General features: G+C 33.6%; 12 protein-coding genes, 1 long non-coding RNA gene and 1 other non-coding gene across 34 annotated transcripts in view; 8 read left to right on the top strand and 6 right to left on the bottom strand.

Moving 5' to 3' along the window:
- The window catches only part of LOC123015120 (potassium channel subfamily T member 2), a 121,342-nt gene extending 117,094 nt beyond the window's left edge, over positions 1–4,248 (top strand). For 9 of the 10 annotated variants that reach the window (XM_044414617.1, XM_044414614.1, XM_044414610.1 and 6 more), the window contains 3 exons: positions 41–136; positions 424–629; positions 1,903–4,248. In XM_044414617.1, coding sequence (XP_044270552.1) covers positions 41–136; positions 424–629; positions 1,903–2,617 — 1,017 coding nt within the window. In that variant the 3' untranslated portion in view covers positions 2,618–4,248. The remainder of the gene's footprint in view (positions 1–40; positions 137–423; positions 630–1,902) is intronic. The other variant, XM_044414615.1, reaches the window with a different exon arrangement.
- A 1,093-nt stretch (positions 4,249–5,341) lies between these two features.
- On the bottom strand, positions 5,342–16,448 carry LOC123014738. 6 transcript variants are annotated; one of them, XM_044413990.1, is made up of 5 exons: positions 16,378–16,448; positions 7,458–7,596; positions 7,159–7,326; positions 5,931–7,103; positions 5,342–5,881 (listed from the first exon to the last, which is right to left on the bottom strand). In XM_044413990.1, exons 1-5 carry the CDS (start codon positions 16,401–16,403, stop codon positions 5,519–5,521), a joined length of 1,869 nt encoding a protein of 622 aa, XP_044269925.1. In that variant the 5' UTR covers positions 16,404–16,448; the 3' UTR covers positions 5,342–5,518. The 6 variants fall into 6 exon arrangements, with proteins under 6 accessions (XP_044269925.1, XP_044269923.1, XP_044269927.1 ...); XM_044413988.1 differs by having other exon boundaries at positions 5,931–7,106; positions 16,378–16,445; XM_044413992.1 differs by lacking the exon at positions 16,378–16,448 and adding an exon at positions 16,001–16,084 and having other exon boundaries at positions 5,931–7,106.
- A 134-nt stretch (positions 16,449–16,582) lies between these two features.
- LOC123014258 (anaphase-promoting complex subunit 5) lies at positions 16,583–19,243 on the bottom strand. The gene is made up of 7 exons (XM_044413279.1): positions 19,059–19,243; positions 18,700–19,011; positions 18,484–18,649; positions 18,278–18,437; positions 18,049–18,230; positions 16,793–18,002; positions 16,583–16,733 (listed from the first exon to the last, which is right to left on the bottom strand). Exons 1-7 carry the CDS (start codon positions 19,198–19,200, stop codon positions 16,614–16,616), a joined length of 2,292 nt encoding a protein of 763 aa, XP_044269214.1. The 5' UTR covers positions 19,201–19,243; the 3' UTR covers positions 16,583–16,613.
- Positions 19,244–19,270: 27 nt separating this feature from the next.
- LOC123014259 (U6 snRNA-associated Sm-like protein LSm2) lies at positions 19,271–19,950 on the top strand. Its single transcript, XM_044413281.1, has 4 exons — positions 19,271–19,328; positions 19,378–19,445; positions 19,494–19,584; positions 19,635–19,950. Exons 1-4 carry the CDS (start codon positions 19,326–19,328, stop codon positions 19,758–19,760), a joined length of 288 nt encoding a protein of 95 aa, XP_044269216.1. The 5' UTR covers positions 19,271–19,325; the 3' UTR covers positions 19,761–19,950.
- Positions 19,951–20,410: 460 nt separating this feature from the next.
- Positions 20,411–30,399, bottom strand: LOC123014661 (LIM homeobox transcription factor 1-beta). The gene is made up of 4 exons (XM_044413882.1): positions 30,231–30,399; positions 25,093–25,291; positions 20,999–21,639; positions 20,411–20,803 (listed from the first exon to the last, which is right to left on the bottom strand). The coding sequence occupies exons 1-4, from the start codon at positions 30,319–30,321 to the stop codon at positions 20,568–20,570; spliced, it is 1,167 nt and encodes a 388-aa protein (XP_044269817.1). The 5' UTR covers positions 30,322–30,399; the 3' UTR covers positions 20,411–20,567.
- Positions 30,400–63,852: 33,453 nt separating this feature from the next.
- Positions 63,853–76,401, bottom strand: LOC123014683 (LIM homeobox transcription factor 1-alpha). Its single transcript, XM_044413910.1, has 7 exons — positions 76,273–76,401; positions 71,942–72,122; positions 64,853–65,070; positions 64,598–64,794; positions 64,399–64,522; positions 64,143–64,322; positions 63,853–64,093 (listed from the first exon to the last, which is right to left on the bottom strand). Exons 1-7 carry the CDS (start codon positions 76,274–76,276, stop codon positions 63,882–63,884), a joined length of 1,116 nt encoding a protein of 371 aa, XP_044269845.1. The 5' UTR covers positions 76,277–76,401; the 3' UTR covers positions 63,853–63,881.
- A 2,839-nt stretch (positions 76,402–79,240) lies between these two features.
- Positions 79,241–80,346, top strand: LOC123014275 (proteasome subunit alpha type-1). Its single transcript, XM_044413302.1, has one exon. The coding sequence runs from the start codon at positions 79,339–79,341 to the stop codon at positions 80,170–80,172; it is 834 nt and encodes a 277-aa protein (XP_044269237.1). The 5' UTR covers positions 79,241–79,338; the 3' UTR covers positions 80,173–80,346.
- LOC123014276 (ribosome-recycling factor, mitochondrial) lies at positions 80,336–81,418 on the bottom strand. Its single transcript, XM_044413303.1, has 4 exons — positions 81,128–81,418; positions 80,936–81,073; positions 80,673–80,883; positions 80,336–80,623 (listed from the first exon to the last, which is right to left on the bottom strand). Exons 1-4 carry the CDS (start codon positions 81,333–81,335, stop codon positions 80,383–80,385), a joined length of 798 nt encoding a protein of 265 aa, XP_044269238.1. The 5' UTR covers positions 81,336–81,418; the 3' UTR covers positions 80,336–80,382.
- A 15,102-nt stretch (positions 81,419–96,520) lies between these two features.
- On the top strand, positions 96,521–264,856 carry LOC123014656 (epithelial discoidin domain-containing receptor 1-like). Of its 4 annotated transcripts, XM_044413873.1 has the most exons (18): positions 96,521–96,631; positions 110,344–110,416; positions 125,712–125,770; positions 155,101–155,470; positions 173,035–173,140; positions 215,170–215,401; positions 221,360–221,507; positions 226,896–227,075; positions 228,276–228,409; positions 231,341–231,548; positions 238,036–238,629; positions 243,730–243,920; positions 246,767–246,919; positions 249,137–249,249; positions 249,841–250,032; positions 260,322–260,414; positions 262,781–262,922; positions 262,972–264,856. In XM_044413873.1, the coding sequence occupies exons 4-18, from the start codon at positions 155,383–155,385 to the stop codon at positions 263,278–263,280; spliced, it is 2,883 nt and encodes a 960-aa protein (XP_044269808.1). In that variant the 5' UTR covers positions 96,521–96,631; positions 110,344–110,416; positions 125,712–125,770; positions 155,101–155,382; the 3' UTR covers positions 263,281–264,856. The 4 variants fall into 4 exon arrangements, with proteins under 4 accessions (XP_044269808.1, XP_044269811.1, XP_044269809.1 ...); XM_044413876.1 differs by lacking the exon at positions 125,712–125,770; XM_044413874.1 differs by lacking the exon at positions 110,344–110,416 and having other exon boundaries at positions 96,532–96,631.
- On the top strand, positions 162,614–162,684 carry Trnag-gcc. Its single transcript has one exon. It is a non-coding gene; the product is annotated as a tRNA-Gly (tRNA).
- LOC123014658 lies at positions 195,774–196,627 on the bottom strand. Its single transcript, XR_006413331.1, has 4 exons — positions 196,458–196,627; positions 196,150–196,412; positions 195,938–196,104; positions 195,774–195,888 (listed from the first exon to the last, which is right to left on the bottom strand). It is a non-coding gene; the product is annotated as an uncharacterized LOC123014658 (long non-coding RNA).
- Positions 254,178–256,255, top strand: LOC123014657 (toll-like receptor Tollo). Its single transcript, XM_044413878.1, has 2 exons — positions 254,178–254,334; positions 254,389–256,255. The coding sequence occupies exon 2, from the start codon at positions 254,393–254,395 to the stop codon at positions 256,253–256,255; it is 1,863 nt and encodes a 620-aa protein (XP_044269813.1). The 5' UTR covers positions 254,178–254,334; positions 254,389–254,392.
- A 317-nt stretch (positions 264,857–265,173) lies between the features above and the next one.
- LOC123014464 (U3 small nucleolar RNA-associated protein 18 homolog) lies at positions 265,174–266,957 on the top strand. The gene has a single exon (XM_044413603.1). The coding sequence runs from the start codon at positions 265,249–265,251 to the stop codon at positions 266,734–266,736; it is 1,488 nt and encodes a 495-aa protein (XP_044269538.1). The 5' UTR covers positions 265,174–265,248; the 3' UTR covers positions 266,737–266,957.
- Positions 266,958–267,826: 869 nt separating this feature from the next.
- Positions 267,827–274,871, top strand: LOC123014715 (transcription initiation factor TFIID subunit 4). 4 transcript variants are annotated; one of them, XM_044413963.1, is made up of 8 exons: positions 267,828–268,774; positions 268,823–268,927; positions 270,261–270,443; positions 270,499–270,597; positions 270,651–270,863; positions 272,594–273,482; positions 273,541–273,806; positions 273,858–274,871. In XM_044413963.1, exons 1-8 carry the CDS (start codon positions 268,328–268,330, stop codon positions 274,008–274,010), a joined length of 2,355 nt encoding a protein of 784 aa, XP_044269898.1. In that variant the 5' UTR covers positions 267,828–268,327; the 3' UTR covers positions 274,011–274,871. The 4 variants fall into 4 exon arrangements, with proteins under 4 accessions (XP_044269897.1, XP_044269898.1, XP_044269900.1 ...); XM_044413964.1 differs by having other exon boundaries at positions 267,915–268,927; positions 272,594–272,977; positions 273,032–273,482; XM_044413962.1 differs by having other exon boundaries at positions 267,827–268,927.
- Positions 274,872–288,358: the final 13,487 nt, after the last annotated feature.

The following is a 288,358-nucleotide window of genomic DNA, read 5'->3' as shown; positions in this document are numbered from 1 at the left end:
GCAAAGTAGTGCACGTAACTAGTTGCGGCTTTTCCGTTAGCTTGACGAGGAACTTGGACCCGACAGAGTAGGTGTAACTTACCGACCTAAGGAGGGCACCAATTGCTTGGGGTGTACTGATCGACGTAACTCGATGGTGAGTTGACTAACTCTTCCAAGAAGGTCTCATTCGAGGCTTGTCATGGCCAGAATATGAAAAGTGAGCTAATAAACACTTTTCACGTTCTGCATTTGCACAAATTTGCGACCGCATCTTTGCCACTTTGTAACCACACTCGTAAATCCTTTATTGCCTTCTTGAAACTCTCTTAAATCTAGCTATAGATAAGAGCTATCATCGCTTTGCATCATCAGTTTTAGACACACTTCAACAAACGTATTTTTTGAATCCAATCTTAATCATTCTTTGTACATGTTATGCAGTTTTCCATCAATATGGCGGACGAAGCAAAGGATAATCATGAACAACAGATCGAAAGAGCCGAAATAGCTAATCTTGTTAGATCAAGAATGGAAAGTTTAAATCTACCAACAATTGATTATAACGACGTTAGCGAGAAAAGAAATAGTTTGTCCTATGTCATCATCAATCCTAGTTGCGACCTAAAGTTAGAAGAAGGCGACATTATGTGAGTACTCCTTGTGCCTTATACCATAAGTAAAAAAATTCTATATTACACAAGCGACTCTATTATAAGTCTCTTTTTTGGAGATATTTCTTATTTGAATTGTAGATTTGTAGATTTTTTACATAGACTTATTTTACTTCTAAAAAAACTGTTGCCAGTGTGGGCAAGTAAAGTAAATTTTTTGCTAAGACCTGCTAAAAATTTTATGACACTTTATAAGGGATTAACCAAACAATGGCTTGTATTTGTAACCCTCCATAAATGGCACGTTCCTTTGTAAGTGTTATTGCACCCAACACAACAAAACAGGGCCGTATTTAAGGCAAAGTAGAGGTACTGTTTTAACGAGCTATCATTAAAAAATTATTTTTATTGATACTCTTTTGCTGGTGACATCGGTTTAATTGTAGTTTACCTTACCGCATTGTCATAAGATATAATAATAATACCAATAAATTACTGATAACTTTATTACAAATATAAAAACAATTGAAATAAATATATGGCCACTTAAGTATAACTTTTTCGATTAGAGGGGCCTCCTTCATCTGATACGAAACTAATCATTACAATGTCCTCATTTTCTTCCACCAATTCTGATGACTCGATGTTGTCAAAATCGACGGGACCCCACATAGCCATTTCAAATATTTCAAAAAATTTTGCAAAGCAACAATCACTTACGGAGGCTCAGAAGAAAATTAATAGTCACTCACGAAAGTCAAAATAAAATGAAAAGAAAGTTTTAAAGTTTTGCAAAATTACCTGATGCTTAAAAGTGTTTGTTTTTCCTAAAATTCCCAGAAGATTACCTGCCCCATTTTAATAATAACTTGTCATTAACCATCTGGCCTTTTGAAATTTCTTTAAAAAATTACTTGACTTCAATAACAATTACATCAAATATTTTAAGTAAGCTGCGACGCGACGTGCGTTCATTAAAAAAACTCATGCAAAAGGACAACGAAATTTTTTAGATCCAGTGCATTACCATAGAAAATAGAATATACTTAATTAGAGAGGATTACAGAATTTGGAAAGTACTGGTCTCTTCCCTTTCAGACAAGAAAAAAGTAAATAATCCGACCCTGTTAAAAACTGACCTGTTTCCTTCGTTTCTCGGCCCGGGTGGGTTTCACTGATTTATGATATGTTTACCTTCTGGTTTACTCTCAACAATACCGCATTTAACTTAAAAGTAATAAAAGTTTTAGTAGGTCTTAGCAAAACGATTTAACTGTAGATGGAAATATCGTGTCGTTTTTTGTTTTAGTTATCTGGTTCGTCCGAGTCCTTTTTCGGCCCAAAAGACTTTCGAACGCCACAACAGCCGTCGCAAATCGAACATTAGCTTCTGTTCGCAGACCCTCATCCAGCAAATGGCGGCGGCGTCTCAAGCCGGCAGTCGTCGTGGTTCCGGTTTAGGGCTAACCGGGTACCAATCTCCGCGACCTCCGCCACTGTCCACCACCAAATCAAACTCTCTTTCCCTACCTGACAGTCCGACAGTGGCGGGGTACCAGCGAGGCCGCTCCAACTCCTTGCGAGTCATCGACGATATCCTTCTTCGTAGATCAAACTCACTCAGGCAGGGATTGACCAGTGTAGGTAGTGGGCGAAGGAAAAGCAGTTTAGAGGATATAGGACTATCACATTTCTCAACAAATTATAATAATCCGATCAAAATAGCCTTGAATGGGAGTATAGGCTTGGAGGTGACTCCTCCGGAGGAGAACAGTCCACCGGTGATTTCTAGTAATACAGCTATGGTGGTGAACGCGCAACTACCGACTACTCCACACACCGGAAGCACCATAAGCTTAGCACAAAGTGGCCTGCCTAGTTCTAGTAGTTCTTTACCTCAACCGCTCAACCTCGGCATCAACGTGCCTACGAACTTCGGGGAGGCGGCGCCGGTGCAGCAAGCAGCGTTGCCGCCGTCGTCCGCCGCGACGGATCCGCAGCACCTTCAAGGGACGATCGTATGATATAACCTCATGTGGGGGAGGAGAATGGGTAGCTTAAGGAACAAGTGGCTCTAGATCCTCACTTCCACAGTAGAAACTCGAGGCCGTAGTTTGTAGCTCGCCTCGGGATAGTCTCTAGGTCCGGTCTCCCTGAGAAGTTCAGCGGTTTCTTTGCAAAATTTAGTTTAGTATAACTTAGGGGCAGACCTGACTACTACCATTTTTGGCCTTATTAACTTTCTATCAGAAATTTAGACTGATACGTTTGTAAAAATTGTTCTTCGCCAGTCGGCCTGGCCTAGCCAAATTTTTCTGTAACGGTTGTAGTCTCCTGGTCGTACCAAACGAACACCAGGCCTAGTTCGACGATTTACGACTCATCTAAAAAATCATTCTTAGTAGCCACCCACCAATAACACACATCAAGGCACTAGTTTTATGTCGATATTCTCTCATTGACGACTTTTTTTTCCTAAGACTGATTCTAGACTCGTGTTTTTTGGATGAGTGGTCCAGATCAGTAATGCGCTACATAGCTCAATAGATTTACTATTTGTAGTTTCGTTTGTAAATAACTTGAACTGTCTCTTCCACGCAGGCCAAAGGCTGCTTATCAGTATAATTCGTTCAGGTATGTTGAATGAGGGATCAAATACTGTAGTTAGAATATCTGTTGGTAAAGTTCAATCTATAACCCACACCGAGCTATAAACAGCGATCATTCTCCTTAATTCAATCAAAATTTTCAACTTCTTAATTGCAAATGAGAAGTTTGCAGGTGCATTGGAAGTGGAATGGTTTCTGCGAATTGCTCGGTGTTTTCTGAGAGAGATTATCGCTTAATCTCGCAAGGTGGGTACGTTTTCGTACCGCAACGATTCTTACTTTTGTGCACTCTGTTTTTCTTCAGCATTCGTATTGTTTGTGGTGTTTCCTCAAATCAAAATCAAAATATACGTCGAAAAGCGGAATAAGTTTAGATTTGCTTTGGTAGATTAGTGTAAACCGTCCATGCTAGTTTTCTGTTCATGTCCACCGACATGTCTAGAATCCCTTGAGCTGTAACTATTAGACAAAGACTGTGGGTGTGGTCCAATATAATCGCGACGTATAAGTACACTTATTAAACAAAAAAGAAAACATATCTAAAGAAATAAGTGTCGTAGACATATATTTTTCTAGAGTGACGAAATTGTGAAGGGTTTCGAATACAAAACCGATGCTTTGGTACTATTGCTTTATTTGAATGATACATTAGAGAAACGTATCGGCCTGCGTGCCGGACGTATGTCTTTGATACGTTATAAAATAATACTTTTTATATAACTCAACTGGATATTGTACATAAAGTTGTTTCATAGTTCTCAGAGTTTGCTTACTTAAATATCATAGATATAAATATTTAAATAAATCTAAAATTTACTGTTAGACCATGTATAAAAAATAATTAAATGAATTATTGCAATGCACACTGCTGGTCAGATTTCAAACTTTATTTCATGATTTTTTCAACAATGTGCATTTGCAACAGCACGAACAAACTAATTCATTATTTAACATTACAGAGTGGATGAACCTTTACTGAATACGCTTACATTTGATGTACAGTAAAGTCAATACTGTCATAGCACATTATATACATTGTATTTTCATTATGTAGTTTCATTATACCTACGTATCCTTACCACCCCGCCCATGCTTTCGTACTATTCTCGACAAGAAAAAAACATCGAGAAATAAGTACAAATGAAAAACCTACGTAAAACATAAAAGAAAATTTGTATATCTACTTATGTTTTCGCTGGATATAAGTAGAGCAAATTCGATTTTAACATTTCACGTTTGCTATACTATCAATGAGGGTTCTTGTACCTAACACTTGTTTTTTAATATAGTATTTTCCAAATGTACCACCATTAGTTATACATTATTTTGTGCTTCATTACTTAACAACTTTTCTTGTTGAAGAAACACCATCGACATCTACAACTTTGATGTTAATAGTTTTTTAAACTGTCCATCACTTCGCCAGATATTTCTTCTGGTAAAGATTCTTTGCATTGTTTTTCATGAACATCAATTTATTTTATCCAAATTTTATTTTGTTTTCATATATTTAATGTTTTAGTCGTCAATAAAACACTTTTCTGCTTTGGAATTTTATTTTTATTGCCCATATGAACAAAAAATAATCAGTCCACACGTTTTATCATCACATACAAAGGAATAAATAATTATAATAATAAATGCTAAGAATATTGATAAGATAAACATCAACAATTTGTACTAGAAGTGGAAAAACATTTTCCTTAACACTGTGCATATATAAAAAATTGAATGATTATCTTAAGGTGTTACAAAATTCAACAATTGGAAGAACTTCACAAATACAATACTTAACTACTTCAAATAGTTTCTTAGACATCATATATTTTGCTAATAAATTTAACAAAACGTTCTGTTTAAATCAACAGATAATTGATCTACATCACAGAGTAGTTATCGCATTGTTAGTGTAAATGCTTTGAATAATTTGATGTATTTTTTGATCAGCAATGAGTGATAAGCTCGTGGTATTGAAATGCTGACGGATTGTTGCAAGAGCAGGTGATTAACTTGTCAACCAACAACTTGGACAGTCTTTAAAGAATCACAGTCTATCAACTATATCAAATACAAAAAATGGACCGAGTATGTTGAAACCTCTACAAGAATATTGATTGTTACAAGTGATTATATTATGTACAGTGCAATACGCTCTTTGGTATGAGCTGAATGCTTAACTCTCACTATTAGTAATAATAATACTTATCAGGAATATATTTGTTATAGCCAGTACCGTCTAATAATAAAAATAAAAATAATAAAATTCTTTGGCTTAATAATGGAATGTTGTATAAAATAAAATTACTTCTTTAAAGGTCAGAATCGTGGTCTAGGCACGTTATCAACGAATTGGCCAACATAGTTGCCTCGAGGATTGTAATTCGCAACGACATAAGTCTCTCCTTTCTTATTCTTGGCCATCGCTATCCCCAAATCGGTGGAACCTTTCCAAATAATCTGGGTAAAATGGAGCGTACCATGATTGACACTCTCGACTCCGAAAGAATGTTTTTTTATTTCGTCGTACCATTCTTTAACAGCGTCACGAGCGGAGGGCACGTGCGTAAGATCAGAAGAGTACACACAGAAAATATTTTCCCCATAGGGGTTGTTGGCACGGTGGCACATACTTCCGCTTTTCGCACAAGTGTCAGCCCATTCTTGTGCATAGTCGCACAACTGAAATTTAAAATTAACATATTAAATCTAAATGACATCTGTTACCGACCTCTTTGTTAAGCTTCAAGTCCGGAACTCCATGTTTGCGCCTGTACTCATTATGTACTTTCAAACCATCCAACGCGAACTGGTTGAACCCGTCATTGTTGGTTCCTTGTGAAAACAAAACTTTTTTGTCGGTACTTTCGGTTTTCGGTGTTAAGGTGAGTGGTGGTACATTTTCAACATAATGCCCAACGAAGTTTCCAGCCGGGGAGTAGTTTGCTACCACATAAATACTGCCTTGGCTATTTTTTGCCACCCCAACTCCCAATAATTCGCTTGATTTCCAGACAACTTGAGTGAAATGACCAGATTTGAGACTGTTAGGTTCACGACCAAATGGGTGGAATCGCACTTCTTCGTACCAATGGTCCACCGGTGTATTACCAGAAATGGTAAAATTTGGATCTGATGAGGACATACAAAAGATATTTTCACCGTAGTTACAACTAGGGCGATGTTCGAGAATGTTTTTTGCTGCAAGATGTTTTGCCCACTCTTCACTGTATTTGCAAAGTTTCTTATCGAGTTTCAAGGGTGGTACCCCGTGACGCCTTCTGTACTCATTATGGGCATTGATAAAGTCTGCTTCAAAATTTCCTTCCGTACCATTTTTGACATCTTTACTGGTGGGGAAGGATTTGGTACTTCCGTTCTTGATGGACAATTTAGAAAGTGCCTCAGAGCAGTCCTCGTTGTTGTTATTGTTGTTATTCCCCGAAAAACCACCAACCGGTGGTACATTTTTACTGAAATTTCCAACGTAGTTCCCTGGAGGGTCATAGTTGGCAACTACCACGACCCTTCCACCAGATTTTGCAAAAGCTACTCCTAGTTTGGCACTAGTTTTCCAAACGACTTGAGTGAAGTGACCCGATGCCAAACTAGTTGGTTCGGTACCAAAAGTGTGATCCTTGATCTCGCCATACCAGGCATCTACTGGTTCTTTTCCTGAAACTGCAACCTTGGGATTTGAAGATGTCATACAAAACAAATTTTCGCCATAATCTTTGTTATTGCTATGTTGAAGAATATTTCTACTGATTAAATGATTAGCCCATTGTTGGGAAACTTTGCACATTTCTCTGTCAAGTTTTAGTGGAGGGACTCCGTGACGTCTTCGGTACTCATTATGAGCCGCAAGGCACTCTTGTTCAAATTCCATAACTGGATTTCTTTTCTTCTAAAAGAACAAGAATTAAAAATTGTTAAATATTGTTCGGGGAAATAAGTACTTTATTCGAAAGAGTTCTCTTAGGGGTTCTAGATACTTGTAATGATTCGATTAAATCAGATGGGAACTTGTCTTCACAGCCTTTCTTCTCTGTGGTGATTTTACATTCGGTCCGTTGCCCTCGGAATGTTTCGATCGTTTCACGCGTAATCGTCTCTAATTTCGGTTCCTGTGTAAAAAAAGGTGAAAGCATCTGCATGATTCCAGGAATGCGTGGTTCAATAGTTTGACGCGGTCAAACTGACCCTTTTTGCAACACAAACATAAAAAAGGGCACAGTTTGCTCGTCTTGCCGTTTACCTGGCCCTTTTCTTTAGATGCGAATGTCCTCTGGTCGGTCTTCCTGACCATAACAATTCTACTGGAGCCGTCGTGTCCGTGCACAGTCTTCCGGAACCTGTGCAAGTCGGTGAGGGATCCGGGAAATCCGGGTTTTCGCCTACACAAAGACATATCTGTAGGATAACCGCACATTTTCACGCCTCACTCATCCAAACTCGCCAATGGAGCTCTTGGAGTGGACGAGCCGTGTGCGCTACCGAACACGAATGTTCACCAAGTGTGAACAGCACGTTGCCTTTCCAATCTTTGTTCCGTTTTGGTAACCAAGTGTAACAAATATTAGAAAATTGTATACAAAGTATTGGCCATCACAGGAGATATCGGGACTGTAATGAAATGCGTAATGCGTGCCGTAATGAACTCTAGAATATTGTTTTGAAGATTTACGATTCATGGAAATCTAAGTTTAATGTCTTTTCGTTCCATGGAAATCTATGGAGTTTTTTGTTTCGCATTTTACGATGACAGGATAATGAATGAGCAAAGGTTTTTATAGTAATTATAAATCGATATAAAGGATAGTCTGCTGGAACTGAACCCAATTGTATCGGTAATCGTTAAATAGTGTTCTTTTTTTTATTCAGTTAATTAGTAACTTTTACTGTTCAAGGGTAACTTGTTCTTTATTCAGTGACAAAAGAAATTGAAGCAAGAGAAAGTCTCTTACATTTTTAGTCGCTTACATCTATTTATATGTTAAAAGACTAAATGTCACAGTTTTTTATGCAATGTTAGACAATGACAATTGTACAAATGAATGAGTCATCTGAGGTGAACCACCTTTACAATTAAAAGGAAATTAATTAAAATTAGGTACTTATTCAATTATTTAAAATTGCTTGTTTTTTTTAATAATAATTGTTGCAAAAATAAGCTTCAATTAATTAGATTTTGTGATGTTTCATACATGTATTTTTACAAAAAAAAAACAACAATTTTGTTAAGAATAACCCATAGGTATCAACTCGGTTAATAATTAAACAAATGCTTATTATTAAACAACTTAAAACAAATATTTAGAATTTCTTCAATTTCAGTTAACAATTTAACATTTCAGAAATTGGTATCGCTTACCCATTTTTAGGGTTAAATGCGAGGAGTTGACTAATATTTAACAGAGTTTATCGTTTAATAGTCATGAATCGTTCCAGAGTCGTAAAATTTTTAAAGCGTATTGTACCACTTTTGAATTCCTGATCAATTTTTTATTTCTTGTTTATGAGTATTGCACGAGTTAAGATTCATTGTTTGTATTTCTCGATCATTTCTAATTTAATTGTTTGCACAATATCTTTGATTAGAGATTAATCAACAATTTGGAATTTGACAATTTAAGATATTATTTAATGCCGAGAAATTAGTTATTTATCAAATATTAAAACAGTAATCATTAATCAAATGTAGATAAACAGTCAATTAATTTTTAATCGGCTAACAATAAGTAGGTACTATTTGATGAGTATTAGAGTGTAATGGATAAATCGAGGATAAATTTATCTACCGGATGTGAGAAGAAAATACGTTCAGAAAACTAATAAAACAGTTATTATTTTGAATGTTTAAAATGTTTATAGGTAGTTTTATTTTGCTTTGTTTTTCCATTTTAGTGCAATTTTCTTCAGAAATAAGATATGTGTAAAAATCAAACATTTTTTCATGATGATCATTTTAAATTCCAACTTCACTTTATGTTTAATATTTCATTAATTAAAAACAATGCATTTGGCAGTAATGAAATGCTATTTACGATCAAATTATACCGTGCGATCAAATAAAAAATAAATTAGAGAAGGCGTCTAGATTAAATTCTATAGTTGGCAACACATTGGCTGGGAATCTGGGCTGGAAATTTTCCACACAAACTGAAAGTGAAAATGACCACGGTTTTCCTCTTGTACAGCACTAAAAATTTTCTGCTCTAAAGTGAACTTTATTTCACTCAAAAGGAATAAAACGCAAACTTGTCAAACTTTCCGCTGACATTTGATGTCACAAATCAGGATTGCCATCTGAAGGACTTTAATCACCGCCCACTCTAATTTTTTTTTTTTGATCGCACGGTACTTGAGAAGTCTTCACTGCAAAATTACTACTCGTACCGTATCAATTATCATTTTTGAGATGAATTATTTACTTGTTCTTGAATAAGTTGTTAAATAAATTTACCTATCAATAAAATGGAATAAAAAATATATAAAATTGTAGCCCCTTTTATACGTATCAAATGTAACAAAATGACAAACAACTTACAAAATATTTTGACATGCAGGTCCAAGTTTTATAAAATGAGGACACTGGATAATTATAAATTACCTGTGTGTTATTAACTCATTGATAAGGTGTAATAAAACTCAGCACAATTATGCAACTACTGACCTAAAAATTCAGTTTTTAAATCCACCATTTAGATGGATGTAAACAAATTAGTACCGTGCAATCAAAAAAAAATTAAATTAGAGTAGGCGGTGATTAAAGTCCTTCAGATGGCAATCCTGATTTTTGACATCAAATGTCAGCGGAAACTTTGACAAGTTTGAGTTTTATTCCTTTTGAGTGAAATAATGTTCACTTTAGAGCAGAAATTTTTTATTGCTGTACAAGAGGAAAACGGTGGATGGTCATTTTCACTTTCAGTTTGTGTGGAAAATTTCCAGCCCAGATTCCTAGCCAATGTGTTGCCAACTGTAGAGTTTAATCGACGCCTACTTTAATTTATTTTTTATTTGATCGCACGGTATATTAGAGCCTTAAAAGAAATGTAGGTTATCAAAAAATACATATTACTAGTACATTTCGAATAAATATTTGCTGACAAGTGTTTTTTTTTTCAACTGACAGGTATCAACCCTTTATGAATAATCTACAATTACTTAAATTTTGTTTCTTAACACAAGAAATTACTTAATATTTTGTAAATTAAAGGTAAAAATATTTGTATCAATAGTGTAATAATAATAAAATTGAAAATTGTCTTTCCGATGTTACAAATTTCTAATTTTGAAATCAAATTGTTTAAGAATTTTAAATGAATTAGGTACAAAATGTAATTTTCCAAACTAGCAGTATTTATGAATATTTTTATGGATGTTGCAAAACTTATTAAAATATAAAATACTTACAGAATTTGTAAGTAAGGGAACTATTATTAATTGATACCTACTGAAGCAAAACTACGAGTAAAAGATCCATACTCATCTATTTATAATAGATTTTTCAAGTTGATAAAATACAATCTATTTCTAAATTCCACAGGATTTTGTAACAATGTTGACCTTTAGAACATTGATAAAGATTTTTTATATTTATTTTGTTCCGCGTTTTTCGAGCAAAAAAAAACCTGAGTGGATCTGATTAAATATTATTTCCTCCCAACAATGTAATGCTTTATTCCATCGTTTTTAATTAATAATAAACTAAAATAAATAAAATACCGATTTTTTCCTCTTAAAATTGTACGTCTTTGGAATAAACTCTCTTTTAAATAGTTACATACAAAAATGCTAATTTAGAACCTTAGAACCGCATTTTTTGAGATCGAATAAATCACAAAGAGGCATCTTTTAGGTATACCTAAGTAGGTAATATAATTTAGATCGTAATTCTTACGATATTTTTAATTTAATTACATTATGTAATTAGAGTGTTTACAATTTTCTTCATTCTTATCAGGAGCTGTATGACCCTGACAATTTAAATTTAATTATTGTAATCATGTAATTGTGATAGTGTTAAGATTCGATTAAAGCATTAATTGACCACCTAACCTATAAAACTAGAAGCGTAAATGGAGAGGGAGAGTTAATATTGCCGTCACGCAACTCCTAATGCCAAAACGGAAAAAAGCGGGCTTCGTGAGTCCACAACTTTTTCCACGTTGTTTTTTTACAATCCTCAAAACTGACTCTTCCGCAGGAACTTTAAAAACCGGTAAAGCCCACGTGCATTGTCACCAGACACCGGCAATGACAAGACTTATCAAAAATCGCAAGGCTACAGGATGTCGACATAACAATAGCAATGCAAATTTTTCACGTCTCGCTGTGCATTGGCACAAATTTTGCAATTTTTTTTTACTAAAGACATACCTAGGGGTGCTCGTGGCCGACATGTTTTCTTCACGTAGGTATTGATCGTGTTTACACTGCACTTGCACTGAATCGGTGCAGATTTCAGCACGGCTGAAAACTGAAGAGGGTTGCTGTTTCACTCACCCTGCAGGAAGCAGGCATGCGCTGCAGGAATCGCAATTTTTTATTTACGGAATTCGCATTTCAGTATCACTTCCTGGATATCTTTTTCGGAAGATAAGTCCGATAAGACTTATCAGCACCACAAAACGCTGACTTTAAAACAGCTTATGGTAATAAAATTGGGTAACAATTTTTCTCACGAGAATTATTTACGAAATTGCGGAACCATAAAGTGTGGAAATCAAAGAATTGAGTCGCACTGTATCACAATCAATTTTATCACTAGTCTTATAGTTTTCTTGCCACCACTTTTAACAAACGGGATCCTTGGTGGTTTTTTCAAGGCACGAGCAAAATATTTAATCTGTTATCAGTAACATTAAACAAACTGTAAAACAATGCACTATAAATTAAAAAAACGCTGAATTTGGATGAAAAATTGAAAGTTACTAACTAAAGTTGGAACTTTGCTGTATATCGCATCGTTTGTAAGTGGCCTTCAGTGGTTCGATTCCATGGTATTTTCATGTTGACTATTGCAATTTTACCTTGCAACAATATTTAGCGTGATAGCGTAATTAATTAGTTAAGTGGATAATTATTACATTTTTTAGCGCTCAATCGACTCAGAAAAAAATTCTTGTAAATAATTCACACTGACATTGTACCATCGTCACGAAAATTAGAAGACTGTCATTTAAATCTAGCCACAAAACTATGCGATTGCCATAATTGCTGAATCGTGACCGGAATTGAAACATTTTATTTAAGTTGTTTAAATTATTATTTATTTAATAATTTTATATGCAAAGTGCATAAAATTGTTTTGCTTTGGAAAAAGGCCAAATCTTTAAATTCAAGTCATTCGTGGTCATACCGACTGCATTAAGTGAAGTGAAGTGAATTAAATAAAAACTTTATACATATTTTGACTCGTTCCTGCAAAAAAGTTAAAATTTGTTTATTTGAACATAAAACAAAATCGTTTTTGCAACGTCATAAAATTCAGTTTTTAATATTTGAATATAAGAATAAAATCATTATGTTGCTATGTAAAATTTTCTTCTTTATGATTGTACGAGTTTTTAAGATTCATATCGAAAATGATCTCGCAATTTCCACATAAATGATTATAATCACATCACTATAATCCCTAAAATAAATTTTCCAATAAATATTACGTCGTTTTGTTTTGTTTTGTATTAAAAATGAACAAACAAAAAACTCGAAATATCGCGAGAGTATCATTTACCATAGTATTGTTTGCTAATTTTACGAATTTTGTCAAGTAACTTTAATCGACTTAACGAAAATGTGATTTCCTCATATTACATTATTTAGCAAACACAATGGAATTACTAAACAAATTGTCAAACTATTTTGCTCGCTCTCTCAACCTAATTTAAAATTTTAACTTTTAATTTAATTACAAAGATTATTTCTCCATTTCGTATTAAAATTAACTTTTCAGAATCTAAAGAAAACGTGTCAAAAATGCATCATTATTCTGTTTCATAATTGGCTTTAAACAACGTAGTATTAAAACTGAAAAGTTAAAATGTGAAATGAGTTTTTCACCTTTCCTTTAAATCTTTTTATCTTGGTATCTTTATTAGTTTCATTGCCTTAGATTATCTCTAGCCTGTCTGTAAAAATAGTTCTGCACAAATATTTTCCCGAGAAATTTTCTCTTATCAGAACTTTCAAAGAATAGTTGTTTCCTTAAAATAAATAGTGATCAAAATAATAAAAAAGTAAGTAAACAATCTTATTGTAGATTATTGATATCGATGTAATCATTGAGTTGATAAATACATTTACTAATAACGATTCAAGTTAATTCATTTAACTAAAATAATCCAAAATTGAATACACACAGAAAGAAAAAATACGGAAGTATTTTTGGCAGAATTTTGTTCCAGCCTTCAAACGTAAAAGCTCATTGAAACGAAATTCAAGTGCACCATGAAGATCAAAACTTTACGGTTTGAGTATTTCTCTCACGTAAACATTAAACCAGAAAAATACTTTTAAAATAATATGTAAATCAATGCGTTGTAACAATTAAAAGTACCGTTATAAAAATTACATAAAAAGTGATTTAGTCGGAAGCAGATGCGCTTAATAATGCATTGCAACAACAAAACCTGTTATTTATTTTGCATCTGCATATCCTCAATTTATCTTGTTGGACCGACAATTTTTACAACAATACAATGTGTTATGCAGTTGCGCTTCATAACAAACTATTAATTTGGATCAAGAAACTCATCCACTCTAAAAAACGAGAAATTCGATCTAGTTTTTCCTTTGTTTGATGGTCGTTTTTCGGTCAACGATACTTAAATCGAAAGTAACACTCTTTAAATTAATTTACTGATTTTTTTTAACGTTGATCAGATGATGCCAACTTAGTTGGCGAAACGTTCTTAAATGTTTAAAAATTTTAAATAAATAAAAATTGTATCTATAATGACGAGTCTTGGATACGCACCCAATTTTTCGCGTAAATACCTGGGCGTGTATCACCGGGATAGACGTCGGTCCTAATTGAACGGAAATCCGGCGAACATCAAGTGCCTTTCGTTTGCCATATAATAATATGGTACAAGTGCAAGGTTAGGCGATCAAGGACGACCAACCCAGCGAAATCATTAAAATAATTTGAAAGAGTCACGCATTGGAGTTTCGCCTTTCGTCCTGGGTAGAAATCAATTAGAAACGTTTAAGCAAATTGGGAACGGTTTAATTAAACGGTTTATTTTTCTAGAGTACTGTTTATAAACATTATTATATTATTAATTTCAAGGTGCGATGAAGAGACCAGAAAATTGTATAGTAGAACACTAGTTAAGTGAATTATATGTCGTATTATGTAACTTGCTCGTTAAAACTAATTTATTAAAAAATATAACCACCGCTATTTACTGGAAACATGTTGTGTAACAATGTTAACCTAGTTATGGGTGTGTGTTTGTCTCTTATCAGTTAAGAATGCTGGATACTCATCAGATCAAAAATATCAGAAGATTAAAACAATTTGTCATAAAACTGATAGTTTCTCGATAAATCAACAAGGATTATATCGACATTAGATAGTAAATTACATTATATAGTAAAAATAAAGAGATTATCTACTGACGTCACTTTCGAGATATGGACATTTTTGCTTTTGATATAAATTTTAAGGAAAGTGTTAATGGGCATTAATAATTGTTGAAATCCTTGTAAAGCTTAAATGGCTGTCAAGGTTTGGGGAACTACGATGGTATCTGTACTATCAGTGATGATAAACTATTTCCATAAAGGGTGAACAATGAGGGTTTCATACAAATTCATGTTTTGCGTTTTACTTTACTGAGGTCACGGAAGCTTAAAAGCACGGCTTTTCCTCGACCATGAAGAGCCTGATACGGATGAAAATTATCAAATAAAGTTTTCGAGTAGGTATGAATAATGACTCGTATCACGTACGCAATTATTATCAAATTACTTAATCTGGAAACATGAAAATTGAATGAAAATTTTAAAATTGACTTATTTCTATAATAACTTATTAGATGTAAAAATAATTGAATTAAATATTTTTTATTTTGCGCTTGCAACAGACAATAATACAAATATCTAATATTACAAGAGCCCAGTTTGGTTAAAGAAGGTTGGCATTCTCGGCCTGTTTTGATTTTGCTTTGTATAAAGTTTAATAAACCCAAAAAATATAAATGATCATTGTATTTAGTAAAAATTGAAAAGACACAATATAAAAGGTTACCTACCCAATTTCCATTTGTATCATTTTACACTGAGACAATTGCAACACTTTTTTATAACTTCAACTTTTCAAATAATGTGATATAAAAAGATAAATTAGGAAAAAAAATTATATCAGTAAAATTACCACCATTGTTATTCTAATTATTTCCTCCTAACTAAACAAACTTGTAGGCAACCAACAACACAACCAATAAGGAATAATGTTGATAAGAACAATATGAATTAAATGTTTTTCGAAGGAATAGTGACATGAATTTTACAATAATAATGCATGAGAACTTTAAAGTCTATAATACTGAAATTACGTTGCTTAATTAAAGCTATTATTTTTAATTTTATCAAAAACATAAATCAGTTAACACATTTTATTTAGTTTTGTTTAAGTATACCTAAGCTTCTTTTTTTTAATATAGAAATGTTAGCAATAACTTAACCACTTTTTTGGTTTCTGTTACTTACTCACTCACTCAAATATAAATATTTTTATGAAATAATAACTAATTTTTCAATTGTGTTAAAAAAATCAACAATAATTACCTTTAAAAGAATTACTGAAGAACGAGTTATACTCCCTTGGCTAAAGCACTGAAAATATTCCCGTTGTTGTTCTAAAACGCTTTTATAATTGCGGCTTATCAACGATACATGGTAAATAACAATACCATATAGCTGAGATAACAAAATTCACAGAAAAAACAGCGCTTGCAAATATTAAGATCATATTATTGCCTAATTTACAAAATGTAAAGAAAATTATCTCTACTTGTATGCTTTTAATCATCAAATCTGACTCACTGAAAATAAGAGTTTCAATTTTTGCGAGTAGTTCTAAAAAGAACATTCGTATTTTCCATCACCCAAATACACAAAAGCATATGTATGTACATACTTCAAATAAATAGAATTAAACTTACCTTTTCGGCTTATCTAAGATTCGCATCTAATGCAAATGTGCGCTTGACAAATTCAACTTTACCAAATGTGGGCTTTATATGTTCACTCAACGACATCCATTTAGCAATTACTTTAAGTGAGTTAAGTGAACCCAAAAAGAAATTTTTATTTCGCGAATGCCAATCAACGGAGACTTCAAATAAACAGGATGACATAATGTCTTAATTAATGGTTTCAACTGCATTTATTTCACAAATTACAAAAACCTAACTAGGGTATAATAATTTTTCGTAGTCCTTTCTTCATCCAGTTGCCGAAATTCCAACGCGCATCTGTTTCTCTCACTCCTCAAATCTATGCTGTTGTAAAGTTGCGCCTGCAACAAAGAAATCAAAATAAAATTAAACTTATTTTGCAACAAATTTAGTCACTAACCTGCAAATATAATACATCTTTGACCCTCGAATAAGCCTCCACGGCCCTAAAATCTTCTTTCACTTTCTCTAACATTTGAGCAGCCTTTAAAATAATCTCTCTCCTCTCACTGGATTCAAGTTGCCCAGAATGCGCTACCATGCATTTGACATACAATAAAACAGCTCTAGCTCTATCAAAATTGCCCCCATGTGCCAAAATCTGAACGAGACATCTATCCAAAATTTTTAACGCCTGACTTGTCATGCCTAAACTTAATTGAATATTGGCTATGTGCAAGTGAATCAAAGCAGAATGGTAATCCAAATTGTGCTTATCAGTGTCTATAAGACAGTTGCTAAGAAGTGTCATAATTTCGGGAGAAACTTTATCCGGATAACAACTCGAAAATTCAATTTCCGCTAGTAAAATCTTGGCTCGAACATAGTAGAAAATTTTAAGTTTGTATTTGTTATCACTCTGAAAGCGATTTATCAAAATATCAACAAATCTGTGTGCTTCGCTGTAATCCTGCTTGTAGTAATACAATTCCGCGAGTCTCAAGTAACCCTCCCACTTATCGACGACTAAAATTTTCTGAGCTGCAGTTTCAGCTTCGCTCCAGTTCTCATGATGTAATGCTAGCACGAAAATAAATAAATTCTCGCACAACATCCAAATGTGCGAATTGGGCTCATTTGGAAATTTTTCTTTCGCAAAGTTTAAAACAGTGTTGACTAAGTTATAATTTCCTTGCATGAGAAGATGATTGGCAACGTTACAAATCGCCATACAGAAACCTTCACCATAGACTGCTTTGCTATCGTTGCTATTGTCAATATTGAGATAAAAAAGCAACTGGCTCCAAAGAGACGACATTTCGGTCTTGCCGTAAAACTGCCAAAGGGCCGATTTAACGGCATAACTGTTCGAAATAAGATCTTGCAAAATATTTTGACAGTTAATCAAATCACCTTTTGTTAACGTCTCGAAAATTTGGTGCGGATGGCCCGAGATGAGACACGCATATTGAACAAAAGTCTGGATACCGAGCGAAGCCGTGTAGGAGAGACTTAATTCGAAACTTTTAGCTACAGAGTGTTCAAGTAGTTTTTCTTTGTTGACAGGGGTGAGGCGGTACAGCCAACAAAGAGCGTGTTGAAGACAAACGTTGTCATTTGCGGCTTGAGAGCTTTTTATTGCCTCTCTAAGAGATGCGAGAGCTTCTTCCCTAAAATAATTGTGGTGTTTTTTACATACACTGTATATTAACTCACTTGTGGCCAAAATGGTAGTGCAAAATGGCCAGGTTGAGTGCAGCAAATCTATAAACTTTGCTTTTGTCCTCAGATGAGATTTTGCTGTCTGTTAAAGTGCTTCTGTCAAAACAGTGATAAAGACTATCAATAGCACCACAAAATTCCTTCACTCTCAAATAATTTAAGTACGATAAAAAGTGCTAAAAGATAATGTGGAATAATAATATATACTATAGTTGCAACTCACAGCTTCTGCCAGTGACGGATTCGATTTGAGCAAATTTGAGATTCTATTGTGAAGTTCTTGCGGTGGTAATGCTTTTTCTTCATTGTTAGTTAAAAGAGCCGCTTGAGTCGCAATAAATAATTCAGCTTGACGTCTAGACCACTGATCTCTGTTAGCACTCCTAATAAATGTTATTATTTTTTGAGACAAAAAATGTGAATAATTACCAATCATCAGGACAAATGACTTTATTAACTTCTATTGTTATTTGATCACGAGTGGTTAAGCTTTTTTGCCACTCTTCATAATACCTTTTAAAAGTTAAATAAACACTTGTAACTTCAGAAAAAGTGAGTTTATCAAAATTAACAATCAATCTTCTCAAATAATAACCTAAAATCATGGTTTAGAGCACATATTAACAAAATGTGGAGATAAAATACCAACAATGCTACTCTTGCTCACAAAACAGTTCTGTTCTATTCCTGCTGCGATATTTTCATTGAAAGTCATGATCCTGTTAAAACTATCAATAATATCTAGCATATTCCCCGTTCCGTTGGAGTATAAATTGGAAAGTGTTTCATCAAATGCGTCAATTACGCTCTGGTGCACTTCATATTTAGTTGAAACTAAAATATTTCGTAGCTCCTCTAAACTGAGATCAGGACTTTGCAGCAACTTTAGAATCAAGACACAAAAGTCTCGCCGGTATCTGGCTTTAAGGACCCCGTCGTCTTCACAAATAAACCGGTCTAAAATTTGAGACTAATTTAAAGCAAATGGTGATAATTAGCAGTACCTGAATCCCGAAATAAGCAATAGTCACGAATCAAAATTGCAACCGTTAGCCTGTGAGGAGTAATTACATCTACGATGGACTTTTTTGAAGTTGTACTTTCGGCGTTTGTAGGCATTTTTAGCCGTTCTCTCACCCGTTCCATGAAAACTTTTAAATTTTTTTTAGGTTAGATAACTTGATGACAGTTGACAGATAAACAAAAAGTAGCCGGTAAAACAGAAATTACTAGCGTCATAACCTCAAAAAAAAAACGTAAAACGTTTGGAAATGGTAATTAATTTCTGATATTTTCTGTGTATTAAATCGTTTTTTGTTTTAGCTGTTTTATTCATTTTTTAAGTCCCTTGTGGGGAAAGATGTAGTGGTGGAATTAAAAAATGATTTAAGGTGAGTATATCCCTTAAGCCCCACAAATTCTAAGTTAAATGTCTTTAGCATTTGTGGTACTCTACACTCTGTAGATCAGTATTTAAACATCAAATTGACTGATATTAGTGTCACCGATACGGAAAAGTACCCTCACATGGTGAGATTATCATATAATGAAATAAATTGGTTTAGTATTTTTTTTTCTAGCTTTCTGTAAAAAACTGCTTTATAAGGGGTTCAGTTGTCCGTTACGTCCAGCTACCCGCTGATGAGGTTGACACTCAACTTTTACAGGATTCCGCAAGGAAAGAGGCGACTGCTCCCACTAGATAATTTTAAATAAGACAATAAATACAATTACTATTTAATTTTTTTATAAGTAAAGGATTAAAATGTCTGAACAGAATTAGAATTTCTAATAACTTAATTTTGATCATCGGAGAACATTTGGTAAATTAGTTTTAAATTAGTATAAGAATTATGTTTTCTTGAAGATTATGAAAAATAAAAGTTAAATTGTCAACTTGTATAAAATTTAAATTACCTATTAATAGCAGATTATGTTGTAGTATAACTTATACTATTTGCTTGCTAATAAATATACAAAGACGCAAACTTTTGCGTCGAAATAACAGAAGTAAAAATTATACTTTTATGCGTAGAGGCTTAAAAGTAAAACTTTTGGTTAAAGTAATCTAGGCACAAAAGAATGTCACTTTTTTGACGTTTGTAGATGGAAATTTATTTATTTTAAAAATTATAAATTTCTGCTAAACATTCTTTAAGTGAGAAGTTAAAAGAAGAAAATAATTTTTTCTATTTATTATTTATTTAAAATATACATAATAAAATCTAGGCAATATTTAATACTATACTTGGCATAAATATATCATCACAATCAATAATTCGACTCAGGAGATTTATCTACTTATATTACTTACATATTTACAGTTTAAAAGACAAATAAAATTATATAACAAAAGATAAATGAGATATCTAATTTGTGACTAGTTTTATTGAGCTCAAATGGCACTTGCATAGCAACAAATAAAGAAGTTTGGTTACTAATTATTACTTAAGTGAACAAAAACAAAAATAATTTAAGTACAAGTGATAATATAACAAAAAAGGGAAACGTTTTTATTGTTCCGTACTAAAATAAGAATTTTGCATGAGGTAGAGTTTATCAATTGGATTTGGTATTGAGCCGGAAGGCGGAACTGTGTCATGTTGATGTGAATGTGTCGACTGAAGTTCTAAATTTTGTAGTGAAAGGGTGTCTGATGTTGCTTCATCCAAATGGTCGAAATTCGTACTGTCATCCAATGAGATATCAGAGCTACAGAAACTTTCTCCTGAGTGAGCTGGATAAGCATCTAAAACAAATTTTAACATATTGTAACGCCGAAAAATAAACTCATCGTTGGCAACAACAAATATAAGCGTTAAACCACAAAAAGATATTTTGTATTTATCGCCGCCAACGATTCAACTAAATTTTTGTTGGAGCAAAATTATGAGATGACAAGGATGGGTTGTGGTAGAACTGTTATTTATCAAAAAATATTTACCATCTGGAGAGTACGGAATGTTGGGGTTGAGCGGTTGACTGGAACTAGGAAAATGTGAATCACTCAGATTTCCCATACCCATAAAATGTCCATGATCACTAGAAGGCGACTCTTGTTTAATAATCTTGTCATCTTTGTCCCCTTTCTCTTTATCTCCAGGCGACTTCCCGTCATCCTGCTTCGCTTTTCTTTGTATTTTCTTCATCTTGGCTCTCTGATTTTGGAACCACACTTGCACAACTCTGACACTGAGTCCGGTTTCTTTAGCCAGGGCTTCTCGGACTTTCCTGCAGGGTTTGGGACTGACTTCGAACGACGCCTTGAACTGGCGTCTCTGCGCCGAGGTGAGAATAGTCCTGGGCCTTTTGGGGCCTCTTCTGCCGTCCCTCGGCCGGCTGTTCTCGTCAAGCATGTCGTCATCCCCGGAACTTGCCTGCTGCATCAAATACATCTCTTTCTCGAAGTCTTGCCGACAGAAGAGTTGCCCCGCTCGTAGCACGAATTGTTCGCCTTTTTGCAGAGGCTGACAACACACCACGCATACGAAACAGGGCAGATGAAAGACGTGCTGTTGTGCTCTCATTACCATTTCGTGGGGAAGAAGACGGTCGCCGCATCGTGAACACTTTACTCCAAATATCCTGCAAAATGAACATCTTGAATAAATTTCGTGTACTGGAATGTTTTCGAGATGCTTTAGTATTGAAAATACTTAGAAATGAAGCTTATAGTATGTAGTATAGTGGCCCAATTCAAAAATGGGTTTTATTCCACAAAGTCTCAATTGTTATAAGCTTATAGTATGTAGTATAGTGGCCCAATTCAAAAATGGGTTTTATTCCACAAAGTCTCAATTGTTCTAGTTTACAGGATTTTTATACCTTAGTTGAAAGCTATAATTTCTTATAGATTTTGAGGCACTGAGTTTAGAAAAAATATCTGAGAAAGTTCACCACGTCACGTTTAAGAAATATGTATCTAATCAACAAAAATACAAAAATTGCCTAACAATAAATTAAAAATGAGTTGTTTTACTTTGTTTTTTTTATAATTTTTTAAATCAGTTTCCTTTATAACAGTCTAACAGTAGTTTCCTAACATATTTTATCCCAAAAACCTTTGTGCCGATCTTCGAAAACCCTTCAGATCTTGATGAAAATGCTCGCCCTGTTCATGGTGCCTAAGTTTTTAGTGAAGAAATCTAAATGCGAGTTAATGAAATGTATTTTAAGACTCATTTAGATCCATCTGGTGATAATTTTGTAATAATTCAGCAACAGTTTGAATTTAAAGTAAATTTTAAATTGGAGACATTTGTGCAGAAAGCAGGAAAATTATCGTTCGTAGCAAAAAACTATGACGTGATAAAAAAATAACAATTATTTTTGTTTAATTATAGGTAAATCAGCATAAAAATAATAATTTGACTAAAGGTAGGTATATTATACAAGTTATTATTTTTAAACTAGTGTTTTTAATAAAAAGGTAAAGGACTAAGAGTTAAAGGAACCCTTGAAATTGACAAGAACACAAAATATAAAGAATTTTTGTTTTGGTGTAACGTAAACTTTTTCCAGTAAACTGATAAAACTATCATGAACTAAGATAAATACTGCTTAAGGAGATATATTTTTCCTTAGACCTTAAGGAAGTAAATTTTTTACCCTAGTTTCAGAAAGGGAAGTGACGAATAACCTTCTAGGGAGGTAAAAATTTTACTTTCTTCATCTATTAAAATTATATGTAACTTTTCAGAGAAGTAAAAATTTTACCTCTCTTTAGCTTTTCCATTAAAACGGGAAAACATACTGCTAGATTTAATGTTGATACTGAGATATCAAGAGGAATTCTTAGTTTTTCTTGCTGAATTGCAGGAAAATTATATGTATTACAATGAAGGAAAGAGTTATTTTCTTCCTTGGTGGAAGAAAAAGATACACTTTCTTCCTTTGGAATACAAGTAACTATTACCTAAATAAGTTACCTATATAAAATAAATATTCTTCTTCTATTTCGGTGTCGCAATGAGCATTTTGTGTTACTAATATAAAATGCAATTTTGTGACACTGTTTTTGGCGACATTTTATGCAATACTTTGGCCATTACTGGTCATGCATAGTCGTTTTTAGGTGAGAAATTGTTGCAGTTCAACGTATTTCACCGAAACTAATGCAATTTAAACTATTTTCGAGCATACATCTAATGTCAAAAATTTTTACTGTTTTTTAATATAAGTACTATTTTGTAACTTGTCTCCATTTTGATTCTCTAATGACATATTAAAGAACGCGGCGTTTTAATAGTCAAAAAGTGACTAAATCATTTAAAATTAGAGGGCAAGTTACAAAAAATAGTATAAAAAACTCGTTTCATAAGACCTTGAAGCACTAATTCCTTAAAATAACTTGTGACTGCGCCACTCGTTTTTTAAACTTGAATTCGTGCTTTTTAAGACTGGTCTTACAGAAACTTGTTTTTTAATATACTTTTTTGCTACTTTTTTATTCTTTGTCTGTGTAACTATTTTTATTACTGCTGTTCTTTTTTGACTTTTGTATACTAGTATGTAAAAAGTTTTGGGAATTTTTTTACATGATTTTTATTAATAGTGTTTAAATAAGTTGTTGTAAGTAAAATACTCGGTAAAATATGAAAATTAACTTATGTTATGGCAATTTTTTCAATCGGGTTTTCGGAAATAAGCCAGATAATCGTTAAGGCATTTACAATCTAGTTATCTAATGCTTACAGTGGCGGACACGGAATTTTGGACATCAAAGTTATGTCAGTTCAGAAAATGTCAATGTAAGCCACGCTTTATTGTCATTATGATTGACGTTTATAACTAAAATTTTAAAGTTTTAGTTGAAATTTATTTTTGGCGTTAATTTTCCGAAACAATAACGCCATTTATTATACAAGACGATAAAGAAATTGTTTATCTACGAGTGAAAAGTTTAAGGTTACGAGTGACGAAGTCACGAGTGGATTTTTTTACGAGTAGATAAACAATTTTTATCGTCGTGTATAATATTTTGTTTTATTTTGTACTCACCTACCATAATTTCTTGAATATAAGCAGTAGATAAAAATTACTTTATTTTACTAGACGATAAAAGACTACTTTATTTACTGAAATTTGTTGATAAAAGCACTCTTTAACATTGAGTACAAAATAAATTATTTTAATTTGTTGTCAATTTTTTCTCTTGTTATCTGGATCAAACTTACAAAAACCGAAAGTGGGGTTAGTTGCCTAAGGCCCTTTTTACATCAGTCGAATGACAAATCGTCCAAAATTCCGTGTCCGCCAGTGTAGGAGTGAAATTGTTTCAATTTACTTTTATTGTCACAAAAAATAACAATCTCAATATATGAAAGAAAATTTTTTTAATTTTTTTATAAAAATTTTTAAATGTTATTGAAATGCAGTTGTTTAGCAAGTATTGGCAAATTTTTTAAATTTGTTTGACCATAAACTCTGAATAATATACATTAAATCCCTATTTGGTATTGATTTATTTAATACAAGGATAGATTATAAAATATTTTTTTTACATTGTACGAGCATGTGAAAATTGAACAGATTATATTGTTTGCAGTGTTGATTTTAAATTTTTTAATTTTGTTAAAAAGGCAAATATTTTTTCGAGGATCTCATCGATGTTTTTTGTTCCTCGGTTCGCATTTAGCTTGTTGGGGTGAATTAAAAGCGGCAACACGAAACGGGCCGTTTCCTCGTTTCCATTTCAAATAAGAAATTCAAATGGAGAAAATATAATTCTCCATTTGAACACGCATCCAACATCAAAAGGCGAAGCGCTGTGTACAATCGGAACCCTACGGATTCCTAACAAAGCACCATGAATGGTGTAGGGTTTTATTGGATTCGCTCCACCGCCTTCCGAAACTCATATCGCCGTGAATAAAAGCGAAGAAAATGTAAGAAGCGACCGGCGTCTTGTAATGAAAAATGCACGCTTCGCTTTCAAAAATCAAGTCTTGGGAATATTAACATTGACTAGAATTGTGGCGGAAAATTGGGGAAACGAGGACACGGCGTATTGAGGAAGGTTTTATTGGTGGTGCTTACCTATCGTAGTCAGCCTTACAGTAGAGCTTTGTGTTTCTGGTGTAGCAGGAATGGGCGAGTTGGACGCCACAGATGCTACAAGTGAGGCAGTGCTCGTGCCAACTTGCGTCTGCGACCCGCATCAGGTACCGATCGTGGATTTTCTGCCCACAACCCTCACACATTTCATAAGTTTTTTCACATTTTATTAGTCTGCCATCTGGAACGAAATATAAAAGAATAGAATGTGGCGAAAGAAGGGGCGCAACAAAAGTGATAAGAGATTTTTGTCTCTAAATTGGAATTTTAAGAATTACCAAATTTTCATGCGCTCGTTATTACAACCTATAAGAATCTCAAAAAAATATTAGATTTAGATTCGGTTGTTGCAATCAACAAAAATGCGCAAAAGGAAAATCAACTACTCAAATAATTTGGTCTATGTATGATTAAACTTTTCATACTCTACAAGGAGACTACAACTTTTAATACTATTTGAGAGCAGATAACATGTTAATAGGTATCAGAACAAGAAAAACAGAAACATTTAATTTTTGTTATTTGTACTAGTTTTGATTATTGATGACAACCAGAGATCCACATTTTTATAACCAATAACAAACCTCCCAACATATTTTTTCAATGTTTAAATGTCTTACAAGTTATAATTAGCAAAATTAATTAAAAGATTAAAAATAACTTTTTCTTATTACTGATAGTGTAAAGAGCCCATACATGCTCATACGCAATATGTACATGGCCAATATCATTCGTCTATTAAGGTTGAACTATACTGAATAAAAAAATTAATCGTTATTTAAGAATTCTTAAAAAATTATCATAACTTTTTGACGGCCTTAGCAGCAGTATATATTAATTTGAAATTCTTTGTCCGTGCCGTTTAAAAATAAGTTTAAAAAAATCTCTATTTTTGGCTATTTAATTATTTTATAACAAAACTGTACGGAAGAATTTTTTGATTTATTTTTGGTGTATTGTAGATTACCTACTTATGTTACTGTATTTTTTTCATGCAAAAAACTATTGAATTTTGCAATCCGTTACAAATACTCAAAATGAGTTACTGTGTGTGTGAGGTACTTTTTTAATTCAGGAACAACATCCAATTGTAAAAAACTAATTTGTTTACTGTATTTCTTAAAAATTCAATTTTTCTTTTTTTTATTTGAAAACTTGTTTGAACGGCTTTCCGTTTCCACATTATTTCCTAGTATAGTTCAACCTTAATTTCCCTTGACGACGATAGTATATTAAGCATCAAGAACGGTAAGGACATTTTACCGATCAAAGACAATTATTGTCTGAAATCGGTAAGTCTTTAACGTTCGTGATGTTTATGACATTTTTTGTCGTTTTTTTGGAACACTAGTAAACAATCGAATAGAGTCGCGCAAAAAAATATAATAGTGTCATTTACATAGAAAAATAAAAATAAGAAATTTGGTATTTTATTAATATCCAACTGAATGGATCAGCATTTTAATGTGTCGACACTAATGTGTTTCTGGGAGTTTTAACAAAAAAATGTTATTTCTAACACGTATGCACCTAATAAATTTATTAGGACTTATTTTTTATTATTGATTTTAACAATAATAACTATAATTATTGGTATCAAAAATGGTGGATGCGCCGGGTTTAATGCAAGTATTTATTTTTTTCTGACGGCCGTAAATAAAAACATCGAATTATAATAGTGCAGAGAATGAGATGAGTAGATATAATAGGTACAATTATGTGTTTAGGTAGTCAATGTTTTTTTTTCCGGATAATTTTTTTTCAACAATGTTTTGATCTTTTTGTTAAATTCTAACCGAGATACTAAAATAAACAATTTTATCTGTGGGAGGATATACTGCAGTTAACATTTTCTGTGAAGGAATCCGGAAAGCGAGGTAAACCCACGCACATTATCAACTAGAACCATCGAATATCTGGCTGAACCGTAATCCCAACAAATGCCCCGAGTTATAAACACTGATAAGGCCTCGGATAATATTTACATATTATACAAGTTCTCGTTAAGCTGATTTGCTAATCCCGGTTTTAGTATTGGTGCTGATGTCCAATTATTATCGGTAAAGTTAATACAAATTTATAGGTGGTTTGAGAACAAAAAATTGCAGTTTAGTAATTTAATAGCAACATGCTGGTTGAAAATTACAATTTATAGATGCACAGGTAAAGAGGTTTGTGTGTGGATATTAATATTTAATGCAATTAGGTTTGCTTGTAATCAGTTTGATGCACAGAATGCTATAACCATATTTTATTTGGTTAAATGTTTGTAGGAACCGCAAAACACAGACGATCCGCTAAATAAACATCCAGTTTAATATTTTATTATGTAGAGGTATGTCATCTATGTGATAAATTTCCAAAAGCAAATGGCGATGTGGGCGGCTTTCGTGTTATCGCTAAAAGCGATTTTAATAATCATTTAGCAAACATCTTTCACTTGTTGAAATCGCACGACTACTATTAAAAACAACTTGAATATTTACAGAAATAAATCAAAATGCTGACTACAACAAAAACTGTTTTTTTTATAATTGTTTAAAACATATAAATTTGTATAGCAAAACTAAGTCGATCAAAAACAGATTTCTGAGTTGGTTCGAAATAATAATGTTTCATTTTTATCAAGTTTTAATGAAATTACTGCAGCTTATAGCCGTCTGCTTTGATGGATCTATCTGTTATACTCATATTAGATTTTTATTTTATATTTATGTGTCTACATGGATCATTCATGATCTGTACATTCATTAAATTATAAATATTTTCAACTAAAACGAAGTAATGGTTATTTGTTAATGACGCATTTCTAGAACTCTATAACTGTAATAAAAGTTAGTATCTATTTATTTAAGATCCAGAATAAAAAATAGCTTGGTGGTCAACTTATATATTATTTTAAATAAGTTTTTTACAAGTTGAAAGAAAAGTCAAAGTAATCAAAATCTGTAGTTTTTTCCTATCTAGTTAATCTGTTATATAGAATGATTTAAAGGTGTCCGAGCAAAGGCGACATCATTGTTATTTACTTATTTGCATTATTCCTTTCCGTATAGTTGCCTTTTTTGATGGTAGCGTTTAGAACTAAATTCTACTATTAGACCTACACGAAATTTTAGCTTGGAATTTAATTTGTTAGTTATATTTACTCAAAGATTTTTCAAACAAATAAATAAGTTGTCTACTTTTATAAAATTAATTTCCAAATAAGTAGTTTAGTAAGAATACAGAATTCCTTTTTCTGCCAAAAATCAAATTTAATCTTCTTTGGAAGTGTAAAAAGAAGTGGCTTCAACAAAAGTACAAATTTTTGTCATGATATAAACCATATAAATCTGTTTTTGACATCAATTGATCAAATGTAAAAAATTACGATTAAAAGTTTTAGCAACATAATTGACTCTTTTCTTTCAAGAGTTTTGTTAAATATTTTCAAGTAAAAAGATGTCGTTATCTTTTGAATCGACACTGTGTAGAATGGATGAAAAAATTCAGAGTAAAGCCACAATCCTTGATAAAGTTTTCAAATTTTTGCAATTTGTGAACTTTGCAAGTTTCATGCAGCAGCACAGTTTTTAGTTTGCAGAAGTTTTGGATTCTTTTCTTCTAAGAGTATTTTAAATTTTAAACTGCTTTTTTATACACTTTTATATTGATTGTAGACACTTTTCACATATCTATTCTCATTCATTATTATTCCTTCTCAACCATAAAAAATACTCGGCATCAGATTTTTCTCTGATGGAGAGTTTTGTATGCTTTTCTGGAAAAAGGGGAACCGTTATTTAGACGTAACAATGGGCCTTGTCAATACAAAGATAACCATCATTATTCGTTTGTAGATATTAAAAAAAAATCGTGTTTTTTTGCTAAAAAATAAACAACTTGGTGTTCTATTTTTTTCTCACAAATATTCCACGTAGTTATCTAATAACAAAAAATTGTAATGGATAGTCTATTATTTTTCAGCTAGATAGATTTCTTTTGATGAATTGCTCTCAAAAAGCTTTTTTGTAATTGTAATGGATAGTCTATTATTTTTCAGCTAGATAGATTTTTTTTGATGAATTGCTCTCAAGAAGCTTTTTGGATTTATGTTTATATTTATTATGAACTTCTAGGTGCCGAAATTATTGTGCGCACTGTATATTTTGTATTAAGTGAAGAGGTATTTTTTTAACTACAAAAATTGTAATGGATAGTCTATTATTTTTCAGCTAGATAGATTTTTTTTTTTTGATGAATTGCTCTAAAAAAAGTTTTCGGATTTATGTTTATATTTATTATGAACTCCTAGAGCCGAAATTATTGTGCGCACTGTATATTTTGTATTAAGTGGGGAGGTATTTTTTTAACTACAAAAATTACTTTTACTGTTGTGATTAATTGTGTGTAGGTACTTTTACTTGTTCTGACTAAAGTTATGTTTTTTTTTTAATAAACAAAATAATTTTGTTTCAATTTTTACAATGAATAATTGCTCTTTATACTACAGTTTTTTAAACCGCGGAAATTTACCTAAAATTATCTTTTTTCTACTATAGATACCTACAATTTGAAAATTGCTTGAGGGAATGTCTAAACCTCAATGCGAACAGATGTAAATATATTTGTTTAATTAATTAATAATATTTTTTCATGTATCTAATTTTTTGCAAATTTTTGTATTTGAGGATTTAATAAAGTTTTATTTATGTTTTTCTACATAAAAAAGGAATGAAAAATACAAAAAAGTTAAAAAAGCGTTGTTATAAAAAGTATTCAGAAGCTACCCCTTTCGGGGCCATTTCTTGTAAGAGCTGGAAATGGAAGCCACTTGCAAATATTGATATAGCTAAAAGCTTGTCGAGCTTAGGTTAGGAAAGCCGGAAACCGGACTAATGACTGAATCTCGTCTCCGCCGGAAGACGAGACATCAGCAAAAGTGCTAGGAACAACGAAAACGTTTTCTGGTTTTGCATAATGAATCGTGAAGGTGATTAGCGGTGCACTGAAGATTACATTAGGGGGTATCACAGCTCTTTGGCGCTATCACACGCCCGGTTACTGCTTAATCCAAGCGTGAATCCTGATCTCTCACTCCCCTTCAATTTTGTCAAAATCCCCAAAAATTAACTTACCAGTTCGACCGTTACAATCTGGTCCATTTAAGCCGTTGTGGTCCGGCAACATAGCCGGAGCAAGGTTTAAATTCGGATAAAATTCCAACATTTTGAAAAGACTTTTCACAAGACACTCACGCACAAAATTTGCGTATGGTTTTTTACGTAATCGACATGAGCTTGTATACAGTGTATGGTATTGCAACGACGCAAGATTCACTACTGTCCCTTTACTATAGATTGTCACTGATAGAATAAGTCGGGGGTGGGAAGGTCCCTCCCTTTAGGGGTTCGGAAGACGTCGGCAGACCCGACATTTTACTAGCGATCGGGACATTACTAAGACACGCCTACTAAATAAGAGGGGAGGAGTTTATAGGTGTGGCTTTATAATCCCCACCATTGGGCATGCGCATATTAAAGCCTTGCTATCGATATTGGATCACAGTAAAAGGAATTTACTTTATCTTATCTCTTTGATGAGGTTTTCAAGCAAGATTCAAGAAATCGACCTACTATTTTTGCATACAGTTTGTGTTTTCATATTTAACTCCCTAAAAGTACAATTTAACTTCTAAAGTAGGTTTAGATGTCACGACTCAGTACTCCATATGAGTATGATTAAATATATATTTATTTTTTTTCACAAAGTTTTGCAATTAAAGAAGAGTTTCTAAGTTGTTTGATGTTTGAGAGCGTGAAGTATCTCACGCACAGCGTGAACTATGGTCTAACACCGCTTGGAATGCTAGCGCAGGTGTTGTAATGCGGCCGATAACCGCAAACACTTGTAGTTCGGGAACACCATAGCCGACTAAATACGGCCAGACTCTTGTTGATGCCATTATAAAGCTCACCACAGTCATTCGTGAAGGGGTCGAACATCAAAGTATACTTAGAGACAAGCAAAAGACATAAAGACAGGTGAAGTGTTGCTATATGCATGCCGGGGAAGGAGAACTAAAAGTCGCACGTCGACAGAATGTGGATGGTTTTAAATTGCACATTTTTCTCCGTTTACGAAGCAATTTCTTTGGAGTTTTTTACATAGTGCCTATTAGGAGACAGGTTAAGAGTTTTCCATCGAAGTGAAAAGGTTTTCTAAAAAAATTATTAATTTTTATTTGCTTTTATTCATGTGGAATTATAGTTATGTGAACAAAAATAGTGTAAATAGTTAAGTGTGGGTAACAAAAACTTATAATAGTTTTAAATTTTGGGTTCGATATTTGAAGAGACGAAATTTTTTTATTGCAACCGTTTCAAAAATTAATGAAAATGTTTTTTTCTAAAGCAGTTTTTGATTTTCAGCATATTCTTGTGTTGAATGACGAAATTGGGACCTCACGAGCATACCATTTTTACATTCCACGTATCTAGATAAGTTTTAATATCAACGTTCATATCAAAGAGGACAAAATTTCATCACTGAATGAAAAACAGTTATACACTTGCAATTTAATTTTCATTTCTCGTTTCCAGTTTAAAAAAAAAATAAAATTAAACTCTGCAATACAACCAACTTGGTCTTAATTTAATATGAATGTGTAGTGTAGGAAAAAGTATAAAACAGGGAATGATCAAAAGTTGAGGGCAAATAAATCGTCATGGCAACTCTTTAACTGAAGTCTGCAGGTGAACCGTATTGACATCAACGGTCATCAGCATCATGCTGTTGATCCTCTTAGTCTTGTGTTTCTCCAACAGTATCATCCTATTGTTTTCGACACGTGTTGTCACGTGCCACCTGCGAATAGACTCCCCGAGCTTGGTCTATTGCCCATATTGAACACTTTCATAACATAAACAGAAGGCAAACTCACGTACGGTTTTAAATATTTTTCAAGACTTTTTCTTATTTAAAGTCTTTTTTAGATTTGCCTTTTGCTAGAGTATTAGGTAATAACTGTTTCCATTATTTATTTCTCGATATTTTGTTAGTTTATATTTTTATGTTCTTTTGGTTCTACCTCCGGTCTTTCTCCCTTGGCACTGCACGACATGTATAATCGTTTCAGCAGCGTGGCCCCCCACAGGGTGATCCGTTCCGGGCGCAGTGCGTGATTTTCCGCTTCTCAATCGCTTGTTTGTCAACGAGGAGCGCACCCTGACGGACATTACAAGGGGCGCATTCGCTTTTGCCCCACAGATCTGTTTCAACCCCGACCGAAACTGCGGAGAGATTGATTGATTTTGTCCAAATGGCTCGTCTATGTCAAATTTATTGACAACATATTTATGCATCTACACGAAGGTATAATTTTTTGTAAAGTCACGGAGGAAAAACACGAAACTCTGCAATAATATTAAATTCTTAATAAAGCTTGGGCCAGGCTTTTGGTTTTTTCTTTTTTTGTTTTATTATACATCAAGAAAGATGAAATTATAAATGACGGCGCAATATTTGAACTTTAGAGAAATCACTTTAGTCAATTTTACTATTCAAAAAATACCTTGATGCAGGTGGCGCGTCTTTATTTTACGATCTGACACATTTTATTTGATTTGAGTTCTTAAAATGTCTTCTCTAATCGCATTTTAGAATTTATCACTTTCCAATTGGATTTTTTCAGTAGTCCTGGGTCCTGGTTTTTAGAAAGTAGGGACGGTTTTGCAAAATGATTTTTTTGTCAATTAATGAAATAGTGTTCAACTTTAGTTATCTTAAAAACTCTACGATGTGTGTGTTATTAGCAAGTAGCAAGAAAACTTTTTTACACAGTACTAATAAGGAATGAGAATGATAGGGTAAACTTGGTATAGATGCCCCCTTGGGATATATGGCCACTTATTTAAAAATTACGCGTTTGCAGTAGCTTTTCTGCAGTTTGGCCATCCAATTTTTGGTGTTTTAAGTTTTAGATGTTAGGCAAAACCTGGACAGTTTTCTTGCTTCTGTCATTCGTGTATCTGGCATTAAAGGTAAGTACTTTTTAAACCGGTACTTGAACGTTGGGATTGTAGAAATGAATTTTGGGTTTTAACTAATTCAAACACATAATTTTAGCATATCGGTTGTTTTGTTGCAAAACTAATGTTTTTTTTACTCCTTTTTTGACGTTATATTTGCGCTTTTTCAATGTTTGACATAGTTATTTAGAAGGGCATCCATCCCCAACAGTGAGGATATATGCCCCCTCAAATTATGGGATATACGCCGTTACAAAACATGTAGTGTTTTTCTCTTCTAGAGTGACAAAATGCCACGAAAATACGTTCGGAAGCCAAATTGTAAGCCCCGAGCTTATGGAAAAACATCCTGAATTATCGGTTAGACAAAGTGAAGGCCTCTCAGTTGCTCGAGCCAAAGGAATGTGCCGAGAAGAAATCGAAAATTTTTTTTGATAACAGTTGTGAAGTTATTAATATTAGTGATATGCCTTCTGTTTTTTTTAACTGATAAACTGATAACAGTGTCAAAAAGTGTATAACACAGAAGACAGAAACCTTAAAGAAAAATACCATTAGAAAAGTTGAAGACAAAAAGGCTAAAAAAAAACTAAAAAAGAAAGGTGTCATAAAGGATCAAGAAAATACGAGTAGTGCAAAATGTGCTGAATATTTGGAAGACTATTATAGTACAACTCAAAGAAGTGACTGGACTAAATGTGTAGATTGCAGTCATTGGCTACATGAAACGTGTACAATGTATGATCCCAAATGTAATGAATGTGGAAGAAAATTTAAGCGATTGGAAACGTGCAAAAAAAGAATTTAGTTATTTTTGTTACTTTTATGTATACCTACTAAAAATGTAAAAATCAAATTTCTAAGTTTAAAATATTTTTTTAATAATTTTTTACTTCAAAATTTAAAATAAATACTTTTGTTATGTAAATATGCCTACTATCCCACAAAGTGGCGTTAATCCCATACATCAAAGGCAACTATACATTAATGCCGGATACTTGGCCATTTTAAAGATTGCACAAAAATGACTTTTATAGCTTTAAAAAAGGTTTAAAAAATCTTAATCAGTATAAAATGACGTCTAAATTAAGAGCAAAATTAAAATAAAAAAGTCTTAATTTAGTAAAATAAGTTAAATTGTCTGTTGAAGAAAAATTAGTTTTGGGGGGCATATATCCCGAATTTACCCTATTTAGATATTTATGTCTACAGGATAAATTTTTTGCTTTTCTTCATATTTAAGATGTTTGAGAAAAATGTTTAAAAATTTCAGCAGATTATTTCTGAAGGCCACAAAAGAAAAACAATTCTATGGACACTATGTTTGGAAATGCTAGGGCGACAACTCGAGGTTATTTAAATTTTTAAAAGAACTTGTTGCGAGGGTTACCTACTCTTCAGAATGCAAATACAGGGTTAAAAAAAAATGAAAAATATTTCAGGAGGTAATAGTATGGATCAAAACAAACGAAAAAGTCTGAATAAACAAGGATCTGCAAAGTAACGGTTTTGGGCCTGGATGAAAATTTTTGTAAAATAATTGAAATTGAAATACGTAATTGATCTTTTGATCGCTATTTTAAAGAAGTTTTAGCTGCTTTTGGAAGAATTTCTGAACATATGTACTTAGAAACTTTTGTTCTATTTTAACTTAAGTATAATTAGCTGAAAGTTTTTGCAACAATGCATTAATCTGTGTTTTTTTTATTGAATATGCAGTATGTCCCCGGATTGGGTTTACAAGAGGAACAAAATTTTTATCTTTGATTTTACTCCAAAACTGTAAAGGAATTTACCTGCAACGAGCAAATCCGTAGGTAATTAAAATTTTATTATTTTAACCCAGTAGAAAGAAAAGTTTATTTTTCTCTTGATTTTGGACTTGTACCAAATTTTTCTCTGTTTTTTAAATCCCATCTCATTGGCGGTTTATTTTTTTTGTCAATATGTCACTTTGACAAATGAGTTTACGCAAGTTAAATAACAAAAATGTTTGTGAAAAACATAATTTTAATAAATGGCAACTCAAAGAAACAGTTTTAAGATAAGAAACAAAGTCATTTTTAACCAAAACTTGCATTATTTAATTAATAAATTAATTGTCAAAGTGACATATAGTTATCAAATAAATAAAAAAGCCCGCCAATGTGATAGGACTTAAAAAGCAGAGAAAAAATTTTCAAAGTGACATCGTTGTCCAAAAAATAAAACCGCCAATGTAATGGAAATTAAAAGCAGAGAAAAATTATTACAAGTCAAAAATCAAAAGAAAAATTAACTTTTCTTTTCACTGAATCAGAATAATGCAGTTTTAGTTACAGATTTGTTTGTTTCAGCTGAAGCAAAAAAAAATTTTTCTTTTGCAGTTTTGGCGTAAAATTAAACTTAAAAAAATGTTTCCTCTTGTAAACACAATCCAGGGACATTCTGATGTAGATAAACAATTTGGTGACGCAAATTAGTTCGTTTCTTATCACTTTTTTGTGTTGAATGGAGTGTTAAAGCCAATCAGTAAACGTTTAACAATAAAAAACTAGTATTTCTGTGATTTTGTTTAAATATTTTTTTAAGTTATTGCAGTTATTTTTATCGTTGAAAATAATTATTATTAGGTATTAAACTTTGAGTTCAACGGCTGATTTTCTTAATCAACTTTTAATCAATTTTACAATGTGGTTGTTTACAAATAAAATTAAAAAGACAATATTATTATTTATTTCAACCAAAAACAAATCAAATTCATTTTGCGTATATGTTTGGTTAGTGGCTGGTGATGTGTGTGCTACTTTGTCACGAGACTTTACAAGAAATTTTGAAAAAAGGGTACACAGAAAAGTAGTCGTATTTAGTGGGTTCAGCAAGTACTTGTTTGAGTTTAATTTTTTTTATTAATGATTTCTTATACACCAATTACTTATGTTTGATTTTTGAAGTTACTCGTAAATGACTACAAAACCGTGATAAGCTAATTTCTAGACTGTCAAGATCCGATAAGATTATCCAAAGCCCCTTTCTGTTTCTTTCAATTATCGTGGACACAAACATCAGTAGCACATTTAGTGCGTTTAGGGGTGCTGTATTCGCCCCGACCTTGCAGCTGTTGCTGTTTAGTCACAGCACTAAAGTTGCGTATGAAGTCTGACGCGCGTCAAATTCGCAATTTGTCCCAGAACAAAGGATAATCACCTGTTTGTGCAAGCTTGCCTTTATTACATCACCCATCGAGTCTATCCCCTAGTTTCCGCCCCCGAGATGTCCATTTATATTTTCCGCATGGTTTTACGCCCGATTTCTGGAATCAATCCATTTCGCCCAAAAATCACCAATATTGTTAGCCTCTGTGATCGATCATGCGTTTTTATAATAATATATACACATTTTTTCTGGCCATAATGAAATAATTTGGGGGTCGGCAAATTCTTGTCATTAGATGAAAAAATTATTCTGGTCGAGAAAATATTCAACAACGCGTATGACATGGAGCGGACGTAATGGTATTGTGTTGAATAAACCGCATCAGAGACATCCTGGATTGTTGTCGAGATCACCAGGAGGTGGAGGGTAAGGCACAATGGGGACTGAATGTTTAGTTTCACAGAGGAGGCTAGTTAGAGATTCGCGTAACGAGACGTTTTGTACCGACGCTATTGAACAGACCACATAGGTAGGAATATTAGGACACTTGTGTACGCCTCATTGCTGCTCTTCTGGTTTACAGAGGTTTATGATGAGTGCTTTCAAGGGGTAAACACATGCAACCGGCATAATAAATCATCTGCGAGGTAGAAGTACACTGTTCTAAACGCATTTACGAAATATAACATAGGGGAACTGGGAAGTAGTTAGCTTGTAATTTGCAAAAAAAAAATTTATATTTTTATTTGCTTTTTGTTTACAACTTTTTTAGTAGGTAACTATTCAAATTTAATATGTAGAGAAAAAAAATGTAATTATGACACTGTAGAACTTTGCCTAATATTTTAAAAGCATCTTGTAATTTAGAGATTTTAATGTAAGTATCTACAGTATGTCTGCGGATTGAGTTTACAAGAGAAAAAAAAATTGTCTTTGATTTTACGCCAAAACTGCAAAGGAAAAACATTTTTTGCTTTATCTGAAACGTGATCTGTAATTAAAACTTCATTATTCTAAGTCAGTAGAAAGAAAAGTTTATTTTTCTCTTGATTTTGGACTTTTGTCGATATTTTTGGTCGATTTTTGGTACCCGGAGCGGTCTAATGCCAATAACTTCGGACTTATTGGAGATAAATTTTTATATTTGGTACCGCTGGAAAGAAAATTTAATTTTCTATCATATACAAAAAAAGATCAGTGCTCTACGATAAATAGTTATCGAGAAAATTTTGTGATAATTGTTTTAGAATAATTCTATTACTACTACTCAAAATTAATTGAAGAACAGTGGCGCCGAGAAAGTTTAAGGGGTGTTTATCTATGTAAAAAAATGCGCACGTATTTATAATTGTATATATACAACAAATATTCTGTTAATTTGCGCTCCTATGTTTATTAAGATTTTTTGATTGTTTGTTTGGTCCGTACTACTACCTCCTGAAATATTTCTTTTTTTAACACCCTGTATACATTTTATGTTACTTTTACTTTATTACATTTTATACTACTATTGACTAGTTTTACGATTTTACTACCGGTTCACCTTCAAAACTCAAAAAATTCGTAATTTTTTAAACTTGACCAAATAACGTTTTATGCATTTTTTTGAGTCTTTAGGACCTCTTGAAATGTTAAAAACGTTATATGGATCAATTATAAAGTAAAAAAATTTTTGGATTTTTGTCAAGATTTTGGTCGATTTTTGGCACCCGGAGCACTCTATTGCCAAAAAAGATCAGTGCTCTACGATAAATAGCTATCGAGAAAATTTCTGATAATTGTTTTAGAATAATTCGATTACTATTACTAAAAATTAATTGAAGACCAATGGCGCAGGAAAAGATAGAGTTTAGGGGGTGTTTATCTATGTAAAAAAAATGCGCACTTATTTATAATTATAATTTATAATTGTACAGGGTGTTAAAAATATTCTTACTTTGCGGACTTATGTTTATAATAACAATAATTAATAAAATAAAAATCTTAATTTTTAATGCAAAACTTACCTTTCATTTTTATATTACTTTTAACTTACCTTTAGTTTACTTTTTATACTATTAACTTTTTACACTATTTCCACTTTTCTAGATACTTGTTTTAACGTTCGCGCTCTTATGCGCCCGCCATCTATTGGTGCTTATTTTTTTTATTTAGTTAGTATTGTGCGCTTTCTCTCTTATACTTATTATAACATGTGCACATGTTTTAAAGATCGCGCTCTTTTATGCGCCCGCCCTCTTTTGACATTTATTTCAATTATATTTGAATTTGAGAAAAATTGCCGACTTGACCGGGGCTCGAACTACCTGCTGGAAAGCGGGACCTTATGCCGCTGAGCCACCACCGCCGCCAACAACTTCAATGTTTTCATTCAACATATTTTACACAAAATTTTTCAAAAATTTTTTTATTGCATTTTTACAATGGTTTTGTGCTTTATTAAGTCTTTTGAACCCTCAAGAGTACAATTGGACAATTTTGAAGTTTTTAATTTTTTCGATTTTTGTCGAAATTTTGGGCGATTTTCGGTACGCGGAGCAGACTAATGCCAATAACTTCGGACTTATTAGAAATAACTTCTTATATCTGATAACGTTGGAAAGATCATTTAATTTTATATCATATACAAAAAAGATCACTGCTCTACGATAAATAGTTATCGAGAAAATTTCTGATAAAATCAAAAATATCAAAAATATAAATCCGACTATAACTTCAAAACTATTACGAATTTTGCAGTTTTCTTGACGCCAATCGATTCCCCGGAACATTTTACATATGTTTAGGTCAAAATATTGTATCATTGAAATATAGTTTTTTCGCAATTTTACAAAATGAAAGAAAGTAAAAATTTGTTAACACCCCCCGTGTTAAAAACTAGTGTTTTTGAACATGTCTCAGATTCAATTTAAACCTATCTTAATCTAATACCTAATAATCTAATGATCCAATGATAGATTTTGACGCGCTGATTACGAAAGAATATTTTTCTCTGCTTTTTAAATTCCATCACATTAGGATTATTTTTTTGACAACGATGTCACTTTGACAAATGTGTTTACGCAAGTTAAATAACAAAAATATTTGTGAAAAACATAATTTTAATAAATGATAAGTCAAAAAAAACAGCTTTAAGATTAGAAACAAAGTTATTTTTAACAAGAACTATTATTATTAAGTCCAAAATCAAGAGAAAAATTAACTTTCCTTTTTACTGAATCAGAATAATGAAGTTTTATTTAAAGATTTGCTCGTTTCAGCTGAAGCAAAAAATGTTTTTCCTTTGCAGTTTTAGCATAAAATCAAATATAAATTTTTTTTTCGTCTTGTAAGCTCAATCCGGGGACCTACTGTATAAAAAATAGCACTGAGTCCGTTACGGGTGTTTTGGTACCTTTTTTGTAGTTCTTATTTTAAAAATTAAAAAAATGTTTTTGTTGTTATTTTTTTAGAAATAAAGTAAATTTAACTATTTTTTAAATTTTTTTAAACTTAATGCTTCTATAGGCTGATTAAAAAGTCGCCATATTGAATTGTTACTTTTTTAGTTTATAATGGACTATTATAAACTGATTGTAGACACAAAATCAACTGAAGAACTTAACAAAATAAGTTTGCAGGTTTAGATTTTGTTAAATATATGTCTTTAATATTTTTTCAGTATTTTTTGTATTTGTTTTTAAACATGACTTAGTTATTTTTGATTGCTCTGTATATAACTTTCTTTTTTATTATGATTATGAATTCCAGACACTTACAATGACAACTAATGTATTTGTTTATTTTTACAATTTTTTGTTTTAATTTTTTGTTTCTGAAATCATAATTATTTTACATTTATTCTAAAAATGAAAAATACATAAAAAGAGTAATATATTTATAAAAATTACGTAGAAAGTAAATGAATATGACAGACTTGCACACATAAAAATGGGGATATATTTAAAATCTATAATGTATCATAAAAGCAATGGACAATCATCACCACAAATTTAATTAAATCTTACTCAACCCCAGTATTTATTTAAATTATCTGAATTTGCCAGTTATTAAATTTGCAGGTGTAGTAAACCGAATGAGTAAATAGTAGATATAAATATTTTATTAAATAGTTAGCAGTAAATCAACCAAATTTTTGTCTGATAAGAAATTAGATAAGTTCTTATTAATTTTTATTGACATTTATATTGCTCTTTATTAACAGTACACACATGCCGCATATGTTTTATTTTTCTTCTAACATACAAGGTGTTCAGTAAAAACGACCAAAAAACATGTAAAATGCACATATTCAGTTACTAAAAATTATTGTAGCTGAATCAAAAGTTAATAATTTTATAAATCAACACTAATAAAAATTAGTTTTAAAACTTTTAAAAGTACTCAGATGATGCTTAACATTCCTAAGTATTTAAATTTGTCTCAATAACAAATTTATGAAAAAAACTGTTATTTGTCATTTTGAAATACTTATTTAGCCAAGTTTTAAAGAATTTCAGATACAAACTTTTAAAAGTACTCAGATGATGCTTAACATTCCTAAGTATTTAAATTTGTCTCAATAACAAATTTATGAAAAAAACTGTTAATTGTCATTTTGAAATACTTATTTAGCCAAGTTTTAAAGAATTTCAGATACAAAGTGTACCTACATAGTCGTAAATATTAAACTAATATTTCTAAAACTTTTAAAAGAAAATAAAATGCTGCTGACGGTCAACAGTTTCTAATTTCCGCCCCGACTTTTCCCATCCTCCTCATTATCTTCAACTTTAGAGACTTTTGTTGTTGTTAACTGTGTCTGGTCCCACCTTCATATTCGGTCGGGTTGACGTGCAAACCGTCCGGATTTAATAAAGCAGATAATCGTCTATGACTGTTCCCTAAGGACGTCGTATCTGTCGTCTGTATCGGTGGAAATACACATTCATGAGTCCCCCGGGGGGCAGACTGTTTCAATCCTCATCACACCGCCGGCAATTTGTAAATAGCCCAGTCACGTGCCGCAAATACCGGTATTGAATGTTTTCTCGCCGAAGACACGTGACTGCCACCGTCGACCACCCCACGAGTCCACCCCGAATATTGCCACTATCCGAATCATTCGAATATATCAAATAGGACCTGAACAGGGCGTGATTTAACTCGATTCGGATCTTGGGAAGGTTACAAATTACTCTCACAGAACGGATGGCTTTCAACGTTTCAACTACATTTTTTAATGGGGCGATCTTATCTTTGACTTTTAAATGTGGGGCGGTGGCAATATCTAAAAACTGCATTTAGAAAATGTGTTAATCAAATTTGTTTTACACTGTTTTTGAAAAAAAATTATTTAATTCTATTTTTTTAATTTTTATGTATAATTTAATGTTTATTTATTTGTTTTCTCTAATTTAAAGTAAATTTTGTGACAGTGGCGACAAAAAAAACATTTTTAGGTTGTTTTTTAAATAGTGGATTTTCTTGGTTTTAAATTTGTTACTAGTTTTCAGCAATAACACTTATGTGACCCATTTTGATCTTAAACATACAAGTTTAAATTCACTTTTTTTAAAAATTAAATTAAATTTTTTTTTAAATCAAATTTGGAATTTGGGTACTTCACTGATAGGTGTAATTAAAAAATAACTTTTTCATTTTATGTACAGATAAAGTTTGTTTTTTTTTAAATGGAAATACCAAACAGTCTTAACGTTGGCATCACTAGTAAATTCATTCATGGTAATTTTAATAAAGGAAGTTGGCAGTTCCGTTTTTTTGAATGAATTTGAAAACAATGTCATTAAACGTCAACACAAAAAATCGTCTAAGAAAATTTAGAGATGAAACACCAAAAAAAAAAAAAAATTCGGTACACTAACAGTTTTTCGATATTTGGAAACGAATAGTTCGTAAGCAGGAAGTTAGAAAAAGGGCCCGTTAAAATGTAGACGCAATTTGTAATGCAGGTTTGCTAAACATTCTCAATTTTTAGCAAGTAATTGACAAGAATACCAAATAAATATGAATGAGAAAGAATCACGGAAAAAATGCAACTAAATTAGTGTCTTGTGCATCGCTTTTGAGAAACGAGTTGAAAAAGTAACAATTTTGAAACTAAAGCTAAAGAAGAATTTATAAAATGCAACAACTTTGAGCTCATTTCAATAAATTACACAAAATTTATTACCAATCATCATAATACCTACTTGTATCTTTTGCTAAATAATTTTTTTCTGTATATACATCCTTTTTCTTCAAAGTTTTTGTAGCAAGAATCTCATTTTTGTCCACAACATTGTACTTACTTGCGGTGCGTTTCTATCAAAATTATTAGCACTGAATTCTGTCTTTAGAGCTTAGGTAATGATGTCTGTCCTCAGGTATTTTATAGCGCTTCCAAAGAGCAAACAGGCACACAAGATTCATAAAAGTCAAAATTTTGACAACATCTCAATTTTAACACATAATCATAATTTTTTAACAAAATTTCTAGGGACAAAAACAAAGAGGAAACAAAATTTGTGGCTATGGAGACAAGCTGCTACCAATTTTCTCACCAAAATTTTGACTTGGTAATTTCTATTTAAAAAAAAATCAGACTTTACTTTGCATACATTTTTGTATGATCACGCACTGATTTTTGATTTGCGCTTTGACTGAAAGTAAAACACGCGTTTCGGCATAAGACAACGCGATTTTACATTATTTAAGTAAGGGGTAAGCCTGCCATGTGTTCAAACAATTGATTTTTTAATGCCACCAATATTGACTTAAATTTAAATTAATTTGAATAGAATTATTCAAATTGCTTGTTATTGGTATTCAAACTTTTTTAATCCCCCTCTTTAGATTTGAAATACTTGGGCTAAAAATGCCGTTTCTTATTTTGATAATTGTTTATATTAAGCAAAAAGCTAATTAAATGGTAATTTCTTTCATTAATAACCCCAACGCGACTTACAATGAGGGAAAGAGTGACAAGGGAAAGGCTTCTGTTGTTTGTGTTTAACCAGGAAGAGACTATTTAACAAACAAAGCGAGATATTTATGAAATAAAGCTCAACTAAGTGGAAACTAATCTTATTCAGGACACCAATTATAAAAGGTACAATACCTTGAAGCACTTGTTGATTCTAAGCATAAATTAGTAAACCATTAATAATAATTAACACTGATCTTTATTAAATTTTAATTTATTTATAATTTGGGTGATGAATCCAACTTTATATTTTATATTTTGCAAATGGGAGAAATTTAATTAGCTTAAAATCTCTCTACTTTGTTGAGTCAATCTGAGAAATCATGTTAATTTTTCAAAAGCAAAACTCGCGTTTGCTGATGGCAAAATCCCTCGTGCACTTAAGCTCAACGAGGATCGCAGTCGACGCTGGCAACTCCCAACTCCATGCCGTGTGCCCTTGATTAATGACAGAACTTAATTAAAAGTAAAATTAGAGTTACATTTCTCACAACAGTTCGCGGCTGCTTTCTGCGCCTTGTGCTTTCGATCTGTGCTTCACTGCTCTGCTCTTTGAGGAAATGACTAATTGATGTTCACATGCCTGCGTATGGTGTTAAATCCAGCATTTTTTACGAATTTGTGGGTGAGGGAACAAGCAACTGTTACAATCCGTTGCACTTTTGTGAAAATGTGCGACTTCGCTAAAAGCTCCTTATCGCTATATTAAAACGTCGGCATATGTGAACGCGTCAGATGTACTTGGCAAACACTGAACAGAAATATAATCGGGATTCTTTTCGCGATCATCCGAGCATCCACTCTGTCTATCAATATTGAAATTTGGAGAGGCTTTTGATGACCCCTCAAAAGCTAATTAAACTGCCGTGCGTATTGGAGCGAATAGCGTACAAATAATCTCAAGTCTGTCGATTATTATTTTTGAAAACAATCTTTTATTGTTTGTTAGAAAGCAAATTTTTGCAACACGTGGGAAAGTTGCAGCATTTAAAACTTCACAGGTGAGTGTGTCTCCTCGTGGCACGTGTCTCGATATTCACCCTGTTCATATCTCCATCAAACAATAGTTACTAATACGCGATCCTGGGAGTGTGCCTTAGATCATTTAAATTGGCAACAGTTGACTTCCCTTCCTTTGTCTAATAAGTGCATGGATGGGCAACTTAGATGTTAACGTCACTTTTCGTAATAGTCAAAGGCTTGAACCACTAAAGTTTCAATACTGTTGAAAGGAAATGTCAAAGCAAATGTAAAGAAAATACCAATTTACTACACATGTATTGATTATTAATTTGTTTTTTGTTACCCAAGTTGCCATTCATTCATGGGCGCCGACTACATGGGTGCATCGGGGCAGATGCGCCCATTGAAATTTTTTAATGGGTGCGGGGCACCCATTGAAAAATGGAAATAATGTACTCTGGCTTAAGGAAAAAAGAAAGTAATAACTCTTAATAATATTTGGAATTTCGTATTTATTCGAATTTTTTTATTAGTAACGTTACATTCTTTAAAATCACTTTTAATGTGAAAGATGTCTTAAATTTTCTATTTTCCCCTTCGAGAAAATGGATCAAATTTATSGTTTATGTTATTCTAGCTTGTTTTTTTATTTTTCAAATTATGTAATTCAAAATAAAGCTTTTCAGTGAAAACCTTAAAAAAATTCTCATTATTTGNTCTTTAAAATCACTTTTAATGTCAAAGATGTCTTAAATTTTTTATTTTTCTATTTTTCTCTTCGAGAAAATGGATCAAATTCATTGTTTATGTTATTCTATTTTGTTTTTTCATTTTTCATATTAATTCAAAATTAAGCTCTTTAGTAAAAAAAGAATTCCTATTATTTCAAAAACTTTAAAAAGAGACAATTTTTACATAAACCTTTTACTATTCCAAAAAATTTAGAACAACAAAATTTTTAAGTTTTTTGATCATTTTTGAAATATTGTACTTCAATGAAAAATGGTCGTATTTTTTATAGCCTAATGAACGTCTAATTACTCTAAACTGTTTTCTCGTACTGACTGATCAAAGTTTTACAAAAGAATTAAAGAAATCAATTGTTTCTGAACATTGTGTACCTAATCTTCATCAGAATGAGAAAAGCATTTTTTTCATTTTTTCCTAGAATTTTGCATGCTAAATAAAAAAAAATTACGAAAAAAATTTAAAAAAAAATTTGATATTTTTGCAAATGTAGAAAATCAAAAATCAATACTAACTAGTTTTTGAGACCATTTATTTAACTTTTGCATACCCTAATTTTACTTATCTCAAATTAATTGCATTAATAAAAAGTTGATACGCCCCAAACTGTAGGTATGCAGCACTAGAGTGCAAATTTTCAAGTCATTTTTTTTTAATTGTTTCTGTTTTTTTTTCAAATTTAACAGTAGTGTATTTTTTTCAAAACTCAACATTTTGAAGCACTTTGCAACTTTGAACATTCTTTCTTTACAGTATTTATTGCATATGTTGTTTATTGATTTTTTTTCTTTTGTACTATAGAAAAAAATATAATGTTTTTAAATTTCCTAAATATTGAATACAATAAATTCAACAAACACAGAAAAGGCTCAATTATTCTCAAGCCCTGCAAGTTGTACCAACATTTTTTTATTTATGCACCCATTAAAAATATGAAGTCTGCGCCCATGCATTCATTGTGATACGAGTAGTTAAAATGCACGAATGAGAGGTTTTAATACTATTTTCATATACTATATGCTACAGTTTTTGGAAATTGGCAGACGAAAAGTGTGAATCCGGAAATCATAAAAAGACTACCTTTAAAGTTTAGGCGCAATTTATAATGCAGGTTTCTTAAACATTCTCTAATTTTTAGCAAGCAATTAAAATTAGTGTTTTTGAGGAGTTAGTTGAAAAAGTAACAATTTTAAAACTAAAGTTGAAGAAGAGTTTAGAAGGCATGATGCATATCAACCTTGAACTCATTTTAATAAATTACACAAAATTTATTGCCAATCTTTACAATACAAGTACATTTTTTTTTGGTTCATTAATGTTTTTGTAGCAAAAAGCTCATTTTTGCCCACAATATTGTACTTGCAGTCTCTTTCGATCAATATTATTAGCACTGAATTCTGTCTTTAGACATTAACTAATGATGTTTGTCTTTAGGTATTCGATTATTTGCTTTTAAAGAGCAAAAAGCACGCAAAATTTATAAAGACCAAATTTCTGACAACATTTTAACATAAAAACAACAATAAGTTAGTACCAACTTTTTGACCAAAATTGACTTGGTGTTTTCGTTTAAAAAAAACAGACTATTTTAGTTTTTGTGAAATACATTAATTCACAACAATTTCTTACTTAAAAGCGAAAGTATGTAATCAGGGCTGGTAAAAGTAGTTGACAGTGTTACAGTGTAATTGCAGTTTTTTTGATAAAAACAGTGTCACAAAATTTTCATAGTGAACTAGAAAAATTTACTTAAAAAACTTTAATATTTTTTTAAAGTTTAAATGGTTTAGGAATCTATAAGGACATACATTTAATTTTACGAGGTTTACACCCCAAAATACAATAATTACAATACACTAGATACGAAAACAAATTTGTATTATTAGCGTAAATTTTTGAGTTTTTCAGTCGTTAACATTGGCATTTATTAAAATTTTGTGTTTTCTATCGTGCTCTAAATTTTTAAGCCAGAAGGTAGAAAATTGTCGTGTGTTTAAAAATCACAGACCACTTTGATCAGAAAATTTTATTGCGAACTGAAAGTTTTTGCTAAAACATCCTGTATGTTATGCAATAACCAGAACTTCACAAAAGCTTTGGAATTTTATAAATAAAATATTTATATTAAAGTTCGTAGTTGTGAAACAAAAACCTCAAATGCTTTAAATCTAATTTTTTTAACATTTCAAGTTGTGGATGTATATTTAACCCAATTTGCAACAATTGGATTAACAAAACCTTCAAATAAAGCAGTGAAATTTTCCTCTGGGAATCGTGACGATTTAATCAAATCCGACCGGAATCGCTATCATTATGTCATCTTTGCGATAAAACACTTACATTGGCACGCGTTTTAGCCCCAGCAGGAGTTGCTTTCCCCACCGGAAGCTCAAACAGTGGCTCGCATATCTGATGACTTCACAATCGCAGGTACTTAGATTCACGTGATCTCCATGTAAACATCAGTTATAAAATTGACAAGCTCCCGTTTTTCGAGAGGTCGACGTTTTGAAAATGTTTGTCAAAATTTCGCAACAAAATTATCTGTGTCGTTTCAACAAACATCCAAAAATAATGGTTTTAGTGTTCAAATAATGTACCTATTTAAGTTTTTTCGAAAGTATAAAAATTTCTTTATAAATGATCTCGAAAGACCTGAATTGGTTTTTGCCGTCTGGGACAAAGCAAAGTATAACTTCTATCCAGCTTGTATCATCGGTGGTTATGACAAGACTACGAAAACAGTTCCAGTTTATTTTTTACACAATGAAGATGAAAAGGACGTACTTGTGGATGATATCATCTACCATCACAGTAACTTAATGATGGAAAAAGCAAGTTTTTTTCGGCGAGGAAAGACGTACTGTGGAACAGTTTACGGTAATGATTCGCCCAAACATGAAGGTGAAGTGAAAACGTTTTATATTCGTTTGTTCCAAAATGACTTGGTGTCTGTACCCGTGAAGTACGTTTTCCTCACTAAACAACAGGCTCAGAAATTATTGAAAGTAAGAATACGCAAAAAAAATAAAAAATACTGAACCTCCAAATCAGTTGTATTTATTACACGAGGCCCTACACCCTTCCACTTGCAGTGTAGTTTCCAGTTGAATAGTCAACTCCTAGGGTGGAAAATATAAATATCTCGTATAAAGCGTTAGAAATGCCAATCAAACGGATTCTCACGGCGGGCGTGTTGCTAATAGAAGTTCAAAGAGCCCCAGTGCTGGTGGTCCACGCTCCAACTTGCTCAAAGCAAACACGGCCTTGGGGCACCCTTGTCTCGTTTCAGGGGCGGATTTAGGAAGTGGTGTTTGTGTGCGACAACTCTGACATGCAGTACTTTGACTATGAGATCAGGTTGAAAGTTTGTTGCAGAAATTAACGCACTTAGCGCCCGGCGATATTTCGCTTAATACGTTTTGATGGACAAGTAAACATTATAATATTCATAAACCGAGTTTATTAATAAATGGACGTGGGTCGGATCGCGGGTGGCTGACTACGCCTGTATTAAACAGCGGGTGGATGGCACACTCCGCATTCATCCTTAATCCGTCCGTCAACAGGATGCGCTTAAATTCAGGATTAGCTCCGTGAAATATGTGTTTATATGAAGACTGGATGGCCGAGCGAGCTGAGCTTTAATCTACGCGTTTTACGTGAAATGAGATCAATTTTTTGCGTAGCAACGCTGTAATTCCAATTTGTTGTAAAATATACAGTTTTATGTGTAATTTAGTTTTATGTAAAATATGAAATACATATATCTGTAAAAACTGATAAAAGTAATAATGTTTTTATCTACTAAAGCCTATAGAAGATAAGATTCTAAGTTTCTTGCTAGTTCCTTTGTTCCTCTCTTTCTCGAATTTACCCTACAATACAATAGCACAAGTGTTAATTTTCAATTTTAGAAACAATGAAATTTTATTTTTATTTTTAAAATTATAATAGACTAATTGAGGATCAGACTTTCAAAAAGCAGTTTGTCCAAATTTTGCGGGAGAGAACAAAAACTGTCCTTCTATTAAGAAACAATTTTAATGTTTTATACTAGTGCCAATAAATGTGTACATACAAATTGTACACTAATTTTACAGTTGAAGTACTTATGCATTAAACAAAAAAACACAAATATGTCTTGTACATTATGCAGTTTGATTGTCAAATAGAGACTTAATGCAATTTAAAGGTCAAAAAACTTTATTTTGGTATTTATATATCTATTAATAAACAAATTTTTACATGTTGCACCTCTTTCTCATCTGACATGTGCATTTTTTATCGTTTTCTTCATCGGTTTTACGTGGTTGGTGATGTGATTTCTTTTCAGTAAAAATTGTTTTGGCAGCGCATATATTTGTTATTTTTTTTAAGTGCTATAGTGTGTCAACCGCCAACAAACTGCATTTAGTCCAAAATTGACGGACAAAACGCGTTTTATTTGATTCAACACATGGGACTAAATGCACATTGAATATTTCAATATTTTTTTAACATAGGACAAAATGCGATTTGAACCTTCAGGAAGGTTTCATTGGAAAGACAATTGCATATATATTTAAAAAATGGACAATCTGCATTTTAAAAGTCTGCTCCTCAATTAATAAAAGCTTGGAAGGAAGGATACAACAAAACAAGATACACCAGAGAGAATTGATATGCCAAGAATTTCTCTAGATTAAAGTGCCAACGGGAATCAGTTGAACTTGAAAATGCCCAGGCAAGAAAAGGATTATTTCTATCGAGACGGCGATGTAAAGAACAAAACGCGTTTTGTTTGTCTCAACACATGGGACTAAATTAATGCAATTTGAATGTCCAGTCAACTTTCAATATTTTTTTAACACAGGACAAAATGCGATATGAACCTCCAGGAAAGGTTGATTGGAAAGACAATTGCATATAGTCTGCAACGCCATCTTTATCTCAATTTATAAAAAAATGGACAAACTTCATTTTAAAAGTCTGCTCCTCATTTATGCTATTGATTGACAGACGATAACAAAATTTCAGTGCTTTGTTTTTTCTACCTCTCCATTATTTACTTAAAGTGCATTCTATAATTTATTTCTTAAAATACTTACTTTACATTATGTTAATTAAAACCTCTTTATACGTCAAAAGTGACATAAAAATTCATACATACTCAATTCGTTCCGAAACGGCAATTTCGAAACAATGTAGACAGGTGTGCCCTAATAGGTAGATGAAAACTTTGTTCATCAGACGGCGGTGAGGAAAAACCACCAAAATATTTTAAATCCAAATGCCAAATAAAATGGTTAATAAAATCATTGAATTTTTAAATTTTCTTGAAATTTATTTTTTACGCTTATACTCGCACTTAGGTATACGCTACTCCGAAAAATTAAAGAAACAAAATTTTTTTCTAAATTTTGTGGTGATTTTTGGAAGGCTGTAATTCATCGAAAAATGGTTGTATTTAGATTTAAAAAAAAAACTGTTTGAAGCTTTAAGTTTTTAGTTTTGAGATATTCTGGCAAATATTTTTTTTTTGCAACGGTTATCACGCAATCCTAAGTAATAGCGCGAGAAAATTCTTTTTATGTTTTTGCTTTTGATCCACAAACGTAGAGGATCCTTTTGTCTTTGGTCATCATTCATCAATATCTCAGCAACCAATGACCACATAGAGAATACCTGTAAGAGTTGTGTCAAAAACTGAAATAAATGTTTTATAATTCTTTTATGATTTTTTTTTTTTCACCTTTAACAATTATAATTACAATTATAACAACCTTTAACAACGTTTTCTCGGACCAATTGATCAAAGTTTTACAAAAGAAATAAAGGAACAGTTGTAAATATTATTTCTGAACATTGTCTAATCTTTGTCAAAATAAGAAAAACAATTTTTTCAGCTTTCTTTTACAATTTTGCATTATAAAAAAAATTGAAAACAAATTCAAAACAATATTTTTGTTTTTTTAAATTTTATAGCTATTAATATAACGAGAATAATTAAGCGATTTATAATAATAATCCAGGACGATGCTAGGTGACAAGGCTAGCCGAGTCACCTAAAACTTTTTGCGTAGGTGGTGCATACAAGATTTTTTTGTAACAGCTCCTAAAACACGAATTCACGCCACTTAGGGTGGTTTGCACAAACACTAGTTAAATTTAATCTCTGATTAAGAACAATTGTAACTATGATATGATGATTTAATCTGTGATTAAATTTAACTAGTGTTGGTGCAACCCACCCTTATTAATTAAAAAAATTTTGTTACCATAGTAACCAATTTTCTTTTTTAGTCCGCAAAAACTGTACTATTTTATTGAGTCCGGAAAAGACTCATTTTAGGGACTCTGTTTTCGGGAGCGTATACAAAAAATAACAATTTTTGAAAAAGTGTTTTGAATAGTATACTGTAAAGGCAAAGGAAAAAATGAAATAAAACATTTATTTTTTCTGTAAGATATTGCGTCTATGAAAAGAGAAGCCCAGTACAATTATCTTTAAAAAGCAAAAAGTCCGCTAGGATCTATTGTGCAGCAAACGGAAACGAAAGAAGAGAGCGTTTGAAAATCATGATATGAATCAAGTTCCAAACACTTCGGGTGCATATCGAGCTATTTAATTTTGAATAGAAGTTCATAATAACGCGCGCAACAAAGGATAATCTGCAATAGATCAGATTGACGCTTCTCGTATGTCTAAGCCGGCATCCCTGCGACTTCTCCCGTCGCCCCACCCTCGGCAGCCCATTGACGTGCTTGCTCTGACTTTTAATAAAACTCTTGTCTGTTTGGATCTGATAGATGACTACACCCCAGTCAGATATTAAACCGGCATAGAGAGCAAAGGGGAGCAAGACGCGAAGGGACAACGTTTACTCGAGATCAACTTTTCAGAGGGAAAGTACTCTTCAGCTCTACCAATACCGATGTGCGCGTTTCCATCCAGGTTTCCGGAAAATGTCGGATATTTATTCTGTTTTGTGTTCGATAGCTTTCACGGAAATTTATATGAATGTCTTTCATCCACCTGCTTGATTTATCGACGCACATAAATACGCCACCGGAGCGACCGGAATATCTCGTGGGGAAATCTACAATCGACTTTAAAATATTACATTTTTTTGGTTGAAAATACTAACTAATTATTGATACTAGTAAGGATTTAGGTTTCTGGTCTGGTGACGTGAGATGATAATTGAGTCGTAATGAATACGAAACTCCGGGCATTAATATTCACTAAATCATTCATATTCCGTTAAAAGGTCACGGGTCTGGCGGGAACTAAGCCACCTTAACGTCGCTATCGCCACGTGGCCTCAACATTAGTTGGCCATTATTCAAAGCGACCGTCGCCCAAACCACATCAGTTAATAGTTATGAGTCTTAACTTTATCGTTGTGAGCGTGTGGTCCTAACCGTGGTTAACCCACTAACCCGAACTCTGCCATCGTTTTACACCACTGCTGCACCTTTTACTCTATTATTACTACACTATTTTGCTTATTTTATAATTTGCACAAGAAAAATGTATGCTCGAAAGATTTGGTTCTAGAGCTTGTCTAAACTGTAGACATTAGGTAAAGAAATTTTAATTTCGGCGATTTTACGAGCTTTTTTAACACATTGGGTTTTGTCTTAGTAAATTACAGACATAAAATTTGGACTTATAGGTGTATTCTAAATAAATTAAAATTAAAGTGTATTTACGAAAAATGATAATTGTAGTAAAAAGTAAACTAAATATAAACTACAGGTTGTTATGATTATATTTTTTCTTTTTTTGCATCTTTACTTTAAAAATTACGATGTACGTAAAATAATAACGAAAAGACCACAAATAAAGTAATTAGAACACTACAATTAGCAAAAATTAGGTTTGATTCTTGATTCATCTAGATTTATTGCTGATTTCAAAATGACTAGGAATGTATAATAAAATTAGAAGGTGAAAAGTCTGCATAAAGTTCTGAAACCTGTAGCAATGCACGAGTTGTCGAGAAACCCTGATAAATTAAGATTTTACTGTTTTACAGTTGAAACGAATCTCAATAAATAAACAAAATCATAAAAAACACTTTTAAGAAGTAAGCAGTACTCATTTTGTATAATAAAAAAAATTACAGAAAATAATGTAACAATAATTCAAATTGTTAAAGAAGAAAATACTCGTAGATATCTTTAATTAATTTAAGCCCGGTTTCAGGTATCTTTAAATTCTTTTTCAGTTTATTGATTGTTAGAATACCGTTGCTCTGATTGGCATTGCTTCACTTGAAAATTAAATTTAATTCTCCCTTAAAATTGGTACCAGAAACCAAACGTTAATAAAAAAAAAATGCTGCTAGTATAGATTATTTAACATAAACTTTTTTTTTCCGAATTTTGTGTTTATTGTCTATCTATTTAATGTTTTCACTGTGAAAATCTTAGGTAAAACATTAAATTTCGTAAATTTCGTGTTGAGTTTTTACTGTTACAAATTTAAACAGGTGATATAATATTCAATTTTAAGACAAAACATTTCTATAAACATGTATCAAAAAATGTAAGGGAGCTACACCCCCTGAAAGAGATGCGTTTTTTAATGAAGTTTTCCCACTACTGCAGAATAGTTAAAATTACAAAAGATGGTACAGCTGATAATCTTTAAACACCTAAACGAATTCAATTCAGTCAGTTGTCGAAATTTTTAATCACGGGCGTTTTAAACGGTAAAACAAATTTAATTTTTCTGGTCTCTAAGACAAATATAAACTGATTTTACTCAAAAACGGTAACTTGTATCAAAAAACGCAAGAAATCTTTTTTTTGTGAAAAACTATAGAATTTAAAATTTTGTGGCTGAAAGTAACAAAAACCAAATCCCAAAATAGTTAGGGTACTTTTTACCCTTAATCCCCCAGTTTAGGACACTCCTGAGTAAAAATTTCTACATTTTATCTTTGAATTCCTTTGAGTGTATAAAGGTTATCAGTTGTACCAAATTTTGTAATTTTATCTACAATGGTTTGTAAAATATTGAAAAAAATGCATTAAAAGATGCACCCCTTTTAGGGGATGTAGCTCCCTTATAGTATCATATTTTTCGATACATGTTCACAGGAAACTTTTATCTTAAAATTGAATATTGAATGTTTAAATTTATAACAATAAAAACGTAACACCTTGTATATTTATATTGTTGGGGAGTATGCAGGGTATTTCACCAGTGATAATAAGCCTGACCAAATTTGAATTTTTGATTATGAATTTTAAAATTAATAAGACATAGTTATCGCGTGACTGACACAAAGAAATTGACAAGACAGGAAACACAATTTTTAAGGTTATTTGTCTTCCATCGTTGGAAAACACTTTAGTGATTCAAGCCTTTTTAGAGTATTTCTATTCAGGAAATATTGTCTTTACAAAGGTTAAACGGCAGAAGCATTTTTCCCAAATTTGCCTTAAATGAGAGTCAGATGTGTTTTCTCATCGTTTGAATGCATTTGTCTTTTTGCTAAATTTAATGTCATGCGATATCTAAAATATCCACGTTAACTTTGCAAATGTATTGTGGGTTGTATTTTTAATTAATTTAATTTAATTCCGTCAGACTTATTATCACTCATGAAATACCCTGTATTTTAAGTAAAATTTTTTTTGTTTCCTCTCATTTTTTTGGTTGCATTACGTTTATTTTTGGTTTTTACACTTTTAATTAAGATTCTTATTTATTCAAATTTATTACTCCAAACCGGACTTGTCCCTAATCTTAGGCGACATTACATCCAGCAGGTCGTCCATATTTGATCCTTGCGGCAATTTCTCTCGTCCATAAACGCTTCTACTTCTTAAGTACGACTCTTATCGTTGGCAGAGTCGTGTCGTAATTTGATCGAGCCGTGCGGCGGTTAGGTATGTTTGTCACCCCTTAGGAAGGCGGCGTGGCGGCATTTACCCCGAGCTATTAAAATTCTCCGGGTGAGCAAGAGTCGCAGTAACAGTGTGGCACAACTGGCGGCATGATTCACATGTAAATGGCAACACGCGCCGTGCCGATCATAATCCTGAAAGCAGCGGTGACACGCCGTGACGCGCCATCAAGACTGCCTTCCTTCAGGATCATTACGGCCAACGCCAAGGACCAACTTAATTTCCCTCGGCCTCGCGCGACCGATTTTTTCGACCGCCGCCCTAATAAACGGATGGGGCCCGCAAAAATCGTGAATTATTACCGCCCCTAATTTATGCGCTGCACAACGGCCATAATTATTTTTCATTTTGTCATCGAGCTGCAACCAGCCGAGCGCTGAATGTGTATGTATGGGGTCTTTTACCCTTTTGTTCCCTTTCATGATTATGCGTAATCGAACACCGAGAATACACCTCTGTGAAACATCACCGTTTTTAAAACATTTAATATGTACAGGGTGCTACATTTTGGATGTCCGAATAGGGAATCTCCGAAACTAAACATACATTCTGGGGCTCATTTTTTGAGAAAATAATATTGGTTAAAACCGCATCCCGCTATCGTCTTTTGTTTTCGACTTATAGACAAAAGTTGACATTTTGGCGAAATCTAAAAAAAATCATATCTTTGTTATTATAGAAGATACGGGTTTTTCAGTTATTGGTTTAGCCGTTATAAGATAAACTTGTATTTTTTTAAATGGAAATCATAGGCGGGTATGGCAATTTGAAAAGCTTATTTTTTTCTTATCTAAAAATATATATTTGTAACAGAATATTTTTTTATAATTATACTTAAAAAATGAAATACATATTTTGGCTGATAGTTGGCCATGGAAAAACTATTTCACGCCAAATGTGTAAATAATAGTCAATAAGAGTTTTGTGAACTGTAAAATAGATGAAAAAATAGATAAAATGATAAAAACAAAAAAAAAACGATATGTTAGAAGTATTGAACAAATATGCGAGCGCCTCAGAACAAAATTATTACATATTTTTTAAAAATCCAAAAATAAGAAAAACAGTTGTGTCAACAGTCAACACAATTAGAAAAAACATTTTTTGGGTGATTTAATGGAGGTAGGATAACGTTCCACATAAACGGAATTTGGGTATTTGAATAGCCATATCGTCATTTTTGTGTCATATAAAATATATTTTATTGAAGAATTAAAGAGGCTTGTTTTACAACACTCTATGTATCACAAGAAGTTACAATGGTAATGTTAGCTTGTTTAAAAACAAAGAAATGTTGTTAGTCGCCACTAAGTTGATTTACGATTTATTTTGCATTTTTTTCATTACTTAGTGCTTAGAAAACTCTTTCATTAGTGACACTGGTTGAATATAATATGGTTTTTAAATCCTTTTAGTTGAAGATGCAACATTTTTTCATGGCCAACTGCGAACAAAAATCAAAGATATTTTTTTGCTAAAAATGTATTATAACAATTTGTTACAAATATATATTTTTTAGATAAGAAAAAACAAGCTTTTTAAAAATGACAGCCATATATGATTGCCATAAAAAAATACAAGTTTATTTTATTACGGCTAAACAAACAACTGAAAAAAATTGTTAACTACATTATTCAATTCTACGTAAAAAAGTGCCTGTGTCTTCTATATTAAAGAAGATATGAATTTTTTTAGATGTCTATAAGTTGAAAACAAAAGACTATAGCGGGATGCAGCTTTAACGAATATTATTTCCTCAAAAAATAAGCCTCAGAATGTATTATTCGTTTTTGGCTAAACCTCTTAGTTTCGGAGATTCCTTATTCGGACATTCAAAATGCAGCACTCTGTACAAATTTAAAAATTGTTTTAGTTATTGCAAGTTTTCCGTTTGACTAAAGCGCGTGCTAATTTATATCAAAGAAATATTTGTGGCTCATTTCAAACTCCAATGAGATTAAATTATGCGGTTCAGTGAGTGTGTTGAATGTGTTAACTCGTTTCGGCAGTATCATTGTAGTTTTAACATCTTTATGTGGTGGATGCACCCTTCGTTTAGAATGATTGATTGGCTCGCGTTGAAAAAATATTGTTAGCAGGTGGTCACTAGCAATTTTTAATCTTGCATTTCTTACACGATCAGAGAAGATTTGTGTGAGCTAAATTCTTATGTGGAGGGAAAAAAGGTGGTGATGAGTAAGAAGAAGCGTCTGAGTTTCTAAGGAGACGTCGGTTTGGTTTGCGAGGGCATAGTTTAGGGCAGGGCGGATTCCTTCCCCTGCAATCCCGCGGACAACAGCTCCGGCTGGCTCGAGAAGAATGCTCGGATCAGACGATATTAGATTCTCTGCACATAGCTGCCCACCCGTCCCTATTTTTCTCCTGCAACGCGCGATATATCTGCCAGAGCTGGACAGAATTCTTATCCAGACGAATTCTTTCTCTTCTTTTCCGCAAACCTTCATCGACTTACGTCTGCAGGACCTGATTCACTTTTTCAAATCGTAAAATTTTGTTGGAAAAAAATGCAAAAAATCACTCTCTTTCTGAAGTTTTTAATGTTTATGTTTACGGAATACACAGGCCGACAAAAAAAGTCATGTCGTGACAACTTGACAAATTTTATATCATTTTGTTCGACTCAGTAAGACAAATCAAATGCACTAAAAAAAAATTCAAAAAGTCCTCACACTTTAAACTAAATAATTTCTTTCTAATTTAAATGAATTTAAAATACTTTAACTTTAAAAAATCATTACTCAATAACTATTAGACCGATTTCCTTCAAATAAAACTTTTCTAAAGGGATGGACTTGCCCTTTAAAATGATATACAATTTGCAATTGAATATTGGCAAACTTTTCTTCGAACAGTGTTCGAAGAAGTTCGAAGTAAATCGAAGTAATCTAAGAAAAATCCTACGTGTAAATTTTTTTTCTTCGTCACCATCGTGTAGAGCATCTTTTTATTAGTAGAAATCCAAATTTTTAAAATAATATACCGAGTAGTTTTTAAGATATGATTTTTTGAAGTTAAAGTTTGCTATTCAGGTATTGTGCAATATAGGAGAAATGCATGTTTATCTTACTTAAAATTGCATTTTTATAAAAGTATTTGTTTTAAGACTCTTCTTTTGCTTAAAAATGGTCAATTGCACCTTCTTTGTTCTAATTAGAATAAACAAAAAACTGTTTCTATACTTAAAACAAACAAAGAGTACCTGCGTACTAATTAAAGCAAATAAAAAGTTTTTTTGTTCTAAAAATGATCACTGATCATTGAGCAAAAAGGATCTAGAAGTTTAATCAGTAGCTTTAATTATAAGAACAAATCTTTTTCAAATTAAATGACCTTCCATTCGGTTTCTAACCTGTTCACTTTGTTCTAGCTCTCTAAACTTTTTTTGAAAATGTTCTCAGCAAATGCTTTTTCATTACTTGCTACTGATGTTGAATGCAATAAGTCAGTTGCTTCGTGTGCAACTGTTATCACAACAACTACTTACCTACAAGCTAACTGAAGCTAGTCGTAAAATGTATCAACAAAATAAATGAGGTGACTTATTGCATTTAACATCACTCGAAAGTGATGAGAAAGCATTTGCTCAGAACATTTTCAAAAAAAGTTCAGAAAGATAGAACAAAGTGAACAAGTCAAAATCTGAATAGAAAGTGATTTGATTTGAAAAAGATTTGTTCTTATATTTAAGGCTCGTGCCTTAAACTTGTAGATCCTCTTTGCTCAATGATCAGTGGTCATTTTCACAACAAAAAAACTATTTATTTGCTTTAATTAGTACGCATGTACTCTTTATTTGTTTTAAGTAAACAAACAGTTTTTGTTTATTGTAATTAAAACCAAGAAGGTGTAATTGACCATTTTTAGGCAAAAGAAGAGTCTTAAAACAAATACTTTTCTAAAAATGCAATTTTAAGTAAGATTAACATGCATTTCTCCTATATGGAGCAATGCTTCATTAGCAAACCTTAACTTCAAAAAATCATATCTTGAAAACTACTCGGTATATTTTTTTGAAAATTTGGATTACAACTAATAAAAAGATGCTCTACACGATGGTAATAATGAAAAAAAAATTTACTCGTAGGGTTTTTCTTAGATTATTTAGATTTACTTCGAACTTCTTCGAACACTGTTCAAAGAAAAGTTTGCTAACATTTAATTTCAAATTTTATATCATTCTAAAGGGCAAGGCCATCCCTTTAGAATGGTCTTTATTTGAAGGAAATCGGCCTAATAGTTATTGAGTAATGATTTTTTAAAGTTAAAGTATTTTAAATTTATTATTTAAAATTATTTAGTTCAAAGTGTGTGGACTTTTAATTTTTTTTTAAGGGCATTTGATTTGTCTCACTGAGACGAACAAAATGATATAAAATTTGTCAAGTTGTCACGACATGATTTTTTTTTGTCGGCCTGTGATATTTACGTAAATCTACACTGCTAAAAAACATTCAAAGATTGTTGAAAAGTTGCAAGTTTTTTTGGAATCACGCATAGGCATAATTTTAATTGTGTTATCAATCTTATGTTGAAATTATGCTTAGCACTTTGTTTAAAATAATAAAATGCGCAAATTAGTTTTTGTCGATTTCTGGTGCGGTCACGAATCGCCTCGGCAGCATTTTCGCACATGTTACACATAACGACCGAGCAAATGGAATCCAATAAGCGATTTACGAGGCCAAGACGATTTACAGCTTGACGCATAAACATTGCAATATCCGGGCGGTAGTCCGGATCCCGGAATGGCGCACGATATTGTGCCATACAGTTCGTCACTTGTCATCGGGTTTAAACGACCGCTCGTAAAGTCGAGCTTAAGGGAAGGCGAACTCATTCGCTCGCCCCCTGCTTCACCACTTTTACCTGTTTATAAAGGATAATAAAGCCTTATTGCAGTCCCGACATGGCGCCATATTTTCTCGACTCCGGTCTTAACCTCCGCAAGTTCCGGTTTTAAGTGTTTGCCGCCTTCCTTCGATGTTTCCACCAGAAAGGGAGATCCATTATGAGGTCGCGTCTTGAATATATACCCACTTTGGCGGAAACTTACAGAAAATTATAAGCAAGTTTATACCTCCTCGTATAATGGTCAACCGATTTTATTTAGGTATTCTTTTTTTACAATTCTATGTAAGATTTGCAATATGGATGATAATTAAATCTCGGTTGTGGCAACATCGAAAAAATATAAAACTAAAGCGATGGTAATAAAAATGGTTATAAGTTGTGATCCTGCGGTTTTATTGTCCAATACACTGATTTCGGAAAACACTACTATAAAATCGTACAAATTTACTAGTACTAGTAACAGTATTTTTGTACCATGTGTTATCGTAGCTTATGAAATTAAAAAATTAAGCTTTTATTGTAAATGCTTTGTTTCGGTGAGAATATAATAAAATAACAAACTGTTTCCGAGCTTTAATTACCATTATACTTTGATTTGTTAGTGATTTGTAACTTTTCAGAAATAAATGGACTGTCTTTTTCTACCATAAATCTGATTCAGCTTACCTTTGATTTATAAAAGTATATACAAATTAAAGCGTTAATTAATGTGTTAATAGATAAAAATACGTATTTATTTATAACATTTCCAATTTTCTTAATGTTTATTGTAAGCAATTTTAAATAAACTAAAGATACATGTTTATTAACTGAATTTACAATAAGAAAAGTAAATATATATGAACTGTTTTTGTAGTTAAAAATTTTGTTTTATTTTTATGGGTGAATAAAACCAAATCTGGGACAAATCTCAGAATAAAATAATTAATTAAAAATAACAACTTTGCACTGAAAGTGAGATTTAGGTGCTGCATAACACAGGTATCTGACAGTTTGATAAAAAATAATGCAATTTCTTATTCTTGTTTTTTAAAAAAATTGCCTCTAATTAGGTCCGTCGCTAGAAACAATTTTTAGGTAGGGCTCCCAAAATGTTTTGTAGGGCTAGAACAGTTCTGCAGTTTTTTCAAAAAAATTCTCGAACAGGTCGATTTTATTTTTTTTTTAAATGCTATGTTTTGACATTTGTGATATTTATGACGTCATTCGTTTTTGAGCTGTGACGTCATTTTTTTTTAAATGATAACTGACATTTTTGTTTACTGTTTTAAATAGCACACATGTTTACCTGGTAATAAGAAAAATTGAAAAAATAAAATTAAAACTTCAAAAAAATATTGACAATTAAACATAAAAGGTTTTATTTTTTTGTTTTTGCTTTATTTGATAAGAGGCAATTGTTTTTTGTATATTTTTTTTAAATAATTAACATGAAAACACTTAATATAAAACCTAAACACAAAAAAATAAAAACAAAAAACAATCACCTCTTATAAAATGAAGCAAGAAAACAAGATAAAGCTGTTTGTATAAAAATTTCTATGACTTTTTTAAGTTTTTTTTATTTTATTTTTTCTGCATTTTATTTTTAATTTCTTATGCTTACCAGAAAGATAACGATGTGTATAAAACAGTAAGAAACTAATAAAAAATGTCGGTTAAGAATTAAAAAAATAATAATAATTTTGATTCAGTTTGTACATATTATAACTTTATACGTTATTATTTCTACAAAAAGTTGATAAAAAAAACAAAGTTTTAAAGTAGGGCTCAAAATATTTATAGTAGGTCTCAGAATATTTAAAGTAGCGCTCAGTCCTACTTGGCCTCCTTATCTAGCTACGGGTCTGCTTCTAATACTAACTTTTGTAATTAATAATTAATAATGGTGCATAACTTATGCATTATTTTTATTACATGTTCAAAAGTTTAGTTCTCCATACATTTAATAATTCAATACATGTATGTAACTACTTTATAAACCAATTGGAAGATAATCAGGTGAACTAAACTATCTATTTTAGCCAAGATCAGTATTGCCAAGCAGCACATTTTCTGATTATCTACATTTCCGTTTCTAGAAAATACAGTAATAACATCAAGATTGAGTTTACAACTCCCATAGTCTCTTTCAGAGCACGAGCTTATGCAAACAATGGTAATGATAATGTCGCCCACTATGAGGTCGTGTTAGCATTAGGTAATATTCGATTATTGAAGAGGGTGCCCCTTTGGCAAAAGCAATGAGAGGAATTACTGTCAAACGTTATTAAAGCTTTAATGCTTGGTAGTAATCAACGCTCCTGTTCCTTAGCCATGGAATTACCTGACAATGTTACACAATATGTGCATTTATAGGATTAAAGGGTGCAGATACTTTTCCACTTCTGAACCAGATGGAGTGTTCTAGCGACTTAAGCCCTCAAAATAGGGAACGATATTTTTAGACTTATTTTTTATGTTTTTTTGGAAATCCTACCAGATAAAAGTTGATAAGATAGCGTGAGAGCCGCCATTTTTTTGCAGGTGTATACTATCGACACTTGGGAACTCACACCTGAATACTCATTCACCTGATACTCTTTGGCTGATGTTTACACGGATAATATCTAAAAGTATCAAGTAAAAATTAAATTATTGTTTATACACTTTTATTGGTTTTGGATCAGGGCGGACTGATGAATGAATTTTAGGCAAATACTATGTCGGTGATAAAATACTCGACATGTCAATAAAACAAATATGCGGATACACTTTGCAGCACACTAAATAAATATCACTCACAAAATATCATTTAATTAAATGCCATCGAGGTTTGATTTAGATGAATGCATGCACTCAATATTGAAAATGAACGACCAGTTTGTAAATTCTATAGAGTCATTTTTAACAACCATAAGCAATTTTAAAAATGGAAAATCAATGTAATGTCGAATGGAAATTATAAATTATAAATTGTTAATGAAAATTTTGAAAGTGAGTAGAGAATTTTACAAAATGTAACTAAAATCAAGAATGAACAAAGGAACAGAAGAAATAATTTAATATAGTGCAGTTTTTATTACTCTTTAAAAAAACTACCTATACGTTTCATTAAATGGATTGTAATTTTCCACAATATTTCTTCTACAGGCTTTTCTTGGTCTTAAATTTGTCACTAGGGGTTTACAGCATTATGTATTAGATACACATTTTTTTATGCCTTCTGAACTTCAAAGTTCAGTTTAGTTAGTACTCTCTAAGTTGATTTGAAACAAATTTATCTTTAGTTTGTATGTAGCACATAGCTATCAATAAATAGTTTACCTCATACGCTATAGCTTAAAAAAGTAGCTTTTTTGGATTATGGGTTACCAAACCTCAAAAATCAAAGATAATTATTTGTAATGATTTTTATAATACAAAAAGTGACAATTAAATGCTTTACTGTTCTCATAACTACTCTTTTCTTTTCAGATAATGAAATATAGAAATATCTTCGCTATAATAATGCATTTTTTATATAAAAAAATCACCAATACTTTTTTTTACGCATCTCACGAACAAATTCACAAAGTTTTAATTTACTTTAAATATAACCATGCATACCTAAGTAAAATAAACATTTTTTAAGTTAAATCTTTTTTTTCGTTATTTAATGAAAAAAAAACTTAAAAAAGTACTATTATGATTTCAAATTAAAGACTTAACGACAAATGTTTTAATTTAAATCAAAGAAAGTACAATAAAGCTAATAAAATTTTAAAAAAAACTAAAAGGAAAATCATCTTTTATGCGAATTAACATTTCACAAATGCTCTACTATGCAGCTTATCTACAGCCTACAGCTCAGTAAAGTACTCTTAGCTATTGTCCAGCTCTAAATGCAGATAACAGTTCTATCACTGTCAATGAAATAATTCGAGATTATTTTCTCTTAAGATATTTATTATGTCTCGGATTTTCCGAGAACGTTTTGTTTTCCTACAATTTATTAAAAATTCAATCAGCTGAGACGTAAACGATTTTTGATAAAATTTTCTTCTTGTCTGTGTAGGAGGAAATAAGGATTACTAAGAAAGTGAAACACCGGTGTTCTTATGAATTGTTTTATTTGAGAGTACACATCGATAAAAATGAGATTTATGAAGCCGTCCATCAAAATTTCAGTCTTATGTTTTGTCGTTGGGTATTCAGGGTTCTATCATATTATGTTCTTCCTCGGCGCAAAAATATGAATTCTGCATGGAATACAGCCGATCGATGGGATTAAGTCCGGGATTTGCATGAGGCGGATTCTGGTGAGCCATGGGAGGCGTCATAAACATATTTTGCTGTCCCGAATCAAGCGAAGAAGGAAATGAGATCCCCATGTACCCATCCTCGCGCCTAACGTCTCCTAACCCTACACAAAACTCGCAAAACAAAAATAATAAAACAAAACCGGATTATACCTGAGAAGGCGTGCAGCGGCAAGTTGTTGTTGGTTTTAAAATACGATCCGTCTTCCATTTCCTCTTTGATCGCGAGAAAGTGCTTGGAGTCGCCCCTGGGGTGCATGAGGGCGTCGCCGTCTCCGGGCGTCGTTTCCGTGTCGCTGCAACTATCGTTGTAAAATGGCGTCGATCGCGGACCTGCCAAATGACCCGATAAAATTAGAAAAACGCCCCCTTCGCTTAATTAAAAATTAATTAAAGTGGATCTACTCGCTTTGTTCTTCCTCTTTGACGTTGAGTTTCTTATCGTCATTGTCGGCGTCCTTGCCTCCTTTGTTGTCCTGACGCGCTTTCTTTTGCATCTTTTTCATCTTGGCGCGCTGGTTCTGGAACCAAACCTGCCGGAAACAACGCGATTACTTCCGTCTGACGTGGCAGAAAAATCGCAATTCTTAACGAAAAGTTGCACTCACTTGAACTATTCGGACGCTCAGTCCGGTATCTTTAGCAAGAGCTTCTCGAACTTTCCTGCAAGGCTTGGGACTAACTTCAAAAGAAGCTTTGAATGCCCTTCGTTGCTGAGTTGTGAGAATTGTTCGAGGTCTTTTGGGTCCTCGGCGCCCGTCGTGGGTCCGATTCGACGGCAAAAGTTCGTCGCAGATAAATTCACCTAAGTCAACAAAAGGTTTCATTCTAAACTTTTGGCACTAGTAAATTTCAGTCATTACCATGTCCGAACCCTTGCATCATCTCCACTTCTTTCTCGTAGTCGATTCTGCAGAAAAGCTGTCCTTGTTTGATGACGTAGAGGTCTCCTTTCTGAAGTCTTATTCCGCACACCACGCACACGAAACATCTTAAATGGAAAATATTTTCGCTGGCCCTCATCACCAGTTCTTCAGGCGCTATTCGTTCCGAACATGCCAAGCATTTCTTTATGAACAGCCTAAAAATGAATCAAGGGGAACGTGATTAGCAATCGATGTTTAATAGCATGGAATAGACGGAGCTTGAATCATACGCTGTGAATATATTAATTATTGTGGTGTCGTTTTATGCCGCGACCACACGTGCGACGTCACTATTGTGTCGTCCGACAGCTTGCTGGTGAGAACAGTGGCGTACGCAAAACACAATTTTTTTATTTTCAATAAAAGATGAAGATTATAATTTGTAAATTTTAAGACCTGTTTTTAACAAAATTTCTATATCCACCTTCTAAAGGTTCTACGAAAACTTTTAGTTACTTTATTTGAACAAGAGCAGGTGAATGTACCTATAGGTAAATAAAAAGTTAAAGTAGTACCAATAATAATATTAATTCATTAATTTATTACAGCTACTAGAGTTACTGGTGTGCACTGGTGACAGTTTTAAGTTTTATTAAGGTTCTTACGCCAAATATGGCCCACCGTCAATTTTTCTGTCCCAATTAAAAATTAAAACCACTTAAAATACGGATCTCCAGCTACCTATCATCATACAAGTTAGTCCTAGATACGTCTTTTAGTTGACTGTAAATGGTGAAATATATAGGGTGTGTCAGAACTCGCGCCTTAGAAAAAAATTTCAAATAAGATAAGATACCAGAAACATGGAAAAAATGTTTAAAAAATTCTATCTGCCAAGAATTTTGACATTTATTTTTTGACATTTTAGATTTTTTTATGTATACTTAATTATACTGATGATCTTGTATATGTTTTTTATAATTATTTAGAAAACATACAAAAATTTTGCCAATTATAGCCACAAATAACACTAAATAGAGTTACAATTTCGGATACAGCTTCTTTTTTTCCTCTTCTAATAGCCTGTAGCATAAAAACTTAAAAAATTATTTTTACAACAGAAATAAATTGAGTCCAAGTGCAAAACTGAAACTTTCATAACTTCGAAAATATTTTTCCCATGCTCCTGATATCTCACCACTTACATGACATTTTTCTCTGAGCGCGAGTTCGGGCGCACTCTGTATTTTAAACTGATGCCTCATCGTGTTGGATGTTAAAATTGAATATTTCTAATTACATATTAATACATGTTTTGAAATTTCTTTAATTTTTTCTTGTGTTTTTATGTTGTTTTTTTTGTTTATTAAAGATTTTTTCTCTAACTTAATGTTAATACGATTACTGAAAGATCCTATTCCAAGTTTTAAATATGAGCTTTATTTAATGTCGATGGTGGGCTTTATTTGGGGCTAAGAGGTTCCAAAAAAGGCCTTTTGTAATATTTTATGTTGATGTAAAAACATGTAGAAAATTAACAAAACAGCATTTTTACACATTGTTAAACACAACTTCAACCTAAGTAAAATTTCGATAATAAATCGAAACCTTTGCATATTTGAAAACACATGTAGGTATACATATATAAAAAGTTGTAGAAATTAAGTGGTCCTTGTTTGGCTAACTTACCTGTTTTGTAACAGAAATAGTATAAAGAACGCGTATTGTAAGGCAAGTTTTGTGGAACGAGTTCAGGTTTATGAAACGAGCAGCAGTGCGAGTTTTATAAAAAAAAGAAGTAACTTATGGAACAAGTTTTTTTATTTTTTTCTATTTTGCGCGTTTTACGTACTTAAAAAACATAACATAAAAATCGATTTTTCAAAATTTAGAATATTTTGCCGTAATAAGGTGGTGGTTGGTAATAAATAACTTAAAATTTGAAAAATTCGATTTTCAAGTGTCAAGTTTCGAGTATTTCACACAAATTTTATTGAATTAACAATAAATACTGCAAATATTTCGTGCACACTACTTAAAATAAAAGAAATCGCTCAAAACGCCGCTGAAAATTTACTAAATTGTACTGGTTTATTTCAGCCCTCAAAAATGGGTGAAATGAAATGGCTCATTAAAGCATCGGTTTTGGTATCAAAATAAGCTTTCTTTCAGACGCAAAATAAAAAAATTAAGTGTTGGACTTTTTTGTTGTTTTTTTACGATTCTGAAAAGTATTCATGGAATTGCAAAAAACAGATTATTTGTCAAAGTTTTATCTGCATTTTAAAATAACAATAAATTTTCGTAAAAGTGAGACTTGCATGTTATAAGTTTTTAGCTAAGTAAACTACTGCCTAAAAAATTAAGAAAATAAATTCTAATTATTGAAACAGTAGCAGAAATTTTTGAAAACACTTAACTAAATAAAATTTCTAGTAAATATTTACACTTAAGAAAAATCAGAAAAATAATTTTAAATTGGGTGTTCGATAAATTACCAAACTCGCATTCTTGTACATACTTTGTTCTAAAATATAAAATATTGCATATTTTGTATTCTATTGTGTTATGTTGTTATTTAGGGAAAATTAGTCTGATGTAACAAAACAAGCGTTCAAAGCAAAGTAACATATTATTGTGCACTACTGTTGCTATTTACGGTGGAATCTGCGAAACTGTTTTGTACTTTAATTTGAGCTTTTTACTATCTGATACTAATTTTGTTTTATGCATTTGATGCATTTTAAACAGTTGTAGCAAAATTTTTTGCAATTTTCAATTTTGTCATTTTTGTTCATTTTGTTCCGCCACTGCCTCGATCACAAATTTGCCCTACACGATCCGACCCCGCTTATATATCTCAGTTAAAAAGCCGCGAGGGCGAGGATGTCGCAACTGGGGAGTCATGTGTGTGCATTTCTGAATATCTCATTCGTACATCCCCTCGCATTACAGGTGTCCGAAAATATTTGTTCAAGATGAAACAACCTCCTTATCTGAATAAAATAAAATCCGACCCCGATTTTCCCTCCCTTCACCACCCCAATATTGAACGTAAGAAAAGTAATTAGAGAATTCACACGCTATTGATCAAAAGTTTAAGAGCAAAAGTTAAACAGAGCGGCTCGTCGTTGTGTCTTTGACAAAAACTCATTTCTGGAACTTTCTAACTTGCCGTCGAACTCTCCAAATATTTGCCTTCGCGTCGAAGGTTGCCTAAATGACATAGATATATATTTGAGGGCAAAGTTTATCCAAAGTACCCAACAGCAATCCGGTACAAAGTTGGCGTTCTTTACCTGTTACTAATAATTAAAATTTGCGACAAAATGTTCGACGAGAAACCGCAAAATTGTTGCTTTCTCATAAGCAGGGGATGGGATCCTCCCCAAAACGGGGTGTTAGCAAAACTCACAATCTCACGCTTTGGTGGAGGCTGAAACGGAGCAATATTTACACAAGAACGACACACTGGCGCTGTTGACCAGCCAGAGCTTCAATATCCTGGCTCAAGGCGATGCACACGTGACTGACCTTGAGCAGGACGAGATTTATGTATTTACTAGATGGGGCCTTTATTACTAATAATATAATCGTTAACTCGCACAATAACTTGTTATATATGCCTATTTTGTGACTTTGACCTTATAGATACGACCAACATTCACTGGACCACATAAATGAATTCTGACGTTTAATAAAACGAAAACAACAGGTTTGATGCCTCAAATATTGCCTATGAAAGTTTTTATATACATTATGTAAATACAAATACTCAGTAAATGTGGCGACAAGATAAAATGACAGATTGTTGTTTTGCATGAGAGCTTTCCCAAATCTGTAAAAACATTTAATTTCAGCATTGAAAACAAGAGTTACAAATAACAAACTGAACGAAACTTTATGAAAACACAATTGCTGGTGAGTGGTGGCACCGGAATCGGTGTGATTGATACCACTTTTGCCGCTTTTAATTCGAGTAATTGTAAATAGTCAACAGAATAGAGCTTTGTCAAATACCAGACTAAAATAATAAAAATCGTATCAGATATACAGACGTAGCTTATTTTGTAAAAATGTCAATATGATGTGAAAACTCATATATGGGAACAATATCTTGTGTTATTGTTGTAAATAAAGGAATGCGATGGCTTTGTTCTCCATTCGACGATGTATGAAAGAGTTCCTCCAGGGGCTCAAATAATATAAACCATGACACGCGACGGTTCGGGAACATATTGCATCGGGGGAGGTTGGCAATATGCTGCCTGCCGTTCTTCCACGATAGTTCTAATCCCGTGTCACATATATGCAGGGGAGAAAATTCACCGACGTCGCTTAGAAATGCATAAAGGGAAACCTTCATTGAGATATATCGGAATCTTATTAACGGAGGTGCACGTAATAGACCGCTTCTAACAAGTATTGGGAAAATAAGAAGAAAAAAAATTGTTCATGATGTCTTCTTTGAGTGCTTCGCCTGCTCCTCATTTTGTCAAACAATAAATTAACAATAAATAATGTTTTGTAGTTTTAATTTATCTATGTCATTAAAATACATATCTATAACCAGGGCCGTACCCAAGGGGGAGGATTAGGGGGTTCAACCCCCCACCCCCCCCCCAAAATGCTGAGCACTTTGTTATATAGTGTGATAAGTGTTAGAAATTTAGTCTTTTTGTTATTTTAGTGAGTTGATTTTAAATTTTTGTGAATTAATTTTTCATGTGTTAATTATACAGTGTTTCATTTTTATTGTTAGGTACAAATTTAAATAGTTAATAGAATATTAAATTTTAAGATAAAAGTGTTTTGAAAAATGCTATGAAAAGGAGCTACACCCCCTAAAAAAGGTACGTTTTTTAAAGGGTTTTTCCTAATATTTCAGAATAGATAAAATTACAAAATTTGGTACCTTTATATGTACACCCAAACAAATGCCAAATAACAAAATTTTTAATCAGGGGCGTCCTAAACGGTAAAACAAATTTAATTTTTAATTTTTATGTTGTTTATGGTCTGTAACATAAATTTTTAAACCGATTTTTACCGTAAATCCGTAAATTGTATGGGAAAAACACAAAAGACCTTTTTTTATGAAAAACTATGAAATTTTGTTGCTGAAAGTAGTAAGAAACCACAGGCAAGATACAGTAAATTTTTACCCTAATCCCATCTAGTTTAGGAAGCCCCTAATTAAAAATTTCAACATTTTATTGTACTTGTTTAGGTGTATAAAAGTTATCATCTGTACCAAATTTTGAAATTTTTTTCTAAAATGATTTCGGAAATATTGAAAAAAAAACTATTAAAAGATGCATCCTTTACGTAGCATTTTTCGTTATATGTTCATAGAAAATATTTGTTTTAAAAATGAATATTTAAATTTAAATAATTTATATTATATATTTATAATTTAAAATAAAAACGTGTACTTAGAAATTTTTGCTTTTTAATCCGCCTCCTTGCATTTTATTTTCATGGACCAACAAGAAATCCCCCCCGAAATAAAATCCTGGTTACGGCCCTGTCTATAACTCACCTATTTTTAGTTATCAAGAAAAAAGTTTAATTTAATTGTTGTTTGATTAAATTTTAAATCTAATCTACAGGATGATTCACGAGAAATAATGAGCTTGACCAAATTCTCGATGCAACCAACATTACATTTTAAAAAGTCAGGTAGATTTCAAAGATTTTTTGTAATAAATATGAAATCATAGCGAGCACACTTACAATTTGTCAGTTTTGACATTAAAATAATAAAAAGCAGAAATAATTGAAATACCAACACAATAATGGGTATATTAAAATACGAATGGGGCACTCATTCAAGTTTCATCCAGTGGTATCCTTTGCCTTGATAACTTAAAAAGAACCCAATTTTCTCAAAACTAACCTGATCGTGTCAGAAGATGCTCTTTCTTTCGGGATATAATTGGGCATAACACAGGAAGCAAGATATACATTTTTCAAACATTCTCCATAAGCTAAAATCATGTCAGTCTTCTCATCATTGGAATAAATCCATATTTTGCTGTTTATAATAAATTTGTAACGTTTGTCAAAAATGACAATGACGATGATTGATGACAATAATAGGCATCGTGGATCCAAATTATACAGGGTGTTTCACATAATTTTACGAGGCTTGCGCCTAATGTACGCACCCAAATATACAAAAGTCACAGAAGACTGGATACAAAAAACACACATTTAATTATTTAATTTTTGGAAACCCATGACAGCAGTTGTCAAACTAATCACTGTTTCATTAATAGTCATAAAACTGCAGTTTTTCAGAAACAATTATCATTTGTTCCATCAAGTGACGGCATGAATATGATTCTATAGTTTATCTTCTTAATCACTAACTAACGTTGTAATTTTTGAAAGGGTGAACAAACTAGAGAAGATTTTCCAATTTTTCAAAATTTGTAATCGAGTTCGTATCGGAATATGTATTATTGATTGCATCTTACAGGCGCAGGCCTCGTAAAATTATGTGAAACACCCTGTATATATTTTTTAAGTGTCGCAAAACAACTTACAAAAGTGTAATGGTGGTTCTATCAAATATTTGGTCGGGCTCATTATTCCTCATGAATCACCCTGCATAGTCCAGGAACTAGTGAATTCTTCGGAACTAATTTTTCCAGTTAACAAACATTGATAGAATTGTTTGATTAGTGATTTTAAGTAAAAAATCTTATATTAAGTGAAAGAGTTTTTCTATGAGTTGACTTAGAAAATGTCTCAAAAAAAAACTTTTTTTCCAATAATTAAAATAGTTCTTCGGATTCTACTAACAATAAGTAGTAAACTAAACTTAATTAAAAAACACTCTGTCTGATTTATACGAGTAGGCATAACAAATATGTCTGGCATCTGAAAAACTGAAGAATTAAAAAACTTTGCTCTTATTTTGGTAGTCCTGAAAATTTGCAAATTTCTATTCCTAGATTTACTTTAGTAAATCAAGAAGATTTATAATGAAGCCATCGGAAATTTTTGTGAGACTTAGAGTTGTTAGACTTTTTATTAACATCAAAAGAAATGAGATTTGTGGCGATTATCCAAACTTACCTATCATAATCGAGTCTACAGTAGAGTTTGGAGTCTTTGACGAAACATGTGTGATGCAGGCGGTCTCCACAGGCACAACACTGCACACAATGTTCGTGATATGAGACGTCCATTATCCTTAGAAGGAATCGATCGTTAATGGGTCTGCAACACATGCTGCACAACGGACCTAATCCCGCTGCTAAAAAATCAAAAATCAATTACCTAAAAAGCTTCGTTTTAGAAACGCCCACATAATGTCGAAAACTACGATTTGCCAAAACTGCATCCATCTAATTGTGTACAAATCTGTCTACAAGAGCCACCTGCGGTAAAACTTCATCAATCTCCAGCTTTAAACTCGGTCTCTGAATACATTTAGCAAATTTGAGGGTGTTAATCCGGAACATAAAGCCTTTGTTGCCTATTTAACTCTTTAAATCGCGATTTCATGCAACGTCATGCTTATTAGTGTTTAGCGCACCCTCGGTGTCAGTCGGTGCATTTCAAGAGTTTCATTTCCAGTCAGATGGTCAGAAGAAATTCAATGTTTAAATCTCATACTCGTGTATTTCGGGAACACGATTTTGGTGGTTTTGTTTTTTTGGAGAAAATTGTGCGTGTGCGTGTAAACATAGCTGGAATATTTTATCAATTAGACAGTGCAGTATGCAGGCCGTAGAGGGCGAGGGAGCTAATAGGCAAAGAGCCGAATAATCGGATCGTAGGGGGATTATTGAGCTTAACTGAAGCGTGATTAATTGATTCATATAGCAGACAGGACTGTTATTATTGCGGGGCGTAAATAATTCAGATGGCTTACAGGTGATCTGGTCAACCTTCACTAGATTCTTGCAAAATTGTAGATTACATGATTTTTTGTTTACCGAACAGAGCTCCTAGTGTTGTACATTTATTTATTTTTAGCGTAGGTATACCAAATAAATAGACCATATTATAAAATATGTTGTCATTCAATAAACAACAAAATAACTATAATTTAAAATTTACTTCGAAATTAATAAAAATAATACTTTATAAAATCATTTATTAAATCAAATTGTTCCATTTAATTGTGCAATAGCTATTAAAACAACAAAAGACACTTTAAAAATCGAGATTGTAATTTATATTCGACTGTTAAGAAGTGAGAATTTAATAAACCGAGATTTTTAAACTATAAAACTTGTATTATCTTCAAAAAATTTTTAACACTATTTAATTAGAAATGCTAAATTCAGAAATTGTTAAAGAAATTTGTTAAAATAATGTCAAAATTGATAGAATGCCAAGGTAATACCATCGCTGAAGAAGAAAAATGGGTCATCCAAAATTTGCTCATCGTGTATAAAACTTTTGAATGTCACTCAAAATAACAATTGACTGCAATTTAAAGAGATGCTAGATCAATTGTGTTATTTATAAAACTATTGTAAATGTAAACAGCATTAAAAAACTGAACTTTAACTTAATGTTTAAGACAATATAATACCATAACTTTTATAACGTTATTTATAAAAAGTCAAATTTATCCGACGTTTAATACTTCTAATTTTTTGACTTATACAATTATCATTTTTGTCTCAGTTTTTTATGTCCACCGATGGTAAGTACTTATATTATACAATAAGTTTGTCAAAAAATGACATTGACATTGTATCTACTTTGTTATAAGGTACAAGATACAAGCTTTCTTCCTGAAATATCTGTGACATCTTGGAAATCAGTCTTAAGTATCAAAGCAATCATTAATCAACAATTAATTCTTATATACAGGGTTTATCAGAACTCGCGCACCAGAGAAAAATTTCAAGTAAGATAAGGTACCAGGAACATGGAAAAAATGTTTAAAAACTTCTATTTGTCAAAAAAATTTGACATTTATTTTTTAACATTTGACATTTTATATGTCAATATGGTACTCGTGATTTTGTATATGTTTTTTTATAATTACTTAGTAAAGGTGCCAATAAAAGCCACAAATAACATTAAATAGAGTTACAATGTAGGATACGGCTTCCTTGTTTCCTCTTCTAATAGCCTGGAGCAAAAAAACTTGGAAAATTATTTTTCCAACAGAAATAAGTGCAAAATTTAACTCTCATAACTTTGAAATTTTTGTAGATAGAATTTGTTTAACATTTTTCTCTGAAGCGCGAGTTCTGGAGCACCCTGTAAAAAATTGCTTTTAAAATTAAAAAGGGATATAATATAATTATGTTTCAAAAAAGTTGTTGCAAAATTTTGTTTTAACTACTAAATCTTAATTATTAAACCTATTTCTTCCTAATAGAGAAAAAAGTGACGCTTTATTACTTTATTCTCTTATTTTTGACTGATAATCTGATACTTTATTCCCTTGGAAATGAATTAAATGAAATACGAATTTTCACTCTTAAAATAAACTGGAATTAAATTAATTGAACCTTTTGAGTGGTTTTTGGCATAAACAATTTTTTTGATACCGATTTTTATTTTAAATATTGCACATAAATGAACTGAATATTTTCATTTTGACAAAATATTATTAAACATTATTTGACAAGTTATCAGTTTCTTATGTTTATTAATTTAGTATGTGGGAAGAGAAAGTTTTGTATGCAACTCTAGAATAAACAGAGATTATTTTTAAAATCTATGTATGACACGTAAAAGTTAAAACATCTGCGTTAAATTTTTATAATTAGCCAAAGCTGATGAGTTTGTTCAAACCATATGTAACAGACACTTTATTTATTAATTAATTTTTATTTTATTTTGTATACTAAAGGTCAATTGATATTAGCAATGTTTACAATAAAAATTACTTTGTTGAAAGTTCTATGTTTATATCACATTTACAAAAAAGTTTGCAAAATACAAAAAAGTAGCAAAATATGGATTACGGTAATAAACTAATCAACATTAGATGCAGTATTAGTGAAATAACAAAGAAGTGAAAACTATAAAATTTATTTTGCAATAAGTTTTTTAAAAATTTTATACAGTTTGCGCCAGAACTCGCGCCCCAGAGAAATCTATACAAATTTCGAAGTTATGACGGTTTAAAGTTTGCACTTTGACTCTATTTATTTCTATTGGAAAAATGATTTTCAAAGTTTTTTTGCTATAGGCTATTAAAAGAGGAAACAAGGAAGCTGTAACCTAAATTGTAACTCTGTTCAATGTTATTTGTGGCTTTTATTGACAAAATTTTTGTCCCTTTACTAAATAATTAAAAAAAAACATATACAAGATCATCAGTATCATTAAATAGATATAAAAAAATGTCAAATGTAAAAAATAAATGTCAAAATTTTTTGACAGATAAAATTTTTTAAATATTTTTTTCATGTTCCTGGTATCTTACCTTAGTTGAAAAGTTTCTCTGGGGCACGAGTTCTGGCGCACCCTGTATAAGTATTTAAATTATAATAAATTCTATATAATAATATTCCGCATGTGTAAACTAATACTCTAGTAATTTAGTCTTTACGATTGAGAGAACATTGTAATGAATCTTCCAAAAATGTTTACCTACAATACCTAGTTATTATTTTGTATTACAATTTTTAGAAACATCAGTACTTTTTTCATATTTTTTAATTGTAGAACAGTTGAAGATATTCACGATTTTCTATAAATGCTTACAATTATAAAACGTTTAAACAAAAAATCAAGTTCTATTTATCACCTAAAAACTAATTAAACCGAGGTGTTAATAACTAAGCATGTGAATAAATTTCTTTAAATTTCCGTAAAAATTTCATTCTTTCTTCTAATAATATGGGAGCTTGTCCCAACTGTCGTCGCCTCTCACACGTATGAGTATACAGAAATCAAGTATTTGACAATGTGTTGATTTTTTAATTACCCCAAAAACAGAAAAATTTTAATAGACCTGTCACCACAGTAGTTCATATGCGTGACCCCATGACATCAGAAATAGATCAGTGAGAACACCTGGAAGCAATCTTTCTGTTTGGCACACTTTAAACTTTAAAACTTTCTTCCTCCCTTATCTTTATAGCTATTTAACGTGAAATAAAAATTTGAAATAATTTTCAAATTTGCTAAAATAATTATATTTTTCAAGGGGAGTCATAATAATATGTTTACTTTAATTATTAACTTTTAAGGACGGACTAATTTTAATTTAGAAACAAAAACAAAAAAGAAATTTGAATATAAATTCTAATGATTAAGAATTAAAAATTGAATAAGTCCCAAAGCAGTTTTTGTGATAAAAAATTTTGAATCATTGTGGTTAACTGGTCAGACTTATCGACAAAATTATGAAAAAGCTCATCGCACACCACTTCCTGAAAAAGCGTCTACACAACGAAAAAAGCCAACATCACATAGAACATTACCCATTATTTAGGCAAAACTGTCAAACCGGAAGTTCCAAACAATCGATCAGAAGTGAACACAAACTAAATGTTTATTTAGAGCTAATCAAGTATTTAACAATCGAATGAGTGGTCCGCCATGTACTTTGCCACGAGCTTACACATGCATTGCCTGGCCCTCTAGCGACACTTTTCGGGACTCCGGCCATCCCTTCGCCGGGGCGGAGCTGATTCGGGCGTCGCGACGCTCCGCCTTCGACGGCGCCGTCGCTACCGCTCGATCAGTACGACACGAGGGCTCAAATAGGGTCATCAGCACGCGAACTGCTGAGATAACATTTTTTCCCATATGCTGGCGTCGACTTTTTGCTCTTTTTGGCTCGCTTTCAGATGCGGATATTCAGTCATGTTTGCCCTTTATTGAAGAAACGGAGTTTTGGTTATTCGCTTGGCTTTAGGGATTCGGATTTATACACTTGCAGCACAAAGGCTTTATTCTGAGATTTAAAAAAATGCACGGTTTGATACTTAGGTAAATTGCACTTTTTGCTAAATTTTAGATGATGGCTAGACTTAAAAAACAAAGTTGAATATTGTACATACAACAACTACCTACTTTAAAGGACTGTATCTGCACTATGTCCCCGGATTGAGTTTACAAGTGGAAGAAATAGCTACTTTTTGTATACGCTCTTTGATTTTATCTCAAAACTGCAAAGGAAAAACATTTTTTTGCTTTACCTGAAACGGACAAATCTGTAATTAAAACTTCATTATTCTGATTCAGTGAAAAGAAAAAAGTTAATTTTTCTCTTAATTTTGGACTTTCTTAATTTTTCTCTGCTTGTTAAGTCCTATCACATTGGCGGTTTTATCTATTTGACAACTATATGTCAGTTTGACAATTAATTTAATAATTAAATAATGATAGTTCTTCTTAAAAATAACCTTGTTTTTTAACTTTGACATCATTGTCAAATAAATAAAACCTCAATCCCGGGGACATACTGTATGTATAGAAAGTTAGTACAAAATTTTTGTCTGCATTTTACAATCTTGAAAGTAAATCAATTATTCTAACAATCACCCTAGTGATTATACAGCTGTTTTCAATCACCCTGTATATCTACATTGTGACTTTGCCACACTGAGAAATTTAGAGCTAAAAGTCGCTACCATTAAATTCATACAAATAAGAAAATACATATTTGACTTTAATCTGTCATAAAATAAATATTTGTTATCAAACGATCTTGTAATTCCTAGAATCATCCCAGAAATTAATTTTTATTTTAGATTAACGTAAATGTTTCAAGTGTCTCTTCTGATTTTTTGCCACAACCAACAATACCAATGGCACTAACTACTAAATTAAATTAAATTAATCTGCTTACATTTATAAAAGTTGGCTGGTAACTAAGCCATAACTCTATCCTGTATGTAAAATCGGTAAGGTAGCATATTACCTTACCCAATTGTCAATTGTCAATATTCATTATCGCCGTCAAAATAAACATTGATGGTGCAATGTAAAATGTATGACAGGGGAACAGGTCAAACGCGATCAGTTCAATCTTTTTTGAAACAAATTTTTAGATTTAATTGTTGTCAACTGTCGGCTCTGTCGACAAAAACCGATAAAAAAATTCCTTATTTAATCGTTGTTCAACAATTTACAATCGTTAAGCTGTCAATATCACTCTAGTATCACACAGACCGACTTTTGCTCTAACGATTTAATTTTTGATTAAATATTGACATTTTTAGAATTAAAAAATATTTTTTTTGTGATAATTTAATACGAAGGAAAACGCTGTGAAGAGCCATAACGACCGCGGGAGGATTAAAGCCTTTCTTCATCGGGCCTCAAACAACTCCTTCGATCGCCATTCGTCAGCTTTGAATACGTAAATAACTAGAACATACCGCGAATGCAATCAATATTATAACAGTCTTAGATGTCTTAAAAGTTCTCACTCGCAAGCTAGCTGGGATTTCAACTGAGATTCGCGACTGTTATGACATTGATTATATTCTAGATATGTTAATAGCTATCCAATTAGAAATCAAAGTAAATTGGATAAATTTGTCAGAAATATCAGATTTAGTTCAAGTATGTCAAAGGTCTAAATCGGCTTCTAAACATGCGCCCAACCAGTTTTGAGGAGTGACGACTAATCACAGTCCTCATGAATTATTTTCAAAATTTAAAATCAAAAAATTGTTGTAATATGTATAAGGGATTGCTGCAGTTTTTTAAATATTTTTTTGTCTAATATGTTTTCGTACTTTTTTCTGTCTTAGTTGCAATAAAATTTAACTTTTTTTGACAGTTATCACACGATAAATTCAGACGTTTAGAACTAGAGTGGCCTAATCCACAGAATTATAAATCTAGTTATTGTTCATATTTTTAGTAGAACACTGGCGTAACGTTTTAAGCAAAAAAATAGATCTAACTACATATTAGGATTTCACTTAATTGAGGTTACAGTCTAATTTTTAGTTCCTCAATTGATTTGATTGCAAAATAATGACATTTAGTTCTCTACAATTTAAACGTTAAGATAATTAATTATTATTAAAAAACCAGAAATAAGCCAGAAATTTCTCAAAAACACGCCGTTCAAGTTAAAAAATTGCTAAGAATAATAATTGTTAGTAGGTATTATTACTGTTATTTCATTTCAGTAAATGAATGTGATAGTTTTTAGAAAACTTTGATTTAATTAGTTTTGTATCACTAATGTGTGTTCTATAATTTTATTTTAAAAAAATAATATTCCATACCTAAATTCAAAAAATTATATTTAGAGCCATCTCTTAGTTTCAAAGCAAAATAGGTATAGAATTCTGTAAACCTTTTTACTGCCATCTGTTACTGGAAATTAAAAGTATATTTACAGTTTTTTATATTATAAAAATTATTAACTTACAGAAACCTTAATTGTTTGGTTACAGTGACCTTTATTATTAAAACTGTCAAAAATTGTGAATGTCACTCTGCCAAAAAATCTCATAAGTGACACAGCATTACATGGTTATAACAACAAAACCGGTAAAGTTCAATAAAAATCTGTGCTAAAAATGTTTCGTAACCAATACGACAGTGATGTAACCGTTTGGAGCCCCCAGGGCCGTCTCCACCAGGTGGAATATGCCATGGAGGCTGTAAATTTGGGTTCTGCCACCGTGGGTCTCAAAAGCAAGACTCACGCCGTTCTCATCGCTCTCAAAAGAGCCTCATCTGAATTATCAGCCTATCAGAAGAAAATCATTAACATCGACGACCACATCGGAATTACCATCTCAGGTCTCACAGCTGACGCTAGAATTCTCAGCCGTTATATGCGGACTGAATGCCTCAATTACAAGTATTCGCACGACACCCATTTGCCCCTAAACCGCCTTATCAGTCAGCTAGGTAACAAAATGCAGTTGTGCACTCAAAGATACGACCGTAGGCCCTACGGCGTTGGACTTCTTGTGGCGGGGTATGACGATCAAGGGGCCCACATCTACCAAACCTGCCCCTCCGCTAATTTTTACGATTGCAAGGCTATGTCGATTGGGGCACGCTCTCAGAGTGCTAGGACCTACCTGGAGAAACACTTGGAAGAATTGTCTTCATGTTCTCTAGAAGAACTGATTAAACATGGCTTGAGGGCTCTTAGGGACACTTTGCCTCCTGAAGTTGATTTAACTATTAAAAATGTTTCCATTGGTTATGTTGGTAAAGGACAAAGTTTCAAGATTTTGGTTGACGATGAAACTGGGCCTTATTTGGCGATGATCCAAGGTGAAGAGAGAAGAGGTGGTGCATCCCAAGAACCACCACCAGGTCCACTCAGGGATGAAGCGGGGGACCAAGACCAAGGCCCCAGGGATCCGGTTCCAGCGGTAGCAATGGATACGGAATAAGGATAAAGGGGCCTTTTCATCTTTCCATAAAGAATTCTGTTTTACCTCTAAGGAATTGGATTGGTTTTGTGCCGTGGCTGTCTTAATTGAGWCAGCCACGGCACAATATTTTGCAGGAATTACTAAACTGTATTCTCTTTTATTAAATAATCAATAAACGAAATAATTTTTCAATCGTTTTATTTATTTCATCCTAAGTATACATAACAATTAATTTTTTCCGATCAATTCTTTCTGCTTACTTTCCAGTATTTTCTCAGCTTCTGCAATAAAACCATCAGCAATCGCAATAATTTGTTGCTCGGAATTTCTGGCCATGTCATCCGCTATTTTGTCTTTTTTCTTAAGAGACTTGACTTGTTTATTCTGTACATCTCTGATCCCATCGCGACATTTAATAAACAAAGTTTTAGCACTTTTTGCCAAATTTTCCCTATGTTCTGTTGTTACCCTAAATTTTCATTGTTACTACCGCATAAGAGAAAGCTTGGCAATAATACTTAGGTATGGGAATAAAAAGAGTTGTTCCATCTTGTTGTGGATTCAAATTCATTCCAGATCTTTCTATTGCTTTTAAGGCAGCAGGGATAGCTTGAGGGAAGACTGACATATTTACAACTAAAGTTTTAGGGTTCTTCCTGACAATTTGAGCGAGTTCTTGTAATGTATGTGTTTTACCATCAAGTTCAACGGGTATGCTTTCAACTGAACCTAAAATAATGATAATTCTATGTAATTTCTATTAATTAGTTTCTGTAGTTACCTGTGGTTGTTCTTACTGAAAGATGTTTCATATAATCGTCCTTTAACAAATCAACAGCTTTTTGCATTTGAGTTTTTAGAGATTCCACATTGACTATTTCAGATAATTGGCTCTCATTAACTTGTACTTTGGCTTTACCTAAACTGGCATATTATATATAGTAATTAGAGACATTTGATTAATAAAAGTCACCTTTTTCCTTCTTTCTATCTTTGCCTTTTGCGTAATTTCGTACAAAAGTCAGGGCAGGTGAGTGTTCTTTGTTGATTCTGTCTTGAGAAAACGTGGAAAGGGGTGACATTTGTCGAATGTAACTTTGCAAATTTTGTGAGGAAGTTACACAATTCCTATTCATTGTTACACAATTCATGTGCCGAAATAAGACTCTCAGCGTAAACATGTTGCTTTTATTTTACAAATTCTTAAATTAACCTAAAAACTGACAAGCTTGTCAAAATTATAACCTACAAGCTGTGTTTCAAAACTAAAATTTCGCTCTTGGGCGATTTCGTGAAACTCCTAACGAGTGCAATTTAATCGATTGTGCATCTAACAGAAAAAAAACACAAAATTGTATGTGTGTATAACTGGTTGCCAATGATTGTGTGTTTTAATTATTAAATATTGTTTCGTCGTTTTTAATTATTAATAAATATAAATAATAATAGTATACTTATCATGTTATTAGGAGTGATAGTTTATGTGGCGAAGCTGAATGTTTATTTTGCCGAACGTAGTGAGGGAAATAATTCAGTTGAGCCTATAAACTCACTCTTACTTCGAATAACATGTACTATTTTGTCTGCAAACGTATTTAGATCCAAAGTCCTACAGAGCAACACTAAAATTAGCAAGTAAATAAACAAAATCATCAAGACGTTTTGCAAGTAAGTAATAAATCATATCAACACTTACAAACAAATATCACACGTCAGACTCAGTATCAGAATTTCTATTGAGATTTTCGAAAGTGTTATTTAATTTAACTAGTGCAGTTAGTAGTATAAAATGTCGAATGCTGATGATGTACAAAAAGGCTTAACGGATGTGTATCGTAATGTATTTTATTAGGACTCTTACGTATGTCCCTACCTGCTTAAAATGACTCAAAGTGGGTCGGGAAGCTTAATTTACCGGACAGTATGAACTAAATTAAGCTTCCTGGCTCCACTTTGAATCCGGGAAGTAAGCTATTATGGTATAAGAGCCAGTAAGTGTACAAACTACTTATTAGATTGTTACTTTTTTTTCAAATTAAGTACCTATTTTATACTGTTTCATATGCATTACGATATACTACATCTCGTAAGTCTCTTAATCTATATTCTTTTCGATATCAAATCATTAGAATAGAAAAGAGTTTAAAAATCAATTTAGTTAGAATTATTAATTATGTAATTGAATTAAAAAAAAATGTATTGCTATTTATTTTATTTATTAGAAGTGTGTTTCTTGTGGCTATTTATACTCGTAGTACTTACTACTTATCAAAAACAGCGCGGAACACCAAAAAATATAATTTACATTTCTTTTATATGCATGTGTCTTGGTATTACGTTAAACACATTAAATAAAGTTAGTCTAAAGTCGACTATTTACATATAATTTTGCTAATAATTATCAATAATTCAGTGTTGCCAACAAATTTTTAGTTTTAAATATGTTTCCTTCTCAAACAAAGTTAGTAGGTATAAAATGTTTAAAAAATGTCACCTTGGTTCATTATTTCTCACAGTTCACTATAAATTTAAATGTGAATTTCACATTGTGTAATCCTTTGAGTTTGATTCGTGACAAAGTTAAGGGATGGGTTCGAAAAGGTCAAGATGTTCTATTACTTATGCATGGTTACACTCTACCACAGTATCTTAAACTATTATTACAGTGGTTGTTGCTGTTACGAAAACTATTGTCTAGAAGTTCGACTAATTTAAAACGAAAGTGACGCCAAATTCCACGTTTGGAACAATAAATACCTATATAATTACCAAATATTTACCAATTATACGTGTTCATTAAATTGCTGAATAAGTGACACACTTTCATTTCAATTCAACGGGAAAAATGCTTCTGGTGGGTTTAAACTCGTAGGAAAAAGAAAAATATAAAAGAAGAAATGGAAGCGCTCGTTAGAGATAAAGTAAGTTAATGCTGATGTGTATTTCAATTAAGAGTTTTCTTGAAGAAATGCACAGCTGATGTAAAACCAGTAGCTAATAATTACACAAAAACAGTCGAGTTGTTATTGATGGAAACACTGGCCCTAAATGTATGATTACGGTTCTCATTATTAAGGCTAATTTTCCATAATTCCACGCTTCATGATTTTCTCTCCAGTCTATCTTTTTGTGGTTCTTTGCGATTTAAAATTGCACACCTCTTTAAGTCATCTTTCACCATTTTTGGTGTTTTTTTTCTTGATCATGATTTAGGGATACTGCAGCTGGCTCTTGAGGATTCGCACGGTGACTTATAATGATAAGGTGTTTTATAATAAGACGTGTCAGTATTTAGATGCTAACCAGACTCTGGGGCGTGAAGAGTGCGTGACTGGAGGCCACTTAAGTCGCGTCCACGGTAATTACTCGTTGTTTAAACGGGGTGTTATAAGATGGTTAGGTTCGCGGCTCGGATACATAATTATAGCAGCGGAGGTATGGTTGTTTTCCCCGCGGACACGCTCAGAACGTGGCGCCCCGTCTTGAGTCGCCTTTGTAACCGTCCGGTCCTGATGTCTGGGAAATTGATCGAGATTGGACCGATAAGAGTTTACCGTGTTTACATCGACAAGTGGATAATTATGTTCGAAGCGTTTGGACCAAATTTCGTTTATTTAACGAGATTTCGGGCTGGGATAAGGAGGAAGAAGGAAATAATTAGAGCAAGATTTCTACAATAAAATAAACTTGCTATTGTATTTCATTTTCCATTAAATATTGCTTTCGTTGCTAATCTATTAACTACCAACTGATTATTCAGTGGTGTAATTTCATATTTCGGACTATACAGAATGCGCCAGAACTCGCGCCCCAGAGAAAATTTTCAAGTAAGATAAGATACCAGGAACATGAAAAAAAAATGTTAAAAAAATTCTATCTATAAAAATTACGAAGTTATGAGAGTTTAGATTTTCCACTTTGACTCTATTTATTTCTGTTGGAAAAATAGTTTTCCAAGTTTTTTCGCTACAGGCTATTAGAAGAGAAAACAAGAAAGCTGTATCCTGAACTGTAACTACGTTTAATGTTATTTGTGGCTTTTATTGGCAAAATTTTTGTAGCTTTACTAAATAGTTATTAATAAAGGCTCGGATTATATGCACGAAAAATTCGTAAAATATGCGCTTATATATGCACGTATTTTCACAAAAATATGCACAGGATATTAAGAAATATGCTCCAATGTATGTCAAATATGCATTGATATGAAAAACTTTTATCAATAAAAAATCAAAGTTGGGATACATTTTCATTCTCGACTTTGTACTATTGACATCTTGAACGAAAGAGAATAAATAAATTGGTTTTGCCTCTGACAAACCATTTTAATAACCTAGTAAGTAATTAATCTTTTCTAAGAAATCTCTATTTTTCAGGTCACATCATTTTAAAATATAAAATTATCCGAATGGAAGTATTATAGCAATACCGGGTAAATAAAAAGTATGGAACCAAACGTTTTGCAATTTTGACAAAAAAAATTCATAACTCAAAAACAAAACAATTTTTTTCTCAAAATAAGATCACATTTTTATATTACTTTAATTTATATTAAGTATTATTTTCTAGAGACAAATGATTTAAAAAAAACGCTTCGTTCCATACTTTATATTTACCCTGTATAAAACGAATTCAAAAAGAAAACACTCAGCAGGATACTAATTTTTTGAGTCCGGCTTACGAATTACCGGTTGTTTTCTCTTTAATATATTTTGTAATCGGATCTCTTTTCTTAAACTGTCTAATTTTTAACTTGAACTGAAATTTTTAAACAGAAATTTGTGATTTGAAGAAAATATGCACAAATATGCAATATTTCCTAAAATATGCACGAAGTTGCCAAAATATGCATTTTTTAATTGGTTTATTTTAATCAAAAAACATTAGACATGCATAGAAAACTTATAATTTTGTTGATATACCTCTTAATAACAAATATGCATTTTGCAAATAATCCGAGCCTTAGTTATTAAAAAACATATACATGATCATCAGTATCATTAAAAAAAAATGTCAAATGTCAAAAACTAAATGTCAAATTTTTTTGACAGATAGAATTTTTTAAACATTTTTTTCATGTCACTGTTTGAAAGTTTTGAAAAGTCATATTTGTTGCTCTACAATGAATTTTCAAAAAGTATCAAAAACCTGAATCAAAAACATATTTCGCTGTAGTACATACAGGATGTCCTAGCGAGTTGAAAAAGTACATTAGTGACTTTTAAATGGTAAAATTAAAAAAATTGTAGAGGACATTGATAGATACTAATCTAGTGTATCACCTAAAATTATTTTCAACCATACAGCATGTTCCAAAAGAAGTTACGATACAAACTTGGGTTTTTTAATGAAACCAGCTTGACAAACATAAAACTCAATTTTAATGTAGAATTAATTTATTTCGCAACTTTAGTTACAGCAAAAAAGATTTATAAATCTTGAGAAGACATTGTTTTCAGATATTTTAAGTTATTAGAACATATATCTTAGTGGGTGAAAGACTATTTATTTATGAAATTGTGGTTTATGTTAAATAGGATTTTCAGCGGATTTAAGGCTCTTAGTTCATTTCCAGTTTCTCAAGGAAATATTGAATCATTTTAAATGAATTTTATTCTTGAATGAACTAGGTGCTTGCTAAGGATCTTAAACATGGAATTGAAATTACAATATCAAAAGAAAGTTTACGTTTAATAATAACGCCGTGATAATAAATTCAAACTTCTCAGTGAATATGATAGGTCGCTTGTTCCAACACAACTTAAAAGTTTCATAATATTTTCCTTTTCCTTTATAAATAATTTAAATACTACGGTAAAATGCTTGTTGTCAATTTGTTATTATTTGCCGTTTTATCCAGAGAACTCGTCTCGACTTTCTGAAACTTTAAAAATTTAATCATGCATAAAATTCTAATATAAAACTTTAAGGGATTCAAGTTAAAAAACTTGTTCAGTAGAGAATTGCCTTCACAAAGCTTCGTCGCTCCTTACTTATCGCAGTTTACACGTAGACTATGTGGAAAAATATGATTGGTTAAAATTTTCAATCAATTTTCACTCTTTCTACGTACGCCTTGTTTGTGGAAGCCGTATTCCATGCAGTTTTGTTCTAAAAATGAGTGAGGCTGCAAAAAAGTCGGAACTTTCCGGTTATTTACATGTATTTTTTGCTTCAAACTTTGAAGTCGTTTATTTCTTTTGTGAAATTCTACATCAGAATTATGATCCGGGAGTTGGGAATTGTTTTCACCGTACAAACGAAGAAAAAGAGAAAACAAAAACAAAACCTCAAATGCTGGATTTAATGAGAAATGAATCGCAACTTCTTCTAGAAAAAAAAATGGATTTTAAAGGAAAAAAGTGTAAACACGGCGAATAAATAATATATGCAGCCGACAAATAGTTACAAACCGCTTTAATTATCGATAGCAACACGAAATGAGGTTGCAATGCTGATTTGTCTGAATGATCGATTTTATGCACATTTGAAACGTTATACAACCGCGTACACAAACATTAACATTTCGTTATGAGTAATCTCATCTGCTCATTAAATTCGGTCGCTTTCGACACTATTCTAGCGAGCAAAACTGCTCATTATCCAAAAGAGTACTTATCACAAGTGAAAAAAGAGCTCGTTACTTGCGCACTTGGAACAGACTCCTACAAATTTTTAACAAAACTGAAAAGTTTTTCCTCTTAATTAGCTCATATCATTCCAAGTCTTAAGCCGGAGCGTTCGAAAGAGTCGGTTTTTGTGAGACAGGAAGATGTACGTCTGTAAATAAAATAAATTACTGTATAAAGGAGAAAAACTAAAAAAAATGTGCGCGGAAGGAAGCGAGATAATGAAATTCTCAGGAAAATTGGTCCGCGTGGTTTTCCATCGTTAATATGGTGATTTATAAAGGGTACGTGCGTTACAGTTTAATTAAAAAGATTTTTTTTTGTTATTGTAAGGGTCTTGTGGTTACCGTAACAAATCTACAGTTATCCTGTCAATCTTGGATTAGCCTCCATGCCTCACGTATATAATTACAGTATCGAATTTTTAATCGGTTGTGTATACACGCTATCATTAAACGCTTTATCGATTTTTATTATGGGACAACTTCAGAAATATTGGTGCTATGGTACCCCTCAATTAACACCATCGACCTTTAATAAATATCTCGTCAGCAGCCAGTAGGGAAAGTGGATTACCAGGACTTAACATTTCACTGTTATGTGGATTGTAATTTAAATTAATATTACTACCAACAAATTTCAAACTATTCAATTTCATTATTAATTTGACTGCGGCTAAAATTTAAATTCCGTGTAACTGTCAATAATATTTTTAAATTATTGCAACAAAGGGAGACTGCAAATTAAATTGTTTAAACTTTTATGTTCGTTAATAATTAAAAATTAAATATTTTTGAATTTGAATTTGCACTAGTTTTTTCAGGAATGATAAAAGTAATTAATTCTAATCTTAAATAACTTAGATAAAAAACTAAATTGTTTTATTGTGAGCGTTACGTTTTTCTAAACTAACATTTTACATACAGTGTGGAACCAAGTGTTTTTTTTAATTAAAATACTTACTTTCCGAAAAAATGTTTAGTACATTATAAAGTACCTAGGTATTATGAAAATGTGGATGTTTTTCAAGATTATAATTTTTCGAGAAATCTATCTTGTAGTTTCTAAGTTCTGTATTTTTTAGAGGTAACTTACTAATATAATTTTTTCAAATTGTGTGATTTAATGATTTAATCAACACAAAATAGTTGTCGCATCAAGAAATGAGCAACAGAAACTTAATTTGTAGTAGATTTTCTGTGAAGTGTGGTTAAAAGTGAACAAAACCGGAGATTCTTTTGTATCAAATTGGTCGAGCTTTTCGCAAAGAAATTAAGTGAACTTTTATAAGCGTTTCTGTCGATTTGTTGGCAACAATGCGGTCGCAACTTCATAAATCTTTATCTGATGATGATGGAAGAGACATTTTTAAATGCGAGAGAGAGAAAATTTGAAATACGAGTTAAAAAAAGTAGTTAAGTAAAATGGGAAACGTTCACGTGGCCTGAGGCGATTAGCACCGTTTAAAAATTACAGAAAAGTTTGAAATAATATTGTTTTAAAATTACACGTTGCGGAAAAACCTTAATGAGAAATTAAATAAAATAAATTAGAATTCTGCTTCCGTACCGAAATATTATTTCTTCAAGCAATTAATGCACCTCTCTGAAATTCGAATCAACATTATTTCAGTTTTAAGGGCTTCTCTTCAGCGGTTCAGATAACTTGAAAGCTCGAGATTAGGTAAGCGTTTTAAAAGGAAATTCTCTGCTATTCCACCTTATCAGATGAGATATTTTATTTGTGATAGATTTCCACATTTTTTGACATATAATGGAGAAATTTATTTTAATTACTACATATTATTTATACTTCCATGTTAAGAAAATATCACGTTTAAGTCACTTCCTAATTTCGCAATGTATTTTGATAAACAATTATTATCTGACGACACGTTTAAAATTTTATCTTGGTTTTAATTAATTCCATTTAAATAACTGAAATTCACTCTAAACACAAATAGTGAGACCTTCTAAAACGGCCACCACCTCGCAGCATAATTATCAATTAACTAACATAAAAGTCGCATTTTTATGTCGAAATTAAGGAGTAGCCACTTAATTAGCTACTAATTAGTCAAAGATAAATAGCCGGTGGTATTTGAATGGGAAATAATTTCCGTTTGAAAAAGAAAACAAAAATGTTGAGAAAATGTTATTATTGTTAAACAGAATTTTAAATTTTGTCATAAAAGAAATCGTAATCTCAAAACGTAAAAAATGCATTATGAAAGACAAACTCATTTATTCAACTTTTATTTCACAGCAAGAGCTCGATTAGTTCCATTAGTCAGGATCAAACAAGATTTTATCGTTGTTTAATAGTTCAAGAAGCATCATTCTTATAATTTATAAGAGCTCTTCTAACGTACCTAAATGACAATGAAATTATTCAACGACATTTTATATTACACAAACATTGACGTTGGTATTTATGGCTCTTCGAGAATGTTCCGCAAGAGGCGACGATTCTGTTTCAAAAAATATTTTACCATCAGATGAATTTGTAATCTCAGTATTGCCATCTAAACCCACTCAATTGTTTTTCGATTTTTTATTTAAAAATTAAAATATGTCAAAGTGAAGGTATTTGTGAGTATTTTTTTTTAATAAATAGGTCTGTTTTTTAACTACATTTTATAAAATTTACTTTGGAAGGATGATTAGAGACTGTTGCCTAATCGCCTAATGATGTTGCTCTGAGATAATTCTAAATAAATGTTTGTCATTGTGGTGTTGGAGAGGAAGTGAAAAAGTGGTCATTACTTCAAACAAATTTATCTTTAATTTGTTGACACTTGCATTCACGTGTTGGTACATCCTATTGAACCGTTAATTCAAAAACTGTGATTGTTAGTACATTACATAATAACCATAATTCATAAAAATTATCTTGTTAATTTTCCTTGTTGACTACAAAAGCAATTTATTAAACTATTTAGTGTTAATTTTGTATTCTTACGCAAACAATTTTTTTTATTTATGGCCAATTAATTCTGACACTCACGTAACGACTCGTAAAAATTTACAACAAATTTATATTAATTTAAAGTAGACACAAATTTATCGAACGCCTTTCTTTTTAATTGCAAAATCAGCTAATTTCGCCCACGTTTGACGAAATTAAAAACGTCAACGGTCGCTGATGAATATCTTAATAATTTATGTATTGTATTTAACAGACAAAATTGGTGAATAAAATAACGAAAAAACTATTATCGTTATAAGACTTCGTTTTCAAAGTGTAGAATGTTGTTGAAACAGAATATGGAATCAATCCGTTTAAAATTTCAATTGCAAGAAATATTCGTAAATAACTTAGAAATTCTCAATAAGCTTTAAAGAAAATTTATCATTTAATGGAACCGTATATTACTCAGGTGGTTTTTAGGACCAATTACACAAGGCGACAAAAAAAAGTCATGTCGTGACAACTTGAGAGACAAATCAAATTCACTAAAAAAATTTCAAAAAGTCCACACACTTTGAACTAAATAATTTTTTTCTAATTTAAATGAATTTAAAATACTTTAACTTTAAAAAATTATTACTCAATAACTATTATGCCGATTTTCTTAAAATAAAGACCATTTTAAAGCGATGACCTACGAGTAAATTTTTTTTGCACCTTCTTTGTTCTAATTAGAATAAACAAAAACTGTTTCTTTACTTAAAACAAACAAAGAGTACCTGCGAATTAATTAAACCAAATAAAGAGTTTTTTTTGTTGTAAAAATGATCACTGATCATTGAGCAAAGAGGATTTAGAAGTTTAAAGCAGTAGCTTGATATATAAGAACAAATCCTTTTCAAATTAAATCACTTTCCATTCAGATTCCAACTTGTTCACTTTGTTCTAGCTTTCTGAACTTTTTTTTGAAAATGTTCTCAGCAAATGCTTTCTCATCACTTTCTACTGATGTTGAATGCAGAAGTCAGTTGCTTCGTGTGCAACTGTTATCACTACTGAAGTACAAGCTAACTGAAGCTAATCGTAGAATGTACCAACAAAATAAATCAGGTGACTTATTGCATTTAACATCACTCGAAAGTGATGAGAAAGCATTTGCTCAGAACATTTTCAAAAAAAGTTCAGAAAGCTAGAACAAAGTGAACAAGTCGAAATCTGAATGGAAAGTGATTTGAGTTGAAAAAGATTTGCTCTTATATTTAAAGCTCGTGCCTTAAACTTCTAGATCCTCTTTGCTCAGTGATCAGTGGTCAATTTACAAGAAAAAACTCTTTATTTGCATTAATTAGTACGCAAGTACTCTTTGTTTGTTTTAAGTAAAGAAACAGTTTTTGTTTATTCTAATTAGAACAAATAAGGTGCAATTGACCATTTTTAAGCAAAAGAAGAGTCTTAAAACAAATACTGTTGTAAAAATGCAATTTTAAGTAACATTAACATGCATTTCTCCTATATGGCGCAATACTTGAAAAGCAAACCTTAACTTCAAAAAATCATATCTTAAAAACTACTTGGTATATTATTTTAAAAATTTGGATTCTTATTAATAAAAAGATGCTCTACATGATGGTGATGAAGAAAAAAAATTTACTCGTAGAGTTTTTCTTAGATTACTTCGATTTACTTCGAACTTCTTCGAACACTGTTCGAAGAAAAGTTTGACAAGATTCAATTTCAAATTGCATATCACTCTAAAGGGCAAGTCCATCTTTTAAAATGGTCTTTATTTGAAGGAAATCGGCCTAATAGTTATTGAGTAATAATTTTTTAAAATTAAACTATTTTAAATTCATTTAAATTAGAAAAAAAATTATTAGTTCAAAGTGTGTGGACTTTTTGAAATTTTTTTTAGTGCATTTGATTTGTCTCACTGAGACGAACAAAATGATATAAAATTTGTCAAGTTGTCACGACATGACTTTTTTTTGTTGCCTTGTGTTAGTTGCTCTAGCAATTGTAAACAATAATTTTATGTCTCAAACAGTGTGCTCCATTCTCTGGCAATGATATAAAAAACTTGAGTTGTAGAAAGCTTAACATCTTGTGAGTATTAGTTCACTAAATCCAAGTGGTGGTAAGAATTTGTGGTAGTTACTGTCAAAAATTAAATTAAATAAGAGAATAGATTGTTTGATGGCTGACATGAATCTAAAATCGAGTGACTCCGTATAAGGGCAAAGATCGCTACTAAAGACATTCCGTCTAGTGGCGTCCTGCCGACCTAATTAATCACTGTCATGTCACGCGCCCACTGAGTACTTCCATAAAACGAGATAATGAATATGTTTTACGCCCACACACAACACATCGACACAATGCCGCTTTGGAGTCCATCATCAAAAGCCACCTGATGGAGATGAGCTATGGTGATCGGTGATGGGACAGGACAATCGATGCGCTTTGTTATTAGGGAGTGTTAACATTATTATCTCGGTGGATGATGATTAGGGTTTTTCATGATGGTTGAGGATAATTTTCGAAATTATTCACCATTAGCTGAATGAATTGTGGTTGACGGACATTGTTATTCTAGGAAGCAAATATTCAACAAATCTGGGAGTGTCCGCCAAAGGGGTCGCATTGCTCTAATTATTCGAATAGCACTCCTACGTGCCATTTTCTAAACTATTGATTTATACATTTCGTTGCATGCACTTCAATATTCCTAGGATTTTATAAAACTGTTTGTCTAAACCGGAGCGTTATGCAAAAATTTTACACAATGAAACACGACAAATTATCCAGTCTTGACTCAAAATTAACAAAACGCCGTATTTATTCTTTAGTGAAGTAAGATTCATGTTGATTTGTCTTCAAACAAGGGTAGGATTCGTTGTTTAACTGTTGTTGACGCTTCCCTATTCTTTAAGTTTATCTAATTATGCTTTTATTGAAGTGACAGCTCACGCAAGAACTGTCATACTTAAAGTGCACTCAATTTAAATGTCTTTCATCAAAGTGCCACAATAGGGGAAATCAAAATGAAGAGAAAAATTAAACAGTAGGCTCACTTGACGCGATTAAATCTTGAAAGAGAAGCGCTTGTGTTAGACAGGTGAAGAACACAACGAGTATTGTAAAATCTAAAGTTTAACGTTTAGAAAAGCAATTAATTTTATTTACGTATTACTACCTCACCCGTTCATTTTTAAAAACTTTACGCTTTTTTTTAAGGAAAATGGTTTATAATACGACAGAGTGTTTTGAAAAAAGACTAAAAAAAGGAAAATGCCAAATAATTATCTTACCAGGAACATTAAAAAATGTTTAAATAATTCTATCTGTCAAAAAATTTTGCCATTTGGCATTTTTTTTTTGTGTCTATTTAATGATACTGATGATCTTGTATGCATATGTTTTTTTCTAATTATTCAGTAAAGGTACAAAAACTTTGTTAATAGAAGCTACAAATAACGTTAAACATAGTTACAATTCAGGATACAGCTTCTTTGTTTCTTCTTCTAACAGTTTGTAGCAAAAGAGTCAAAGTATTTCAACAGAATAATGTCTTGAGTAAGAGTTTTCTTCCAAAAAAAAGCAATTTGAGCTATTTTTAATCAAAATTTGCTCGATTTTAATGTATAAAATATCCATTCAATGTTTCATAAATTAGCGAAAATTCCGTAACAAATTTATAAATTACTCTAGAATATTAAAATTTTACACTAATTAAAATTTTAGCAATTAACTAGTTTATAAAAATTTGGAAACGGTATCTCAAATTTTTAAGATTTAAGCTCATTGGACGCAAATTGTTATATGTAAGTTTGATTTTATCCGTACTTCATTGGTTTTTGCCTTTTTAAGTAAAATGGAGAAATTATTCAGAGAAATTTTCAAAATACGTTTTTTTTGTTAAAGTAGACTAATTGTTTTTTTGAAATGAAAATTCTGCGACATTAGTATTGCAGAAAAGAGGTTCGTAACATCCATTATTAAAAGATTCTATTTGTATTTTTTTTATTCTACTCGTATACAGGTGTCAGAACTCGCGCCCTAGAGAAAAAAATCAAGTAAGATAAGATACTAGGAACATGGAGGAAAATATGTTTAAAAAATTCTGTCTATCTGACATTTATTTTTTGACATTTGACATTTTTTCATATCTATTTAATGATACTGATTATCTTGTATATGTTTTTTTTTTAATTTTTAGTAAAGGTACAAAAATTTTGCCAATAAAAGCCACAAATAACATTAAACAGAGTTACAATTTGAGGATACAGCTTCCTTATTTCCTCTTCTAATAGCCTGTAGCAAAAAAACTTGGAAAATTATTTTTCCAACACAAATAAATAAAGTCAATGTACAAAATTAAAACTCTCATAACTTCAAAATTTATATGTATAGATGGATTTTTTTAACATTTTTTCCATATTTCTAGCATTTTACCCGACATAGCTTTTTTTTTCTGGAGCGCGAGTTCTAGCGCACCTGTACATTTCATAGTCAGTGGGATCTTTCCCACTTTTTTCAATGTTTTGTAAAATGCATCTGTGTAATATAGAAATTATTATATTAAAAGACATTAATAAAACTACTTTTTTGAACTTGTTACATTCGTCGTGGAATTCGCGAAACAAGACATTCGCCTCTCGAGTTCAGAAATTTGCAAATCGTCGGCGTTAATTTATTTACGATTTATTCACCGCGTCGGGCGTTCAAAATTACCATTGTAAATGTGAAAAACGCAGCCTGAGAAGTATCCCGCGGTTCATTTATAGCTCTGTTGGATTTTCGCAGTTCTTCCATATTTACGATTATACAATGTTCGCTATAAAATCATAAAGTTTTCGGCGCTTTTCCTTTAGAAAAATTTGGGTTAAACCTAGATTACATGATGTGCTAGAGTCACGTGCTGGCGCGATTATTCCCTGCGGTAACGTTAGACGGCGCTGTGGACGGTCAAGTCCCGGAATCGAATTCTAAGAGTCTGGGACGCGACTGCACCACCGGAACGGAAAACACGTCAACTGCATTAGAGCCACGTGTGGTGCATCGCAGGAATTGACGAAAATTCTACGACACAATGGCGAACAAGTAGACAATACCTACTTTGGGTAAATTAGCCCAAAGTGGACTTTGAGGGTTACTTATTGTTTAAGTTTATGAACGTTGGGCTTAGAATTGTGCAAAGTGAAGCTTAGAAATAATTTATCACTGGAAGGGTCGGACTGATAAAAAAGTATCTTTGACCAAAGTAAAATTATCTTAATCTTTGAAAACAATAAGTTTCAATTTCAGATTATTTCAATACATAATATAAGTTAAAATACAAGTTTCTAAGTATAAGTTTATTTTAAATCAAAATTTGCAATCGTGTTAAAATTATCTAGTAGTTTAAAGACTCTGCAAAAGGCATACAGGGTGTTTGTATCAAGCTTAAAAAGAGTGTATTACATAAATTTGTTAAATTTAATACTAAATTTCATACAAAATTGAGTTTTTAAGGCTCTAGGGTACCGAATGAACTGTTCAGATTTGGTGTACTGTTAGTTGCATACTCGGCATTTTGTGGCAGCTGTCAATCATCCGACCTTCTCTACCTGGTGCCTTGTCCCTTTAGTCATAAAATGGAAATAATGTAAACAAACAGAATTTTACCATCGATGAGTTTCTCTTATTTCAGAGATTCAGATTCTAGCTCAGTAGAAAGAAAAGTTCATTTTTCTCTTGATTTTGGACTTAGAATAATTTTTCTCTGCTTTTTAAATCCCATCACATTGGCGGTTTTTATTTTTTGACAATAATGTCACTTTGAAAAATGAGTTTTTGCAAGTTAAATAAAAAAATGTGTGGGAAAAACATAATTTTGATAAATAGCAACTCAAAGAAACAGCTTTCAGATAAAAAACAAAGTCATTTTTAACTAAAACTATCATTATTTAATTAGTAAATTAAAAAAAAAAATCTTTTATTTTACGCCAAAACTGCAAAGGAGAAACATTTTGTTCACCTGAAACGAGCAAAATCCAAAATCAAGAGAAAAATTGACTTTTTTTTGGCGTAAAATCAAAGATAAAATTTTTTTTTCTTTTGTAAAGTCAATCCGGGAACATACTGTATACTAATAAAGATCAAGTACCTGAAACTGGAATTTAAAATTTTACAACAAGAATGTTGATTGAGATTTAGAAATTAGAAAATGAAAATGACTGAGTCAAGTTAGAAATACAAAAGCTTATATTTTTTAAGAAAAAGAAGAGGAAGAATGCAAGGATGTCATCTGTTTCATTTACACATGTTATTTGTTGTAACATAAATTTATTTCTTCTAAACTTAAATTTAGAAAACTATTTTTTTAAAACCTTTATAATGAAATCCACTAGATGTTAAATAATGTAAAAATAGTTTTTTTTTAAGAATAATCTGCTGAATTAAAAAAGGTGTGAAAGGGAATAAAAAGTTATGTATTCGTTTGCACTGTTTTAAAAGTAGTTTCTTGAAGCGTAGCCTTGGAATTGAAAATTTGCTCACACTTTGGCTTTTTGAGTTGGTGTACTTCAAAGGCAACACTAGTGGATACCCCGGAGGAGTCCGGTGATAAAACCGTGCGTTTAAATGAATTCGTAAGTCAAGCATCTCACGATGCCCTACACAATTAGGAATATGGGGAAGTGAAGATCAAAAGGAAAAAAGCGGTGCTGTTGTCCATTATGTGATTTGATGTAATGAAATCGGGAGAAAGGAAGGTGGGAGATGCGCCTGCTCCATGGAGGGCGCTGGACCGCCAACGCAACCTGCGGCCCGCTTCAGTTCGTGCTCTTTTACGCGGCTTTTCGGTCGTGGTCCTTGACGAGGTCCTCCGGCACGAGATCAGTGAGCCTAGCAGGAACTGTTGATTCGGGCGTTTTCGCTTTCCCGGACTCTGGCACCAGGTAAGTCGGTTGACAAGCTTTAATTACGAGCGCTTGGATACATACCACCCCGGAATCGCAGGGGAGGGCGCTCAAAGCGAAATATTTTTTATGGGCGAGCACGTGATGTTTTTAATTCCGGCAAAGGGTTTTCTTTAGACGAGCTGTTATCAGGGCTTGATTGTGTTGGTCCGGGAAATCAGATTAGAACGGTCGCAATGACGGAGATGGATAAGTGGACATTGTGTTTGGTGGTGGAGTGGCATTCATCGTCAAGAAATGTGTGTATGTGAGTTTGCGCTCTTTTCTTGCGTTTCGCCACTTTCGTCTGATTGATATAATAATTTTCGTGACGTTTTGCCAGAAAGGGTGCCACGTTTGAATGATGGAGTTTGGTCTATGCGTACACAAAAATAACATAATAACATAAAAAAATTGGAGAGAGAGAGAAAATGTGAAACACACCCTTCTCCCACCAGTTTTTATTAGACGATAAACGCTGCATATTTTGAATTGATTTCCCCCTGGTGGTGATTGGGTTTAGCAAATCTTTGCCGGCCACATTTCAGACCCATTTTCAATAGAAAGGACGGGTTGTCCCATCTGGTACGCATGACGCATTGAGCGGTGAGCTTAGCGAACTGATTGATTGATTACCCCCTTAATTACCTCACGCTATGTGGATAAATAATTTTTGGGGGAAAGTTACATTTTATCAGATTGAAAAAATCACACAGATTTGCTGAAACGTCAATTCGTTTAAATACACGGTCGAAAAATTTTACGTTCTAGAAGTTTTTCCGATTTAATGTTAAATGAATGAGAGTACATAAAGCATAATCTTAATTATTGACATTTATCGTAACATACCAGCAAATAAAAAGTCTTAAATAATCAAATTACATTTGGCAAGTTTAGTAAATGTTTGTCTCAGTCAATATCTTTAATTTGTGCTAAAACAGATAACTTTTCTTGCTCCTTTTCTGAGTTTTATATCATCAGAGTTAGAACACCTATCATCATCTAAAAATACAAATTGTTAGTTTTTAATTATTTTCATGTTTATTTTAATTTTGTCGATAATTAAAAAGTTTTTAAGTACTTAATGAAAATATTATTATTAGTTCTTTTGCAACATTTCTAGTGAAATTTAATACCAACAACTTTGAAATTGGATTTATTAAATAGAATGTAGATGAAATAATATATTTTTTTGTGAAAATAATAAAGCTTTTAACGAATTAAAATGAAACATTTGATTGAAATGTGTTTTCAAATCACAAATGCCTGCTTGCCTAAAAACTGTTGATGTAATTTTAACTATATTATTTTTTATAAAATTAAAACCGTGGTGTTGAAATCTGTGCGTATTTTTTGGATTTTAACGTTGATGGCTTCAACTTTTCACATACAATGTGGAGAAAATATTTCTTTAAAGGAAAACTCTTAAGTAGGGTCAGTTCGGAACTTTCAGCTCTCACCACTCACTCGAAAAGAATTTAATGGTCGAAATTTGTTGTAGCTAGATCGTGTCTTTCAATATAAATAACCAACTTTATAGAATTTTCTTAACACGCTTTTGAACTACCAAAAATTGTTTTTTTTTTCGCGTGGCATAGAAAATGAATTTTATTTTCCAAACACTTCTATAAATGTGCTCAAGAATAGAATAATAAACGTCTGCTGAAATACAGACAGCGATTCTTTATTAAACTTTGTTTGACAAAAAAAGTCGATTGTCTGTGTACTTGTTTAGAGGAGAAGAAGATCAATTTAAGAAATATGTCCTGTGATTCATGCTTTATGCACCTTATTATTATTTTTCATATTGTATTTTCTTTGTAATCCAGTACAAATATTTCGTGTTTGAAGACAGTTGCGAAAAAATATATGGCGTAGGAATTGTTTAGTGAAACACCTCATAAAGTGCAAACCCTATTAGAAATCAAATCGTTCGGAAGACAGTGGAATTTTTATTTGAGAGTTTATTGCGGTTCTCTCCACGTGGCCGAGTAACTAACGTCAACCATTCTTTTATCTTTTACTGGAAATGGTGGATTACGACGCGTCAATGGACTTGAAAAAAACTCGATTAACTTTTTCTTATCAAACTTCAAAACATTACACGTATTATAATTCTTTATGCTAGGGGAAATGTCGAAACGATTCGATTTAGATTATTGTTGACTGCTACACATAATGCGAGCCTTTTTTAAATAAAACGTTCTGTTTTCTCCGACACAAAGCTTCCTTTCAGGAGGAAAATGATTTTTCAGCGTTAATTTATTTTCACGTATTTCCGGTGTTGGTTATGTGAAATAAGGCTAGTAGTTACGATATACATAAGGAAGTCGTAAAGGAACTAAATGACAGCAATTTTAATTAAAATGTACTTTTAGTTTTAGATCACATTCGTTTGTGCCGTAAAAGCACATTATGCTTAGTTTCAAAATTACTCACAATTGCTTAAAAAGCTACTGTAATTAAAAATAGATTACATAAAGCTAATTTAACAATAATTATAAAAACGTTAAGATGGATTATTTTTAAAAATAAGTTATATGAGATGCATTCATAAAATTTGATCTAGCTTAGGTAATCACTAATTAACAAAAAATGTGTACATTAGTAATTTTTGGCAATATACAAGACTGAATTTTAAGATTAAGTTATTTATGATTGGGAGGCGCAGCCTCAAAGTTTCTATGCTACACTGGCCGCCAAAATTAACCGGACAACTAAAATTTTGCGATTTTTCACATTGCAATATTTTTGTTATTCTTTGTTTGATTTCGGCGAATTTTTGTTTGGCTTAAAGAACAAACTTTGCAGAACATTGTAATTTAATTCAATAACATTTCTAGTTTGGTCTTGTAAATTAAATGTTATACCTAAAAGACGACGGCACTGTTTTTTTACTTTTTTTTATACTGAGCTGTGGTGTGTAACAGAGACAAAATTAAGTTTATCCACAATCACTCTATAAAGACTTTATTCCACACTTTAGATGCGTAGAAAGTATCAGTTTATCCACTAGTGGAATAAAGTAACTTTATAAAGTAATTTTATTCCACTGTTAGTAACCAGCGCACCGCGTAACAGCTTACTACGTTTAACCGAAAGCGCATTTGGCGTGACGTTTAAATGTCACTTTAATTTTTAATTAAGTTTGGAATAATTTGGGTTAAACATTCTTGCGTGGATAAAACGCTACCTAACACACTCTTACAATAAATAACTATTTTATTTATTTCAGATTATTGCCTGTTCTTTTCTGATTGAGGACCAATTTGTTTCAAAATTTTATCTTCTGGTGCCTCAGAGATACAAAGCATTAAAAAAGACTTTTCTAATGTTACTAAATATTCGTTCAAAAAGTAGGCTACATAAAAAGATAGTTAAACCGAAAATTATTGCTTATGTCACCAAAAAAGCACAATTACGTCTTTGAACACAAAAAATTTGAAAAACTTGGAACTTCAAAGAATTACAACAAGTAAAACGGTTAATTATTGGAAGCTTCCTTGCGCCTATTTTGACATTTTGGCACATTCGGTCTACTTAATACGAATATTCATTGAAATGGAAATGTAATGCTTTTTTGAAGGTTTATATCTCGCATGTCTCAAGAATTAAAATTATGGAAAATGTGATACATAATTCAGGGGCAATAATCTGGAATCACAAAAACTTAAGTTTGTCTCTGTCGCACACCACAGCTCAGTATAAAAATAAGTAAAAAAACAGTGCCTTTGTCTTTTGAGTATCACATTTAGAAGACAAAATTAGAAATGTTATTGAATTAAATTACTATGATTTACAAAGTTTTTTGTTTAAACCAAACAAAGTTCGTCGAAATCTGAGAACGATTAACAAAAATATTGCAATGTGAAAAATCGAGAAATTTTAGTTCGGTTAATTTTGGCGTCCAGTTTACAAGACTAAATTTAACCAGCTGTACAGTAGTTTAATTTTTCTTTCTAAAGATCAAGTTATTTATGAATGGGTGGCGCATCCTGAGGGTGTAATTCTCACCAAAGTTTGTTTGTTATTTTATTCATAAGTAATCACATTTTGTTGAAATAACAAAATATTTGTGTTTTCCAACAAAATTGATGCATTGACGTAGATGCGATGCAAGTAAATTGTGTTTTTGACATTTGTTGAACTCATAATCTTACTAATTTTAAATTAATTCCCAACCAAGGGAATAACAATACAGGTGGGTGCTTTTTCAGAATACTAGACATTTTATAGGTTTAAATAAATTGCACTTACTTATTGTCAAAAGATGATTTTTGCTGCATATTTTTTAAGGGAATTGTTTATGTTTATGTAAATATAAAAATGTCTTGTGTATTTTTCCATTTGCTCGGAATTTGTCATATCGTTGTGGCCCTTTGCTCTTTCGCTCTTTAAAAAATGTCATCCTGCATGCATATCCTGTGCCCCGATGAGAAACGACTACAGCGAGACAAATAAACGGATATGCGCTTGCATATTACATCCCCGGTTGGGCCCAAGTAAAGGCTTATTGATTCACCGACTAGAACAGTTGAATGGAGCTGTCAGGCGTGTTTGCTTGATCCGGCCGACAGGTATATTGCTGTTCAAATCACATTCCGGAATCAGTCTGACAACACCAGATGGACATACAATTACAAGCCTTGAAAGTGCCGAAATGTGCCGCTGATGAGGTCGTCCGACTTGCAAAAGACAGTCCTCGCTTTTCCACCTCTTCCATAGTTAGTTTCGGTCGGTGTTTCTGACACGAGTTCACACATTTCGGGGAAGTACCTATATATCAGAGCAGTTAACTCGACGACAGGGGGCGCTGCTATGTTGTTTGTTCCTTTAACATTCACCATAAGCCGTTCCGTTTATGCAACGGACCTACCACACTCCATTTAACTTAGTCATTCCAGATTCGAAACACACACGTCGTGGAATCAAATAAAACAACAAATAGCAAATCACTTCAATTATTTCAGCTTTGTGCTATTGGCGATTGACGCGAAACGGGAGTTGCAACAAAGTTACTTCATTGTGGGGTTTCGTTGCAACAGAAATTTATTTGATTCGTTTAGAACAACACAAAAGCATTTAGTAATTAGAGGAAATAAAAAACTTTTGTATTTATCACAGAATAAAGTCCTCGTACGTCAAGAAACAGAATTGCAGCCTAATTACGACGATTCGTTAGCGCGGGTCAAGCCGTGGGGTCAAAAAGGATGGTCAGAAGATACAGTCCTTTGTTCCACTTTTCACGTAATCGCATTTTGGTCTGACCGCGATCTTTTCGTTGGATTTATCTTGTGGTCATCTTTGGACTTATTCCTTTTGGTGGTAGGATCGTTTGTTTTCCGAGACATTCGTACGGCCAAGGCTTGCGTTCAGATATATCCTGTCCCTTTGAAAAATTTACCCTTTAAAAGCTCTTTGCTGGATTAGTTCATGTTATGCGAAAGCGCCGTTTCAGGTGCCGCTGAAATATTAACTGCTTTATTTATAAAAGAATTCGTTGTGCGTCGGTTAATAAATAATATCGACGAGATGAGTTCTGCTCCGAAAACGGACTAATCTTCTTTTTGTTGAGAGATTTTTGTAATCTCGGTTAGGTAAGTTTTTGTGATTATTTTACTCACATTTTTAGTCGCAAGGAAGGATTTATCTTGCGTTTCGCCCAAGTACAAAGTTACAAGCCGGATAAAAATGTTTTAATCTTAAGAACTAATTTTGGGATTTAGGCACAAAAAACAGGAATTCGCAAAAAATTTTGAATTTTGAAAAAACTTGAAAGAATTCCCTTTTAAATTTGAAATGTGTGACTTACAAGTGCTCGAGAAGTAATTATAGTTTCAGTGCTGTCAAAAGAAACTAAATTTTTTTAGAACATATTTTTTTGGTTAAATCTACCATTACTTTACATTAAAAATTTACTTCTGAGACATGTAATTGCTACATTACAATTCTGCTGTATTTTGAATAATTTTTTTCTCATTTATTTTCCAATAAAAAATATGAACCTGCCAATAGTTAACGTTACAATTTTCTCAATTTTAAACAAAGTAATACTTCATAAACCTAAGCAAATCTTGCTATAAACGTAGAAATATATGTATTTATTTTACTAAAACACAACCAATTTTGTTTTTATTATTCCCGAATTTTTATTATGAACATGAAAAAGACATAAAATTCATACACATATATGTCATATATCCGATGGAAATCATTCCATATTTTATTATGAGTAAATATCTGTCTACAAAATAAAAGCAAAATTACTATTTTATATTATGATCTAGTAGAAGAATAATTGCGGGTGTTTCATAAGCGGTATATTTTTATTTCAATTGGCATTTGTTATGGCATTACCTCCTTATTATTCTGTACCGCTAACAGTTCTTGTAAATTTTGAGACGAAAAGTATGCAATGATGTCATAAAAAGACCACCGTTAAAATTTTAACGCAATTTGTAATGCTGGTTTGCTAATTATTCCGTAATTTTTTCACGAAATTAACAAAGATACAAAATAATCGTGAATAAGAAATAAATTAATAAAATAAGGATGTTTGCTTGCACCATATTTGAGGAAGAGGTTGAAAAAGGGACGGTGTTTTTGAAAGGTGAAGAAGAATTTGGAACTTGTACCAACTTCAACCTTATTTCAAATTCATTACACAAGTAGTGTTTCCAAGTAAGTAAGTAAGTAAGAGTTAAAATTAAAATAAAAAAAAGTCAAAGTTACAATACATACCTAGAATCATAACTTTTTGCTCAAAATTTTTAGAGACGAAAACAAAACAAGCATAATTTGTGGCTATGGAAACAAGTAATTTTTGATAAAAAGCAGATTTTATGCTTTTATAACCTAATAAAGTACTTGATTTGTCATGAAAGTGCGGCACTGTGATATATGTTTTTGACACTGGTAGTAGCTTTTTGATTTTCAACATTGCTTGTCAAATTACAATAAATACCGAAAAATTACAAGGTTTTAAAGATGTCAAAGTTACATGTTCACAGAAATTTACTGATATAAAAGTGAACGTAAAGTATCATTTCTGACAACATTTCACATTTGATAAATGATAATTTCAACGTTAAAAACCGCTTTTATTGAATGTGTTATATGAACTTTTTCTACTTCTACTTTTTGGTCAATATAAATAGACGCCTTGTCGATAATATTCAAACTGACGTTTGTATTGAAAATGTGATCATCGAAACTCGAGGAGGAATTTGATTAAACCACCCCAAAATGAATTATGCAAATCGGACACCTGTTTCGTCTTAATCATATTGACAGGTGTCAAAATTTGATGTATGGAATGCGTAGTTAGTAGCTAGTTAACATTCAATTTTACATTAAGCTCTCAATTAGGCTTCAGAACGGAAAAAAATGTGGTTTTAAGATAATACAAGATTTACATAAAATGATAGAACAGATATGTACAGCTAGAAAAGTAATCTTCTTTAAATAACACGTAGCTAGTTTATATGTAAATGATTTTTCTAAAACCAAAATTTAAATTAACCAGAATGATTGCATTTTGGTTTGTCGTTTTGGCAAGTCGGTATAATGATCTCGCGGGTGCTGCTTTATGTATTTATGGCTAGCGGGGGTAACGCACATTCAATAAAGTGTACGAGTGTAAAATTTATTGGTCATTTTATTGAGATGGGTAGTTAAATCGCGTTTTTTTTTCTGAACGTTATCTCAGGGTGATTTGATAGATGTGCAGAAATTTTAATAAGTTATACGTAGTAGAGAACAAGAGATGCAAAAATAACTCAACTTGTTTTACTACATTGTTTAAAAAAAATAAGTGAAAAGTAGCAAAAAGAACTACAAAAAGAGTTCTCATATAAAAAAAATAAGGTAAAAATGTTGCACCAAATTTTATTACCTTGAATGTCACCAACTACAAGCAATCTAAACTTTAAAATAAAGTACTCAAAAGTTAAAAACTTTGTTATACTGCATTTTTTTGGCATTCTTTATATCTCGGAAACTATAAATATTTGGACAAGGCAAGTTGAATTATTTTGATTTTTTAGCATACTACATCTTAAAATTTTTAATACAAGTCTGTATTAAAATCACCCTGTATTGGCAAAATCGCCCTGTATAGGTAATGGAAAAAGTGGCAAGTTTGGGGCCAAAGTCGTTAGAAACTAAAAACGAGTAATAAAACCTCCTCGTATGTATATTTGATGGAGTGAAGTTGGCGGTAATATGGTTTCTGCAGTCCGTCTTGAAAATTGAAGTAGCTCTCGACTCTTCGGGGACTCGGTTGAAAGTTTCATTAGCGGCTCTCCCAGGTGGCGACGTCGATACACCAATGACACCGTCTAGTTAAAAGTTTGGCAGATCGTTGGTCTTGTTGCCAAATTGACGTTGACTCTCACTAAACAATGTAGACGCCCTTCAAAGGAAATTTTTTATAAAAAAACAATCTAGGTGGCAACTACAGTGGTTCTTCCAAATTTGGAAAACCAGATTTCTGTACATGCGTATTTCGACATGTAATTACAATAGTTTGTAAAACGATTTATTATGTCCATGCAAATTGAAGCTGCTTTTCGATCTATTTGACAAAGAAAAATATGTAAATAATTTCACAATTAATAATTGCTTTGAACTAATTTTTAATAATAAACAGATAATTTTCAACTTAATAATTTATGACAACTTAAAATATTAAGTAAAAAGTAAACAATGCATTTTAAACAGCAATTAAGAGGTATTGGATAAAGTTTTCTATGGCACACGTGTATTATTACAAATAAATTACATAAAAAAGTACACCACTTGCTCTACGGGCTCTTGGCGTAAACTATGTTTTGCGCGACTTATTTGTACCATAAATAACAATTTTTTGTTAATAATTTATTTTATAATGCTAGTTTTGTGATGAATAATAAAATAAATCCTTTTTGTTTCGGTTTTTAAATAAAATATATTTAAATCTGAAATAACACAAAAGTCTGATTACACAAATGGGAACAAAGACTACAATGCAACAATTTCTTTTTTAAAGTTACTTTGTCGTATTGCACTGACATTCACTATTGAACATTCTTTGTCCTGTTATATGAGAAAAAAAATCGCAGTAATAAAGTTAAAAGATTAAAAAATTAAGTGTTTGGGGCTGTTGCTTTAGTAATTAGTGTTTTCTATAAATTTTTATATGGGTGTATTTAAGAAACTTTCTGATGTTAATTTTTTAACAATAATTGTATTTTTTTAGGATACAAAGTCGTATTAAAATTGTAATTAAAAGTTTATCAGCATGTAAGTTTAGTTTTAGGGTGCATTCAGGAAGTATTTGAGTGAAAATTCCTCAAATATTGAAACAATAAATTTAAATTCTGTTTTCCATATTTGCTTTATTTGCATCAAGAAAGTTTCAAGAAACTTCCAATTACGTCTGCTTGAATTTGAGTATCGGCGATATGAATGTTTTCTTGGCACTTCTGGAAATGGTTTATTATTCCATGTAAGTTTCACGTTCGCGTTGTTTGGAGAGTACGCTCTATATAGATAGAGAGGTCGTCTATGTATACGCTTTTGAGCAGCAAATGGTCTGTGCACGTAATTGCTTTATGCCAAATTCTTGCCTATTATCAAAATGTGATGCTCGTATAAAGCCCTCATTGGACCGTTATTATTGTTCTATCAATAATTATTATACGGACCTCTATTCAGCTTCTACCTCATGTGAAGTGTATGTAGATTATTTGGAAACGGCAATTTGGAAAATTATGACAATGGTAAAAACTTATAAAATTCATTAGAATTGTTGGACAGTTCTGAATTAGTTGGAATAAACTACGATTAATTAGAAAGCTCGTAAATCGATGGCAAGCCACCTTTTTGCGACACGCAAACGTGTAAAAATTTTAATATGCCCAGTCACGTCGAGAGAGACCCTCATCCGGCTAACCGAGGATGTAACATATTAGATGTCGACCAGATAATGTTAAACCTGGTGCAGGTTGTTGTTAAGCCAGGGTATTGTCCGACATAATTCCTAAAATGAATTGTTTCAGAAACCCGGATTTCAGCTGAAACAAACAACTGCATGCACAATAAGCAGCTCTCGTAATGATTGCAAATCGATGCATTCAAATTCAACAGAAGAAATTCCACTGGCCCAGAACAAATTACAAAAATTCAATTTGTTCCGAGAACAATCTGCAAATCTTTTCAAAATATTGAAAACAGATTTACAATCGCAAATATCCTTCGATTGTGGCTCGATCGGATTCGTTAATGATTCATAATATTGCAGAAGCATGCTATAAACCATAAAATCCTGATTGAACTATTAAAAAATGCATAAATTATAATCTGAAACAGAAGCGGGAAGTAAATTATCTTTTTATAAAGAATGTAGGTAGAATACTGTGGAATAAATTATTGCATCTGGAAGATTCTGTTTTATTTATAAGAGCTATGCGTGCAAGCGCCTTTCGCAATAGAAGTGGCCTATTTATGTTCGAAGGGCCACCCCAAAACATGGTGGAGGGCTTGATGTATGGTGGAAGATGATCTGGAAGTAGCGTGTCTAATGTCCTTTCCGAGAGCCGAATAAATCTAAGAAAAGGACCAATCGATTTTATTGAATTTTTTAGCAGATACCAAGAATAATATAGCTCAATTTATGCAACTTGAAGAAAAGCAGATTATCGGATTTTGCAAATTTCAAATTTTGGTGTCGTTTCTGACAAAAAACTAATTGAACAGTGAGCGTAGAACCGGCATGGGAGTTGTAAATTCAGCTTCGGGCAAGAGTGCCACGTTAAAATTTTTAACATGACTTATCTCAGAGCATTTTAGTTGGTGTAGTCACAGTTATTATATTTTATTACCGAAGTTACAACATTCGTTCTGATATTGTTAGCGGGAGAATACCTATATCCACGCCATAACTCATAAGAGAGCCTCAATAAGCCGTTGACCCAATTCTGAAGCTACCAATAAATTAAATCAGGATGTATTATAGGTAATAATAAATTTTCAAACTAGTTTTATCGCATTATGCATACATGGCAATGTCTTGTTTGTCTTTCTTGCATTTGTGCTCCTAAATCTTTCAACAGCTACATGTTTGCCCAACTTAAGGAACATTTATTATTTGATAAAACACAACTAATCAAAATATAACGAAACAGACAGAACCAAATAAGGAGTAATTATCACAGACAGAAGCTACAAATTATTGTAAATAAATAAATAGATGCCCAGAAGCAAGAACACGCAATGCAGCAACCCCTCGCGATCACACAAAACTAGTTAAATTGGTATTAATGCATCCTCTTAGACTTCGTGAGGGTGCCTTCGAGGCCAAGTCAAAATGCTTTATTTTTCGTCGTTTTTCAAACTAAATAGAGTCACAAAGGACGCCACATCATGATTTGTTACATATAAAGCTTCTGTCCTTTTTATTTTCATATAATGCACGAACGACTATACCAACTAATCCCGGAGCACCCTTCAGTTTTCCGGGCGCGTATTCAATTCTCTCGTTCGTTGTAACGACATGGCAGACGATCATGTTGCCTTCTTGACGTCGGCAAATGAGCCGCGTGGCAAAACCAGAACGAACACAAGAGCCGGATGATGGGCACATAGGCGGCTCGTTAGTTTCAAAATAATACAGAAGAATAACAGAATATCTTTAAATACAGAGAATGCACATTTGAGACTCTTGTTATTGCAGAAATGCCTCAGTATCATTTTTTGTTTTCAGGATGGAAAAGAATGGTACGCAGGGGTCGCACTTGTAGAATAAAGAAATCCACGATCTACTAGAGCAAGCGTTGGTAACAGCTGCAAATGTCTCTCAAATCTAAACTTCTTATTAGAGGGAAACACTTAGTTAAATCGTGTGTCCGACTTTATTTTAGCATTTATATTAACTTCAGATTTCGGATTTAGTTTTGACGACGAGTCGCCGGTGAGCGGGACTCCGACAGAAGCCGAATGTGGAAGAGAGAATGCGGTGTGCCGTAACGATCCAAGGGCCAATTTGGCTTCCGTCCAGCGCCCTCTTAAAAGTCATCCCATTATTGCAGGAAGGGGGTGTTAAGGGATGATTCGCACTCACCTGAGATTCAATTTGTTTGGTTGACGTGTTGGCACGCGAGACACAATGCTTGCACATGATGAGGCGAGGTTAAAAGCTATTGTGATCCACTTTTCAAAGCTATCGTAAAGCGATTTCGGGAGCGACTCACTGATTTACGGATACCTTTTCGTTCGGTCACCGACGAAAATAAACACTGATTTATAAGGTCGTCGGGGATTTACTCGAATACTGGTTTTAATTACACATGGAAAAATAGGTTAATGGATATGAGAAAGGGGTGGGTTATCAATTATTAATTGCACCGGTCAACGATTCTTTAAATCACTCCAAATTGGAAGATAATAAACGTCGAGCTTTGACGTTATATACGAGGATAGATTTAATCTACTTTTGTCATTAGCTAGTGACTTGGTTCTAACTGTACAATTTTCTCATAGTTAATATTTCCTTAATTACTTGTACTAAATGGTAGTTTTCGTAATGTAGCGATTACGCCACACCTGTAATACACGTTAGTTAACTAGAGTTTTACGATTATGCGATATTGCTCTATGGCTGCTGAAAACGTAAAAGACGAATTTTAGTGGTGAGCTTTTAGGTCAGTAAACTGTTGAATGGGCCTCACGTCCACGATCATCGTTTATCTTAAGTGAAATAAAACATTTCTTCAAGATACAAGCCATTTCTTGAATTTTCAAAAAAATATTTAGAAAAATAACCGACGGGTGATCTTGAGGGTGGAAAAGCGTTACCGATTAACTGATATTTCGTCCTATTAGAAGATTGAAAGTTTAAAAGTTCGCTTTACTTCAAGGACCAATTCCATCTATCTGAATTGAAGATTCCGAACACATTTAACTTAAACAAGTTCGATCATCTGATTGAATTCAGTCACTGTGAAACGGAGTGAAAGAACCAAACCAAAGGAAATTTAATCGAATTAAATTACTAATACGAATTAAATTTAATTATACCGAATTGTATTAACGTAAAACACTTCAGGGACCAAATTGGTCAGCAAATATATATGAATTAAACACATTATTGTGGTAGATATGGGAAAACGTTCCACGTCTGTAACCTCCTGCGTACAGCGTAGTTCCGACAAACGTAAAACATTAGGAGGAAAAGTAACATATTATGTTATTGTAAATTATATGACACAAAGTGTTTAATGTGTTGCGCAGTAACGCAATTTGATTTAACATCAATTTTCGCCGAAAGTAGAACACTGCGGGAATGATGGGATGTTCTCATTCGGTTCTGGTTTAGCAAACTCGGGACGTCCTGCCAAGTAAAATTCCTTGTCGGAGTCCTGTCGGCATCCAAGCGATGTTCCGCCTGTCTGTCACTCACCTTCTAGTTAAATTTCCTATCTGCCAAAGTTAACTCGCATTTTCATGATTGACTGGCATGAGCTGAATATGACTTTATATTTCAACTTTCCATTCGAGTTTTTTGTTCAAATCGTGAATATTTCATATGCATTATAACTGCTCCGAGATAGAAAAAAATACACAGACTGATATTCTCGCCGTCTCGATAAATATTGACAGCGGTTCGGTTTTAAACGCAAATATCAATCTCGGTACGCGTCTATAAATCTTTAATTATTTTCCCTTACTTTCAGATGAGTGCTTCTGATAGCCATTAATTAGGTTCCTTCGTTCCTTCCTGTCGCAATGAACACTAATATAAGCACGGTAAGTCCTTAATTAAAATGATTCACGTGTTCACTTACCTGAGTTGGAAACAAAAGAGAGAAAGCGCTCCCTGCGTGTCTGCTTAAGTACCTACCTAGTCTGGCAACTTTGCCATATTTCTGGAAACATTTTGCAAATGTAAACGCGATTTATGCTTTCTGAGCTGAAACTGCGGGGACGAATATTGCGACAAAAGCACAAGCCGACGACGAGATGTGTATTTGCTTTAGTGCGGTGCTTGCAAGCGAATGCATTCTACACAACCAGGACCTACTTTCCTTCAATTACGCCCTTTATCTCAAGAAAGTTTTAAGTAATGCACAACTGTGTGGGGCTGTAATTCTTACATTTTCGCTTCTTTGTCATTAAAATGTTAAATAGGACAAAAATGAAACTACATTTACTCTTTGGCAATATACAAATGTTAGGTATAATTTAAGAAATAAAGTCTGTTTTTTTTTTAAATGGAAATGCCAAACGTTGGCACCACTAGTAAATTCATTCATGGTAATTTTAATAAAGGAAGTTGTCAGTTTCGGTTTTTTGAATTAGTTTGAAAACAATGTTATTAAACGTCAACACAAAAAATCGTCTAAGAAAATTTAGAGACGAAACACGAAAAAAGAAACAAATTCGGTACCGCTATCAGTTTTTAGAAATTTGGAAACGAATAGTTTACAAGCAGGAAGTTAAAAATGCGCCCGCTAAAATGTAGACACAATTTGTAATGCAGGTTTGTTAAATCTCAATTTTTAGCAAGAAATTGACTAAAATTCAAAACAAACATGAATGAGATAGTACCTCCGAATGAACGCAATTAAATTAGTCTTTTGTGCATTGTTTTTGAGGAACGAGTTGGAAAAGTAACAATTTTAAAACTAAAGTAAAGAACAATTTATAAAATGCATTAACTTCAATAAATTTCACAAAATTTATTGCCAATCATCATAATACCCACTTGTATCATTTACTAAATAACTTTTTTCTTGTATATACATTCTTTTTCTTCAAAGTTTTTGTAGCAAGAACTTCATCTTTGTCCACAACATTGTACTTTGTTGCGGTGTGTTTCTATCAAAATTATTAGCACTGAATTCGGTCTTTAGACCTTAGGTAATGATGTCTGTTCTCAGGTATTCAATTATAGAGCTTTCAAAGAGCAAACAGGCACACAAGATTCGTAAAAGTCAAAATTTTGACAACATCTCAATTTGAAAACATAACCAAATTTTTTTAACAAAGTTTCTAGGGACAAAAACAAAGGGCAAACAAAATTTATGGCTATGGAGACAAGCTGCTACCAATTTTTTCACCAAAGAAAAAACAGACTTTACTATTTTTTAGTGTTTTCTGACAGAAAAGTTACCAAATATCTAAATCATATAGAGGGAATATTGCTATTATTTTTACTACGAAGTGTGTTACATTTTTGTTTCATTGGGAGAAAAAAAACTACATTTACTAGTTGGCAACCTATAAATGTCATAGTGTTTAGAGATATTATGTTTAAAAAAAAAAACAAACCGAATAAATGTAAATCTGATAAAATAAAAATTGGTATTATCCTTACTTAAAAGAATTGGTAGTATAGTAGAAAATAGAAGCTGGTGCGGATCTAAAATAGAAATTAACAAAAATTCCCAGCACATTAAAACTTTTATTTATTCAACTTTGACACGTGTTTCGATAACCAAGTTAGCATCATCGGAACGTTGATAAAATTAATGTTTTATTTTGTCTATTTTGTGAATTACGGATGTACCGGAAGATGTGTTGGCTAACTCTGCGAAAGAATCTTCAAGAAAAATTTAGTGGTGATCTTTTTCTAAGAGAACCAGTGATGATATCGTAAAACGAAAGAAAGGTCCTTGGACAGATTCTTGTGGGGCACCTAAATCTAGGAGATTGCTTTTACAAAATTTATCACACTTTGTCTGTGATAAAATATGAACAGAGATGAGCGAAAGACTGGCGATTTAATTAACTGGTGGCTGCGTCGAGCTGAGCACATATATCCAAGTTGTGAGCAGTGCGCACCACCGCAAGAAATTAATTAGTATTGTTGGTCGAGGGGATGGAATTGATGTCCGCAACAGCGATAAATCACGTTGACAAGAGAAGATATTGTCTTATTAATTAAAAAGTTGAAAAATCGTGTTCGGACAAAGCGTTTGAGTGGCATACCACCCAGGAGGCAGTCAGCAGCGCCGACTCCTCTCCGGCATTAATAAGGGATGAGGCGCGCGTTAATCGACCACAAACCGCGGGGCGGCTACCTGTTCGTTGACCATGTGCGTTGCCGAACAGATCGTTAGTGTCACCATTAGCTTCTCTCTAGATTTATAAACGCTTGGGCACTTAGAAGATGAGACGATAGTGGGTTCGCTCGTTCCTCACATTTCTTACATCTAGCTAGAATTACTTCCCGTACAAACAACGAGAGAATTATTTTCAATTAGATAACAGTGGGCGAAGCGGACCGTTTAAGGAACGCTGTAACCATTAACGTTAACGGCTTATATTCAATTTCTGGTGGCGTTATTTGGTATGTTTGACGATAATGTCGTCTAATCAGATCTCTCGTCTTCGCGCTTGTTAATGCGTTGGGAACAGACTTAAAGTAATTGGAATTAAAGGTATTTACTTTCATCTAAACGGGTATCGCTAAGTCGAAGTGTTTTTAATGCTGTACAATGATATCAAAGCATGTATCAGAAGCCGCTCTGTCAATTAGGGACACCTTTTTTACCTACATCCAAGAATCCTAGGACACGACCACTCGTGAGAAAAACTCGAAACGTTTCAACCACCCCAATTTGTTTAAATCCGTACCGAAAGATAAGCATCTACTTTTTGGCATTGCGAAATTCATTTTAGAGAAATTACCCCGCGCACTAATCCGTTTCAGCGTCGGTATTGCTTTAGCCCCCCTAAGATTTGGAGCGTGCGAATCGAATTAAAAGTTGTCTAATGGTCGGCAAGGGGGCGCGCGTAAATTAAATTTCGTCAGTGATAAATATGCATAACTTGCTTGTTTAAAATTTAATGGCAAAACCTTTACATATTCAACGTATCAAGTTTGTGGGGTATGCCACCAGTATGTATCACTTAAATCAGGTCAAAGTTTGAAAGGGGTTGAGTTTAGGTTTTATGTTTTGGTGACAACGATGACATCGTAACGAACGCCAGGTATCCTAGCTCACTGGGGGGTCGAATGAGTTACGGGGCATTCGCTGCCGGCGTGACGACATCCAACACGCCCCCTAGAATTAAAAATGAAATAGTCCCGGACCGTAAAATATGTCGTAAAATGTGGCGTTGGCGCAGCAGACCACCAATTTATCGCCGACGAAAGCCCAATCGAATTGAAGAGAGCCGAGATGAATATGAATGAATTAAGTCGATTGGGTGGTTAATTCCAAAAAATGAACGACTTGAATGTCAATTGTGGTATTTTATTGGTGCTTCTCTGTTAATGTGAATAGAAATGGGTCCGGATTTGTGTCCTGTGGCACCCTCTATTTTATATTTAGTTAGAAATAATGAATAATATTTTTGTGGCATGTTTTGCATTTTCTTGTTACTCAAGGCGACAGATTCCGACATCTCGTTTCGCATTTGCAAGTTTTCCATTTTGTGTTAACTCAGTCCAATCCGCTTCTAATTTGTTGCAATTTCGTATTTCGCCTATTCGTTTCCATAACTCAACTCCTCACTTTACTTATTCTTTCTCTGCGGCTATAATTCACACATTCCATCTCAGATAGAACCTCGTAACGTGTGTATAAGCGTTAAGATTGCGGCCTTGCGCCGAGCGCCGAGCTCACGTGTCTAAATTATTCGCTGCAAGGCTTCAGCACGTAAATTGGCGGTGCAGAAGAACGTCGTCGAAGACGTCGCTTTCGGATCCATATTCATGAAACCTGCGACGATACATCACCCTTGCCATTATTTGAACCACTTTGGATTTGCACACAACACTATAAAACCGTTATAATACAATGATTCCCTTTGCATTGATCAGGGACGGCGCCTCGAGCGTCTATAAAAGTTGGCGCGAGTGCTCCGGCTCTTTCAATTTAGGTCTGGTGTGAGAGAAGATTTATCGACGACGGCGTCGATGCTGCGGTTTGCGTTACCAAATGTCGCTGGATTTTCCGTCACGCGCTCGTTTACCACTAGCCTCCTTCATAACACTTATAGATCAACAGATTTATTGAATCGCTCACGCGTTGCAGGCTGCGCTAAGACCGGAGGATTTTGGAATAACCAGCCTTGTTTTTGCGGTATTTACACCGAAAATAGGATCACAACAGATTTGTTTACTTATGATGCCATGTTTTCTTTTAAGACGTTCTGAAACGGATTACCAATGTTTTTGCCAGTTAGACTAATGAGGCACTTGCCTTAAGTCCATTAACAGCATTATTTACATGATTAATTTGTCTGAACCATCTTATAGTAAGTAGTAGTCATTATAAAAAATTTAGTTAAGTACTTGTTTTACATGTTTAGTATATGTGTCTCTCTGAACTGTCCTAACAACACATTGTTTTGAACTTGGTTTTGACAGATGATTTCTTTCTCAATAATATTTCAGCTGGATTAATAACTGCGTAAATGTGTTCCACATTTTGCCCTCAAATGATGCCTTCATTAGAGACTGAAAGTTGTATTAAAGACCCTATAAAAATAAATGTTCGTTTTTTTCCTCCAACACAATGTCCAGCGAACGATGCGAAGAACTTTTCGGACAAAAACTGGGTTAGTTTTGTTTATGGCGCCTTTTGTGAAAACCAATATAAAAAAATTCTTAAATATTTGCACAGTTAAGCGTTTTTGGCTCTGGTATAAAAACTAAACTCCTTTGAAGTGGTGTTATTGCGATCGATTGGAAACCCAAGAAGATGGTTTATCATGATGGCGTGCACACAATTAATCAACAAAGGATGCGCTGGGAGCCCTCCAAGTTGTTAGCCAACCACGAAATAATGTACTGAGTTGCGGAACTATTCTCCCAGAATCACTTTATAGTTCTTCGCCGCATGGTTCAGCGGTTAGAGCCAGTGTTATTGTTGAGCTATAATGACCTCAAGTTGGAGAGAGCGCGGAAAGGGCCGAACTCAGCTCATGTAATATGAAGGGAGGGTCAGTCAAAGTCCGGAATTTTACGCCTCTTCCTCCATGCATAATATATGTCCAGCGTGCACCAACTGTACCTTAAGAAAAAATCACAGTAGACAATGACCGATGTCGAGCTCTATTGTCACGCTTTGGTCAACAGGTTGTACGTCATAACTGCGAAGCACTCTGTGGAAGCCTTAGGGACTTCCCAAGGCTCTCCCGCCTTTTAAGGAAAGAAACGCTTCGAAGGTATCGAAGTGTGGGCAAAAAATATACACTGGTGTGTCACGTGGTATGAAAAGGGTTAAAAGAATGAGGTTGGGGAACACATTGTTTTGTTGTTTGGGACGGGAGGGACTACGGTCATATTTTATTGAAGTTTGTTTGAAAAATGTTAATGAACAGGAGGTGATATTTTACATTTATACCCTCGGAGAAACAGGGAAATAGACAAATTGGACAATGTTAGCTGGTTAATATTAAAAGAGGAGTTGAGTTACCTATATAAAACGGAGTTGTGAAACTTTCTGGTTTGGAGTTCAGTTAAAGTTAAACAGATTGTAATTGTTGACTTATTTTAGGAAAAAATCTGTTTGGGCATAAAACATTGATTGAGTTCTTTATTCGTTCTCCGTTGAGTGGTGTATTATTTTCCACTTGAAATCTTTCTCCATCGTGTTTAGTTTGAATAAATGGAAATACTTTCACAGAACTTAATCGTGTGTCTGGCCTCTTTATTTTTAGAGTCATACGTGATTTTTATAAAATTTTGACATATAATCGATGAAGAAATTGCTGCTTAAAGGTTGCTTCCATTTAAATTTAATATTTACTTTAACTTTGAAATTGTTTTTCGTCCAAATTTCAGTCTTATGGCTCCCACGTGAACATAAAAAATTAATTATCTAAAATAACATCATTTTCTTTGTGAATCATGTTAAAAATTTTGATAACGCCAAAAACTTCATTTGTTAAATATATCAGAGAAGAAAATTTAATATTCAACGTACTCAATGCATAAACTAGTAGTAGGCCATCAGTTAGATTTTCAAAGGGAATAAAGCGAGGAGGGTGACGAAACTACAAGAACCACAACATATTTACTTAATCAAAACAAGTCCAACCCTCACAAACTGGTTAATTACAAGAGTCTATTGTATGCACGCTACCCTTAAGTTTAATTAAACATTTTTATAGCCAGGCTTTGTCCCTCGCCCGCAGCATTCGTCAATGACGTCATCTTTGAACTTGACTTTTCTTTTACGGTTATCCGGAGTAGTCCGGGAGTGCGCCGCAAATCGTAAAGGGAGGAAAGAGACACTGCTCTGTGATGCTCTGATGGACGTTCGCCTCGGGCTTTCCGAATTCGCTCCGTCTAATTCACCCTTGAAACATGAGCCATATATAAACCTACGTACCTTCGGGCTTCCGCAGAATTAAATATACGACACATGTGTCTACAGAACAGTTCGATTAATTGCAAATTGTACAAAGTTGTAAACAAAATCGTTAGGCAAATTAGCCGCATGCCGCACGTGTGTGGTCAAAATAAAACGCTTTATTTACGATACGCGTGCATACTATCAAATTGTGCGGTTTGCAGTGATAATTCCCTATTAATCTTCAATTATTTTGCGCCAGGGTAACCTGAAATAGAAGCTGTAAACAGAGATGATAAGAACACTAAGTAGGATGTAAAATGTTACTTCTGGATCAGGACATTTGGCGTCTTAAAAATCAAAGTTGAATCTTACAAATTTAGCTGTTTTCCAAAAAGTCAACAACCGAAAAAGACCTAAAACTCTTCAAAAAGCATAAATTTTTATTTATTCTAAAAGTACCCAAATATCTGTAGACCCCAAAAATTGGGCACATGAAAAAACAGGGTAGAGTCCTACAAATTTAGTGTTTTTCCAAAAGTAAACATCCGAAAAAGATATAAAAAACTTAGAAAATGTCTTGTTTTTAAACACCCCAAAATTGCTTTTTATTTCTGGACCAAGACATTTGACGTCTTCAAAAAACAAGGCAGAACCCTAAAAATTTTGCTGTTCTCTCAAAAGAAACTAACTGAAAAAGGCCTAAAACCTTTGAAAAAGCATTAACTTTTATGCACCCAAAAGTATCAAATATCTGTAGACCACCAAAAATTGGGCACACGAAAAAACTGTTGAAATCTCCCAAAATAATGCAAAATTACTTCAAGAACGCCCTAAAAAACTAACAAATTACCTTGTTTTTAAACACTTTACAATAGCTCTTTATTTCTGGACCAGACCAATTGGTGCATGCAAAAAAAGAGAAAAACAACATCAAATCAAAGAGGTATATTTGGCGCCTTACAAAACAAGACAGAATCCTAAAAATTTATGTGTTTTTCTAAAAGTAAACAACCGAAAAGACATGAATCCTTCAAAAATCGGAATTTTTTATGCGCCTAAAAATTAATAGACCACCAGAAAATGAGCACATGGGAAAACTGTTAAAAATCATCCAAAATCAAGCATAATTACATTAAAAACACTCAAAAAACCTTACAGCATTCCTTGTTTTGAGACACCCCAAAATGACTTTATTTCAGGACCAAGCCAATTGGGACATGCAAAAAATTTACCGGTCGGAATGACGACCGGTAAAAATATTAAACAAATAAAAGCACTTATTTTAAATACCTCAAAATGGCTTTTTATTGATGGACCAGGATAATATTTGGTAAAATTTAAAAAAAAACAGACCCGGTCTACTTTTTGAGGATGCCAGAAAGCACCTTTTGTCTAAGCCGACAATCAATTACGAAGTTAGGGATTTTTATCTTAAGATATGCATTTTCTCTATTGATTACATTAAAGGGACGCTTAAAAACAAGGCATTTTGTAAGTTTTTTAGATTTTAACTTTTGGGAAAACACTAAATTTGTAGGACTCTATCTTGTTGTTTTATGTGCCCAATTCTTGGTGGTCTACAGATATTTGGGTACTTTTGGAGTGAATAAAAATTAATGCTTTTTGAAGGGTTTTAGGCCTTTTTCGGTTGTTGACTTTTGGGAAAACAGCTAAATTTGTAAGATTCAACCTTGATTTTTAAGACGACAAATGTCCTGGTACGGAAGTAACATTTTACATCCTACTACTACACTAAATTTCTTTTTGATTTTTTTTTAAATCTTTATATGAATAAAATTTTAAAACTGCTGTCAGTCTTTGTTATTTAATTTTATTTAATATTTCTATAAATCAGTGAGCCTTTTTCCAAAGAAAACTTCATAGATGGTTCATCAGTGGTAATGGTAGTAATTATCGCAGTTACACAAATTTAACTCGTTTTACTGTTAGCCTATTTTCTCTGAAAAAGACAAGGAAGTTTTCTTTCTAAAAATCTTAAAAAAAACTTGTTTGAGACAAGAAACAGAGTGAACACATTAAAAATAATGTGTTGTATTTGTACTTGAAAAAGATAGGGCAACTGACTTTTAATGTTTTTTCTATAGAGGAAGGTATGTATACAATTTTAGAAAAACTTGTTTTTTGATGCCATCGGTTTTGATTTTTAAAAGTAATTTTTTTCTGTGCAAAAACGTTACCGTTTCCATTTATCATCTCAAATATATTGACTAGAAATTTCAGTTCCATTATGGCGGATTAAAATTTCAAAATACCCTCACCAAACCTCCGGCCTGAAATAATTGATTGCATTACCAAAATGCAATACTGTTTACGTGCCGGGATTGCAACAATGTCTGAATAGCATTTTATCCCGAGTACGAACACAATGCTTCCAATGCCTTTTCCATGTTCCAAACGCTCCTGAATCGAAAACTGACATTGTCGGTCGGTCGCATTGTTTTTTTCTTAAACAGTTTGTAAAAATTCATCCGAGCAATTCGCTGATTTGTTGCAAAATAAATCAAAAGGTTTTGATACAGAACAAACAGGAATCGGTTGACCTACATCAAAGGTTTTCGTCTAGACGTCGATTCTATTGCTTTGCATTGCACAGGTCGAAGAATAAATGAAATGAAATTGTAGTTGTGCTAAATTGTATTGACTAGCAGACAAATAACGCAGTGTTTGTTTTGAACTGGGAGGCAAGAGTGGGCCCCGGGAGAACCGACCTAATATTTTTCTTTCTGTTGAAATTGTTTCAGAAAGAGAAAAAACTAAATAACTGTAGATCGTCCAAGAGTTGCACAAAGGCCAAAGAACTACACCTGAATCAATCTTTCACACATAAAACAAATTATTCGGTTCGATTCACTAATCGAATTATGTTTTCATTAGGAGAATGCGGAGCTCGGAAGTATAGAATTTTACCAACCGATGGGGTGGAACGCGGTTAATAATTAACTTAAACCAAAGGAGTAAAAAATGTGGCGTATAGGTTCCATTATGGAATGAAATAGCAGATGAAATTTTCCTGTTTGTTTTGCTATGGATGGCGATTAACTGACCACTTCCGATGCAACTGATTTCATCGGAAATGTATGAATATTTATACATAAATTGATAAATAATTAACTTTTTTTCTAAATTGCTTGACTCGGTTTGTTATCAAATAAATAATAATCAACAAAACAATATGATGCACATTTTATATTTAGTCACACGACAGATCTATTAAAAAAAATATTCAGTTTAAATATATAAATAAAACAATGAAATTTCCTTAAAGGTAAAAGGCTCGGTTTAGTGTAGGTACATATAATTTTAAAATACTAAATATTTACCGAGAATTTCTTTACTCCTTTTTGGGAGCACTTTTTAAATTAGGTATAAGTGTGATTTTCTTTGATCCCATCGCATCTGTCAAAATCTGTATTTTGTTTATCAACACCGGTTGGATTGCCTCTTCCTGTAAATTTTATTTGAAAATATCGCCCGAAGAATGGAAGCTTTACGTGTTTTTATTTATGTGATACAGTCTGAAACTTATAAAAAGCACAAAAACTATGTAAAAAGCTGTTCGAAGCCTCGTCGTATTTTTCTTTTATTTGAATCCCTCTCGAATATGCGAAGCAACAGCGTTGCAATCGGCGTGCAACACCGGTACCAGATATCGACCAGTCTGGCGAAAGCTCACGCACCTGTGCTTTCATGTGTTCGCCGCCCACGCTGCGAGCTTCCACAGGTACCTGTATGTCCTTGCAGCCATTATCCCGTTAAGCTCGAACTAGCCATTACGAGGATAACGGCATCGCCGAACAAATTACTGCCACCTATAACCGGTGCAGCTTTAACCGCCAACGATATGATGAAGCTTTTTCGTGGCAGAAAGAGTGACACTATTGGAAAATTAAGTTGTGTTCGTGTTTGACTTTTTGTTTATCCGAGCGTGAGATGTAACGACGAGAAATAAAAATTAGAAAATTTTAACTTAATTATCAAGTCTGGTGTTGAAGAAGTTGCTGTCCTATTTGTCAGTTTTCGTAATGAACGTTTGACCTATTTTTAGACGTTGTTTTAATTAGACAGGCGAAATAACGGGTGGATTTGCTAATGTAGAGTTCTATTATCGGTTTGAATTTTGTATGAGGAGCGATTGAGTCGCAGAAAAATGGATTCGTGAAACTGCATCAATCTTATGATTTGCAAACTAGGATTTAAATAAAATATATCTGAATGATGTACAAGATTGTGTAAAACGTTTGAGCGAAATATGAAATATGCAATGTGGAGGAAATGTAGAAAATGTGGAACTACACTTGCTTCACGTATCGTTGAAGGATATCAGTTTAAATTGAATGCTTGAATACACACTTCGTTTATTTGAAATTTATATCCTTCATTATTCATGTAGATTGTATCTGAATTTCTGATTTTTCTGTCATGAAGATGAAGAAAACAAAGAGTTAATTCGGGCGATTTCCATTATGAGACACTAAATTATGAGTTGATTGTTGAATGAGTCTGAAACTTTTTAATCGGTGCATCGAGCAAATTGCAACGGCGACCGTTGCAAAAAGGTACTTTTACCCCCGAGCACTTGCTAAAACTATCATAGCAACTTTAAATTGGATTTAAGTCACAGACACGTTTTCTGCATTCAGAGTGGGGTTGTTGAAGTTAATTTTGCAAATCTCCTCTTGTTTTCTACATTCAAATTCGCTTTGCAATTTTTTTCAAAATAATTAAATTTTTGCAACTCTAATAAAACATTAGAAACTGAAACAAAGTTTCAGTTCGTTAACAAGAGTGCCACTTGGCCTGGAAATTTGGACGTATTATTGGAAAACCATCTTACGAAAGGTCAAACGTTCAACCTATGTGGCGGCGAATCGCAATTATAACCCCATCAGCAATAAACAGAAGAATCAAAACTTGGGGCAATTCACCCTCGATACACTCAGTGAATAGAATCTTAGCAATGAGAAGCCGTATCATTGATGACATAACTCCGTAATTAAATTTGTGGGTGGCACGTATGCCAACTGTGTTCATTAACATGAGAATGCAACAAAGTGCGAGAGTGTAACTCAAGTAACTAAAACGTGTAATAGGATAAATGTCAGAATCCCCGTTAATAATCGGCCCCGTATTGTTTCTGTTTTTATTGAAGCGTCGCCGCACTCGAGTCGAAACATTTTATGAATGCTAATGAAGCGAAGAGAAGCTTCTCTTTCTCCTGTGTCTTTGCTCACAGCCGGAAAAACGATATTCATTATTTACGGAACACTCTTTCATTTACATAACAACCCGAAATCTTGCAGATATTCAAATCGAACCTAAGTACATATTTATGTTTATTTCCTAAAGGTTTGTGACGGTGCGATGGCGACGCCTTTGATGGGGGCTTATGCGTGAAACGATGGATCATTTCGACAATAAATGGCACTGTCCCCTCGGAATTGTATTAATAAATTGATTGGTGGTGATCGCTCGACCGAACGGTCGAATGATCACCTCAAAACTATACAACACTTATATAATCAACTTTCCCTCTTGTGCGCTGGGGTAATTTCGGATTGATCACGCTGATGTTGACGGTCCCCTTGCTGTTTTGGGGACAATGGACTTGATAGATCGAGTAAAGTGCATAAAACAAATGCGAAAACGATATACCCACACCATTTCTAATTTTCTTTTCTACGCCACTTCTAATACATCGTTTGGTCTTTTTTGCTAATAGTCGTAAAGTGATTATTTTTAATATTTAACCAAAATACACTTAAGAAAGCTATTGTAAGCACTAACATTTTAATTATTTACAAACTAATTTTTTTCAAAATATTATACAGGGCGATTCAGATAAGATAATGAACCTGACGATCTGGCGATGCAACCCAAAAAACAAATTTCATTTACGCCTTTGATCCAATTTCAATTAGGATTTGCAAGTTGAATCCAAGTTATCATCTTGGTGTCTCTCTGACATTAGTGCAGAGAACGATTATTAGTGCCATTCAGTTCTTGCGGAATGATAGAGAAATTAGAGAAGTCTTTTCGGTGTAAACCCAATACAAAATGTATGAAACAGTGAAACATTAAAGGTAGGCAAACAGTTTTTTTTAAAAATCATAAATTGCATGTCAAAGCACTATCAGAGCAACATAAGATAACTTGGATTGCAAATGCAAATCATAATTAAAATTAGATCAAAACGTAAATGAAATCTGTTTTTTGGGTTGCATCGCCAGATCGTCAGGCTCATTATCTTATCTGAATCGCCCTGTACATCTATTAACTTGTAGTAGTAGTAGTAGAGATATAAAGTATGGAACCAAGCGGTTTTATTTTTAATCATTTGTCTCCAGAAAATAATAATTAATATAAATTAAAGTAATATAAAAAATGTGATCGTATTTTCAGAACGAAATTTTGATTTGTTTTTGAGTTATGCGATTTTTTTTGTCAAAATTGCAATTTATGTGAAAATTTTTTTTTCAAAAAATTAAAAATAAAGTAGATATGGGAAAAATCACGGGGGTTGACCGGTGCGTCATCTGACGTTTCTCCTCACCACGTTTACATCGCGATGACAAAACGTCAATTTTTTTGACGTTAGGTTCAATATCTACGACTTAGAAGTTGTTTATGGAAGAAAGTGTTACTTTGTACGATTTTTTGCAAAGGCATTTAAAATTTAATGTAATAGATTGGAAATGACGTTCTACATGCAGTGTTTCCAATGTTTTTGGATGTTGTATCTAAAACTCGGAATTTTTGGTGTACATTAGTATAAAACCGATTTTCTAAAGAATAGTGGGTAAGTTGAGAATAAAATGGATGCAAAATCGGTATTTCATAAATAGGAATCATCATAAACATAAGGAGCGTGGTCAAGTAATTTCTTACATAGAGTTTTTTTAAGGGTTTAAAACTATAGACGATCTTATGCAATCTTCCAAGTAAGTTAAAAAGCTTTGATGGGGGCTAATTTTTATCGGTGACCCCTCATTATTTCAATTTTTTACACTAACACAAGTGTATTTATGCCTGATTTCATGGAAMTTACTTAATCGTAAGGAATTATTAAAAGAAACCAATGAGACGCAGAACAAAAGCAAGAAATCAACCAATAAACGAAAAATACTTGCAAATTATACCAAAAAGACTTTCAACGACGACAATAATTTTACTGTCAATGTTAAATTGACAAATTCTGTCGAACATGACATTTACGTGGTGTAGTTGAAGTACATACCAGGTGAATCAAAAGTATGAAACGAAGCGTTTTTCTCGTAAACTAACCACTTTACAAAAAAAATAATTAGTGTAGCGTAAAGTCCAATTAAAATGTGACCATTTATCAAGAATAACATTTTTCGAAATTTTTTTTAGTTTTCGAGTTCTGGAATTTTTTTTTTTTTTAAATGGCAACCCACTATGGTAATTTTTTTAATTAAAGATTATGATCTAAAAGTGACCTCTAATTAAACAGAATTGTTTTCTAGTCAGTACTTTTTTTTTAATAAATTGTTAAATTTGCGTTCCGAGCCCATCACGAAGATTTTCCGAACTTGAACGAGGGAGTCGTTTCATGGTCGTTGGAGAGCCCGGTTTTTGGTGCAGGTGCTTTGAGGTGGTTCCGGATGGATCAAAAAATGTAAAAACAAATCATTTTCTTCTATTTTTAGTCCATTGGAAACCACCCCAAAGCACCTGCATAGAAATCAGCGCTCTCCCATTGTGAAAAGCATGATACAACCACTTCGGTTAAGTTCGGAAAATCTTCGTGATGAGCTCGGAACGCAAATTTAACAATTAATTAAAAAAAAAGTACTGGCTAAAAAACAATTCTATTTAATTAAAGGTCATTTTTAGATCATAATCTTTAATTAAAAAAAATATCATGGTGGGTTGCCATTTAAAATAATTTTTTTTTTCTAAAACCCGAAAACTAAAAGAAATTTCGAAAAATGTTATTCTTAATAAATGGTCACATTTTAATTGGACTTTACGATACACTAATTATTTTTTTGTAATGTGGTTAGTTTAGGACAAAACGCTTCGTTCCATACTTTTTATTCACCTGGTATGTAAATTAATGTTCAAGGCTACCATCCTTAGAGACCCTTTCATTGTTTCAGTTTACATTGTGATAGAATTTTTTATTTCACTTTTAAGTTGGTAATGAAAAAATGAAATTGATGACGCACCGGTCTACCCTCCTGATTTTTACTATAGTTGTAATCCTTAGAGTATAGCTTTTATGAGAAAAATGATTTTATAGTGGGTTGCCATTTAAAAAAATATTTTTTTTTGTAGAACTCAAAAACAAAAGGAAATTTCGAAAATTTTTGTTCGTGTTATAGTACTTTATCACTCATCAATTAGTTTAAAAACGTTTATTACTTTGAGGGCTCAGGTTATATGACCGAGAGGCGAAGTCTCGAGGTTAGATGTTTGCATTTAAACAAAATGTGATTGTGGATAAAATAACGTACATTTTTTGGTGGGAATTACAAATTACTCACTTGAGGCCGTGCCTCACGGTCTAAAAACCTGAGCATTTAAACAAGAGATTAAAATACTGCACTGGTTGCATTTAAAACATGTATCGATGCTTCACTTACATCACAGTCTAATTAAATTTTAGTAATTTTTTTGTTACTGATTCAGGCAGTTTTAGGTATAGACAGGAGTTAAATATAGATGCAGAGAATAGTGAATTTAATAATTAAAATTAACTTTCTTTTTGTACTTTTTGTGACACTAATTTATGCTCTTTGTTTCAGATGTTAAATATAATCTTCGTCTGCCGAGGTTAAATCTCGATGTAGCATTGATGCTTTTGGTAATAACCTAATAACTTTAATATTCTCTTATTATAATATTATACGGAACTTGATGATTTTACTTCGAATAAGTTGTTTGAAGAACGATGCATTATTAGAACTTTGAACTTGTTTTGTAAATGTTCGTCTCAGACGTTTATGTCAAAATTTAAAATATTTCTCCATTAGCTAAACCCCACAATAAGAATTTATGACAGACAATCGGCTTTCAACTAGTGCAGCTTTTAAGGTGGCGTAAGTAATTTTTTGCCTACCTCTTTGAGCAGCATCAAATATTAAAATTAATAACCAACTGCCATCATTTTCAGCTCACGTTCTTTTCCTTCACAACAAAACGAATTTAACGGCGGTGGCGTCTCTTCTTAATTAGATTACCTTTAGCTTTTAGTTCGCCACCGAAAAGTTATAAACAAAACGTTGAAACATTGAACGAAAGCCTCAATGATAATTTATTCAGTCAAATGATGAATCTAAATTGTGATGGGCAGGTGGAATTTTGGAGGTGTTAAGGTAAGCCGCACTTAAAAATTCATACAAGACTGGAGCGGACTATGGAATATTTAAAAGCGACCGCAAAAACTCTGAGCTTGTAGATCTCACCTGTCCGGCTTGAAATATACGAAGAGACTGATGAATTAGAAATGGGCAACCGGACGGACGTTCTAATTGCACGTCTGCATAATTCTATAATTCATCGTGTTAATGTGCCTTCATAAATCTCGGGAGGATTAGAGTATTTCGGTAAGCAAAGCCACCGCTCCAGTTTTAACACTTTTATAAAAAAGAGAAAAAAACTTCAACCAACTTTTATCTAACCAAAGAGAAGGATACATAAATTTTCAATACTTACTCAGTAGATTTAGAAGCACTTTTTAAACGTAAATACCTACAAAACTGATTTAGTTGTTGAAGTAGATTTGTTTCAAGGTTTAAAAAGCTGGTTTAAACCCTTGTACGTGGTCAAATTTAATTAACGTCAACAAAGTTGTGTAAGAAAAGTTGTATCTCCCTTCTACAGTGAATACAGAAAGAAGGTGAAATACGACGGTTTGCCGAAATACTCCAAGCCACCTGGGCTGTTCTCCTGTGAGTGAATTAAAATTTAAAAAGCAATTTTGAGAAGTGTACACGTCGAATTACTCGTTCGAATGGACCGGGCTGATTTGGTACAGGAAAACAGCGGTGAAACCGAATTAAATATTATATAAAGTGAAGTTTCCCGGCTTTTATTGTATGGCAAAATAAACTACACTCACTCCCTCTCGCTTCGGATATTTATGGAGAGGGTGGTAGAATTTGATTTTGACCGAATGAAATGAAAAATATTGTGAAATGCGGCATTAGTTCAAGCTTTTTCTAGCACCAAAAACTTGAATTTTTCAACGGTTCGAATAATGGTGAATAAATAAAAAGGCGAAAAAATTTGAACATGGCAAAATGGGACAGATGAATTTTTCAACGTTAGTTAACTCTAACTATTTATTTTTGGAAAACTCACAAAGTCTATTTAATAAACGTATTAAATTAAATGGTTCTCATTAAAAAAAAACATTTTTATTGCAGGTTTATCAAAATTTAAAAACTTAATTTTAATTTTCCATTAAGTTAAAAATAATGAATTGTTATATTTAAGTGGCAAAACCGATTCGACAATGTTTTAGCAGACACTGAATGTGAATAAAACAAAAAAATGTTTTTAACTTTTTTTTAACTTTATGAAATCTTTTAATACTTATTATGCTTGTTATTGAAACCCCTTTCTTGTCATTCTTTTAGGTGTATAGCTTTCAGAGAAGCACTTGAATGGAAATGGTCGATTTAATCATATTTAAAAACTGAATTTTAAATTTCTCTACAGTTTGTTTATACCTACATAGTGGAACGGGAAAATATGTATGTGCCATGATTGTAATGACTTTAAAGTAGATATGAATAAAGTAACACAAAAATGCTGGACAAAATTACTGGAAAAGTTTTTTTATAACACACGAAAAATGAAGTTGATTTGTTTTTCGGTTGAAACAAACGATTAATGTTATGTTTTTAATTTTGTTTGTAAACAACCACATTGTAAAATTGAATGCAAATTGTGCTAGGAAAAACTAACGGCTGTTTTTCCTAACTTCAAGTTTAAATATTAATTCAAATTAAAAAAGTTTTTCAACAATAAAAATAAGTTTATAATTAAGTTAATGTGCAACAACAGTGTCTTCGAATATTTATTTTAATAAAATCACACAAATACTAGTTATTTAGTGATAAAAGATTACTGCTTGGCTTGCTTGCTCTAAGCAACACGAAAAAATAAATAAACGTACTTACTAATTTGTGTATTGTATATAACTCAAGCATGTATACCGATTTGTGGTAGTTTTTAAAAAATAATCAAATACGTTGTTGAAATAAAGGATCAAACTAGGGTTTCGTGATATTTCTCATTTTCAATGTTATTATTGTCGAGAAAATGAAAAAAAAAACTGTAAACAGTTTTTTGAAAACTCTATGTTCACAAAAATAGTGTCAGTTCGGAAGTTGTCGTTTTAATTTAATTAATAAGTATGTCGAATTGCGTTCAAACAGTAGGTCATATAGGGAAGAGTCGTGGAATATGAATTTATTTATACTCCACGGAGTGTAATATGAACTAAATTATGTGTCTATAATAACATTATTATTTAACACTCGTAGATAATAAATATTATACAAGTGAATTAAACATAGGTTTAATTTTATTCTATTATAAAAATAGAATAATATTTAAATCACACTAGTCAGTCTAGAACAATCATGTAGACTGCGTAAAACATTTTTGTGACAAGTCGGTGCCAGCCAAATCAGAACATTCGTATAAAAAAAAAACTTGTTTTTTAATTCACTAGTGAATAAAATTCATAAAATTTCACTAGTGAATCATTACCTGCTTATGATGGTTGTTATGGAGTTGACAAAGTCACTTTAAACTGTCAAAATTGAATAAAAACAATAATTCGCGTTTTATTTCCATCGTAGTTTCCTTCAATTTAAATTTCAGTAGTGAAGTAAAAATGTTGCACTTGGCAAGTTCTGAATGTGTGAGATTTTTTTTTTTTTGGTTAATTAGTGGAGTCATCAATATTGATAATTCATCAGGGGGCTGCTGGCGTTTGTCCGTCATCTCCTTGCCCTGTGGTACCATTTGGTCTCATACAGATAACCGAAAAATAACGATTTCCGCTTCGACAAACACAAGTGCAAGTTGCGTGCATGATGGATGAACGTCATAGGATTTCGTCTGATCGCAACTGTGACCGTGTGCGTGAGGGGTGCATAAAATCCATCCCCCAACCTATAAAACCACGGCGGAGGACAGGCGTGGAAGTCTACACCGCAAATATCAATCAGCAAATGAAAGTGCCGATAACAGAAAGATTGATTGATTGCCGGAAAATTATTATCCGTTTTTGACTCGTTTGCTGTGGAACGGTAAATTTCAATAATCGCTCTACTGGATTGTTTAAGACACCTTATTTAGTCGGGGTTGATCAAGAAACGTATTATTTTCACTTTGGAGGTGGCAGGATGTGTGGTAATGGAAATTTGTGCGACCGGGAAATCTGGGATGGCGTTGAAAAAATGAAAAAAAAAACGTGTTTGTCTTGATTATTGACAGAACATTTCTTTTTGTTAGTGATCTTTTATTTGTCAAGTTTAAATTTTCATAAAATCTCTGCGAAAATTTAATATTTCTGAATTGACTTCCAATATTGATTCCCTTTATTAAATCTCCTGAATTTAAAGTTGATTTTGTTAAATCCTTCTAGTGTTTGCGGTGATGGCGCGGCAGTGACGAGTAATTTAAATTAATTTTGAATAATGACTATTGGTATTCACCCACAGAACATTAAACACATACACAAAATTTAACAGTGTCGGTTTTGTTCAATATAAACGATCAAAAATTTATACGAAAATGCAATACGTCCAACATGTCGACGTTGATGACTAATATATTATTATTTATAAACAATAATACATAAAATTTCGGTTTCTGTTCGGGAGCGATCAATCGATATCTGAATTTATTGTGTTTTGAGTAAATTCGACGGCTTTGAATTATTGAATATTCATTTGCGGATTGTGTATTTAAATATTTATTAGCATAAAAATTCCATTCCATTTAATTTTCTCGACGGTTTGTTTGGCTTTTCCGTCTGGAAAAGGGCGGTCATTTTTGAAACGAATTCTCGTTTAATGAGAAACGGCAAGTAATAAAAGCTCTTCAAAGCCTGTCATATAATTAAGCTCATTGCTAGTAACCGATAATTATTTTTGTGTGCTGAACATGACGAGCAAATCCAACGATTAATGCGCTTCCATAATATGCAGTGATCTGTGTTTACCCTGCAAAAGCAGGAAATTCACAACTGATAATTGACAATTGAGTTCCTACGAGATTATCAAAGACAAATCTCCCACTTAATTACCATGAAAACGAGATTGATAATCTGATAAACTCAAGCATCTCTCTCTTTGAAATAAAGAAAAATTATCAGAGGCAACTTTTTCGAAATTGCACCGTCGATAAATTTGGCCCGTCGAAATTGTAAATGTTCGTTTTTTTAATGAAAGAAGATATTTATTGGTGGAATATCCGGAAAAGGAATCCGAGAGAGTTTGCGCGTTCTTTGGTCCGGCCTAAATTCAATTGAAAAGTGTCTAACATTGAGAAAAATCGTGTTAATGCTTTATAAAGTTAAATGCGATGATCCAATCATTTTGGTTTTGTGGATGGTGGAGAAGTGGAACGCAGCCAGTTGATCTAATTTACCTCGACAGAAGCACTCTGGTTGCCAGTCGGCGTTAAATGGATGCCGTCGACGCCTTGCCGACCATTATTATTGCCCTTTTAACTGCAATCTGGACATAACTTATACAGAAAATTGCCGAACGAACGCTCTCCACCGACCAACACTGATTCCATATAAAACGGACATTCTTAGAATGGGATCAGAACTATTTGATTGTTGCTTTTTGCGCAGCAATTGCGCCTGGATCGTTAAAATAAATTGCCGAACTGCCGAGTCCTCAAGAGCCATGAGACGCAGGAAAAGCCAAAACGTATACTCAAAACGGCTTTAATGGTGTTTTATTAGACGTTAATTGGTTTATGACTCGAAACAGCACTTTTAAACCGAAACGTCCCATAAAACTACACGCACGAATTGTTAATGATTTTCATAAAGCTTCAACATATTTCTAGTTTTTTTTTTTCTTTATACTTATTTCACTTTTTTTTTTTGTCTTTTTGTTAATTTTTGATGACATGATGGAAGCATCTTTCATAACATTTTCCAATTTTCTAATAGTTTATCCACGGTTATTGCTGGATACGTCCTTAGTGGTTGTTTCCCCCATTCACGTCTGCTTCTCGTGCAATAAAGGTCGGGAATGACACATCTTTGAACCGTTTACGTGTGAAGGAGAACGTGTTTAATATTTTATTGGTTTATAGCCATTAGAATTGCTCAATTAAGTGTCGCTTGGTACATGGGGGATGGTGCTATTCACACGGCCTCTCCTCTTGTTAATGCCAACCGCACTCAGATTAATCATCCGATGAACATAATTGCGTTTCCGTAAGTGTACTCGGCCGGTAACACCCCGCGTTAATTAACAAGGCCATGGATCATGTTACTTGTCATATCCGTCACTGATATGGCTATCAACGGAAAAGATCCGCTATTTTTAGATAAATCTAGACGTACCTAATAAGTTCCGATATAACGATTACAGCTTATACGTTTTGCTTGAAAATGCTTACATTCCATTAGCGAAGATAAATACGGAGAGCTTTTGACCGAATTTTTGGCAGAGCTTTTCTGTAGGAGATCAAAATACTGCTGGCCTCTATAAACTTGCTGAAAATTTGTTCTAGAGAGTATTAATTAACTTGATACTTTAAAAGTTATAAAAATATAAAAAATGCAGACTTGTAGATCATTATAATATAAAGTAGAAAGTTTAAATAGCAAAAGAGCAACAATGATCCGACTTGAATTGTGAGTAAGATTTCGTTAAAAGTAGATGTCAACAACAGTACAAAATCAATTCATTTGGCGCATTTAGTCAATAATAATTATAAATGAGTTAACGAGTTGGTAATTTTCCATCAAATTTCCAATAATTTTCAAAGTTGTAGAAGTTGTCTAGAAATTTATTATTATTAAACCAATTTACATCAAGAACAAATTTTACTTAAAAAATATACATCTACTCATTATGCTTGGTTTTCATTATGTGTTACGTAAACCTGAATAGGGCGAATTGCTTGGATATACATACTTTTTTTTTAACCAAGACTACTGAAATTGTATTTTATATTTACAGTTTAATATTTGTTTAGATACTAATTAGTTTTGGAAACTTTGAGATTGGATAGGCATTTCACAGTCCGCAATCCTCTCTGGTTTTCCCGAATAGAGCATATTTTAGAACTTCAATTATGTTATACGCAGACATAAAAGTGTTTTTGTAAAGTTTTATTTTGATCTAAAATACCAGAGTTAAATCAGATATGAAAACATCAGAAACTGCAGGAATTCGTCAGAAATTCTTGTCACTTTTATTATTGCATTGTGGGATGCTTTAATAAAATCAAATTCATTTATACAACACTGTCAGACAGAAATTAATAAGGAGAATTTCCCATTGTGTCAATGCTATAAGAGCAAACAATAAAACTCATGACACATCTAATAAGACCGCCAGTGTCAAAACACATAATTGGATTCCGCTCTCTGCAGTTGTCATCCAAAGTGCAAAACTTTTGCCCATTGAAAGTGAAACCCTCCATCAATATCTGTATTTATTCTATTTATATTCGTAATCGTCACAATGCGTAGAACGAGAATACCAGAGACAATAATAAGGGTGCTACAGACACCACCGCACCATTGTCATGCCATAAAATGTAATAAGCCAAATTTTAAAGAATACTGCACGCCGAGTTTCAAGTTTCCTCTTCAATATAATAAGATTTCCTCCCTCTAAGACGACTTGTCTAAACTTCATTTCGAAAATTTCGCCGAATATAATGCCGGAATTACAATCGCGGCTTGATTATACACCGCGAGACGGGGTTTTGTTTGAAAACTAGGCGGAATCGAAAAGGGTGGAGCTTCACTCATCGAGATCAAACACGTGGTAGTCACGTGACGCGGAAAGTGTAACAACGTGAGAGGTGCTCCCCTATACATATTTACTAATTGTGGACTGTTGTAGCGGTTGCATTTTGATTGAAAAACAAGTTGGGAAAACAAGAAAGATAATTTCTTACAGTTGCATTTGCAAGTTATATTTTAGTTTAATTAGTAATTTTCAAGATGCAGCGAGGACCAAAGTAATAGCCTTTTTAATTACATTGCTTTTTGTACTTTCTAGAGAAAAGTTGTGCAGTCGTTTTCTGACAACACGGTTTTTAAGTTTATTAATTCATTTATTTGATTCTCCAAATTTAAACTTTTTCTTGATTTATTTACGCGTTCTTCACGTTTAAATTGATTAATAACGATATATAAACTTTAATAAAAGGTTACAGTTACAGGAGGGAGAACATTTTACTTATGCAACTTAATTATTCCAGTAGGGAAGTTAAACTTCTGATTTTAATTTGGATTAAATTTTGATGCCTTTCAGCGAATTGCTTTACTTTTTTACATAATCGAAAAAACTCAAACAAAACAGAAATAATTTCGGTTGCAGAAATGCTAACGGAATTAAAGCTATGTTTTTGATTTTTCATTACAAAATTTTTTTGACTGAACCGTGTGTTGCCATAATACGTTATTACATGAAATTTAATCAATTATGTTACGGCCGCAAACTTTATTCCTAAATAATGCATACTGCAATAACTATCCATATGTACATCAACGCGACTAATGCCACTGCAAGTTGTTATAGCTAATGCATAAGAAATAGGGTCACAAAATGTGATTACCCCTTATAATTATTTTATTAGCAATATGCATAAATGTGCAGAGCTCTATTCGTACCTTTTTGTCCAGTTCTAGATTAATTTTTGTTTCTTTATGAGTTTAATTAAAATTCCAAGTTTTAATAGTTCAATACTGCAAGAGCAACATTACTGAACTCAATTAAGGTGCGTGTCCACAAAATGCAAGCAATCGAATTTGTAATACCTACATACATAAAGCCTAGGGTAAAGCGAGCTTTAACCGTAAGATACTTCGCATCTCTGTGATTTCGAAACAATACACAATCTTCCACAAACTTCTCTTATTTGTTTATGCCCTTCCGCAATAATTACTCAGTACAATTAGTATTATTGTTACATTTACCGAAGTTAATTGAAGAACCTTTGTTACATAAATTAGAACAATAGTTCAAATGGCGTTTAACAATAATATCATGGGGCTGTCTGAAACATTTTCAAAGGATTATTAATACAGAAAATGTCAACACAGTTGTGTCTGCATATTACCAACATGCTGCAACATTTCACAAAACGTCAGTGAAAAACCATAACAAAGTCTTTTTCATTTTATCGGTTCTTGCTAGCTTCATTTGCAGCCGAGGGCGACGTAATAGCAACAATAAGCTTAACGTAACGCGCCTAATTAGTTTTTTACACGGTCGGTAATGGAGAGCAACCGGTGAGTGAATTCGGATAATGGCAGCTGAAAAAAATCTGCGGATGAACCTCCGGAATTTTCCGGAGAGTTTTCTACATCGGTCTCGTCCAAACGGCCATTAGCGCCCTTCCACAGGTTTGCGGTTGGTCCATGAACTGACCGAAGCGGCCTTTGGTCAAGGTAATATAAGACCACCGCTAACGGCCGACGTTTTAAGTGCAAATTGGTTCAAATTGCATTTAACAGCATCGACTCTGGTTTTCACAATTCCTAACGCGATAATAAACAACGGCCGTTGGGGGAAAAAGATTGTTACTTTACGAGACGATGCATTTAGGTACGATTTTTTTCAAAAACGTTTTTTCTCATGTGCTCATTTGGCGTTTACCAAATATGTGTAAAAATCGAGATAAGAGAAAATCTATTGGTAATTGGCGATGAATGATAATGAACAGGACTCACTGCTATTTTTTTTAATAGTTTTTCTTTACATCATAGAGCTTTTAGATATCTGTTTTTTTACCTTCATTTCAAAGACACTCTTTGTAACAAATAATAATACTAAATGCAAAACAAATTAAACCAAATGCAAATACAGGGTGTTCGGTCCAAAGTCGCCCCGGCCGATAACACCTAAACTTACTTTTTTTCTCAAAAACTAAATTTTAAAATAATACTATTCATTCCTCGTTTTCTTAGTAAATGCATCAAATTTTTTTGGCTCATCCGGTGTAGCCGGAAATGCTACCAAATTTAGTTTTTCAAATGGAACACCTATGTTTTTTTGCTCGAAACAATAATAATTGGCATGAAAAATACGGTAAACCACTATTTATTACATTTTACTTTACATAATGCACTCAGAAAACAATTTAAATTTTTGAATTTTATTGCAAATTTTGCAACGTAGGCGGATTTTACTTGTCAGGGTATTCATGCAAAAAGCAATGTGCTTGGATACCGTTTAATTGTTAGTTTGAAAATCTTTAATAATGGATGATATTAATTACGACGAATTTGTAGATCAGCTTGTGTTTTTGTGTTTTTTAAGTGCAATAAAAATAGAGCGGAAGCTGAAAGACATTATAGAGAAAAATACTCAAATAGAGTTTACCCAAATCGTTGAAAATTTAGTCGAATTGAAAAACAACTGAGACAAATAGGTTCGCTTCTTAAAAATAAGAGACCTGTGGTTCTTTGTGAAGAACAAGAAAATAGAAATCTGAATGTTCTGTTATCAGTCGAAGAAAATCCAAGAGTTTCCATAACAGAACTCGCTCATCAACTGACAAATTAGATTTGTCAAACCAACAATTAAACTGTATCCAAGCTTTTTTTTATTCACACCAATCTCCTTATAAAATTCTAAGATTTAAGATGTTTTTTGATTGCATTGTGTCACGCAAAATTTAATAAATAGTGGTTTACAGTATTTTTCATGTCAATTAATATTGTTTGGAGAAAAAAAACATAGGTGTTCCATTTGAAAAACTAAATTTGGTAGCATGTGCTAAAAAAATTTAATACATTAATTAAGAAAGCCAAGAATGAAAATTATTACTTTACTTTTACTTTTTGAAAAATGAAGTAAGTTTAGGTGTTATCAGCCGGGGCGACTTGGACCGAACACCCTGTATGTAACTATAATTAACTTTATAATTATTTGTGAATATATTTAGATTGTCATGTCAAAGACAATAATTAAAAATTTATATTCCGGGGGCTGATAATATGCTCGTGATACATTAGCTTTTTAATTTATTGTAGAACAGAACTAAAATAAAATGTTATTTTAAATATCGTTTATTTATATTTTCGATACATGTACACATAATTTTTTTATACTCGTTTTAAATTCCTAAGGGCTATAAACATTTTGAACGAACTTTTGGAGTATTTTTGCATATTTAAACATTCGCTAAATAAACGATTGAGAATCATAAAAGTGAAAAAAACTAAAAGCATCAGAGACACTACAGACGCAGACGGTCCAATGATGAATTAATTAGCCGCTGTAGCCTTTAGCGTTTGAGACGTGTTCACATTTTTTTCCGCAACAGAACTTCAAATTGCATATTCATCGTAGGAATTAACACATCGGTTCCCGGATCGATCGAAACTCACAATGTGTTGACACTAACTCCGTGATAGTTTGCATTACTGTTTGCGTTTCAAATTACCATCGCTATTCATTTTACTAGGGGCTCATTATAGCCGTGAAGGTCCTAATATATTGTCGTGAATCTGGCATCAGACTGACAAATTGTCTAGCATTGTACAGCCAGACATTATCTACTACTGCATATGCACGTTACCATTTAAATTAACAATTTGCTTATGCCTTTTGTTCAACAACCAAATTATTCTGCGACAGTAAACGTATTTTGCAATATGGTATAACACTAGTTACGCATGTTTGATATTTGCTTGAATTTGTAACTAATTTTTTTTTAGGGCATATTGTTCTCGAATTATTTTTTCCTGCTGGGATAAATCGACGAGATTTCATATAGTTTTGTTTAGTGGTGCGATGATTTTTCCTATTAGTTTTGTAAAAAGTCGCTTTTGTATGTACATTTTTAGCTGTACGCTGCTCGAGGCACCGTTCAATATGATCTAACAGATTGAATTTTTAAAATGCGAGTGAAATGACGATAAACATAAAAATAGGGAACGTCATTTCCATAAGTTACACAATACCGATCCTGTAGAGAGATATAAATAAATTAAATCATTATTTGAATATGTAATTATAATAATAACATGTTCTAAACGAAATCTTTCATCTATCCAAAAGAGAAATTTCAACAGGTGAGTTAGTATCGAAAAAAACATGGGTAGATATCTAGGTTTGAATAATTTTTCGAATGGCGAGGTGAATGTCCTAAAATCTGATTTGTGTTTTTATGATTCATGAGTATCCTCCTAAATTCATGGTTTAGTGACATAATTCCGAGGGTTGTTTTAAGAATCACACCCCAATTAGCAAAAATATACATAATTTATCCTGAATTAGGATTATGTTTTAGTAACAATCTTGTTACATTTTGTTTACTAGTAAGTTATTTTCGGTGTTGTTGTCGGAAATTGTATAATTTAAAGCAGTTGAGTGTGGTAAAATAAAAAAATAATATATTAATTTACATCAGATTGAATATTAAATTATCTCAAGGGATATGAGGATAAAATTATTCCTATTCTATTATTTATATCGCGATGATCCTAAATGAAATGCAAATTTCTGAAGGATTTAATACCCTGGCAGTTAGTGTTTCTACTGAGAATAGGTAACTTCAAAGTAGAGATAAACTTTCCTTCTATCGTCTTTGAGGAGAATCATGGTGTAATTAATTATTCTGGAAAGATGAATTACACGTTACTCAACAAATTTAAGCTGCAGTAAGATTGTGGAAAGAAAATGTAATAGAGCCTGTAATTCGGCACCCATATTAAATAAACCTAATATCAAAAGTAAACTAAATAAACTAAAAATGATATTTCTCACAACGTTAATTTCATATAATTTGTGCCCATTTGTATTATTCTGTAGAAAGTGTATGTGAACATCTCATAGGTATAATCATAAAAAAAATGTTGAAAACGCATGGATTTGCTTGAAGATGGGCAAAATTAGCGCAAATTGTTAATATTTGATCGTCACTTGTGCCAATTAGGCATTCGAGGCGTCGCCGAATAATTCTATTTATCGAAGAAAATTGGGTATGCGCAATGTTTGGAGAAATATTAGCCCGTATGCTCAGCAGAGAAGAGAATGATAAGGGGTGGGGTTGAAACTCGCTATCAAAAGGGCTGCTGCAGACTCGTCCTGTTCAGTCTGTAGATAACCGCATACGTGGTTACACGCTGAACTCTGAAAACACGATCGCGAATAAACGTGTTTCAAAGACCATCGTGCGGCTTCTCTTCATCTCAATGACTTTCATGCACCATCAGTATCGAGGATCGCGTATTTTTTCGAGTTCCGAAGGTGTGCGACTCGTACTGTTTGTTCCTGTCGTTGGTGATGCCGATACGATACTGAAACGGGACTGTGTTTTTCAGGATAACGGATCTTTCTGCCAAGGTAAAGTTCGATGTTTTCGTTATCCGTTTGGAAACTGAAAAATGATGCCTTTTCATAACCGCGGTAGGCAAACACTTCTGTCGTGTTCGATTCGACCTAACTAGCTTTTTCAGCTCCGGAGTTCTATTTTCCTGCGAAATTTCGTTGAGAGCATTGACGGGCTCCTGCTTTTTGCTTCTCATAATAAGATTAAGTTACAGTTTTATGTTTCACAATTCGAAACTGACATTATTGTTTAAGTTCATCTCACAGTTTTAATCTGCAGGAATTGTAGCAGGAAATTATACTTCAGCACGTTTGGTTCAGTTTTGAAAATTTTTAATTATCTAATATTGGATAAATATTTGGCAAGGGAACACAGAACTGGCTTTTGATCTAATTTTTTGTCATTTGCAGTTTTATTATTAGTTTTTTAATTTTACCCGGTGATGTAGACTTTTTTGCTTATCGTTTTTTAATATCAATTTATTAAATTAAAAAATAAAGCAAACATAAGTCACAATTACAAATGTCTGCACTAATATAATTAATGTTTTAAATTGAGGAATATGAAAAAAGTATCTTCAAAATTTGATTATTATGGTTTTTCTTTTTATTTCTTTATTCCAAGTGAATCACCCAATTATTTTTTTGCCGGATGATGATAAACGGATAGAAACAAAAGCATTACACATAATAGCAGATTTTCGTTTGGTAAAGATGATGGAATTGTTTGTAAGAAAGCGTTTTGCAAATTCGATTTACTTTTGAAACGTGAAGGAAAAAGACACAAACTGATAAGTTTCTCATACCATTGGCAAATTTGAAGGAAGAAGTTGTCGTTGATGTGTCTTTTAACAATTCGGCCTAATTAAAGTAAATTTGTTAAAGTCGAGCAATTATGGCCTGGTTTGTAAGAGTTTCGGCTTCTCGAACGTTCTCAAATTCGTTAATACACGGATCGAAGTTGTCTAAACAAACAAGAGTCCCCCAATTAAACTTTCTTCGTCGCATTTTGTGTATCTCTTTTCATCTGGTACTTTTAATTAGAATGGGCTTTAATTATCGTTTAATTACGTAAATTACACGGCTTGATAGTATTGCACTATAATTTTCCGGATCTTTTCAATTCATTCCGTACACATCCAACCACTTCTTGAGCGTAAATGATGGCCCTCTTCATCTAATTAAATTCTGTCAGCTTTTTATTGCCTTTTGCGTTGGATTTTCGTATCAAAGCGAAATCGAAAACGTCATAATCCATTAGGCATCAGTCGGACTAATTCGATCAGCAATTGTAACGCCAGGCCGGAAAAAGCGCCCGGATTAACCGGATCGCTGTATAATTCAGTCTAATTTCGTCCTGAACGGAATTACATATGAATAAGTGATAAGTTGCCATTTCCCTGGATGTCATCCTCCGGTACAGACGACGTATACTCTGGGGGAGGTGGGGAGAGCGTAATTAAACGGAATTATGGTTTGTCCGCCAATGAAAGGAGCTTTTCAATATTTATACTTGATGAAGTTGTCGGGAAAAAAGTAATCTAGTTAAGACATAATTATTCCAGGAGAGGGTGTATTGTCTTCTTCAAAACCGCTGTTTAGCATAGTTGATGATATCTTTTGAAGCAGATGAATTCGTCTTTGACAACGTTCTGCGAAGAGATTGTTTAAAACGTGGAGAGCGTCTCAACGAGACTCGACTTAAACTCTCCAAACACCTGGAACGCTTAATGTGTAAAATCTTGTTCTTCAACGTTCGAACTTAATGGCAAGGACTGTATTAAAATCGTAATCCCTAAAAGCACACACGTGGCAACTTTTGGAGCACTGGGAGTTTCAAGGACGCTGTATTCTTGGGTTAAAAGTAAAAATTTGTAATTTTATTTCTCATAAAACGAGAAATCGAAGCAAAGCACACACTCACTCAAAAACATTCAATTTATTTCAAATGACATGACGCAAATTTAATGCGCTTTATAACAGGGCTGCTCTTAAAAAATGAATTTTTATTTTTGAATTTTTACCTTCATTAAATACATGTAATTTTTTTAAATTTAAATTTAGAGGAATTGCATTTACACATGGTGTAAATTGATGTAAAAAAGGAATTAAAGAATAATTGTACCATTTTAGCATGATTTTCCGCCGAGTAGTTTTTGGTGGTATCTAGGGAACTTCAACTGTCACCATTTGCAAATATTACCAGAATTTCTTCATTTTTGTTTTTTTGTAGAGGTGTTTTTGGTTTGTTTTATGTCGACCACTTTTTCTGCATCTAACTTTCTAATTACGTTAGCTTCTTGCTCGTAGCTTTTTGCTCCGTAACACATGAACTACTAACTATTGCCTGACAGTCTTGCTGCATGCATTTTAGTTAGCATAACTCAAGGTTATTTGTTTTCTTTTGTAAATTACGGCAACCAAACTTGTTGATTACGTTGCTGTTTGTTAATGTTGGTCCATCGTACAGTTTCCACAAACTATGGCTTGCATCCTGGTAAAATTAGTTAGCATGTTGCTCGTAACGTAGTCGTAGGTATTATATGATGTAATTTCAAACATTCAGTAGCCACCGACTGTCTGAGTATTATTCATTTAAGTTATTGATTCGAAGTAGTTACTATAAACGAGCTTCAACTGTTCTATTATAATCATTTAATTTACCTTCCGCTAATAATAGAGAATCCTAATTAACGGATACATCCGACACGGAGTACTCTAGCGTTACAAAGTGGTTCTGTTTCTCATCGCATTATTGACCCGTCTCACTAAAATTTATTAGGTGTTTGTTAGTCATGTCTACTTGCACACCTGTATTTGACTTTTTATGCTATGAAAATAACAGCTAATTCAATAAAATTCAATGACAGACACACGTTTCGGACTATAGTAATTCCTCTCTACAAAAATAAACACCACTAAACGTGACGCGTTTAGTTTTATTGTGGCTTCGTTGGAACAGTTCGCTGAAAAATTTTGTGGGATTATCAAAATTCATCTTCATTTCGATAATTTATTATAAAAGATGTTTTTTCTTTACATTCATTTTTACTTTGAAAATAATATTTCGACAAGATATTTAATAAAGTGATTTCTGGAAAATGTGGATCATTTTAATTTTTAGACAACGGCTTGGAACAACAAGGGAACATAGCTTGTAGGTACAAATGGGTTGATATAGATAATATATATGATAATTATTATTACTGTGTATCTGACTCATCTCCCGTGTAATATTTCAAATAGGCATAGCTGTAATTCAGCACGGAAGTAACCACATGATTAAATACATACATCCAAACAAGTGGGTGTTGTATTTTCTGGGGAACTCAATCTATATTGATCCAATGACAACTCATAACGTTGTCAAACGGATTATGATAAACGATTTCCGTTTCCATTTTGCATTTGTCGCATTCCTGAATGTTTTGCTGACTTGTCGTGAATTTCGAGGGAACCTTTCGATTTTTAACGTAATTTAAGCCAAAAGCTCTCTTGTCTCTGCTCTCTTTCTATTCAAAGTAAAAAAATTCCCGTCATTGACAAGTTAAGTGCATTCCGTTCGAGACAAATTCTACATCGGCCAAAAAGAAAGAGGCGAAACGACCTCGTAAAAGCGGTTATTTCTCTTATATATCCGAACATGCTTTTAAACAAATCACACGTTTTTTTCCTTGGGTTCACCTCGACCGGGGAATTCAGGAGCATCAAGTTGTTACCAGAAAGGAATAAAACAACCATTTATCTAATAAATTTGACATGGTGTAAAACGTTAAAAGAGTAAAATTTCTAGTACCTAGATGGGGGCAAGCGTGCCACGCAAAGCACGAAAGCTCTACAACGCGAGGATTAATCCTGAACCGTTGCTTACTGCGATCCATTAGAGAGTATTCAGTCACAAGTGGCTGAAGAAGCCGTCTCTGGTTGACAGGCTGCGAGCTTTGTAGAGCCATTTACACAAACTGGCAAATGACGAACTTGATCACCGGCATTTGTTTCACAGAACAATTGAAATCTGCAGTTGTGCCCTTGTTCAAAGCTCTAAACCTTCCGCGCTCCTAAATAACGCTTTCTTATTGTGCTTTCGGCCATTTTCCGATAGCAATTAAGCTGCATTCTGCTGATGATGCTACATCGATTGGAAATATTAGCAGTCGTTCGGCTGATGGCTGAATAGTTTCAGTCGATTGTTGTCGCGAGATTGATCAATTTTCGACGAAAAGCACAAAAGAACTCACTCACCTTGTCCTATATTCATACAGAGACTGCAATGAAAGGTAAATTTTTCTTTTGTGTCACTCTTGTAATAGGAATACGTTTGCTTAGCTTCTTTTGTGACGATCTTTGCGAATAAAATATTAGATGTAGACGTCTGTTGCGTCTTTATTATTGATAATATCGCGAAGAACGTTCGTTTTAATTCACATCACAAACATCAAGACGCGGGATTTGCACAATACAAACTGCGATGAATTTAAGCTAAAGCTTACAGGCCCAATTTGCAAAGCCGTAGGTTTTAACATCCCTCACGTGACCTCGTTCATACGCATTTATATCAAATATTTAAGACATTCTTATCCGTGGTATTATGGTTAAGTAAGCTTCAACGACCCACTAAATTTCAAATACAGAACCGGAATCGGATAAAGCGAAATAAAAATTGTCCGGATTCGGATCACCAAATCACGAACGTTCGGCGTTGGATTATTATTTTTTGCTCTTTAATGCAGACGACTTTAATAAAATTTGAGCATTTGATATTTTAATATTTTGACCACTATAAAGCTGTCAATAATATTTATAAACGCGTGGTCATTTCTACTGTCACGTAACTACGTGGAATAAAACGTTATGGACTTTGTACGCCAACAATTTTCATCAATTCTGAAATATCTCCGTTGCACCAACTTTGAAGGTTAAAAATGATCGTTGCATTGAATTTATCAAGAATTATCATAAAATTAAGCTAACCTTAGCTCTAAATTTTATCGATTTTTACTCTTTGTACCTATACCTTTCTATTTTAGAGACGCTCTAAAGAAGATATATGCTTTCTTTTAATGGAGGGAACTGAGAATATAACGATTGTTCAAATATTATTTCTTTACAGAGGAAAATGTTACACGTATTTTAAAGAAATATGCATAGTTGCAGAGAAACAAAGTTGAAACATTTATAAGAAAAATATCTAGTTGTTTATGTATTAAGAATATCATCGGAAGATTATGACCCGAGGGAATTTTTAAATCTTTAAAATAATAATTGTTATGAATGAAAATAACAGATTGGTTTAGAATACCGTTCTGTCTAGATATCTAAAATTGAAAATTTGCCAAGAGGGCAATTTCATAATTAGGATCAGACTAGACTTTGCCTCATTTAATTTACTTATATTTCAAATTTAATAAAGCTTATTTTTTGATTAAGATCTATATTTTATATGAATTGCTTATTAATTAGATCTTATAATGATCTTAGCCCTGCTAATTACGACTTCTATGTTATCAAATGAATAAAAATTTTGAATAACGTTAGGGTTCTTATTTGGTATTTGTTGGCTAGTCAGGCGCTTCAGTGGTCTATAGTCAGCGTCTTGTTCGTTGGTGTCCTCCACTCAGATTCTGTTTTCTGTCATTGGAAATAATTCTATGCGAGAAACGTAGTTATAAATCCAAAGTGAGCTTCCTTTGTTTGCAATTCTCCAAGGTGTGTAACCGGATAAGTAGTTAAAAGTAATAACTGCTCACAAATCCCCCGAACAATCTCCGTTGAGAAAACAACATTTTCGAGAGATTTACCGTTCTCCGTGTAGGTACGTTCTATATAAAAACCTTCTTTTTTCATCTCTTCCCGCGTTGTTAATGTTGCAAGCACAATAGGGCAATACGTGAACTATCAGGTTTTCTAAGCAACAGCGCCCCTCGAACGGAATCGCGATAACGGAGCGGCAAACTTTGCCGAGCGCTTTTATCTATTCATAAGACTTTAGTGTTTGGCTTTCACGCGCGCCACCAAAACCGCAGCTTTTTATCTTGGATTTGTAGATTATGCTGCATTTTCCGCAGCGAATCATCTACGGAACATATCCTCTAGAGTCCATCAACTGATGAACGCTATTGTCTCCAGAGACCATGCAAGAATCTACTAATTTATCAAGCGCAATGATGTGTGCACAGCCGGATTGCCGCACACTCTAAGCGATTGCTGGAATGGCGACCCAACGACACGCATCACCCCATAATACCTCATCACCATCGCGTCGAATGGAAAGTGTTAGAGGTCTATTGATTTTCCACGGCGACAATCGGAAAACTGTTGAGGATTACGTCCATAACTTCCGAAGAGTTATAGAGACAAGTCACCTTAATAAAAGTTTTTTGTTTTCTAGGCTCGTACATTGTTCGAGAGTTTGACCGAGGCTGTGTAAATTTTGGGGGATTTTTGACGGGTCGGTGTATTCGTTTATAGCTCGCGCACTAATTCAATTTCTGTTATTAACTGTTTACAGCTCCGGTTGCAGTTTGTTCGTTGACGTTTTCGCTGGATTTATGATGCTGAAACTATGCACGACACCTACATTTCCAGGATGTTTATTTATCAGAGCTCTTTACGACAAACATTACCTAAGTTTTCTCAGTTGATTACGATTAATTTTCTGACACACATTGTATGTACATACAGTTTCTCCATTTCGTGTTGCCAAACTTCAAACTGTTAACTTTGTGTATATTTACATAAACACTTGTTAAGGGGACTTAACGGGTTCATCCTTTAGTTAGTCAGTTGTCAGAATTTAACCCTTCTAATATTAAATCGTGTCAAATACGCATTTACCCCAATATTCTTGCTTTCATGTTCTGGGTATGGGTACAATTAGCACTTGGCAAAGTTATACATTATCAAAATATAGTTTTCCACATGTCTGGAGACCAACCCCTTTTCATAATTAACACCCACACTATGTTACTATGTTTTCCGAGTAATTATCACAGCTCATCAGTTTACAGTGTTAATACGCTTTCTATATTCTGTTTCTGATTAGCTTTCTGCAATTTCGCTTCTCAACCACTCAATTAAAATTTTAAACACATTTTATTAGCTTACATTTTATTTTCTGGAAAGTCCTAAGTAATTAATTATGTTAGTGTTTGTAACGCAAATTCGGCAGGTTGAAACTTTTCCTTCTTCGTTATTAAGCACGTTTGGTCTGTGAATTTTATCATATGGAATGGAAATGCCTCCCTCAGCACACATTAAACATTGCTTACGTGGGTAGGTATATAAAGTAGATATGTGTATCACATTTATGAATAATAAAAGTAGAAAGGTCTAAGTTTGTAATGGTCCTAAACAAACACACGGAAATTTACACGGAGAATTATTAAACATCACCACTTTCCGGCGTTCTGTCTAATTCAAACATTGCTCTTTTTTGTACATATCTCATTATTTTTAAGAAATGAACAAAATACATCTTTGTGATTTATTGTTTGATTGTTTTGTTCAAGAGTTTCATTAGCAAAAGATTTTTATTCGCCTTGTAGCAGGTATAAATCGTAAATTGCATTGTTTTAACGAGAATATTTCTGAATGTTTTTCTTATTTCTTATGATCGGAGAATGAAATTCCATAAATATCCAGCTTTATGCGAGCCTTAGGCTATTTAATTTAGTCCACGTAATGCTTTAACGACCCATTAAATTCGACAAGAAATGATATACCATCATATAATAACAACTAATACTTTATTCCATTTCCAATTTCAAAGTAAACATAAATTACTGCTCTTGCAATAATTTTTGAAAGCACTAAAAACTATTGCAGATTATGACGAATTTATTTTGAATTAAGTAAATCCCAACATTTTGTTGAATTTATCCGATTGCCCCAAGGTGCTCTCATGAGACTAACTCGTTTTATTCCTGAAAGCTTTGTCTTTAGCCGCTATATTTTTTTAAAAACGGTATTAGAATACGAAAAATTATTGTACGTTGTTAATAATTGGCCAGGCGAGGTGTTCGAATGCGAATTTGGTTTTCTGCATCGTGTTAAATATTCCGATTCATGTCGTAAGAGGCTCAAATGTGTCTGGTACTTTGCGAGTTTCGAAGCTGGGATTTGCTTGGAAATATGAGAGGATCAATGGTTAGTAGCAATAATTACCTCAATATTGCAGAGGCAATTAGGCGTTCACTGCAAAGAACATTATTCATTCAAGAATCTGCTTTCGTTTGTACATAATTAACTCTTGCATAAATTGCGGTGTGAATCGGGTCGAAGCAATTCGTTTTAATTCGTTCGTGATATATGGATGGGAAAATTGTTTTCCTCGACTAAAGAAAATCGAACCCGTGGGATGAAGAGTCATGATTGGTTTGTGCAAAACATGCAATATGATGCATTCGAAATAAGCAGGTTCCGAGTGCCACATAAATTACAGAAGACGTTTTTAGATGAGATAAGCAACTGAAGGCAGTCGTCTCTGCTTATTCGAGTGATAATCATCTAGACACATCAATACATATTTCAAATTGAGATAATCAGATAGGGCGCGAGGTGGGCAACGAATAAATAATATTCGTAACAGGTTCGTGGCGGTGGGACCGCAAGGAATCCGATTCGTTCACCAATTAAAGAACAACCAGAGAATCGAACACTATTTAACGACGTTCTTTAAAGCAATCAACTTCGGATTCGATTAAATCGAGGCGATAAGAGTCTTTCAACCCTTGCTCTAATTCTTGTGTTTCTCGAAACTTTTCTGCACTTAAAATGTCACCTATTCTTTATGGAAACGTGTCGAGGCTCAGATGTTGTCTCAGATGAAAGTCTATCGAAATTATACGGCGCGGTCGCCTTAATAACGTGTAAAGAGCCTCGAGGTAGCAAATTAAACAATTCGGTTCGATACTCGAGGTCTACTCTTGTGTTTTGAAGTTACGCTACGTGTGACCTAGTGCCTCATAGGCTTCCGTTATCAAATATCTGTTCGCGTTCCTGAATCTTACAATAAAGATTGTGTTAGTTTTGGTACTACAAGCAAAACTTTTTCTGCAATAACAACCTGTAACTAAGAGCTTTGTTGTGGCAGGTATTGGACTAGGCAAAGCGCTTTTTGTTTTTCTAATTTTCAGTATATCGGCGTCGGTGTTTTTCTTTTGGTGAAACATTTGCAAATCCTAAAATCTCCTCCGATGATTAAAATTAAACAACACCTAGGAGTAATTCAAAATCCGAAAACAAGATTCGATTGTGTCTCTTATCTGCGACAGGCAGAGACCGCGCAGCTTTTCCCTAGTCACCAAAAACACTGATTTGTCCCAATATCCCATTTGGATTTTAGCCGAGCCAAATCAAAATTGATTGATGACGACTCAACAAATATTTAGTTTAGTTTACGTTAATTTCCATTTCTGATCCTATTCCCACAAAGCTCAAAAACCAACACATCCGAAATTCATAAAGTTTTGATTGTATCCAAACGCCTCTTTTCATCTATTCCAACTGTCACGCTTAATGCAAACGTGGATATCCAAAAAGCTCATAAAATAATAAAATCAACGTCAGGACCCATTCTGCCATTGCATTTGCTTATTTGAGTCTAGTGTTTTTTGTGTTCGTTTCAGCCAAGTTGCATCGTCTCTAAAATATTGGAAACTTCTTATCATAATTCTAATACCCGTTTACAGGAGTTCAGTTTTAACACAGTTCCGTTTTTGTTCCATTCGTTTACCGGTTCGCTAATCCGATTGGAAATGTGCTATCTCCTGGCAGCAGCTGTCACAAAACACGTCACCGTCAAAAGCACTAACGTCTTTGCTTTCACGATTAACGCTTACATAAAGAAGTTTCAATTTAACCCCCGGGACGACTTTAAAATACCGGAAAAAAGAAAAGAAGACCGGAAATGCGCAAAATGGAGTGGCGTTTCCAGACTGCTAACAACTAATTTTTTGCACCAAAAATTAAAATTAATTCTTTGTGACTGCTTCCAGCCACTAAATCATAAATGCAACATTTTTTTAAGCAGAATAAAAGTATCATTAATTTACGAATTACGAGAAAAAATCAAAGTGTTGAAATTGCTTTTGAATGAAAGAAGGTCGGTGACTTGTCGGTGATGAGATCTTTTATGTTATTATTCCAATTATCTTCTTGATGCGTAAAAATATGAATTCCAGTGTTTTTCTTACTTTTTCTTAAGTAAAAGAGAGCCTTACTTTCTTTGAATTAGCTATAATCTTTAAAGACGATGTAAGAAAAGAAGCTTACAGTTATGAGACAAATTCAATAAAATATGACAAGTAATTTGTGAGGAAACGTTTTTTAAAATAGGTGAAGGGAAAAAACGTTGATAAAAGAAAAATGATTAAAATTGAAACTAGCGGTTTCAACGTATCTCTAATTGTACGAATGACATTTTTCTTGTTCTGGTGTCAAATTAAAATTTTCATGTCGGGATATACGTGCCCGGAAGAAACGAATGATATATTCCGGGTGGACACGTAAAATCGAAGTTGCGCAATAAAATACGGTTAACACTGAGCTATTGGCTGCAAGCAGAAAATGAAAACAATAAAATATCTTTGTCACAATTCATCATCCGGCGTTATTAATAATATAAAATGACCATAAATAATTCAGGATCGATAAAAGCCATGTCGTGCGTCTGGCCATTAGATTTATGATTTAATTGAACCTCCGGAGCTTTCCGGGCGCTGGCTGGCTCACGACGGCCTTTGCAAGGTGTTCATCGCTAATGGAAACGGCCATCTTTCGTCTTGTATTTCTCCATAAACGTCAATCACTTTTCCGGTGTTTTCATGAAAATATCACTTCATGATATGACAGCTTTCGTAACGAAAGGCATTATTCACGTTTTAATTCACGAAATGCTTTGTCTTGTCGTGCTTATACCTGGTGTAATTTATTTTTCCATTAGTATTCTCTCCTTTTGTTTATCTGTTCCGCTTTCGCAGTGGCATTAATTTGAATTTTCGGTCTTTAGAGTTAAGACAATTTGTCAGCCACTGTATGTTTTAGCTCGGGATTCTTTAAATGGCATTGTGAAGCTGAATATATTACAGTGTTTTTGCCCTCGCCGGAATTCTTGTAAAGTGATGTTTCTCGTTTTGTACATTAGCGTTGTACTCTATATTACTGACGGGTAAGAACAGTCTCCGCAATCCTGAATCGATAGATCGCTTAGAAATAAATCGACGTCAACTTCGAATTAAAAATTTTTCACAAAAATAATTATTTTTATGCATACACACACTTTCATAGTAAATTCACTCCAATGTGCTCGTAAACGACTCTTTGACCGTTTTACTTCGCTTTTATTACTTACTTTAAGAGCTCTTGTCAATGTTCTTTCTCAGAAAATACTATGTACCTTTTTATTATGAAAATACGAAGGAAAAATGCCCGAGGTAAACAATTAAAAAACATTTCGCGTCTTGTATTTTTTGAAAAGCATTTATTGAAATCTCAATTATTCTTTAGTAAATGTACCGTTTTAATGAAAAAGAAGTCGTGGTTTGGGTGGCGTTGATTTGGGTCGAGCAACTGGCAGAAGACCATTGTAGATCTTGCAGAAATAATTGATTCGCAGTTCATTTCCTCGTCGAGATTAATGGATAGAACCGTCTGTCACCACAATATTATGCATGCAAACAAAAACGAGAGAGAAATGTCCGGTGCAGGTGCGGCGGCACTAAACTGTTGTTTGTTTGCGTCATTATATCCGAAGAGAACTATGTGCCAAATGGAATCCGCACGAAACAGTGCTGTTATTAATGGGCGGCATGGAACAAATGGGCGAATTGGGAGAGCGACGTTTAAGGTTGTTAATGGACGTGAACACGTCACTTTTACCGCCTTGAAACTACACCACTGTCTACCTAAACCCATCAGTTCTTGTGATGAGCAAACTTTTCTTGACTCGCATTAATCAAACACCATAATCTTGGAAAGTACGCCTCAGGTCTGATTCGTTTTGTTTTATTTTCATAATTAGAGCATTCTACAAGCCAACGGGAACTCTACTAAGTCATAATGGCGAAAATGTAAAGTTACCACAAGAAGTGCTGCTTCCTTTTTAGTGCTACATTAACAATAAAACCTTCTAATAAAAACTAGTGTTTCTTGGAAAACGTCTATGTGTAGGATGTATACTTTTAATTTTCTTTTCGTTTGACATTATCTACCACCTACATCATGAAAGGTATAACTGCAATTAGAAGATCCTGCAATAGTTCAAATGTAAAGTATGTTTTCTTTATGTCTTAAGGTTTCAACACACAAATGGGGTAAATAAGCGTTTAGGAGAGAGCACATTAAATTTTGATGTTTAATATTGTGAAATATTGTCCGAAAATCATAGTTTCATAGTTTTTAGGAACATATTTAAACCTTTGCCCGAAGCATTGTTGTTAAAATATAGTATACTACATAATGACTAATACTGTTGGTTAAGAATATTTTTGAATGTTGTAAATTTATTAGCAATGTTGGTGTCGCGGTGCACGATGAAGACGTCTCCGTGATGAAAAATGGTCATTCGTACAAAAAGCGTCGCTGACCGCCCATGGCGACACTGGAACTGCCTTTCAGATCGGCCTCTCGCATTAATCAAATACCTAATCCGTGAAAGAAGTCTATGTTGTTGTTGGTTCGGTTTTATTTTTCATCGTTGTAATTAGTGGATTTTACAAGCAACCTGAAATATGACGGCGTCTGCATTTTAAAACAACCTGTTCGTTTCCCTCCTGTCAGCGGGTTACCATTCAAGAATAATAAATTATTATCCAATCAGGTAGTTGTAATGACAAGGCTCAGTTGGTATTATCGTTGTTTCCTGACAGGGATCATGCTGCTATACGCGTTCTCTTATCTCTATCAGCATGTTTACAAGCTGTTATCTGCCTACACGATGCAGGTTTGCATATCCTCAACCACCTACAATACAGATCATATCAGTTTGAAGAAGTGGTTGCGATGATTAAAATTGCATCACAAGTGGAAATAATTATATGTTGATGGGAGATTTCGCCAGGATTGCTGCTGTATTAACTGAACCAAAGGTGGTAATTGACTGTGGGAGAGAAGAAAATGCGTTTTTTTTTTAATTTTTTTAAGATAATTCCTGGTGATAGGAGTCTTCAAGAGTAGGCTAGTGTTGATAACATCTAGATGAGAACCGCAAATATTTACGGACGGATGTCTGTATTTTTTTTTTATAAAGAAACACACCAACACTATCGGCAAACACTGCAGCAAGCAGGACAGTGGATTTGTCAAGACATGGGGTAACAAATTAGGAAACAGTGGCGAATATAATATTGTAAAAATGTTGTTAAATTTTTTTTTTATTTGAAACAACAACACCAAAACAGACAAGTTTTCTGCAGCTAGCTCTCATTTGGGGATATTACCTATTTTGCTAGTTTGGTGCAAGGGAGTAAAGTGCAAGGTTGAGAGAATGTAATATTGGTGTTAATTTTGCGCTTAGAATTTGCAAGGGTTTCAGTGTTGCAGTGTTTGCCAAATACTTGAACTGATAAGAAGTTATGCATTATGAAGTTGGAAGTACAGTAAGGAATGACGCTTAATTTCCTTAGTTCTGTTGTATAAATTAGTAGTATTGGAGTTTATTTCGGATCCATTCTATTACCGCAATTAAGTGCACGTTGAGCCGAAGTTGACTGTGTGACCTTTCCGGCTTGTGCACCTTGGTTATCGTTATAATTGAAATTCTAAACATCCAAGAGAACCTTCCTATTAGTTTCAGGGGCCTTTGTGTCTTTAATAATCAATTAAGTTTGGTAATGCTTATCTGTCTGGTTTATCTATGGACCGTTTAGCCCCAATAAATCTTGCATAGGTGTTGTATGCTAGGGAAATTAGCTGTTTATTATACCAGCCCTAAATCATTCTATCCGAGTTAGTAAAAGAAAAACCGAAAGAAATCTCATTAAGCCTCTAAAGTTTGTTTATACATGTCTAAACTAAAAAATTACGTTAAATTAATTGTCGAAAACGATTTCGAAATTAAATCAGTCCTTGTGTACGTTTACCGGGGCATTTTATTTTCGAAATGGTGACTGAAAGCAAAGCAATTAATTGTGTTATAAATTACAGTAGTGCAGCGCTTTGATCTGAATCGCTCGACCGACATAATCCTTTACATACCTACCCGCGTTCGAACTACCAGTGAATAACACTCGTCGAATACACTCTGATAAATTTTCAACATTTATTAGCGCGATTTGATGAAGTGGTTCCGGACGTTGAAAAAATCACGTGGACTTAATTGCTTTTGCTAATTTACCCTCGCACACATATAGACAGAAGATGGCGAGACGTAGGACGGACTATTACCCTTGCCTGATGTTCGGGGATGAATGAGAGAGCACCCCCGTGGCCTCTGCACTACTGCAATCTACATGTAATGAACGTGTCCAGCAGCGTACGCTTTGTGCTTTATTAGGTGCACTACCGTTGCATTTTCTGACCACCCCTCGGCGCTCAGCGCCGCGTTTATTACGAAAAAAGTGCCCCTTTGAGGACATGTATTGCAGACCATGAGACATGCTGCTATATAAACGTGTTATTTCTCAAAGGAGAAATTTAATTTTAATTTTGCCCAAGAAACTTGAAGTTTATCTTTACAATTAATTAACTATAAGAACCTACCAAATTGTTATCTTTTTATTCAAAAAACTAAAAAAATGTGCTCTTTCCGGAAATTAGTTGTTTTATTCAAATTTTTGCACAGTGTTCAAACTCACCTTTCCTCGCGGCTATTCAAGCATGTTTGTTGCTGCTTTAATATTAGAGGTGTTTTTGGCGTAATTAGTAAAGAAAACATTAAAATATAAAAAAATCAGCTTTAGGAAATGGAATTTCCATCGAGAATAAGCCCAAATGAGTTTTGATTGTTGATTCTATGCAACTGATTACCAGTGGGAAAAACTATAATGTTCTACCATTCTGCAAGCCTTTTTTTCAAAAAGGTTTTTTTCTGTAAAAAAAGTTGAAAAACGGGTTTTTTAGTTGTAAAAAAATTGTTGCACGATTAAAAGATTTTTATGTACCAAGGACATTATTGTATGTTTATGCGACAGGTTTGCCAGGTTGAAGGTCTTTGGCACGAGACTTTTGTTAGTCGCCCAAGGATATACTAGACAACAAATAATGTTAACTTTTTGTTTCATCTGAAATGAAAAAAATTAAAATATGAAATGTTTAAATAAATATGATTTATTATCAAGTGATTACGCAGTAGGTACCTAAAGAAAACAAGTACTTACCTAAAGTATTATGATAAATAAATTATTAAAATCTTAGCAACCCCTATAAGTCATTATTTCTTTATAATAAACCTTAATTGGAAGTCATTATGGATCAATAATGAACAGGTGAGGTCTTTTATGATGTCGTCTGCTGTTTTTGCACCTGAAAACATCAAAAGACATAATTCGTTTCTGGGTGAAAAACAGCGATCTAATTTCAGCGTTAAAGGGTCGGCTGTTTACACAACCGCCTTATATTTGGGGCGTAGGTACCTAATAAAAATTTCATTGACATAAACATCATTAGTCTCTAACTGGCACAATGGAAGAAAACGAGCTTCGTCTGTTTGCCCGAAGGTAAAACGACCCGTCCGTAATGAATGACAGAAACATATGAAGCTTCCCGGAAGTGGCTCCGGTAATTTCCCGACGGTTGTATTTGTTATGTGATACCGGAGTTCTAATTTCGTGACACCTGCAAACTCCGGAGAGTTGATAAATCGTAACCTCACCCGGATATCTTCCAAAAAGACATTGCTTTATTTCCGTGAATAATTCGATGAAAAAGTTAAGAGCAGCTCTTTAATTATCAATATTTTGGGTGTAAAAGATAATGCACAACAGGGTAGCCGTCATAAAACAGAAAATCCAATTAAGGTTTTGTCGTGTACGACTGAGGGTGGCGGAAAACTAAGCAGGGGAGACATGCGAGAAAGAGGAATTTGCCTAGTTTACCAACAAAAAATACACACATTACATAGTGACAAAAGTTTTAAATATTTTTTTTGATTGCACACGCTGGAAAAGATAAAGGGTATTTGCAGAGTGGTGAGTTTTTGATGTCTAACCAGATGAGACCGCACCACTCATGTAATTATTATTCAGCCCACTCCTGTTGCCTGCCATTCATCATATTCAGCAATTAACTTTCAAAACTCGCTGACCGAATAAATTAAAGAACATACATGATGACCACCTGATGCTGCTAGGCCACAAACTATGAGTATATACATGTTTGCTCATAATGTTCGAGAATTGGTTTTCAATTTGCTCCTAATTAAGGGTTGGTGTAGACTAGACCTTTTGAAAAAACGCCAATATATCATACTGTTAATGAGCTAGAAAACAGCACTAAAACTTTAATGGCAATTGCATTTTCTGAAAAGAATTCTAAAAGGTTGCATCCTTTTTATATAACTATGCGATAAAGGTGTTGAACGCCAATTTTCTGTAAAATGCATAACACATATGAGTATACAATAATTGTTTATTTTTCTTCCATTTCAAGGTCCATTGATTGCATTGTACCTAAGACTCATTTTTTGTTCCAGGTCCACATCTTCGGCATCACGAATCGATCTTATCAGGAGACCAAGACAACAAGGATGAGTCAGTAGATTGAATCGGCGTTCACGAGTTCCACATAAACTCAACTGTTTCGCGAAACGTCTCCTCGAACTTTTCTCGGTTATCGCGTTGTTTACAGCCGGATTTGATAATAACGCGCCAACTATGAACTGTCTTCAGAGAGACTCCGTGTGGTAAAAAGACAGCGTTGTGTATCGCGAAATAAAGGAGTGTGCGGTATGCCGTGTTTATGTCGGTAGTGCAGGATGTCACTGAGTGCTAAAATGTTAGTGGTACTCACTGTGGGATTGTGTCTTTTTGGTCTCTCTTCTGCAAACTCAAATCCAGATGCTGGTAAGTAAAGTTTGCAATACGTCAAACTTAACAAGAGACTATCATTATTTCCGGTGTGCCACCTTGCAATCCGGTGGGAGGCACGAAATTGGAAGATTTCCTCCGGCAGGTACGCATTGCGAATTGAATTACGGAGCAGATATTTTCAACTTTAGACAGAAGTTATATTGCAAGCATGACGTGCAAATTTTCACCAACTTTTTGGTCGCAAAATCAAGATTCCAAATAATGTCTACAGACCTCCCACACTCAAAATATTCATTTAAATAGACTCTCAGTATAAAAACGAAGTTAAGAATTTTGGGGTGATTCCTAAATTATGGCGAAAATTAAATTCTTTTTATTATATTACATCAATTATAGGTAGAGACAGAAAGTGGAAATTTCTCCTGTTTCTATAATCGGAACTAGTATATTTCATTCAAAATTTTGCTTTTTCATCTTTTTTTCTTTCAAGGCTTATACTCGTTAGTACCACTGCGAATTTAAGTTGAAAAATTTACTTTATTTTATGAATCACGTTGCAAATCTTCTTTCTATTTAAGTTGTGAGAATTGAGGGAGATAATTTTCTTGACAAATTGTTTGGCGCTGCCTCATTGGTGTTTCATTATTTTTTGGTTTTGTATAGATTTTATTTATGCACAAACTCTTTAAGGTAAATGAGGCGACGAGTGATTCGCCGCTAGCAAGTATACAAATTTACGAGGAATTCTTCTTCCACTTGGTCATTTTTTACGTCACGTGAATATTATGTCATCTGATGTTCCAATATTGTTGTCGATTACACGTTAAAGTTTATTGTGCCTGGCTCATAAAGCTCCTAACGCGATCGTAAACGTCGTTTTTTGTCCTCGAGAGAATTGTGTGTGCTTTCAATAGCTAATAAGTAGGAAACCGGTAGGATTTACACAAGACTTGAAATTACTCTTCGTTTCCGTTCTGACGTAAATAAAGTATCTCAATTGAGAAGTAAAATAATTTTTAATTAAATATTTACCCTCTTGGAACGAAGTGAAGGATGTCATTTAATTTTCTTTTCTCCCTTCGTTTTGTAAATATTTAATGGGAGGTTTAAGTAATTACGATGGAAAAGTGTGGATTTAGTATTATTCGATATCTTTCTATTAAATATTTAGCAAAGATGACATTCTGTTAATTACAGATAATCGTTTTGGAAAACTGGATGACATGTAATTTTTATCTTTGAGTCTGCAATTCTCGGAAACCAATAAAACGAATTTATCTTTAATAATGTCAAAGAGCTCTCTTGCAACTTTTAAAGTACTCTCTTGCTATATTTTTAACTAAGTCTCGACATAAATCCACTCAGTTGCTGCAATAAACTTCATTTCTTATCGAAGCTCGGATATGTCAATACTCTTGTGTCTTGATATTGCTATATATTACAACCATTAAATGAATCAAAAAGGTTCATTCATCAGGAACAGTAAAGATTATTTAAAATTCATCATTCCGTCCGTAATTTTTATAGAAAAATTAATTGCGCTATCAAACAGGCAAATATTTGTTGTGTCATTTTGTGCCATTTAAATTAGCAAATTCAATATTTATTTCACGTCCAAATAAAATTTGAACAAATTACGTTGATTGATTGGTGCGAAATTGGATTATTTGCTAATAAAAATAGAATCCATTTCGGATGCTCTTTAGTTTCTATCTGCTTTAGTCATTTTCGCACTTGGCACTTTTCAGAGTTATACCTCGACTGATCCATTATTCATTCAATAATCTAGTAGTAAATTTGCAACTTCTGATTCCGGCCCTGTTTGGCGTAGGCGTAGGCGTGCCACTTCTGGGCCATCAGAAACAGTTCCCCGTTCGCCCGTGAAGATTTAAACTTCTCTTAATTATTTCACGCAGAGAAACTTATTTCCAATTTAAAACGAGCGAGCATTGTTGAAATTCTAAGAAGGCGTCGAGCCGTTTGATTTGGATCTGATCAGCTCCAGAAATGAATATTCATCGAGTTATTCCGTTTACTCGATCGTATAATTCGTCGGTTTTTCGACCATTTTCTGTTTGTTATTATATAGAACAGAGTTTGAGGTTGGTTTGGTTGGCTGGAAGTGTGCCAATTTGTGCGCCCGATCAAACTTTCAAATGTAATATATTCAGTTTTTAGTAGTGACGAAATTGGGAAATTACCAACTCGAAATCACTAAAAACTTTTCAAATCGAAAAAGTTATGCAAACAAATTAGATAAAAATTCTCACTCGAAAACGAACAACCGCAACTTTACAATTTCGTTCCGGGATAACGTAATGGACCGGAGAGAAAGAAACTCCCCAGAATTAAAATATGACAGATTTGTTTCAAAAAATTATTCAAAGAAATAATCAAATGTCGCTGCAAATATTTTTCCTGAAAGTACATTTTTTATTATTACCGCTAATAGTTTTCTTTCATTAAAGCTATTAGCGTCCATCGAGCCGTATAATAAATTCCTTGTACATACAAATACAATTACCACTTGAATTGGAATGTCCGTAGCGTTTTTGTGGTTTTTATTTAGTGATTTAGTAGAAGGTTCTTTTTAATGCCATAATCATACAATGGATTGTTTTTGCGCCTTGAGTGCAGCTCACGTCTGTCGCGAGTCAGCAGAATAAAAGTTAAGCTTTTTCGCCAATATAGTTCAAAATGAAATCCTTTTGTTGCACCTCTGATCACACCTTCTTTTAATTATGTCTAAAGTAATTAAAAGTTGTTGTCTTTTTGCCTTTAAGCGACTTTACTTTTAAATCATTAATTCGTTCCAGGCGATTTCATTTACGGACTGTAAATTCGACTCTTTTTTCCTCAAGATTCGAAGCAACTTATTTTGTCGAATGAAAGATGTTAATTAGAGCCTCTTGCTGTTTGCTTTGCACCATCTTTAGTTAAGAGATCATTACGTTTGCTCTAGTAATTAAGAGAGGAAAAAATCTTGGAATACGAACCGCTGGGCCATTCAACAATTAAGCTCGATCTTTTTGCCAAAAGGATCAATCATTGCCGAGCCTTGCTGAAATATTTTTATTGCGTCCAAACTACTTGACAGATCATAAATTACGGCCGAAAATTCGGTTTTTGTCCCGTGACGCGTAACTCTAATAAAACACGTGATTTATTGCGAGCGAATTAAAATAATCATAAACAAAATGAGAAGCTTCTTCGACGATAAAAATTTCATGAATTTATTCAGACAGAAAAACTTGTCGTATGAATAAACGAACAGTTGAACAAAAATCAACTTTTCGTTTGATTTATCTCTTAATTTTGAAAATAAAGCATGTAGTTTGCGATGGAAACACGTAGGCTTTCGCGGCCAGACACAGAGTAAAATAAAAAATAAAGAAAGGACTTTTCTTTATAAATTGACGCGGTCTAACCCAAAAAGACCCAGCTTTCAACATGTTTAACAAAATTATAATGTTTTGGGAGATTTTAAACCTGTTACATCTTTCTTAGAACAAATAGTGAATTAACTAAGGGTTAGATGGTTACTATTTGGCGTATGCCAATAAACTAGCAATTAAACTTTCCGTGTTATTACTTTTCGCCCACTTATGGTGGAATATGGTTGGCTGTAACTTGTAGCAAGCTTACAAGTCATTAATTTCCAGTTTTACTGTGCAAGTCTGGTTCAACCCTCTTCGGGTGTGTGCGTTTAAAGTCCAGCACATTTAATTACAAGTTAAGTTCAATTGCTAACCGTTCGATTCCATATAAGTTAAGTCTGGCGAATCGTAATAACCGGGAGCAAATAATAACAGCCTCCATATACAGTGGACAGAAAAACCACCCTCTTCTATATATGTATGTACGTGAATCGCTCGGAATTGCAATTAACTCCATAAAGTCGCGTTTACGCCCAACTAATCAAACTTTCTTAATTTCAGAGTACAGTTCGATGAAAACAACTGCGAATCGGAAATAGCATTCCGAAATCAGTTGCAAAAAGTTGCGACGGCAGGTGTCCTGTGGTTATCTCGTTTTTGATCGATTCAATTGCCGAAGCAGCTTTTTGCGACATGCGCGTGCTTCAGCTATCTCGATTGCATATAAATGCAACTGCTTTTTGAGCATATCTTAAGATCAAAATCGCCAAATCCACCTGTACCTACGTTGATAATAAATCGACAGTTTTTTGGATGCGTCTAGGTTTTGAAAGGTTTTTGCGGATTATGAACGACCAATGCTCCCTGCAGCGAAATAATCGCGTTTCTTGAGCTTCGTTATCTCGCTGGACTGTACAGAAAGGGATAAGGTGTGTGATGTAGCTTCACAGCGCGCTGGAGAATTGGTCAGATTAATGATTTGGAAAAACGATGAAAAATTTTGGAGAAATAACATTAGTTACATTAACGGCCAGTAAAACGTAGGTTATTTATTGAACTTGCAGTATACAATATAAAAAAGAATCACTTCAATTTTATTGGGAATTTTTTTTTGCAACTCACGCTTTTTGGGCTTTCTACAATTTATTATTAGATACCTACACTCTGCTACGCCCACGATGGTCATAGACAAAAAAACGATTGAGTGCGATTGTCTTGACCAATGGCGTATCCAGAGATAGAGTTTAAGGGGGGTTTACCTACGTAAAAAATTCGGACACTCATTCGCGTATCACAATGAGAGGTTGTAACACGTATTTTTTTATACTTATGTACTATTTTGTCTATTGAGAAATTTTTAAATTGAATTTATTATTATATTTGTCAGTTAAAAGTTTTGTCATGTAACGTAGGCGGTAGCCAAATTGCTGAAAATAGCTCAAATTGCGTTAGTTTCGATGAAATAGAATATGGTAAAAATATAGCATAAATCGTTTCTAAAAACAGTGTCACAAAGAACATTTTGAACTGAACTGAAAATAGTCGCACAAAATTGTGACACCGAAACAGAAAGAAAGCTCTTATGCTTTTTTATGCGCATTCCCTTACTTATGCTTGGCTCACTTATTTGTTTTTATACTTTTTCTCTTTCTTATTTGTTCTTATGCGCTCTCTTTCTCTCTTATTATACTTATTAGAACATGTGCACATGTTTTAAAGTTTACGCTCTTCTTCGCTCGCCATCTTTTATTGCTAATTTGAATTAGTATTAGAACCTGCCGGAAATCGGAACCTTATGCCGCTACATCACCACGCCGCCAACAGTCTCAATGTGTTAATTTATATTCATCCCTTACACAAAATTTATTTCTTTCATTTTTGCAACATTTTTTACTTTTCTAAGTGTCTTGAATTCCTAAGAGTGCAAATACATAGTTCAATTTTTAAGTTTTTAATTTTTTTGATTTTTGGCGCAATTTTGAGCAATTTTCGGTTCCCGGAGCGGTTTATTGATAACTTAGAAATTATTAACGCTAGTCTTATTTACCGTTGGAAAGCAAATTTAATTTCTTATGATACAGAAAAAAAGTAATTGTCCTACGTTAAATAGATATCGAGAAAATTGATAATAAAGTCAAAAATATCCAAAATATTAATTTAACTATAACTTCTAAACGATCAAGAATTTTGCAGTTTTCTCCAGTTTTTCAATGGATTTGTATACCATTATTACAATTTTGCAAACCACTCTACTTTTTATAGATATTTACCAGTAGAGTGGTCAATGACAAATTTTGGCAATTGGCAAAAAATGACTGATATAAATGCGTAATGCACCAAAAAGTATTTTAAAATTTGTGGTCACTGTTATTCGGTATTTTTAAAATCAGTTATTCAACTTTTTCTGCTGGAGCTTTTTTCAGTTTTATTTATTATTATTTTTAATTTTTTATTTGCTTTTTTAATATTTTATTGCAAACCAGAATTTAATGTAGACCATCGATATTATTTATGATTTTATTCTACGATGACGAGGAAGGAAGATAACAAAATAACATTATAAATTAAAATAGGAGTACATAGTAGGAAACTTTACATTTTGCAATTTATGAGCGAAACTGTTGGATTTAAATAGAACTTTGGTTTATGTTTTATGTCTGGCAGTTGCAAGGATTTATTTTTAAAAAGTGTGTGTTTTTACTTTTTAGTCAAATTTTGAAAAAATTACAATCACCAGTAGGTATGTGCTAATTTAATCCATTTTCTTACCAGGAAAGTAGAAACCGTTTATCATAAAAACATGGTCATTTCTGTTAATTAGCAAGACTAAAGCGCTTTCCTCAAGAATCACATTCTTTGGTTCATTTGCGGTCGCTAAATCACGATGATAAAAGGCGTTTTTGTACTAATGAGTCCACGGAAAAGGGAAAACCTACACACGACCTTAGTCATGGTATTCAACTGACGGTATTATTTACAAAGGAATTGTATCCTTAAAAGGATAAAGTTACGTTACGCGCAATTTCCTCTACATAAATGTTAATTTACTTCGCATTTTTGCTCATGGAATAACTCTTTTGTCGTTTAAATTTCCTAATAATGTTGAGTTTTACTTTGTACAAAGTTTCAACACCTCGTGTGGCATTCGAAGTACATAAGGTCTCTCGTTTTAATTGAATTAATAAATGCCTTAAATTCCGGCCCTTTGAAGCATCAAATGGAGCCCTTCTGGGATCTTTTACCCCCTCATGTTTAGTTTTGCGTGCTCCAAGGTGTGTTGTGTGCTACATGCACACATAAGTGAAACCTGTTGCTAGGCTGTAGTGCGGTCACTATGCTAATCCTGATTCCTTCACGGCAGGATGCGTTCGCGTGCCGACGCCGCCTGCGATGTTACGCCCGTCAACTTTCAGCCAGCAGCGGATTTGTAACAAACGCGACGCGGAAAATTGGACAATTTGTTTCTTACAAGGGTCTCAGAGATGTTAGTTATACGTGTCAAAGGACGTAACATGTGCATTTAGCATTTGGTCTTTTCAACACTGCAAGAGATAACCTTTAACGTCTGTAAATTTATACTTGGAAGGACGACATTCACAGAGACCAACGGGGCTGCAGCTTCTTTGAATGTTATGTCATCTACGAGGATATATTTTTTTTATAACGAAATTAATTGTCTTGTAAATAGCTTCACCTAGATTTTTTAAAACCTAAAACATTGCAAATATTTAAATTTGAGATAGTAGCTTCTTCATTCTCATTTCTGGAAGAGTAGAATGAGTAAAAGTTCAAGTGTTAGGCATCGGTGGTTCAGTGGTAGAATGCTCGCCTGCCACGCGGGCGGCCCGGGTTCGATTCCCGGCCGATGCAAAGTTTTTGTCAAACCCTGATTTTATTTCCATGATGAAGTAAAAGTGAGATTATCATTTTCCGGAATTGTCTTTAGGTGGTGGAAACTTGACGTAATAAAGTCTGTCATTACCTCAGTTGGTAGCGACGTAAATGCTTCTACTCTTGAAGTTACCATTTATCAGTGCCTTTCCGCTTACAATTGTCACAGCCAGACTATGTTTCCGGGTATTACTACTTGTATCCGTTGTTTCGTCGAGACCTTTCACTGTGTGCTTTGAGGTCGAGTGATTCGGAGCTTTATTTGCAGAGTCGATTCTTTGAAATTCGAACTGCGAGAGTTGCCTTTATAGGGACACAGAAGAGTTGCATTTAATTGTAACGAGGAGCAGTTTTATTTCTTTTGTGAAGTGGAATCTTTTGATGGCAGTAAATTTCACAAACTGTTATCATCATCATCGAGGCTCCTTTTGAACTGTGTAATAGATTGTAATTGTGTTACAAAGATTTTAATAAAAGGGAATAGATGCTCGAGTACGAGACAAAGTTTTATTTTATATTTGGTGCAGTTAGAGTCAAAGGTTATTCGTCTGCAGTGGAAACGTATTTGTTCGTTACAACTCAAAGAGAACTGGTTTGGAAATTGGTCATTTAAGTTTCGTGTTCTTTGAGTTTTCATCGAGCGAGACGAGTGCAGTAGTCAGTGTAATATCCACATCCCATCGAGCGATAAAGCATTTCTGTTTGTGAATAGCTGTCATCGGAACAATACATTGCCAGAATATTAAAAGAATATAAATTCAAAAAAAACTTCGCTCATTTTAATCTGAAACTTTGAGGCATCCCTCGAACAATATCGGCCCTATTCGATTTTCAATTAGCTTCTTTACAAGTTTACTTCTTCTCATGAGAAGAGGGGGAAAAGTTTCTGTTTGTGGTGAAATTATTTTACGCCCTATCATCAGAAAAAGATAAATTACGAAAATGTAGGTATATTGAAAAAAAATGAAAAATTTGTTTGCTTTGTTCGACACGCACAAATGTGTGATTTGGGGTGATAACTTTTACGGATTATATTATTTTCCGTTATTACTACTGCTGTTTGTTTTTATTTTTCGAGGCAAATACTAGACGCTATAAAATTGTTTGTTTTGTGTTTATTTTTTGGAGGAAACTAGCTCGGACCAAAACTTAAATTACTTTCTTTTAACGAGAAAGCCTGGAACTTTTTACAGATCTTTAAAACAATATTGGATTTTCTTGGCACAAAAGTGCATTGAAATCATTTCGGATCTCGTTTAAGCTGGATGCCATTACTGATTCTAGTCACTAATCGGCCATATTGTTTCTTGTTACTGTTCGAGCTAAAGGTTGTTTTCATAAGCAAATCGCACCCCCGGGTATTAACAACTCAGTTTAGATACAGTGTGGAGCGTTCCACTTTGCATAAATACAACTTTTAATTAGGAAGTTAAGTTTATACAAAACTATTCCGGTTTGGCGGTGAAACTCCATGTCGTTACTCCAGTCAATATTTTTGTTGTTGAATTTACAAAATTTTCATGAAAATGTTCCTGTCAGATGTTTAAATGGAACAATTGTAGATGACTGCAGTCGCTTGATAAAATAAAGCACACATTATTCTGAACTTAAACCTTTCATAATTTATACCGTAAAGTAGTCGTTTCTGTTAAACGAGGAACTCGGTTTAATGTTGTCTTTAATGTTACGTCTTCCGTTTACAGCGTAATGTTTACCGAATGAACGTACAAACAACAAAATTAATTATTTGCTTAGGTATTAATAATGTATGTTTTCAAATTCTATTTTTGCTGAGTTTCGATACATTAAGTTCTTCCAAATTTTTCTGGAAATTAAAACACAAAATCGTATGCACTATAAACGTTATATTCGCAAGCAATGACTGACCATAATAATAATTTCAATTTCAAATAATTTCAAGATAATGAGGTAGCGGTTAATTGCAGTTAAAGTTATATTAACTTACACTATTTACATTACACAGTTGTCTGAGCACATAGATTTATCATCTTCTCGTTAATCCGTAAATTTATTGATGCTGCTTTACGGCAGATTTTATTTTGTGATGGATAGATAAACCTCAACTACTGCACTTAACTCCTTAAAAAACTATAAAAAAAGTTAAATGCGTTAACCGTCATGGAAAATTAAAGCTTTACGATTTAACGTCTGGGCAAACACGAAAAGGACTTTTTCTATTAATCTTGTCGGACACGTCGCCAACTTTCGATTAACGACGCACCGTTTTACATTCGAATTATTTATTTTCACTTGAGATTGATTTCGCAAATTTCTTTCCACATATATATTATTCACACAAAAAATAACCAACTTACATGACTCTTACACCACTACTTGTAATAAGTAATTTAATTTTCTAATCTAATTAAACACAAACAAAACTCCATATTCTGTTACAGTCTCGAAACGAGATGCGCCCCTGTTTTTATTGTTCGTGTCGTAATTATATTTGCATGTCTTCTTTAAATGTGGGGCTTAATTTTTTAAACGAGTGTTTTTGGTCGAGAGTGAACGAGTTGGGGAAAAGTTTTCGCATGGTTCAAAGTAATTATTTATTTCGCAAATTGACTGGTCGTGTAGGTTTTGCGAGGCAACAAAGCGAAGCAAAAAATAATATTGCTCCAACGGCGGGAGAGTTTGAAGCACCCGTCGCTTGGGAGTTGAACAGACAAAACTTTGGAACTATGGCCGGCCGTGACAAAACATTAAATTCAATATTTCAAAAGCGGGGATTTGAGGCTATATACCTACAAAGTACAAAGAAGTGACAGCAGAACTTGTTTGAATTGCTTAGACAACAAGGAAAGTTGCAATGTTCCTACTTCCAGAATCAATTTTAGAGGTCCGGTTTATTTTCAAATTTAGGGAGGAATGTGGGCCCCTAAGCTGTAGTAGTAACCCCTCTTTAACTTAACTTTTTAGAAAGAGTTTATAAACCGCTTAACTCTTTGCATAAATTTATGATTGTTTACTTTCAATTCAGTCGTTTGAATCCTTGATGCTTTTCAATACTCAAATTTTCATCGTTAGATCTTGATTTTGGAATCATCTGAAGAGTTTGCCTTTCTGGAAATCGTCTCTTGGTTGAATTAATGTAATTCTGTTCGTGACAGTGGGTGAATTTGAGAAACAATCATCCGTTGGCGGCGACATTTACCGTAACATTTAATTAAGACCGGACTGTAGACAAACTGCATAACGTTTTTTAATTAAATTCAATTAGGAAGTTTAATGGAGTGTTTGACTTAATCAAGGAAAGCGCTTCCCCTTGTCATCTCGCAGGCAACCTGGAAGAAGAGCAAAATAACACGACGGTCACCCTCCCCCGTAACCCAGCAGATTTTCATCATGAGAAGAATTATTTCCATTTTACATTGACCACAGCTGCTGCCACTTTCAGCAAACATCAGATTGAATTTCTTTCTTTTCTTTGCGCACGAAACCGAAATAAACTCACAACTCTAATCTCGTTTTGAGATTTCCCATTGTTGATCTAACAAACGATTACATGTCATGCTGCGTCCCTGAAAACAACCTGACCGTTTCCCCATTTTCCTTAAGCCCAAATATCCGCCAAACAATTTTTAATAAAAAACATAGCAGGGTTATTCGCTTAATTAGAAGCAACCCTCGCGTGTTTTATTTACAGTTTTTTTGCTTAACCCTTGAGACTGTCTCGATTTGCATAAATCGGCCCCGTAGCCGCCGAAGGTGCAACTTGATACTCGGGATGACTACCGGAGACGTCTGCTAATGACACGCAGTCATCATTGAGGGGGTTAACCCTTCTGGGAGGCTCGAATTACGTGCTTCACTTTTTAGATTATCAGGGGTGGCAATTGAATGGAAGGGTGAGCGAGATAGTCTCATTATCGCGACCCTTCTTTGGATCTTCAATAATGTAATATGATGGTTGGAAACAAAACTCGATTGTACACATGCAATTAACTAAGCTTCTGCAAACAAACGCACTATGCAAATTCTCCACCCTCGAGGGATTTCACATATTCGAGGTTGTAAGATCACGAGTGCCCACCGAACGCCCTTCAGAATTGGCCTAAGCCTTTTATTCTGTACAAATTGATTAGTCAGGAACAGAACATATGTTACCAATGGAAATTCTTAAGTCAATATAATCAAGGTTTTGGATAATTGTTTTTTATTTCAATATCATCAGGACTACTAATGCGAAAGTTGTAGCAAAAGTCAAGTCATCAAAATATGGTATCTGGAAGTTATAATACTTGTATGTTTCAAATTGTAATCTAGAAAATTTTAAAAATTTACAATAGCAATTTTTTAATATATCTGCATCATAATCCTAAATTAAAACACGCTGCAGCGTGCGTAATTTGGCCTTTATAGCACGCTGAAATTTTAAAGTGCTAACAAAAAATTGTGAAATGTCAGGACCAATTACAACGTGAAAAAATGTGCTTAACAACGTAAACTAGTAACCGTCTTTACGAAAACGATTCACAAACAACCTTTGATAATTTTATTGTGTAAATTCACATTTTTTCAATGCTTATAAAAGATCGTAAATGGGCAGGTATATTAAAAAATAGCGTATAACACTCGTTTATTAGCGCCTTTAAAACACTTACGGCGTTAAAAGTACTCCGCTGACGCGTCGTGCTTTTAAACCCGTCGTGCGTATTTTAAAGGTTTGCTTATAAACTAGTATTATAATATACTATTATAAATGGACAAAACTATGGAATCTATAAAACAACTAAAGTTTGCTAATATGCTAATGGAAATATCTTTGTTTTTCTTTTAATATCATTTATAATACTTATAATCATAAAGGTAGTCGTATTGATCTGAAATACAATTTCCTGAAAAAATATGAGTGAATTTATAAATTTTAACTTTGTTATTTAATGTGTCATTTGCTAGAACTAAGTATTTTTGTACTTACTGAAAATAGTCTCATTGAGCAAAAATTTTTATGAAAAACTAGAATTAAAATTTTTATGAACGCCTACGTGAAAATACCTGCGGTATTTTCTTGTGTGTTGTTGCATAACGTAGGCAATTTGATGTCATGTAAAAAATGAGGTGTCATCCACAAACACCCGTTGATGGAAAGAAGATATTTCTTTTATCCTTTTGGGATGGCTATATGGAAATTTGGTGGAATATCAGTGAAAATAGCTCCATCTTCCGAAATTCTTGGTCGTTTATATTTCATATGAGATATGTACAATAAATAATCTCATTTGTTGAGTAAACCTACTAAGATACAAAGCGTTGATGCTAGTGATAAAGTAAATAAAAGTGCACGCAAACAAATTTATCTTCGTTTTCGTTCCGCACACAATTTATTTTAACACGAAAAATATCAAGGAGTGTCTATTATTCCATTAACCTGATTCTCTCAACCATTTTCATAACTGAATAAAAATTTCGCGGAGCACTTTGGAATACAAATTAAAGAATACTCGCCTGAATACAGCAAAGAGATTATTTCAAAGATTTTCCTTATCCATTTAGGCAAAATTGAAATGGAATTTTTTAATGAAATCTTTAACTGATTATTACAATTTTCAACCGGCTCGGTTGCGGAACGTTTTCCCCAACCGCAAAACTTTACCCTATTCCGTCCCACTAAATATTTATTTCAAATTAATAACAGATTTTTAGAGGGAACAAACGTCCCCCAAATCCCCAAATTATATGTTACTTGTCGCAAGTTTAATTCTTGGACGCACCTAATCCTCTTTACAAATTCGTAAAGCTCATGACTGCGCAAAACATATAAGTTGAAATTCTATTTGTGGATTATGTTCTTAAAGTCCGTATAAATAATTTCTTTTGTGTATTTAAGTTTTAAACGGAGAGTTGTATTATACAGACAAAGAGTAGCTAATTATGTTACATTTCCTCCGGCGAGTTTTCCCTCCAGTTGCGACTTTATTTAATCTACTTTGCTCTCATATGCAAAAATTGAACCTCAAACTTTTCCGGACATTTTCTGCCCTTCGAGCGCTTTTTTTTTCGAACAAATAACTACCCGGCTTATGTATTTTCATTTTCCAACTTGCTGTCGTCACAGACGTTTTGCTCTCTTTGACCTATGAAAAACGAAAATGTTTTTCCGTCCACATACCGTTGACACGAGCATCACGGGGAGACTCAACGATCAAAGCGTTTGGATACATAAACGTCAAAAACTAATCCTTGTTCTTTTCTGACAGGCCCAACTTTATCCCTATCGTTTCGGCACTTACCCTTGTCACATTTTTGTTTCGCGACGCATCCCCATGCGTATTCAGCGAAAATTAATTTGACGCAAGTCGCATGATTGAGGAGTTTTGTTCCGTGGATCAAATGGCTGTCAGCACGTCAGAGAATGGGACCCGCAAAGCGGATCAACACAAAGTCCTTGTTTCCATTGTTGCGCCTCGGGTGTGTGTCACATGATCCGGGCTCTGGAATAAATCTATACGTTGCGGCTGGGAATTGACCGACTCCGGGGTGTTAGTTTGGCATTCACGGCGAACGAAGAGATCCTCTAAGAGCCGACAGCTTTACACATCAGACGCGCAAAATGTAATCACCACATTGTCTAGTCGACTCCGAACGCCACGGCCGTGATTGTATCGGTTGTGCCAAAGACAATCCTTTAAAACCGACACAAGACAAACTCAAGGGAGATTTGCTAAGATGTCATCCGCGGATTGCAACTTGTCGGTGGAGCCCACGAAATGCAACTTGCTGACTATCAATGCAAATGCATGAACAAGCAGAGAGGACTGTCTTTTGCTGCAAAGGCCAAATTATTTGTTACTGAAAGTGGCATTTGTTTTGACACCGGATCGTATTTCTTTTGAAAGCACAGCATATGTCGTTAGAGTTTATTCAGTAGAAGAGAAACAAGAAAGCAAAGACAAACTGTTTTTTATTATTATTGAAGAACTGAAGATTAAGAGAAATAATTTTGATCCAATTAGCTTAATTTTAAATTAAGTTTTGTGTTTTCTTAAAGAAAATTGATTTTTTGTCAAAATCATTTAAAATTTTTACATAGAAAATAAATGTGTATTTAAAGTTACGAAGTTTTTCTTTGATCTGAATTTTGGTTTTGGTTGCTTTTCTTGTCTTTACTGACGCAGAAACGGGGACTTTTTCTGTAGTAATGTTAATGTAGATATCCTTTTATTTTATGGATTAAAACAAATCCAATCGCGATTGTGATTTAAGACACCACCAGCAGTTTAATTAAATTCATTATTAAACGTCACGAAACTTAAAAGCACGCCATAAAATACCGTCAATTACCCACCATTCACCTGTCTATCAAGCAATCTGGGGGTGCTGGTTGCCCGCGGAGGGTAACATAATAATACATCCGAGAATGAACCATTAGCAGGAAAATCCATATTTCCCGGTTCTATTTGGCAGTTTCCGAGAGATAGGGAGGAAAACCTTTCGTTCCTCACTTGTATTACAACATTTCGTCCGACAAGAGCCTTGTTGTTCGCGTGCTGCGAAGAAAGATATGAATCAACCAGTCAGAAACTATTAATTAAAGACACAATCTTGCAACAAACGATGTGTAGAATAGTTCGATGAAAAATTGCAACACAGGAGCAACAATCATTACAAACGGATGGCGTTTGGTGTGTGGCTGCTGCTACAGCAAAAACTTGACGAATTAAATTGTCATTTTCGTTCGAGTTTCGACGTTCTCTCTTCTTTCGGTCTTGTATCAAGGCTCGAATTTCACACCGAATTTATCGCCGTACAAGCGAAATTCACTTACATGCGGCGCTGAACCTCGATGTCAACGTTATTACGTGGCAGGTGTGCCATAATGTTGTTCAGAATTCGATCCGGTTAATTTCAATTAAATGCAAACCGTACGGTTTACCGGAGCTCTTAAATTAAATGATGCCATTTTTAACAAACAAATAAAATCAACAAAAACGCTAGAATAGTTTTTACAGCGATTCAGTAAGTTTTTTAAATAAATACATATCATTTAAGATTTAGTTTAAATAACTCATTTTATTGTTTACCTCAAACTTGTTGCAAAATTTTTACTAAGTGTTTATAACAAGTTTCTGTGGTTACTACAAAAATTTAAGTTTTGTTAATTTTTTATTTTACAGCATAAGAAATAATAGTTATTTATTCGACGAGTTTGAGTGTAAATCGGACCCTTTATTTGACCGAGTGGATTTTTAAACCACGAGTGTAACGAGTGGTTTACCATCCACGAGGTGTAATAAAGCGACCGATTTACACTCAAACGAGTTGAATACAACATTTTATACTTCGAATTAGACTCAACAAGGCTCAAACTTGCTTTAAATCTGTTAAAAATAATTTGACGTTTCGTATTGAGAAATGCCAAACAGTTGTCAAAACTTCCTTACACGGGAGAAAAACCGCAAATTTTAACAGTGTGGAAGAATAAAAAAAATAATAAATAGCAAATCTTGTAGCACGTGTTATTCATGTAGATTTAATGTTAAATGCTATTAAATCTGTAAAACGCATAAATTTTTTTAATTAATGTTTTTGGTGGTATGCAATTTTGGATTAAATTACTAGGTTAAACAAATGGAAGCTGTGTAATGATATGGTCAAATAAAAGCGCAAAAAGACGAAAAAAAGACAAAAGATGAAGTAGAGATAATGGAAAATAAAGGAGTAGGCAGTTGAACATTTTACTTCAGTAAAAGTGAAAGTAATCGCATGTAATGTAAAGCTTCCTGCACTAAGCCGACAATAAAATGAAAAATGGCCGTCACTTCCGTTTGTGCAAATCTAACTATCTTTTGTCGGAACTGTTTACCACGACGATGTAATTCACCCTAAAACGAATCCATCAACTCCATGCATCAAAGGAGCAATCTTGGTCTTTGTAGCAGATGTCGGCGAGTTCTCCAGCATCCACTCCGGATGCTTTGTCGTCGAGGATCTGTATAACAATGGCATAGTCAGAAAAGCAAACGACCATTGGAAACCGCACCTATAATGCCGTTCACGTTTGCACTCTCACACATACACCGTTCCAGATTAGCTCCGTATCGAGCCGAAAGGCCAAGCCACGAACTAAAATACGCCTATTATGAGGCTATTAGAGGATTACTTGGCGGCGATTTGGGTGATTCATGTCCGGGGTATTAGCGCTGCATTCGATATGGGCCTTAATATTTGCAAAAAGGGTAATTATTTTTACTTGCACCGGGACTAAATCTGGATGATCCCGTGCCGGCAACGGTGGGGGACCGAAACGTTTTATTTATTACCGGCGATCCCTCCTGTCGTGACGTTTATTAATTTCGATCGGCTTAAAAGAAACCGAAAACTTATTGCTCAAAGAAAAAACGAAATCTTTCGACCTGGCACGATTTTTGCCTTTACATCCGCATTAATATAATCAGTAGCTACAAAATCACACATGCATGAAATATTAATATTAATAATATTTGAACGGAACCCTCTAGAAATAAATACACGAGACTTGCACACAAAGCAGTTTAGAGGCCCCTCAACTTCCACCATCATTGTGGTATGTCACTCAGCCAAATAAATGGATGTTGCTGAGGAGGGTTTGGCATTATGTTAAGAGGGACACGTGTGTAATCAACCCGTTAAGTGATATTGGTTGCCGGGAGGGTAGGCAAATCCGTTCTGAAACGGTAAAACGTACTGCACATATGCTTAATTTGTTCAATTATGCGGAAGTTTATAGAGCTGGAGAGGACTTTAATTGATTAAAATAGGAAAATGCAAGAAAGTAAAGTAGAACCACCCTTAGTAAAAACTTTAGTATAAAATGTAGCAACAATCAATGCACTGTAATATAATTATACTTCCAATTTTTTTTGTTTCTACAGTGTTAGTTTTAAGTTACAATGGTCAAGAGTAAAAGAAACGTTTTTCTTTAGACGCATCTAATCATACTGTGCGTTACTACTGTAACAATTGTTTAGAGCAAACCATTAGTCAAAGAAACTTCCATTTCCTTCAGTTCGAACAAAAACGAAACAACAATTACGCTCATTGAAGGTCTCTATTCAGCGGATTCGTCCGGGTCCTGCATTCATCCGCTCAACTGCCGTGAACGAAACACGGCCTCCTTCTCCAACCTAATTCTATTTGGCACGTCGGTATATAGACCCTAATTAATTTATTGCGTTTCATTTTCCCTAAGAGTCGCTTTAGTTTCGGTTCGGGGTGCGAAACACCCTTCGATGCAATAAATGTTCCAGACTGTCTTTCATCTGAACTCCCTTCAATCACTTTTAGGAGAGCACACAGATGCAATAAAAACTGTATGTTTTGCAGGTGAATGTCGGGCAGCCTTGGGGATGGAGGAGGGTCGCATTCCCGATCACGCCATTTCTGCGAGTTCCTCCTACGAAGCCAAATCTGTGGGACCTCAAAATGCTAGGTAAGTGGAACTTGCTAAGAACCAATAATTAATGATTGAATGAATATTTTATTTGGTAGAACTGTCTTTTGGGGGAAGAAGTTCTTAATTTAATAGCAGGTGTACACACGCGAACGATTCTTATTTGTATAACAAAACGCGAAAACCTTAAACAAATACGAGTATATCAGTTCGAGTCGAAGAATTGGATGTTTTACATTTTAAATGTGGGGTCTTAGTCTATCTCCGCTAGATATCTTATTTGGGAGGAATCTAGCATAAAACTTTATTAGAAGGGGGAAACTGTTGGCAAATTCGATTTATCAAACTTGTAATAAAAAATAAGTGCTTTTCCTGGCATGAGCTACGCAGATCCGGTTTCACCTTACCCTCTTCTCGTAACTGTCAGTTGATTATGCTAAAATAGGAAATCAAATCAGAAGTAGTGACTTCAAAATTTTACCCAACAATGCAAAATATGAATTAACAACTCTTCAAGACCAAATCTCAACTGTGGAGTGATCCAAATGGAATAATGGAAACGTTTTCTTCTGCTGCGGGTTTCCAATTTATAAACCTTCGTCTATTCGAAACTACCTTTTTGGGTAATAGAGGTATTTTACCAAACCCGTATTTTTATAAATGGGTCAACAAGAAATTTCTTTACGAGAGACGAATTGAAACCACTTAACTCGATCATTACGTACACATATCTTGAAACGCGAACTAGGCGCAAAAGCGCAAAATGTGAGTCTCTTGGCGGCTCATTAAATTCAAATCCTACTCGACGTTCAGCTCGATATCTTTTGCGATATTACAGATATATTTTAAGAAAATCATTTGGGGAACAGGAAAATTGTTCGTCTCTCAAACAGCCGATTGCTTCCGAACATCTCACTAAAATGTATCCAATTTTGTCTACAAAGATGGAAATCGAATTGCAGATAAATGTTCTAATTGTAGATTCAAATTAAACGTGGTTCTGAGTATACCCACCAAAGAAACGATTTTTCTAATTGAATAGAACTATAAATATGGAGAGGAACGAAATGAACTTGAATTTCCTTTATTTGTTTATTAAAAGGAAATGTATTAAATTAGATATGTATAACAAAATAAGAAGTTGGACATTTTATGAAATCGTTTTTACATTCTGTCAACTGCAAACCGCTTGGGTTGTTTTATTTTTGATTCTGGAGCAGCTTAATTGAAATTTTATCTATAAAGAGAAAAAGATTTTTGCATTTACATCTTTGAAGAGTTTTCTTTTTCGTGTAGTAATCAGTTCGTTTGGCTTGGTGCCATCACATGTGTCTCTAAATGTAGATATCTGATAATCTAGAGCCGATTCCATTATGAGAGCTTAGGCGTGTAGCTGCCAGAAGCAGAAGAGGCAGTCAGAGTCTCGTATGAATAAACATCTCAACAGTTTGGGCTAAATTCAGATGCAAGACCGCACCAGCTCATATGTAATATTTATAGTGCAAATAAATCATTCGGTTTGATATTTATTCAGCAGCGGTTCCTGCTCCAACAACCTACTCCTCGCCATATCGACCGAGTGGAAGAGTCCGCCCCTGCAACTATGTCTGCATTATTGCACGAGCTCGTACTCGAGCACCACACGATATTAATCAAACTAAGTGGATTCCCCAGATGCTATGAAAGTGCATCGGAAACTGGTGGAAAACAAGAGTCCGGCGTGTAAACGTCGGTGATTTTTCTTCAGCACGATCCACTGACTATCAATTTAAGATTATTTACGCATCTCGCCGCTCTAATAAGCCAATTTCACGTCTAATTGGCGAAGAGATCCTTATTAGTTGGTCGTGCCGAAGGTTTGTGTGAATTCGATCAAGTTGATGTGTTGGGAAGATGGAAAAATCTCAGCTCAAACGTGTAATGCATAACTCCGGAAAAGGACTCGGTTTATATATCCTTTTATGCTCACATCTCCACTTATATACACCCGGAATATGGTTTATAGGGAAAAAAGAGACTTCGGTTATATTGCTTCGTATTTATCTTTTTGTCACTACATAAAGTCTCGTGTCTAAAATAGAACGCCTGTCGGATTTATGACTTCCATCCATGTGTATTACCACTATTTTATCCTTAAATGTTTGCCTCATGATTAACCGAACAAAATGATTTTTTATATTGATGTTTACTCTTTTTTTTCTCTCAGTGTCTACTTCATCTAACCTTAATAAATTTTAATGGCGACACAATCTGTTATGTTGGTTCTGCTACACTCATCTATTTTCAGACACATTATCTGGATTAAATTCGTATGCGGAAATCGATTCGATTGCGATTATGGTTTTTAAAGCTCGACTCTTAGAAATCTTGCGATCACGTTTCGTGGTTACTTCTTGATATTTGATTCGTTCTCCTTGAGATGTTTATTATGATAGAGTTTTCTCTCGGTAATGATGAGATGGATAATTTGCTGTTTCGATGCGGTTTTAAGTGCATCCGGGGCGACTCCGGATTGCAACGTAAAGACGATCTCTTGCATGTTTCGTAGCAGTGAAGAGTTGGAATGCTGCCGTTGCTATGGTTGCGCGGCTTTGGCAACCTGTGGGTTATACTACCGAGGAACTCGCGAAAACCTACTAACAAGGTAGGAATGTCGGAGGGTGGAGGTTCTGTGCTGTGTTCTGCCAATACAGGACCCACATTTCTCGACTGTTAGCTGGATCGAGATGTTCTTGAAATTGGATACTGCAAAAGGAAATTTGGGAATGTAAAGTGTACGAAATAATGACTTGCCGTCAAAATATGATTGTATTTGAAGGCAGATGTTCGAATGGAATCAACTGAAACGGGCTAATAAAACGAACCGAGGCGTCATTTCGCGCATTCAAATATCTTAATCTCGATTTTTGATAAAATCACTTTTTTCACACAAGGTTCAATGTTTTACAAATATTTTACATTTCTTATTTTCCAAAAATAGTGAAACTTATTGAATTGAATCTTTCAAGTCGCACGTGAAACATTTGCATCCCTCCCTATTAGTCCCTATACATCATCGATTATCGCGGATGTCAAGCAATCCGGAAATGACCAGCCGTTAAATGGAGCAAGTCGTAAATCTTATTAATAATTGTTACACTGTCAACTGCTCCGTTCTTTATTCATTAAATGCAGATTGGCTATGCGCCAGCCATGTTAAAAATTCGCCGGAAATTGAGAGTTTTGTCCCACGAGCATTGTTTATTATCGCGAGAAGCAACCCCTTGTTACGATATGGGCGGCGATGAAATACAGACTGTCTGAATCACGATCATTTGCTCTGTGTTTCTGCTAATGAACAACACTTTTTTACAAAACTGACGAAGTCTTTTACGGTTTTCACCATCAGCTACATTAAAAAAATTATAACAAAGAGCATATTTAGTTTTATCTAGTCCGAGTATACATAATGCTGCATTGGAATAACAGGCTTTTAGTCATGAATAGGTTTCTAATATCAGTTTTAGATTTTTTTTATTATTTTATTTGGACGAATGAAATACATGTTGCAGTAGTCGATATTTTGTAGTGCTTATTTTTGTTGAAGAAATGTTGACACTCATGCGGTTCATTGTTAGGAGGGGTCTGATCGCGCTCACGTTAATGCAAGGGTACCTATTTTGGATGATAAATATATCGATTTAGGGTAGTTTTTAGAAAAACTATTAAATGCGTCTTTAGGATAAATGATTAAATTAGGCAGTATTCCTGATTTTGAATAGTAATATCATGAGTGCAAGCCAAATTGTTGATAATTTTGTCGAGTACACGAAGGGTTTTTTGCAAACTATTTTCCAAACAAAATTTTTAAAAATAATATTTTTATTATGAGAAATTAAAGATAAAAAACTATATCAATCAAATTTTTCAAATTTCTGTGATTCAACCAATTAGATTCGCGGTAATTTAGCACATGGGCACGCAAATTGTTGATAATTTCCACAATGCTAAATTACCGCGTAATTTGAATTTGACTGGATAAATCTAAGGAATTTGAAAGATTTGATTGGCTTAAATTTCGTGAGGGAAACAGTAATTACATAAGTGATGATAGTTTTTTGATAATTTGCTACGAGCATATTATCACTTCATATTATCACTTATAATAGTTATAATATACCGAGTGCATTGATTATTTCAAGAAATTTTTTCGAATGCATTTACACTCGGGCTAATTAATACGTTTTGGAAATGCATGAGAATAAAATTTCCGGATATTAATTAATGCACGAGAGCATATTCGGTAAGAAAATCGCAACGACATCACGGACATTATATTTTTTAAATTTTTAAATTATATTTTTCTAGCAAAAAAATTAAGCTGTATAACAGAATTATTCCTGACAACGGAAAAAAATTGTTTTATTTCAAAAAATGTCACGTTTTGGTTTTACGTCTTTGCTAAATATTGATGAAGCGGTAAAAAATACAGAACCAGTGAACACAAAATGCAAAAAACATTTGTGTGGGGACACAGTTTTACACGTTTTTGTAAAGAAAAAAGGTATAACTTGGGTATCGAAAGAAGAGCTCGCAATTAAATTGAAACACTGGGGTTTTAACATGAGGAAGAAAAATAGAAATGAATAATAGGAGTCAGTGATAAAAATTATGTGCGATTCCACTACCAAACAATTACAAGAAATGTATTATAGGAAGTTTAATATGAAGTTTGATCCAGTTATCGACATTGAATTTAGCAGCTCCGTTCAATTTTAATAGTAACTCTTCTAATTAATATTAATTTTGTAATTTGAGATTTTTAATAAATAAATGATTTTGATTGGCTGAAAAAAATTCCATTTATTAATTTGATTTTGGGTTAGCTAGGTGCAAAAATTTTCCAAGAAATTTCAACCTTGTTACAGAAACCGACAACGAATTCTGTTTTTCTGTTGGCTATTTTTCAGTATCGTTCGATTTTCATTGTAAATTTGATACTATTGGTCGATTTGAATTTTTTTTTCATTACGATCATCAGTGTATTAAAGAGTGCAGTTATATCTATGTATGATGGGTAATGTTAAATGATGAAGTTGTATCTTAGATGAATTTATTTATTTTCGAAGGGGAAAAGTGTTCTCGTTCTCAATTAAATTCAAATTCCATCTGACCGAAGTTGTGCATCGCAATCGTCCTTTTGCCGTATTCCGGAAAGTGTTGGGTTATTTCTGTCCAGCACTGAGGGGATTGCAGAAACAAAACAAGGTAATTTCCTGGTTTCTCATGGCGTCTAGGTGAAAAGCACGTTTTTGGAATTCGAAACGACACAACGTTGAGTTGATGGGATTATAAATAAAATATTTGAAAGTGTCAGCATTAAAACCCGAAAGGGTCGGTCTGACGTCCAGCTTAATGCCGGACAGACAACGAACGCGTTCGAGTTGAGTCCCTCCTTGCCGAGGATTATATGAAGCCATATATCATTGTCGTGGCATAGGGAGTATGATCGCAACTGCTGTCCCTTGTCCACTTGAAAGGTGCTTCACGCTTTCATAAATGTTGGCAAAGTGCAGAATCAACAAAGTCCCGAAATACTTCATGAACTTTATAGATCGAGTTACGGTAATTGCGCACGTCCTCGAGCGACACGTTTTTTATGGGACCATGTCGCATCTCAAAAGCCAATTAGGATGATTTCCGCGGGGCAAAAACACGAGTTGGAAACACTCATACTCACCTGGAGATGTTCGTTATGAGGGAGACGTTGAGAGGTGTTTGGGGGGAACGTGAAGTGCATTGGAGTACACATGTGTAATAATGCTAGTGAATTTTGACTAAAAAATAAAATCTTATTTAAAAACTTAACAAGATGTAGGGATTGGTTAGTTTAAATAATTGCTGACTAAGGTTTGTGTAGTTAGTAGCAAGTTTACCCACAAGCGAACATTTATGGTATTTAATTGTTCCACAAAAGGTGAAGTTAGTAATTTCAAGTGGAACGATGCGGATCGAATCGAATTCGCGGGCGGCCCCGAAATACAATTAAGAAAATGCTTTTATTCGTTGATTTGGTTAAATAATAGAAAGAGCGTCCGTCCTTTGAAAAGCTCGCATTTTTAATTCCCGCGCTTCTTGTTTCAATTAAGAATCAGAAACTTAATTTATATCACGCTAATGAATTTGGACCAAGTAATGAAGCACTTTTAATCTGCTTTATCGTTTTCAAGCCTCGCATTCGATTTGCATCTTGCAAATTGAAAGTTTGTCTTTTGTGTTGTATTTAATGCTCTCGTTCTTCTCCGTCTGACTTGTTTAAACTTGATAATTAACCGGACCTGAAAACAAGCTGTAATAAATGACTATTTGTCGAAATCAACTTGTATAATAAAAGTTTTTAATACTGGAACAAAGCTTCTTTGGCTGTCGAAAAGTTTCGCAGACACTTTAATTATGTCGATGATTAATTAAAGGGTTCATAACATCGACATAGGGAAAATCTTTTCTTTAATGGCTCTTTCAGATGTATGAATTGTAAATTTCTCGTAATGTGAATAAGTGTACCGTCTAATTTACTTTCGGAATTTTCCTGAGCACTTTTTCTCAGTTCCTCGTGAAACATTCATGTCGAAATTAAAAGAAAATTTCCATAAAATCCCGTCTTGGTAACGCCCCGACTGCAAAAAGAAATAAAAGTAAAATATTTATTTTTCATCGTCAAAGAAGCTCAACATATCAAACGACTGAATTCAAGAGCATTACATTATGGGTGCTTCAAAGTGAATATTCATCAGGCAAAACAAACTCCCCTTTTGATAAAAAAATAAATTTTAAAACAGAAAATTATTCACCATATAGGTGGCGGAATGTTATCTAGAAAATGTCGAAATTATCACTTATTTCTTTGCAATGACAAGACCGTCGCAACTAATGGGTAATCATGTTTGTTCCTATAAAATATGGGTAATAAAGTGAACACGTCAATTATTTTTGATTGATTGTTGACTCTTTTATTATGTACTTAATTATGTTTTATTACGCATATTGTTGTAACATACAGTAACGATGTCGGTCGAGTCTTAAAACTTGTCATTTAATGTAAAACCGTGTAGGTTGAGTCATATGTCCGCTATGAAATGTGAAAAAAATCAAATCGAAAGTTTAACAAACATTTGTAAGGTGTATTCCAAATAATTACAATCATCCATTTGAAATTAAATTCAAAACTTAACAGATGTAAATGGAGAAACATTTCCTAAGGGTATTGAACAAGCTTAATTAACTCAGTAACTAAGTTGAAAAAATATTTTGTTGAATGACGAATGCCCATTAGGAAAATAAAATTAATTTAATTCCCTTGATGAAATTTAAACACGTTGAAGGAAAAATGATGCGTTCACATCAGCATTAATTTGATTTATGTTTTTGTATCGTGAATTTTCATTATGACGAACGAACAATGGAGCTTTAAACGTCACTCATCCAAGTTAATAAAAATCTTGACATTTTCCTGATGACTTAAGACCCCAACTTCCACCGTTTTTTTTTCGAGCAAAAGTCACCGAATTTAATTTTGAAAAACACACCAACGCGTAAAACATCGGTCTGCGCAGCAGTATGTGTATATCGATGTCGGGGAGCTCACTCCTGGGATGCTCGAATTTAATTAACAACAACATATCGGCAGTTCGTGTTCGTCAGGTATTCTTGTTCTAAAACGTCCAGATATTGCCGCAGGATCACTTCAATAACAAAAATTTTTAATTAAAATGTTCCTTCGACGATGTAGAAATTCTGCAAGCGTGTTCATCTAATCAGTTTTTATTAAATTAAATAGAGTTTTCGCCGCCGACGCAAATGAAAGCAAATCCGACCAATTAAGGATGTTTCTTTTTTTTAAACTTTGTTGTTCCAACTCCAGACAACGCAAAAACGTGAAAAACGCGAAAAGACGTTGATAAACTCCCGCATAAGAGTGCAACCTCATTAACTAGGTTTAGTTGTTTTTAGCTTGGTGTTGCGATTTTTGAACAAACATTACCGCCATTAATGAAAATTACATTGCCGGATTTGGCCCGACCGCACAGAGGAGAGAGCAGTGATTTGTATTTCGTTAGCGTATCGTAAAAGTTAAGTCTGTAAGGTAGAGGGTTGCAAAGCCGTGTAAAGTGTCGGTGAAGCAGATCGGCGGAGGAGCTTTGATCATCCGGGCGCGCCCCGGACTCGCACTTTAGCCTTGTCGTAACCGCGTTAGCAGCTCGGAACACTCCATTTGCAAATTAAAGGCCAGGACTTCCAAGCCATTGCATTCCTCATTACTCCATAGTTTCATTTTCCATGCTCATTACTCGTTACATATTCATGATTTTATCGCGACACGATCGGTACTGAACTTGATTTTAATTCAATACTCGACCATTCAGCAACTTAATCGCGTCATTAATTTTTTCGTTAACCTTCTGTTGCTGTTTCTTTTATTGCTATCGTTTAGATACAATCGGTTTTGAGTTATGAGGACGATGCCGGCTTTTAATTTCGTTATTATTCATCTGTCGGCAGATTTGTATCTGAACAAGTTAATCGGAAGTAGCTTTATCACGCGATATTGTCTCGGATTTTTTGTTTTATTTGAATATACACACACATATCGAACGTAATCTTCTCTGAAATCTTCATCAAATATCGAAAATGTTGGAACATTCTTTTATTTCCATCGGCGCGAATCAGACCCAGTTTTAGCATTCCATACGCGCCACGATCCCAATTGTAAATTATTCTAATCACACAAGAGACAGTTTGCAAACAATCTTTTTCCAACCCGATTCTGATACAGTTCGAACGCCTACTACAAAGTTGAAAAAGAGCGCATTAAAACGAAACCACAAAACGAATTTATTTAAATATAAAACCGGGGAAATTCCAAATTGTTATCAGTTTTATATTCAAAGGGGATTAACTGAGCTGGTTCAACGCTGCGTGTATTTTTTTAATTGCAACTTTACCTATTCTTCCCTTTCCTTTAATTCTGTTCACACTAAAGTAGCGATTTTAATTTCCGGACAGGAAGCTGCTCTTGTTGCAAATGTTTTATCTGATGTTGTTTAAATTAGAAAATCTCTGACAGACAAGCACCGTTTCATATTAAATGTCAAAATTAATAGTCACAGGAGCGTGCTTCCTCTTTGATATTTTATTATAAAAACGTTTTGATTTTTGCAATTTTTTGGCTTAGTGAAAGTCGAGCGTTAATCACGAACTTAAAAAACAAATTTCTCGATTTCGAGCTTGTGTTTTAGAACTTTTCCATTAGTTGAGAGAAGTTTGCAAACATGCCATTAACAAGATGGGCATTAACACAGATTCAATCAATCAAATTGCGATAAGATCAAAAGAATCAGGCAAGTAATCACCGTACAGAGCATCAATCACACGCCCTTCGGATATGATTTTCAGAATAGTTGTAGGACGTGTCAGGAAGCTCGTAAGATTAAGGCTTGAATAAACAGTTTGACAGGGCTTTTTCGTAAGCCATTCATGTTATAAAATCAACAAAATCATAAAAATATACTGAAATCTTCAGAAAGATAATTGCTTGTTGGCATCTTTGGCTCAATTATCCCACTAATCTGCATATTCTTTGCTTTGCAAATTTTCTGAATTAGATAAAATGCAAACAGTATAATTTTGAATCAACATTCAGCTCCCTGAGTGCTATGAAATACTGCAATTTTACAAATGAACGGTGATTTTCCAATCAGTTTGTTTTTTAACAGTAAAATTTTCAAATAATAAACACAATAAAATAATAAAATGTAAATACAAATTGATGTTTAATTATTGGAAGGATATTAAAGGTGTTACAGCAAAAGCCGTGTTGCTATGTAGAGAAGAGGGTCGAAAGTTTGAAGCGGGATTTAGTAAAACTTCAATCACTAAACTATTAACACAATTTAAAGTTTGAGACGAAAAAGGGATTTGTGGTTTTGCAAATATTTGATTTCAAAGTAGTAGATGTGGTTGTATCAAAGTTGCAAAAATCAATATAATTGTTTATATTATATACCTTGGTTGCCTCAGACAAAGACAATATTTGTCGTAACATCATTCCTCCTTAGAGTGAAATATTACAGGAAGTAATAACTGAAGACGAACCCTCCTCAAATTGTTAGATATTACTGTAACATCACTTTGAAATGCTTTTCCTTAACAGCTTCTTATCAAGATGATAAAGCATCCCAAAACACTATGTAAAATATTACAAAAACTATTTTTTTGTGACTTTATCGAAAAATGTAAAGATTATTGTAAGTATATTGTTAAAGAGTAAATGCTTGAAATTATAATAATAGTTTCAAACTAATTAGCATTGCAATTAGTTCAAGTATACGTTACGATTCAAATCAATAAGAGCTTACGAGCTAGTTGTTACGAGCCGTAAAATTATAGAATGGTGTATACATATAATTAGAATGCAAGTTTTAACAAATAATAATTAATATATTCAAAATGTTGTTTTGTATATTTTATGAATCGCGCAATTAAATCGACTCGTAAAATTCTGAACGGGACATTTACGATTTTATAGTGTCATCTACGTGGCGTTTTAATGAAGTAAATAACGTACGATCAATTTAATTAGGTGAAATAAACTGTGAAAAGGGCTATTAAAAGTGCTGTTGTTTATGGCAGCTAGCTATTAAATGTATCCTTTAGAATCAGTTATATACGATTAGAAAAATATACGAAAGGTCCAAGTCAAGTGGTAGGATAATATTTTCGACTTTTTTTTATAACTACAAAATTAGGTCTCAAAAATCGAATTTCTGATCCACTGGGAAAGTAGATGCTAATTCATCTACTACACATAAAGTACATATGTTCAGTGTAAATACGGAGTGTTATATTTGTGAATACATACAGGTAGTTAAATATGAGCGAGCAATTGTATATTATTAATAACACTAGAATTCATCACCAAGCAATGGCTGTCGGCTGTTGACTAAAGCAACAACAAAACAAAATAGCAGTTTGCATAATTAAAACTATATCCATTGTTCGTGTAAAACAAATAAGATTGGCACAAGAGCGTGAAATTCGCCGTTGCACTTGAAGTTATCCAAGTAGAAAGTCGTGTACATAAGAATTTTGTTGCAGTAATTAAAGCAAACAAACAGTTAAAATTTAATAGATCGCACAAAAAGGAAGCTGTTGTACAGGTTAATGTTAAATTATTACTTGTTATTAGTTAGTCCTTTGTACGTGACGCTCCATATTCGTACTTTGATGTGGAAAATATGCCGAAATTAAAAATTTAAAAATTTAATAGAATATTTTCACGTATACAAGCCAAACTAATTTAAAAGTTTTTTAATAGCCGGTTCTATCCTCACATATTTACGGTCTTAAGCGAGAGGCTGTTAACGAAAAGCCATTTCGGAAATTAAAACGACATTTTGCAATATTGAGCCCTCCATTGCATCAATTAAAATCACTTCCGGCGTGTTGTTCAGTCGAGATTTTTCTTCACTGTCAAATGGTGTTTTTCGTGACTCTGCACACGCTCAAGGACGTCATTTTCACTTCACGGATATTAGCAGAATTGAACCGGCTATAAAAGGAGCAAGTCTGATGAAAAATTCCATTGCCGGCAATAATAATTCAGGGCTGCAACATTGAGGCGACAAGTGACAAGGGGGTGGTTGTCTTACGTGAGGTCATGGATGCGGAAGGAAATAAAATTGAGCCAGAAGTAAGAGTTTAGTACGTCGTAAAACTGCAGATAGACGCTCGGCAAAAAGGCCACTGGAGATTCCATCCAAGTTCTGTCATTAAAAGAACAGCTTGGATGATTGGATCTTCTTAACTGAGGGACGGAATAACAATCGAACTTCATCTTTCTGCTATATAAACACCTACTCAAAAATAATGGTCGTATTAGAAGACTTAACGAGGTGTCGCCACGAATGAAAAATTTTGATCTGATCTGATGAATGGTCTTTTTCTCCCAAGTTGTGAGTTTTATCAGAATTTTGTTCTACGGAAAAAATTGCCGTTTCATATAAGCATTTCTGAAATGCTAGTCAGTGTGGTTTCAAAATGGTGCACATTCTTGAGTGTACAGCTCGTGCAAAGAGGTTGCTGTTTTGCATTCCATTATTGTTGCAAATTTGAGGTTTTGGTGTATTTCATTCAATGTTCATTTTCAATTACGTATATTTGGGTTGATTTATTGTGTACACAATACCTGATAACTAATGCAGGTTCAAATTCATTGCACAAATGGAACGTCATGTCATATGTGAAATGTTTAATATTTGTAGCCATAAAGAAGTCAATTAATAAGTACGAGTATTACACCAATTTTATACAAAAAAATTTGTAAATCAATAACAAGGTATAAGTTATAAGGCCGCCATTTTCCATTCGATTTGGTATCTTTTGAAGCTGGTTCATCGGCTACAGACGTCCACTAGCAAACCAACTGTGCTTCAAGACTGCTATTGACAGCCCTTTCAAGCGCATTGTGCCAGCTTATTTGAAATCAAATAGAAAAGAACTTCGACGTACCTTTCTAATTCAAATAACTTTCAACAATCGATTTTAAACCAACTTTCGTTCTTGTCTCATTGAAGCAAAATTTGTACAACACAATTTCAAGACGATGACAGCAACTGTAGCGGTAAGCTATTAAGCCACCAACATAAAGCTTACTGTTTTACATTATATATTTCATAATGGACTATAACAATCCATTACTTTTATAGGTTTGCACTTTATGATAATGTCACTGGCTTGGAGGTAAAGCGAGCATTCTGTCAAAATCGTTAAAATGCTAATATTATATGCAGAGAGTACACACTTTAATTTCGGTTAGTGGATTTTATAAAACGAGCAAAAAACAAGAGTGCATGCACTTTTAGCAATGTCCATTTAAATATTTATTAATACAGGAAGCTAGAAACCATTTCAACTAAAATCTGCAGAGGGTTTGGTGTTGAGTTGTTTCATAATTCTTAGTCTTGAAGTGATATTTAAGGTCTCCAAATCTCATTTCGTAGCAATAACACCGAGTGGCACATGTTGTGAACAGTAGAAATGTCGTATTTCACGTGGGGTCATAATAGCCGATGGTTTAGCTAAGTGTATAAGTGGCCCAATAGCGATAAGAGGGACGAATCGATAGCAGTGGGTAGTAGCTCCTCGATACAATATTGAAAGTGGGTTAAAACCGCTCAACTTAGAAAAACCAAAGCTACGACTAACGTCTGTTCAAAAGACACCGGTCTCATTTGGGTTTAATTTTTCAAGTTTGACTAAGTAATTGTCTAAGAAGCTCAAGTTGTATGTTAGTTGGTTAACCGGTTAACCAAGCGCACTGTACCCACTGAAGGCATCTAACTGCTGACGAAACAATTTTTTGATGTAGATATATACGTGTAGGTAGCCGCAGTGGGTGTTTTTTAGCCACTCTTTCGCATTGTTTTTCTTGGTCGAGCAAAAAACCAAAGGGTTACTTACAGTCTTGCGTCCAAATTAGTCCAAATGTAAATTACATTATGGGAACTTGTTGTAGAGCCGCATCTGTATTTTTTCGAGCACCCCGTTGATGGAGAATTCATGTTTCCACATATAATAGCGCGCGTATGCGAATGTTTCGGTCGGCGGCACTTTGCGAGAGCCACAGGCGACGAGGGGCTGGGTCGAGGGAGTTTAACTGGGGCACATACGTGTGCGGAATTATGTCCGGACTGTGTAACAAAGCCTATACATTGCCACAAATAAGAGGGCTTTTACCCGAGTGCTTAAAAAATCATTTAAAAGTATTACCTCATCTCTGAACCATTTGGCTTAGCGGTGCAGGGCCGGATTCCCCGTGTCACGTCATATAAATTATGACATTTTGCGCGTAATCCCAGGAACGGACAGCAGGTGCGCACTTTGCCGACGATTCAATTATCGTAAATGAATTTGCCGGAGAGGAGTTTTGACCGGTTATGGGGGAGAGCACTTACTAAATAGTAGGTTTTAAACTTACGAGTACAGCATGAGTTTCTGCCAGAATATTTAAAACAAAAGGCGAAAATCCATTAAAATAACTGCTAATACCTAGCACATACCGGCAAACGTTGCAAGTTGCCATTAGTGCTAGCAATGGACTATTAGGAAAGCGACCACTTCGCATGCTCGTTTCCTACTCATTTTGTTGTCTAAAAATTTTTTGTTAACTAATACCTTTTTTGACGCAAAATTTAAAACTTAAGGAATTTAGAATATTTTAATGAATAACTAACGCAGAAATAAAAAAACATTTGAGTTAATCTTGAGTTTTCTCTGATTTCAGTTTTCAGATAAATATTCACGGTAATTAAAAACTGGTGGATACCCTTGATGATGCATTTTTGGAAAAGCTTTGGGGAGTCCGTAGAAAATGTTAAAAAAATCTCCTTTCTTATTTTTTTGAGCTGTGATGAATTATGAATTTTTCTAAGCTGACAACGTTGTAATGTAGCAGCAAAAATAATGAAAATAGCGAACAATTAAAGTTATTTCTATTTCGCAAAAAAACAAAACAAAATGACATTATTTATTTATTATTTATTCAATGTTGTCAGATATAATTTTAGGTAAATTACACCTATTTTTTTTTTAATAAAAAACTACTTGTCAATTCTTACACAAATATTTTTTTTCTGTTGTTAACAATGAAATCATTCTATATGTTTTAGAAAAAGTAACAAATTAGCATTAACCAGAATTATAAAATTTCTGCATCAACTTTAAAGCTTAATAGTTTCTAAATTTCGGTTTACAGAATTTTTTAATTATTTTTTTTATAATTCCTTACAAAATTTACCATAAGAAACCAACGAGCTTGTCCGTCATTTTGGTCACCGTGTATAAATGACGATGTTTTAATGCACAGTTTATTGCAATCAAGCTCACTTCCATCTGGATTTGTTATGCTATAAATTCTTACCTACATACTCGTATTTAAATTAAGATCGTGTAATCTACACAAAAATTTGAATACTATCTGTGTTGAAAAAAAAGACTTAAGGCTTGAGCTTAAAGGTATGCAAAAGTAATCTTTTGTAATGGTAATATTACAAGTCAACAAACAGCATCAATAGAAAAAAGCATTAGTCTTAATTGAATAACTCAATCAAAAATGTTAAAAGCTTGAATAGAACTCCAGCACAGGTGAGCACCTTATTGAGTTTCTCCGAAAACATGTAGAGAACGTTACAAAGTCCCATGGATCTTATTCAAAACGAGCTTGTTTTCGTTTTCCCCTAAATTTATTCGAAAAGGAGATGTTCAGAGATAATTAGCTGATGCGAAGAGGGTGCCTTTATAATTTCGCAGCAGGATTTACCACGTTTAGAGTATCTCTGTAAGCAAAACGCCGCGTTCGTCATGTATGCGGGAACAAAATTTCTCGAGAAACGAAATTAAAATATAAAAATATGGAGCTCCAATACACCCTCACAACCCTCGTCGAGACCTTTTATGCGCCCTCTGTAGCATATGCAGTCCGGCCATAACCGCCGCGTTTATTTTCTAAATCATTGAATAGAAGGGGAATTACGAAGGGAGCTGATTTATTTGCGCCGTCAAATATTTTTGTGCTCTTACATTCACTTAAGGGATGAACGTTGCAGCTATTTAAAGCACATTATGGGACGGTTTGGTGTGTTTGTATGGATTTGCATGAGGGATGATCGACCCAATTTGAATATTGCCAAAGACCACTTTGTGGGTTCTTTAAGAAAAATATAATCCTCTTTTTGGCCGTGTCTGGTGCTTGCTTTCCGCGGGCTTTCCCCTGAGGCGGCACCAAAGTAGCTCCTTCACAGTACATCGGGTCGCACAGGAGATACACTTTGGTTTGTGACCCAAAGGCATCTGTTTTTAAAGGGATTCTATTTTCCTCTCGACTGATTTCCCTCGCTGTGCTCATTCCGCTGCCGGTCGTTCCACCCGACCAGCGATACGTTGTAGCGTTTTCCTCTCCCCCGCGTCTTATTTACAACAACATCCTGAACCTGACGTCGCAGGACGAATCCTTCGCGGTTTACACGGCACTTTTTGCAAGGACAAAGAAGTAAATTATGAACAAAACAAGAACCCAACACCGCAAACTCGTAATTTTCTAGGTTCTCGATTGGCTGACTAAACTACTTGTGGTGTCCTTACCTGCTCGTAGTGAACTATAAAAGATGTTTTTGATTAAAGTTGGGAAAGTGGAGAACATCTAAAAATTTGCATATTTTTGTAGTGATAAATTCCAGTGAAGAGTAATGTCGATTGGTGCTTTCTTGAATATCGAACTGATTGCGAGGGTTTGGATCGAAGCACCGAGATCGAGATTAAAGCCGTCACATTGTCACGACCCTAGCACGAAATCGTTTAGAGGATAAACACTGCAAATAATTTGATTTTATCGGGAAAAGTTATTAGGTTTTGATTAAAATGTTGGTTAATGGCGAATCTTAAATGAACTTTCACGGATCGAAAATGTCCATTTAAACAAAGAATGTTAATACATTCCGTTAACAAACAAATTATCATCATGATTGCACAAATTTTCTACGAATACTTCTAGCGATGTCATTTTTCTACTCAGACGTTCGATGTTGCCTAATGGAAATTGTCGATAAAATACACAATGTATCCCTAGATTCACATTTGCTGATACTTGTCTGCGACGTGTGTCAATTTTACAATACCAAATTACTTTTCTGCGAGTTCTAAATGGAAAAAACGACTATACTTTTTTCTCTTTTTATTTTTTTTACAGCCAAATACACAACGATAAACGTTGTAATAAGTATGTCACTACCGAATATTACGAATGGCAGCCTGCAGCGCTTGACTCAATTCGCTATGCTTGTATATGGGCTGGATGTAAATCGGTTTGTCACAAAAAATATATGTAATTTTTTTCTTATACGAATTAAAACTGCTGTCAAAACATTTCTGTGACCGCAAATAGTCTACCTGGAAAAATGATTTTTCGAACTTGAATATTTTCTTTCATTTTGAACTTTTTTCGCGATGTCACGGAAGAGATTTAAATTTACATTTCAGATTCTTTCAAATCATATCCATTTTGCAGGTCACTTTTGAAGTTGAAATGTCCTAAAGACACGACATGATTAATATCTCATCAAACATGTGGAAAATTGTTTTATTGAATCCCCATTTTCATCATAAATCTGGGCACATGTTTGCTCGAAAGCTTTAGAAGGCTGACGGTTTTTATCTCAGGGAGTTCACGATTTCCTTTGTAAGCATTGTATTTGTGAAGATGTTAAAGACGGGCATCTCCCGAGGTGCAGATGGGATCTCACAAAGAAAACTGGATATAATTTTTGATGAAGCGACGGATGAATCCCTGGTGTACCTGGGCTCTAAAACTCCATCAATTAATTAATGAAGAGTTAGAGCAAGAAATCAATCATTTAATCGGGAAAGCGAGCGTTTGGAGCGGGTCCTTTGTGTTCGCACAGTCTTGGGTAAAAAGCGCTACGGAGAGAGGTAGAGGTGTCTCGTGGGTCGCAGCAAAAGGGCCTCTTATCGGCCTCAAAGTCGACATCCTCCTGAAACGTTATCGTGAGGCTGCCGTCTGAAAGACACTGCTCATTAATCTTGCTAAACCATGCAAAACTTATCGGGCCGCTGGAATACAGTGGCTACATGATATATCGGTATTGAAACTTGTAATAGGCCTTGGGGAATCTCAGCTGCATTGGAGAGAAAGTTGAGAAGCAGACGTTCTTTCTGCCCATTTGTTGCAAGTTTACAAAAGAGCGGCGCGAAAGAAAAACGACCTGAATATTTTATGGAGGCTGCTCTCAACTTTTGATTACCTGTCTATAAGTGATCTAGCCGATATCTGATATTAAGTTCGCGCTTCTACGGTTACTCGCCTCGACTGTCGCCTCATTTTTAGAAACTGTCATTTGGTCCACATTCATATTTCATGTTTCAATGCCAAGATTTGAACGTGACTTCACATACGATTTTTTACCAAAAGACTTTTATCTGTATTTTCACTCGCTGACTTTTATACATTCCAACGTTCGCGCCGATGCCAGAGATAGACACCATACTGTTATTATGAGAACACTTAAGGGCTTTTCTTCGCACTTCAACAATCAATTACATTTTTTACTTCAACTTCAACACATCTTGGATTCGATCCTGCAGCCACTTTGCAAACATACAATGCAAAACTTGCGATTCCAAAAGGTGATGAGATTATGATTTAAAATTTTTGAAAAATTGTGGATATTGCTTCAGAAAGAGACAAAACAGTTTGCAATTATACATTTCTAGGAGGCAAACATTTTGCAAATACATATTTTCCTTTAGTTAAAAGTATTTAACCTCATTAATGGAGTTATAAATTTTCTCTTGTGTTTAAATGGTGTGAAAATTCTTGATCAGGCGCACCCAATGAAACTGCCTTTTGTCTGGTGAAATTTAATACATTTCAGCAGTGGTCGCAGCAATTACTGGCCTGTAGTTTAATAAGTTTTACCTCCAATTTGAATATGTGTTAATATTTGCATCGGTTCAGTTGTCATGTACGGTCCACTCTCATGGGATAAACCGTAATTCACGCGAGATGCGGGGCCATTATTGAAATGGACCCCGCAGTGGAGCATCTGGGGAATCTACTTCAATTAGGATCGACAAACTCAAACTAAATATTGGCATCAGCTACCTGAATCAGTGTCCTTCCTGTTGTCCTGTGCACTGTTTGATTACTGGTGCACATTTCAGGTTATCCTTATCTAGTTGGATGCGACAGTCCCAGTTTGATTGATTGCGTTTGACGACTGGAAGCAGCAGAAGTGCGTGCGCCTGTAACAGTCTAGTTAAATGCTGTGCTGCCGTATCAGAAGCTTTACGTGTCTAGAATTGATGATCCACCTAATTAAACTAGCATGGATACTGCCAGACATATTCCAGTGGCAAGTAAAACCGGCATTCAACCCGTCAGCCACTTGTTCTACTGGTTAATAAGCCCCAAACCGCATTATTGGACTGTGGAAAACTTGCTGTATTAATTAATATCGGCCACGTCATTATCAAATTTTACTGCAGGGGAAGGGTTTTCCCAAATTTGGTCAGGGCGAACCTTGAGTATCATAATGTGGCCAAGAGGTTACTTTGTACGCCTTGACGAAGAATTTCTAACAATTAAGATTTTCTGACTTTGTAACGAATGGAAATAGCTTGAATATAATTAAGTACTTCAGGTTTCCAAATATATGTATTTTAAAAATAAACTACATATATTTTGTGATAAAAAATATGTTTTTGAAGCGCTACTATTTCTTTTCTGTTGTTTTTGTGGTAGCATCAAGTCTAAATCAATCTTCACGAGGCTTCTGCAGTTTATTACGTGTGATAGCTTCTTTTCCCAAAAACCAAAATTAAAAACCATTTACCACAACAAAAAGTTGGGGATTGCAGGCATGTACGGCTGACGCAAGTGGAATTTGCGAAAGCGATAGGCTATTATTGTCGATTTAATCGAAGACCGCCGCCATAGAGGCCGATAAACGCAAAATAATGAAACTTTCATAGCAAAAAGCTTTCGATCCATGCCAAATTGAACTTTAATGGCCCATCGGATGGCGTGATACAAAACAAAAGTGCGTTATTCCATAACGAACCGATTAACCGTTTGAAAACCGAACCGCTGCTGGGATACTCTTTTATTTGTGGACACATTAAATTTTCTAAACGGCGTGTTTGGTTTTTACAAAACTGAAAAAAGGACGCTTTTGTTAAGTACCATGAACACCTTTGACACACGATCGCCTATGAATTCCCTCCGGTCTTTGTGATCGACACGGCTTTGTGCATAATTGAAATACGCGCGAGACCGACTTGACAAATGTTTCACAGAGAAACAATCACTCGGAGAATATCTTGACACCTAGGCATTTGCGTACACTTCTGAAATGAAATAGGTACCTTCTGCGTTTCACTTACGCCTCAACGTTATGTCAGCTCTGCAAGATTTATTTGTGTTTGCGTGGGTGTTTACGTTCGCGGTGAACGAACAATAGGGGATGGTTCTAATCCTCGGTAAGGAACGAAGATTCTGCGTGCCAAATAAAACCGTCTTTAGTTCGCTTTAGCAATCCGAAAGTAATAAGTTACAAAGGGAGGTGGACGAGGGGTTGTTTCCTGTCTATTTACTCCGGAATTAGCCAAAATGTACCATTAAAGGATCATTCGTCCAAAAAGAATTATTTACTTTTCGGGGGCTTAATGCTGATGTTTTTATTACAGGAGGGGGAATAGAAACACCTGCAATATTACCATGAAGAATTTCTTAAATCAAAGCAGTTGATAAACTTAACATAGCAAGATGTTTTTACAGCATACCAAATGTCATATACATTTAATTATAATCCGTAGTGAAAAATGCAACAATAATAATTGATTTCAAAGCGACATAGCACGAGTATGTAACAAAGTTTCAATTATTATTCACTGGAAAAACTTTAGGAAAACTTAATTTGGATTGACGTGCTTCTGCAATGCGACAACACTTAATTACAGTCCTGATTTTTTAATGGGCCACACCTCGAGTTTACTGTCTTATTTAGAAGTCGGTGGTGACTTAAAGGTCGCCTTTAATAAATTAGTACCATCTCATAATTTTCAGAAGTAATTCGTTCGTAAAGCGTACACCTGCCGCAAGGAGGACGTAAAGTGGTTTCGGCTACAAAATGGCACTATGTTTGGAAACAATTAAGTAAGTAACTTGTCACAAGCTTTGAGAAAATATTTTATTAAAACCGAAAACAGTAACCTCCAGATGTGCTAAACTCTCACTTTGTTTTACACATACAGCCAAAAGCACGAACTTTGTTTAATTAGTTAACATTTAAGAATCCTGTTTCTTCTTCAAAGTATTAGCTTTACAGGTGATAAAATATATTGCATTTATAGTATGCACACATAATATTATATGCATTATACTTGTTTTAAAACCTACCAAATTGCATTATCTCTTTTGAAAGTTGATGCCACTGGAGATGCCACAATTTAGATTTGTAGCCACGAAGGCAACGATATGAATGTAAATAGTGCATTTGTCGGTTTCACATTTTCATTTCTCGCTCCTTAACTATCAGAGTTTTATTTTGTGCATTGTTCTTTAGTTTATGCAGTGAACTCGTTTTAAATATGTAACCGCAAATTCTGCTCGTGAAATTTTCTACACGAGCTCGTCCACAAATAAATTATTAGCGAAAAAGCGGCCAAAAAAGCAACAGACTGCATAATTTTTTAATGCACTTTCGGATGCATTTGACGACTTTCGTTGAATAAAGCAGCCCGCAACGTGTTGTAGGTCCATCTTCACGAGACAATTTTTTCCTTTCGTTGTAATTCTCCAGTTTTACGGCCTGCTTCGAGAGCTTGATGGAGAATAAACCTCCTTCGCAATTGGCTGGACGCGACTCGGCTCGCCTTTACCTACAATAAAATTTTGACCGAACCCGAAGAGATGGTCCCGTAATTTTACTGCTAAGCTTCTCTCTGGGAGAGACGCTAGGACGATGAATTTTACTCTATGAAATAAAACTGAAATTGCTTACTGAATTATCTAAAAGCTTTGTGGTATATGAGTTTTTACGGCGCGCCGACCTCCTACCTTTATGGAATATTGGAGCAGCATTATAATAAAGTTACTGTGTTATATTGAATTTATTGGGGCGTAAACGGACCCGTGATGATGCCGGAATCGTCTTTTTTTATTCATTATGATGTTGTGGGTTGTAGATTAACAGTCTCGACGACTGTCTCATAGAAAAGTTTTTAGGCGGAATATCTCAAACAGTTTCATTCAAAATTCAAAAAATATTTTTGTGTCTCATTGGAAGCTGTAAGAACGACTGAAAAAATCACATGTCGATAACATGTACTTTTTTATTCAAATCTAATAAATAATTTTCAGAAAGCCTCAAATGACAAAAACATTTTTCACTAAGAAATGTCTTTAAAATTCAAGATAATTGGAATTAATCTGTTCGGAAAAGATATTTTATTTTTGTAGGCTGAATTACAAAATATCTTTATTACGAAATTTTACATTACAAATAATTACCTATACAGACTCAATTCTACATTGTAGAATTGTTTTAATATTAAAATAGTTGAAAGAAAACAGTAACTAGTACGATAATTATTATAGTTTTGTATTATAAACTTTTTTTGAATCTTCCATAAACTTCATCAGATTTTTAGACATGGTATATGGCTTTGAAATTCCATCCGAACAAAGTTTATCTTCACAGAAACAAATAAACAAAGTATCCACTGTGGTCTAAAATAATGATATTAAAAAAATAATACATGCTTACACGCTTAACAGATATTTATTCTACGAGTTTGTGTGTAAATCGGACCCTTTATTTCACGAGTGGATTTTTAAACCACGAATGTTAACGAGTGGTTTATCATTCATGAGGTGGAATAAATGAACCGATTTACATGAAGACGAGTTGAATATACAAAATTTTATTCTTCAAATTAGACTTAACAAGGCTTAAAATTGCTTTAAATCTGATCTTTAAAAGTAATCTAACGTTTCGTATTGAGAAAAACCAAACAATTGTCAAAACTTTCTTACACAGGAAAAAAACCGTAAATTTTGAGAGAGTCGAAGAATAAAATAATTAATGCTTAATTTTACTTACCTCAAAAGTAGAAAAAAGTAAAAAAACAATAAATAGATTAATTAGAAAACTTATAGATATGAAATGTGGCTCTTCCTGAAAGCAATAAAATAAAACGTTATAGTTATCAGCAAAAAGCTACAACCATGAAAAAGACAGAAGCAATTCCAGTAGAAATGACGATTAAGACGAACTGTGTCATTGTCAATACAAAATCTCCTACGGAATTTAAGGCAATCATACTAGCTGCGTTTTTGAGTAAAAGTTTTACACCTTGTTTTCCTGATTTTATGAAGGGTGTTCCTCGAATTGCTGCAGCAGAAGTTGTACAAGTGTTAAAATATTCTTGATACCTACCAGTTTCAATATATGCATTTTTCGATAAATATTTTATAACAGTCGTAGCTGTCTGAAAACAACAGCAACAAGTGGAGCAAGTACAGTAAGTGCAACAACAACTGGGGCCACAAATAAAAACGTATTTTAAGCCTTCAATACGTTTCAACAAAAATTTAATGACACTCATTAATAATACAATAACTGATCCAAAAGTAATAGTTCCAAAATGAAATTTCATAGTATGTATTACGCTTGTCAAAATAATAGAACGCGATGTTTTCCTGAAAAATCAAAAATTAAGCCCGAATTGCTGATTTCTGTCTTACTTTTTGAAAAACCAATGAGCCACGCTACCGGCTGTAATCATGTATTGACATCCTGCAAAAATCTGTAATCCCCAAGCCGCAACAATAAAACTAAATATTATTGTAAATTTTATAGCATCATTTTTTTCAAATTTGTAGTTGTCGTTTCCGTAACTTACAAATACTCCAGCTGTAAACATATATCTTACACTTACAACTAGTGATATCAAAAATACAATTTGGATAACCAAAGTCTGTAAGTAAACAAACGAAAATTTTAAGGAATTTTGACTGAACACTACGTACAACCAGAGGGAGACATAACAGGAACGGTATGCCAAAAATTGCTTTGGCTGTTTCTTTATAGAGAAGTTGAATAAGATGAATTTTTTTAGATAATGCATATAAAATAAATATTATTCCAAAAGTTAAAATAGTAAAAATTATAGCAGGGTATATAAATAATCTCCAAAAAAATAAATATGCTGCCCTTAAATATTAAAATTATTTTTAAAGTAAACCTAAAAAAAAATACTCACCAAAATAAAGTTGATATCACAATAAGCAGAAGCACGCTTAAAATTAAGACACCCCAAACTATCACACCTGGTGCATATCTGAACAAAATCATGATCAGGGTACATAAAACTGAAAAATAGAACCAAAGCTAAATTTATAAATGAATCCTTGAAAAAAATTCAATAAATCAATTGACAGCAACTCAATAAAAAACAGAGAGGAAGATCTGGCGTCATACCTATGGTTATCAAACTTGTCATTAAAAATTTATACCATGATTCAAAATGGTAACTTAAAACGTCCTGAAACATTTTTTTATCAGATTAGGAAATTTATTACAAAATTATTATTTTTACCTGATGTGGATTCATTTTAATTTCTTTGACTGTAGAAAACAACGAATGGTAGCAAACACCATCTTTTTCGTAACTAAAATGTTCATAGATTTGATATAAGGTATATTTCTTTACTGTATGTATTTGAATTCTTTCACTTACTACCCTGGAAGACACATGTCACTTGTACAACTGTGTACATGCGTCAAAATATCATAAGAAATAAAAGGTTTTTTTCTAAGGTCCTTCCCGGAACAATTTATTCCATCGATCTTCATGTTATTATCACCACAAACATTTCCACAACTGTCATATTTGTGATTCAATCTACGCATATCTGCTTTTAAAAAAGTATATATGAGGAAAGGTATCTATTGAGAAATAAGTGTTAATTCGGCCTATTTAGATACAAAAAAAAATTAGAAAACTTACTAAAATTACCACCACGATTCCAAAAATCACTAGTCCTATTTTATCAGTCACTTTTCGATGCTGTGACGATACTGGTAGTCCACTTCTTTGGTCATTGTTGAATTTGAGGAGATTGTTACGTCTAACTCTGTTTTCATTGTCGATTTTGAGAAATATGTTATTCTGGAAATATTTTTTTAAAATGTCGATTTAAAAAAGCACATTGCAAAATAAAAAATAAAGCAATTTTTAAAGAAAACATTTGATGTTGTGTTGTTTCCTAAATAAATATTTGCCAAGTTGTGGAAATTCAATGTTAAATTTTTACACTACAGACAATCATTTCATTAATTTGATAATTTACGAATTACACAATTGGTAGGTATAGCCCATTTAGTGTATTTGTATTAACGGTAGTTAAACTATTTTTTATTTTATTAAACTATTGTACTCGTATCAAGCTAACAAATCTTAATACTAGAATTACCTCAATTTAGTAATCACCATGATTAAAATTGTAGCAATAATAAATTATCATTTTCTTTAATGATGAGACGGGACTAAGAAGAAAATATTAATAAAATGCACTGACCTGGACTGGTTTTCTTAAATTTGACATTCTTGTAATAATTTACACACAAACAATAATGGAGCTATATTTTAAGAATTAGCGTACAGCCGTTAAAAATTTGTAAGCTCACTACTTGTTCATTAAATACCGTTTTGCAAAATCTTTCTTTTATCTTTATGATATAAAATTTGACCGATATTGATTTTTTATAGGCGTGATAGTAATACATGTGTACATTACTAGTGACGTGTAACAAACAAACGCCACAAATATGTAATCTAAATTTTTATTGTGATTTTACATTTTTTTTTAAATACGAAAATCGAAAATATAACAAATAGCCATTCGTTAAACAATATATTTTATGGTGGTTTCTTACTCACAATCCGCTTTTTTCCGGAAGTAAACATACTTTTTCCGGACTTGCAAAGTCTAATAATTAAAAACTGTCTTTTCAAAAAACCACCTGAAACTTACAAAAATTAACTTTAACCAAGCCCGTGTCAATACAATAAATTTGTTGGAGTATAATTATGTGGAAAATATGTGATTTGATTTGTTAAGATAAAATTTTATTGACCCATCCTTAATGTACATTTTTTTCCATTAAATTTTAATGAATATTCTCGCTAATAAGAACTTAATGAAAAAATATTTGGATCCGAAAATTTAATAAAAGTAAGTCACGATTTACATTTACACTCATTCTAAAAATAGTATTTGCAATTTTGTTTTATCTTGCAATGAATTTATTTAAAAAAACATATTAGTCGTTACGTGCTGTTATTATTTTATAATGCTGCAATGATTTGTGAAAAACATTGTTCAGAGTAAAAAATTACACTTGTTAATTTTCTGGAATTGCGAATTTTAACTTTGATCAGTTAAATAATCCTAGTCATCTTAAATATCGAATTAATTGTAAGTAGGTAAGCATATTGGTATTGTTTTAAGTGGAAAAAATGTTTAGCTTTAATCTGAACTGCGACTTTTGGTCGAATAAACATTGAGGGAGTACGGTTGTCGTAACCGTGAGTTACACCCTTAGACCCTTTTATGTTAATATCAAAGACCCCAATTTCAACAAAAGGTAGTGATTCTGATATGAGCTACAACCGTTCGAGTGACCAACTGACTCAGAACCCCTTCGACATAGTCAACTAATAATACAAGGGGTGTGCTGTTTGGCGGGGGAGTTCCCCGATCTCTTCTTGCCCAGTCTGTTAACAAGAGGCGCCTTAGTTTAAACAAAAACGTGGGCGTATGAGATTGGATTAGGCCGCACTGAATCGGGGTTTGTTGTACGCGCGAAGGATGTTGATGCGAAGATATTGATAATCGGATTAGGGTTAAATGGGAATACTTTCAATCGCGGCGTGGAGTCGCGTAATTAATTTGGCGTCTTAGCATTTGCATTAGGCTTCGTTATTTGTTCTGTTGGATGCAAACAACGCAACTGAAAACAGCGCTCTTATCTGCGGGCATATATTTAGAATTCCGGCTGTTAGTACGTCATTCGAAGTCGGAAAACAACGTTATGTGAAAGACGTCGCGGATATGAAGAGGACGAAAACTGAATCAGATTGAATTCAATTTGAATGTTAAAGCAGCCTAGCTGATTATGTTATTGGTTGGTTTAACTCGAAATAGGTGAAGACAATGAGACTGGCATCCGGTCCTTATCGCTCAAGACGGTTAGTCATGTTGCGGCCTGACAGCTAATCCCTCCTGGATTATGCAAACAACAGAGAGCCACGCCGTCGAAGGAAATGTTTATATTCCACGGATTATATTGTCTACAGTTGCGAATTTTGATACGATAGAGAGGCCTCTGCGCCTGTTTTATTTAATCCATATTTACATAAATTTCACTTCATCACGCAACTTGCCAACTAAATTACCGCAGATTCACGCTCGTTTCGGGACCTTAGCTCCAACTTGTTACAACTTTGCCCTCTGGACAAACATATTGGTCGTCCTACAGATGCTCATTCTTACTTCCCTTGCACAACGTTTGACCGTTTGTTTTTCGTTAACGGTACTGTGCAAATCCCGAGCGACGCTAAATCACCACCGAGTCTTTATACAACTTCCAGACTTTAGAAACTCTGTCAACAGGTGATTTTTTCCAGAACAGGCAAACAACTCATACCAATACTCTACACAACACTTATTACTCTCCTTACTATTAGTTAATAAAATTATTAAGTGGGAAGTTTAGTACTGCACCAGCGAAATTATTTAACTCTATGTTCCTAAATACTTGATGTGCAACTACACGAATCTCCAAAACCATTATGAAACGTCAGCAGTAAACTGAATAATCAACAGATGTCTAGCTGCATTCAAACAAAGACTAAACACAAATGGAGTGACATCAAAGAAAAGTTAGGCTTCTATTGCAGTGTTGGAATATGCTTATAGGGAATAGATATCTATTCCAATCAAGTATTGATAAACAACTAGCTTAGAACACCTGATAAAATGCTATCAATCTTTTATTAACAAGCTTTTACAATTTAAGTTAGACTATAGTTCCAGAATTATGAGGGTCGTATAGAGAATAAATTTCTGCAGTATGGTAAAACAATACAGTACAAGAAAAATATAAAATGTTTAGTTTATTGAGCCAAGATATCTTTCTACAGAAAGATCTAGAAGGTTATAACCTTCCTTGAAATACACTGAAAACTTATGAAGAAATACGACTATTTAAGAAGTAATTAAATACATATATGACTAAGAATAATTTTTGCTAAAAACTTACATCTGAGTCGTTAATTCTCTAAAACTTTTTTTTTCACAACGTTACATACTGGTATTTTCAAAATAGGTAAAAACAAAGATTTTTCTTAAAACTAAAAAAGGAAAAAGGGGTGGTGTACTGTCCTATTCTGTTAAAAAGTGTAGAAAGGTATTTCTAAGCTTCTATAAATGACACACTACTAGATATATCTAATTAGACAACAAAGCTATGTTTTTTTTTTTTTTGGAAAAAGTTTATTTAGGTCCTTACAAACTTAAAACTATAATTATCTTCATCTATTTGATTCAAAATTTTCTCAAAGTTTTTTTTGTAAACCTGAGGAAATTAATATTTGCTTATGCCACGTGAGGGCTGAATCCTCCACCACAATTCGTTCATCTCTCCCAAACTTTTGTTTTATCGAATACATTAGGAAGTTTGTCGCGTCTTTCTCTCCCCTCGAAGAAACTGGAAAAACATAATCTGTCCGGGAGTAATCAAATCGAGCCCAATTTCCATTTTGTTCCGGGTTACAGTTTTCCGGTTATTCATATCGAGTTAATCCGGTCCCGGATAATGGCACATGTGGCGCGTGCTCGAGCCGGTTATCGATCCACGCACTCGACGCTGTTGCAGCGACCGAAACCGCTCTTCCACCCATACAGACCATGCACCAGGATCTCTCTTTGTCTTGACTTCGGCCGGAAAGCGAGAGTCGTTTGATACTTGCAATTCCACCGACGTGTCACGCATACTGAGTTCGTTATCGAAGTAAACACGACGCCGCCACCAGCAGTCCTTACACGTCACTGCTTCACGCGATCGATGGTGCGTCCCATTCACTCCTCCTGTGCGAAAACATTTCCAATTCTTACACACACGCTGATACAGGAAGGAAAGCAGAGGGAACGATCGAACCCTTCGCCTTTAAGAGGATAAGGATTCCACACCCCAACTATCAATCACATGAGATGCACCTGCGGACTTCTTTCCAATTATCAAAGTGTTTCACAGTGATTTTAATGAAGGATTATTGAATGTGTGCGAGGAAGGGTTCTTGAGCATTTCAACTAATCTGTTTAATTTAGTTTCAATTACAACACTCTAGACGCTTGACAAATTGCTGACCAAATTGCAAACCAAAATCTGGGTAAAAATGTTGTCTAAAACTGGTCAGCTAAACACAGGGTGTTTCACATAATTTTACGAGGCCTGCGCCTGTAAGATGTAATCAATAATACATATTCGGATACGAACTCGATTAGAAATTTTGAAAAATGGGATAATCTTCTCTAGTTTGTTCACCCTTTCAAAAATTACAACGTTTTTAGTTAGTGATTAAAGTAGATAAACTAGAATCATATTCATGCCGTCTCTTGACAGAACAAATGATAATTGTTTCTGAAAAACAGCAGTTTATGACTATTTTATAACAGTGATTAGTTTGACAACTACTGTCATGGGTTTCCAAAAATTAAATAATTAAATGTATCTAGTGTTTTGTGACTTTTGTATACAGGGTGTTTCACGTAATTTTACGAGGCCTGCTCCTGTAAGATGCAATCAATAATACATATTCCGATACGAACTCGATTACAAATTTTGAAAAATTGGATAATCTTTTCTAGTTTGTTCACCCTTTAAAAAATTACAACGTTTTTAAGTTAGTTAGTGATTAAGATAGATAAACTACAATCATATTCATGCCGTCTCTTGATAGAACAAATGATAATTGTTTCTGAAAAACTGCAGTTTATGACTATTAATGAAACAGTGATTAGTTTGACAACTACTGTCATGGGTTTCCAAAAATTAAATAATTAAATGTGTATTTTTGTATCCAGTGTTCTGTGACTTTTGTATATTTGGGTGCGTACATTAGGCGCAAGCCTCGTAAAGTTATGTGAAACACTCTGTATTTGAGTACATTAGGCGCAAGTCTCGTAAAGTTGTGTCAAACACTACAGAGTGCACATACAGAGTGCTCATACAGTGTGCACAAATTGAGAAATTGTGATATCAGAAAAATTGAAATAGAAGACTTTTAAATATAATTTTTTTTTAAATATGGTTCTATAATGTCATTAATCTTTAAAGTACTTAAACAAAAATTACTTGATAAACAAAATGAGGAAAATATTTTTTTTCGATAAGGTATTACATACTACTGAGTTTAGATAATTTCTAAATAAATATTTAAGATACAGCGATACTGACTCCTGCCACCCTTCAGTTATTAACTTATCACTAATTTTTAGTAACTTAAATAAGTAGTAACTTAAATAAGTGACCAACCAGTTTAAATTTTTTAAAAATAAAAACATAATTTTTCAAGTATCTTTTTTTGTGTTATTTATTATTCAGAAATATGCGAAATAGGTAGTTTGATATCCTTTCTAGAGGAGTAAACTAGTACGGACTTGGATAATTGAACTTTTATATCAACCTCATAATATTACAACATTGCATATTTGACTTTGTACACAAACATTTTTGTATACGATTAGTCTGTACAATACATCAGTAAAAAAGTTCTATCTCTGCCTAAAAAAAAGATATTTTTTTTTATTTATTTAGTTCTTTTATATTGAAGAATTATTATTAATCTTTCCTTTCACATGTTTACAAATGTAATTTTAAAAAATTAAAAAAAAATTTGCTCAATAGCAGATTAGCACAGTTAGTATTTCATACTGTGCCGAGAGGAATACATTTTAGAGAAACGCTCTCAGACTTGTTATAGGTAATTTTAGTTGTATGAAAGATAAACAGAGGATTGTTAATTTTATTGGCTCTCTACCTCCAGATAAAGACAATAATGCAGTTAAATGTTAGTTAACGTATTTTACTGAAGAGTTATATTACATCTGTAAAATACAAACTTTGCGTGTAATTTACCGTAGAAATAATTTATTATTGTTCTCTCTGAAACATTTATGAATATTCGCTGATGCTATGGTTTTCAATTTCTAAAATTTTGATAGTTTTTAAAAAAAAATGGTATATTTTGGATATTATAAAGTGGCAGTAAAAGACACGACTATTTACCAACAAATTATTAACGAATGAGAATATATCTCGACAGCGTCGCGCATATAAATTATAGGTTCGAGCAAAAATGATGGTATAACGCTGCAAAAAGGGAGTAATATACCGATATGACAGGGCTGCGTGGGCCCAACGATAAATCTAAACAAATGTCACGAAACGCGGAACTTTGTTTTCCCATAAATCTATGAAAGTTCATATGAATTTATAGCGTAGAAGACGCCGATAGTGGATTTTAAATTGTCATATTGCAGTGCTCAGCTCGAGGATGACGTATGCTGCAATGCGCGTAGTCATGGTAACACCTGAACGCCTGAAACACTGAAACACCACCTAGACTCCAATAACCCAGTAATTGCATTATGTCTTGTAAACAGTGTAGATGGTGTTTTCTGATTATCTCCTGAATCTGGTATCTGATGCTCTCAATCAGGAGTAAATCTTGGAAGTTTTGCATAAGTTGAGTTCGGTATAGCAGCTCATGAAAAAGAAATGCCGAAACCCATTAATCTGAATCAGGCTTTGGCTCTAATGAAAGGCAGATGCATAAATTCATGTAAACAAATTGGAAAGTTCTTTAAACTTGGCCCGCTTGGAAACTTTAAAGTCCAATACAACTTCATGGCGAGATTGCTCAACGTGAAGAATTAGACGTGGAGACGTCGATTGATTCCCCTGCTTTGTCGTTGCGTGCGTTCCAAGAGAAGACCATCCGTTTTTTTGTCAGCACACCTAGAGACAAATGAAACTCGCTTCCGTTTGCACAGTGGTACGCACACAAAAAGGGGAGCTGTACGAAAAATCGAGAGAAAGCAGCCACTAGTTGGTCGTGCGCGCGGTTATGTGCTTTTATACACGGAAAACGCATTTTCCTACAAAACGAGTTTTCGTCAGTGTTTCCGTTTGCGCTGCGGGTGTTCGTTTTGCACTTGCTTTTCGAATAAATATTTATACCTCAAGGGCGATAGTGGAGGACACCTGTTGCACTGTTGTCTAAACAATTACAACTAATAATAATCTAAATCACGATGCGAGTCAAATGGCTATATCAACAAGAGGCGCTTATAACTTCATTCACTTTCTTAATTCTTTCGTGGGGTTATGGCCGAAGAAAAGGTCCAAACTGACAATAATCGTGGCCAACGACGATCCTCTTTTAACAATGTGAGGCCGGTTTCGGATAAAAGCAAATGGTCGTTTTGGGACGACTTCTACCCGAATTACCTTTGCAACAAATTTATTTGACAACTTGTTATACTGCATCAAACATCGTTACTTTTGACTTTATGAATCAAAATGCTATGTTTTTAACATCTCTATTCACGACGTTCTACTTAAAATACCCTACAGACATTTAAGAGTAAGTTAAATCAACTTTTATCAATAAAGATCAGTCGCAATTGATATCAACGGAAAATCTACAAATTGACGAGACTTTCGTTCAGTCGGTTTTCCCGCAACACATTTCCTATTTATTGCATTTCTTTCCTCATTCTCAATTCTTTGATGCACTTTCAAGTATTTCAAAGTCCCTATTCTGAATTCAGATCAGCTCATGATAGTTGAGGGGTTCTAAAAGCGATTCCCTCTTTAAAATCGCGAAGCTGGGATTCGAGGCAACCGACTGATGGAAATCTGATTGACATTCGACTTTGTAATCGAAATTTGCGGTTGAAATCTGATCAAGTGCTTTGTAATTATTAACACAAAATTAAAATGGAAAAATTAAATATTTAAGGGCTTTAAATACTTCTAATTTTTTACTGTCTGGTAGATTAATTTTTTCGGCTCCATTTCCATTTTGAGTTCGGAAAGTGAGTTATTACGTAAAGTCGTAAGTGTAACCACACAATAGCACTGGATTGTTATTTGATTTTTTATTTTTACACTTACAGTACGAAATACGAAATACTTTACTAGGTATATTTGGAAAGCCTCTTACAACATTTTATTTCAATATTAAAAATCTCATTCGTACTGTAATATTTGACCTACCAGACTTATAACGTAAATCGTAACATATAAACATCTGGTGGTGACAGTTAAGCATTTAAAAATAAATTGGTTATTCTATAGTTTCCATAAAGGAGATAATTAAGAGATTACATAATTGTTTAGAAGCCGTCGAATTGCAGTGAATTTACACGCATTTTTAATACAAAGATACTGAGTATTATGAATCTTGACGTTTTGATGGTGTAAAGCAGTCTTTAGTCAAAGAAGTGTCAGAAGATCAATGATTTCTGCGAAGTTAATTAAGTCGAGATTCATAAGTCGAGGCGAGTTAACTTTTCGCTGATTTAATATAAGTTGTTTGAGAGGAAGTGGGAAGGAGTGAGTTATGCCCCAACCTGGAGTATGCACAGCATCTGTAACTCTTCATTCGTCCCGCAGCCATTCTTCTTGATCTCGGGAAGTCGAGGGTAATAAATTAAGCGCACAGCTCGCAGAATACAGCGGTTCACCTGAGGGTCTTGAAGGACGTCTATGCGAGAACCGCTTTCGATCATAGCTGACACTTATCTCTTGGAGTTTCGGTAATGAGTGGAATTTCAAAAGACACGGACTGTTCATTTCGATGATTTATATTTCGTCTCGGTCTGACAGACGGCCGCTTTGTTAGTGGTTTCGAAGTTGACGCCGATCATCAGTCAAATGCGCGTGCCTCGCTTTAACGATTATTTACATATTTATGTTCTAATCTTTGAATATTAAAACATCTCTTTTGGGTGGCGAACCGGGACCTTATTGTTGTTTCCCTGCCGCCAAATCCCTGCTACTCTGATGGAACAAGTATTAATAGCCGCACGCTTTGTGTACTTTGGCGATATAAAACTGGGATTAATTAGTAATTTTTCAATACGGTAGTAAAAGTTCTGGGGAGCTAAAAATGTCGTTCTTTATTATTCGTCACTTGGCACACCTGGGAGCAAGAAATGCAATAACCGCCGTATCGAAAATTCTGTCAATTTGTAAATCTTCAACGTATCTTTATTCGAAAGCATTGATTTAACCCGTTTCGACGTCGTGACCTCAGAAACGTGCTCTTAAACCTGCCACATCACTCTATTTTTCCCACGTTTCCGCTTCCTTTTACATAAAATAAGAAGAATTATTGAAAGAAAACCGCCATTACAGCTCAGGCAATATATCCCGCATCCGAAGTAATCCTTCGGCCAGCGGTGTAATACCTGTCATCAATAAGGACCAACGGCAGAAGATTACCGAGATTTTAGGTCATTTAGTACACTTTTAAAATGGAGCATCGCGTTGACAGAACTTTTAAATTACCTCGACTTTTCTTTAACCTGCGCCCACTTATAACGAGCTGATTAAAAAGTTGCTGCTGCATAAATTCAACTTTTATGGTCGTTTACTCTTACAAAGTAACGCTCCATACACTGAAAGCGCATTATCCTAGCGCAACCTTATTTTACTTTAATATGTTTTCAACGAAATTAGAAAAAACAAAAGGGCTTTTAAACAAGATGACCACTTTTGCAGTTAATCGTTAATGCAAAAATTATAGATCGTTTTTGGAGTCACTTTATACATATTTAATTAACTTTCAATTCAACAAAAATACCCTTTAAATTTTGAGTTTGTTGTTTTATAACTTTTTTCAATAAAGAACTTAAAAGCTCTACATTCTCAAGTAAGAAACAAAGCATTTTTTCTGTTTATGATTCAGTTTTGTTTGCTTTTTGTTTTTGCATACTAATTATAGTTAAGCATTAAATTGATCTTTAATGCCCTTACACAAAGACGTTGATGTCTCACACAAATCAAGATGCACACAAATACTCACATGTGTATGTGTGCGTTAGTTTGTTGGTAAAAAATTTTCTTAATTTTTAATTTGCTGATGTAGTAAAATTAATCCATTATTTGTTAAATTGCAGAATATAAAGGTTGCTATAAACAATGTCAGACTTGATGAATTTAATTACTGATTTCATTCTTCAGTACACAAAAACAACGCAATAATTAAATAAACTAACGCAGAAAATATTCAAAGTGCTCTTCATTAGCTTCAAGACTTGCTTCATCGCCGAACGCGTTGTAGGGTTTTTGTCATTTTATTTTTATAATTATATTTTTTTGAAGGCAAGTCGTTTAAAAAGAAAACCCTTGGTTCCAACTTTTTATTCTCCGTGTATGTTTTATTTGTAACTGATTTTTTTCGGCGAAAATTGTGAGAATCGTGAATGTAAATTGCGTTTAATTAGCTATCGAAGGGTTATTATTGCCAATCGATTAACCCGCTACAAGTTAAGTAAACCCTAATAACACACGGGAGCGAAGGTAATTTAAGATCTCGTGGCGATAACAGCATCGCAGTTTGTATCAGAAGCATCGAAACGTATATGGAAGAAGTCGTGATTGCTCCCAGGAATGGATTGGGATTATTCAATTGATTCGTCTTGTATCTTTCTGGCTGAATGGGAGATGGACGATTTGTCAAACGATTTCATATAGAAACGCTTTCCGACATATTTCTCTGACAAAAAGAAATTCGTATATGGCTACTTTGATGAATTGTTTGTGTCTGGAATGGGCCCTTTAATCTTCTCGCTGTCACAAAGCGTTTAAAATTATATTAATAGCGAATGTTTGATAAATGATTTTCCTATGTATTCGATCCGATCAGCGCATTGTTTTTGCAATGCCGACCCGGTCGTCGCTCCTTAATTGACCTTTCAAAAGCAGAGATTTCAATTACGCGAAGAATTATTATTAATTGTTTCATATCGGATCGTGATTAATGACGCAGAGTGGTCGCTTTGCGATAATTGTAGGTAATATTTCGTGAAAAAACTTGCTTTTTCCATTGTGCTCGTCCTGTCGTATTTATAAACCGCTTATTCAACCGAAGGTGTACATTTATTTCAGTTTCTCTGAAATTCCCCTGTGGATCAGTGACGGCCCCTCGCGCACTATATTCAGGACCAAAAATAATCCCTGTTGTCATAACAACAGCCAGCAATACCATATCCGAATCCAGGAGTAATATCCTGCCGCTTCGTACACCCGCGCCCTCGATTCCCTCCCTAAGGAGGATGGAATTAAGGTGGACGAATGGTCAACTAATTGAAGTCATTTGTTTTACTACCGGGGACATTCCAGCTAGGGTCGTTACTTTCTATTTTTGCCGTTATTACTCTAGAGTTTTCTCGAACTGTTCCTCAAGGATGATTTGCCCGGTGAGACATAGAGCGGGAATAACTCACAGAAACAATCTTTCTCCTACCCGCAGAATTTGTTGAAGCAAGCTATAGGAGCTTTCAAGCTAATTAATTGTTCTGAGATGACTTTCACTAGATTAAAATTTAGCGAACCAATTAGTTTAGTACTTCACACGTCGCGGCTTGCAAATTGTATCTGCCTCTAGGTGTGCATAATTACACATAAATTATTAACGCAGTTTTGAATTATTTTTTGATATAAGCTTTAATTTTTTCTGCATTCACCAAAAAGAAAAAAAAAACTTTCTTTCTAGGACAAATGAATTTTACTATCGTGAAGTAAATAGGAGTTTTGATGTTAGTTAAAACTAAATACCTACTATAAACGTACTTAATTTAAAATAGCAGCTTTATTTAGTGGAAACTAGTTTTTAGGTACTATATAAATTACGTTATTAGAATGCGCTCAAGGATTTGTTTTAAATTAAATATACACTGTTTTTTATATCGCTAAACATACTTGTGCAATGTTAATAGTTCTATATTCAATTTTGAAAAGAGCAAGTCAATCCATTACTGTTATTCAACAATAGTCTATGAGTAACGCGTCCATATTTTTAAATAAAAAAAATAGAAAATTATATTTAAAGGAAAATTACGGACAGATCAAACATTAATAAACCATTCTTAGTAAATAATAAAGTTATAACAAAAATTTTACCAAAAACTATAACAAAAATATTGAAACAACTACAAATTTCCGAATTGTTTCATATTTTTCAAAACGCTACGGTTGAAGATACAAGGATAAAGAATAAAGATAAAATACACTACTCTAAAAAATTAAAGGAACAAATAATTTTTCTAAATTTTTTGGTAATTTTTGAAAGGTTGCAACTTATCGAAAAATGGTCGTATCTAGATTTTTTTAAAACCATTTTGAAGTTTCTAGTTTTGGAATCTTTCGGCAATTTTTTTTACGGTTTAATAACCGTAAACACAAAAAAATTCTAAGTATTGGCATGAGAAAAAAAATTCTAAATTTTTATGTATTTGTTTTTGGTCCATGGACGTGAAGAATTTTTTTTAGTTAAGGCAATGCATAGTCTACATAGCACCTTCAATATGCTTTCTTCAAATTCTCTTTACTTCATTTGTCGCTGAGATATCTGACTTTAACTGAAAAAAGATGCTTTTGGCTTTAATCATCGATATCTTAGCAACCAATGACCACACAAAGAATATAAGAGTAATCTTAAAAACTGGAATAAATGTCTTGCAATATCCTTTTATGATTTTTTTAAAAATATATATTTTTTTTGCAAAAAAGAGTCATTTCGCATCATGTTTCATACAAGATTTTTTCCAATTTTGTTGTGAAAAGGCATCAAATTCAAATTTTAAATTTGTGATTTCAATAATTTTTTTAAATCATAATAATGTCGGGGCGTTGCTATGAAAATCGTGTTATTTGTTATCTTTATGTCACACTTTTTAACACTAGTGATAAAATAATGTCATATTTTATAAGTAGTGATAAAATGAAGCATATTTGACAGCTATATCACAATGTTTGTTTTTCACAACCAAATTGGAAAAAAAACTGGAATAAATGTTTTATAAGATCCTTTTATGATTTTTTGAAAAAATTTTTTTTTCACCTTTAACATTGAATTAAAGAAAAGAAAAAAAAAACTTTTTACGTTGTTTTAGTAAATATACTGCGTATTTACTAATATTGATAGAGAGACTGTTTTCAGGTGTTTTTACAGCTCAATGTATCCCCATAGCCCTTCTAATTTTTAAATCGATCCATCAAACCGTCTTCTCGGACCGATTTGTCAAAGTTTTGCAAAAGGATGAAAGGAACAATTATTGCACATATTGTTTCTGAACGTTGCCTAATCTTCATCAAAAAAAAACAATTCTGCATCAGTTACTTAAAAAAATAAAAAAATGTAGGTACACAAAAATTGTTTTTTGATTTTTTTTTGAAAATTTGTAAAAACATTTAAGAAACAATGAACTGCTTAATTTTTGAAAAAAAAAAAAAAATGTTTTAGATTTTTTTAAATTTGAAAAAATCAATTAATACTGACTAATTTAAAAAAAATCAAAAATATTGATTTGAATTTGTTTTCGTATTTTTTTTTTTAATTTAACTATTTTGACAAGGATTAGACTATGTTTTCTTTAAATCATTGTTAAAGGTAAAAAATTTTTTTTCAACAAATTATAAAAGGATCTTATAAAACATTTATTTCATTTTTGACACTACTCTTACAGGTATTCTCTATGTGGTCATTGGTTGCTGAGATATTGATGACCAATGACAAAAGGATCCTTTTTCATTTAAAGTCAGATATCTCAGCGACAAGTATAGGCGTAAAAATAAATTTGAAGAAAATAAAAATTCCTTTATTTCTTATAATTTAATTCAATGAATTTATTAATCATTTGGATTTAAAATATTTTGGTGGTTCTTGCTCACCGCCGTCTGGTGAACAAAGTCTCCATCTACGATTAGGGGCACACCTGTCTACATTGTTTCGAAATTGCCGTTTCGGAACGAATTGAGTAAGCGTCAAGTGAATTTTTATGTCACTTTTGACGCGTCTCGAGCCCATAAAGAGGTTGAAGTGTTTATTCGGATGCAAATGCGTGAAAAGACGCTGAAACACGTTTTCAGCCCCGGCGCGGCGGTCTATGGCTTTCTGCGGTGGTAGCTTTGATGCGATGAATGCATCTTTCTAATTTATGGCGTTATCTACATTATGAACATCTCATATTTATAGCCGACCTGTTCTATACCTGCCTTAATAAGATTTATTGCAATGGATTAGAGCCACTTGGTCAAACATATTCATACACGGTAACATGTGTATGCTTCATCTATTCATACATTACGACCAATCAAGCTAATGTCCCTTTGCGAGAGATTACATAAATGGATGATTATCTCAGACACATTCACGCCAAAATAATAGAATAAATAAGGAGATTTCAGTGACGAATTGTAGGCACAAAGAAATACAAAACACATGTACATGACTTCCTGGGAAATAATTCAACCAAATGAAAAGGATTTATTTATTCTGTGGATTTTTGTCTCTTCACTCGCCAATTATATTAACAACATTGCAACCCTGAAAGTGATATCCTTTTATTCTCCTCAATTTCATGCATGACATTTGCCAAGTGGGAATTTCTGTATGCCCTTAAAAACTCGGAAAACGTGCGGAGGGTACAAATGAAAACCACAAAAGTGTTTATTAATACATTTTTTGTAAGGAGTGTAACGCACAATTTTTTTCTCCTGTTATACCTCTACATACTTAGTGAAGTCCTAATTTATTTCACAAGTAGGTTTACGTAGATTTTGATAAAATTAAAATTTCGTACGATTTCTTTGTTTTATTGTTTCTTTACATTTTATAATTAAGCTCTCTTTGTTGTTTTCAGTGTTTAACGCTGAAACAATAAAGTTTTTCGCGTAATTATATTTCTGCTAACCACTAAATATGAGGCAGTGAAAATAATTTTTATTGACATTTTTAGTAGGTACCTACTCTTAATAATTTGTACTTATTTTTTAGAAAGTAAACTTAATTCCAAATAGTTTTTCTTTAGTCAGTTGACAAAATGGCAAAAATATATTGCGCCAAAAAGGAGTCATTTTTTTTTATTTAGTATCTCAGATCACGTCGATTGTTTAATGATCATTGCGTCAAATTTCGAAAAATCTTGTCCGCAGACAGCGGTGATTTTATACAATACATGGTGGTAAAAACTATAGCAGCTTTGTACTACCGACGTGTATGTTAATTAATGAGACGTCAGTGAACAGTGGCATCATCGACATTATGTCGATTAATTACTCCATGAAATGGGACAAAAGATGGAAGCAACAAAACAACGTTTGTGCTCTAGAAACTCTCGAAGTCGGGACAAATAATTCGTCGGTAAACTATTTAGAAATAATCTTTCGGACAGGGAGGTTGTTATGCGTCTTGAGTCTTCAATCCATTACGGTCATTAATTATTCATGGCAGCGGCTCTCGCTCTAGATATAGGTTGGAGACTATTATTGTGGTCGCACACTAAATATACGACGAAAAAACGAAGAAACTTTATCCGCTCTAATTTGCTACAGTAATGTGTTCCCAACTCGGGAAACTCCGATCATCGTTAAACTAGTTCTAATTGATGGTCCAAGTTTCCAACCTATTAGCAGTTGCATTTTTATGGTAGTTGTTATCCACATGAAAAAGCAGTGGTCCCATGTGGAACTCTGGGGACCGCAGGTTATGGATTTGACCTAATTTTGCACCACCCCTCAATTTCCCTCTGAACAATGACATGATAATCTCGTTTGTAGTTGGCATAAAGACAGGGTGTATTGGTGTTTAACGAGACATGCTCTTGCGCTCGTTCCCAGGCAATTCCTCTGGAAGGAGGATTTTGCCCGGAATTACACTGTCAATGCAATACCGATATGAATTACAAACCGCCGCCCTTAAGCCTGTAATATAACTTGCGACACCTCTCAGCCACAAAGCAAACAGATAGTATAGTTTAAGTGTCGCGATAAGTGAATTCGGTGCTTGAGAAAATTGCAAAGTATGCACTATAAGAGGCAATATGTGCTGGGGTAGCTTGTTTGCTGCTACTACCGATGTATATCTAGAGAGAGTGAAATAAAGCGCCGTTTCACACTATTCGCTTACCTGTGAAACTATGTACCGCAATAAATCGACCTACTGTCCAGGACCTACGAGAAATATTTAATTAAACTAAAATACACAAGCGTAATTGGACTTTAAATCGTTGCTTCTGAGAATATGTTTTATCCTTGATTTAAATAATTTTGACAAATAAGTGGGATTTAGATAAACAGGAAAAAACTTTTTGGTACAAATGAACAGAGAGGATTAATATGCAATTCAGATTGAGTTTCCTTAAAGTTGAAACTTTATTAGTGACGTGCCAATAGTAGCTAATTGAAACAGAACTTCTTAAAGTTAACTAATTTTAAGTTTTCCAACAAGTTAGTATTAAAGAATAAAATTAGCTCGAAGGGGTCAAAGGATATTTGTCCTTTTTATCAGAACGCTGTTTGAGAAAGATTTCAATTATGCATTTTTATGAAAACTTTATGACCTAGAAACAAAATTTATTCAACTTCATTTTAAATACTTCGAAGCATAAAATACCTATGTTTTGGAACAAAGCAGGCATTAAAAGTACTTTTTCTATTAAAGGATTAATTTTACGTTACAAAATGTGTCAAACGTTTAATCTTTACCTACACGTTTCGTCATTTAATTTTCGCCATCATTAAAGTTCAGGTAATCATCGGAAATCTAATTAACTCGGTCTACAAACCGGACAGCCCTATTGTTTAGCTAACATAAAATTTTAATAGAGCGAAATTTGACGGCTGTTACATCAGCCCAATTCTCTTGAAACTTACCATGAATTCGAAATGAAAGACCCTTTTCTTCTTAAGTTAATGAGAAGATCACAATATTGTAATCTGGGTAAATCAGCCTGTTGCCATCCATTATCACAGCAGCAACCGCAACTGACAATCGGGAATTGGAGTGCAATCTCTAATCAAATAGGTATTTATTAGATCATTAGTTCCTATCCATGTAGAGACAGTCTATTGTAGGCCCGAGTAATACGCACGTGATCAACGATTTACTTTTCCAGTTAAATTAAAATTCCCCGCAATTATTGTATTGATCAGTTGTAAAAAGTTTACAACGTGAATTATAAATAACGTTAACAATTAATTTGATTCGTAATGTACCGGTTGAGCGAACATTGTTTGCATCAGGTACCTGGATTCATTAAACCTATAGGTGATGATGTTTGTTGAAATTTTGAGAAGTAATTAAAATTTTCATTTCAGGATCAGACAAGAGAAGAACGGGGGTGCTTGGTGTCCGAAGGCCCAGATTAGCAGCGAGGTGCGCGAGTACCTGGAGGTGGATCTGCAAAAGAACCACCTCGTGACGTGGACGGAGACCCAGGGCCGTTTTGGCAACGGCCAGGGTCAAGAGTACGCGGAAGCTTTTTTAGTAGAGTACTGGAGAGCTTCGTTAAACCAATGGGTCATTTATAAAGACTCCCGAGGAGAGAAGGTACAGTAATTAGTTCCACATATCATAATTAATTACAATTATCAATAAATAGCTCTTGACTCGTTTATCTTTCCAAGCGTGGATAGCGTACAATATTAAAAAGGGAACTGCGGCATCCCCTAACGGAACATTTATCTTAATACGTAAATACTTTGCCGGTTTCTGATTCGAAATGAAGATTTATTCGCGGATTTTAGTATCCGTCGCTGTGAAACTTTAAAACATCCATTTTAATAAACAATGTGAACAACCGTAATAAAGCGGGACACTAATTGTTAACCGCTGCTTATGGTAAAGTTGGGAAACTAGGATGTTGAAGGCGATTATACACTCACGACGAAAACGTCCCTCGAGGCGTTCCTTAACCTCGGTCTTGCAATACCATAACTTTACACCAGAAATGGACGTTCTAACTAAGGGACACCTATTTATAATTTGCATAAATTAAGAAGGATAATAGCTTCGATCCGAAGTTAGCGTTTTCTTTTTTCTTGAACATTGAAGCAGTCATTGCCTCGCTGTAATGATTTTCTAAATTTGTGGATCGAAAAATTGCTTTACTATTTAATACAAATTAAAAAGTTTTTGATTGATTACTGTGTCTGAAGCTTTAGAAACAGAAAGGATGATTGTGAAGGTGGTAACTTAATGATCCTAAAGTCAGATCATTAACCTTGAGTAACTTTGAAATGTAAACGAAATATAAGCTTAAAGTTTTGAATTTATTCCCTTGGCGGTTGAATGCGGCAAACTACCTCACAAAAGTGGGGTAAGTGGACCGATGCTCCTAAGCTCCTGGAATTCAATAACATTGTAACGAAACTTATAAAATGTGTGTACTGTTTTAAAAAGTTTGTAGAAGTTAACTGGCGTAGTTTTTTCGAGTTTAGTTTTTCTTCGAAAGTGAAATATTCTTGTTTTAGTCGATCCGGAACGAGTTCGTGTTTTATTATCTGTTCCAAAGCGCGAAGAATATTCTGTTCGAAAAGAGAATTCGTAATGCTCTTAAGAAAGAAATGTGAAAACTGTAATTCGCTTGTAATAATATTACGGACGAGTTTATAATTTTATTTGTAAGACTTAAGCGATTTAAATCCTAAGCCCGTAAGCGACAAGTTGATTAAAAAGTTTAAAACTAATTTGTCGTTGAGAGACCATTGATACGTTCTTATAAACTGTCATAAATCTATTTGCTCAAGTTGTATTTTACGCCATGGAGTTTTAAACTTTTAATTAAATTCACAGTGCCTAAAATGTATAACTTCTGCGGCTTTTAGATATATATTGACAAATTTATTACATCTAGAAATTTTCTTGAAGGTTCTTCACACTCCTACGTAATTTACCGTCGCAAATTTTAAAACTTTAAAGTCGAAATTAATTTTTTCCCTTCGCACAATGCATCCGACAAAACTAATTTCTTTCGTCTTTATTCCTTTTGATGGTATGCTTGGCTGCCATACATCAAGAGAAAACACGCTACAAAACACATTATTGTTCCAGCACATACGAGATTATGTTCTCTTGGAAGCACCGACCCACATCATCATGCGTAAGCTCGCACTCGTTAATCATACTTGTACCATTTGTCAGTCTTATCATCCGAATGTCTCGTACTCTTAGCGGTGTCATCTTCCACTCAACGACTCCAATCATTTGTTTTCAGCGCCCTTCACCTACATATTAAAATCAAGGTCTTACATTGATTGTTTCCACTCAAACAACTATCCTCTTGTACATCTGCAATCCGGTTTGACGACACCAGAATGTTGTTAAATCTTCGCTTTTAGATCGAAAACGGACGGAAAAGCGCTCATATTATTTAAATTGTGTGCAGAGACATTCACAAAATGAATGGCTAAAAAATAACCATGAAAATCAACCATTGTCTGTTGGAGTCACTTTCGAAACCTTTTTGTATAGTTGTCATCTATGTAGGTATCCTAGAAAATTCCAAAAAAAAAAATTAAACAGAAACTAAAAGGGTATTTAAATTAGGATTCAAAAAAATTAATAAAACACCGGGGAATACTTTTTTTTCTTCAACAATATAACAGCGGGTGTTTAATAAGAAGAAGTAAAGAAAGTATCATCCAAGTTTTGAAATTTTTTTGTATGTCTGGGGATTCGCGTTGATCATTTCAGTTATTTATACCGGCAGCTAACATGCAATGGAAGTACCTTTTAATTGGAGGGTTCAGAAGCCAATTAGTCTAAGTCACAATTTTTTCAAAATGATTTTATATATTTTTTATATGGTTCAGATGACACTGTAGTGTTAAATCTTTGACGTAACGCCTGACTTTAAAGTATCAATTCTCTTTCAATAAAAATTTTGTTTTTCATCTTTGCAAGCTTTTTATAGAAATGTTTTTTAAAATGCTTAACAACCTCATTTTTTCCATGATTTGAATTACACTGGTTGGCTTCTGAACCCTCCAATTGTCGCTTTAATAAGACTTTTTAAATAAACCAGATTTCAGCAATTTTAGTCTACTTCACAGTGTAAAATCTGGGATTATTGTGGATGTATATTTTGCAAAAAAAACGAGCAAAATTTTTAACAATTGCTTGTTTCATCGACCAACCCTTTCAACATTTATTTCTCTTTCGTTAGTTCTTAACCCAGTTCTTAGATACCACATCAAGATTGCAAATTAGTGTCGCTTGTTAGCGTTGTGATAAACCTCCGACAACCTCTTAAACATGGTATTTCCACTCGCTGACAACCCCTTAATTAAGTATAACAAGTGACTACCAACGTTGAAAAAATTACCTGTTTTGCAACGACTCGCAAACCGTAAGTCTTCATAAATAACATAGCATGTTGGTCGTATTTTCCAGATAATAACCGTAACATTGATGATAAAAAATTGAGAAGAAAGGGTGTGTAGTCGTTGAAAACGTACTTTTAGAGGTAGGTCGTGTTGACGTGTAACTGGTGGCAGTGGCGCTGCTCTGTACTGGGCAGAAGCACACATTACCGTTTCATCATACCCTGCTCGAGTTCCGTTTGTTCCCCGAGGGAAATTTGCAGCATGATACTGCGGATAATAGCGTTCGATGTTATAGGTGCATTTTGTTCATTGTTGGATCTCGAATTCCTTTATTTGCTTCGGATAGGATGTGTTATTTGCGTCGGCAGGCGATGCTGATGTTTTCCGATCTTCGTTAAAGAAAAATCAATATCAATATTTATCTAATAAGTTTGAATTATAACAACAGAAACTTTCAACAAAACATTAAATGAAGTTTACCCTGTTGGGTTACACATTTTTGGGATTTGTACAAATTATCTGTTTAACATTTTCAATCGTAATTCTCGTTTCGTCAATGACCATAACCACACCACCTAAGCCTCTGTAATTACTATGTCACAATATAGCGACGTTTTGTATAAATATTTGCATGAATTTTCCACAAGCGTAGAATGAAAATTATTTCTTCTTGGGACTGTAGCCGGTGTAGTACTTTTTGAGCAGGAAGCTTCTAAAAATAACAAGGTCGATGCTGAAATTCTGTAAAAATTTCCTGTAAAAGGGTAAACTTTCCAAACAATGGACTTGGCCGTCGGGCTTTTCGTTGTTTACAAAATTTCGGAACAATTATAATTTGGTATTGTTTATTTTGTTTTGTGAAGTAAGGTAAGGATACTTTTTAATCAGAATAATAGCGGAAATCGTGGAATCAACGAAATTATTAGGTTTTCATTCATTAAAATCTTATTCAGTGCGTTTGCGGCATTTCAATATGCGATGAAAAGATTATTTCAATTACATCTGACAAAATTTAATATTAAAATCAGTGGCGTGCGGTGTAACAAAAGAAGAGGGAAATAAAGCACTCAAGAAATAGCTTTTTTTTCTGTTTTTGAGCAAAAAAACTCCATAGGAAAAAATTGTTCTTCTTCATTCTCCAAATTTTTTAGTTTTTTCGGGAGGAATAAAATTTACTTCCAGAAAGATGGGAATAAATCACATACTTATCTTATAGTTCGGAGGAGCTAAAAGTGCCTAAGTTTCTGTTTTTAAATTAGAAAAATAAATTGTAGTATAATTATTATTAGACTCTTTTACTTTTGTTCGTGATACGGAATTATTTTACGTTTTTGAAATACGAAACAACGGCGTCGAATAATCGACAAATACAAAGTTTTATCATTTTCCAGCATATCTGCATATTTAATAATGTAAATTAATGGTTTGAACTTTCATTATTATTGAATAGAAACACTGCTTCTTAATTTAAAATTAAAAATAAATGCGACGAATCGGACGAATGGCTGGATAAATGAAACCCAGTCGTCTGAGCTACCAATATTTAATAAAGCCAAGCTCCATGTCAACAATTTTTATATTTTTCATATAAAATAACTCATGCTATTTGACTGTCGCCAGTGTCACAGATTATGTTTTTTTATTGAGTGGATTCGATGCGGTAAAACAGGTGTCCCTAAAATGCATTTTATGTAAAAATGCATGACTAAGCCCCACCGCAATGCGGTTATTTTTATATACGTTATTCAAACCACTCGTGCAACAGCTGTCTACCCTTAGTAAACAAAACCGAATCCAAATTGATACTGATTGTGGAACTCCCTCTCGGTATTTGTGTAATGATATTGCAATAAAATAAAAATAAAACAAGAGAATGCTTTTGCAATTAAACGTTCAGGAATAATTTTATTGCTCTCAAAGCTGGAAAAACAACCTTCTAATTGTTTCGTCTGGAAGGTTTATTAGATGACGAGATCATTAAGTTTTAGCTCCATGACAAAATTGTACCCTTATTCGTTTTTTGAAATTGTTGATCAAAATTAATCAACTTAATTTTTATATGGTCTCGTAATTTATATCAAGTTACATACCTACTTTAGATACTTTTAAAATAAGTGTCTACTTACCAAAAACTCATGAACAACAATTGGATATTTCTAATAAAAAACTATAAAATTTATTTCTCAAAACATTAGATAAAGCTTAATTATATGTATTAATTAAATTATTTTTGTCAATAGTAATAAAATCATGTTTATATTTTATGTTCAGATAGTTAATGTGTTTTAATTAATTGTTTTGTAATTAAATACAAAACTGCATGGCTGAACACCACTAAAAAAATTTACATACTATAATTATTGTAGTCACGATAGCAATAAACTTGGACCATAAATGCATATTAATTTGCGTTGAAAACAATTTGTTGTAATTTTCAACATTTTTGAATTAATGTAAACATATGTATATTATGTATGTACACAATAAAATGTTTTTTTTGTTACCTATTAGTAATGAAGAGTTTGTTACCAAACTGACTGAAAATTATGTTCAATGAACTCGTCTGGTCGTCTCTCAGGCATCATCAAGCCTGAAATCCATTTTAAAAAGCCCAAATGAAATGTTTACGACCTGTCTACTGTCAATATGTTTCACAAGATACTTTCAACTGTGCAACCGACAAAGCAATAAGAAGATTTGCAATTTAGTGAAAAGAAATCAACAACACTACCTCCCTCTGTGCCCAGACATCAGCAGAAATCTCTTGTATGCGTACATGGTTTTTGCTCTATTACCGAACTTTGATTCGAACACAGCTACAATCAGACGCTTTTTCTTGTGTTTTAACACGAGGCAATAACGCAATTCATTACTTAAAAAAAGCAACACTTGTCTCAAAATATGCCATACGAAATACAGGCCGCACACCAAACATCCGTCAAAAAATAATCGCTTTTGTTCTTATTCATACATTCCCGTGTTCAACAAGTCGAGAATTTGAGCTGGATTGCTATTTGTTGAGGAAAGAAACTTTAATGGATGTTTTGTCCTTGCAACATGGTTTTTCCATTAAAATACTCGAGTATACATCACTTTATAAAACACCATCTCTTGCTTTTTTAAACCCTTACTTAAAATTAAACGCCGACTTAATAACTCAATTAGATGTGATTTCTTACAGGTGTTAACTGGCAACAGCAACACTTATCTAGTGGTGAGACAGCGTCTGGAGTTGCCGTTCATCGCCAGCAAAGTTAGATTTATTCCGTACAGCGAGCATCCGAGGACCGTCTGCATGCGTGTGGAGCTGTACGGATGCTCTTGGGAACGTAAGTTGAACCTTTATAACTCACGTTATTGTCACGTTAACGTATAATTAGACGAAGCCTCGTCTTTTCCGAGACAACTTTATCGCTAATGAACTATTTACGCGAGATGCGAAAACCGGAATACGAATGAGCAACATCTGGGACGCCACGAATCAATCATCAGAGACGTGACACATTCTTCCCTTTTCTCTCCGTTGGGAAAAGGACCAAAAAATAGAGCTGGTGACACTGCAATATATACGGTGTAAAAATACTGGTTGCATGCAAAACTCATAATATATATTTTAAACCAGTTTAGGAGATCGAACCTCAAAAAGTCATAAATTTGCACATAACGTAACGACTACACACACTAATTAGGAGTATAAAAGAATTTGTACCACAGTTCTCATTTTCTAAACATTTGATTAAAAAAAAGAGAGAGAAACGCATTTCTAACTAATATTGGATCGTTTTTTGGCACTTATATGCGTAGGTGTTTGTTTTGTAAATCATAAAAATGTTGAAACGGGGCAATTTCTGGATGTTTGTAGAAGATCCATTGAATGAATAATCTCAATTAGCAAACCGTCAGAATCACGAGTTTATTCGAAAGGATTAGGTTTGGAGAGGCATAGGGGCGATGACGTTGTATTCATTTGGAGTTTTTATCAGTCGACGATGCATCGTTTGTCGTTACAAAACGATGTAAAGAACGGGAACGGAGTCTAATTAAATATAAACATCACAATGGGGGTTGTACTGTAGCGCGATAAAGGTTTCCTCTGGAACATTTCCACATCTATTATGACAAGTTAAATATTCATTTTACGGTGGTTTCATTCGTTTTTGAAGTAGATACTATCTCCATATCTAAACAGCTAAGTATGCCCGTTCTATAGAATCTCAAACGGTTTTTCGTTAGCCCTAATGCAGTTTAATTATAACATAGAGCTCACTAAATATCAAGTTTTATTCGCTTTGATATTCGTCTTTTCTTAATTCCATCATTTCAAAGATTACTTTGGCATGTGGTAGCAAAAGTATATACGGCAATTAAGCGCCTTTGCATGGATCTTGTTTGCTCCCAAAGAGAGCGCTGTTTACTCATCTTGCCAAGCTACAACTAGAAAATAACTCAATTGCTGTGGAAAGCGCATCCGTTTTAACGGAATTTTCATCAAACCAAACAGACTTATACAAGCAACCAACATCTGAGAACAACACGAAGAAAAATGTTTTTTGGAGAAATTTCCAAAATTGGCTGGAATCTATATAAAACACCGAAATTGAAAATATTGAACCGAACTAGAAAATATTTTTATTCATTTTTCCTAATTTGATATTTTAGGCGTTGCCCTTGCGTCCCATTTCAGCACTTGGCCCGAAATTACGTCCCTTTTGTGTCTGAAACGCGTCATTTGATTCCATTTACCGCATTGCAAAACATCTGTTTTGCCTGATCATTCCCCGGTCAATTGAATTTTATTCGATGTCGAGTCGTACAGAATACACCGGCAAACACCAATATGGGATTACAGAGATATCATATCGAAGATTTTGATGAAACGCTTTCACCGACCTGAAATTTATATTCCCCGGACGCCTCACTATTCAATTTTCCAGTTTTATCTGAAGCTTTTGTGATGTGTTTACTACCGTTATCACAGTCGTGATGCTTGTTTTCGTTTCGATTTTTCCGAATCGACACAGTCTATGTTTTTTTTTTTTGATACCTGTTAGAATTTTGCGATTCGATACCTCTTCTCCAAAAGCAGATAATCTGTTGCCACTTGTTCAGTAACATCCACCGCAAATAAAAAATATTTTTTAGAATCCATCTTAACAAAATGAGAAGAGGATTATCACATTTCACACGAAAACAAGTTATTTGCATTTATCTTTTTCCTAGCACATTACCTAAACTAAACAAATATGCGACTACACAAAATGTCCATTTGCTTTTTTCTAGTAATGGTCTTTTCTATAAATTATGGTCAATGGACTTTCAAATAGTAATAATGCGTTTTAAAAGTCTGCACTAAATTTTTGTAATTCCAAAGTACATAAATTGGTGATAAAACAAATATATTTTGTACAGCAGGCACTACAATACTTAAACGTAAACTAATTCGTGACAACTTAAAATGACAAAACTGAAACGTGAAAATGGATATTCCGTGTAACTTTGCTTGAATTAATTACTCGGATAATTATTCAAACAAGATGGAAATCAGGTATTAAGAGAAATTATAGAGATTTTAAATGTTAAACAGCAGACTATATTGCTTAACAAAATAATGTGACAAGAGTTTCCTTTCCAAGTGGATGGATCAGTCGAAAATGAAAAAGTTTTCAGAATAAAAACAAATAAAAAAGTGTCATTCATCTTATAGACGACTAAATAACGAACTTAAATGCCACTAGAAATAAATTTTAACGAGTGCAAGACCCGAGAATCGTTGTCAGCAGTTTTCCAGACTCTACAAAATCTTTCTCAAGTCCATTCTAACGCTTATCAGTGCTTAACCGGAGACAACAAATGAAGTATGATCCTCAATAAAGTCTTAAATGTTCATTAATAATATCTTAAAAAAAGTTTTGTCATGAAAGAAAGACTAAGCTTTATGCGCAATATAAATTTCTCTAAATGTTATATTTATTTTGGCAGCTAAATACAAGATTCCGATCGTTGATCAGAATCAAAGGATAGAACCAGCAAAAACATCTTGGTGTTTGGCTAACGTACCGCAAGCTAATACCCTTTGACCACGTTTCGTAGACTTGCATTAAGTAGATTGGCGTCCATTTATTGGCAAACCGTTTAATCTCCTCAAACCACGTTCAAATCAATCAAGCCCAGTAGCTAATTATAGTCAATATGCGGATTTATTACTCTAAAAGACAATACATCCACTTTAGTGAATTGCATCAGGTAGAGCTAGACGCTTTTAGATTAATTGGCGTTGGTGATGTTTGAACAAATTTTCAATTAGTCTGAAAGTTATTGCGACTCTTTTTGCTGTAGTTGCGAGTCCAAATCAAGCGCAGATGCGCTATCTTAAGACTTTGGTCCTCGCCGACGGCGCACCAAAGGATCAATGTAAATCTAGGTGCCGAGGCCAGACGGACCCCTTTGCAGATCAAATTGCCAGACAGTTTCGCTATGCGAATTACCTTTATGAAATTTGCTAGTCTTCGGATTTCTCAATGATGTTACCAACTTCTACGCAACGATGTACGGAAAGGAATGCGACCCGATATCGAGATTTGATCGGGCACAAAAGGGCCATCCGTGACCCGATTTACTAAACTTTCAACAAGAATAATAAAACTATTGTTCCACATTTACGAAGGATCTAGTAGAAAAGGATTCTTAATACGACTGCTTAAAATTCTGCAGAATATTTGTTTCTACACAAATCGCAAACTTTAGTCTTTCTCAGGATGCAAATAAAGTCATTATTTGCAAGTTGTATGCTTAAGAAAGTAATTAAAGAAAATAAGTCGGATAGTATCTCGTTCCGTAGCAATTTAAACTTATTTTTAACATTAAAAACCAGATAATGATGTAATAAAATACAGAATTGTCTAACTAATATAACAACGTCATTCAAATCAGTTCTGTACTACGGCGTTTTTTTAAGTAAAATAGGTCACAAACATTTGACTTCTGTGTAAAAGAAAATTTTGTGTTACAACTGGTTTCCATTGACAAATTTAGAACCAAAAAAGTCTACTATTTCATACAGTAACAAACATTACTAAATAGTACATTACAAACGAAGTGGTAAATATGGCGGGACCCCGAGTGCTCATGTATACGATCGAAAGGCACCAGCATTGAGGTCGGATAAAGCACAAGGAATAATGCCATTACCACCGAGGTTTGTATGCTATTTTATTCACAACCACTATATTTTTAGTCAAAAATTTGAATAAAATACAATTTTAACAAAGTTAAATTGCGTTTGATACTTGATATTTCAGAAATGTCAAAAAAAAATGAAATATTGTGTGAATCTGATATTAAAATTTGCGAAAAACTGCTACAGAAGCAATTGAATACTAATTTAGCAAAATTGTATGCGTGTCTTGACAATTTGAAGGAAAAATTTTCCGGTGTTTTTGTAATCTTGACGTTGGCAAACCTGCATATTACCGCCCAAGGGATTTAATAATGTGTTTCCCAACCTTTAAAAGATTAGTAATCGTCATATTACATTAGTAATTGTAAATAAAATAACAAAATAGTGATGGAGATGGTGCGAAGTATAAAAAAAATATTTTTAATACTATAATTATTGTGACAAGCAAGTCCGGTTTATGGGATTTCTGTTAACAGCGCCGATTTGATTGGTGTTTTCTTAGTCTAACTGAGGTTTCAAATTATATCTCGATTAATAAGTGTGTTTCCAGAAACCGAGGGTTACTCGCATTTTACCAAATTGTAACGCTTCCTTCCAGTTTAGTTACAAAAATCTTATGTTATCAAAATCAACCTTTCGAAACTCAACTCGTTACAGAATACCAGAATGTTAAATTTCTATGTGACAGTTTTATGTACATTTTTAAAAGAGTTATAAATTTTAATTAAAAAATAATGAAACATTTATCGACGTTTTGTTTTTAATTTCTTTTTTATAAAATCAATATGATACTACGAGTACATAATTTCCTAGAATACTCTTATTTTTTTATGACCGTTTTTAAAGTTGTTATACCTAGGTAAATACTTTACTCAAATTGTGATAATGCCTATATTAATACTTAAGCACTATTACGCATATCGGACTGCGATTCAAATCAGCTGTCACTTTTGCACTGACTCCAAGTGCTGTGTCAAATGAAGTTAACTTTCAAAATAGATTGCAGCTCGTTTCATACATTACTAATAATTTAATCAGACCGCGTCAAAAGGCAATTTAAATAATATCCGGTGCATAGAATATAATGAAGAGTTATTATTCATCGCGAGACCCATCAACTTACATATTCACGAGCACACATCACGCTGTTGGTTTATTACAGTTCATTGCAAATCCACTTTTGCAGTTTCAGTTATCAATAAGAGACTTGAAAAATACTCTCAAAAAATCGTGCTTATTCATTTATTGCATTTGCCATAGCAAGATTAAGTTTTTAAGCGTGTAAATTTGGAGCGGGTTAAGGTTTATTAAATTTGCATACTCAGAACCCTTTGGTATATCTTCCTGCTGTCGGCCTCGATCCCTACGGACCTCGGCATCTAATGAAGATATACCGCACTACGGGATCATACATAATACCCTAATACCCCTATCACGTGCATAGGGCGTCATCAACACATTCACCCTCGCGATACTGTTAAATTAAAAGTTTCTTGAACCTAGCTGATATCGCTCGTTAATTAACTGTGTGATTTTACAGAAAACATCATGAGTTACAACGCGCCTCGGGGGGAATCCCGGGAACCAGACGTTGATCTTGAGGATATCAGCTACGACGGGACGCTGGAGGGGAGCCAGATGAAGGGGGGGTTAGGGCAGCTCGTGGATGGGCTCTACGGGGACGACGACTATCTGAAACAGCTAGAAGGAGAGAACTCAGGTGAGACTTTGATTGAACAAATTGCTCTTTCTGTAAACGCAGCCGTCGTAAATAGCAAGAATCCGCAAATTTGCAGCGCCATAAACAGAGCAATATTTGCCCCGAAGACGGTTTGCTCCAAGACAGCGTTAATGTCGCAGACGGCAAATTTCGTCCGAGATTGGGGCATGAACTCTTCCTGAACGTGCTTCTACATACCGGTGGTGTATTTGCGCACAGATGGCACGATAAAGCGCGCCCCGACAACCTTATCTTCACCGACAGAACACGCTTTATCCGTTCCCATTGTCAAATCATGAATTTTAAATATGGCGAATTTGCACAGGTGGCGTGGTTTGAAAAAGGGTCGCAGGACCACCCAAAATTATGCCATTATGGAAGCAAATGTCAAAGCCGGTCCGAGGGGAGATTAATTTATGAGCTGACTTGTTGCGTCTTCATCGGCAGGGATATTCTTTCACATGGATTTATACATCGAGTGACCCATTAAAACTTAATGGATTCGTCAAAAGCATGTTACTTGGGTGGCACACTAGGTCTCCAGCGTTGAACTCTGTAGGGTGGTCAATCATCAAACTAAGAATTGATTTATCAAGTCTGTGAACGTTGAAAGGCTAAAAAAATTTCTACAAAATTGCGTGTTTTAAACACCGACAAGAAATTAAACATGACTTTTGATTTCAAACTAACTTACCCACCCAATTTTGATAATTAAAACGCTGCTAGACTAAAAATAAAGTCAGCACTTTAATTTTGACTATTCTACGTATGACAAAACAAGCAAAACACAATTATCTCTAATTAACTGCAATTAAGTTTATACTTTAAAGCAAAAGCTTCTGTTTCAATATTGAATAAATCTCCAAGATTAGGTTAAACAAAAAAGCAAACTAGAAAGTCCCGCCGGGTTAATGAATGAAAAACATTAATAATAGATGAGATTAGCAGTAAATTAGAGCTGTGTCGACATTCACAGACGTCGTCTGTAAGTTCTCAAAGAGTCCTTCCGTAACGTAATGAGGGTTTTGCACTTTGTGGTCTTCCCGCCGTAATTAAATATTTACCTGTTGCATTAAAGGCAAGAAAATAGCTTTGTTCCGCGAAAATTAGTATCTAAATTATGTAAGTCGTGCTGATGCAAAACTATAATAGAGAACAAATAGCCGATGCTCGTGTAACTATATGACTGTTTCTTTTCAGGAAGCCGTTGGGTGGGATGGAATAACGACACTCGGGAGGGCGAACCACTCGATATTACTTTTGAATTCGATAGCATAAGGGAATTCAACGCTGTTCACCTTCATGCAAACAACATGTTCACTCGTGGTGTGCAGGTCAGTACGTCCACGTTTTATGACTTTTCTTAGTAGCTGAACTCAGCTTAGAACAGGATGTGGGTTATTGACTAAAGATTAAACACTTATTACCCACATGCCTCGCTATGTTTTAAATAAAAAAAATTGGAATAATGTTAATGTTTATTGTTGAAAAAAAATATACAAATATGCTATTAAACACATAAATTATTTATCTACTATGCTCCTGTGGGCCATACATAATTTTATTATCCTACCATCCAAAACCATTAATTTTTTTAGAAAATTTTAACAATTTTATTTGAAAAACTAATTTGAACAAAGCGACAAAAACTTTTAATTTACATTACTATAGCATCTTTTATCATTATTTAACTATTACGTAGTGTTAAAAAAATTGTGCTTGCCCGGCGCATCCACCATTTTTATTTCGATAAAAGTTGTCAATCTAAAATTTTGTAGCGATAAAAAGTCTACATTGCCAACCTGTGACAATAAGAATTCAGTTTTTAGCATCATCGTTATCTTACAACAAGAAGTTTTAAATGCTCTGTTTTATGACGGTAGAGTTTTACGTTTTACGACTTAGCAACAGAATTTCCAAATGACTTTCGCCCTTAACAGATAAGTTTCAAAGGGTTATTATATTACTTTTCCCCGCCAAGACTTTTGTCTACCCAGTTTGAAAAATGTGTTTTAGACAGAATTTACACTTCTGAACTGTAATTGATTATTTCTCATCTGTATACTGCACTAATTAACAAAGCTTCTGTTAATTCATAATCCACTCACAACAAACATGTTATTTTAGAAATCTAATTAGAACAATTAATTAACGAAAATAAACCACTCAATAGGAAATAATGCGGCAACAATTAATTGGATCGGGGGCTTTATCGAATCTACAAATGAATTGTTAGCGTAACAATACACGGCAAACAGTTGCTGTAAAATGTAAGTTGCACAATTATTCAAATGAGAACTTTAATAATATTTTAATAAAAAACGATGAGGATGAAAAATAATGAGGGCACTACATAAATGCAATGCCATGACTCTTCATAGTAAGAGACTAAAGGGTTTAAACTCGAAATGTTAGCTTCATTATGTGACGACCTAATATCAGAAAGTATTTCAAGTATTGATGTTATTCTCTCAAATGCGGAATCAAAGCATGTTTTCTGATTTAGATGCAATTGTTCTCAAGGTTTTTCCGACGCTTGATATAATCATACCTCTTCTAATTTACATGTAGGGAATTATTATTAATTCAATGCGTATGTGATAAAATTCTTACTTTTGTGGCAGTAAACAGCTTCTATAAACTCGAAAAAATAGAGTCGTAAGCTTAAAACGTCTCCGGAGAATCGTTACTTAATCGTTCAGGAGGATGATAAGAGACTCAAGATGAAAAACGTAACGATTTGGGGAAAGGTGAGAGGGTGACTTTATTGTTTTCTTGTATTGGTGTCGTGTGGTTCTGCAGTAAAAGATTAGCTTTCCAAAAGATACTTGTATTCGTATACGTTTTACTCGTATTTATTTTCCATCTTAAGATAAGAGATGAAAAACTTTTTACATTATGATAGTTGTGCTGTTTCACCATTTACCAGACAATTCTATAGGGAAATTTTTGATGTATTTGATTATGTACGTTTCTTTATGACTTTTCCGGAAGAAAACTTGCAACTGGATGATGGAAAATCGACCATTCGCACACGTGTCAACTTGATTGCCATAACATAAAGATGAAAAAAGACCGTTTTGTCTATTATCATGAAAGTGAAAACGTTCTTTCTGTAATTCTCTTACATCAAATATAGTAAGCGGTAAACAAGAAAATGAAATTCCATCTACACGCATAAGAGGATAAAAAATTATTAAACCAAAAATTTATATTTTGATTTTATTTTCTCATAAAACGAAATTAAATTAAAGGAAATTTTTCAATTAAATAGGTATTTTGGTTTTCAGAAAAAACATTGATATTGCTAAGTACAAAGAATTTAAATAAAACACTACAAATTTTTCAAAAATTAATTCAAAATGTTTACAGAATTCAAGTAGAAATGTTTATGTTTCACTTTTAAAATTTAATTTTTCAATTAATCACTAATTTTACTATTTGTCAGTTAAACACCCGAAGTTTTCATCACACCGTATAAAAAATAATGTAGGCGTTGTCTGTGGCAAAAGCTGCAATGCGTAATATAGGTAATAAAAAGTTCCTTTCAAGTTAAAGGAGCAGCGTTTGCGGAATTTTAATATCTTAGCTAATATTTGAAAAACTGTACCGCGAAATTTTGTGTGGGTGCACATGTTGAGACAATTTTTATTACACATAATCTAATTTGGTTAAACTGTATGTGTGGCAACAAAATGTCCCCAAAATCGGTCATTAAAATCTCATTATCATTACGAAGGTTTGTGAGGGTTAAATTCCAACATTGTCTAATGAGTAATGGAGGAAGCTGTCAGTGAGTTACCACATATCAGACTATTAGAGCATTAAACAGAAAATAGTCGAAGGCATGATGAAGTTTACAGCATACGTAAAGTTCCGACTTATCGTCAACTTTTGACCGAAGAGTCGTCGGTAATCCCCATTAAGCGGCTCCAACTTGCTTCTATGCCTTATCGAGAGGATTAAAGACGAGCCAACTTTATCCTGCAGGTGCAAACTTTGCCGAAAATAAATACAACTCGCAATTAAATATTTAATTAAAGACATCCTCCTCTCTTACGTGAAAATAAATAGCACGTGTTTTCCTATCCAATAATTTAAGTTTGTTCTAAGTAAGATTATATTGACGCTGGAACACTTCTGATAGTTGTTCATTCTTAATTAGAAGGAAAACAGACCCAGCTTGAATTGCTATAATTGTCTGTCGTGTTGTTTTAGGATTGTAATTAATTTTGTTGAGCGTTAATTTTGATTATTCTCGACAGGTGTTTAGCCAAGCAGAGATATGGTTTAGCTTGGATGGAAATCGTTATCAACCGAATCCGATAAGGGCTACAGTTCCGGCCGACCGTGCCCGGGAATCAGCCCGGAACATCACCGTGCAACTTCGAGGTCGACCGGCCAAGTTTATCAGACTGAAACTGTCTTTTGCAGACAAGTGGATTCTACTCAGCGAAATTTCCTTCGAGTCAGGTAAACAACAACACTCCAGTCTAAAACAGTGATAATCCCAATACAAAATATTAGAATAATCTGTTAAATTTTAATGGAGTCTTGGAATAAACTTTAAAGAGTCTGTAATACAAGTTTTAGATCTGTAAAACTATTTTGTTGATTTTTTCATTATAAAAATATTATATTGTTGTCGTTGGCCTAATTTTTTAACCTGCGATTAATTTTGTATAAAAAAATTATATTTCGATGTGATAAAACTTGTATCTTAATTATTTTATTACGTAGTTTTCTTTTATTGAAATACTACGTCTACAATGTATTTTAGAATTTATTTTACAAAGCATCATGTTACTAAGAGTGTACAACATAATAACACTTTTCATTCAGTACCTCATTTGTAGCCATTGAAATATTTCAAATCTCAAGAATCCTAAACAACATCAGGTATTTAAACCTCTTGTGTAACTTAACTGCAACAAATTAAAAACTTGTCAGTCCAAAAGCTAGAGAGAGACTGGTGACCCAAATAAAACATGCACCACATTGCAAATAGAAATTTATAATAATGCAATGGCAATAATAAAATTATTGCTTATAAAGCTGGGTCTAGCGGGATACGTGGCAATTAATTTTTTACTATTGCTCGCTAATCGTTTTATTTTCTATTTAATCAAACCCACAATGCGAAACGTTGTTTTCCATGAAGCTCGCCATAAATCGCTAAACCAACGCAAAATGAATTATTTAATAAAGCTCCACATATTTCCAACAAGCAAATATTTATTTAAATAATTAATATCCAATGCAAATAGCGTAAAATCGAAAATATTCCAAACACATTTCCCTTTTAGAAAATTTACTATTGCCGATGTTTACTTCTTTTTTGAGACACACTTAAAATGGATTTGCACGTTACATTTTTGTGCGTCCTCTCGAACTCCTTTCATTCGAACCACTTACGATTCTATACGCGATTACTTTTATACCGCGAGCTTTTTACTTCTTGAATCAAATGATCCGACATTCGGTGTGATGGACTGCGGAAGAGGGGCTATAAATATAGCGGTTTTTGCAAACTGCTTCGAAAAATATCGATAATGACAACGTCCATCAAACGTTTCTTGTGTTTCAATATTGTCAAAAGCATATCTAGCCGATTTTTTTGTTTGAATATTTATCCCGGGTTTCACACAAAACTTCGATTTCAATTAAATCTTCTTTTTAACCGAGGTTTAACTCAAGTTCTTTGTTTCCTGACCCTATCACGTCCACGTCTGCTATTAGATTTTCCAGAACCCCTTAAAGAGAGTCTCCCTACTTTAGTGCCAATAGAAGTTACACTTTTCTACGAACCACTTGTCGGCATATTTACATAATAAAAAAGGGAAGATCAGAGAAATTGATCCGTCACTTGACGCAGCACCCTTAGGGATTTTAAGGGATTAATTCTCGCGGGTTTTGGGGAAAAATGACCTGTCAAAGTGTGTTCAATTGAAAAATTATGTCTTCGAAACAATAAAAAAAATCGCTATCAAGCTTCAAATACCATAAAATGTTTGTGTTCCTATAAGGTCACCCTCAATAATTTAATTTACTGCCAATGTTGAGAACCCGAATGATCTGGTTGGAGAAAACGTGCATACAAGACTGTTCAATAGTGATAAATCAGCTGCAGCAAAAGATAAGAAACTAAAGATTTAAGTTGTTGTGGGAAACTTTGCGAGTTTTATTTCTTGTTAAGTTCTAACACACGTTCGGCTTTTATCTGCCACACTTGACTGATTCGTTCACATTTTTGTAACTTTGTGTGTATGCCATTTGCCTCTAAAATATCCCTCATTAAAATAATACATATTCATTAACGATTGATACATTTTTGTCATCTCCTTATACAGTTTACGTAAAATGGAGGATATAACTCTAACTAATTATTTACGATGTGGCTAAATTAAAAATTATGTTGCTTAATAGGACTTATCCATTTTTTCCTTGACGTCAGAACATTACAATTATGTATTATTCATATTTGTCCTTTTTTAAAAAACCTCCTGGGATACATTTTGTTTTAAAATGCCCATTTAAAACTGAAACAGCCCGCCTCATCTCTGGGGAAAGTGAAATTTTAATGTTCCTGGATGAAATTTGCCTGCATTTATTCTCTTGTCAAGACCAATTTATTTCATAAACAAATAAATAAAGCTACTTTCCAGCATCATTGCGCCCGAAATGACAAAGACACGCTTTATTAATCTCTACTTTTAATAAATTTTTAATATACTAAACATGGAGACTTGCCAAATTTGCAAAATGCTCTCGTCTACACGGCTCCAAAGCTAAATTTAAACTTGGATAAAATTGAAACGAAGCAAAATTGACATCTTACAAAACGAAAATAAAAATTTACCTACACGTATTTAATTTTGAAAATGTTTGACCTTATATTAAAGGAAAAAAAAAGAATTTCTGAAAAATGCTTAATAACATTTTTTAAAGAAAGTATTACTACAAAATTATTATTTTTGAGCACGTTCTGAAAATATAGGTATTATTTTACTAAACTATTCCTTATTCGTTAAAAGTAATTAATTTCTGTCACACAGAACAACAAAACAACGGCGAAATGAAAAAGATTAATTTTAAAATTGAGATTATTGTTTGTGAAACGTTTTGCAACTGGTGCATCATACTTGAAGAAACTCATAATAATTGTTGTCAGAAAATGAAATAAAAACCCGTCTCAAGATATTAGCGATGAGCTTCTTTGCTTTGTTCTATTCGTAAACTGGCAGCATAACTCTGGTTCTGTCAAGTTTTTAATTAAAATTACCTTCGTAAGTCTTGTGCGAGTTATTCTTGTGTTGTAACAAAAGCAGTGCATAAGTAAAAGCTTGGTTGCATTCAGTATTTTGTTGCAAACAAGTCGATATCTCTTAAATTAATTCAACAACTCGATATTTGCAACAAATGAAAAAACACCCCTTCATTAAACAGTAACTAACAAACGCAAACAATTTCGTGTACAATCACACATGGTCCAAAGCTCTTTTTATCGTAAATAAATAGCAAGTTGACCCAGCAAAGAGCTTTTATTCAAAAGAGAGCTAAAAGTGTGTAATTTGTATAACAATTAGCCGATTATCCCTTCTGTTTACAATGCGAACGTGTGGCAGGGCTACTTGTTTTTCCAACAAAGTGCCCTACCTTAATAGCGTTTTCCTAAAACAACACAAATTTCGGACCAGCCAACAAAAACAAACCAAACATGGCCGACCATATTGCAGACTATTGTCCACAAGTTTTATTATAACTTGAATGTTACACAGTTGGTGAGACAATGCAGCCGAAACCTGAGGTGTTCTAAGGGCTTGAAAGCAGCTTTTTATTTGATAAATTGAAAATCTCAGGTGTAACAATGGAGGGACTCAAGAATGATTAATATCTCGGAAAATTTTGCAGCTCGAAAAAATAATTGTCATAATTACCCGAAGAAACATGTCCTTAAAATTCCCGCGGCGTATCTTCTTTATTAAAAATAATTCCAGGCGAAGCATTCTAGATAGGTTGAGAAATTAATGCTATTCAAAGCAAAGACCGTCATTAAGAATAAATATCAACGACGCTAACCAAAATTTATCATCACATTACAGCAAACGCACGGCTTTATCTCGAGCTAACTTACAAGATATTTAAAGCGCTGTCATTATTCAAGAGCAGGTTGGTGCAATGCATCATCCGATACACAATGTAAACGCAGAGATGGATAGTTGGCTGTTCCTCTCAGTTGCGCCCCGCCATCTGCCGACGATTATAAACAGCACCGATAAATTAGTTCTTAAGTGCGCGGGGCGGCACCTTCATTAGCAAGAGCGTCAATCTAGCACCCGACGCGAGGCTACCGAAAAATCATTAAACGTGAAGGAGACTGTACTAATCGAAGCGGGCTAGAAGAACTGGGCCAAAGTTTGCATTATATTCGCGGCCAGACACATCCCGTATGCAAATTGGAACTGCTATGCGATTCCGACGTTACACAAACTGTTTCGCGGCTTAATGACCCATTTGGAATCACAAACTACACACCAAAGTCGCGTTTCAGTTTGATCTGCCAACACGAGCGGTCCAAAAGCTGAAGAATTTCCACGATTACGTTTCTGGAATTGCACGGAATATGCAAAATGGCATTAATATTTATTTCTGTTAAAGGGGTGCAAGGGGGAGAGGAAACTCTAATTGCATATTTATTATGAGAAAATAACTGAATTTTATTCAGTTCCAAATGCTTGTAAAAAAAAATGTCACTTCCTATTATAGGTATTTATTTTACATTGTAAGCCATATTAAAATCTATAAAATTTACGGTAGCTAAGTCGAATGCTTTAAATTTATATCTTGCCATTTTTAATATTTGTATAACATAAAATTATCATATTTTTCTCAAATACCTTCATACAAATGATTCAACCGAAAAACTAGACGTTTTTCAGGCCTTAACCAATTTTTAATAAATCATTTCAACGAATTTAACAAATCCTTATTTGATTACTTTTTTTATTTAATTTCAGATGCGATATTTTTCAAAAATAGAAGTAATTTTACTTCAGTTATGTATACGAACCTAAAATGGAAATAATACATAGTTGCTAATAACTAATAAGTAATCAGTATACCTGAATATAAATTGTCCAAATATCTCTTAATATTTTGATTGATTGTTATAATATTTTTAACTATTTACAAATTTTTGTTTAACGTATGTTTTATTACCGGGAAATAAATAAAAAGCATTTTAAACAATATTTGTAGCATAAAAATTTAAAGAAATATAAATGTCTTTATAAAAAAAAAATTATACAACTATCATAAGATGGAAAGAGATTACATACTATAGTAAAGCAATGCAATTTTGCTACACTAGCTTATAGAGCAAACCATGACTCTGGAAAAATGCCCAGATTTTTGTTCAATTATGTTTTGTTTAATATAGTTTTTTTTTTTTTCAAAAATGAGTAGATTTATTATAGATTACGGATATTTCTGATCAAAAAATGCTAATTTTATATTATATTTTTATTAATAGCAATTATCAACTAATTCTTAATATAATAATCCAGATAATATAAAATTCAGGTATGACATTTATTTTCCATTTGATTTGGGCACAATATAGGTATCCTTTATAACTACTATAGCTACTTCACCATGAATGTAATATAAGCTGTAATATTTTTTAATAATTACTTTTAAAATAAGCTCTGATTTGAACAAATCAAAGAGTTGAAACCAAATTTAATTAAAATTTAAAGCTTTGCAATATACCTACTGAAAATCCAGCAAAACGTTAATGCAACAAAAAATAAAAAATGAAATAAATTCAGTTTTATCTGAATATACGTACTAGATAAACATGCTTAAAGTATTTGTACGTGATGTAGCTAAAACACATTTTAGCGAATTTTTATAAAATATTTGCTTGTAGAGGTAAAACCATTTCATGAAATTTTTAGCATGCCATTTCATCTAGGCATGTAGAAATTTAATGTGAATGCGAACTGACTATTTTGAGTTTCGTTTCAAGAATTCTTAGTGTCATTTTTAAGAAAACGCCAAGGTAAAACAGATTAGTACTTTAGGGCAATCTGGAACTCATCAGTTTATTTTCTATAGTATAAAACAATAAGCCATGACACAGCTTAGATATAAAAAAGTGCTTATATTATGCGTCAGCGTATTGCTTGTGTATTGAAATTTTTTATGAAATATAAAGAGATAAAAATAACAATTCCAGAATATGCAAAGTTGATTTTGGATTGAAGTCGGGCCCACATGTTAATGTTAGATTTTCAATTAAAACTGACATTTGTGTATTTTGCTGATTAATGTTGGTCCAGGGTTGGATCGAACAATTTTGGTCGTAATGTCAATACAAAGTATAGTAAATTGGTTCCTCAAAGCAACACTACCATCCAATTAAAGTTATGAGTATATGTATTTGCAATAATAAACATTTGTTGGTGAAAACGACCGACTTCAATTTCAAAGATCAACAATGTCGAACGGTGGACTGCCACATGTTAGCCCCGCTAGACCTTCCGGCTATTTACAGCAGCAATGCAATTGTATTTTACAAACTAATATTCTACACAACGCCGAACATATACAACGTTCCCTCGCATTAATATGCAAATTTAATTATTTTTTCTGGTGATTTTGGGCTAACATGATTTTTTACACAGCTCCGCTTTGCCGGACAAGAAACACAAGCACAGAAATCTTGTGCATAAATAAAGGGACGTGGCCGGACTAGTTGCAATAATATAATTCGAAACGGTTTATGCGCTCGAGTTGGGACAAATTACACGTAGCTAACCTGAGGCACTTAGCCTGTTCTTGATAATATACGATGTTATCCTGAGCAGTATCAGCAAACCACGTACAAAAACCCTATTAGTTCCGGTTTAAATTAGCCCTTGCAAACCAATCAGCCTTAAACTGGAATTTGTTACAGTTTCCCTCACCAACAACCTGACCGAAGACATCGTCGAGAAGTATTATCTGCAGTCGGACTCCGTCTCCACCACCACCGCCCCCGGCGCCCCCAGCGGCGAGACCACCCACGCCCGAAAGGAAGTCACCCCCGCCACCAGCCCCACAAGCAGCGCTCAAGCCTACATTGGCCTGATAACGGGCGTATTGGCCATGGTGGTGCTTTTGTTAGCTTGCACCGTGTTCCTGATGATAAGGAGAGGACGGAAAAAAGTCGCCCTCCTTCACAAGCACACCGCTTTAGTGTCGAGCAGTACCAAGCCCGGGGTCACTATCAACATGAAGGATTTGAAGCATATGTCTACCCCTATCATCAACAATGGGCTTTCGAGGTCCAGATTGTCCGTCAAAAGCAAAGTGAACACGATAGGATCAGTCGACTCTAAAAAGACGAAAAAGAGCACACTTTATGGACACGTGGCTGGAGAGGAGTCAGACAGCGAAAATTCGTCAGTTTATCACGAACCCTATAAACTACTGCCCAATGCGAAGCAGGAGTATGGGTGTTTGCTCAAGAAGGACGCCATTTCGTCCAGTAAAAGTGGGGAGTATACAGGTATCTACAGTTTTTTTGATTAAAGCATGATTAGATGAAATCTAAATTAAGCATGCTTTCTTAAGAATTAAATGATTATTTTTGTTGTTTCCTAAACAATGAACATTTTCTAAATCACACAATTTTGTAAGTATTTTTATTTAGTTACCTTGATTCTAAGTTTGCCAAAGTTATACATACACTTATAAACAAATATGTGATGTTATAAAAAATATTCTTTTAACTTGTAAAAAACTACTAATTCTGTTTTGTTACTCTCTTTAACATTTTTTTAAATATATAGTATACAACAGTTCACATTGTATGAATAAGTAAATGTGGAGTCAAAGTCGACTCTGAAAAAAAAAACTTGAGTCTTTGCTTGACGTACCAACTGTCACACAAAATACAGTTCTGCCAAGCAATGTTTTAATTGACATATTGTATTATTATTGTATTGTATTATTTTTCGTGTGACTAGTGATGAAATTACAAATTCCGAATCAAGCAAAGACTCGAATGTTGTTTTTTAGAGTCGACTTTGTCACACATTTATTTGATCATTTGGTACACAGTCTAATTTTTATTGTAGTTAATAACTAATTTCTTAAATTGTAGCCAAATGTCTGGTTAATAAATAGTCAATTTTTTGTTTGCATTTTTATTTTAACAGTTTATATTTAGGACTTTTGCTATTGAATTGATGTTAAATAATATGTTATGTAAAAATTACGTAAAGAAACAATTGAATTTCCACTTTCATTCATGTACTCAAAAAGTTTTTAGAAAATTTTATGTTTTTTTTATATACTTACAAGTAAAAAGAATATCTTATCAAGCCACTAATCTGCCTAATAGTGAATATTTTACCTAAATTAATTAATTAAAAATTAATGAAAATAAATAAAATTAAATTAGCGCATGCTAAATCCACTAAAAGTGATGATAAGGCATAATAAAAAATTTTGTAACGTGTTAAACCAGTAAAAAAATTACTACTTACCACTATAAAAGTACGTTTAGGTAAAAGAAACATGTTTTAAAAGTTTTTAATCATCGCTACTGTTATAATTTTTTTAATTAACTTTGTGCTTAAAAATTTCATCACGCATCTGACATCAAAGCAAAGGTTAACACACTTCTTTAGACTTTAGGCCTTATTAGATGAATTTGGTAAAACACAAAAAAATTTTTTGCAAAAAAAGTTATTTCCTTTATGCATACAATTTTTTTAATGTTTTTTTTTGGTATTTTTGTTAGAGATTTACTACACTGACATAGAAAAAGTGGTTGGATTTTTATAAAATAATCAATTATCATAAATTTATGAATACATTATTAATATTATGTATATGTATAGTCATTGTTTTCACACTTAAAATCAAGTGTTATTTTTCATAAACCGTTGATTGTCCAGATTTTTTGTACACAATATGACTGTGTTCCAACTGGAACTAAATAGCAATGAAAATAAAAATAGCTAATACTTGGTGGCACATAAAAACTTTCGAAATTCACCTCAATCTCACCACCACGACTTTTTTGGAGATAGAAGCAACAGATTAATTCGTTTGGTAGTAACGCTTTGGATACATCAAGATAAATAACATTTAGGGAATCGGAGTTCTGGTCGTGAAGGCGCAGTTTTCTCTCGCCTGTCTTGTAAATCATGAGAGATTCATATGTTGCGCAAAGATTCCCCCATACACCACCTAAAATACATGTTAAGTGAGACGTGAAAAATGTCAGCTGTCTGATATCGTTCTAGTCCGGAACGCTCAGGCGCGTGTTTTAAAAACCAATTTCACGAGACGCAAATATTGCTTAAGCTCTTGATTTTCGTCTACGGGTTTAACCCGCCGGCTTGAAAATCACATTTAGTTGAGTTGATTTTCTGCTGTTTTTAAGTTGAAATATCCGGTCGGGAAATGCATTCGTTAGATATGCAACATTTTTGAATTAATTTAAATCAACGTACTGCTATTTATGCAGTATGTCCCCGGATTGGATTTACAAGAGGAAAAAAAAATTTTTGATTTTACGTAAAAACTGCAAAGGAAAAACATTTTTTGCTTTACCTGAAACGAGCAAATCTGTAACTAAAACTTGATTATTCTAATTCAGTAAAAAGAAAAATTCATTTTTCTCTAAATTTTGGCCTTAATAATAATTTTTCTCTGCTTTTTAAGTTCTATCACATTGGCGGTTTTATTTATTTGACAATGATGTGCCTTTGACAAATGAGTTTACAGAAGTTAAATAACAAAAATGTTTGTGAAAAACAATGATTTAATAAATGTCAACTCAAAGAAGCTTTAAGATAAAAACCAAAGTCATTATTAGTTAGATAATAAATTAATTGTCAAAGTGACATACAGTTGTCAAATAAATAAAACCGCCAATGCAGAGAAAAATCATTATATTTAAGTCAAAAACCAAGAGAAAAATTAACTTTTCTTTTTACTGAATCAGAATAATGAAGTTTTAATTACAGATTTGTTCGTTTTAGGTGAAGCAAAAAATGTTTTGACGTAAAATCAAAAAAAAAATTTCCTCTTATAAACGTAATCTGGGGACATACTGTATATACACAAAATAAATAAATCCAGAAAAAAGGCAATTAAAGTTGGTGCGGAAATGTGCTGAAACTTTTTCGTTTCATTGGCTAGCCCGGATGATGGTGCATTTTGAGAAAATTTCATTTAACCGCTTTAGTTTAACGGAGTTGGACAAAAAGAAAATATTTTTTAGTAAATCTGCAAGCGAAACAATTATTTAAATTGCGGATGTAATTCTGATAGACAGGTATCCAATTGAGAGAATTGGGCCAACAGTTTGGAAGTAGTCTTTATTTATGTCAAAACGATGGAATTAAATACGAACTAATTAAATAGTGAGTGGTATTCGTTAAAATGAACATTTTATTACAAGTGGAACGTCGCTTAATAGACATCAGAATATTCATAAGAGAGGTGAAGTATTTAAAGCATCTCGACGTGATTCCATTTTCTTCAAGTGCAATCCAACCTAGGAGATCTACAGGTTCTCGACGCGAGGAAACATTTACATTTTGCCATTGCTGACAGTCTTAGTAAATGCTTTTCACACAATTAACGGCAAAATGCAAGTTCTTGCATACGCCAACCGACGCTTCACTTTTAACATTTTTTACAACCCGACATGAAACTTTAATTAACGTATCATCATAATGACGTGAAATTGCAAAACAAACGTGGCACCCTTTTTAACTTCTACGCTGAGAGTACGATGCCATTACACCTTCATCCTTCAACGTCGAGAATACTTACGAAAGATGCCCCCGTCACTTTGCAGATTCAATATTGCACGGTTTTTCTCATAAAAATGCACCAAGCAACGAGTTAATTTTTAATCTTATTTTGCGACGATGAGGCTTTAATTAAACACCACATTTTTCCTTGTACGAGTTACATACTTGTAAATTAATAAACATTTGATTTGATATTCCATTCCATTTAAGTAATGTATTCAAAAATTGTTTGTAAATCATATTCCACCTACAGGAAAAATTGTGAGAAATAATTTAGAATTTATCTTGCTGAGTATGACAGAACACTTTAAAGCTAATGCACAATAATCACTTCTACAATTCAGGCAAAAAACTTTTTGGTAGTTAATTAAACCCTGATTTGGTTTAAACGTTTTCTCGTATGTTTTTTTTTAATATTTTTAGATGAAAGAAATTGCTAGATATTAAATCGAAAATGTACAGGGTATTTCACATAATTTTACGAGGCTTGCGCCTGTAAGATGCAATCAATAATACATATTCCTATACGAACTCGATTACAAATGAACAATTAGATAATCTTCTCTAGTTTGTTTACCCTTTCAAAAATTACAATATTTTTAGTTAGTTAGTGATTAAGATAGATAAACTAGAATCATATTCATGCCGTCTCTTGACAGAACAAATGATAATTGTTTCTAAAAAACTGCAGTTTATGACTATTAATGAAACAGTTATTAGTTTGACAACTACTGTCAGGGGTAAATAATTAAATGTGTATTTTTTTGTATCTAGTGTTTTGTGAATTTTGTATATTTGGGTGCGCACATTAGGCGCAAGCCTCGTAAAGTAGAATAGAATAGTTGACGTAATTCAATAAAATCACAGTCCTTGGTAACGTTGTTAACTTTTTGCATTTAGTAAACTTTGCAATTTTTTAGAACGACTTTTTTCCTTTTCAGTAATTTCTAACTAAAAATCTTTCCACACACCTCCACATTGATTATACTCTGGAGGACTGAAACTATTAACTAAATATTTTAGTTCTTTATAGATGTACAGTTGGAGACAAAATACTTTGGTCGTCAATGTCACTTGAGTGACATTAAATTGTAAAGCATGCTTTAGGACTGTTAACCTTATTTTTAGCCACTGTCAATCATAGTTGACAAGTTGTATGTACATATTTTTGATAGGAAAATATAATAGCTGTCATTAATTTGAAATTGTCATTCATTTTAACGTTAAAGCTTGAATTACATTAAAGTGTCAGCAAAGTGACGGCCAAAGTATTTTGTCTCCAACTGTAGACAGTTTTTTTCAATATTCAGTCATCAATATTTCTCAAAAATGCTTCTCATCAACTTTTTTGATAAAGAATTTTTGTTTTTTTGGTCGTGGTTATACACGACTAGCATTTATTTATCGATGATTTTACAAACCTTGTTTCGCAATTAAAAATATGGACACCTTGGTGATCTATTTTTTAAATTCGCTTGTGTTTTTTAGGAAATTATTGCTTTCTAAATTATAATAAATCAAAGAACAATTAATACAAAACTTTGCCTTTTACAATTCTCATTGTTAATCGTATTTTATATATCTTTTTCTATAGAAATGACCAAAACTGTTCAATCATACGTCGCTCTTGTAAACAGTAACACTACAGTAACTCAATATTAAAGTTAGAGAATACGGTTATTAGTCTGGCTCAATTTATATCAAAAAATAATAATCCCGGTTTCTCTCATTCAATAAGTTTCCCTAAAAATTGACAGAAACGAACATTTAGTAGTTTAACTAATCTAGTGGTTTATATCTTTTCTAATGGGGATTAATCCAAATGATTGCAGATTTCACGAGCGTGAATAGCTTTCAAGAAGATTTAAAATTCACGTCGCCTTCATTTTACAACTTGACGCCGCCACCGCCGCCGACATCCCGCCCGCCAACATACGACGTCCAGAATTACCAAACGCCAACGAACACGCCAAACGGAACGATTCCTGCTGAGAACTATTACGCCGCCACGGATATAATAAAGGTATTTGATAAGCTAAAATGTTCCACGCAGATCCGCAATACGGCCGACTAGTCGGCTTTATTAAGTCCAGATAATGTAACTTTTGACAGGATAATTAATGGCTCCGGTGATTCACCCGCTGTCCGCAGGAATATAGAACAAGGTCGTCGGAATTTCGATGCACTGCGTCGCTCTAATTCAGCAATTTAATCTAATCGAGTTCGTTGTTTTAAAATGAACCGGTTCTGTTAAGTCCGTGTCTGGAATCCTGGAATATTGTTTATATAAGCAAAGATCAGGAACGAAAACGCTGCAGGATCGGTTCCAGCTTGTGTGTTTTGGTCGCAGGTGTTGTGTACATTCAATCAGACCCAGGTTCAGCCGTCGCCGCGACAACCACCGTCAGGACGCCCTCGACGAGGTCTCAGGTGGCGGCGGCGTGTTTCATACATGCCACGAAACGCTCAACAAAAGCCTCGTGATATACATGGACCAACAACAATACCAAAGAATTATAAAAAACACTTCTATATCCGAAAAATTTTAATGTTTAAAATATTGAGTAAAAACTTGAGCCTTCCTGCAGTGTGTTATTTCTTGTTGCGTGTAATGAAAACTGACATAATTTTGAGCGACGCTGTTTAAATCCACACGGGCTGAGGCGAAACTCTCCTGTTGTACATCTGGGACTCCTAAGGTGTGAATATTTAAAACGGGCCGAATTTCCAAACAGTAAAGCTGCATTTTAAAGTTGAATTGTTAAAAAGAGGACGACGCTTGCATTATTTATGTTTCTGATAACTGGGAATGTCAGAAGTCGAAGAATGTTTTCGCAAGTGGGATAAAAGTGTATATCTATGCATGTTTACGAGCACTTTGTCTAACTTCTTGCCGAGTTCTTTGGTCAACTGATCCCAAAATGTCGATTAAGCGTCGATAACAACGTGACTGTGTTCTTGTTGAAGTGCATACATAATATACGAGCCACGTTGAAAATAAAAAATATTATATCGTAATTGTCTAAACGTATACATTTGTGTACATCATTTATAAAATTTCTGTAAGTCATCGTGGGCTGGGTCCCTTGCCAAGTTTCTAATGTATTTACTTGAACATTATTGCCATAGTTAGCCACACTGTGGAAGCTCTAACATGTAATGTCACTAAATATTTCATATCTACTCTTGTAAAACGAAGGAATAAGATAAGGTAGTTTAGTGATGCAAAAACTTTGTTAGTTTTTTTTTTTAATAAAATATCTCAAAGAAATTTTAGAACGACAAAGTATTTTGCCGTTATAGAACCGACTTAGCAACAATAAAGAAAATACTTACCGACGAGTTTGGGATAGCAACGAGTAAATACAACTTACTGTCTTAGAAACATACGTGGTAAACAATCTGACAGAGCTCAATCGCGCAAAAAAGTTGTTTTCTTATGGATTTCAAGTTTGATATAATAAATAATGACGTTGTAAACATAATGGTAAATATCCAGAATCTTTAGAAAAGTATACTTTTCCAAATATATGTTAGTGTACTTAGTGTAGATGTTGAAATAAAAAAATCATGAAAGCATTATTTTCATTTCTGATTTGACCGATTCTTCAAAAATACGAAAAAACTACACATTTTTCCATTTTTTGTATTCAAAACATTTTTTCAGCAGTGCTTCTTTCTATTTTTTTTTTATAATATCAATTTTTAAACGACTCTGAGTATCATTTTATTATTAAAAGTTGACTACATTGTTGTCAAATCAAGGCCCTTCTTCCGTTTAAGTAATAGTTGATAAATAAATATTCAATTCAGGCTTTCTGGTATTCATATGTTTTCCGCCTGAAGCGGCAAGAAATAAGAAATTGCCCAAAAAGTAAAACCTGTGCGGCGTATGCAAATGTAAGAATTCCGCGTTAGTAACCCAGTTCTTTTGTGTCTGAGAAACTTAAAATTGGTTTTATTCACATTATCATTGCAGCTGAACTTGAATCCAATTCAAAGTGAAAATTTTTCAGGATTGCCCTCTATTTCCAGAAAAAAATTATAACCGTATTGAGTTAGTGAACTTTACAATACTTTTCTTGGGGCAGCATATTTCAGCGAAATAAATAATAGGAATAGATTTTTTTATTATGTTGAGAGACAAAAAGATTACTCCGCTTCTGCGAACTCGAACTGGCAATCAGCTAAATTCGGTATTTTTTCGTTTTCATTTTTATGCCCACTAAATTATGCATACGAAATTCAGCTGGTAAAATATAACCTACGTTACATAATGTAGTAATTTGAACAAGTCGCGTTATTTTACGACACGTTATATGCGCAATAAAGAATAAACAATACATTTTTCCGATGCCACAGCCATAAATACCGTATTATCGTCTTCATGCATTACAAAATATGAAATGGGACGGCGTTGTGCACTTCGTTGATAGACCTATGAATCACCACGAACATTTTATAAACGGGCAATGAAAAATGTATAACGGAAAGTTAGTTCAGATTTATAAGGATGCACTCTAAGTCAACCCAAATTTAATTGTAGACTAGTTTTTTAATCTAGTTACTTATAAACTGGTTATGCCATGGCGGGTAATAAAATCGCAATGGGCGTCTTGGACGCGAGCAACAAGTAAATGTTGACATAAAATGTAACCTCCAGATATACGATAAAAGTCGGAGTCGCACTAAACTAGTCACTGCTGTCAGCGTTATGAAAAAATTTGTATAGAAACAGCCATCGTTCTAATTTCGACAACAGGCCTTGGACTTGCCCGGCGCCTCCACCATTTATCACCATTAATAATTGCTATTGTAATTTTAAAAACAGCAACAAAGTCGTAAAATAAATTATGTATTTTATTACAGGGTGAAAGGCGCGAGCAACATTTCACTCCGGGCCGGTTCACCCCTATTAAACTACCCGAAGGACCACCGCTGGAAGGAGTGGCTCACCTTCTAGACTTTCCGAGACATAGACTACGCCTCCTCGAAAAGCTAGGAGAGGGCGACTTTGGCATGGTAAGCAAAATTAAATATTTATTTTAATTGGATCCCTGGAGGAGAACAAAAGCAACGTTTCGAAAGCACAAAGACGACATAAAAGAAATTAAATTTAATCTAAAATTCCATTTACCACGAAAAAAACACGAAACGGATTATCATTCGATGGCGCAGATCAAATTTCTTCGTTCACATCGAATGCGGTCAACCGGCAAAAACCAGGTCGCGTCTGCTCTAATTAAACCCCGTTCATGTAAATGAACACGCGAGTTTTTGTCGTTGCGATTTATTTTGCCCGTTAAACTGTAATTAAACATTTACAAATGGCAGCGATACTTTCGAGTGCACTATTCTCGAATAAAAGCGCAATTTATACAGGAAATCGAAGGAAGTAGTCAAAATACAGATTAATGCCGAACATCGATAAGGACCAACTTCGCTTGGAACATAATCGCCAATAGCATTGCCGTGTGCAATATGCAAAGATGTAACTCTAATGTAATAGTCATTCAGTGTTATTACATGGGCGGGTCCGAAAACTCCATACATTGGATTTTCCGGCATAAACCCGGACCGCTGGCGCCCTGGAACTCAGGAAATATAAAACTATATTTCTTATACAATCCGGGCCAGAACTGTATAAATTTAGTTATGTAATGCAATCGTAAAAAAGTCGCTTTTATCGACAGGATTAGTTTGGGAATGCTCTTATGCAACAGGAACAGCTTTTTGCATAATCATTTCATGTCATTTCTCTCTACCAGAGTAAAATTTCATTTACCTACCTAAAGACCAATGCATAATTTTTTGTAAAGCTCGGTGGCGGCGTTGTATTTTCAATAAAGTTTCAACATTGTTCTTAGAAAAGATTCATAAGCTTTTTGAAACTTCAAAAGAGTTAATAAACTAAGTACTACCCAATTGTATTTTAGTTATGTCCTTTGCGAAAAAATTCCTTATTGCGACCTGTGATCTTTTTTTAATGAAAACTTGAGCGCATGCAACACTCTTCTTATAGTTTTTTTCTATTTCTGGAGTTGATTTTACACTTTATTGCTTCCTTTCATACTTTATTTGTGTTACAGCGTCTATAGCATATTCTGTTTGACATTTCCGGCTGAGTCACTTCTAATATCTTTTCGAGACAACTTTCTTCCTTTATATGCATGCATACATCAGACTTATAACCTCGATATTATCCTGAAACATTCATGCATCTGCTCTCTTGCAGTTTCTTGCAAGGTAATAATTTCAGGTCGTCCTTCCGAAGCTGCAGCCGAGACCTTATAAACCAACTTTACTTCCTTCAAACCGGATTTTTACAGCCGTTCGTGCACACTTTGAGACATTAAAACAAATTATACGTCCTAGGTGGAAGTTTACTGTTCAGTTTTAATGCCGGGATAATGAATCGAACACAATAAACAGTTTTTACAACGCTGGAACCAGGTGTGCTTGCTTGTATTTTTATGTATGGCAATTGCAATATTTTAATTTTGGCCGCATGCGTTATTGGCGATTTGTCCTCTGCGTAAAAATCTCAGAACGAACGCTCCTTTGTCAATATTGACGCGAAAGCAGCAGGAAGACGTCGATGTCCTCGCTTATTGGGCCCTCGGGTGGGTCCCAGGAAAACCAATATGGCCCCGACTGTCTTTCAGCCGACTTAAAAGGGAAAGCATATATTGTTTATCCTCCTTTGTATCGGTAAACAACTTTGCACTATCTGCCAATTACTTTCCTCCCACAGTCCTTTGGGTATTACACATAAATCATTGTCTACTCTGCTTCCACTTCTATAATATGTAATCACCTTAATCAAACTTCCGGTGCTGTGTTATGGATGAGCGAAGATTTAAATACAAAGGGGTGCATATTTCGGGACGTTGAACACGAGTGGGATGTTTACGTTTTAATGTATCGCAGTTTATCTCTAATTGATATAAAAGAAATCTCCACACAAACATATATATTTCCCAACAGTTCTAATCGAAAACCAATAATTCCAATAGTATCCCATTTTATATAATATATTATATCAAGGAAAATACGATTCGTTCGAGGACTAGACGGCTGCGGATGCAATCAGCCGTTGCAGTTTGTTGCTTTTATGTTCTTTATTGCTTGGAGGAACACAATGGCGTGACGGCGCGACGTCTGTTAACCTTCAACACTTGCAACAGAAATGTTTCTTTTATGCACGGAAAACACTAATTGATTCGTTTTGTGTCGCAGGTGCATTTGTGCGAAGCTGAGGGACTTCCAGATTTCAATGGAGGCTCCTCGTTCCATAAGAAACAATTAGTCATCGTCAAAAGTCTCTGGAGGGGCTGTGGGGACACCAAAAGGTATACTCAAAGTAATTTACAACAAACGTGATTCTTTAAATATTTTGAAAGAATTTTTGACCATCACAAAAGTGGGTCAAAGTTGTCTCCCCTAAAAAATAAATTTTAAAATTTTCTTGATTGAACTCGAATTTTATGAAATTTTAACTTTTTTGATATACGTATTTGCACTATCAAACAGTGTCATGCATGAATAAATAAATATGGTAAAATTTGAATGAGGGTGATTACTCTGGCTGCAAATTATCCCGATTCATTACTTTGTTGTACTGTCATTAACTTGATGAATTCTAGTTTTATTCGAGGATTAATTACAGTAATTGAAACATATGAAAAGTAATCCTGCATCTTTTACATCTCTGAGAAAAGTTTACAAGAAATCCCACCCTTCTCAGGGACCTATTTCTCACTCGAACACTATCGAAATTAAAAAAATATCTCCGTATGCGAAATCAGATTTAACCTATTCAGCATTCGTATCCCGACGTCACGTATTGACTTGCCATATGATTCACATCCGCAAATCGAATCAAATAGACGGCCAACATCCCCTCGTTACATGCATGAATCCTCTTATTGTCTACGTTCCAGGCATGAGTTCCTGAGGGAGACCAGCTGGCTAGCGGGACTCAGAGACCCCAATCTGGCCCGCGTGGTGGGCTTGTGTAGCCAAGACGAACCCATGTGTGCCCTTCTGGAGCACTCAGACCCAGGGGACCTGCCCCGCTTTCTGGCGCAAAGGGCCGTCAGCGAGGACGGCAACCAAGTTGGACCAACAATAAGGTAGAATTTACTCCCGCATTGATTTGTTTGGTTTCAATTTCGATATAAATTAGCCACGCATGTAATTGGTTTTGGGCTACTTCAGGACGACCTGACGCACTTTGATGTGTGTTTGTGACCATAGAATGCACTACATTTAGAAATAGCCAAACTCTTAACCGGATCTACCCATGCAGATGTACTGAAACACCAATTAACGTCACAAAGCAGCTGACTATGCGGAACCCAAATCCCCGATGAAACCGATGATTAGACTAATGTTCCGTAATTAGTGTACCAGTGTGATCAGCCGCATGGATAATTTTTTACATGTACTACATCACATCACCGCCAATCCTATTAACGATGTTTTGTGTTTTTGAACACGAAATATTCACATTTCATTGAAATTTCTGAATACCCTTAATTTAATCTAGCAATTCCGGGTAAACTAAATTATAGAACCTAGTCAAAATAATGAGTGAAAAACATCAAATGTATTCCCTATTCCCTAAAAACAAGTTATATCACTATTTTTGACAGACTGTAAGGCATTGCTCGCCCTGTGAAAGATGTTTAAGGCGTAACAATGCCTAACTATTTAGTTACATAACATGTGTATGTTTACCCTTTACTAATTGAAATATTACTCCATTCAACTCGGATCGGATTAAGTTTCCCCTATTTCCCCTACATGTTCGTAAACTGCTAATGACGCATATAAGTGCCCTTTTCGAACGTTTCTCATTCTGCCGTTCGGAAAAAGCTTCGATTGTATGCTTCACCATCTTCTGTTGAGAGAATCAGAAGTGGGATCGTTGAACGATTATCAACTGAGAACCGGAACATTCTGAGTAATTTCAGTGGAAGCGTTCCACGTCTCTCTCTGGGTTAAAGCGTTAAAGCTCTGAACAAAGCGTTTTGCATTCATGATCCTTGCCATTCATCCGATCCGTGTTTAATATTCAACTGATTGTTTAGTAATGTTGCTAGGTGCTAGAATGGGCATTACACCGTAATGGGCACGATTTAAGAGCTTATTGTTCGAGCCGACAGTTTATTTGTTTCATGTATGTTGGCGGCATTAATTTTGAACGCAGGAACGTCATAACCCATTCAAAACGAGCCAATATTCCAATTTTGTGAGATAATAAAACGCCTCGCCAGTCAAGGACCTGAGCCCTTACAATTTACAAATTTGATTGTTTTCTAAATTTTTCAAAGTACTTCTTTTGAATTTTCAGCTTGAATTAATTTAAATTTTAACCTCAACATACGCTAACCCAGATTTCCTAATCGCATAGAATAGTACTCCTATTCAAATTTGGGATTGGGGTGACTTAACGTTCAATAAACTAAGTTGTGGGTCCCATTATTAAATGATTTCTATACTTTAGGGAAATATTTGTCTATAGTTAAACTAAACAATACAATCCGGCTTTTCTCACAATGATGTTGCAAACATTTAAAACATTTACATAAATTACATGACAGTTTATCGTTGATGCCTGTGGCCTCATGCTACAAAACGAAGATCATGAAATAAAACTTAAAAAAATGATAATTGGTTGTATTTCAAATTGTTTGAAAAGTTCTAGGTTTAGGCACACATTGTCGACGAATATACTTTGTTTTCTCCCACTCTATACCCTCCAGGTTTACCTGTTTCAGGGAAATGCAAGTGGCGTGCTTTTACTTTTGTACAAGTTTACTAAATGGTCCAAGTTTCGAATTTTAGAATAAAAATTAGTTGAGAACAGGGCGCAACATCGGCATCAACACGTTTCCTCGCAAGTTTCGTCTGCTCGCTTTTGCCCGACTGAATTATTACCGGTCGACCGAGCACCAGAATTAATCTTCCCATTAACACAACTTTTATCTACTTCACTGATTAACGTATTACGAATATTGGGGCCTTAATTGCCGCATAATTTAGGGCTTCCTTGGCGAAAATCCCGATGAAGCCATCTTAAAACATTAACGATCCTTGAAAAAAGTTCTGAAAAAAAATGGGGAAACTAAATGAGTGATTAAACGTAATTTTAGACTGGTATTAAAGTGAATGGATTGCAATTTTTGTGTTTATTATAGTGTTATTCTCCGCACCGGTTTGCAGAGATCTGAATGATTTTCAATGCATTAAAACGACTCCCTCGTCTCATACGAAGTTAATCAAGTTTGCATGGAATAATAATGGCAACCTGCTGAACTTGCTTGCTTTATGATCGGCCAAATATTCAGCAGGATATTTAATGTAAATATAGTTACTAGGAGGTTGGTCGGACATGTGAAGTTAACTATTCCAACGAACGCCGTCCCTATTCCAATATTTACTGTTATTTTTTGAATGTTCACTATTTTCCCTCGTCTTAGACCTCCAGGATCCTCTCTATAAATTGTGTTTGTTTTTTAGCAGGTGCTCTCTCGAGCACTTATTGTTCTTTTGCTTGCTCTCCTCTCGCAAAAATGATTGTTTCGCATTATTTATGCCACTTTGCAATTCTCGTTCGATTTATAATTTTCCAGCTGCCGTTGTTTGAACAAACGACCACCGTTAATTAAACACATCCATGCCTGATTATTTGCCCATTTGGTAATGACGTATGGCGCGGATAAACACCAATACCCGGCCAAATTGTCAAATTATTTTTTCAACACTACATGAATCACTCCACCGATGTTTGAATGTTTGGAATTAATTTCGTACCGAATCGAAACTCAAATGTCAATTAAATTGAACCCAACGCGAAATATCGTTGCGGATGACAACCGGACGGGGGATGATTTTTTTTTTAAATAAAAAGTGCACGTAGCATTCCAAATATGTATGAAAAAATCCCATATTGTGAGAGCACACCAGACAAAAATTCTATTATACGATTTTAGACCGGGATTTTATCCCGTTCATAAAAATTCCGTATTGTGCTCGGGGTGGTTTTCATACCGCGTTCAACGACCACCGAATAAACTGCGTGCAGTAATAAAGACCGTTCCCATAACGGCGAAATATAGCCACACTAAAATATCTACCTACAAGTTATTTTTTATGGACCTTCCCAAGTTTACAACTTGCGGAACAATAAACGTGTTGTCATTATATAAGTGATTGTCTTTTCTTGTTTAATGACGACAAAGAAGTTACGCCTCATCGGTCACAAAATCGAAAGCAGAGCACATCAATCTCTAATGTAGGCAACCAACAATTCGTATATCTCTTTTCCAGATAGAATCTAACCAAAACGTGGAATAAAAAGCTTGGTACCTATTCACAATGTCACATCTTTCTTGCTCGTCTTTCCTGAAACAGACGTTGCTACAAAATTTTATGACAATGTCATCTACAATTCTAACAAAATGTGAAACATCAACACTAATTTTATAAAAATGCTTTTTTTAAACGCAAGAAGGATCTCATTTTAAATCAATATTAGAGAATTAAGGTAGTCATTATTTTATAATCTGTTATTCTGTTGTAAAATTATTATTACTATAATTATTATACTATTAGTCTGATAATTTCTAAAACATTTTGCTTTTACTTTTGTCCCTATAGTCTTTTTATAAATACATAGTAAATATGTTATATGCTAGCTAAACTAAAATTTATTTAGCTTATCAGACAGTTTTTAAAATTGTATCACTTTTTGGTGATTTATATTTAATTAATAAATAATTTTTAAGAAAAATTTAAATACGTTCTTAAAACATTTTTATGATAGTTTGAAGCACCATTGTGATATATATTGAATAAAACGTTGAAAAAATTACAGTGAATTTATCACTAACAAAGTTAATGCAAAGCATGTGAGTGATAAAGATGGTTATTGTGTGGGTGTTTCCGTTTTTTACCCGTTTTTAGGAACACGCATGGTTTTATTTTATTTACTTTGAAAACCTACATTTTTTATTGAAATTAGAGTGTTATGAACAGGGCCGCTGAGAGGGGGACGGGTCAACCGGGGACATATTTCTGGAGCCTAGACTCACAAAGATCCCGTCGTCATTCTCTTTTTTCAGAATGTTGGTTATTATAACTGAACGGATAAATCAATAAATGATAAATGATAACCATAGAATAAGAGGGAGATGATAAGAAACTATCTCATAGAAAACAACTAACCACATATGTAATTTCCTCTATGCTGATACTACAAATATTTCTGTAAGCGGGTCGGACACACGCGAGATGCTGACATAATTATTATTTATTCATTTCGTTTTGTGTAGACATATTATTGTATAATTATTATTACTTATTGTAAATTGATCAATTATTTGAGCTTAAAAAAGTGACGTTAATTTAATCTTGAAAAATTGTTGAAGGTACGTATATGTTTAATAAATTGGATAATATTATCTTTTATTATTTTTTTATAGAAAAATGTTACATTTTTCCGGTTTTGTGTTGTTTCTGTTTTTCACAAAATCTATTAATGCTGAGTGCTATGAAAAACTCACTTACGGTAATTATGAGGAGAATTATGAAGAAGACAGTAATATTGCTAGTGAAGAAATAATTTGCACAAATGTAAATTCAATTCAGGACATTGTTTATTCTTTCCAAAGGGAATCCTATGAGCAAAATTTAGTTATTACAAACTCAAATATCTTAACAATAAATCCATCGGAGTTATCTCAGTTTGTTACAATAAATAAGTTATTTATAAATGGACAACACGTTAGAAATATCTTACCAGGAGCTTTCAGCGGTCTCATATCTCTTGAAGAACTGCATCTCAACAATAACAACTTAACAAAAATTGGAAATGGTGTCTTTAATTCTTTACATCATTTGCAAATCTTGAATTTAGAACATAATAAAATTCGATGGATTGAAATCTTTGCTTTTATGGGTATGTCTAACTTACAACATTTATATTTAAGTGATAATAATATTTCTATTATTGACAATGGAACATTTGTAAAGTTGCATACCTTGACAAGTCTCAATGTATCGCAAAATCCATTACAACAATTTCCTTTTAATGATTTATCGGGCATTAAAAAACTGCATTTGTCAAATACAAAGTTAAGTCGAATAGATCAAGATTTGTCAAACTTATCACTGAATGTATTTGATATGTCTTATTGTCAATTGTCTAGCATAGATTTTGCTTATTTCCCACAAGTTGACGTGCTGTATTTATCACATAATGAAATAGTTGTTTTAAAAAATTGTGAAATGATTAACGCTAGTAATATTCTACTTGACTATAATCAAATAAAAAATATTGATGGTTGTTTTGATGGTGATGAACTTGATTTAAGTCATAACAGAATCGAAGTTCTAAAAACTTTAAGACCAGAATTTAAATTTCTTGATTTTAGTTACAACAAAATTTCAAAACTAGAAAGTTGTGTTTTTTGTAATTTAACATCTCTAGAACAATTAAACTTAAGACATAACATTATATCGAAAATTAATCCTGATTTATTTCGTAATTTAAAAAATTTGCATTTGTTAGACTTGTCGCAAAACCATATCGAAGAATTTTCGTATGGACTGTTCGACAGTTTAATCAATCTTGTAAGTTTAAACATTTCTAACAATAAACTGATTAATTTAAATTGCTTACACTTTCTCCCAAATTTACGAAACTTGTACTTTGACAACAATTTAATTTCAACGTTTGATTCAAAAGAACTAATTCAACATTTGCCAAAACTAGAATTTATTTCTTTCAATTTAAATCCATTATCTTGTAGAGAACTTGTCTCCATTGTTCATTATTTGCAAACCAGCGAAATCGCTATATCTGAAGGTTATTCATATGATATTGAAAATGTTAGAGGAATGGCTTGCACTAAATCAGAAACTTTACTTCCATCTGCCGAAAATTTTGTACGAAATTTTGAAAATTCTCTCAAAACTATTTCGTTTAAAAACATAACTCAAAATTTACAAAAATCGATGAGTGATAGTTTGGAGAATATGAAAATTTTAACAAATTTTAACACTTCGGATTTTTCACAATTTTTCAATAAAGGATTTAGTCAAAGTAGTTTTTTTAAATACTTTGAGAATTATAAATTGATGACCTACAATTTGAATGAATCCAAGACTGAAAAATTGATATCGCAACCCATGCAAGAAAATAGTGATACTAAAATATTTGTATTTAGTTTTATCATTCAAATTGTTACTTTATTAGCGTTAATCTTTATTATCTACCTTAAGTTTACTTTCTTTAAAAATATGAGCGCACATAAGAAAATAGAAATGTCTCAGTTAGAGTTGTGTTGAATATATGATAAATAAAATAATGTATTTTATTACTGAAATGTTAAAAATTTAGTAAAATGAAATATTATAAATGTAGAAATAGTTATGAAAACGAAATATTAAATAAAAATTAATAAAAGTAGAGGGGTGTTATTTATTACTTCTGCAAAATCGTTTAATACATTATGTCACGATCACCGCCTGTTTTACAGTAATCGAAGTGAAAGATTGGAGAGATAGGCGAGTTCATCTTTGGGGCACGCGAAACTTTCATTATGTGCTTAATTAAGTTATTTCTTTTTTCATCCCTCATCGCTATAAATTATTTGGACATAAATCTCAATTATTCGACGATCACGTCATATTAACGGAGTTTTTTAATTTAATGTAACCGCGTTGTATCCTTCTAATTCATTCCTTCCGCCCATTATTAACGTCTTATACGTCGCCATTCGCGAACGTACCCCTCTACTGCCCCCATTATCATAATCCTCCATTCCGTGTCCTTAATTTAATTTCATTCGGTCGTATTACAGTCGGATGGTCATGTAAACTAATTTTAATTTCTTGGACGAAACCTTCATAGTTCGCACTAGCTCACACACCCTGAAATGAATTCATTACTGAAACGTTATTAAGTACTAATTGCGAACTAAACATAAATGCTATTTTCTATAATGAAACAGAAGCGGTGTATTCTCGTACCAGGGTCTTTAATTAGAACAACTTGGGAGGAACAAAGGTGATCAGAGTCACTAGCTGTAAATAATTCGGTTTAAAAAATAATAGGGAAACGTCGTCCGAAAAAATAGGCCAAGCGATAATTTATGGTGGTGGAGGGGAAATACTGAAACAAATATGAAAATTTCGCATGTAATTGGACTTTTTGAAGTCCTGAAGTCGTTTAAAATAACCTCAGGGATGTATTGTCGAAACTTTATTTTTTTTCTTCTTGATGCAGAACAGATTCTCTTTGATACGGAAATTTACCAACGGAAAAAATAGAACGTAACAAAGAACTTTGTTTTGTTTACTTTTTTAATAAAATATGAGTCTGTAACAATGCGAATTTTTGCCTTGTAGTTCGATCGGCAAAAGAAAAAAGTTTGCTTATTAAAAATTTAGTACAAGATCAATCAACAACAAGCTGATTAGCTGTCGTCCAACTTTTAACCAATAGAATTTCCAAATGCTCATTTATGGAAAAAAACGTTGCCTCTCGTTTCGCAACGAAATTCAATTAAATATTTAAATTATTGTCAGTTGTTCAGTTTGTTCAGTTTTCTATATTTTCAGAAAAATCGCAATCAACATTTTGCTTTGAAATCAAATGTCATCTGCACGTTGATTGATTTTCAATTAAATACACAAATTAACAAAACTTCGTTCTTTGGGTCTCAGCTCAGCTCACAAGAGGCATTTAATTCGATAAATCCGTTTCAGCGGAACGCCATTCGAAATTACTAATAAGCTTTATGTGGCGACAAAGCTCGTTTATTGGTATCGATGAGAGACGTCGAACTTGTGATAGCGCGCCATGTCTCCGATTAAATCGGTTTCAGAGACTGAAATTTCCTGAAGGTTAGTGCCTCCGGAAACTGAAATACACGACCTAAATTGTGAAAAGTATAACATTGTCGGTTTTGCGACCGAGAAACGTCGCACGATCAAAACACCGTCATTCATCTTTTCTTATTAATCATTCTGTTTAATGTATCGCGAAAGCTCTTTTCGGATTAACAATTTTTTGTATTCTTCGCTGCTTCTTGAATAGGAAAAAATGCATAAATTAACGTCGGCACATCATAAATCGCTGTGACAAGTCCATTAGCGAATGAACCTTAAAACAAGCGATTACGGCGAGCTTTTTGCTTACTTATCGGGGAAATTCTGACGTCTCGGGGGAGAGAAAAAGAATTAATTGTTCAACATGCGCACGTATTTTTCCGCATGATAATAGAGATGAAAGATCGGATTTTCAAGCTCTCTGGCTTGCGGGATGAAAACTACTTGGAAAATTTAATATCGAACACAAAAACGAATCGGGAGATTTTTCACAACAAAGGTTTGAAATGCTGCATCAAATGGAATCAAACAGTTTTTTAATGAACGACGTTTGCACAACTTTTGTCATGCAACAACAAAACAATGTTTTTTTTTAACTTTGTTATAGTTTCAGTTATTGACACAAAAATATTTTTGTTTGCAAGTTTTAATTTTTCTTTTACAACTATGAACTTTAAAAATGATTAGGTACTACAATCAATTGTAAGTTTTCTGTTCTTACTTTTGATTAATTTCTTAATTGAAAAGGTATAAAACACAAGAAAGTTTATGTTTGAATAAACTAAAAGTTCTACGGTTTAAAAAAACTCCTTCAACTTCAACTATTCCATTCACTTAGATTGTGTAAATAAAGGGTTTTCTAACCATATTTGATTTACTTTGTTCATTGGTTTATTTTAGTACTCTTTCCTCTTCTGATTTTTAATACATAAACAAGCAGTCTCTATAACCTTATGCTACTAATAACGATCAATTTTTTCTAAATTAAAACAGTATAATGAATTTAGAAGTTCTTGAAAATGTGAAGTTTAACAATATATGAAAAAGATTATTTTCTTTTTACTCAATTATTTTTAAGGTTTTGGAATGAAACATACAAAAATTAAAAATTTATACTGACTTTTTAAGAAATTTTGTTTTTTGTTTATTCTTATATGTAGATACTCAATTATTTTTAGAATTTTAAATGGAATAAATAAGATTCAAAACATTAAAGGGTTTAGATTTCTTTCCAAGAGGGTTTTTGTGATAAAACCAAAATATCCGATTTTTTCATTCTTGTGTAGCATGTTTATTACCAATTAGCCATTTTTTTGTAAAAATTATGTAATTTACTTACTTGACTTCAAGTGTATAAAAACGAGAAACTAATAATTTGATACGTATATATTATAATGTATTTGAAAACAATCTAAAATACCAAAGCAAATCAGTCAAAGCATAAATCGTACATATTTTATTCGTGCTTTTTGTTCATATGTATACTAGAGCAGTTTATGAGAAAACATAATAGATTGAAATTACATTATTTTTAGCGGCCCTGTGGGTAACTATTTTCATCACATTTCTACAGTCTTTGTTAATTTAAACATTAAACACAAAATTTATTAAAGCTTTTTTATCCACAGGCATCGATTAACCAAACTCAATCTAGATTAATTAACTGAGAGAGTTGTTATCGCATATGGGATCATAATAATCAATGTAGTGAATTATAAAACAAAATTGCTATTCCAGAGGGCCAGGCAAAGGCTGTTAAAAATTTTTGTGTCGAGAGTGCTTATAATTTCCCCCATTTTACAATTAATTAAAGGCATAATTAAAATTTAATATCTAGTAAAAATGGCATCCGAATGGCATGAGTCAACTCGTGATTTTGAGCAAACGAAGGGGCTGTTTAATGATGGTGATGGTAAGTGTTTGAAATGTGGACTAAATGTCTTAATGTTCTCGCATTCGGATGTCACCTAGATAATTCCGTGGTCTATGCTTTATGGTTATGGAATTGTGACCGGGTCGAAATTTCTCTCAGATCGAATAACACCCCATGACACATCCCTCCATTCTAATGCAATATTAAACATAACGGGGCGGAAATTAACCAACGTGATCCTATAAACTCGTTCGCTGTTATCTGCAATAAAACATAATTCCTAACGTTTTGCTATTATTTGTTGAATAATTTACACGACGTCTTCATTTAAATTTCCGCAATAGTCAGCCGCCACAAGACAGGTAATTACTCTTCGAATATTAAAATGCACACAATAAAAACTCGACGAAAGCAAAGAACTTGATTAGGCGTCGTCGCACCGAAAAACTCCATGCAGCGGAAAAAACTTTCGCCCGGCTTTCCGACACTTTCAAAGGAAATTCGTGCTTTTTGAAGAGTTTTCAATTTAATGTCGATGAAAGTTCGCGCGTTATAAGACGCACGGTTCCATGCAAAACGGCAATCTTTCCGCCTTCGCCCTCTTCGGAGGTTTCTCACCTTAATTAACTTATTGCTTGTTTTTTTCAGTTACGGCTGTCTCATATACATGGCCACGCAGATTGCTTCCGGAATGAAGTACTTAGAATCCTTAGACTTAGTCCACAGGGATTTAGCCGCAAGGTAAGCACGACAGAAATATGAATATAATTTGTTTTTACAAAATCGGGAACGCAAATATTATTATGGAAGCTCATATTGTAACGTCCAAGTCGTTATGTGGTTACGAATTGAATTAATTATGGGCTATAAATTGAACAGCTGCAATGGGTACTTTCACGTCCGGAAAAAAACAACTGTTTAAATTTTACATTATTTACGCTAAAAGCATGGTATGTTCAGTTATTGGATGTTTTTAAATAAATACCTATTGTGTCATTTATTATTTACTAAATTGGTAATTACATTTGGTGCTATTTGTCATTAAAACATATTGCAATGGCATCAAATATTTATATTACTGACAATAAAAGCCCATTACTGCAATGGAAATAGTTTTTGAATTCGAACTTACATAAGGTGTTGCTTTTTTTAATTAATTAATATTAAAGATATACTAATCGAATGGAGGCGAGGCAAATAAATATTTCTGAAACACGTTATTATAAAAATTAAAAAAACAAAATAATCCGCCTGTTCAAGGATTTTTTCATCAATGATTTGCACAAAAAAGATTAATTTTGTGCCAAACGTCTGACACTCACTGCATATTAAAACAATTTTCAGATATAATCATTAACAATTTATCTTTCGATGCAAATTTATCTCTAGATAGCTAAACGATTTAGCTTCCTTCATTAAGGTTGAAGTCGAGTTTGAACTGTATTGACCAAAAAATCATATCATAAAATCATAACCTTTTGATGACTCAGTTACAATATACAGGGTGCCCATTTTATTTGTTCCTGTCTAAAGAAGCAAAAATAGGCTACATATTATACATTTTATAAACTACTTTGTGTAAAGTTTTAACTATTTTAAATCGAATAATCATATCACAGTCGGTGCTTGACTATTGAAATATTGAAAACAAAATTAAATTCAAAACTCAAATGTATAATAATGGAAACAATAGCAAGAAATTAACAAATTATTGTATTATTATAAATTATTGTTCTCACTTTAACTTTTTTAAATTGTTCAGTTTGCCGTAAATTGCTCACAATCTTCCGGAAAACATGATTAGATGGAATTTTTTTTCCTGGGTGTCTTATGGCATACAGGCGAACTGAGGCTTTATAATTCTCGCGGTACTTTTCCAAAATTAATATCATATCCGTTTTTTCCAAGTTCCATAGTTCACTTTTAGGATTGTCACGAATTAATTACATCTCGAATTAATTTGACAATAAAAACTGACAAAATTCACTGACATAAATCGGCAGCTGCCTATTCGTTTATAAAAAAAAATAACATTTTAAATACAAAGTCTCATATGAAAAGTTAAATTGGTTGCCTATTTATGAAATTTCAGACGGGAACAGATAAAATGGGTATCCTGTATATTAATTTGAAATTTTTTGTATGTGTCGTTTAAAAATAAATTTTTAAAAATATATTTTTGGCCATTTTATTTTTTTTTATAAAAAAACTGAACATAAGAATTTTTTGATTTATTTTTGGCGTATTGTCGATAACCTACTTATGTTACTGTATTTTTATCATGCAATTTGAACTACATATACGTTTTTTTCATAAAAGAATAAAAACTACTGTATTTACAAATACAGGGTGATTCACGAGGAATAATGAGCCTGACCAAATTCTTAGACCATCAGTTACACTTTTGCAAGTTGCTTTGCGACCATTGACATCTGCGACATTTAAAAAAATTATAATTTGAATCCACGATGCCTATTATTATCATCAATCATAGTCATTGTCATTTTTGACAAACGTTACAAATTTATTATAAACTGAGCAAAATGTGGACTTATTCCAATGATGAGAAGACTGATTTTAGCTTCCTGTGTGATGTCCAATGATACTTATCCGGAAAGAAAGAGCATTTTCTGACACGATCAGGTTAGTTTTGAGAAAATTTGGTTTCTGTTAAGTTATCAAGGCGAAGGGTACCACTGGATGAGACTTGAATGAGTGCCTTCCGTAATTCGTATTTTAATATACCCATTATTGTGTTGGTATTTCAAGTACTTCTATTTTTCATTATTTTAAGGTCAAAACTGACAAGTTGTAAGTGTGCTCGCTATGATTTCATATTTATTACAAAAACTTTTTGAAATCTATCTGACCTATGAAAATGGTTGCATCGAGAATTTGGTCAGGCTCACTATTCCTCGTGAATCATCCTGTATTTACAATGAGATTTAACTGTGTGTTACTGTGTGTGTGAGGTACTGATTTAATTCAGGAACAACATCCAGCTGTAAAGAAAACAATTTGTTTACTGTTTTTCTTAAAAATTGAATTGATTTTTTTTACTATTTTCAACCACACCACCACTTCCTCTCAAACGTGTCTTTTTACAGGAATTGCGTAATAGACAAGACCTTCACGGTGAAAATATCTGATCATGCGATGTACTGCGATAGATACGAATCAGACTACTACATTAGTGATACGAAAGCTCGGCTTCCGATCCGCTGGATGTCGTGGGAAAGCTTACTACTCGTGAGTATGAAGAAATCAAAAGTGCGCTATTGTTAACACTGTGTTTAAGGGCCGACAAACGACAAAAAGCGACGTGTGGGCCTTCGCTGTGACTTTGTGGGAAGTGTTGATGTTGTGCACCCAACAGCCTTACGCGGAATTGACCAGCGAACAAGTCGTCGAGAACTGCAACCACTGGTACCAAAACGACGGTTGCCAGAGGTACCTCCCCCGGCCGGCGGCGTGTCCCCGGGAGATCTACGACCTGATGGGCGAGTGCTGGAAGAGGAACGCTACTGACCGGCCCCGCTTTGCCGAAATACACCTCTTTCTCCAGAGAAAAAATCTGGGATACATGCCGGCACCCACCCAAGTGTAACGCGGACTCGACTGACGTTTTGTGTGTTTGGACGGACATCTCGATGTTTTTTTTCTGATTTTGAATGTTCAGGTATTATTATTTAAGGGCGTAAGGACTGATTTGTTTCACGACATTCCCTCATGTACTCGGTAAAATAAGGTTGTTCAAGCTTTTTTCATGAATGTGAACCCATTGTGATATCGCACACTGTTTTTGTGCAAATAAAACCATATCGTTCTATCAAGTTGTAGATTGACCAAGGCAGCTGCTCGGTATGACAGTTTTTCGACGAATTATAGGAGAACCTATTAGAATGATGTCATCAGTGATGGAAGGCCTTTGCGAGAAAAATTGGATACCGAATAGTTTCTTCAATAATTTTTAAACCTAGACTTAAGAACCTGTTTCTTAATTACGTGCTTCCTGTATGTGTCGACTCACACACTTTACATGGTATAATTATATATTAAGTGTATTTTTTGGTTAGTTTTTGTACAATACCATTTTTGGAAAGTAGTTTGACCTACTTCGCGGATTCACTTACAATGAAACGAAAAATCCTTCAATTACCCATTTCGGGATGTATATTCTAGTCAGAAATGTGTAGGATAAGTCTAAATATTATAAATTACGAAAACGCTGTTGTATGGTATGTCTTGATTAAAGTTTATGTTGTGTACTTAAGAAAAAAAAAATATATTTAACTGCCGAAACACGTCAAATTTGTGATCCAAGATTTATCGTAGCGCTGATTTATTGTTTCTGACAAACGGCTCAAGTCGATCTAATTTCGTTTTATATATTTTTCTATTTTACGTTCCAAGAAGTGTGATTATTTTGTTAGGTATTTGTATTTTTATAAGGATCGTACTTACATAAAATAAAATTTTCCAGTGCCATTTACCTTGTAAATAAGAACCTTTGTAAATAAATGATAGAATGAATGATTCATATTGTACCAAGGATGTATACAGGCATGGATATTTTAGATATAAATCTTAAACTTAAGCATAGTTAGGTTTAAGTATGTAACGTATTTTCTATAAACACGATCTTGTTGGAGAAACCAATAATTAAGTATACCTACTTCTAAATTCCATTCGACAAGTGAAAATTATTTTGGTTAGCATGTGTGTATTGTTATTGAAAAGTACAATTTACAATTTTATAATTTCAAACACATGCAAATCATCTTAATTTAATTTAAAGGCACGAGACAATCAAGTGCGTGAATTTAAGTCATGCTTAGAAGCATAGCACGTTAGTATTTAGCGCCTTTAAACCCGGCATTCGATTTTTCAATGTGTTGCACAGTTCAGCTTAAATCAACATCTAGGACCACGTTTCTTAAAGAAGTAATAAATCGTTTCCATTACAAAAAGTTTCAACAAATTTCTATTGTGTAATCACACCCTGTTTGTAACACATAAGCAACGCTCTTTATGTCGACGTTTTTATATAGATGTTTAATTCATACATATCACAGATAAATTATTTCCATTTTCATTAGCATGTGTCGATCGTAAATGTGTTTCTGTAAATACATGAGAATGTTTATTTATTACAGTTAGAAATAAATAAAAAAGACACATGACAACTATCACTTTCTTTCATTTATCGACGCCCCAAAATACAATCAATATAATAATATTTTTTTAAAGATGCAAATTCGGCGGATGATTTTAAGCGCGCCAATATCGCCAACGTAACAGTAATAAACAATCCTTCAGTAATTTTAATGTTTTCAGTATATTAAAAAAAATCTAATCTAGCGCTCGAAAAGTAACACTCTTTTTAAAGCACCAGCTTCTGATTTAAGCATAAAAAAACATTCTATTGTACCGTATTTCTGTATTATAAAATTGTGCGCAAACGCAACTACGCGTGTCGTGCTGTCAAAGAATGCTGTCATTCAGTGCGTTTTGACAGTTGCTTAAAGACCTCATTTGCTCTAAATTCCAAAATTTAAGAAATAAACGAGCGAAAATGCCAAAACACACCCGAAAACGCCGTCACGACAACATAAATAACGATATTGAATACGAAATCGATGCTCCTAAAAACAAGTTCCGACCTTTTGATGAAGACGCGCAGGCTGAAGAAGAACAACTCAATAAAATCCTCTTCGGGGGCGCTTCGAGCTTTCTGAAAAGCTTGGAGGAAGCTGAACAGGAAATTGGGGCTTCTTGTTCAAACGTAGATTCGGGAGTTGGTGAGGACACTTCCGACAGTGACACCAGAGAACGGAGTCCGGCTTGGTACGATGAAGATGACGATGGAATTGAAGTGGGACACGCTTTGGATGCTCAGGGGCGCAGTCTGCCATCGGGGGGTATCAATGACCGAAGCAACAAGTACTCGTCTTTGCTTAAAAACAAATTTAACTCGATCGTGGGGACGCCTTCGTGGGCCTCGCTTGAAAAACACAAGAGCCACGATTCTGACTCTGATGAGGAAATTTTACACAGTTGTGGATTTATCAGGAAAACTACACGGGCGAACTTAGCAGCGGGCGTCTTGGAGTTCAAAAAAGTGAAAGATTTGAATTGTGAGACGTACAGTGAGGGCCCCATTATCAACGCTGTTGAATTTCACCCAACCTCGCGTGTGGCACTAGTAGCTGGCCACAATGGTGTTGCTTCCTTGTACGCCGTTGATGGTCGACAAAACAACAAGTTACACAGTGTTTTATTCCAAAATTTTCCTATTTTTTGTGCAAAATTTGTTCAAAACGGTAATGAGGCGATTTTAGGGTCGCGGCGGTCCCATATCTTCAGTTACGACTTAATGGCTGCTAAATCCACTAGAATCCCGTTACCTCCCGGGTTAACCCGGTTCAAGAAATTTGTCACTTCGCCTGATTACCAGTTTATAGCAACTGCAGGCAAGTGGGGCGAAGTTCATTTGCTTACAACAGCGTCAAAAGAACGAATCGCAACTTTGAAGCAAAACTCTGAAGTTACAGCTCTCGCCTACAGCCCCCGAGGTAATTTACTGTATGGACACAGTGATTGTGGAGAAGTAACTGTCTGGGACATGAACATGAGACGGGTCATGCACAAGTTTACCGACGAGGGCTGTCTACAAGGAACTACTTTGGCGGTTTCGTCTTCGAATCAGTTCATCGCGGCGGGTTCTGCACAGGGAGTGGTTAATTTATATGGGGTGGAGGATGTCTTATCTAATAAAGTACCTAAACCTAGGAAGGCCATTATGAATTTGACTACTAGCGTTACTGATTTGAAATTTAATGCTTCATCCGAGATTTTAGCCTTATCATCTGCTGAAATACAGAATTCCGTTAAATTGTTCCACGTAGGATCTGAGACAGTCTTTAGCAACTTCCCGGCGTTTGAGACCAAATTGGGACATGTAAATGCTATTAATTTCTCGCCTAATAGTGGATATGTCGCCTTTGGTAATAGGAAATCGACCGTTTCTTTGTATACATTAAAGCATTACAAAAGTTATTAAACCTCACATGTTGTATAATTTATAATATTAAAAATTACCTGTTTCACACTTCACTTATTGTAAGCTTTATTCAGATGTAAATTGGATCAGAGCTATCGCTAAAATTTTGATTTAATTTTAAATATTCAACTGATTTGATCAATTTTTACATTCTGAACTTTTTAATTTTCTATTACAGTTGTCATATTTTAGTACCTGTAAATAAAATTGTCTTTAAGTCCTACGAATTTTTTATTTTTTTTTCATAATGAAAATCATAATTCAACAAAATTCGAATGAACTTCTTTGTAAGTTATTATTTGCAAATAAAAATTACTTTGAGCTGTATTATCCGATATTATACCGTATTTCTTACTAAACAATTTTGTGATAAATTACGTTCAGTTTCATTTCTTGAGATATGATTGAAAAATTTCATCAAATAAATCTATTAGCATAAAAAAAACATTGCAACAAACGTACCTATTTATTTGGCACCAGAAACTTATTGATTGATGGCTTTTTTGCTGTCATCGATTAAATAAACCCTTCTTATACTCACAGGCCTTTGTAAAATGGACGGATAGGTCTATTTAAGTAGTTTTATCTACAATTAATTCTTAAAAAAATTATATAGTCTTCTATTAAAGTAATGACAGTACAGTTGTAGACTAAATATAATTCTAATAAATAAGATAATGCTCATCTTTTGCAAATACTAACATTTATAGATACTTATTTGAGAAAACACTAACAAAATAAATGGATAAAATTTCAAGCACAAATTTATATCAAACTTGGAACCAAATCTACATTATGTTCTTATCCTAAAAAAGCCATATATTGTATTCTATAAAAAATACTTCATACATAGTAAACGCTCTAATTTTTTTTGATTAGGTAGGTACTCTTAATTTAAAATTAAAAATAAACAGCGAGAATTTGATTAAATTGGCTAGTGTTTTGTGACTTGTGATAAAACAGTATGGTGTTGCAAGGTTGTTGTAGGTCATGAGATTTTGCAACAAACAATCTCTTAAGAAATAATACTCAAGCAACAAAAACCGGCAATTGAGCTTTGAAATAAAGAAAGTTGCGGCTTGTGACAGAAGAAAATTATAAGAATGTAAAAATTGAGTATGACGTAATAATTATGTAGGCTGCGTGGAAGAAATCGGGGCTATCATCGTAGTACATTTGCCGCAAAATGTCGTCTTGCAAATGGTAATATGGCATCGAAACTTTCTAAAGAAATGTAAATTTTACGATTTGGGAATGTGAAGTGAAATGCAAAAATTTAAATTTGGCGGGTCAGGATGACGTGTCAGATGACTTAGCAAAACGTCGAAAGTGCGATCGACTCCGCGATGTAAACGAAACTGAAAAGCTGTCGCTGATGTCGTCGTGAAATCTGCCCCCGACGAAAACGTGTAACAAGTCGGAGAAGCCGAAGATGAGGGCCATGTAAAGTGGTTAAAAGTGCGTCGATTCCGACTTTTGTTTCATATGCCTTTCTGCATTTGTGCTGTAAAGAGTCGACGGCGCAGCCGTTGGCGTGATCATGTTTATGTAGGGCGCATGCGCACATCAGTTTACAGTTGGGTCTCGGAAAATGGCGTCAGCTAAGTTTCTCGAGGAAGCACTGAGTACGGATGTGGACGAATCGGCCGTGAGTGCAATCGTGGGCTCCCTGGAGAACCAGCTGGTGACGTCGTCGACGACGGCGCCCGCGTCCGCTGCCCAGAACCACGTGAACAGTGCAATATCCAACGGCGGCACCGTCGGGCCCCCGAAGCACTCGACAGTCGCCAACGGCGACTCCATATCGGACGCCAAGACCGCCGACGCGGCCCCCGTCAAAATTGTCTACTCGCAGGCCATGGCGGGCACCGGGACGCTGCTGCCCAACGCGAGGGTCGCACTGCCGCCCAACGGAACGCTGCCCCAGACTGCCCCTGGCAAACAACCCACGCTGGTCATCAAGACCTGCGGCGCCTCGGCACCCGGACTTGTCACTGTGCCCATGAACGTGACCACCTCGGTCCCGCCAGCTAACAACGTAGGTAGTCCTAGTACTCAGTCCCCAAACATCCTTTCCAACCTCCAGGTTGTCAATGTACGGCCTGGCGTTCCCGCTCAGCAGCAGAAAGGACAACCGGCACGTGTCGTGCTCAGTGCACCACAGATTGTCGGGGCCCGGCCAGGAGCTCCAGTAAGTCGGTGTACACTCAAAACAACAGTTGAATGGGAGGGTCTGCTAACTCTCAGTCCTTCGAATGCTTGCTAACACCCAAGTGTCCCTTATCGACATTACTGAGCGACATTCAACAAACAACTAAAAGTTTTTTTTAACAAAATAACAAAACCCAAATTTCATTCTAGGACAAATTACGTTTTCTCTTCTAAAGTCGGTACTTGGTGAACTGTTTATTATCATGTGATCATCAAAACAAACAACGTCCAACAAGTTTACAAACTGTCTGCCATAATAATCTCATCGTGTTGTAGGTAGCCAACATAAGACACATTCAAAACAATACCCTGAGGAATATTTTATGCCCTCAACTTAACTGGAAATATTTATCAAGCAAAAAATATGCATTATTACAAAGTGGAACGATTATTTAAATTATAAATTTTTACAATGTCTACAATGAGATACAATATCATTGGAAAAGATTGTTATTTCTACTGTGTGATTAAATACACATGTAATGTTCACGTTCATGCATTTTTCCAGAGTTTTTAATATTTTTAAGAATCTTGTAAAAAGCGATAGCTGATTAATTCTAATGACTATTTATGCAAAGAAAGTGACGTTGAATTAATGAGTGAATGTTGATTGAGTTTTATTAACTAATACCAGTCTGAAAGTTTGGAATTTTTGTAACGTTTTATATTGCAGTCATGTTAATAAACACATTTTGTAACCCACATAAAGTAGAACATTTTGAAGCGTATTTGTCCTTTGAGAAGCATGTGTTTATTTGAAAATTAAAAGTCGCAAAGTGTCATGTCAGTATTGGGATTAATTTCTATCCAAGCTGTAACTAACGCTTTCGGACCCTACAAACCCCCCCATTCTACTGCAAAATTTCGTGTTTGATGTCATTTCCATTGTACAGCTTTTCAAAATAACAACACAAATTGTTCACTCAAAACACGTACATACACGAAGCCGTACAACGAAAATGTCAAATATCTTTTAGTTTTTTGAGTAAAATTTAGTTTATTTGAAGAATTGTTTTGTTTAATAACTGGTGTACACATTTGCTGGTCGAACTGTAAAATAAAAATACAACTAACTGTGGAACTCTTACTAACAAATTTCTTGTTTGTTACTAACCTTAGAGTCTTGTGGCTCATTTCTTTAGACTAGAATCTTTAGATTGTAGATTATGAAGCAAAATGTATTCCAGTAGTTATTTAAAATGTATTGTTAGTGTTATTTTAGTTTTGTGCCTGTTATTGTGTAGTTGTTTGTGTTTATAGGTTTTGCTAATTTGAAAGTTTTTGACCGGTCTAAAAAAAGTTAAATGTTTTAGCAATTAACATTACAAACATTTCACGGTTTGCAACCCGGCCAACAAGGTCATTTGCTTCTCAAGACTGAAAATGGACAGTATCAGCTGTTGAGGGTGGGACCACCCCCAGCTACTGCAAATCTCACAGCAACGTCGACTCCTGGAGGACAGCCAGTCACGTTGCGTATGCAAACAGTTGCTGCTGTAAGAATTAATTTTTCTATTAATCTTTTTGAAAATAATATTCGGTAATTCACAGGCGCCAGCAAGTTCAGCAACTACCAGTCCAGCAGTAGCTGGTGGGACCACAACGGTCTCGAGTCAAGGTCAGACGGTACAGACTGTAACGACTGTTCAGGTTTGTACATCGAGAATTTCTATTTTGTTATTTAATTTTTAATATTTCTGTAGAGACCGGCCAATGACAATACCAAAGAAAAGTGCCGTAAGTTCCTAGCAAACCTTCTAGAGTTATCAAGTAAAGAACCCAAGTCAGTTGAACGTAGCGTAAGGACACTTATTCAAGAGTTAATTGATATGAAAGTCGAACCAGAAGATTTTTGTGACAAACTGGAAAGATTGTTAAATGCATCGCCACAACCGTGCCTAATTGGGTTTCTAAAGGTGATTTTTATTCGAATCTGTCTTCATACTATTCAAAAATAGGCTTAATGAACTTTATATTCAAATCTCAACGTATATCTAAATTGCAACTTATCATATTCACTTTATTTGTGCAAAAAGTTCTACTTAAAAGACCAACAATAAAGTAGCTTATGAATATGAAAAAACATTGTCTCATAGAATACTTATTAGCAAGTAATATTTCAGTTATTAAAACATTATATCAAATTAAGAAAATAGTTATTTTAGGGGACGATTTCGTCTAATTATCCGTTTTCAAGTCACTTACAACCAAAGTATCACTGCTAAACACACGAGTACACCATTACTAATACTATTTTCACTAATTCTTTTTCGAAAATCCCCAATATCCAGAAAACACTTTCTATATACCGCGACCTGAGAACCAGAAGTTTCCAATTGACACTTTTATTAATTTTTAAAATAATGTATTTTTATAATTTATTCTCTCATGCCAATACATGAAATCCATCATACGTCATTTATATCAAAATTATAAAAGTTAGAGTCGATGCTTTTTAATTGTTAAGTGCGCTTTGCCGTTAATTGTTAGAACCAAAAAGTTCCAAGTGCTTGTTTTAATGGCATCGAAAAACCATATTTCCGATAACTGTGACAATGATAGCGTTGATTCTGATGAACAACCTCTGAGTAAATTAGCAAATAAAATATCGGCTATTTAAGTAGAATAATAAGCTTTATTTCGAATTCGTCATTGATGTAATTTATAATTCGGGTACAATTCTGCTGAAAAAATTCTCAAACTAAAAAAAATGTTTAAATTAGTTACATATAGTTCTGAGATATAAATTTAGACGATGATACTGTTCTAAAACTAGAAAATCGGTGTAGCCGCTAGCGTAAAAGGTAACCAAAAAATGAAAGGCTACAATCAATAATTACAATTTTTAGGGTAAAAAATCAATATCAAAATGTTTGTTTATTTCAAAAAACACTTAAAAGATTCGATTCATTCAATTCCATTTATTTTAAGAGTAAAAATCAGTATTTCATTCTCGAGGGAATAAAGTACCACATTTATTAGTTAAAAACGAGAGAATAAAGTAAAAAGTAAGTAATTATTGTTCAAAAGGACAATAACAAATTCACAACATTTTTAATCGATACTACGTATGAAATATTTTTCCCATTTGAGAGCCATAAGGTTCAAAGTACGTGCACAATTTAGAAAATAAATTGATATTGGACAATGTGACATATTTCCAAGGTAATAATTTATTATAATTAGTTAAACATAATTTAATTAATACTCCTAAAGATTAGGGTTTTCTACATGTGCAAATATTATAAATGGTACCCTGTAAAATTTACTAAGTCACTTAGAACCTTCTGGTTCTCAGGTCGCGATACAATGTTCTTGTAATATGAAAAAGTCATGACTAAAGCTTAATAAATATTCCAACCACAGAATATGAAATTTACTATAACTATAAAATAAAAAACGATCCAACAGTGAGTTAGTTCTATGTAAAAAAAATGCAATGTCCATAAGTGATAAAAAAATCACGTGACTCTTGGCATCAATACTTTATTTAGAGATTCTACATTGATTATAGTTATACTATTTGTTTTGATCACGTGGTACGTGATCATTTATAAAGACTGGTATATAGTATAATTTGGCAAAGTAAAGTTTATTTTTGCCGTTATCGGAAATAAAGTAACTAAAGTACGGTTATTTATTTCAGAAAAGCCTCCCTCTGCTACGTCACTCGTTAGTAACGAAAGAACTGACGATAGATGGGATCCGTCCTCCACCCGCCAATGTTGTTTTCTCAATAGCTAGCGGCACTCCAACAATTCAGACGCAAGTACGACCGGGCATAGCTTCCAACCAAGTGCGAATAGTAGCCCCAGGCACCGCAGTTGTTAGGCCAGGGCATGTACTCCAGCAACGGCTGGTAACTCCGTTGCGAGGCGCTACACAACAAACACCCAGAATGATGACGACGATACGACAACCAAACTCAGCTGGAAACGTCATCGTTTCCAGTTCACAACCACCAGCTCTCCATCCTGTCTATCCCAGTAACCAGGTCAGAGCTGGTAGCAACATAAGGCAACCGTTACAGGTAAATGACAATCACATAATTGTCAAACGAACTTTAAGTGACATTCTGTTGCAGAATAAATCTCCAATGACGTCGATGAAGCTCCAAGGAAGCAAACCGGCAGTGCCTTCGATAGTTTCGCGACCTACCAGCAAAGAAAAGGAGAAAAAGTCATTTTCGGCAGCGTATACCGGCGATGATGACATCAACGATGTGGCCGCTATGGGAGGCGTTAATCTCGCTGAGGAAACCCAGAAAATTTTGGGGTCGACGGAATTCGTCGGCACTCAAATCAGATCCTGCAAAGAGGAAATCATGTGTTCAATGGGACCTTTACAACAGAAAATTAGACAGATTGTGATGAAGCATGGCCTTGAGGAACCGAGCGCAGATGTCGCTGCATGTATATCGCACGCAGCACAGGAAAGACTCAAAAATCTCATTGAAAAGTTGGCCATTATCACCGAACACAGACTGGAAATGGTCAAAAAAGACTTGCGATACGAAGTCACAAACGACGTTAAAGGTAAAACCTCAAGAATTGAAGTAAACACGAGTATGAAGGTTAAAAACATTGTTTTTAGGTCAGCTAAAATTCTTGGAGGACGTTGATAGGGCGGAGAGAAAAAGGCATGAGGAATTGGAGAGGGAGATGCTTTTGAGAGCGGCGAAAAGTCGGTCGAAGACAGAAGATCCAGAGCAAGCCAAACTCAAAGCAAAAGCGAGAGAAATGCAGAGGGTGGAAATGGAGGAATTGAGACAGAGGGAAGCAAATGCGACGGCTTTACAGGCCATTGGACCGCGAAAAAAGCCGCGACTGGACGGAGATGCGCAGTCGAGTTTATCACAAGTAAAAATTTCGATTTTGTCGTTTTTGATTGTGTGATGTTTGTTTTTTAAGGCCAATGCTGGTGGATTCAACAGTGGACTGAGAGGTCAGATGCCATTGAGACAGCGAATGAAAAAAGTGACGTTGAGGGACTTGCAATTTTTGTTTGAAACTGAAAAAGACCTATGCAAAAGTAAACTTTTATACAAATCATATCTCAAGTGATGCTCGCCTCTCGTCAGTGTTGTGATATTCGGAGACGTCGTGAGTGCCCCAAATTTGTTTTTATTCTCATCTTCTGTTATTGTTATTTATTATGATTTTTCATTTTTAACCACTAAGGTCATGTAAACAATATTTTATCTATTATTTAACACGTTTTTTATTTCCGATGCGTAGCATTGCCATCATTACTCTTGGTTAGCTTAAAAGAACAAAATTGGTTTGCATTGTTTAAAGTATTTTTTTAAATTCCAAACGAAATGTTTTGTATCAAAACTTTCAGAACAATTTTTATATAATAAATGTCAAAAATACATCTAGAGACTGCGCAGTGCAAGCTTCATATTTTCCTACTTACAATTAGTCATAAAAATTGTTTTACACACATATTTTTTGTTGATAGTCTCATATAACACGAAGTGAAAAGATTAAGTATCGTAGGTTTTTCTACAGATATGTAAGGGTGTAAATATATTGTAGATTTTCTATAATGATGTGAGTTTTCTTTATAAGAAAATATTTTAAGAAGGTCATGTTAATAATTTGTAATTAGTTGTATAATTGTTTTTTAATCTAACTATGGATATAGATATATATAATTTTTGTTATAGAAGTAATATTTAATATAATAAATTGATTATTTGATTCTAGTTTTGTTTATTGTAAATACATGTGTGTTTACGCGTCATTTTTATAGCAATTATTTTGTAATAATAAAATATCCATATCTATTTTTATTACTAAACATGTCTTCACTAGTAGTCACCAGGTTTTAGTTTGATTTTTGTATATACATAACCTTTAATAATTATAATCCAAGTACATTTTCCATTTAATGGGTGCTGTGGATCTGTATATACAGTACTTAAGTTGTTTATGTTCAGTAGCTGATTGGCCTTATTATTGTCCCCTTTTTAAAAGTACAAATGCATTGTTTTGGGATTTAAATAAATTGTTGTTTCATTTAAAACGACTATTGGTTTTTTCTTATGGAAGCCCACAAAAATTATATTTTCAAAAGTAGTGATAAAATTAATCAATACTACAAAGAAAGACATTCTAGATGTTTATTATATTAATAAATAAATCAAATTACGTGTTGGTACAACCTGTGGTAGAAAATAAAATATGTTATGCAACGACATACCATTTTTGAAACCAGTGAGATCTTTGATCATCCCAAGCTACAGCACAACACATCCTTAATAATATAAATATACAGGGTGTTTCACATAATTTTAAGAGGTCTGTGTCTGTAAGATGCAATCAATAATACTCCGACATTAATTAAAAAATTACGTTTTTATTTAGTGATTAAGATAGATAAACTAGAATCATATTCATGCCGTCTCTTGATAAAACAAATAATAATTGTTTCTGAAAAACTGCAGTTTAGAACTATTAATGAAGCAGTGATAAGTTTGACAACTACTGTCAAGGGTTTCCAAAAATTAAATAATTAAATGTCTATTTTTTTAATCTAGTGTTTTGTGACTTTTGTATATTTGGGTGCGTACATTAGGCGCAAGTCTCGTAAAGTTGTGTGAAACACCCTGTATCTTTCTGAGTTTGAAACTCTTGCGAAAAATTTTACGATAAAATAATATTTTGTTGTTTCGTAGGATATGTATCGTATTGCTCAGATTTACTTTGAAGTGAGCGTAACGGTGGTGGAGACCAGTGTTAATTTACCATTATTTTTACCAACTTACACAAAACTTGAAAAATGTATGTTTACGTTATGCAACCAATAATACAGAACATAAGCAAATGGTACAACCGGTTATAATAGTTTTTAGTTATTACAAAATTATATGTGCATCCGTACAATATTTAATTTAGAAAATCATTGCAAATTATTTTTGAGTTTCCTTGGGGGCAACATTTAGTTTATAAATTTTTTTAAACCTTGTGTCAGAACAAGATGTGGTTGTAGCGCCGTGAAAATACCCCTTGCTTGGTCGACCTGTCCCTTTAGGCGTTCAGAATTACAACGAACAATTAACTGGAAACTGGGTTTATTGAAATTGGATAATTCACCAAACTAAAACTGAAAAAACAACTCATCCCCGGAACTCAACAGATACCTAATTACTTCATCCAGCAGAAAAGTTCTTCCTCAACTGCTTGTAACAGATATCTAATTTTGCGAAATGCAACAAGCCAAACAGTCCTATTTGCGTACTTTAGGGTAACCCTTGAAAAAACATTTCAATTGGGTCATATTACGTCAATTCGCAACTAAATTTAATACAATAATTTTATTGAAATATTTTTCTTTTAGAATCGATGTATGAACTAAAAAGCTAAACACATATTTACTTTAAAGTTATATTATTTTTTTTTAATTTCATTTTTCAGATTACTTCGCACTTCGGTATTAGCTTTTTCATAAAATTCTTAAATATCTTAGGTCCTATCGAAAAAATATGATCAAAAACATGCTATGTTTTTTATGTAGGTACTTATCTAATATAATTAACAAATTTATTTTACACTTTTAAAGCAAAGCAGTTTTCCGAAAAGAATTATACGAATTAAAAATGCATTCAAAGGTGTAATTAATTTTTTTTTAAGATTTAATCACTATGAAATTTATGATGGTGGTTCCGACTGTCAACGAATCAACTTTCCATCTTCCATTTAGAACATAAAGCAATAATATTTCATATCTTTGATTTTTGTACGTAAACATTTATTTAAATAAATATAACTTTGATTCATGGTGCAGTGTATTCCAATAAATTTTGCATCCCTGCGACAATCATACTTTCAAAGTAAAAACTTTATTTTAGCTTTATTAGCTTTGACTCAGTGCTTTGACGCCTAGCACTCCCACTAATTCCAAGTAAGCGAAAGATCTTTCGTCATATTTACGACAACCCTCGATCGGTCTTCTCCGGGTGGTGCAAAAAGCCCACGCCATAAAAATTCGTCTGTGGGATTGGACGATGATCCGGTCTGAGAGGTAGGCAGAATAATTTGTACATTATACAAACACCGTGTCCGCTGCGGGCTGTGGGCGAGATATCCTCCGGCTGACTGGGTGTGCTGTAAAATATGCTTCCCGTAGGGTGTCCTTGTATTATGTCGGTCGAAATCGCCCCGAGCCAACTTCGAATTCCATTCTCCGTCCGTCCATCTCATGGGATTGTACCCCGAGAGGTTTCCCCAGCACGATGATGGGACCCAAACTCGTCCTTGGACGCTCTTCTTTGGCCTGCGTCGCCAACACCTATCGCACGACGTGTTGTAATATCCTCGATTGCGAGATTATTACACCTCCGGAGGATGCATCATGTGTAATTTGCGGTTTATTGTCGTGACATGGGATCGATCAACTGACTATGAGGAAAGCATGTGAAATTTGCAAAATTTCAAGTGTGTATTAATAATAGTATCAAGAAATATACGAATACGATCACAGGAAAAGTATAATTTTGTCATTACTTCTTCTTTATTACAACTATTTTAACTGTCAACGACCACCTGCCTTTACCTGAATATCCCGAGTATTTAGAAAGATATTGACAAAAGCAGTTAAACATTTTATTATTGTCTTTAAAATACCTTGGAGTTGCTGTCAAGATTCTACCTGTAGAACACTGTTTTTTGTCTCAGTCTTAAAAATAATTAACACATAACTCTTTACTTTTATACAATAAACGCGTTTTTCAAATTATTTTAAACTGACAAAAAACTAACCAACGAAAAAAATATTTTGTGTTAAAATATAAAAATATTTTGTGTTAAATGTGCAGTAATAAAGCTCAAACTTTGTAAATAATACTTTTTAATGTTTATACCGGGTGTGGCATCTGTTACGCCCAGAAAGAAAATCCTCACTTCTAATTAAATAAAATTGTTGAATTTTTCGCACTTATTTTTTTTTACCGGCATTAGTAAGGTACATTCTCTAATTTTTTGGTAATTTTTCATTTACAAACAAAGCAAAAAAAGTTTAATTCCAATTTTTATACTGACCTATGCAGATTCAATTCCTATAATTGTTTACAAAATCAGAAAAAAAATACCAATTAGATTTTGAATTAAATGCAATTTTCTATCTTAACTTTGAAAATTATTTGTATTTATGACCTGCTACTAATGCCATCGTAAATTTAGGTGACAATGGGGAACTGCAATTGGGGTAAGGTTTACAACAAAAAGACCCTTTAAAGCGGTCGGCTACCAGTAAATGATTCTTTTGTTGGAAAATTATAGCATTTTGTCATAAATCACGGGTCTGGATTGTGTTTAAATAAAAAAGCGATTATTTGGATAACCACTAAGTCAAAATTGGAAATTGTGATATCAAAGTTTGATGCGCTAACAGGTACCTACAGATTCATTTAGTGTAAAAACTTTATAGGTAAATTAACTGAAAGTATTCATAAAACACACAAAACTGTTACGGACTCATTTATTATCAAAAAAAAATAGAAAAATTCTCAAATTATACCCTATCAATAATTAGTTAGGTATATGAAATATCGCCAGTTTTAATTAATTAGAAGTCGAGATTTATCAATGGGCGTAACCGATGCCGCACCCGATATGTATGTAAAAATACAGAGTGCATTACGAAAGATGTCCAAAGATTTGTTTTCATTACAACACATTTTTTTTGTTTTTTATTTTTAACTACACGAGGTTTTTATTAGTAATTGGAAGTATCAATTTTTTGTTTGATAAGTTTTCTGTTGTGTTTGGAACTGTAATGTCATTTAAGAATACATGTTTTTCAGTTACTATTGTAATCAAAAATCACATATTTTACACACTTAACTTTGCGATAAACAAAACATAATGACAATTTTTCTGTTAAAATTACTTCAAAAGTAAATTTGTACTGGTTTCTGCAAATTTCGAAATAGAATTTGAGAAATAATACTCCCAGATTTTGTCTAAAACACAATTATGTTCTATTCATATTTTAATAAATATGTACTTACTGTTGTACTCAAAAATCACTAATTCACATACTTCACTTTGCAATAAACAAAATAAAAATTAAAGTGCACTGACCTTATATGGCATCTTTTTCTGTGCTACCCTTCCCCTCATCTTCGTAGGACGGACCTACTGAAATAAAAAAAACAAAATTAGTACACTGTATTTATTAAATTTGTTAAAATGGTTAAATAAAATTTAAATGTGATTTTTTTTAAATTTCGACTTACCCTTTAATCCAGTTCCTTGTAGCACGATTGTCTCGTCCATTTTCCGGAAAACTCCTCCCATTGGCACTTGCTAATCACTCGAAATTTTAAAAATCGCGCACTACTAAAGGTCTATTAGGCACTTGAAAATACACAGCACACACTCACTGTATGTCAATACAATTTTGCGCTGAACCATCAAATAAGTAACAATTTATCCGAACAATTATGACAAGTCAAGTAACTCGTCCGGGAGCTTGGCTAAGACTGATTTGTTATTGTAATAATTCTTTCAAAAACAACAAGATCCACAAAAACCCATTTTGTAGCAGTTTTCATTGTAAGAGGCTGCGTAATTTCGCCAATCGCAACGTTACAACGTAATTCGAACATTACGCAATTCCACCGTTACTATTTTTTGCACCCTTTATATTTGTTTACACAAGAAACTGATTTTTAGTCGTACGATTAAACAACGTTTCGATTTACCTGACATTACGTCAAGATACTTGCATCTGATTGGCTACGGGATAGCGTCTTGATTCGTCCTAACACGAACTTTTACCGACTATTTTCCTCACAAAATTTAGGCCAATCAAATCTTCCAAATTTCTGAGATTCATCTAATCATATTCAAATTATCTCATAATTCAGTACGTGTGTAAATTATCGATCATTTGCCCGTGTGCTAAATTACTGCAAATCTGATAAATCTCAGATATTTGAAAGATTTAATTGACATTCATTTTTTTGTGAAATGTTTTGCAGAGCTTCATTAAATATTTATATTTCTTATGATTAATTTTTAGCTGCCTTTTATACAATATCGAAATTTTATTTGGTGTTTGTCATAAACGACCTTTTCTAGACTCATATTTTATGTAAAATTTTTTGTAAATAGTCTCTCTTAATACCCCCTCTTAAAATACAAAATATTGAGAGTAGTGTCTTTAAAAAATTTAATGTAGCGCACATTTCTCCAATTAAAGTTGCTGTTGAATATCTTTGGCAATATAGGAATTTGGTACCTTTAGCTGCTTTCTTAAAGCTTTTAAAATTTTTGAAATCGGTATATGTATTGTAATTCTTCAACTATTTATGACCATACACCTCTATGTGATGTTTGGGGCATTTAAGATTGTTGATACGCCAAACATAATAATGCCAATAAAATTGTAACCAGTGTAAATACAGATACGCCAGAATAGGAAAATATGCTCAGTATGGTTTGTGGTTAATATGCAAAAAACTCAATGTTTCTATTTCGGTGTTAGAATAAGTCGTTCGCGGTAATTTAATTTTAATGACAGACTTTCTTCACAATTGATTTTCAAATGTGAAAATATGAATTATTTTTATTTTGTACAGCCGCCTAAAATTATTCCACATACCTAAATGTCGCCAACCGTCGCAAAATTCTCTAGAAAAAAAATTAAATTTTCGTTTTTTAATTTATAAAATTATATAAAGGGGCAAAATAGAAAAAATAGTATAAAGCACTTGTTGCAGAAGGTTCTTCAAATTTGTGCTTCTGCAACTTGTACTTTAATATACTATTTTATGATTCTGGTTCAAACGTCCCAGTATGAAGCTCCCGAAATGCATAGTTGCTAATATTAAATTTACTTCTGTCGTAAAGCTCTATTATGTGCTAAAATTTGGTCACCTATATCTCATACACCTTATTTAAAATTTATTCAAGAAATGAAAACTTCTCAGTTATATTTTTGACGTCAAATAGATCACAAAGGTAATATAAATAATTATTGTTATACTTTTTTCATAAAAAAAATCTGTTTTGTAACTGCGACAAATTTAAAGCCAGGAAATCCACTACATATTTTAAGAATAAAGAAATATGAAATGTAAAAATCTTTTTTGTTCAATACAAGATTGTAAATATTAGACCAATTAAAACAATTTAATGATAAAATTACAATTTGATCAATTTAGAAAACGTATAGAAACTGTATGGCAATGGTAAAAACATTTAATTCTTAGAACCACAATTAAAAAAATGTCTGTCGTCCCTAATAACTCAACAAAATTTGTATACAGGGTAAATACACAGGGGTATTTACCCTGTATACAAATTACCCTGTGAAATCACACAACTTTACAAGGCTTGCGCGTAATGTCCGCACCGAAATATACAAAATTCACAAAACACTGGATACAAAAAATACACATTTAATTATTTAATTTTTGGAAACAGTAGTTGTCAAACTAATCACTGTTTCATTAATAGTCAAAAACAGCAGTTTTTCAGAAATCATTTGTTCTATCAAGAGACGGCATGAATATGATTCTAGTTTACTAAAAATGTTGTAATTTTTGAAAGGGTGAAGAAACTAGAAAAGATTATCCAATTATTCAAAATTTGTAATCGAGTTCATATGTGTATTATTGATTGCATCATATAGGCGCAGGCCTCGTATAATTACGTGAAACACCCTGTATAGCTCAAGTGCTGCAGCATGCAAAAAGGTCTCCTCCTGGCTATTTGCGGTGAAGGGAGTGATCCCTTCCTTCATCCTCCATAAAACGAAAGCCCAAAATAAATCCCGTCGTATACCTTAAAGCAGTTGTAAAATAAAAACGAATTGCCCACCTTCATGGCCTGCCCTATTAGTTAGTACATCCACGAAGCACCTAGCCTGCGGGCCTTTTCATTCCGACATGTCCCGAGGTGAATATCTCCCAAACTCATACAACGCAGACGTGGAGATCCTCATCCACATACCGCCATTTCGGCCCTTAAACGAATTCACCTGTACGGTGTTAATGCGGTACTCGTTATAGCTTGTTGTGTGGCAAACTCGATTTGCATAATGAGCTTTGAAGTTAGCTTTGGAGCTACGCTCTTTTAAAGCTCCCAGCAGTGGCCTCCGGTGTTTCAAGTCTCTGTCGAGGAAAACTCGCGCATGCAATCAAGAGTAAATAACCATCGGAATGGGACTGGATCGCCGAAAGGACGCGCTTTTTCACGCCCGGAGTCATCCTTACTACGATGGTGTGCATTTATCGGCATACTTACAAAGAGTAAAAACGCTTTCTTTGTCTACTGGTGTACCACCCATGCGTGTGCTTCGATAACATCGATGGGATTGTTCTCCACCGAGATTTGTTTCGTTAAAAATTTTCAACATAATTGAAAAATTGTGAATTAATGGAGTTGAGGAAATTAGGTTTAATAAAAACTTGTTTAAATTCTTTTCGAAGGTCGGAGAATTGCTCGAGGGGGCGGCGAATCAAAGCTGCCGCCGGGAATACATCTCTGGAGACGAGAACCGACTTAATTAAAATATTTTTCCAGCTTTTCATGTACTGCTTTCCTCGGGTCCAATTATTTTCATTGTTATTGCAAAAGTTCTCTCATGTAAAGAAAAATAAATAAATTTCATGTACTGCCGACAATTATATGAACATAAAAACTATGTACTCATTACACAAATAGAGGTAGATTTATTAAAACATGTGTTTTTCTTTATTTATACTAGACTAAAAATAATTAGAAATTTTGAGTTTAGCGGGTTGCCACCGAAAGAACAAACAGCCTCCCTTGTCCTTACGAATTTCGTAAACTGTCAATAAGCAAAGAGTTACCAATCTTTTTTTATAAAATATAATTTTGCATCTTTATTTTTTATTGATCAAATTATGTTTGTATGTTAGTAAATATCATTAGTAGTAGTGGTTCTATTAGATCACAATCTAAAATTATAACAGGTGTTTTTTTAGCAAACCATCGTATTGAAAGTTATTAATCTGACATTTGACACTTCGCCGGGCGTATTAAAAATTGTGGTCCGTTCACAACACAATCCTATCACCGCCAACTATGACGCCAAATTTAAATAAATAAACACCGTTAGTTTATAATATACATACATATTGTATAATAGAATAGAATAGGTATAATAATACTACATGTTTTTTTAACTTCTAGTAACTTCTGGTTTCTTGTTGGTCCATGAAAATGAAATGAAAGAAGGCGGATTGAAAAGCAAAAAAAGCATTGCTCATCTCCGTCATCTCTAAGTACACGTTTTTATTTTAAATTGAAATAACATATCTTAATTAAACATAAAAAATACAAATTAACTCACAAAAGTAACAAAAAATAAAATAAAATTTTAATACTTATGGTTACAAATTTAAACAGGAGATAGAATATTCATTTTAAAAACAAACATTTTCTATAAACATATATCGCTTTTAATAGGTTTTTTTTCCAATATTTCCGAAATCATTTTAGAAAAAAATTCAAAATTTGGTACAGATGATAACTTTTATACACCTAAACAAGTACAAAGATAAAATGTTGAAATCTTTAATTAGGGGCTTTCTAAACTGGATGGGTTTAGAGTAAAAAGTACTCTAACTATTTTGCCTGTGGTTTGTTGCCATTTTCAGCAACAAAATTTCATAGTTTTTTATGGAAAAAGGTCTTTTGCGTTTTTCCGATACAATTTACGGATTTTTAGCAAAAATCGGTTTAAAAATTTATATTACAAATCATAAACAGCATAAAAATTAAAAATTAAATTTGTTTTACCGTTTAGGACGTCCCTGATTAAAAATTTTGTTATTTGGCATTTGTTTGGGTGTACTACATATAAAGGTTATCGGCTGTACCAAATTTTGTAATTTTATCTATTCTGAAATATTAGGAAACATTCTTTAAAAAACGTATCTTTTTAGGGGGTGTAGCTCCCTTTCATAGCATTTTTCGAAACACTTTTGTCTTAAAATTAAATATTCTATTATCTATTTAAATTTGTACCTAACAATAAAAATGAAACACTGTACAGTTGGAGACAAAATACTTTGGTCGTCACTTTTCTGACACTTTAATGTAATTCAAGCTTTAACGTTAAAATGAATGACAATTTCAAATTAATGACAGCTGATGTATTTTCCTATCAAAAATATGTACATACAACTTGTCAACTATGATTGACAGTGGCTAAAGTATGCTTTACAATTTAATGTCACTCAAGTGACATTGACGACCAAAGTAATTTGTCTCAAACTGTATAATTAACACATGAAACATTAGTTCACAAAAATTTAAAATTAACACTAAAATAACAAAAAAATTTGAAAAGTTATAACACTTATAACACTACAACAAAGTGATGAGCATTTCGAGGGGAGGGGGGGTTTCAACCCCCTAATTCCCCCCTTTGGGTACGGCCCTGATTATAATGACAATAAAGCAGGGCTTACATTGACATTTTTTAAACTGACATAAATTTGATGTCTAAATTTCCGTGTCCACCACTGTACAATACAATTAAATTATGGCGTTTTTATTTATAGGCAGTAGGATAGATACTCGTATTTACTGTTTGCATATTTTTTGTTTTTATTAAGTCTAAGTTAAAGTGGTATCTTATTATCCTAGCAAACACTTTGAAAACAAGTCAAATTTGCCGACATTTTCTAACACAATTCAAATACTCATCTCTGACACTCGTCCATGTACGCGAGTACACAGTCTATTTAGTATTCCCTGTTTGGTAAGTAAACGTTTACCTCGAGTTAATTCGAACAAACAAAGCAATTTTTATTCCCACAACTCGTAGACCTAGAAATGATAGTCAATATAATCTCGAAAATATTAGAATACGTATTTGATAAAAGCGGTTCGAAGCGATTATTTAACGTGTCTCGATGGCATCGGTGGGTGACTTCGCCGTCGCTGCGAGCGTTTCAGGGTTGCTATTAGGGGCTGCAGGCGAATCCGGCCAACCTCGTTCCGTGCCACATAATTTCCAGGATAGCCGGGGGGCCCTCCAGTACCGATAAAATATAAACAGGCGTACCGCCCGTTCGCAAAACTGACGCTGATATGATATATGGCTCAAGTGTGGGCGCTTTGTCTGGATGAGGATACTAATAACAACAGACAGGGGCGTCGATTAGAATATGCATAAATACCCGATGATAACGAAAATAACACAACTTGTGTTATGTAAAAATTATTTTTATTCCAGTTTTAAAATTTTCTAGTAGGTACAACACTACAATAAATAATAAAGAGCGCAATTACAGAATGCGACTATTGTAACTGGAAAAATGTTGTATGCCACTCATAATTAAAGACACGTACATTTTATCAATTTGGTTCACTCGAACTGTCGTCTTGTGACCAAACATTCTCCTAGTGTATAAATAAAAATATAATAACTTGTGCTTAGTAGCAGATTCAAATTTAAGACCAAGGCTATACCTACTATTAGAAAATTGCTTCTTCACTGTTGAGAATGAAATATTTCTTTTTCAATTAATGTAATAGTATTTTTTTTGTCTCCCATTAAACTTTTATTACTTTTTTTCACTGACGTTTTCAAAAGTAGGTAAGCAATAATAATTGACAACCAAAGTATAAATGTTTCTATAAAATACTCGCAGTAGTTAACAAATAAATAAAACGGGAAAGCTTGGGCTATATCTTTAATAAATATTTTGCCTCGGTCCAAAGTTACATACATGCAAAAGCAATTCATATCATAAACGTAATTGTATGTATAAATGCTTGTGCGCTCTTATGCAAGTCTGTAAATTAAAATTTTTGTCCTAAAGCTAAATTGGATCTTAAATTTCACCTGCATCCACTGATCAATAACAGTTTCAAGAGCGTGCTTAATCGATTCTCAGAGTTCAATCTCTTCCTTTTTATGTTTATCATTTTCAGTTTTAGTGCCCCTTTTACATTCGACGCCCTTGTTTCCCATATTAAATAGAACTCTCTTCTTGCATATCCGCAGGACTAAAAATCCGATTCATCTCTAAAACGCTCGTCTTTTGTGTTTGTTAACCACAGAGAGCGTCATTGTATCAGATTTATGCGCAAAGTCGCCAATAATTACCTTTAATGTGGCGAAGGTTTAATTGCAACTTGTATTCACACAACTCCGTTTGAATAAGTGATCCTTAGATGGGAAAATTATCGCTTGGTTGTGTGATTTTTCATTGGCTTTTCGATTTTGCTAACTATACATTCTGTAAGAATGTATTTTTTAACCGGCAATTTATTGGCCGAATTTGTGGCGGGAGGTCGATCGCCTGTACATTGAAAGATGTATTTATGTATTTAATCCTCCAGGCGATCCAAGAGTTAACGCCCTGTTATATATACTACGAACTTTCTGAAAATTTTAAACACCTGGAGGTATAAGTTTAACAGAGATTATTTAAACATACTAATGGGTAAATCGAAAAATTACGATTTTTATTAAATCTACATAAAAATTTCCCAAAGGGAGCAAACGATATTAATCGAAATTCGTGAATGCTGAGGGCTATCATTTACTAAAGAATATAGAATTAAGTATAAGTACACAATCTGCCAAACTAAAATTTACTTATTGAAAATAAGAAATAATACCTAAATGAAAACAGCAATAATGTTCAATGAAAAATAAATCACGAAAAAGTATCCTATGATTATGGCAGAGTTTTCACAAATTATAATTAGATGCCATTAAATTAATTACAATTAATCATAATCTCCACTGTTCGAGCCATAGGCGCTACTTAATTCAGTGGTTAACTAGTAACTTTCACCTGAAGACATGATGCTAACCATCTGATGTCAATTAAAAAAAGAATCTGTGAGTAAAATTAGACAGTATTAAATTAACATAGAGATTAGAATAAACCAAAGATTCAGATTTTAATCAACAAACAATTTTTCAACGGGTGAAATATTGCATCTGATTTTATTTCTAAGTTAGTGTCTTAATTATTTTTTTTCCTCACCAAAAAACGTAATTATTTCCATATACAGGTGTTCTAAACGTCACTCCCCAGGCAGTTATCGGCCTTAATTGTTGAAATAATAATAGCTAATAGCATTGGACGACGGAATAATTATATGATTTGAATATCAAAGATGAATGTGAACATAAACAAAACCAACTATTAACTAACTAAAGTTGGAGAGAGAAGATAAGGTCGTAATTCAGATATGAAATAGGAATGTAACTCGAGAATAGAATTAATGAAATTGTGCAATATTTTTGAGTAAATTGATTCATAAGTGTGCTTTCGGTGAACATGAATGAAAACTTTTGAAACAGTAGCTATATATCTAAACAAAATTGCTTAGTAAATCTACCGCAATCGCTTTTTTATATTTTTGTAATATGTAGTTGAGAAATTTAATAAATATTGCATAAACCCTCAGGCTTTTGCAAGATCACACGATAGCAAACACCTAAGGTCTAAAATTTCTTATACACGTGAACGACGTCAATAACAGCATGTCAGTTTATTGTTATAAGTTTTAAGTTCTAGTTCTTACAGGAAGAGAAGTACATACATCAAGGCAATTTATGTTTTTATTAAACATGTTTATAAGTTTGCAAGTTAACTGTGTGGAAACAGGACAACAACAACAGCTCTGTCAAAGTTTACTAAACAATAAAGATCAAGAGTTTGTCTTCTGATAAGAAAAAGTTTGAAAGAAAATGTTACCATCACTTTTATATCAAAAATTCGAATTAGTCTTAATTTTATTGGTTCTATAGTTATTGCAATAGAAACACAAATAATGTTCCAGAAACTGGGCATTAAGAAGCTTGTTGATACTAATTGATATATCACAACACAGTAACAAATGTAATCATGGTAAAAAATCGACAGTTCAAATTTCTGGTCTAAATACTTTACTTAAAACATCTTTATATTTCTAGACTTTTATATTGCCATTCTGTCACTACTGAACTTTTTGATACAGAAAAAACATTATGAAAAGTGACGAAATAGCCATACAAATAGTACGAAGTATAACAATAAAGTACTGTCGTATAAGAAAATTTTCAAGTATTTTCAATAATATCTTAATAACATTATGTGAACAAGAAATTACTTAATAAAGTATCTTTAAGGCAACCATCGGCATGATGTAAACATTTTCATTGCATTAACTTTGGCTACCAAGAGGATGACTTATCTATACAACAGCTTTCAAGACCTCCAACTTGATAACCTCCAACCTCTGTAACTCAATCGTTTGCAGAAAGAGTTCAGTGTAGCTTAGCTCCACTATATTTCACCTTGACCTTCCACCTCGCTCTCATAGTAAACATCATTAATTCAAATAGTTTCCAGAAATTTTTTCACGACCGAAAATTATATTTCCATTTCCATTTTGTCGTTTTCGTAATTAATTGTGTA

The sequence above is a fragment of the Tribolium madens genome, unplaced genomic scaffold (genome assembly GCF_015345945.1).
Source record: "Tribolium madens isolate multiple individuals breed KSU strain unplaced genomic scaffold, Tmad_KSU_1.1 Scaffold_97;HRSCAF=244;Tcas5.2_LG3a, whole genome shotgun sequence".
In the NCBI taxonomy this organism is placed as follows: Eukaryota; Metazoa; Arthropoda; class Insecta; order Coleoptera; family Tenebrionidae; genus Tribolium; species Tribolium madens.
Note: the sequence above shows the minus strand (reverse complement) of the source record. Positions and strands in the feature narration are given on the sequence as shown.

Excerpts from the sequence above, each read along its gene's own strand:
- LOC123014738 (XM_044413988.1), bottom strand. The coding sequence starts at position 16,403 with ATGCGAATCTTAGATAAGCCGAAAAG. Across the intron at positions 7,597-16,377 it reads ATCTTAGATAAGCCGAAAAG|GCGAAAACCCGGATTTCCCG; the intron begins GTAAGTTTAATT and ends GTCTTTGTGTAG. Across the intron at positions 7,107-7,158 it reads AGAGAACTCTTTCGAATAAA|AAGAAAAGAAATCCAGTTAT; the intron begins GTACTTATTTCC and ends TTGTTCTTTTAG.
- LOC123014258 (XM_044413279.1), bottom strand. The coding sequence starts at position 19,200 with ATGGAACGGGTGAGAGAACGGCTAAAAATGCCTACAAACGCCGAAAGT. Across the intron at positions 18,003-18,048 it reads CACTACCATTTTGGCCACAA|GGAAGAAGCTCTCGCATCTC; the intron begins GTGAGTTAATAT and ends CAATTATTTTAG. Across the intron at positions 16,734-16,792 it reads AAGATGTATTATATTTGCAG|GCGCAACTTTACAACAGCAT; the intron begins GTTAGTGACTAA and ends TCTTTGTTGCAG.
- LOC123014259 (XM_044413281.1), top strand. Across the intron at positions 19,446-19,493 it reads GAATTAAAAAATGATTTAAG|CATTTGTGGTACTCTACACT; the intron begins GTGAGTATATCC and ends AAATGTCTTTAG. Across the intron at positions 19,585-19,634 it reads CGGAAAAGTACCCTCACATG|CTTTCTGTAAAAAACTGCTT; the intron begins GTGAGATTATCA and ends TTTTTTTTCTAG.
- LOC123014661 (XM_044413882.1), bottom strand. The coding sequence starts at position 30,321 with ATGTTGGAATTTTATCCGAATTTAAACCTTGCTCCGGCTATGTTGCCG. Across the intron at positions 25,292-30,230 it reads AGATTGTAACGGTCGAACTG|ATGGCAGACTAATAAAATGT; the intron begins GTAAGTTAATTT and ends ATTTCGTTCCAG. Across the intron at positions 21,640-25,092 it reads TGTAAGGCTGACTACGATAG|GATATTTGGAGTAAAGTGTT; the intron begins GTAAGCACCACC and ends TTCATTTTGCAG.
- LOC123014683 (XM_044413910.1), bottom strand. Across the intron at positions 65,071-71,941 it reads TGTAGACTCGATTATGATAG|GCTGTTCATAAAGAAATGCT; the intron begins GTAAGTTTGGAT and ends ATTCATTTTTAG. Across the intron at positions 64,795-64,852 it reads GATGCAAGGGTTCGGACATG|GTGAATTTATCTGCGACGAA; the intron begins GTAATGACTGAA and ends TTGTTGACTTAG.
- LOC123014275 (XM_044413302.1), top strand. The coding sequence starts at position 79,339 with ATGTTTCGTAACCAATACGACAGTGATGTAACCGTTTGGAGCCCCCAG.
- LOC123014276 (XM_044413303.1), bottom strand. The coding sequence starts at position 81,335 with ATGTTTACGCTGAGAGTCTTATTTCGGCACATGAATTGTGTAACAATG. Across the intron at positions 81,074-81,127 it reads AGATAGAAAGAAGGAAAAAG|GTAAAGCCAAAGTACAAGTT; the intron begins GTGACTTTTATT and ends ATGCCAGTTTAG. Across the intron at positions 80,884-80,935 it reads TTCAGTAAGAACAACCACAG|GTTCAGTTGAAAGCATACCC; the intron begins GTAACTACAGAA and ends TCATTATTTTAG.
- LOC123014656 (XM_044413876.1), top strand. The coding sequence starts at position 155,383 with ATGTCACTGAGTGCTAAAATGTTAGTGGTACTCACTGTGGGATTGTGT. Across the intron at positions 227,076-228,275 it reads GCTAGAAGGAGAGAACTCAG|GAAGCCGTTGGGTGGGATGG; the intron begins GTGAGACTTTGA and ends GTTTCTTTTCAG. Across the intron at positions 249,250-249,840 it reads GGCTGTGGGGACACCAAAAG|GCATGAGTTCCTGAGGGAGA; the intron begins GTATACTCAAAG and ends TCTACGTTCCAG.
- LOC123014657 (XM_044413878.1), top strand. The coding sequence starts at position 254,393 with ATGTTACATTTTTCCGGTTTTGTGTTGTTTCTGTTTTTCACAAAATCT.
- LOC123014464 (XM_044413603.1), top strand. The coding sequence starts at position 265,249 with ATGCCAAAACACACCCGAAAACGCCGTCACGACAACATAAATAACGAT.
- LOC123014715 (XM_044413962.1), top strand. The coding sequence starts at position 268,328 with ATGGCGTCAGCTAAGTTTCTCGAGGAAGCACTGAGTACGGATGTGGAC. Across the intron at positions 270,444-270,498 it reads GTATGCAAACAGTTGCTGCT|GCGCCAGCAAGTTCAGCAAC; the intron begins GTAAGAATTAAT and ends GGTAATTCACAG. Across the intron at positions 273,483-273,540 it reads AGTCACAAACGACGTTAAAG|GTCAGCTAAAATTCTTGGAG; the intron begins GTAAAACCTCAA and ends CATTGTTTTTAG.